The sequence below is a fragment of the Sminthopsis crassicaudata genome, chromosome 4 (assembly GCF_048593235.1).
Source record: "Sminthopsis crassicaudata isolate SCR6 chromosome 4, ASM4859323v1, whole genome shotgun sequence".
NCBI lineage: Eukaryota > Metazoa > Chordata > Mammalia > Dasyuromorphia > Dasyuridae > Sminthopsis > Sminthopsis crassicaudata.
In genome coordinates this window covers 429,906,802-430,111,396 of record NC_133620.1, presented here as the reverse complement: position 1 = coordinate 430,111,396, position 204,595 = coordinate 429,906,802, and the positions used below count along the sequence as shown (strand labels likewise).

The window sequence follows — 204,595 nt, the reverse complement described above, 5'->3', positions numbered from 1 at the left end:
GTGTGTCTCTCTCTATCTGTCTCTATCTCTCTGTCTCGGTGAAGGCATATACCCTTTGGGCTGATCTTATTGCTTCTATCCAGGCAACTGGGTGATAAGAGTAGTTTGGAATCAGGAAGATTCATCTTTATGAGTTTAGACCTCATCTCAGATTTTTACTAACTGTGGCTCCAGGCAAATCACTTAACTCTGTTTGCCTCAGTTTCCTCCTCTACAAAATGATCTGGAGAAGGAAATGGCATCTTTGCCAAGAAAACAACAACAACAACAACAACAAAACTCCAAGCGGAGTCACGAGGGGTCAGACTTGATTGCACAATGTTGCCTCTATCCACCTCTCAAACAACTTTTCAGTCTCTCACGGTCACTTCTCTCCTTCACTCCTGCAGAGGCTTCCGAGTTGGTAGTTTCGAGTATCTTACTGTTTGAATCTAATCGGCTACACGGTAGACCGGGCTAAAAGGCAGTTCTGCCCCTGCTCCATAAACGTCAGTGACTCCCTATTGCTCCGAAAACCAAACTCAAAGTCCTGTTAGGCATTTAAGGATCCTCAGGACCCGGCGTCTCTAGCCCGCCTTCTTTCCCACTTTCCCCTCTTTCCTATAGAAGTCTGTGGTCTTTACTTGTTGCTTCCTCTCACATTTCTGTCACCAGGCTTGTCCCTTCTCACTGCACCTTCGCCTCTTGGAACTCTGGGTTTTCTTCAGAACTCGCCTTTCGGCTATCCCCGGTCTTGCCCGTCCGTGCCTCCCGCTCTGAGTGACCTCGTGTCCGCTCTGTCCTTTCTCGTACAGGGCCGTGTACCTGTTGGCTCCCACAAAGTAAGCTCCTGAGGACTGGGGCTGTTCCCATCTTTCTTTGCCTGGCTGAGCATGGTGCCCGGCGTGCAGAAATTGCCTCCTAGATGTTTGCTAATTGATTAAAAGAGGAGAGGGACTTGTTGGGAGCCAGTCTCGAACCACTCCCCCCTCCCCTTGCCTCAGCTCTACTCAGTTCCCGGCCCGTAGCCCACAGCAAATTGTCCGCGTCCCAGGACTGGTCCGGATTCCCCGTCCCTTCTAGGCTGTTGCTTTCAGCTCCCCACCCCCATCCCCTACCCTGAGGATTGCTCTTCTTATTGGCTGTCGCCGTCTCCCCTTGACCTCCTATTGGCTGTTGGCTTTCTTTCTCCTCCCCGCGCGGCGGACCCGAGGCTGAGGGACTGGGGCTGAGGAGAGGGGAGGGGAGGGGGCGCGGATCCCGCCCGGGCTCAGCGCGGAGAGTCGGAGCCGCGCCGCCTTAAAGCTCACAGCGGTGCGAAGAAGGGGCGCCTCTGATCGTGCGCGCGGGCGCTCCCACCGCCCTGCGCTCCTCGCAGCGTCCGGGAGACCCCGGCCGGGCGGCTCTGGAGCAGCCGCCGGGGCCACAGCGGCTGGAGCGGAGGGGGGAGCTGCCCAGCCCGCTCGAGCCCCGGAGCCGAGGGGAGCCGGGGGAAACTGTCCGGCGCCTGGCAGATGGCAGCGTGACGATGGAGAGCAAGGACATGGACAGCTATCTGCGGCGCCTCAAGCAGGAGCTGGTAGGCTGAGGAACGGGCGGGGGGGGGGGGGCGTCCCGAGCTGGCCTCCCTTACCGGGGGTAGGAGAAGGAGAACGGAGTGTCGGGGGAGGGGGGCAGGCTGAGAGAGGGAAGTCCGGGAGCGGACCGGGACCGCGCGGAAACTTGGCGCGGAGTTTAGCGCGAGGGAGGGCGGAGCTGTCGACTGAGCCACGCGCGGAGACAGACCGCGGAGGCTGGCACGAGAGCTACTGACGGACGCTGGCAGGGCCAGCCCCGAGGCCGCGGCCGGACGCTCGGGCGCACACTGGCGGCTCCGGACACCTGAAGCCGCTGGCCCCAGCCTCGCACTGACAGACACACCCGCCCTGACCTGCGCGCTCCCGCGGAGACCCACACTGAGCGCCACACGGACACGGGGGCTGGGCGGCCGGGCAGGGAGGGAGCGGGCCGGGGCTCGGAGAGCGGGGCCCACGCTTTCGGGAGCACCGCCGGGCTCTGGGACGGCGGGGGGGGGGGGGGGGGGAGCCGGCACCGCCTGGGGCTCCCATCTCTCCCGCTGGAGCTTGGCAGGCTGGGGCGGGGTGGGGGTGGGGAGGGGCGGTGCGGGGGCAGGACCAGCCGGCTGTCTGCCCGGACTTGTCTGCCAGCCCGGAGGGGGCTGGGGGCTGGCAGCTGTAATGACGGCAGTGGGGCCTGGGCATTGGGAGGAGGGGAGCTGCCAGGATGAGCAGGAGCTGCGGAGGCAGAGCCAGATGCTAGGTCTCCGCTTTGGGAAGAGGGAGAATGGGGGGAGGGGGCGGGGGAGTGCAAGAGAAAGCAGCCCGCTAAGGGCCAGGTAGTCGTAGGGGGGATGAGGAGGGAAAGTGATCCATCCGCCTGAGACCGAGAGCTCTACCGCCCGCGCCTCACCTTCCCGGGGCTCCGGCTGCACAATTAAAGATCTAAGATATGGTTTAGAAATCGAATTTCTCGGTGACGCCAAACGTTTACCTTCCCGACCACACAGGGTTTCTAGTTCGCTTCCGTGCAATTCAGTCAAAGAACCTGGGTTCAAATTCAGTTTCCTCTTTTTACCGTGTACTTTTAGTCACTTTCCTTCGCTGGGACTCGGTTTCTACCTCTGTAAAACAGGATTCTATTAAACCAGCTTTAATGTCCCTTCTGGCTCTAAAATTCTGTGATCCTAGGAATTCAATTAAACCCCTCCAGCATTCAGAGGAATATTCTCACACAGCTTTGTAGGGCCGGTCTGGAGATGGTTTACTGTAAGGAGGGAACATTCTTTCTTTCACTGATACATTCTCAAGAGTTTCTGTACCTGCTGTGTGCCGGCACTGTTATGAAGCACTGGAGAGAGAGACAAAATTGAAAGCATCCCTGCCCTCAAGAAACTTACCTTCTATAGGGAAAGAGAGAGAGACAGAGACAGAGACAGAGACAGAAGAGACAGAGAGACAAACAGAGACAGAGACAGGGAGAGAAAGAGACAGACACACAGAGACACAGACAGACAGAGAGAGACACAGACAGACAGAGATGCACAAAATATCTCAACCCCCTATTGTTCTGCTTCACCCTTTTAGATCAGAGGAAACTGATGTCCAGAAAGGTAACCCAGAAGCCAGAAAACGGGAGTGTCCAATGACTAACCTAGTTCTGTTTGTGTGATAGAATGATTGTTTTGCCTTTCTATCCAGCAATTGCCAATGATTGGGCGATGCCTTAATAAAATCACCCCCCAAATCATTCTTTGTGCCGGGTGAGCTGTGGTGGAGAGAAGTGATTTGACACTCATGCTTAAGAGATCAGTGTGGGGGTGGGACTGGGCTGGGGCAGGAGGTGGAGGACACAGCCTAGCAGCAGTGGGATCATCACAGGTATTTTTTGAAAGATGCCGGGTTTTTTTAGGTCATTGGGTCCCAGGTGTCAGCTCCTCTCTCCAAGGCTTGCAGATTATCTGTCTCTTCTCAAGAGATTGCTGCAGATTGAAAGGAGAGGGGCAGGAAGATGACCCTGGGTTTCAGCCCCTTTGTAGAGCCCAAACTGTGGCGACACTCATCGCCAGGGCCCTAGACGGACACTGACCATAACATATAATGCTTTATTTTGAATGGGACAAAGGGTTTCCACCTTGCCTAATTCCGCATCCCCTAACTTCCCCCACAGACACACATACACCAACTTTCTTTGGAGAAGTGTTCAGCAGACAGGAAATGACTGGTCCCTATCTGGGGGTAGGGAAATTGTCAGATTGTTGGAGTTACCTAATCCCAGCACACAGTCTCTGACTTCGATCTAGGTGTTTCTCCAAGTCCTTCAAAGATCACAGTCATTGTCAAGAATGCCCCCTCATCCTGGACCAGGGCTAGAGAGAAAATCCAGTGCAGCTTCCTTTGTGCTCAGAGTGGGGGAACAGGGCCCCCTCCACCGCACCCCATGTTCTGAGTTAATGGAAGGGTGGGAGTTTCTGGCACAGGCTGGAATTTTAATAATCCTTTGATTTGCATTTTACACAACAACTGGGGGTGGGGGAGCGGAGGTTGGGGGGGGGTGTGGAAGATGCCAGGGGAATAAAGAAAGCAAACAGGAACTAGCACCCCAGCTCCAGATCTGAATACATTCCCTCAATCGACACCCCCATCAGGATCTGGAGGCCAAAGAGGGAGGAGGGGAAGAAAGAGGGAAAGGATGGGGCACGGGGAAGGCAGGGAGAAGGAAGCACCAGAGTCACCCGGCTCCCTCATTAGCTTTGTCTGCAGTGTTTCAGTCTTTGACTGTTTTGGAGAGGAAGCCAACGGCCTGGCCCAGGGCCCAGACTGATGCTCAGACAGGAGAGGAGCTCTCCCAGCCTCACCTTCTCACCTCCCTACCCTCCATCCCTTCTCAAGGCCAGCCTGCCGGTTCTCAGGCTCCCCATGCTCCTTGGCTGAGCAGAGAGAGCTGCGAGTTTTCTGCTCCCTCCCGACTCTCCCAAGCCTGACCCTCCGGCCAGCTCTGGGCTCTGAGTGACCACTCCCCCACATGGCAGGTGGGGGCCACAGAGGAGGTAATTCCTCTGGCTTCATCTTTCTCAGGCTAAGGCAGTTGGGACGGGAGCCAGACAGAGGAGGCTCTTGGCTACCAGTGACTGGTCTGGGCAGGTGTTTTGCTTGGTCCTACACCAAGCTGAGAGGCAGCCAGAGGAAGTGAATACAGTCAATTCTCATTTATCTGCTCTATGGGTGTCGCATGGCAAATGTGCTTTCCTCCTCCCTTTCCCCATCCTTCTTGCCACCAAGGGCCATCCTTAGCATGTGCAGGGAAAGCAATTCCTTCCCTCTACAAGGGGAAATGTCTTGTGCCTTCTAGAGCCATCCAGAAATGACTTCGGTAATTATCTGTTGTTTAGATTATCTGTACTACTTCCGATCTCACCCATCCCCGTGGCTAACTTTTCATTCATTCATTAGTACATTAATTCATTCACCAAATTCAGTAATTTATTAAAGATCACTAGGCTTAGGCTTTGGGGATGATTCAAAGTCAAAATATGACACAGACCCTTCCCCCCCCTCGTTTACATTCCAGGAAGAGAACAAAGATAGCTAGAATGCATAACATCTAAGTACAAACCAGAGGTACAAAGCACAGCCCGGGATCTTAGAGGAAACAGCCCTTAATCTAGCAATCAGTAGATTAGAGTCAAAAGACTTGTATTTGAATCCAGTTTCTATACCCCTATACTCTGGGCAAGTCACATAGTATTCCAATCTGGAAAATAAGGGAGTTGGTCTGTAAATTTTCAGTTCTAAAGTTATATGCCGATGAGCTCATTCTTCTGTGGATCTTTTCAGTGGATCAGTGCTACTCCTTACAACATTCCAGGGAGGTAGGTAAGTGCATTTGTTATACTTTGATGACTCAGTGGTGTCAAATGTACTGCTGGGGGCCAACAACACTCTGGAGTATGACCCAAACCGGATTAAAATGCAATTAGGAAATATTCAAAAAATAAATACAAATATAATAAAACAGATAAGGTTAATAGGTAGTCAATAGCCCACAGAGATCCTTTTCTATCATTTCATCCATGTCCTTTTCCTAACCCCATTTAACGTTTTCTTGGCAAAGATCCTGCTGTTTCTTTTCTAGCTCTTTACAGATGAGGGAATTAAGGCAAACAAGGTTAAGTGACTTACCTAGCTCCACAGCTAGTAAATATCTGAAGCTAGACTTGAACTCAGGTCTTTTAAACTCCAAACCTGGAACATTATCCACTGTGCCACCTAGTTGCTCCAAAGAGATCCTTATGTACTGTTTGATATCCCTGATTTAACTAATTGGTCATTTTCCATCAATGTGGGTCCTCATTCCAATGGGATCAATTACAACCCTTCCATCCTATAACAGGTACTATTTATCCCCATTTTACAAATAAGGAGTTGAATTACAGAGAGGGAAATTAATTTCCCCGTAATTATAACTGGTATTATAATTAGAGCTGGGATTTGAATCCAAATCTCCTAATTCCAGGTCCAGTGCATTTTCATAACCTTTTCAAGCCCACCATGCTTTCAGCAGAGATAATCTAGAATTAAGCGAGCTATCAAGAAACATTTGCTCCTGAAGGTTAAAGTTGTAAAATTTCCCATCCCTCTACTTCAGTCATCCATCACAACTGAAAATATACACTGTCATGGAGGAATGCATTTCCTCACAAGTGAGGTCAACTGGGGAGGCTGGGACATGGCTGTGTGGTGGCCCAAGGCAGGGGAGAGAGAGGAGTGAGGAAGTATCCTGGCTTAGTCATAGGAGTGACCTGGAAGACTTTCCCCAGAGCGGTGTCTGTCTGTACCTCCTTGCCCATGGGGTATAGATGGATACAGGAACTGGGTTTCGGGGAAGAAGTTCAAATGGGCCCCATGGTAGAAGCAGCAGCAGAAACAGTTTTTCATCAGGGCCCTGGGGGGATAGGGCTAAAATGACACCATAGGAAACATGTGGCCTGCTCACTCCCTGAACTCCACAAAGAATTTATGAATAGACTTCAAGTCCCAACCCCAGCTGCTCTCTGAACAAAGCTCCCAAGGGAAACTTCCTATCTAATGGTAGAACCACTAATGAGAGAGACAGAGATAGAAATAGAAAGGGATTGAGAGAGGGAGGAGAAAGGAATAGAGAAATAGAGAGAAGGAGGAAGAAGAGAAGGAAAAGAAGGAGGAGGAGGAGGAAGAAGAGAAGGAAAAGAAGGAAGAGAAGGAGGAAGAAGAGAAGGAAAAGAAGGAGAAGGAGGAGGAAGAAGAGAAGGAAAAGAAGGAGGAGGAGGAGGAAGAAGAGAAGGAAAAGGAGAACACCATCACAGTGTCTCCTGAGCTTGAGTACCATGGAGACTTGGGAGGGAGATTTTGAGTTCGTTTTTGAAGGAAAGCATTTCCTGACATATTTATGCTGGTGAAGAGAAAGGAGAAGGACATTTCCCTGGAAAAGAGGTGATTTGGGATGGACAGGGTGATTCTTGAGCCACAAGAGGTAAATAGAGGCACAAGAAGGGAGTAGTTTGACGGGAAAGAAGACATTTGTGGTGTAGACATTCTTCCTTTCTAGCAATATTTCCCTAATAGGATTCTTCAGTTCCGAAAGTCCACAAGGCCAGAAGCTTCTGCCAAGTAGGACAAGATGATAGATTTAGAACTGGAAAGATCTTATCAACTACGCTAATTCCATTAAAAAAAAATTATTACATTTTAAATTCTGAACTGTCTCCCTCCCTTCCTCCCTACCCTGTTCTAGAGAAAGCCATCATTTGACACAAATTTGCAAATATAAATATAAAAGCATACTATATACAGTTTTATTTAACAGTTCTTCCTCTGGAGGTATGTAGCATCTTCCCTCATACATAGTTGGTTTGAATATTGATAATACTGAGTTCTTCATAATTTGTCTCCAAACAATATCATTCTTACTATATACAGTGTTTCTCTTGGTTCTGCTCACTCCACTCTATCAATTTATATAACTCTTTCTAGGTTTTTCTGCAATCATTATGCTCATTTCTTATAGCACAATAATATTCCATCACAATAATATATTTCAACTTGTTTAGTCATTCCCCAATTGATGGGCATCCCTTCAGTTCCCAGTTCTTTGCTACCACAAAGAGAGCTGCTGTAAATAGAAAATATAGGTCCTTTTCCTTTTTCCCTGATCACTTGAGAAACAAACCTAAGTAGTATTACTAATCAAAGTTACACAGGTTTACAACTTTTTGGCCATAATTCCAGGTTGGTTGGATCAATTCACAACTTCATCTCTTTATAAATAAGAAAACTAAGGCCTTGGGAAAATCTTTTTTCCTGAAGTGACTTATCCAAAGATTCACAGAAAAAATGATTCCAGCCCAGGACTTCTGTCTCTAAAACTATTAATCTTTTTACTATACCTCCACTGTCTCTGTTCAGTTAGAGGACAGTAATCTTCTAGGAAAGAGCAGCTTTTTAAAAAATATCATTAAGATACACCTTTTTTTAGACTCTTTTATTGGGGATGGGGGAGGTAATTGGGATTGACTGAAGCAAAGTCATACATCTAGCAAATGTCTGAGATCAGATTTGAATGTGGATTCTCCTGACCTCAGTGCTGGTACTCCATCCCCTGTGTCACCTGCCCCTAGAATACAAGTCTTTGGAGGAAGATCTGACTGACTATGAGACTCTGGGCAAGTAACTTTCTAACTGGGCAGGTCTCTTTCTAACTCTCTAACTTTCAGAGAAGTTTCTAATGTGCATTGGTAGAGGAAGTTCCTTGCCCATAGGGATTTCTCTACATCCATGAAAACTTAAGTCTAGTAAATATGCACATATATGTATTTTTTGTATATATATTTATCCTTATTTTTACCTGGATGAGGAAACTGATTCTCAGAGGTTAAGTGACTTATTAGGATGACAGAATCAGTAAGAGCCACAATTCAAGCCCATATATCCTCCTGCCAGGAATCCAGCTCGATAGTCACTACACCCTACTGCCTTTTCAGTTAAAAGCCTCCTCATTTACGAAAGCTTTCTCAAAGAGCTCTCTGTAGTTCTCAAACCACAAGTTGTTGACCCCAGATCTAGGGAGAAGCAAGAAGAAGAGCACAGTAAGCCCTGAGGATATGGTGAAGATTTAAAGAATGAGAGATTCAAGCTAGAAAAGAGTATGTCCTGAATCAGCCCAGGACTGTTCCTCCAGGGAGGCTGGGTGCTATCTGCTTTCAGCTTAGCCCGTCTCTGCCTTCCTTCTCCAACTAGCATGGAGGGGCCTAGGGGTCAGGGACTTAGTCAAGCTTCCTTGGTTCCTTGATAAGGCTAAATAAACATTTACTGACTGCTGAGTTTGATGAGAGAACCTATGGGGAGAGTGAGAATAGAGAGAAGAAAGGCCAGAAGTATCTTAGAGAAGGAAGCTGTAATGGAGGTGGGGGTGGGAATGGAGTAAATTAGGTCTGTCCATCTGTCTTTTGCCAAAGCATTATCCCATAAAAATGGATGCTTCTATGGGAGAATTAGTCTCTTCCTTTTTACAAGCCCCCTCTCCTCTTGTTTCCTCCTCATCCTCCCACCTCCTTCCCTCCTGTGGCTCTTGGCTCAGGCTGCCTCCCTGCTGGCCACTAGGCCCTGTAGCTTCCTGTGGGGAGATCCAGCAGCTCCAGCCAAGAGCAAGGGGGGGCCATGAAGGTCGCTATTCACAGGGCCGGGAATAAAATGCTTGGCACTGGGGGACTGTTCCCATTTCCTGCCCTGAGTCTCAGCCGATGCCTCTGGGAGGGGATGGAGGGAAAGGGGGCCATGGAAAGAGGTGGTGAAGGGATTGTGTGAGGACCTTGTGAGCCTCCTGGCAGAGGGGTGGGGGGTGGGAGGGAGGCAGGGAAATCTGCCAAGCCCATAGGCAGAGCTGGGGCCCGTGAGCAGGGAATCTGGCTGCTCGAGCAGAGGGCGTGAGACGGAGGGACGGAGGGCACAGCTGTGAGAATCCATCAGAGGGGCCAAGGGAAGAAGGAGTCGGGGAGGCAACAGAAGGTACCTTGCCCACACACAGACCACATCCCCTGCTATGCAATTCTCAGAGTGAAAGGATCAGACTTTCAGTTAGAAGGAGACCATCTTATCCTTTATGTGACTTGCACAAAGATCACACAGGTAGGAAGTGCACATTGGCCAGGTTTAGGCACAGGCCTAGATCCCAATCTGTTGCTCTTATCATTCACACTGAATGGCCTTCCTGGCTTTGAGGGGAAGAGATGTCTCTGCAATGGGTCAAGCTCATCCTGGTCCCCATGGATTCAGGAAGAGGAAATCCAATCTCATAAAGATGCCCTGTGTAGGACATCTTCCCAACAGGATCCTGGCAGGCAAATCCCTCCACTCTTGTCGATGAATTATCCTAGAACAGAGAAGGCTTTGGGAGTGGACTAAATATGGGGCTCAAGTCTCCAAAGAGGCTTCATTATTGCCTCTCTTAACTCACGGAGTGATATTAGCCTCTTTCACTTAAGTAGACTGCCCTTTCCTCCGATTAACTCCTTTCACAGAGGTGAAAGTACTTCAGAGGCTCCTTAAAACAATCCCATGGGATGTTGGGTGATGGTAGGGGGTCCATTTTCAGTCATTTCTGATCCCATTTTAGGGCTTTCTTGATAGAAGACTGGAGTGACTTACCATTTCCTTCAATTAATTTTCCAGATAAGGAAACTGAGACAGTTTTTCCTTCTCTATTCTCTGAGCCCAAATAGAATTGACAAACATTATCTCATGATTTTAGCTTCCCCAATTTTATAGATAAGGAATCTGAGGCTCCGAAAGGTCAGAAGCAAAATTTGAACCCAGATTTCACCTGCCCTTAATTCTTGTTCTGCATTCTTTTGACCTTAGGTCCACACATTGATTTTAGGGGGTGTGGATGATCTCAAGGTCACATAGCTAGTGAGTTGTCTGGGAATGACATGTTATTATATACAGATTAAGGAACTATTTCCTCACAAGGTTTTGTAAGGGTGCATGTTGAAAGTTATTTTTATATGTATTTTGAAAATAAAAGCTATTAATAAAAATAAAAAACATAGTCATGGAAAAGAAAGAAAGAGAGAGGAAGGAAGGAAGGAAGGAAGGAAGGAAAGAAGAAAGAAAGAAAGAAAGAAAGAAAGAAAGAAAGAAAGAAAGAAAGAAAGAAAAGAAAGAAAGAAAGAAAGAAAGGAAGGAAGGAAGGAAGGAAGGAAGGAAGGAAGGAAGGAAGGAAGGAAGGAAGGAAGGAAGGAAGGAAGGAAGGAAGGAAGGAAGGAAGGAAGGAAGGAAGGAAGAAAGGAAGAAGGGAGGGAGGTAAGAAAAGAAAAGAAAGAAAAAATTGTTTTTAGACTCCAAGCCCAAGGTTCTTCTTTACACAAAGCCAAAGTATTAATACTAACTAACATGTAAACATTCATGTGGGAGTCAGAGTTAAGCAGTGGAAAGGATAAGCATTTCCATAGCTAGCTATTCTATTTGTATATTTGCTGTTTTTCTCATTTGATCCTCACAATGCCCCTGGGAGGACATTAAGGAAGACAGAGGTTAAGTCAGATAGGGTTACCAAGTCAAAAGCTGGATTTGAATTTATATTTTTCTCACTTAAAATCCAGCCCTCCATCCACTGAGCCACCAGATGCCTCAATAGTATATCAGGAGCCAGAGGACCTTGGTGTGCAGCCCAAACTTCACTTGCATATTACTCACTGTTATATTGTCTCCATTTTGTAGCTGGGAAAATCAAGGTTAAAGGGATTTGTATAGGGTCAAATAGCTAGTAAATTCTAAGGAAGGATTTAAACCCAAGTGAGTGGCTAAACTCAGCATAAATACCACTGTGTTCAGTTGCTTATTTTACTTATATTTGATATCTATCTTAATTATATGTAATATATTCAATCTCTACATAATATTATATTTAATATTTATTATATCTAAAAAACATTATGATAACTGAACAGGAAGGTGGGAAATGGGGATGGAAGGTAGGGAAGTGAAGGTGTGAGAACAAAAGAATGATTGAAGGAGACAATGGACCAGGAGCTCAGTCTCCTTTACCAGCTCTCAACCTTGCATAACCAAAGGAATGATTCTTTATTTCAGAAAGAGAGAAATCGAGACCCGGAGTAGATGGAAGGATAGGACCCTAAGATTCGGTTGCCCCAAGTTCTATCCAGGGTTTTCTCCCTTTGACCAGGCTGCCCCCTCCTTCTCTCTTCCTGCTCCCCAGTCCAGCAGAGGAGGAGGAACACAGCCCACCTGCTGGCTCCATTCTTGTTTGGGTGACATCATTCCCTTTGGGCTTGGGAAGGGTGACCCTTTTAGCTTCTCTCTGTGTTGGGTTCCAGCTCTAGCAGCTGATACTCTTTTCTCCTCCCCCTCCTCTTCCTCCTCCCTTCTCCCTCTCCTTCTTCCCCTCCTCCCCCTCCCCAGGACCTTCCTGTTTCCCATCACTCAGGCTTCCTCCTGCCAAACTCACCCCATTGCAAACAGCTGCTTTCTCCTTCCTCATTGCAAATATTCAATCAGTGGCAGAGCTGGAGTTTGGTGACACAGGATACTATACTGGGAGTTAGGATTCCTGTTGTCCTGGGGGCCCCTAATCAAGCTGCTTCCTTTTTCCTACCTCTATTCTCTGAGCGCAAATAGAATTGACAAACATAATCTCATTTTTTTAGCTTCTCCAAATTTTTGCGCCTCCATTTATAGATAAGGAAATGTGGGGCTCAGAAAGGTCAGAAGTCACCCAGATTTCACCTGACTTTAAGTCCTGTGCTGCATTTTTTTTGACCTGGGAATATATATTGATTTTAGGAAGTGTAGATAAGAAAGTTTGCCTCTTTAGATCCACTAACTTCTAAATAAAATAAAGGCATTTCCTTTAATTATTTAAAAGTGCTTTTCTGAGAAGAGTCCATAGGCTTCATCACACTGCCAAAGGGGTTCCATGGTTCCAAAAAGGATTTCATAACTGGTAAATGCTTATCAATGGAGCCTAAAGTCCCTCACGCACAAGAAACATAGGCTTCACAGAAAATGTACTCTCTTGGATGCTGGCCAGGACAGAGCATTTATGTGCCCTAAGCAAGGTTTGAAAAATGCTACCTTGCTGATCCTGTCCCTTCCCCTCAAAGCTTTGAAAATTCATCAAAATGCAAGCAACTTCACACACATATGTGTATATATATGTATATATTTCTAGGTCCACAGAGAAGAGAATTTTTTAATATTTAATTATATGCATTTACAAAAAGTATTATTTTTGAAAAGGCCCATGTGATCCTGGGTCAGTAATTTGATTTTAATGTTCTAAGTACTTCTCTAAAACTATAAAGTTGCAGCAAATAGGGTTCTTCTATACTAATGAAACCAGAATCCACAAAAAATTTTAAAGTGTATCTCCCACTCTGACTTATTATAGCCTGGACCACTGCTTACCTAATATCCAGCTCCGTCTTAGAGAGAGAGAGAGAAAAGAGAGAGAGAGAGAGAGAGAGAGAGAGAGAGAGAGAGAGAGAGAGAGAGAGAGAGAGAGAGAGAGAGAGAGAGAGAGACAGAGAGAGAGAGACAAGAGAGAGAGAGAGAGAGACAGAGAGAAAGAGAGAGAGAGACAGAGAGAGAGAGAGAGAGAGACAGAGAGAGAGAAAGAGAGAGAGAGAGAGAGGAGAGAGAGAGAGAGAGAGAGAGAGAGAGAGAGAGAGAGAGAGAGGGAGGGGGAGAGAGAGAGAGAGGAGGGAGGGAGGGAGGGAGGGGGGAGAGAGAGGAGAGAAGAGGGAGGGAGGGAGGGAGAGGAGGGAGAGGAGGGAGAAGAGGGAGGGAGGAGAGGAGGGAGGGAGGGAGAGGAGAGAGAAGGAAGGAAGGAAGAAGGAAGGAAGGAAGGAAGAAACTTAGTGGCCCATTTAGTGTCATGCATACTTAAATGGGGGCAGCTAAATAGTGCGGGTAGATGGAGTGCCAGCAATGGAATCAGGAAAAGCAAGGGCAAATCCAGCGTCAGATACTTAGTTCTGTGACTCTGGACTAGTCACTTTCCCTGTTTGCCTCCATTTCTCATCTGTAAAAGGAATGAAGACGGGAATGGCAAACAACTTGGGTATCTTTGCCAAGAAAACCCCATGAACAGTCAGACATAACTGAAAAAAAAAAAATGACTAAACAACAAAAATACTTAAATGGGGCCTTTGTTCAGTGGCTTGCCCTATTCTTGGTCATTTCAATACTTCAGTATTTCAAAAGAGGTATTATTTCACCTTTGTCCAACAATGATCACAGCTCTCCCCGCTCCCCGCCTCCCCATGTCCTATAATGAACTACAAGAGTTGTCACAGCTGAGAAATTCATCACTTGCTGGCCAGCTCTCTGGGGACAAGCCTTTCTGAACTCAGCTACCCGCTCGCAGACATCAATAGCTATTATTTGAAGCCTTTCCAGCTTAGTAAAACCTGATGCAGTCAAGCACCCAAGGTCGGCTTCATGACTTGGCAAAGCGACAGCCGGCCGAGGATGTTCTGCACAAGACTTAGACAGCCAACTGCCCAGACACATCAGTATTAAGACCGTCTCTTATCAAGGCCCTGCCCTGCCTGTACAGCCCTGCAAAGCCGGCCAGACAGCCTGGCCATGATGATCTACCCAGTTACACTGAGTGATAGTCAACAAATACATAATGAGCAAAGCCCCCTGATAGGCGCCCTGAGGAATGGAAAGATGGAGGAGACTCCACCTCTGCTTCCAAATGGATTTTTGATAAGGCAGATTAAATATGTATCCTGCCACTGCCGCTACTACTGCTACCATCACTCCCACTACCCACCCCCACTACACTACTTCCACTCATAAATGGCCCAAGATTATACAGCTAATAAGTAGTAGGGCTAAGACTTAAATTTAAAGTGTAAATCAGGTCTCCCTCCCCTCCTCCATACCAACATGAAATAGCAAAATGAACGTAGCACTGGAAGCCCAAGAACCTGAGTTCTAATTTGCCTGCGCCTACTTAACCACAGTGTCTCAGTTTTTAAATCTATAAAAAGTAAGAGATTGGAGCCAGTGTTTCCTAAGGTTCTTTCCAGTTCTAAATCTTTGTGAGCCTTTGGTCCTCCAAACAATATTACAGACAAAAACACTTCTAACGGAAAGACTCCACTGGGAAATGGAATCAAGAGGTTTGAGTTCTAGTCTTGTCTCAGCCTCAGATAGTTGGGTAGCCTATTTCACTTGTTTAGGGATTAGATGAGATGGTCTCAGAGCCCTTTCATTCTAGCTAGGAAGAAGGTGGTATTTGATTGGACATATGAAGGCGTTTCAGTGGGCAGCTCATCTGCACCATGCATAAGGGGTTGAATCTGGAAGACCTAATTTCGAATTCTCAAACGCTTGCTATCTGTGTGATCCTGGGAAAGTCACTTAACTCCATTGACCTCAGTTTCCTCACCTGTAAAAGGATATGGAGAAGGAAATGATGAACACTCCAGTACTTTGCCAAGAAAACCCCAAATGGCTTTTCAAACTCAATAGAACAACAAGATTTTTATGAATACCATGGAAGGGAAGGCATTTTGTTTTATTTTAAAATAATAACAGCTTTTTATTTTTCAAAATACATGCAAAGATAGTTTTCAAGATTCATCCCTACAAAACTGTATTCTAAATTTTTCTCCCTCCCTCCCCCTCCCCTAGATAGCAAATAACCCAATGTAGTTAAATATGTATAACAGGTTGGGAAAGGCATTTTAGGTGGAAGACAAAGTGTGAGGAAAGAGATGAAGTCAGAAAAGCTTATTGCCATTAAAAAAAAAAGTCAGATAGGTCAGTTTGAATATTGTGTAGTACGTCTATAGGGAGGGCGTTCTTGAGATGTATATATGACTGGAGAAAAAGGTTACAACTAGACAGAGAAGGACCTTGAATGCTACGGTAAGAAATCTGGATTTTATCCGAGTTGGTTGAAGGTTTTAGAACAAGGGAGTGATAGGATTAAAGAGAAGATGGTACATTGGTGACATATAAGATACTTTGGGACGGAGAAACGGGGAGATGAGGGAGAAGGCTCATGGGGATCCTACATCACGCTTCAGTTTTATGATGTAATGAAAGGGACTAGGAGTCCAGGGACTTCACTGTACTTTGAACAGGTCATCAAGGCTCAGGGACTCCATCTGCAAAACAAGTGTCCAGGATTTGACCAGATAATCCCTGGCAAAGGCTGACGTTCTGTAATTTGACCCCATGTCCCTTCTGGTTATTGAAACAGATCCTCAGAATTCAAAAATGTGGGTCTCAGGGATATTGTGGAGATGAAATACCCTCAGACAGGGGACTAGGGAAATTTTTGGAGAAAAATAGACAAAATCAAACCTATATTCGCATCAAAATTCTGCCCTATATCCTAGGCAGTTTTAATCTATATAAAAATTTCCTATTTTTTTTCACAAGGACAAAAACCAACTTTTTCTCAGTCCAATTTCAAATCACATGGAATTACAGAACTCCAGAGAATACAGAATGGGAAATGAAAGCTATTGCAGCAGTTCATGGGAGAGGTCATCAGGCCCGGAACTTGGCTGGGGGCAATGACATGGAAAAGAAGGGACCTAAAGGAGAGGTCCCACTGAGATCTGATTGATGACGGGACGGGGGGGAGAGGAAGGAGTCCCCAAGAACAGCAAGGTTTTGATTCGGGCCCAAGCGAGCCAAGTGATGTCTTTATGCAAAGGAGGTAGCGAGGAAGTGGGTGCTAGTCCAGCCTTGCTAGTCTCCTTCAGCTGCGAGTCCCACCAATGGAGGGTGAGGCGATGGAGGGGCTCTGAAGCTCGTTCCCAGTGACAGCCTTCTTTTTCTGCTGAGAGAAGAGGGTCAGCGGCAGAGAGAAGGGGATAAAAGCAAAATAGGAAGGAAAGGGGTCGTCAGAGTGGGGGTCTGGGAGGGGGAGAGCCTCTTGGGAGGTTGGCGACCCTCCCCATTAAACACAGACTTAAGTCTGCTTCTTCCCACTGTCACAAGAATATATTGTGTGGCATATATTGTATCTGGGTTATACTGTAACACATGTAAAATGTATGGGATTGCCTGTCATCGGGGGGAGGGGGGGATAATTTGGAAAAATGAATACAAGGGATAATGTTATAAAAAAAATTACTCATGCATATATACTGTGGAAAAAGAAAATTCTAAAATATATATATATATATATATATTTATTTATTTATTTATTTATTTATTTATATTGTGTGGGATCATCCCTCTACCTGCCTGCCCAAGACTATCCCTCCAAGGGGAATGCAGAAGCCCAGGGCACCCACAAGAGATGTCCCTTGTATCTGGGGAAGCTGAAGCTTCCTTGACACTGAGCTGGCTCATCACATAACCTGACCCTCGGCGGGGGAGGAGGAGAGGGGAGGGAGGTTGCCAGGGAAAGCTTTGACGCAGGCTGGCCGGTGAAGGCTGACCTCACAATCCAGCTTTGCGGAGCCTCAGATAGCCACGCTTCTCCTCCCTCCTCCCTCTGGGCTTAGGACAGCAGCATTAGGCCAGCCTGGGGAGGTAAGATGATCAGGGTCTCTGGGGGGCTTAGAGAACAGATGGTCTCTGAAGGGTCCGGTGTCAGTAACCTGAGCAGGGCCCGGGGGGGGGGGGGGCCGAGGCAGCCTGGACCTGAGCGAGGGCGGTGGTGCAGATTTTCAGTGGATATTATCAGAGAGCCTCCCCCAGTCCAGGCTCTCACCCAAACCCGGCTGGCAGCCATCTTCCAGCTGGCAGCCCTTGGATTAGCAAACCGTAGTAGAGGGCTAGAGTCAGAATCACTAACACTCAGCTAATCCCCCCGCCACTTGGCCTTGGCTCCCCTCTGACATGGGAGCAGGGCTGTGGGCCTGGGAACAAGAAGGACCTGCCAGCCCCAAGGGGAGAACAGGTGTTTGGAGTGGGAGGGGCAGGCTTTGTGAGGGTCCCAGGCCTCCCCCAGGCCTTCTCCTCATCACCAGCCTCCACAGCTGCCTCCAGCCAGATGTGGGCAGCTGTCAGGGGAAAGGGCAGGCCTCCCTCCCCTTTGATGAGAATCTGAGTCCATCCCCCCTTGCCCCCAAATACACAGCTATCGTAAGAAAAGAGGGGGCCTGGAGGCCCTGAAGGATGGAGAGAATCCCATGAAATGTAGCTCTATGCTAGAAGCTGGGATCCAGCATCATAGGTTTATTGCTGGAAGGGACCTTGGAAGTTTCTCATGCAGCCCCTCCCTTTTCCAGATGTAATGTCAGACTTGGTTTTGAATCCGGACTTCTGAATCCAGCAGTCCCTTTTACTACAACACGCCCAATACTCCCATTTTACAGAATGGGCTCCCAGGTTCTTCAGCTCCAAATCCCACTATTCTTTCCACTGTGTCTTGCTGCCATCTTGGATCAGGGACACTCTTAGGGGAAGAAAAGAGAAGCCGTATAAGATAATTGTATAACGAATTTAACTTAGATTTCTACTGTATTTAACATGTATTAGACTACTTGCCATCTGGGGGAGGGGTGGAGAAAGGGGGAATTGGAACACAAGGTTCCACAAGGGTTAATGTTGAAGAATTATCCATGTATATGTTTCTAAATTTAAAAAGCTTTTATTAAAAAAAAAAAAAAAGAAAATCTCATATTACCATTAAAAAAGAGAGAAGCTGTACTGAAGGAGGAGAGAAGGGTTAGATCAGAGATACTTGGGTATTCAACTCGGCCCCACTCCAAACAGCCTTTTCACTGTGGAAATTCTCCCTCCTCCAAGCCAGGTGAAAGGTTCAGGACCCACTAAGCCATGGCAGCGAGCTTCCCATCATTTCCTCTCACTTGAGTCTTCTCTGTCTCCTTCCTTCCTAGGTATCCATGAAAGAGGTAGGGGATGGGCTCCATGACCAGATGAACTCCATGATGGGGGCCCTGCAAGAACTGAAGCTCCTACAGGTGCAGACGGCTCTGGAGCAGCTCGAGATCTCTGGGGGCGATGGACCAACTCCGCTGTCTGGGATGGGCCCGGCCCCGGGCTTCCTGCAGGGCTCCAGAACTCAGCCTGAGCCCCCCAGGTGGGCGAGCAGCAGGGGCTCTGCCAGGCCCAGGGTCGGCTCTCCCCCCAGCCAGCTTCCCCTCAGCAGCACCAAGCTTTCCTCCTGTAGAAGCGTCCACGGGGCCAGCCCAGCCCCTCCCGCTAGGACTTGGGAGTCGGAGAGCCCAGGCTTCGTTCAGCAGAGGACGGAGCAGACTGAGCCGGACGACTGGACCTCCACCCTGATGTCTCGAGGCCGCAACCGGCAGCCGCTGGTCTTGGGGGACAACGTCTTCGCCGATCTGGTGGGCAACTGGCTGGACTTACCGGAACTCGATAAGAAGGGTGGGGAGAAAGGCGAAGTGGGCGGGGTAGCTGGGGCACCGGAGTCTGGAAGCAGGCACCGGGACCTGGGCCGGAGGTTCACCCTGACCGCCAACATCTTCAAGAAATTCTTGCGCAGCGTACGGCCGGACAGAGATCGGCTACTCAAGGAGAAGCCGGGTTGGATGACCCCAACGGCCCCCGAGCCCCCAGCTGGACGCTCCAAGAAAGTCAAGAAAAGGGGCCACTTCAAGGGAGCCGGGTACTTCCCCTTCCCCAGCAGTGGGGGCAATGGACAGGGCGAGAAGCCTTCTTCAAGCTGCCCCAAGGCCCTGGAGCCCCCAGCCTCTGGCTTTGACATCAACACAGCTGTGTGGGTCTGAGCCCCCGCATTTGCCACGGCAGAGGCCAGGCCGGGCTGGTCGGGTCTAGATCCCATCAGCCCCAGCCCTGAACTCCTTTCTTTCAGTGGGGGAGGATGGGCACAACTGGTCCCGGCCATCCCAGGAAGCTGAGACTGCCGGTGTGCTCGCTCTGAGAGAGACGCCGTGCTACCCTGGGACAGACTCGGGAACACGGTGTGAGTGTGTATGTGGGCTTGGGGGGGGGGGAGACGCCCCGAGGGGCGCCATTGGGGAATTCCCTGGCACTGACATCAGTGCCCTGACATGGGCTTGTGAGGAAAGTGGGTGTGTGTCTAATGCTACATCCAGACCAGGAAAGTGAGAGCCCCTGAGACCCCCCTAATAAAGACATTTTCTCTTCGGGCCCCCATTTCTGCCACTGTGTCTGCTTGCTCCGAGAAAGCCTTGTCCCCCATCAGAAGCAACTGCCACCTCATCCCCGCCCTTTGTCTCTCAGCAGTGGCTCTTCTCCCCTTCCAGCAGGATGAGCAGAGTCTCTGGCTGGGCTCTCAAGTGGCTGCAGACAGAGCCTGGGAAGTGGTGACTCAGTTTTTTCCTTTCTTATGATTTCGGTGATACCTGATGCCCTCCTAAAAGGGCTTTGAGCCTGGGTGGGGGAGGGGCTATGGAGGAAGGATGGGGGGGGGGATCCATTGGTGCTGCTTCAAACACTTCTCCCAGCAGCCTCCGGTACCTGGGTGTGTACCTGGGTCCTGGGGCAAAGAGGAGTTAGGGCTGGCACTTCTAAGCACCTCTCAGGTACCACACACACACACACACACACACACACACACACACACACACACACACACACACGAGACAAGGGAATCTTTTAGAAACTCAGCTAATCAACTAATCTAAACTCCCAAACAAGCGCTCTAATCATTTCCAATTTCATTTACCCTCACCCACTAATGTTCTCCATTGGGTACCATCCTCTGAAGACCTAGAGGGCTTTCAAAGCATCGCTTCCCTCTCTCCGTTTTTATCTGTCCTGTTCTGATCCTCACCATGGACCAATCAAGGAAAGAAGGGAAAGAGGGAGAGACACAGAGATTGAGAAAGAGACAGAGAGAAAGACAGACAGACAGACAGACAGAGAGACAGAGAGAGGATGGAGACGAAGGAAGGGAGCGGGAGCCACAGAGAGACAGAGGGCAGGGAGAAGGTTGGAAGGAAAACGGCATTTATGAATTCTGTCTGGGCGGCGGCCTAGGGCAGGACTTGGATGCCTGTATAACCCAGAACAAGGGACGGCCCCCGCCCCTTTACGCTGTGGAGGTTGACACTGTCTCCCCACTCAGCGTAGGTAACACCCACTGACAGACAAAATACAATGTGAGACCCTGTTTGGGTTGAGAAGCCCATGGAGGCCTCCCCTCCCCTTCCCTCTCAGCCTGATGGGATGTGACAGCTGTAATTAGAAGCAAGATGCCTGCCTGCAGAGCCACCCTTGTTCCCAGGGTGGCTCTGCAGAACTCCCACCCTCCAGAAAGGCTGCCTCCAACCCCTCCCCCTCACTTTCCTCTCATTCTGAGGTGGGGGGGAGCAGCTCAGGTTGTCTAACGCCCCCTCTATCTCCCTTTTGGTCCTTCAGTGTCCAATGAGGGCAGGGGGTCTTTTAGGAGAAGCTTAAGATATCCCAAAGAACCAAATGACTCCAGTTTGCTTTTGCAGGAGGGCAGAGAGAAGCACCCCCTTTGTGCACTGAGCTGGCCCTCCCTAAAAGAACAATCTCGTTTCCTCTGAGTTTTTCCACACAGGACTTACCAGAGCGGGATTTTCCTAGGAACTAGTGAGTACGTGGACCCTGATGGCCTTTTCGGGAATGGCTTTGCCCCTTACCTAGAAAGCTGCAGATGAAAGGGAGAAGGGACCTTGCTCCCTCAAGCCCCCTGGCTCCAGCTGGCCTGCCAGCCGAGTGATCCATTCCCCCTTTCTCCCTTCCTTCCTCCCTCCTTCCATCTTCTCACCTGCCCACGTTTTCTAAGGGGCTTGACCATTCCTCTTCTCTTCCACCCCCCCACATCCCCATGCCCACCAGCAGAATCTGGGGAGCAAAGAGAAGTTAGAGAAGACACGATGCTAAAGGGGAGAAGGTGACCTCAAAAAATTAGCTTGCTATCTCCCCCGGCCTCCAAATAGGTTCTGAATTCTTCTCTTTCTCTGGGAGGGAGGGGAAGAAATGTGGAGTCAATGATGTACCCGGGTCACACAGCCAGTAAGTGTCTGAAGCTGGATTTGAATTTAGGTCCTCCTGATTGTAAGGCTGACACTTACGCACTGTACGAAGAAGCTGCCCCTGCCCCTGAACTATTCTAACAGTCCTGCTGTCTGTTCTGCAGTAGTAAATGGGAATCCAGATTTGTCCGGGGGTTTCATCGGCCCAAGAATTCCTAGTCTCAAAGAGGTGCCGAGAACAACAATAGATTAACGATTTGCTCAGGACCACACAGTGTATCTAAGGTAGTATTTGAACTCAGGACTCCCGGCCCCCATCTAAGTGCTGTAGGCACTACACCAAGCTGCCCATCTGAAACTGAACTGGGCGAAGGAAAAACCCAAACTCGCCTTCCGCTTTGCTGCTTTAGTAAATCTCATCTTAGTCCCTATTGCCGGTTTATCCCTTTCCAGCTTTTTTGGGAGGGCATCTTTTGTGGCAGGCTCCAGCTCTTGGGTCTCTGCTGCGGATGCTCCATCTTTTTCGTATTAACCGGGGCTATTGTTAACCACTAGCGGACTTCCTCTCTCTGCCACCTAGTAATTTCTTTCAGGGCTTCATGGATAAGCATGAGAAAACCAGTCGGGGAAGGTATATATTATGCCCCGACACGTGTATGTATAACACATGTTTGTATAGCAGCTCTATATACATATATATCTATATATGTGTGTGTACCTCTATATGTATATGAATGTATTATGTGTCCATTGCTAGAGAGAGACAGAACCATTGCACATTCCCCACCCGGGTCCCAGAGTTTTTTGTTCCCATTTCCCTTTATTTGGATCATTCACGCCCGCATCCAGTCCAGATAATGGCGAACCGTTAGCCGGAGACATGTTTTTGTGCCTAGGAGTCAGGACTCGGGGGCTGGGACTTCAGCTGCCTTCCTCCTTCTTCACTTGACGCCATCACTAATGAAAACTGATAGCCAATTAATTTTTCTCTATAATTAATGTCTGTCCCCACCCCCTCCCCTCTCCTGGGCTCCCAGCTGAGGCTACAGGAGAGGTTAGACTTATTCCCTCCTTCCTCTCCGCCCAGCGCCCCAGCCCAAAAAGGCAAGAATGAACAAAAAAGAGATGGAGGAGGGAGAGAGCAACAGCTCAATTCTGCCCCGAGGCCTAATTTTACGGTTAATTAGGACATGCAAATGAGCCAATTGCTCAGTTAATGCCCACCCTGGCAAACGGCCCTGCCCCACATCCAGACCACTTCTGCCGGCCACTGGAGGCTGGGCCTCTGTCCAGGCCCCTGCCGGGTAATCCTTGACCTCGTAGCCAGGCTGTATCCCACACCCTTCCAGGCTGGGCCCCAAGCCAGGCCCTGGTGGCTGAATCCCCTCCTGGCCTTGTCTCTGCCAGCTCACTTTTGCCTCTGGCTCCAGGAGGTCACTCTTCTGGACCTCTCGGCCCAGCCCAGGGCATTATTTCGCTCCTTCCTCATTCTTCCAGGTTGCTCGGCTAGCCTACACTTGCCCAAGTTTTTAAAGATTGGATCTAATCTTCCTCTCTTTGCCCCTGTCTCCCAGCAAAATCTTGGGGGAGCCCTTGGATTCCTTTCTCAAACAGATGGATTTTTAGGAAGGAAAGTAAATGGAGAGGGGGCAGTAGGATGGGGCAGTGGATAGAGCACTGGCCCTGAAGTCAGGAGGATCCGAGTTCAAATCTTGCCTCAGACACTTAACACTTCCTATCTGTGTGACCCTGGGCAAGTCACTTAACCCCAATTGCCTCAGGGGAAAAAAAGATAAATGGAGCTTGCCTCGTTCTGTAAATCAGAGAAGTCAACTTGTGTCCCTCAGCCTTTGGGTTGGGAGAGTAAAGGGGTCAATAAAAAGAGCTGGGCTGGATGACAACATTTTTCCACTGAGAGAGAAAGGAAAGAAAGAAGGGGCACAGACCCGGGGTCTTAACTCTCATGATCTCTTCCGGAAGCCTGGATATCTTAAAGACTCGGAGTTCTCTGAGCTGCCAGGAAGGTATTTCTGTAGCACAAACTACCCTGTTCAGAAAGAAGAGCTGGTATTATTATCCCCATTTAAAGCAACCTGAAGCCCAGAGAGGGAAGAAGTCACTGGTCCTCGGGCCAGAGGAAGGACTCGGAGCTGGGTCTTCCAGAGTCAGTGCCCTTTGGAGAGCATGAAGCTGCCCCTTACAGCAGGGCCTGGCAGATAATCCAGTCTCAAAGCCCAGGCTTCAGCCCTGAGATGAAGGGGTGAGCTCAGTGGGGGAGAGGGGAGCAGGGGAGAGCCAATGAGCCAACTTTAATGGAGAAGAGTTGGGTGAGCTCCCAGCTCCATTTACAGATAACTCCATCATTCTCTTTTAATGTTGTCGCTGCCTGGATTCTCTCCAGGCTCTGGTCTCTCCTTTCTCCCATCCAGCCACCAACTGGAGCTTTTGGCCCAACAGGGCGAGAAGCTGTTTATCTAGCAGTGGTGCTAACCAAATAACACACACAATTGATGGGTTAGGAAGAGCAGCGAGAGAGGCCCCCATCTGTCTGGCCTGGTATTGATTGTCAGAGGCAGAGGGGCTGTGGAGATGACCCCTGGAAAGCTGATTAAACCCCAGGATCAGTGATTTTGTTACAAACACCTCCTGATATAAATTCACCCGCTACCTTTACTCATCTCGCTCAATCCCATTAGGCAAACTCTCCTTTTATTTCCCAACAAGTAAAGTGATGAAATCTCTCTCTTGGGAGGTACCAGAGCTCAGATACCCACTAAATTTGATAGGGGTTTTCACAGTAACAAGGAAAAGAAAAGACATCTCCTTCCTGTCTCCCCTGTTCCCTCCCTTCTCTCTCCACACAGCTTCACATATGCATCTAAAGATCTTGGGTGCTCCCGCCCTCACCCCAAACTCCCATTAGGTCAGCCCTGCCCTGTCTGCCTATGGCCCTAGAACAAAGTCTTTATTCTTGTTCAAGGCTGGAGTCCGCTCCCTCCCACCTTCTGGAGTCATCTAGTGAAAGCATCTCTCTGTTCAAAGGAAGCAGCTGAGAGGGTGGGAGGGTGGGGTACCTTTCAGCATCCACCCCAGGATATATAGTATTGTGGCTAAGCAGATAAGAGGGAGTGAAATAACACCCCTCTGTACCCTTCAAATGGGCTCTCGGGTCAACTGGCTTATTTTTCTGGGCTTGTTTCCTTGTCTAGAACAAGAGGAGGCTGGGGGCAGGATGAAGGTGCTTCCCAGAATCCCATGGCTTCCCCCCCTCCCCATACTCACATCATACCTTAGGGCCGATTTCCCCTTCTCTACCTTTCTCTCCATCCTCCCAATGGACATTTAGATCCCCTCTACCACCTCCAGGCTAGAGTGACCCAGCCACCAGCTTAGGATGGGAACTAACTGGGAAGAGACCTTCTCATCCCCTGGCATTGGAATGGACTTCTCCCTTTCTTCTTGCTCCTCTGGATGTTTAAAGCTCTCATTCTCTTCCTCCACCAGCTCCTCCCACCCCATGATTGTCACTCAGTCAATTCTTCTCTATATATTGAAATAAGATAAAGCTAGCGCGTTATCTGATCTGCTCAGACATCTTTCCCTGTTCCTCCAGCCATACAGCCATATCCTGGACTCTTAGGTATACCCAACCTGCTTCTGGGAGATACCAGAGGGAAGGACTGTTACTATAAAGGTCCAGGGTAGAGCTTCCTCCTCTCCCTCCATTATATCTCCCTGAATATACGTATATATGTTCTATTTTAAATTTTTATTTGTTTTAAATACACATTGTTTTATGAATCATGTTAGGAAAGAAAAATCAGAGCAAAAGGGAAAAACCACAAGAGAAATTTAAAAAAAAGAAAAAGAAAAAGAAAAAAGGAGTGAACATAGCATGTGTTGATTTACATTCAGCATTCTTAGTTCTTTTTCTGGATGCAGATGTCATTTTCTGCCCAAAGTCTATTGGGATTGCTTTGATCACTGAACCACTGAGAAGATCCAAGTTGATCATTGCATGTTCTTGCTGTTATTGTGTACAATCTCCGAACAGAATATATTTCAAGAAGGGAAGGAAGAGGTGGGAGAGAGGAGATGACCATGTTCTCTGCACATGTTCTGACTGCCTCCCCTTTCCTCTGAGCCCTAATTTGCAAGACAAGCTACCTCTGGGTTCGGGAACAGAAGAGTATGAAGTCATAGAAGGTAGGTATGGGGCCAGAGGAAGGTGTGAAGGCCACACAGACTCACTGTGCTTTCTTCATTTTTTATTTTATTTATTTGTTTATTTATTTTGGGGTAAGGCAATTGGGGTTGCTAGAAAGAATTAAGTGTCTGAGTCTGGATTTGAATTCAGGTCCTCCTGACTTCAAAGCTGGGACTTTATCCATTGCCCCCTTCCTTCCATTTTCAAAAAAACAGAACAATTAGTTGCCCCAAACTTAGCCTTTCATCTCAGCTCCTCAAGGAAAGTCCTGTCACCTTTCCTTATTAGACAATCTGGTTCTGTTACATCTCTACAAAGTCCAAAGCTTGATGGTCCGGCCAAGAGTGCAGGGCATGAGGTCTGCCATGGGAGTTGCGTCTGACTGTCAGCTTCCTCTGTTCCCCAGACAGGTGGCCATGGGGAAATCACTTAGCTCATGAGCCAGTTTCCTTACCGATGAAGAGGAGGAGGAAGAAGAGAAAAAGGAATTTCTGCAGATCCATCTGCAGAGACATGCTAGAAAATGTTTTTATAATCAGTTCTCCAAGGGAAAAAATTAAATGCACACACTCCACACATTTTAAATATTAATGTTCATTATTAACATCTTCCCATCACTTTCTCAAGTCTAGACAACCAATAAAACGATAAATCAAGTCTTGTGTTTGCCGATTGCTCACATTGAACATTTAACAATCAGCTTTCGGGCTACTGGCTTACCTTTTGTGACTGCTGTGAAGTAAGATACATGTGTACATGAAATACCATAGAAATGTCAGCTATTATTAATGGCTATGTGATCAGGGGCCTGTTTCTTTATCAGTGAAATGTGTGTATACACATATATTTATACTCCTATTTTCTTGATTATGTTCATATATGTGTGTGTGTGTGTACTTTCATTGCCAACATTATAAGGCCTGGAGAAAAGGGCTTCATCAACAGGAAGTAAATGGGTGGTATCATTATTATTATTATTAGTTTCTTGCTTCTGGAAAAGCAGAAAACTCCAGGAAGATGACTACTTGTGGGGTCCTTAATTCCTTATTCCAGGCCCCAAAGCTACATGTTTCTTTTTTTTTTTTTTAACATTTTATTTTATTTATTATTATTATTTTTAAATTTTTTTATTAATTTTTATATTTATAACATTTTTTGACAGTACATATGCATAGGTAATTTTATTTTTTTTTACATTATCCCTTGTACTCCCTTCTGTTCCAAATTTTTCCCCTCCTTCCCTCCCCCCCTCCCCTAGATGGCAGGCATTCCCATACATATTAAATATCTTATAGTATTTTATAGTATCTCCTAGGGCTACATCTGTTTCTATGAGGTGCTCCCTGACTTCTCTGTGAGCAGGTCATGATGTACAGTCAGCAGGGGCCAAGGGCATCCTCCCTCCACAGAGCAGAAGTGTCTGTGTTTCCTGGGTTGCTGAGCCTCCGTTCTACATCCTCCTGTTGGGTAAAATTTGATCCAGTGCCTGCAGATTGTGAATGAAGCCTTTCCCTCTTCCCTTCCTCACTTTCTCTGGTTTCTCCTCGTCTCCAGTATGGGGTGAGCAGAAGCATCATGGTATGGGGGAAAACATTGAACTTAGCTGAAAGAACCTACCTGTGATGCACATTAACTGAAAGGGCTTGTGATCTTAGACCTCCGAGGAGCCCTTGTTTCTTGATTGAATCTCTCCTTCCTCTGGGTCATTCCCCTACCTCCAGAGTTACCTGAACTCCGTTACTGCCGTGTTCTACTTACCCACCCATGAAATAGTCATGACCTCATCACAGGACTAGCTCAAATCCACACTGATTCTAATAATAATTACCATTTAAATAGTGCTTTAGAGAAGCTGGGCTGCCCAATGGATCAAGTGTCAGACCTGGTCCAAAAGACTCTTCTTCCTGAATTCAAATGCAGCCTGAAACACTTCTTGGCTGTTTGACCCTAAACAAATCCCTTACCCCTGTCTGCCTCAGTTTCCTCATCTGTAAAATGAGCTGGAGAAGGAAATGGCAAACCACTTCAGTATCTTTGCCAACAAAACCCTAAATGGGGTCACAAAGAGTTGGATGTGGGTCAATAACAGCAATGATATTTTAAGGTTAGTAATATTTATTTTACATATAGATTTTATATCTAATTTTTATGTAGATTATCTTGTTTGATGTTCATGCAAGCATCATGGAAGGTTTTATGTTTATTATCCCCATTTTATAGATAGGAAAGGCAAAGATCAAAATAGTTAAGTAATGACCTGGCCAGGTTCACACAGCTGATCAATGATTGAGACAGGATTTGCACTCAAGTCTATGTATATTCAAACTTGGAAGTGCCCTCTCCACTGTATCACTTAGCTACCTCTAAAGACATCTCTTTTCCTCATCTATAAAATAGGTATAATGTTATTTGCATTACCAAACTCTTAGGATTTTGGTGAAGAACTTTTTCTTTTGCTGAGGCAATTGGGGTTAAGTGACTTGCCCAGGGTCACACAGCTAGAAAGTGTTAAGTGTCTGAGACCAGATTTGAACTCAGGTCCTCCTGACTTCAGGGCTGGTGCCCTACCCACTGCGCCACCGAGCTGCCCCTTGAAGATCTTAAAGCATTAACGATATGAGTTATTATTTTTATTATCCATGATTTTTGCATTTTAAGGAATTCTCTCCCCCAGCAAAGGGCAGATGCAGCTACTCTATACCTTAGTAGAAAAATACTAGGGAGTTGACTGAGATATCCAGCATAGGGGCTGAGTTGCCTGGCCCGTGTCATATAGTAAAGACTTATCAGAGGTAGCATTTGAATCCGAGACTTCCTGACTCCAAGTCTTGTATGAGAATATATATTGTATCAGGATATTACCTCTTTTTCTTCCTCCTCCTCCTCTTTCTCTTATTCCTCCTTCTCCTTTTCCTCTTCCTCTTCATCACTGACTGACTTGAACATCCTTTCCTTTTTCCTATGTTCAATAGGAGAGCTGCCCACTGTTCTGAGGGGCAGACATGCCTGGAAGCAGAGGAAAGGCCCCGTATCCACCCTGCTCATCTTCTTGGGTAGTATAAATCTAATTGTGCAGAGAGTTAAGAGATCTAAGGAACTCAGCAGATACACTTAAAAACCACAATTCCTAGCTACCAAATATCATTCCCTGACATCCCCATCCCCTATTTCCCTGCTCTGGCAGCACATTCTGGCTTTAAGGACCCTCATGAAAAGTATGAAAGACCCCCTAGGGAACTCCACCCATGCCCCTCATTCCCACTGGAGACACACAGTCAGGACCTCTGTCTAAGATTCCTAACTCCATTGTGATATTGGTGGGTGGGCTAGGGTGGGAGAGCGGGAAGGAAGTTAAGAAATCTGGGTGTTCGGCTCCCTTCCACCTCCAGCTCCACCACTGGCTGCACTCCAGGCATTGTTTCCCCATTTTGAAAAGAGCCAGGCAGGGAGTGTGTGTGTGTGTGTGTGTGTGTGTGTGTGTGTGTGTGCCCACGCACCTTCAAATGGGTAATTTTGGGCTGTTGAAATCCCCAGAAAGATGAAACTTCCACTCCCATCCACAATATCCATCTTCATTTAAAAAAAAAAAAAAAAACAGTTTTGGGAGAGAGAACCCATCAGAGAAGGTGCTGTGAGACTTAGGAGACATCCAAGACAAACAGCAGGCCAGACTGATTTCAACAGGTGCTGGGTTCCCTGGCATGGGACTCGGCACATCTGTTTAAAAAAAGTCAGTTTTTTCCCTGGGAAAGTGAAGGGCTTGGATCTGAATTCATGGTTTCCAGAGCTGAAAGAATCCCAAAGCCTTAATTCCTAGAGGAAGAAATCCAGACCTAAATCCTTTATCCCTTTCACTAAGAATGGGCTTGGTTCAATGTTTCATGCCATATACTGAAGCCTCCTTTTTGAGAATACATGTTTGTATTCTCAATGTTCAATTCAATTGACTGGGTTTAAACAGTCCAATCAGACATATATCAAATTAATTAAGATCTAAGTCTGTGTGGTGTCAGGAATGAGGGGGGTTGGTAGTCCAGCTCACTAGACTTGGTTAGACTCCATTTGGAGGATAATAGCCAGTTCTGGGTATCACATTTGACAAACTAATGCTATTAAGCAGAATGATTTGGGGAAAACATCATGGATCTAGGTTCTTCAGAACATATCTTTCTTTTTCTACTTACTGCCCATGTGCCTTTCCATTAGTCATAGCTTCTGGGGACCTTTTTCTTCATCTATAAAATAAAGGGATTAAACTAGAAATTATCTAAGACTTTTTTCCAGTCCTGATTTAGGAACCTATAAGCCAGTGGTTCTTATCCTAGAGAAGATTCAGGAGGGACAAGAAATCAGTTTTTAATAATAATAATACCTGACACTTCTTATTTTTTATTATTTTTAAAAGACAAGTTCTCTCTATTTCCAGTCTTGGGCTACTCACATGTCCCAATCTAACTGGCCTCCGAGTTTTGACTTCCTTTGTAACCTGAAGGGGTTCACTCCTCCTTAACTAGGTAGGTCTCAGCTCCAGTGATTTGCTCCCCTTCACCTCCCTGGTGGCAGAAATTACTGGTGAGCGCCATCACATTTGGCAAAACCTAACATTTGAAAGTGTTGCCGAATTTAAGAGCTAGGAGGAACCTTGGCAACCAGCTAAGCTAATCCATGTTCAAAAGAAATTCATCCTGTAATATTCCATCTGGGTTTTACTTGAAGATCTCCAGGGAGCGAGATAATACTAACTCTTCAAGTGGGTCGTTCCATTTTGGGATACCTCCAAATGCTTTCCCCTGAATCAAGACTAGATCTGTCTCTCTCTGCAGCTTCTACCTAGTACTCCTCATTCTTCCCATGGGGGATGAATATAAAAGAAAACGGGAAATGATCACTTATTAAACATGTACCATTTATCAGGTGCTGTGCCAAACACTTTTATAATTATTATCTTGTCTGATCTTCACAGCCACCCGGAAGGCAGGAGCTGTGATTAATCTCATTGTACAATTGAACAAATGGAGACAAATAGAAATTGTGATTTGCCTGGGCTCACCCTGTTTACTTAAGTGTCTGAGGTGGAATTTGAACTCAGATTTTATTGAGGGCAGGGATTGTTTTTGCTTTCTTTATATGTTTAGTATTGATCACAGTACTAGAACATGGCAAGTGTTAGGGATCAATAAGGAAAAATCACCCAAAGTGCTTTGCAAACTATGGAGTACTATGCAAATGCCCATCACTACTATTGTCTTTCACAGTTCTGTTTATTCTCAATATAATAGACATCATGTAAGGGCAGCTAGGCCCTACAGTGTGTAAAATGTGGGGCTTGGAGTGAGAAAGGTCCATCTTCCTGAGTTCAAATCTGGCTTTACACTTACTATCTGTGTGACCTTGAGCAAGTCACTTAACCCTATTTGCCTATTTTCTCATCTGTAAAATGAACTGAAAAAAGAAATAGCAAGCCACTCCTGTATTTCTGCCAAAAAAAACCCTCAAATGAGGTCATGGAAGTCAGCCATCTGAAACAACTAAGCAACCACAAAAATGTGACCTTAATTACGTAGGCTTTCTGTTAAATTATGCTGCAGATTCATATTGAGTATGCAGCACCTTAAAACCTTTAAATCATTTTGCAGAAAAATTGCTACCTAGCCAAGCCTTCCTCATGTTATACTTGTGAAGTTTACATTTAAGTATGACTTTTCACTCATTTCTAGTGAATTTTAACTTATTAGATTTAGGCCAATGCTCTAGCCTAAGATCCTTTTTGACCCTGTCTTTTTAGTCTATTTTTTTTTAGTCATTTGCAACTGATGATAATGAAATATGATGATAATTCTGTCTAAATCTTACCCAGGTAAGAATTTTAAAGTCTTCCAATAGAAATTTCCTTCTCCTGTGAACCACTAATAATCACTCTGAATTTAGTCAATTAAGTTAGTCTGAATCTTAATTAATTGTCTTATGGTATAGTTCACATCTTTCCATCTTCTCCACAATAGTAGCTTGAGGTACTTTAAAATATTACTGAAGATGACTCAGAAATAATATCTGCCAGTTCTTTCAAGGCCTAAGGATGTAGTTTATCTGGGCCAACTGACTTGAGTTCTTCAAGGGGAGAAAGATACTTTTTCTGCCTCATTTATCTTGGGTAGCAATCTTACTTTGAGTCTCCTTTTTATTTAATACTTTTATTTTTTTCAAATACATTCAAAAATAGTTTTTAACATTCACCTTTGTCAAAATTTTTTCACTCTCTCCCTCTTTCTCCCTCCCCTAGATAGCAAGCAATCCAATATAGGTTAAACATGTGCAATTCTTCTTCCACATTTGTCATGCTGCACAAGAAAAATTGAATAAAAAGGGGGGAAAGAAAGCAAATAAACAACTAAAGTTTTATCCACATTCAGTCTCTATATTCACTCTCTGGATGTGAATGGTTCTTCCCATCACAAGTCTATTGGAATTGCTTTGAATCACACCTCATTGTTGAAAAGAGTCAAATCCATCGCAGTTGATCACATAATCTTATTGCCGTGGACAGTGTTCTCTTGCTTCTACTTACTTCACTTAGAATCAGTTCATGTAAGGCTTTCAAGGCTTTTCTGAAATCAGCCTGCTCATAATTTATTAAAGAACAATAATATTCCATAACATTCATATACCATAACTTATTCAGCCATTCCCCAACTGATGGGCATTCATTATTCAGTTTCCAGTGCCTTGCCACTATAAAAAGAGCTGCTACAAACAGTTTTGCACATATGGGTTCTTTTCCCTTTTTTATGATCTCTTTGGGATAAAGACTCAGTATTCTCTTGATAACCTTTTAAAAAATACTTAATACTCTACCAATTGGTGCATATACATTTATTATTGTTACTACTTCATTATTTATGGTACCCTTTATCAAGACATACTTTCCTTCCTTATCCCTTTTGATAAAATCTATTCTTACTTTTGCATTATCTGAGATCAGAATTGCTATCCTTGCTTTTTTTTTTTACTTCAGATGAAGCATGATAAATTCTGTTTCGGCCTTTTACCCTTACTCTGTATGTCTCTCTGTGTCCAATGTGTTTCTTGTAAACAACATATTGTAGGATTCTATTTTTTTTTTTATCTATTCTGCTATTTGCTTTCATTTTATAGGAGAGTTCATTCCATTCACATTTACAGTTGTGGTTATTAGTTCTTTATTTCCCTCCCTCCTATTTCCCCCCATATGTACTTTTGTTGTCTCTTTCAGCCCAGTCAGAATCAGACAAATCTAACCACAAAATAAACAAGAAACTAGAGAGGTTAATAGAATCCTAGAAAATCTAGATATGATAGGCCTCTGAAGAAAATTGAATAGGGACCGAAAGGAGTACATCTTTTTCTTGGCAGTACATGCCATCTTCACAAAAATTGACCATGTATTAGGGCATGTGAGGGCAAAACCATCACAATCAAATGAAGAAAGGCAGAAATAGTAAATGCTTCCTTTTCAGACCATAATGCAATAAAAATTATATTCAATAAAGGGGCAGGGAAAGATAGACTAAAACCCAATTAGAAATTAAATAATCTAATTCTAAAAAATGAGTGGGGTAAATAAAAAATCACAGAAACAATCCATAATTTCATCTAAGAGAATGACAATAATGGGACAACATACCAAACAGTTTTTAGGAGAAATTTTATATCTCTAAATAGCTACATGAATAAAATAGAGAAAGAGATCAGTGAATTGGGTTTACAACTAAAAAAAAAAAAAAAGCTGGGAAGAAAAAAAAAAGAACAAATTAAATTGTTTGGTAAATTCCCTGGGCATATATACCATTCTCTTCAGACAAACCTCTTTTCTCCTCTTTATTGGAATTATTTTCATTTACAACTTTAGAATTTCATTTTGAGCATCTCCCATCCCTTCTGAACTGAATTCTTGGGAACATTTTATTCCATGAAGTAGTCCTCTGACTTCTTTTAAACTTATTTCCCCCAAATCTAGGTCACATGTCAGGTCATGCAAGATTTCCTCTCCTTTATCATAAACTCTAGAATGGTGTCATCACTAATTAGATTAGAGTCACTTGGCTCTAATGAGCAATGAAGACCTAATAAATGTTTCTTGAATTTTAGTTTTAGTTAGGAGCAAAGGATAGAAGTTACAAAGAGAGTTTTAGGCTCAATGGAGTTTGATGATATGAAAAACTTGCTAACACAATTAGCCCAGTGGGGTTGAGTCAAGACGGAGGAGAGGACACACAATTTTTTCTGATCTTCTCCCAGGACTCTCAACTAATTAGCAAATTCAGCCTCTGAATTAGTTCTAGACTGGCAGAATTCACGAATATTGGGAGTATAGCAGAAGATAATTTAAAATATTGCCAGAAAATGGGCATTCAACGAAACAAGTGAATTCCATTTATTTCTGATGAAAAGACCAGAGCTAAACAAAAAATTTGACCTTTAAATATAGGACTCAAGAAAAAGCATAAAAAGGTAAAAAGAACTCTTGAAAACTGTATTTCTGTTGTGGGTATACATAGAGAGTGCATGTATAATTTGATTTTACTGTTATAATAGAAAAAAAGGAACTAGAGGTAGAAAGGAGATAGTACCAGAAAAAGGAAAAAGTGGAGGTAACATGAAAGAAATTACATCTTACTCTCATCAGATTTGATTTAAAGAGAAAATATTAGACAATATTTGGTTTATAGAGAAACTTCTCTCACCTTTTTGAAAAGTGGGAGGGGAAAGATGAAAAAGGAAAGGGTAGGCTAAATAGAAGGAAAAACAGAAATAGTAGGGGAAAGGTATAAGAAAAGGGGAGAGGGTTGCTTCAGGCAAGTGGTGCTCACAAATTAAATACTGGGGAGGAGGGAAAGGGGGAAAGGAAAGAGAAAAGTATAATCTGGGGATAAGAAGATGGCAGGAAATAAAGAATTGGTAGTTTTAAATTAAATGTGAATGGGGTGAACTCTCCCATAAGGTGGAAGCAGATAGCAGACTGGATTATAATCCAGAATCCTAAAATATATTCTTTACAAGAAACACATTTAAAGCAGAGTGATACATGCAGAGTAAAGGTAAAAGGCTGGAACAGAATCTATTATGCTTCAGAGGAAGTTAAAAAAAGCAGGGGTAGCCATCCTGATCTCAGATCAAGCAAAAGCAAAAGCAATTAAATTTAATCTAATTAAAAGAGATAAGGAAGGAAACAATATTTTGCTAAAGGGTACCATAGATAATGAAGCAATATCAAACTAAACATATATGCACCAAGTGGTCTAGCAACAAAACTCCTAAAGGAGAAGTTAAGAGAGCTGCAAGAAGAAATAGACAGCAAACCTATAATAGTGGGAGATCTCAACTTTGCACTCTCAGAACTAGATAAATCAAACCACAAAATAAATAAGAAAGAAGTTAGAGGTAAATAGAATACTAGAAAAGTTAGGTATGATAGTTTTTTGGAGAAAATTAAATGGAGATAGAAAGGAATACCCTTTCTGCTCAGCAGTTCATGAAACCTATACAAAAATTGACCATATATTAGGACATAAAGACCTCAAAATCAAATGCAGAAAGGCAGAAATAGTAAATGTATTTTTTTCAGATCATGATACAATAAAAATTACATTCAATTAAAAAGCCAGGGGGAAATAGATCAAAAAGTAATTGGAAACTAACAGTCTTATCCTAAAGAATGAATGGGTGAAACAGCAAATCATAGACACAATTAATAATTTCATCCAAAAGAATGACAATAATGAAACAACATACCAAAATTTATGAGATACAACTAAAGCGGTAATAAAGGGAAACATTATATCTCTATATGCTTACTTGCATAAAAGAGAGAAAGAGAAGATAAATGAATTGGGCTTGCAACTAAAAAAGATAGAAAAAAAACAAATTTAAAAATCCCAATCTAATACCAAACTTGAAATTCTAAAAATAAAAGGCGAGATTAATAAAATTGAAAATAAAAAAGCTACTGAATTCATAAATAAAACTAAGAGTTGGTTTTATGAAAAAAAAAAACCAACAAAATAGATAAACCTTTAGTGATTAGAAAAAGGAAAAAAGGAAAATCAAATCATTAGAAAGGGAGAACTTTCCACCAATGAAGAGGAAATTAAAGCAATAATTAGGAGGAGTTACTTTGCCCAACTTTATGCCAATAAATTTGATAACCTAAGTGAACTGGAAGAATACCTACAAAAATATAGATTACCCAAATTAACAGAGGAGGAAGTAAATTGCTTAAATAGTCCCATTTTAGAAAAAGAAATAGAATAAACTATTAATCAACTCCCTAAGAAAAAATCCACAGGACCAAATAGATTTACATGAAGATTCTACCAAACATATAAAGAACAATTAACTCCAATATTACATAAACTATATGAAAAAATAGGGAAGGAAGTACTCCTACCAAATTCCTTTTAAGACACAGACATGGTACTGATACCTAAACCAGGTAAAGAGAAAAAAAATTAAAGACTAATCTCCCTAATGAATATTGATGCAAAAATCTTAAATAAAATATTAGCAAAGAGATTACAGAAAATCATCCCCTGGATGATACACCATGATCAAGTAGGATTTGCACCAGGAATACAGGGCTGGTTCAATATTAGGAAAACTATTACTATAATTGACTATATCAATAATCAAATTAACAAATACTATATGATTATCTCAATAGATGCAGAAAAAGCATTTGATAAAATCCAACACCCCTTCCTATTAAAAACACTAAAGAGTATAGGAATAAATGGACTTTTCCTTAAAATAGTAGCATCTATTTAAAACCATCAGTAAGCATCATATGTAATGGGGATAAACTAGAACCATTCCCAATAAAATCAGGGGTGAAACAAGGTTACTCACTATCACCATTACTATTCAATATTATATTAGAAATGCTAGCTTTGGCAATAAGAGATGGAACAGAGATTAAAGAAATAAGAGTAGGTTATAAGGAAATTAAATTATCACTCTTTGTAGATAATATGATGGTATGCTTAGAGAACCCTAGAGAATCAACTAAAAAGCTATTGGAAATAATCCACAACTTTAGCAAAGTTGCAGGATACAAAATAAATCCACATAAATCATTAGCATTTTCATACATCACTAACAAAATCCAATAGCAAGAGATACAAAGAGAAATTCAATTTAAAATAACTATCAATAGTGTAAAACATTTGGGAATCTATCTGTCAAGGGAAAGTCAGGAACTATATGAACAAAATTATAAAACATTTCCCACACAAATAAAGTCAGATCTAAATAATTGGAAAAATATCAAGTGTTTTTGGAGAAGTCGAATGAATATAATAAAGATGACAGTATTTATTTAGTGTGTTATATCAATCAGACTCCCAAGAAACTATTTTACTGACCTAGAAAAAAAACAACAACAAAATTCATCTGGAAGAACAAAAGGTCAAGAATTTCAAGGGAACTAACAACAACAACCAAAAGAAAAAACTGTACCTGATCTAAAACTATATTATAAAGCAGTGGTCACCAAAGCTGTTTTGTATTGGCTAAGAAATAGATCAGTTGATCAGTTGAATAGGTTGGGTTCACAGGACAAAACAATCAATGAGTATAGCAATCTAGTGTTTGATAAACCCAAAGACCACAACTTTTGGGATAAGAATTTACTATTTCACAAAAACTGCTGGGAAAATTGGAAACTAGTCTGGCAGAAACTAGGCATTGACTCACACTTAGCACCGTACACCAAGATAAGGTCAAAATGAGTTCATGATCTAGATATAAAAAATATTATAAATAAATGAGAAGAACATAGGATAGTTTACCTCTCAGACCTGTGGAGGAAGAAAGAATTTGTGACCAAAAAAGAACTAGAGGTCATTATTGATCACAAAATAGATAATTTTGATTTTATTAAGTTAAAAAGGTTTTGTACAAACAAAACCAATGGAGACAAGGTTAGAAGGGAAGCAATAAACTGGGAAAACATTGTTACATTCAAAGGCTCTGATAAAGGCCTCATTTCCAAAATATAGAGAATTGACTCAAATTTATAAGGAAACAAGCCATTCTCCAATTGATAAATGGTCAAAGGATAGGAACAATTTTCAGACAAAGAAACTGAAACTATTTCTAGTCATATGAAAAAGTGCTCCAAATCACTATTGATAAGAGAAATGAAAATTAAGACAACTCTGAGATATCATTACACACCTGTCAGATTGGCTAAGATGACAGGAAACGGTAATGACGAATGTTGGAGGGGATGTGGAAAAACTGGGACACTGATGCATTTTTGGTAGAACTGTGAATGGATCCAACCATTCTAGGGAACAGTTTGAAACTATTCTCAGAAAGTTATCAAACCCTTTGACCCAGAAGTGTTGCTACTGGGATTATAATCCAAAGAGATATTAAAGAAGGGAAAGGGACCCACATGTGCCAAAATGTTTGTGGCAACCTTTTTCATAGTGGCTAGAAACTGGAAAATGAGTGGATGCCCATTAATTAGAGAATGGCTGAATAAATTATAGTATATGAATGTTATGGAATATTATTGTTCTATAAGACACGATCAGAAGGATGATTTCAGAAAGGCCTGGAGAGACTTATATGAACTGATGCTGAGTGAAATGAGCAGAACCAGGAGATCGTTGTATTCGGCAACAAGAAGACTATACAATGATCAATTCTGATGGACCAGGCTCTCTTCAACAATGAAATGATTCAAACCAGTTCCAGTTGTTCAGTGATAAAGAGAACCATTTACATTCAAAGAGAGGACTATGGCAGCTGAGTGTGGACTACAACATAGCATTTTTACTCTTTCTATTGTTTGCTTGCATTTTTGTTTTCCTTCTCAGATTTTTTTTTAAATTTTCCTAGATCTGATTTTTCTTTTGTAGCAAGATAACTGTATAAATATTTATACATATAGTGGATTGAACATATAATTTAACATATTGAACAAGTGTTGGACTACCTGCCATCTAGAGGAGGAGGTAGGGGGAAGGAGAGAAAATTTGGAACAGAAGGCTTTGCAAGGGTTAATGTTGAAAAAATTACCCATGAATATGCTTTGTAAATAAAGATATAATAAAAATAATTAGCCCAGAAAGGGGATTGCACTGACTCCCCATGCCTGGGGGCTGGATCATTATTTATTGGGGTTTTCTCAGAGGTACTAGTTCCAGTAGGTGACCCCAGAGGTTTCTGAGGTCCTTTCCATCTCAGAGACTGTGAAATGAGTTCTTCCAAAGCTAACCTCTCCTACTGTCTTACCCAGCTTTTAGCTGGAAGAGCTTCATTAGCATGATAACAGCAGAGTTGACAGAAGACAACAGGGGGGTGGCTTCCCTTTGCCCCTACACCAGGCCAAAGGAAGTTTGAATGATGGGGTTTTGGTGGGAAAGTTGGCACTTGCCCAAAGTGGGTGGAGAGAGCAAAGCTTTTTCACGAGCTTCCTCATACACAATAAGGTAGGTCTGCCCCTGGGGAGGCGGTTAAAGACCCCACTCAAAGAGGGGCTGCTGCCACATTGTAAGAAGTGACACACGCCTGCCAAGGAGATGTGCAAGGGAGGGTGGGAGTGGAGCAAGCCCTTGTCAAACTAATGTGGAGAGAGACTGTTGGGCATTTCTGTAATCTAACCAGAGCAGCCGCTTGTAGTGGCAAATGAAGCATTTCATACACATCCCTCCTCTTCCCTTTCTCTAAATTGGGCTTCCTGTTGAGATCTCTTTAACCATGTGCCTTAATGACCATCAGTTTGAAAGGAAGGGGGAAACAGGGAAAAGACATTTAAAAGGAAGGACTTAGAGAGGAAGGCAAACAGAGGGAGGGCCAGGAAGTCACTTCCACTTTCCCAGTAAGCTCAGTCCTGGTCATTTTGAAAAGCCTTTGGGTAGACAGAGATCTTTCCTTATTCTGCAAATATAGAAGATTCCCTAGGCTGAAAAAAAAAATTAAAAACAACCCATCAAAACAAGACAGTCACAGTACTTAAAATGGGAAGATTTATTAAGGGCTCCCCCCAGGAGAGCAGCAGCCAAGCTCCTGCCTCTTAAGAAAAGCAATTAGCAGAAGATACATGTCACACCTTGAGCCCCCACCCACCACAGGAGGCATCTTCTTGACAAGCCCTGAGACTGTGCATCTTCCATTCTCTTTTAAAAGCGACTGTCAGTGTCTGCAAGGCAGAACCCATGTTGCCTTCCTAGAAAACAGAACAGATACACTCCCAGTTAGAGAAACTCTAGCTGTTCTTAACGAGGATATTTAAGACAGAAAGGAAAATAACCAAGCTTCTTGGACTAGACAGTCTTTCTGTCCAAGATGGGATAGCTGGAGGAAGGCTTCGACATCAATGAGGTCCTGTTTTCAGTTTCCAAGAAAAACTTGCTTTCTTTACATTTAGGGAGGACACCTCTTAAAAAACTTGAACGGTCAGGCCATCTCACAAAGATCACATTCATTTCTCTCCCCGAAAGAGGGGCCTAACTAGACCCTGGCCAAATAAATATTCTGGCCATCCTGACCTTTAAGACAAGGTTTCTTAGTGAGACAAGGACTGTTCTGACATGAGAAATACCTTGGAATGGATATGACAAGGCTTACTTACAACACTAATTAATGTAAATTCTACTCCTCTAAAAACTTTCTAAATTTTCCCCTCTACATGTAACTCTAGTTTTGTCATAGATACCAGCTTATCCGAATATTTGATCTGACCTGCTTTCTCAAGTTCCTCTAAATACAGAGGAGGTATCACAGGGCAGTGGAAAGAGCACCAAGGAATAGGAGTAGGGAGACCTTGCCTCTGCCCTGGACTAGCTGTATGACTTTGACCAAGTCACAGTCCTTTTGGTCCCTTTGTTTCTGTATGTATAAGATGAGGGGGATGGACCAGATGACACTCTAAAGTCCATTCCAGTTCTAAAAGTGCATGATTTTATGATTCTAGGCTCTGCAATAGAAAACAATGGAAAACACCATAGTTTTTTGTCTTGTTTCTCCCCATCCCCCATGTAAGCCCATGGCAGAAATCACTGTTTAAACACCAAGAAATAGCAAAAGGAAGGGGGGGGGGATAACCATATAAAAGATAAACTACAAACCTTGAAGGAATCAAAATTAATCAAAGACCTGATTTTCCAAAGTGCTTTAGGCTCAAAGGGACTATATTTCTCTTTTCGTATCTCTAAGGCTTAGCAGAGTTCTTGGAACATAGTAGGTACTCAGTAACTTTGAGTGATTGAGTAAAAGGATAATAAATTAATAAGCAGTATGAAAAAAAGGGCACTATAGGAGTGTCTGGATGAATTCAAATCACTTAGTCTAGAAGAATTTAATCAGATACCAAAGACTCTGGAGAATAGGATTCTGAGCCACTGTCAGTGATCACAGAGAAATCAGAGGATACTGAAGTATGGAAGGGCAAATGTTGCAGTTTTAAAAAGTGACCATTCCATGAGGGCTTGATTTTGATTCCTTGCAAATTCTAAAACATATAGTAATTAAAGAATCGAACAGATAGAAGAGGAACTGAGGCAGTCAAAGAAAACCAATGTGGCTTCATCAGGAGCAGGTCAGACCAAGTTAACTTTCTTTCTCCTTTTAAATAATTATTGATTAGTTTTGCTGATTTTTTCCTTCCCCTTAAAAAAAAAAATCTTTTCTGGGAGGGAGGAATAAAAATACAAAGGAAATTTAGGCAATATAAAAAAATTAATAAACTAAAAAAAAAACTGGTGAAAAGGTCAGATTCAAAGAATAATCATTAATATTTGATAATAGCTTAAAAGCTCATCATCAGTGGAATGCCTCAGGGACTTGTGTGGTTGATTTGGTGCCCTTTAAAAATGTTATTAATGATTTAGATAAAGGTATAGATGGAATACTTGTCAAGTCTGTGGGTGACATAAAGCTGTAATGATAGCTAACATCTTTGGATGACCCACTGATGAGGTTAGTGGCAGTGCAGAGAATTGTGGAAATCCCCTTTTGGTCGGAGGTGCAGGTTCTTTGTGAAAGAATTCACAGATCCCGAAATAGTAATGGCAAAAATGAAAGTTTATTGTTGGACAGTAAGCCAGTTCTGCTAAGAGACTGACTTCTTTAGTGGCAAAGACCTATTACAGAAATGGAGGCTGGCATTGAGAAGAGAATGCCTTCTCAGTGGGCAAGGTCCTACTTTGGACTTTCTGCAAAGAATGAGTTCAGAAATTGCCCTTTAAAAAGGAATCTTGAGGCTCAGGTTTCAGGTTGAAAAGAAAGCCAAAGTCCCCAGGCCTAGATCTCCAATTGGAATTTCCTGAAAGGGCCTGGCATCCCCAAAAGATCAATAGGTTGCTTTTGACCAAGATTTCTGATTGAATAACTTGTCTGGGGAGATAGGCTTTCCCAGGAGGGCCTGCGGCTCCAAGATCAAAAGGGAACAGAGTTTCAGAGTGTTAATTTTACAGTTTAAAAGGGAACACAATTTCACACCCCCCACCACCAGGATCCAAAGATTCTGAATTCAAATTTGGCTTCAGACACTTTGGAGTTGAGCAACCTCTGCCTCAGTTTTGCCATCTCGTAAAAGAGGGCTAATAATAGCATCTACCTTCCCCAGCAAGTCATTTGACTCTGTCTCAGTTTCCTCAATTAGTTAAAAAAGGAAATGATAAACCACTCCAGTATCTTTTGACAAGAAAACCCCAAATAGGATCGGTCAAAACCAACTGAAAACAACTCAGCAATGAATTATACAATAAAATTTAGACAAATCATTAACATGAAATTCAATGGAAATAAATATTAACTTCTTACATTTGGGTTCAAAAAAATCAGTTTTGCCATTACATCCTCAGGGAGATAAATCAGCAATTTATATTGAAAAAGATCCAGTGGTTTTATGGATTGTAAACTCAACAAGTTAACAGTGTGTAAGATGAGAGCCCAAAAAACTAATGAAATTTTAGTCTGCATAATGTGGCCTGCTCTGGCAGACCACCTCTAGAGCCGGCGGTTCTTTTCTAGGGACTACAGTTTAGGACCATCTTAGATAAGCTGAATAGCCAGAGAACCACCAGAATGGAGCAAGCACAAGGGCTCTAGATATCTGAGAATTAATTGGAGTAAAGGGGCATGTAGGTTGGTGAAGTCTTAGAGGAGACATGGTAGTTGTCTTCAGATATTACAAGGGCCACCGTAGTTGGTTCTGAGGGCAGAAATGGGAATGGTGGGTGGAAGTTCCAGAAGCATATCTAGTCTTGAAAATCCTCAGAATAATTAGGGCTGTCCCAGAGAAGAACAGGCTGCCTTAGGGGGCAGTCTTTTTGCTTATCTTCAAACAAGCTGAATTATCCCTCCTTGGGTGTGTGCCAGTGGGTGGCCTTAATAACCTTCCAATTCCTTCTTTGAAATTCTGTGATTCTGTAGCAGCTGAGCAGGGACTGGAGGTCCTGAGCTCTGGTCCGTGGATAGCTCCTTCAAACGTGCTTTCTCCCAAACTTGAATGGGGCCTATGTTAGTCTGGTGCTGATATACTCGTTTCTTTATGCATGGAGACACTTGTTGGCTCTAGCTCACTGAACAGTTGTGTTTAACTTATATTGCTAACTTTTTTTTTTGCCTGTAATTAGACTGCAGTATTCAAGAGGAAGACGGCATATTTTTTGGTATTCAACACCCCTAGGCATCAGAGTTGCTACTAATTTGGTTTCTTAGAAGTCCTTTCATTTGAATTCCTACTGACACATTAACTTATGCTGAAGCCCCACCTAGTGGAGCCTCTCATGCTTGCCTAGTAAGAATCATAATGCTGAAAGGAACTATCCAGGCCCTTTAGTTAGAATTATGAATTAAAATCTCAGAGGCCACGGGGGACAAACTCCTACCTTTCAGGTAACAGCAAGGTTGAGTGAGGTTAAGGTTAAGTGACTAAGTCCCACAGCTTTCAAGTACCAAAGACAAGATGTGAATTCAGGTCTTCTTGCCAAGTTCAGCTTCAATGGAAACTATCATGCATATTTCATGTGATCATATTCAAACAGTAGAGCCACAATCTGGTCATCGTTATAATTCCCGTAATCTCAGAATACTCAGTTGAGGGTCCTGAGAGGCCATTTAGCTTATTCCATACCTGAACAAGAATGCCTTCTATAATATCCCTAAGTCATCGAGGACTTCTCTGCAGAGAACCTTTAAACAGAGCAGTTCATTCTCCAGCTTTGTTTAGAAAGCTTAAAAAAATAAAAAGAAAGAAATTTCCCCTTTCAACAAGTTTAAATCTGTTCCTTTTCAACTTTGATTCATTTGTTCCCAGCTTTGCCCCATGGTCAGTCTTCCCCATGATTGCCTTCAAACATCTGAAACAACTATCCTTTTCTCCCTAATCTTTTTTTCCCCAGGCTAAACATTCCAAGTTCTTTAGACTTACCTTTCTATGGCATTACTTTGGATGCATCATGTAGCTTGCTATGGGTACTCTAATACCATGTCACATTCTCACAGAATCAGCCAGCGGGGACCGTTGTTCATATTTTCTCTCTCATAAACACTCACCTCTAAATACACATTCAGCCAGGTTTTGGTGGGTGAAGCCTATAACTGGTTTTACTCTGCATGTAATGTGTATTTTACAGATGTCCTTTTAACCCATTTTGCCCACAATCAGATTCTTCCAAAGATGGCAGCAAGTGTCTCTGGCACGAATACAACAGTTGCTTGTGTTTAGTTCTCAGTATATGTGCCTTTGGCCCCACAAAGTTCCAACTCATAGCTAAAAGGATCCAGAAGACATGACCCAAGGAATAGTACAAATACAAAATAATATAAATCTGTACAAACTGTGTAAAACCCACGGAGTGTTTCAAATCCATTACATCAGCTCATACTTTGGAAAGTTGGGTAGCACGAATATTATCATTCCCTGGTTTCCAGCTGAGCAGAGACACTTCGGTGGCCGAGGTGTTTCCTGGACCAGTGGTGGAGCCAGGAGGTAAAGCCAAACATCGTGCCTTTGAGGTGCGGGCTCTCTCCACTCGCAATACCCTGTGCTTCCCCAAAGGAGCCTGCAGTGGCATTGGCAGTCAAGCAGGCTGTAACCTCAATTTATAATCTTTTTATTTAGTTAGTTACTTCCATCTAATTTGGAAGTTCATACCAACTACAAAAAGGCATAGAATAAGGTCATCTCTTAAAAGTTTTACTCGTTTACAAGAAGGCTGTTTATATTTGTATATTTAAGAATGAAATCACTAGAAGATTAGTTTTAGATGAAGACACTATTTTCAGAGTCCCTCATAAAAAAATCATTCCATCCTAATTTGGAAGTACTACATACCCCTACCTTTCCCACTTTCTTTGTTTTACCTCAACCTAAGACAAATGCATAACTGGGTCAGTGGAAGAAGAAGGATGCTAGGAAACTAGTTTTATTGGGAACTTCTGGGAAAACAACAACATTTCTAAATGCTTTCTTTAAGTCACAGTTTCTCAGGCTGGTAAGAACCTACATTTCAAACCTGATTGTTACACCAATTTGTTGACCAGCGAGCTAATTTATACCCCTAGAAAATACCACTTATTTTCCAATAAAATTCCTTATAATAGCTTTCAATAAAATTATAACTAGATCCCTGAGCAATATTTGAGATTTGCTAGAACTGGTCTTCTACTTAATGTTGGGGAGCATGAGGAGTGGGGATAGCAAGACAGAGGATGTCTTAACCCTATCCTTTGCTCCCAATAGGACAGCAAGTATAATTCCAACACCAATATGCTCTGAGCCTGTTGTTGCTTCATGGACAATACACAGGTAATACTGACAAATTCTTCTTGTACCTACTCCCTGAATTTTGTAAAACTGAAAAATATTAGGATGGGAAAAAAAAAAAGAAAATAAATTTACCTTGCTACATATCACAATAAATTTTAAAATGAGCAAATTTCCAAATGGTTGCTTTTATACCATCAAAAATAAGAGCAGTTAGGCAGTATGCATCTTTATCTTCTGATTCTAAACCTTCTCTAATCCTTTCTTCTGAATAAACTCAAACTTATTACAAAGCAACTCTTAAGAAGCTTTCCATAACACTTCATTCCTGAGCTCATGACCTACATATTAACAATGGTAAAATCAAAGAATCCTTCAATGAAATTACAAACCACATAAAATTCAAGATCATAGTAATAAAAGTCATACCCTGACATAGTATTAATTTTTTTTAACATATAAAAATAACGTACACAGGGATTACTCAGTAGAATACAATCTTTAAGATCCAAGAGAATATACAAAATTGTTTAACGTAGCCCAATGTATTTTACTGTATATTAGGATTAAGTATATTAGAACTGTGAGTCTAAGTCTGTTTCTTGAGAAACTATTAATATTAGGGCTTACAATCAACTGTTATATAGGTACTGGGCAAGAAGGGGTTATTGCTACATTTCAAGCAAATCAGTCCATATTTTTTTTTAAAAATTCCTTATCTGTGGAACAGTAACAAAAACACACAAACCAAATGAAAATGTACTAAAATTTAATCATTCATAAAAGCTGTAATTTAATCTGTGACAGTAAAACACAAGAAGCAATATTAGAGTTGGTTTAGTATATTATATATTTTAGCTTTGAAAGCCATAGAAATCAGTTATCCCAGTTTTTTCCTATAAAAGACCCATTTTTTTCCAAAGCATTATGCACAAACAATTTTAATTAGAATATAATGGCAGAATGATATTCCATAATTTTTTAAATATAAAATGAAGTCAATGACTCAAAAAAGTTATTTGCTGCAGTGAGTTTGTGGGGAAATTTCATATTCTATACCTATATCATTATAGATATAAAGTATAATGGTTCAACATTTTAGTGCTTGATGGGGAGGAATTATGATAAAAAGGTCAATATGAAATTGTTTAATTAGAGTAGCAATACCTAACATTTGAAATGCATCCATGCTCTTTTGTATAATCATATTAGAGTCAAGTATATTTATTTTCACATCTGTTATAACTGCTATTGCAAAGGAGAAATACTATTGTCTTATTTTTCCGAAAGATATACACAGAGCAATTTTTTTCTCCAGGGAACTTGTGCAAACCATTATAAGATCTAGATTCTTCACATAATATATAAAACAGGAGAAGCCTCTTCAGGTATGTTGTTAATTAATTAATGTATTTTTTGAAGTCTGGAATGCTGGCACTTTCCAATTAGGCAACAGTTCTTCATTCCTGTAATCTTGAATAGGAACAAAAGAAAAAGTTAATTTCTTGATACAGAGAAGGCAAGGGCGCAAACAAGGAAAAAAGAAAGCACAATTTGGGCTGACTACCACTAGAGGGCTATGTGTCCTTGAAACACACAAGACATGTTTTGCCTATGGTACAAGATTACTGTAGCTGATGTAAAATATGTTCGTGTGTCTAGATCTAGATACATGTGGTGAGCTCATACAACGAAACTTAGGAATCCAATGGATACAATAAAAAGCAGTAAGACTATTTTGATTTTTCATCACTATGAACCTTTTATATGCAAATCAGATTTACTCAGAGAGACCTAACAAATGGCTTGTGTTTTCAGGACAGACAGCTTGCTTCCTCCACTTTACAGGCTGGCACCTTCTCTGAAGCGGAAATGCCTAGAACACTAAGAAGATAACGGACCTGGCCAGGATCACAGAGTCAGGAGAACTGAGAGAAACCTGAACTGGGACTTCCTGGATCTGAGAATAGCTGTGACTATGCTGTCCTCATGTTTACTGCTTCATCTTTTCTTTATTTCATATGATGGCATTTGGGGAAAGAAAACTGGATATGTTATCTTATGCAAAATTTATTTTTATTATTATCATGTAATAAAAGAAAGAGAGGTCTTTCCCAATTAAGGAATCCTGTTCAATTGCTAGATTTTTCAGAAAAAACAAAAACAAAAACAAAAAAAAAAACCAATTTAAGACTCTGAAAAGTTTTTCTGGGCATGAGATGCAGCATAATCTTGATAGGAATCTGAGTTCTTCTATTCCCATAAACTCAAATAAAGTGACAGGTTAGACAGAAGATGCTGAACCTTGGAATGGATTACATCAGAGAATCCTCCCCATTGACCTGTACCAACAGATTGCACACCCCATGGCAGAAGGATGGTGTAGCTGCCCTCATGTGGTCATTTCTGACCTAGGGTTCCCAGAACCAGCCAACGAACAAATAAATCACTCTGTAAACAGTGGAATTCTATTCATTCATGGTGTTTTGTGTTTATGGATGACAGCACTACACTCTGTAAATATGAATAATCAATTATAGCAAAAGCACACAACAAAAAAGGCCTTTATGGCTATGATCTGACTAAATATTTTCATCTCCAACTAGCATTTATTATGACATATTAGATAGGGTAGTGTGCTGAATGCTACAGGTTTAAAGTACAAAAATGATCCCTGCCCTCAAGGAGCTTACATTCTAACAGAGGAGAAAACATACATATTTATCAGTACAGATAAGGCTCATACAAAGCAGATGTACTTCCTGAATATCCATAGTAAAGTGAAAGTATAAACAGTAGAGTTTTTCAGAGCTAAAGAATGGGTCTATTCCCAAAGCTTTCTGCTTAAGCTAAAATCTTTCCTGTACAACAAAACAATTTATGGGATCATAAGAGGCCAGCAAAGAATTCCTCTTCCACTAAATTTAAGGGGAAATTATATCTGCATGAATCAGACTTAAGTAGAATTGGCTAATCAATTTTAAATCCATAATCAAAGGGGAAGGGAATATATATACTTTATTATACAAATGAAACTCCAAGATGCTGTTTTACAAATACTTAAATTTAAAGTCATTAAGCTATAGCAATATTTAAGCAAGATATCTAAGGAAGAAAATGCTGAATATCCATCAGCACCAATTTAATTCTACCTCTACAGCATCTCTTCACTCATACAACAACCACCCTATTTCAGGTGCTTATCTCTTGTCTAGACACTTTTGCTAATAGCCTCCCTGTTTTGTTTTGGAGGGATGGAGGGAAGAGAAAGGGAGACCAAGGTAATCTGGGTTAAAATGGCTTGCCCAGAGTCACACAGCTAGGAAGTGTTGATTGTCTGAGGCCAGAGTTGAACTTAGGTCCTCCTGACTCTAGGACCAGTGCTCTATTCACTGTGCCATCTAGCTGCCCTCCTCCACATAGTTTCCACAAGGCTGTTAGGCTTGTCTCAACATGGAGCTCCTTCCCCTCTCTTCTGCCATTAAAGAAGTGTTCATGGCTCTTTAGAATAAAATACAAACTTCTTAGATTGGCATTTAATCACTCAACAAATATCTGTTAAACATGCCAGGCACTATGCTAGACAATGAGGATATTATAGGTGCAAAAAATGAAACAATCTTTAATCATTCTAGCCCTTCTCAGGTTTACTTACAAGTCTGCTTACTTATCTTATTTTTTCATATAACAGCTAAATTTGATATAGCACCTACTATGTGCTTGGCACTTTTCACTAAATGTTTTACAAACATCTTATTTGATCCTCATAATATCCTCGGGAGGTAAATATAATAACTTCCTCCATTTTACAGATGAGGAAACTGAGGCAGTGCCTGATGATAGTTACAAAGATCTAAACAAGCACCATTATCACATAGAGTTCTTGTGTGTTTGCATGGTCTTGTGGACAGCATGATATATATGAAGTTAGAAAGATCAGAGTTCAAACCAAACTATGAAACTTGGTAGCTGTATGACTTGGGAGCTTTGCACAAGCATACATACACACACACACACACACACACACACACACACACACACACACACACACCTGTGTCCATGTGTTATATCTCTCAGTGGAATGTATACTCCTTCAAAGAAGTGACAATTTTAAAAATTTAATCTTTGTGTCACCAGTGGCCAGCATATATGTTTAACATTTACATTCAATATTAACTGAAATAACTTTTATTCATTTTTAATTCATATAAGAGAGAAGATTGCAGGGTGGATTGAATAGAAGGCCACTGGGAGTCAGGAAGACCGAGCCTCCAGTTCCCCTTGGGATACATGCTGGCTATGTGATGCTGGGCAAGTCCCTTTGCTTCTCAGTGTCCCAGGAGACTCTTTAAGACTATCAGTGGTTAATCTGAATGGCAGAGGAAGTTTCCACCACCACTGTGATCACAGGCCTGTCCAAAAACATTGAAGTAATAGTAACATTAACTCAAGGGCTGCTACTTGAAGCATGAAGCAGGAATTCACTAAAAGCCATATAGCTAAGCTTTGGCTAAATGCTAACCTTTCTAATAAACGTGACTAAAGAGAATTAGTTACTGTTCAGAAGATTGTATTTACTGGCCGTTTCTCCTTCCTATAAGGATTTGTGATATTTTCCCCCCTAGTATGGCTATTCTATTGACATCAGCTGAAAATCCTTAACAACTTCAAGACATTAAGACATTTTTTGAGACTTAATTATAATCAAAATACTCATTAATCTCCGGATAACTTGGTGATGATAGTCTCTAAACTTAGTGGGATGGCTTCCCTCTCTTAGCTACCGCCTTTAAAAAAAAAACAGAAGTACTTCTGTTACAGGAATTAATTATTTTTAGATAAAAGTTCTTAACCATTTTTGTGCTATACATCTCTTGGGCAGTCTGATAAAGCCTATGACTCCCTTCCCAGAAGAATGGTTTTAAATGAATGAAATAAAATACATAGAATTACAATAGAAACCATGCCAAAATAAATTTCCCTCCTATGCTCAACCCCTGCCAAGTTCACATATCCCAGGTTTTAGCAGGTTTTAGAAGATTGCTTAGTGTTTAGCTGAGTGTGGCTGGAACATAGCAGGCACTTAATAAAATGCCTACTGATTGATTCAAGCTTCTAAGGAATCATATAATTGAATGAATGAATGAATGAATGAATGATTAAAAAATGAAGCTTAGATGTTAACTCTCTCCAAAACATTACTATAAAAATTTCTTTCCAGGTAGTGGATTATTTTATAATATTGATAGCTGAGAAGTAAAATTATATAGAGAAATGACATAAGCATTAAAAAAAACAAGTAGGTTCATAAAACCCAAATTCTAGCCAAGTAGATAAACTTTTCCTCAGAAAGTTCCCTTAAAATAGTACACATGACACTTGAAGTCAGAAGTTGTTCAGATGTTCTCAGATAAATTTATTTGAAAAGCAGACAAAATAGGCCTTACAAGAGATGATTTGTACAAAATCTTTGATGGCTGATGGTTAACACTATGAATGGAAAGGTCTTTCAATGCCGAGATAGGGGCATTGAACGATGGGGAAAAGAGTTTCATCCATTTCCTTTTCTATTAATGCAATACCATTGGTAAATGTGTCAGTTTTGGAGAATAAATAATTTATTTACTCAAAGAACACTTCAATCAAAGCTGGCTATGTTATATGGTTCTTGGAAGCTTGTTTCACCCTTGCTTTTTCTGGGGAGCTGCTGTTTTCTCACTTTAATGCTGCTTAATTCTCAGCCTTTTCTCTAGAACAGCAAAAATCTTTTTGAGCCTTCACTTTGAGATGGGTGAAAGGACATGATGTTATGGAAATGAGAAAATACCAGCAACATTTCACTAAGGCAGAAGGGTGGGTGCTTTCAGGCAGGGCAAAGAACTGATGCTATTCACCTGTATCAACTCATCCCCCAAGATCCCTATGATCTTACCTGGCTCAGAGCTGCTGCATGATGGGGTCTAAAGCAGCAGGCAGGATTTCTTTTTAGGTTTCTTCTTTTCCACTGGTGTTTTTCTATTTATTTGTCTGACCAGGTCATAAAATATCTAAAGGAAAAAAAGAAAATAGGCACTTAGTCAATTAATATATGAAAATTCATTCTATAAAAACATATCCCTCTGACATGCTTTCTTTTACATATGTACTTTACATCATTGTCATAAAGGGGGTTATCTCAGAAAGTGTCAAAACTTTCAGGAGACGGAATATACAGCAAAGCTTATGGTATAGTGCAGAATATAATTCTTCGTCATCAACTGACAAATGAATTAAGAAAAGGAGGTGCTGAGAAACTAGGAAACCATTACACTTAATTAAATGGACTTACTGGAAATTTAACAAGAAACTTTACGCGATATGGAATGTTAATTTTTAAAACTTCTAATGAGGGCAGGGAGGAGGCAAGAACAATTACTTTTGTTGAATTAGTATGGGTAAACGCCATCTACAATTTGAAATCCTGTCTAAAAACACAATTGTAAGCCTAATTATCAGGTATTTCTGGTTTGGAACATAGGACTCTTTACTGTTTGATTTTAATTATCAAAAATAAATGGGTGATGGAAAACTAGAAAACTATCAGATTTAATAAGTTGGACTAAGTTAAATGGACACAGAAATACTGATTTCTTATTCCATTTATGGAATTTTCAAAATTAGGACAAAATTCTAACATCTCCTCCTTAAATTTCACAGAAGCACATATTTTAATTCTAATAGCCTCAATGCCTTCCCAGGCAGGATGGTATAGTGTAGAGGAGCCAGCCTTGGAGTCAAGGAAGACTACTAGCTCAAGTTCCATGTCTGACACCTATAACTTGTGTGACCCCACACAAATAATTGAACCTTTCAATGCCTTAGGCAATTCTTTAAGAGGACTTGCAGAGCAGGAGCAGAGCTGTATTAGATGAGGGTGTTTTCTCATTAAAAGTTTCCTAAGCCAATGAAATCACAGAACCAGTAAAAGAAAAAAGCCTCAGTGTGCCACAAAGAGGACATTCTGGCAGAGCAGAAGCTCTGCTGAGTTCTTGAAGCACCACAAGCTTTAAGTCTAAACATGGGAAAGACTTGTTTGCAAACACTATCCAAAGCCAGCAAAGAGACCTTCAGATATGGTCATCACTAAAGGAGGGGAAATATTCAGCCACAACTCAGGGGTATCATCTAACAGAAAGAGATGTATATTAGGAGAACACACCACATAGGTTAAATCCTAGATCACTTCACTATATATAAGTACCTGTATATCAATTTCTCTAAAACAAATAAACAAAATCCAAAAGAAAGAGAGAAAGAGATATATAGAGAGAGATATAGAGAGGGAGAGGGAGAGGGAGAGGGAGAGGGAGAGGGAGAGGGAGAGGGAGAGGGAGAGGGGGAGAGGGAAAGGGGGAGAGGGGGAGAGGGAGAGAGGGGGAGAGGGGGAGAGGGGGAGAGGGGGAGAGGGGGAGAAGGGGAGAGGGGGAGAGGGGGAGAGGGGGAGAGGGGGAGAGGGGGAGAGGGGGAGAGGGGGAGAGGGAGAAAGAGAGAGAGAGGGGGAGAGGGAGTTAATTTACTGACTGATCTACTCTGTTTCAGGTGACTTTTGATCATGCTCCCTCTTCAAACAGTATTTGCCCCTTTTCTGCTGGGTCTCGAACAGAAAAATGAAAGGGTGAGAGATTTTTTTATCTGTGTGGAGAATGGATTGTTGAGGTTACAGTAATTTGATTCTTACAATACTGTGAAGTGAGAGGATAATATCCAGGTAAATATGTTTTCAAAGTATCATTTAAAGTTTTTTCTTTGAAAAAATTCTTTCTACCTCAGTGTAACAGAGTTCCATGGTAGGTAGATGAAGTTAAAAGGTGAAATTTAAAATTAATACTTTTGGAAGTATGAAATCACTTGCAATAATCTGAAGTCTCTCCTCCTTGCTAAGTGAAAAGACAAAAGAAAAACAGAAGTGAAGTCTTGTATTTTTTCTCCCTAAGTCTAAATTGGGATGGGTTCTATTTCTTATGTTGGCTTCAGAATGAAGTAGTCAGCTCTCCATAGAAGTTGGAGTATTCCTGTTTGTGTAAACTGATAAACAAAGCATTAATGACGCAGTCTGAAAAAAAGAAAAAGTTTAAAAGTGTTTGAGGTAATTTCAATCTGCTGCTCATATATCTGTACAGATACCTAGGAAGCCACAAAATTTGCTATGTATTAAATATGAGCAGAAAGTTCCAGCATCAAAGTAAAATACTCAAAGTGAGGACCTTATATAGAATTTTTAAGTTGTAATGAAAGAATCATAAATGATCCAAATAATTAAATTGTGAAAAACCATTTGCATGAAATTCCTGTTTTTAATCAAGTTAAAACATCTTTTAGTGTGTTTAATGTAGTTTATTTCAGATCATATTTGCTGACAACTAAAATCATTAGAACCTGAGGGAAAAAAAATAAAAATGAGCATCAACATATTAACTACTTGTCCTTAAAAAATTTTTCAATAGTTATTATATTGTAGAAACATGAGTCTCAAATGGAAGAGAATTCTTGCAAGGCATTTTCATGACTTCAGAGGGAACTCTTATCCAGAGAGGCTTACTGATTTAATCACTGTCTACTGGAGACATAAATATGGCTATATATATATATATTTTTATTTCCTGAGGATTATTAATAACTCTCAAGACCTCCAAACCCACATTATGATTTCACAAAAGGGAATATCAGAGTTAATAAATACTCAGCAATAAACAGAACAATAGGTACAGCTAATGAAGAATATAGGACCTATTAATTTCCTATTTTTATCATTTGTTAATATAGCTTTCTACAAAAGGCAAGTTTCAATATTCATGACTGAAGAGAAAAGGAACTGACAATTGGTAGAAAGCTAGAAACTCTTTTTGCCAAATGCTTAAAGAGGTCCAGGGAATTCTGGCCAAGAGAAGTCAGAGCAATAATTATAAATTAAGGAAATTCTAGAGAGTACAAACAAATCAAAAGCAGTATCTAAAGCCAGGAAGAAACAGTAACCTTAATATTGGAGCTTAACCACTCCTTTAAATGGCAATGCCGTAAACAGACTCAGACATCTCAGATATCACTTTAGGTTTATTTAGCAGGTCTGAGGCACATATGAGCACCAATCAAACCAAGACGTGTACAGCTTGCAAAGAGCCCTTCTCTGTTATAGGTCTGTTTACTTTGAAAAGAACAAAGTCAAGAAGGTTCTCTCTCAGATTTTTGCTTTGGTGGCCCAGGATTTACATTTATGGCACTATGGAGACACTTGAATGCCATATTCATTTTTTCTGGGCCCTAGAAACTTCTCTCCTAAAGCATCAAGCTGTGTCTAAGGCACCTGTTGTAGAAACTCCCAACTCAACCCAGGCAGTATATTATGGAGTTGGCAGAGTTTGGCCCCAGGACAGTGTTACTGACAAGAGCTACGTTCTCAATGAAGAGTAGTCCAGAGTTCAGGAACTAGGAAAGGGCTCATGTACCTACTAGATCATGCCTGAATGATTTGGGTGAATAATTTCTACAAGATGATTAAGTGTATTCACATACATTTCCTCTCTGGAATTATGGTATCCCTAGCCAGGAGTACTCTGAGTAAGACTGTGTGGTCTCCCAGAACACAGCATGAATGGACAAATTGTAGTGATCTGGCTTAAAAGACCGCTTTCTTTTAACTCTCTCCCTGACTTCATAATCAAAGAATTTATAGATGATATTTGGAAAGGAATTTATTTCAATATAAATCTTCATGGGACAGTTTTGGCAGAAGTGATATGTTATTTAGAGGACATTTACAACAAAGGTAAATGAAAGCTTCTACGTTCTTTCAACTGAACCAAAAATATGTGTCCACGTTAGATAACTCTCCGTAAATATATAGTTTCTAGAAATTTACCCAGATGTTCTAGAAAATGGTTCAAATTCAGATTACTTAGAAAGAGAAAAAATATTTTAAAAAGCAATTTTTAGATTTTGGCAGCTAGCAAAGGAAAAAGCAAGACATATATTTGCATATCTTAGCAACTAAACTTTACCTCGTTAACGTTGATCTTTGACTTTGCAGAAGATTCTAAAAAGGCACAGTTACACCACTGTCTTGCTAAATTCTGACCCTGTTCTTTGCCAACTACTCGCTCATCTTCCAGGTCACATTTATTGCCAACCAAAATCATTGGAACCTGAAGAAAAAAACACTGAAATGAATATCAACATAGGAACTACTTATCCTAATGCCAGAAATTTAGATAAAATTTGACTGAGCCTTTGTGTCTGCTTTTAATACAAGTCCAAAGTAGAAGAGAAATATATACCTACCTAGTTATTATGGCAACACTAAAATTCCCGTATATGATTGTGGTTGGAGTCATTTAGGTCATGTCCAAATCTTTCTGATCACACTGGGGATTTTTTTGGCCCAGATACTGGAGTGCTACTTCCTTTTAATTTTACTGATGAGGAAACTGAGGCCAAAAGGGTTAAATGATTTGTTCAAGGACACACAGATAGTATTTGAGGCCAAATTTGAATTCAGGTCCTTGCTCCCTATTCACTGAGCCACCTACTCATCAATCTGTTATGTGCAGAAACTTTTGAATCATTAATAATTAAATCTAAGCAGAAAGTCTCAGTGGATAGAAACTTGTAAGTTTAGTTTCTCGAGATACAAATCCTATCACCCAACCTCCACAATATTTTAAAAATCAAAAATTCAACTTTAACTAAAGCTCAAAGATGAGCTTTTCAAGATTATATACAGCCAAATATAAAAAAGCAAATTTCAGTGCACTTTTTATTACTCTAGTAACTAGCTCTAATCTAGCATACTCGATCATGACCATATAAACAAATCTCATAGCAACATTTTAAGATGTTCCAAAGCAAAACTAAACCAAAAGTCTATAGTATGAAAAACATCAATCTACCAAATGTAAATAGCACCATTTCATTATATTTTTAGGGCAATAAATACATGCAGTTCAACATTCCACACAGAACAGTTTTGGGAAGAGTATATGCATTCTTACCTAAATATTAATAAAAATTTAGCATTCAGGCTAAATGAACTACAATTCTTTCTAAATTAAGATAAAAGATGATTAAAAATGCTACTACAATATATGCCTAAGAGTGATCTCTCAAAAGTAGTAATTTAAATCTTAATATTAAAAAAAAAATTCTAGGTAAATATTCTTCTACCAAGGGTAACAGGCAAAAGGGTGGGGGGAGATTTTTTTCTCAAATGAGAAAATTAAAGTTCTTAGCACATGTCTGCTCCTAAACTTATACTTCAACTCTTCTGTGGCATGGTCACATCCTACACTAAGCTGGATAAACTGCAAATGCAAGAGAGTCAGAAGAAAGTAGAGCTCTTAAGCTGCTTTAGCAAAACAGCCAACTACTGCTGACCAGGAGGGGAAAACACTATTAATAAAAGCAGTTTAATCCCAGGGGGTCTGTGTGTATATAAACAGAAAATAAATAAGCTGAATATCCACAATCAGAAGTAAGCCTGACACAAGATGACAAATGACAATGTCACTTGTCAGGTGACTACACAAGAACCAGCAGATCAAGTCCAACCTTACTTCCCCAAGCCAGCAATTAAGTCTTTTTTTATTCACCCAAATATCCCCAGGTTAAGTATAAAGCCATAGGAAAAAATTTGAAGCCAGAGGACTTGGAATACTAGAATAGTTTTCTTACTACTGGTATCATCTTAGGTTCATTTCATCACTCTGGGCCTCAGTTTCCTAATCTGTAAAATGGCATTAAATAAGATTGCCTATCAGGTATCTTTTAATGCTAACTCTATGATACACAGGACAGGAGTTCTTAAGTTTTTCTGTGTCCTGGCTTCCCCTGGCAGTTTGGGGAAGTTTGTGACCTCTTCTCTTTTCAGAATATTCTTTTAAAAATTAACAATTGAAATAAATGTTATTTCTGTTGGTGAAAATAAAGCTGCAACTGTTTTTCCTTTTCAGCTTCATGGAATCCAGGTTAAGAACCCCTATTATATATGACATAGCATTCAAGTTCATTATTTGTTCAACAGTAGTAGGACCCACTGAATCATGGGTGCTGTTTTTCTAGAATCTGTCTGGCAGCCCAAATTTAAAGGCTTGTTTAAGAAGATCAGAAAGTAATAACAATAAAAATAAAATCTGCTTGCATGCAGCTTGACTGTTTTGCTTTCTATACATGAAATAATCCAGAAATATTGTCCTTGTATAATACTCCAAAGGGTTATTAAGAGGATCAAATGAAATAATTTTTGAAAAATGCTTATTACAGTGATTGGCACACAGTACACACATTAGTGCTTATTTCCATATCCTTTTTCTTTCTTCCTTATTACTATATTATATAGTCTTAGTAAGGTAGCTAAATGGTGCAACTAGATCCAAAAGTATTGGACCTAGAATCAAGATGATTCAGATACTTAATAATTATGTGATCCCAGGCAAATCATTTAACCTCCGTTTGCCTCAGTTTCCTTATCTGTAAAATGGGAACAATAAAAGCATCTATTTCAAAGGTTGTCGTAAAGCTCAAATGAGAAAAAAAAATTATATAAAGCTTTTTTCTCAGTGCCTGGTACATACTAAGTGCTATAATGATAATAGTAATAATGATTACTAGGATAAGACACAAGAATGGTATGAGGTGATGGGAGCTCACTTGGAAAAAATTCTAGGAAAAAAGTTTCATTAAAAAATAAACACATTGTGGCAGCTATAGAGCTGCCCTGAAGCTGAAATCAAATCTGTTCTCAGATACTTAACACTTCCTAGCTGTATGACCCTGGGCAAGTCACTTAACCCAATTTCCTCAGGGAAAAAAAAAAACACAAAACATTTCAGTAATCCATAATTCAATTCTCATTAAAGAAAATAAGATTTGTATTTCTTTGTTTTTTTTTTTTGTTTTGTTGTTGTGTTCTAGAGGAACAATGTTTCTGGCCTTTAACATTAGTAATGCATTTTTATACTACTATCTTATTTCAGCATAAAACCATAGGTTTTAAACCTCTTGTGTGAATTAACCATAAGAAAGAAGATATCTTATTCATGAGGTCATGGTTGGTTATAGTCATATAAATTTTTCCCTCATTCAACAATACCCAAGGTTAAAGATCTGAGCAGACACATGGGGATCCCATGATTAATAATTACACAGAACATAAAATCATGGAATATAAAAGGCAAGGTACAAACAGATTTTTATTTTCTAATTTATATCACAGAGAAGTTCTTTATAGCTCAAAACAGAGTTAACCTGACATAAATTTTAACTCTGCCAAGTCCTAACCAATTCATATAAAAATGTACTTAACTATCTACCTAAAAGTTTAACTACCTAATAAAGTCATTATCATTCTGACTATACAAGAGAAAAGATAGCATGTTCAAAAATTTTAAACCTAGTTAATTCATTATAAAAATAATCCCCTTATTATTATTAATAGACATTAATTATGCTTCTAGTTTGGGGATTTAAACACTGACCCTCTTTATGAAACCTTCCTTAATAGCTCTCACCTATAGTAGTATCTCTTTTCTTCAATTCTTTTTTGTGTCTTTTAGGGAACCTAACAATTACACTAGTACAATTATCTGCATAGTACAATTAAGTACCTTATTATATATGATCTCATTCTTCATTATTGTGAGTCTTATACTTTAATACTCTTCAGAATACCTAACTCTTTGTACAATTGACTGATAAAAAGAAACTTGTTTATTTAACCACAGAAAGATTTTAGCGCTCAGAGGGGATAAAAAAGTATTACTTACATCTTCTGTATCTTTAACTCGTAAAATCTGTTCCCTCAAGTCCTGTAAGTCATTAAATGTGGACTGAGCTGTAATAGAATATACTAGTGCAAACCCTTGGCCATTCTTCATATACAGATCTCTCATTGCCGTAAATTGCTCCTATAATAAAAGATAAATGTGAAGACAATTACAAAACTTGATTTATGTTAATTAGTTGGAATCATTTTTAGATTAAAAGAGTTTAAGAATGATTTAGTTATGTCATGGTAAAGAAAAATAACATGTAACATATAGATTTTATAAACAAATCTTTATCCAAGTGAAAGAAATGTTTCTATTTCTCATCCACAGAACAAATCATACAACTCTGGAAACAACCAATGATGATTTTTCTTTTTTTTAAAGAACAGTGCATTTCCCCATTTATATCTTTCACCCTATACAAGATAAATGCAGACCATAATCTATATCTTAAAAAATGAATTTAAAAAATGTTTGCAAAAGTTACAGTATCTCCTAAACTGGGTTGCTTTCCTCAGATCTCTTCCAATTCTAGAGCTATAATCCTATGATCAGTCTAAACCATCCAAGAGAGAAGACTATAGAACTGACAACCTCCTTTGGTGATCCATACCAGTGTTTATCACCCTGATAGTCAAGAAATTCTTAGATTCAACTAAAACATATTGTTTTACTTAATACCTATTTTGTTTTGTTCAGGAACAAAAGGTAATGCAAAAATTAAAGAAACTACAAGTAGGGATGAGCTAGAAAATTATTATTTAAATAAAATGAGATCTGTACAAAGGATAAACAGACATGTATTACAAATATTTGGAAATAAGGAACAAGTAGCATGGAAATATTGCTATGTACATATGAACCATATATCTTGGTCAAAGCATAAGCTGTTTCCTGCTCTGCCCTTTTATTTCTACACAGCTCCTTTGTTCTCAAGCTTTCCTGGTTCCTAGGTACTTAATTCCAGCTGACTCTGCTTATTTCTTCTCTCCTGTTATCCCTTCACCTCCCCCTGACCAAGCCTCTGTTTTCCTAACTCAGGCATTCATCCCTGTTCATTCTCAATCTTCAGTATACTATAATGTTCACTACTTCTTTGACTGCCACCATAAGGCATTTCTAGAAGCCACAGGGAAGGATTACAAATCAAAAGGCATTTCTAGAAGCCACAGGGAAGGATTACAAATTTTTTATCTTCAGATTTCCCGAGTATAAATTTTTAAAAAAATTTATTTTATAAACTACTGTGATATTAAAATTAGTAAGCTCCTAACTTATTTATCAGTAGATTAATATTAAATATCTTGAAAGAAATAACCAGTTTATTTGGCTATAAATGTGAAATATACTTCTATGACGGAATATTCACAGCTATTTGATTGCAAAGTATCATTTGTTTAATCATACCACTAATAGAATTTTCATCACTACTGAAAACATTATTTCTATGGAAAAATGCATTTTGAATTCTTAGCTATTAACTCAAAAAGCATAGCAAAACAAACTACTAATAAGTTGGGAAAGCTTTGGTTAATGTTGAAATAAAAAAACTATTTCACTCAAATTCTAAAATATTTTTGTTTTACTTGTAAATATTCCATTTGAGCTTTTTTTTTTTTTCAAAAATGAAGTTGCTAATACTAAAAAGAAAAAATATTAAAACTATCATCTCTTAATAAAGATGAATGATTCAAGTTATGTCTGTTTAAATTCATGATAAATATTTTCTATTTAAAGAGAAGCTGTTGACATAATCCTCTCCCAGTTGTTAAAAAGTAAAAGAAACAAAACACAGATATGACAGCAACACAAAATAATCTTGCATAGGAATTAAATACACTACAGAGGACTTAATATGCTTAAGAAAATTCAATCAGTCCCAAATTTAGGAAGATTGATTTTTAATCCTAACAATCACTTTTTTTCCTGATGGGATTAATCTAATAACAATTTTTATTTGACATCCAAGTTATTAATTCAAAGTATCATAAGAAGATAAAACATCCTTACTGTTCCTGCTGTGTCGAGGATTTCAAGCATACACTGTTGGCAATCAACTTCAACTTGCTAAAAAGTGCAAAAAAAAAGAAAAAAGAGATGGGATGAGAATTAAGTATCAACAACCAACTTTTTGTCCCCTTTCCTTCTCATGTTTACAAAGTATCTTGTTTAATTATAATTTATTAGTGGCTTAAGAGCCCCTAAAGTTGAACCTCCTGTTCATATCTACTTGACAGGTTTCAATGAAAAAACTGTGAAAAATGGCATTATGCATAACCCCTCCTATTACTTTAATGAATTATAATTCACCTACACAAAAAGTGTTCTCCCCAATGTGCAATGGGAAGACCACTGGATCGGAAAGCATAAAAGAGGAGTTCCAGGACTGTTCTGCTATTTACCACTTAAGGGACTTTGGGCAAGGCCATTTAACCTTTCTGGTCTTAGAGGACAACAAAAAGTCTTTTCCCAGTTCTAACTTGTGTTCTTATGATCCTAAGATGAGGATAATAGGGAAACAGGTCTTGTGATACTCAAGACCCTGCAGTACGTACTTCAAGTAATAATGCTTATGGGGAATTGTAGGCTTTTCAGAGGCTTACTCTGCAGAATCTACCATCTACACACATACATACACACACCATACTACCATGCTTTCAAAAGTACTTCCTCAATGATATTTTTACAGTTAGTTTTGAATCAGGGATCAACAACAGTAGAATATCTAACAACATTAGTAGTTAGTTACAATTATATGAACCCTAATCTTCATTTTAGAACTTATTTCTTTTGGTGCTGGCAATAAAGGAAAGATAGCACTAAAATGACCTGAGAAAGGCTTGTGTAATATATAATTATTATAGAGTAGAATTATTCCACAATTTTCTCAATTCTGTTAATGCAGAACTTCACATGTATTTTATCAATAATGAGAGAGACTGTAAGAAATGACCAGCAGGAGGAATACAGAGAGACCTGGAGAGACTTAAATCAACTGATGCTGAGTGAAATGAGCAGAACCAGAAGATCACTGTACACTTCAACAACAATACTGTATGAGGATGTATTCTGATGGAAGTGGAAATCTTCAACATAAAGAAGATCCAACTCACTTCCAGCTGATCAATGATGGACAGAGGTAGCTACACCCAGAGAAGAAACACTGGGAAGTGAATGTAAATTGTTAGCACTAATATCTGTCTGCCCAGGTTACATGTACCTTCAGAATCTAATGTTTATTGTGCAACAAGAAAATGATATTCACACACATGTATTGTACCTAGACTATATTGTAACACATGTAAAATGTATGGGATTGCCTGTCATCGGGGGGAGGGAATAGAGGGAGGGGGGGTAATTTGGAAAAATGAATACAAGGGATAATATTATAAAAAAAATATATATAATAAAAAATTTAAAAAAAATAAATAAATTCTTTAGGATGAGGAAAAAAAAATAATGAGAGAGATTTTAATGAGAGAGATATCAATATAAATTGACATACTGTTGTCAATTCCACTCATTGAAAATTTAATTCAGGAAAAATTATGGCATTCAACAACCATATCAAGACAGCTTTCTAAAGAACTTCTCTTTCCCATTTGAGAAAAATGGTTTCTGATTTGAGCCCTCTCTCCAATGATCTTTTAACACATTCTCTTTTCCCTCCCCCTCATATTAACAAGAAAATGAGAGAAAAAAATCAGTAAAGATTGCCAGAGAACTTTACAGCTACACAATATGGCCATTTGCCAAGACCAAACTCATGGCTCTTTGTATTTTAAAAGGGACAAAGTAATTTTTTATAGTTAAGCAAGAAAATAAACAAAAAGCAGTTGTATAACCACTTAATGATTTTAAGCATGGCAATTATGGACATTTTAAACCATGAAGAAATGGATAAAAATCAAAAGCAGATCTATTATAAGGATGCTGAAGTATTTTTCTTCCACATAAAAATTTATTCCAGAAAAATGTGAGTATTACTATAATTGTATGGTTTATCCTATTTAATATCTAATTATAACATCTTTAAAATAATAATGGAGCACTTAGAAATTTTTTAAAGGGAATAGTATGAACTTAAGAAAATTTTAGGTATTTAAAAATATAATTATGACTCATGCAGAGAATTTGTATCTAGTTTAAAAATAACTTGTTTTTAAGCAGCAATTTTGTGTACCAAGAATTCAAGTTGTAAGGAAACACTAGTGAAAATGTAGAGACAAGTTCCAGAGCTTACCTTTCTGTAGGAGTCTTCTATTGTGGGGTCATATTTTTCAACAAAGATTCCTTGGACAAACTGTACTGTCTAGAAAAGTTAAAGAGGAGAAAAAGTTAAGTATCTAAGAATCAAACCTTTTGACAAAAGTTAACAGCCAAAAAGAGATCACAACTCAATTAAATCACAATTTTGAAAGTTTTTGCAGCTCTTAATTTTTTAAATTTCCATAATGTCATTATAATATTAGAGGAAGATGAATTTAGAAAAAACTTCAAAATATAGCATATTTCAAAAAGAGGAACATATGTATGTATTCACTGAAATAATTTAAGTCACCATATCTGAACAGGGAACTGATAATCTATTTTTTTCAGAGAGAGAATTCTGGGCAAGGAGTATAATTAATTATGTACTAAACTGGATATCTATACTATCCTTAAATTCATATTTCTGCAGTACAACTTAGTATTATCAAAGGGCAGCTCTGAATATCTGAAAACATTGTGATGATAGTTATCTAAAAGTCACACACATTACACAGTAAATTTTACTTGGTTTAACTCTGAAAACTAAAATGTCATTTAACTATTCAATTGCAGTGAAAATGTATAAAGCCATTTAAATGATCAATAATACTGTCACCTCTATATGTGGAAATGTCTTATATGTAAAAAAAAATTTTTTTTTTAGAACATTACACAATAGATACAATTCCAAGAAAAATAGATATTCACTTTTAAAATTATCTTTTTATTTATTTTGTTTTTGCTGAGGCAATTGGGCTTAAGTGACTTGCCCAGAGTCACACGACTAGGAAGTGTTAAGTGTCTGAAGCCACATTTGAACTCAAGTTCTCCTGACTTCAGGGCTGGTGCTCTGTCCACTGCACCACCTAGCTGCCCCTCTGTCTTTATTTTTAAAAAATATTTTATTTTTTCCCCCCAGTTACATGTCAAGAAAATTTTTATTATTGATTTTCACAGGATTTTGAGTTCCAATTTTTTTCTCCTTATTTTCCTCTCCTATCTTATTCTGAAGATGGTATATAGTTTGATATAATTTATACATGTGCTATCATGTAAAACATTTCCATATTAGTCACAATTTGTGAAAGAAAAAAATCAAAAGGTGGGGGGAGGGAGAACATGAGAAAGAATAAAGTGAAAAAATATACTTCAATCTACATTCAGAGACCATCAGTTTTTTATCTGGTTATAGGTAGCATTTTCCTCTGTGAATCTTTTGTATTTATCTTGGGCCATTGTGTTGCTGAGAAGAGTTGAGTTAATCATGGCTAATCATTATACAATGCTGCTGAGATTGTGTTCAATGTTTTCCTGGTTCTGCTCATTTTACTTTGTGTCAGTTACTACAAGTCTTTTCAGAATCTTGATTTTTCTGAAATCTGCCTGTTCATTTCTTACTGTACAATAGCATTCTATTCCATTCATGTACCGCAGCTTGCCATTTCCCAAATGATAAGCATTCCCTTAACTTCCAATATTTTGCCATCAAGAAAAGGGCTGCTGCAAATATTTTTATATAGGTAGTTTCTTTTCCCTTTTTTATGATCTTTTTGTTATGTAAACCTATTAATGGTATTGCTGCTCAAAGGGTGGACCAGTTGGAAATAGTTCCAAATTACTCTCCAGAATGGTTCGATCAGTTCACAACTCCACCAACAGTACATTAGTGTCCCAATTTTCCCATATTCTCTCCAATATTTATCTTTTTTTGTAACATTGGTCAGTCTGATAAGTGTGAGATGCTACCTGAGAACTGTTTTAATGTGCATTTCTCTAATCAAAAATAATTTAGAACACTTCTTTACATATCTATAGATAGTTTTGATTTGTTCATCTGAAAACTGCCTACTCATATCCTTTGACCATTTATCAATCAGGGAACTGAAAATTCACTTCTACAAATTCCACTCGTATCACTTTATTTTTAATACATTATCTGCTAATTTCAAAACTATTTTTGAACAAGTTAAAACACGGTCAAAGAAGCCAATAGCCCTGTACAAAGTGTTAAAAAATTTTGTTGCTTAAAATTTAATGCATTTGTCTTTGATTTTACTGAATTATTCCTCTATAGGAATTATCTAGGCTAGTATCTCATATCTTTTAGTCATATTATATAAGATTATAAAAATTTCCTTGGAAAGTTTTAAGAAACTTTTTTGGAACAGACTGGATACACTCACTCCCCCACCTCACCCAGAAAAATGTTAACTTTCTCTTGAGAACTTTTCAAAGAAATCTTATCATACATACATACAACTTAAATGTCAAACAAATCTTATACTTTGCTTTTCACCTATCTGATCATTTTTTCTCACACTCCTTTCAGGGATCATTATCCATCACCCATCCTTTCCTGAAGGCTCATTTCTAGGATCTACTCTCTTTTCTCTCTTTAACAGTCTCTACCTTAGTGAGCAAAGTTTCATCATTTCTTTCTCTTCCAATCCTTGTGATGCTGACTGCCAGATCTATAAAAATAAGTCCTTCCTTGTCCTCACTCACTCTAGATATGTTGATCCAATCCCTCCCATGTTCCATTGAAGGTCTGCCCATTATGTCTTCTGGAACTTCTATCTCAATTACACACTTCTTTTCACTTTAGGCCTCTTTTCATCTTTACCTGTCAGGCACACAGAGTTCTCCTCACAATATATTCCTAGTTCCTCTCTCTGACCTTCTCTCCTATTCCTGGAAAGTAGGTCAGTATACTCCTTGAATATCTAATATGATTGCCATACTCTCTTTGCTGCCACTATTCAACAATCTCTTTTGAGGTTCATTTCAATGAAATCACAAAATCCAGATTTTAGTAAAAGATTATCTACTAGTTCCTAAATACTGCAACTGGTCTTTCTCAGTGGTGAGCTACCATCCCATTCCCCCACCCTTCTTTTTGCTCAGATTACCTTAATTTACACCGTGACATCTTGATACCATGTAGTTTCTCCTATTAGAACATTTCTGCCTTTCTTTGTATCCTTAGTGCTTAGCACAATGCCTTATATTTAAAGCACTTAATAAATGCTTGCTAAGAATACTGCCAAACCCCAATCTTATATTACTCCCACTTTCTACCTTCACTCTTACTCATGTATTGCTGAATGGAGCTAGACGAAATTATGAAACCAAAAGGAATGAGATCACTACAAATTTGATATCTAATTTCAACTGGAACCTCACTAAAGAAAGACAATCTTTAATTCCTCCTTAATTGAGTTAATCCCATTCCCTGGCGGTCATTCCAAACCTTTTTTTCCCTTTAAGCTTCCTGTTCCTCAGGTCTTTTGAGCTGAAGATCTGGACTAATCCATTATTGAGAAAAGAGAGGCTATTTTCTGGTGAGATCCCTCCTCATGAAAATCATGAAAATACAAAATCTCTCATTTTTTCCTATTAACTAGCTTTGTCCCTACTTGCTTAAACCTGCTCTAGTCTTCCCCATTCTTAAAAACTCTACAGTAGATCCTACCACCCCCTCAAGCCATTAACCTATATCTCTCCTTTCTTTCTCGGCTAAATTTCTGGAGAAAATAATCTGTACTCAATGGTCCTATTTCCTGCCTTCTACCAACTTCTCAAGCCTTTGCTATCTGGTTTCAGACTTCATCATTCAATTACTATTGCTCTTTATTTTGATGCTTTAACTGCCAAGTATGATATTGATTTAACTGTTAAGTGACCTCTCTATAACTCTAACTCTACTGATGACACTTTTCTACAAGGGAAAGGACAAGATAATGGTGGAAAAGGAAGGAGAAAAAAATATTCTCGCCTTGCTTTATTACTACCAATTTAACAGCTTTCTCGATTTCTTTGGCTGGTTCCTCACCCATATCATGTCCCTGTGAATGTCCCTCTCCTCTCTTCTTTACTCTTTCATTTGATTCAATGACTGATGTTCACTGGTTTAGTTATCTCTATGGAGATGACCCATAATCTACAGTATATACAGTCCTATTCTCTCAAGTTATATCTACAACTATCATCAATTGGCTGCCCTAGAACAGAATTAATTATTTTTCTCTTTAAACCCATTTCTATTCTAAACTTCCCAACTAGCAATATCATCCTTCAAGTCACCCAGGTCATTCTCCATGAACTACCCATTTTACCTTATTCTATATGGCCAATCACTTGCCAAATCCTGCTGCTTATACCCCACAGTATATTATAAATTACTTAACTTCTCTCTATTTACATTTTCAGTTTCTGTTCTCTGACAGTTCAGACCCGTATCACCTCTCACCTTATTTGGTGCCCTTGACTCAAATCTCCCATTTTAGATCCATCCTCCACATAGATGCCAAAGTGAATTTGCTAAAGTGCAGGTCTGAACATCTCATTCTCCTCCCCAATAAAGTCCAATGGCCCTCCAGTGTCTCTAGGATAAATGCCTCTTTTGGGGTCCAACTTACTTTTCCAAATTCATTCTATATTGTTATACTTTTTTGTACTCCATAGTCCATTCATATTGCTTTATTTATTATTCCTCACAAAATACTTATCTATTGTAGCGAGCTGTTGTCTCCAGAAACTGCTGGATCGCTCTCTGGGAAGAGATCTGCTGTGTCAACTCAAATCTCTTGGACAGATTCTTCTTCCTGTAGTGAACCGTTGTCTCCAGGCAGTTGCTGTTAACTCTTGTCCAGAGAAGTGACTTCCCTTCCTGCAGAGAGCCCCGTCAGGCCTGATGTAATGCAGAGACCTCTCCTCTTCCTGGAGTGGTGTCCTCTTTTATCCTCCCAGAGAATGGGCGTGGGATAATGCAAGGGCTTCTGGGAAGAATCACTTCAGCCAATGAGCTTGCTCCTTCTATCAAGTCAACCTGAATTCTCACCTTGTCACTGTCCAGACAACCTGAGTTCTCACCTAGTAATCCTAACATCTCCCCCTTTCTTTTGATTTAGAACATGCCAGCAGCAAAAGAGACAGCCCGAGTGGTCACTGAATTCCTTATACAAGCATTTGCAATTATGGGTGTGCCACAAGAAATAAAAACAGACAATGGACCTGCGTATACATCCAAACATTTTACACACTTTTGTGCACAGTATAAGATTTTACACACCACGGGCATACCCTTTAATCCTCAAGGGCAGGCAATAGTAGAGAGAAGAAACAGAGACATTAAGACACTCCTCCAAAAACAAAAGAAAGGGGGAGCCACTGGTAACCCTAGAGAACTTCTAAATTTAGTTCTCTATACCATTAATTTTCTAATTTTTGACCAAGATGCACTGGCTCCAGCAGACAGGTTTTATAACCCACCAGAAGGGCAGTGTCCAGTGCAAGCATCTCCACTGTCTTTAGATAATCGCCAGGTGATGTGGAGAGATCCAGAAAGTGGTGAATGGAAGGGACCAGATAGGTTAACTGCCTGGGGGAGAGGGTTTGCTTGTATTTCTTCAGCAGGGGAAGGAATCAGATGGGTGCCAACGAGTCGTATTCGCCTTGTCCATCAGAGAGAGACAGAAAAAGAGAAAGACCTCAAAATAAAGGAGAAGATCTAAGAAACATCTGACACTGAAAGAGCATGGATAATAAGAAGACTGTTAAAGAACTTTAAAAACCAGCAGGAATCATTGGACTTCCTCACACAAGATGAGACTAATGGACAATGGACTTATGGACATTTATAAATTTTCAATTTATGATTATTTGATTATGTTATTTGTCATATACTTCTAGCATGTATTATGTTACTATGTTACTATGTGCTTATGTAATTTATGTAATTATGTGTAATACTTCCCATATTGATGGATTTATGTTTCAAGGTCATGACTGTCCTATGTTCTAAATCAAAAGAAAGGGGGAGATGTTAGGATTACTAAGTGAGAACTCAGGTTGTTTGGACAGTGACAAGGTGAGAATTCAGGTTGTCTGGACAATTACAAGGTGAGAACTCAGGTTGACTTGATAGAAGGAGCAAGCTCATTGGCTGAAGTGGTTCTTCCCAGAAGCCCTTGCATTATCCCACGCCCATTCTCTGGGAGGATAAAAGAGGACACCACTCCAGGAAGAGGAGAGGTCTCTGCATTACATCAGGCCTGACGGGGCTCTCTGCAGGAAGGGAAGTCACTTCTCTGGACAAAAGTTAACAGCAACTGCCTGGAGACAACGGTTTGTTACAGGAAGAAGAATCTGTCTGAGAGATTTGAGTAGACACAGCAGATCTCTTCCCAGAGAGCAATCAGCAGGTTCTGGAGACGACAGCTCGCTACAATCTATGGCCTTCACATCTTTTTACTGGCTATCCCCCATGCCTGTAAATGCATGCCCTTCTTTCTTCTGTCTCTGCCTCTTGGAATCCATTTCTTTGAGGACTCTGTTTAAGTGCCTCACTTTTGAAATGAAGTGATTTCTAATCACCCTATATATGAGTGTTCCCTTCAATTAACCTTGTATTTACTTATTTATATATGTGTTATCTCTCTAATATAACATAAGATCCTTGACAGCAAAGACTCTTTCACTTTTGGCTTTTGATGTCCAGTGTGGTATATAAAGACAAGCATTTAAATGTTTGCCGATTGAGGATTTCATCTATTCTTATATTTTCAATGATCAAATCTATATTGAGTCCCAAAATTTATACATCGAACACTAAAGTATCTAATGAATTTCATTCTTATATCTTCACGTGGATGTCCCTTAGACACTTCAGCTTAAAACTGCTAAACACATCTTCCAAACATTTTTATTTTTAAGTGTTCATAAGAATTTCCCTTTCTTCTCAATGACAACACTTAGAGTTGCTCTCTCTTAATCCATGCTCCCCTTTACTGATACCACTAAAACCCAGAACATCTCATCCAGTCTTGCTTCCTACTTTTTCACCTTAGTTCCTGTCCAGGTAGTACAAATATTAACAAATGGGAAAAGAGGGAGGAGAGGAAGGCATATCTAATAACTTATTTTGATAACCTCTCTTCTCCTTCCGGGCATTTCTCTCTCTATTCTTCCCAATAGTTCTGGTCCTAGCAGCAATGTCTTTAGTCCTTTCTCATCTCAAATTCAACATACAATTATTAAGTATTTTTACATTCTGGGTGCTGTGCTAGAGACACAAAGACAAAAATAAAAGTCCTTGCTACTGTGAAGCTCATGGGCTACTGAATTATAATTGTCATTTATATAGTTCTTTAAAGCTTACAAAATTTTCTTTCTTTCTTTCTTTCTTTTTTTTTTTTTTTTTTGGCCAATTGTGGTCAGAATTTAAAAAAAAATTTTATTAAAGCTTTTTATTTACAAAGCACATGCATGGGTATTTTACCAACATTAACCCTTGCATAATCTTTTGTTGCAAATTTATACAAATACCTTGTTGCGCAAGAAAAATCAGATCAAGAAGGAAGAAAAAGAACTGAGAAAGAAAATAAAATGCAAGCAAATAACAACAGAGAGAGTGAAAAATGCTATGTTGTGCTCCATACTGTTCCCAAAGTTCTCTCTCTGGGTGTAGATGGCTCTCTTTGTCACTGCACATGTGGAACTGGTTTGAATCATCTCAATATTGAAGAGAGCCACATCCATCAGAATTGATCATTGTACAGTCTTCTTGTTGCCGTGTATAATGATCTCCAGGTTCTGCTCATTTCACTCTCTCCAAACCTCTCTAAAATCATCCTTCTAGTCGTTTCTTACAGAACAATAATATTCCATAGCATTCATATACCATAATTTATTCAGCCATTCTCCAATTGATGGGCATCCATTCATTTTCCAGTTTCTTGCCACAAAGAGGGCTGCCACAAATATTCTTGCACAGGTAGGCTCCTTTCCTTCCTTTAGGATCTCTTTGGGATATAAACCCAGAAGAAACACTGAATCAAAGGGTATGCACAGTTTGATAACTTTTAACTTATAAAATTTTCTAATTTGATTCTCATGACAGCCTTCTGAACTAAGTGCTACAGAAATTATCTTATTTTACAGATGAGGACTCAGGAGGAGAGGGGTTAAATGGCTTTTCCATGGTCACACAAAGATTTTTGGTGTCTCTCATGAGATATGAACTAAGGTCTAACTCCAAATCTAGGCCATTTGGCCTCTTAAGACTACTCCACCCCAGGTCTCTGGTGATAAAATGTTTAGCAGAAAAAGGGAAGACAGAATCTGGGTTTTCCTTTGAAATACAGGTAAATTTTATTTTATAATCTGATAAGCTCAATAACTCCTCCATAACCACCTAGCATAAGAACTAGAACAGACCCTCGAGATCATTTAGTCTAGTTTACTCATTTTACAAATGAGAAAACAAAGCAAATAACTGAAATAATGTGCCCAAACTACTATGGTATCAATGTTGGAATCTGAGACTACATCCCATGACTCTTAATTCATTGCTCTTTTCTGCAACATAATATGACTCTTTGTCTTTCTTTTGGAAACTGAATAAAAAATGAAAAAAGTAGGTGAAGACAGTGGAAGACCATATATTATAATTGAAAAAAAAAACAAAACAAAGCAAAACAAAACAAAACAAAACTGTGAATGGGACAAAGAAGAAGATGTAATTGTAAAGAAAAACATGACAGATGATCTTTCTCCTGTATTTGGGCCCTCCAGACCTAAATCCATTTGAGATATAACAAATAAAAGGAATAATTTTTAAGTTAGAGTTTTCTTAAAACCTTATGACTTTCCCTTTTTGCCTGTTATTTTTAATCATCTGTTTCTTCTTAGTAGCTAGTTATAATATTCCTTAGAAAGCTCACAACAATTGTGTATCTCCTTCAAGGACGGGAAGCTATGGAATAAGGCATGAGAACATATTCTAGTCCAGAAGTATCAAAAATGCATTCTCTTGAACTACATTAAAATGTAATTGCTTAAGAATGTTTGTGGCACCTGTCAGATTGGCTAAGTTGACAGGAACAAATAATGATGAATGTTGGAGGGGATGTGGGAAAACTGGGACACTAAGACATTGTTGGTGGAGTTGTGAAAGAATCCAGCCATTCTGGAGAGCAATTTGGAACTATGCCCAAAAAGTTATCAAACTGTGCATACCCTTTGATCCAGCAGTGCTACTACTGGGCTTATATCCCAAAGAAATACTAAAGAGGGGAAAGGGACCTGTATGTACCAAAATGTTTGTAGCAGCTCTTTTTGTAGTGGCTAGAAACTGGAAGATGAATGGATGTCCATCAGTTGGGAGAATGGTTGGGTAAATTATGGTATATGAAGGTTGTGAAATATTATTGTTCTGTAAGAAATGACCAGCAGGAGGAATACAGAGAGGCTTGGAGAGACTTAAATCAACTGATGCTGAGTGAAATGAGCAGAACCAGAAGATCACTGTACACTTCAACAACAATACTGTATGAGGATGTATTCTGATGGAAGTGGATATCTTTAACATAAAGAAGATCCAACTCACTTCCAGTTGATCAATGATGGACAGAAACAACTACACCCAGAGAAGGAACACTGGGAAGTGAATGTAAAATATTAGCACTACTGTCTATCTACCCAGGTTACTTATACCTTCAGAATCCAATACTTAACGTGCAACAAGAAAATTGGATTTACACACATATACTGTATTAAGGATATACTGTAACATTTAATTAATTTAATATGTATGGGATTGCCTGTCATCTAGGGGAGGGAGTAGAGGGAGGAAGGGGAAAATTTGGAAAAATGAACACAAGGGATAATGTTATAAAAAAATTATTCGTGCATATATACTGTCAAAAAAATTTATAATTATAAAGTTTAAAAAAAAAAAAGAATGTTTGTGGCAGCCCTCTTTGTAGTGGCCAGAAACTGTAAACTAAGTGGATGCCCATCAATTGGAGAATTGTGAATGTTATAGAATATTATTGTTCTGTAAGAAATGACCAACAGGATGATTTCAGAAAGGCCTGGAGAGACTTACATGAACTGATGCTGAGTGAAGTGAGCAAGACCAGGAGATTATTTATATACTTCAACAACAATACTATATGATGATCAATTCTGATGGATGTGGCCCTCTTCAACAATGAGAAGAACCAAATCAGTTCCAATAGAGTAATGAACTGAACCAGCTACACCCAGTGAAAGAACTCTGGGAGATTATTATGAACCACTACATAGAATTCCCAATCCCTCTAATTTTGTCCGCCTGCATTTTGGATTTCCTTCACAGGCTAATTCTACATGATTTAAAAGTTTGATTCTTTTTGTACAGCAAACAACTATTTGGACATGTATACATATATTGTATTTAATTTATACTTTAACATATTTAACATGTATTGGTTAACCTGCCATCTGGAGGGGGAAAAATTAGAACAAAAGGTTTGGCAATTGTCAATGTTGTAAAATTACCCATGTATATATCTGGTAAATAAAAAGAAGGAAGGAGGGAAGGAGGGAGGGAGGGAGGAAGGAAGGAAGGAAAATGTAATTGCTTAGCTGTGTGACTCTGGCCAAGACACTTAACCCCAATTGCCTCAGCGAAAAGAGGGAAAGGGAAAGGAAAAGGGAAAAGGGAAAAAGGGAAAGGGAAGGAAAGACAAGGGAAAGGGAAAAAAAGAAAGGGAAAGAAAAGAAAAGAAATTGGGAAATACTTAGCAAAATAGGTAAAAATATATTTTTAAATTAAAAAGAAAGAAACATAATACATTTCAGAAATGATATCCTGAGATACTATATCACCATTCCCCAATACACCATTCCTGAATTTCAGACTTCCAGACTTGGAATGGACCTTGGAGGTTTTCTAGTCCAAATCATAACTGAGTAAGAATCCCCTCTACATCATAACATATATCATCTATTTTCTCTGCTTATAGTCATGAACTACTTAACAAAAATGACAGCAATTATACCACATTACTACATGAGTTCCTTATAAATGTGGTTATCTAATTTCAACTAAGAACTTGTTACAGTACTGCTATTTGTTTTCTTCTGATTTTCTACTATTCCAAATCTTCTCAAGCCTCCAAATACTTTCCCCACCTCACTTGGAAGATATTAATCTCTTAATTTATTGAGAGACATACTGACTCTCTTCAAATACCCTATCTTTCTAGTTCCTTAACTTATTTCAATCTATTACCTTCTCTTCCTCCACTTCATCTCAACCACACATATAGTCATATCCTTGATCTTGCCATCACCCATGAATGTTGAAGAATTTTTAAATCCCCTTTTTTGGACAATCTACTGGTTTTCATCTCTCCTTCTGCCTTCCCTTACAAAACACTAGTTTTTGTTTACATCATGACTTCCAATTCTTTGACCCCTCAATTCTCTTCCAAATCATCTCTCTACTACTAACCACTTTCTCTTTTCTAAATCGTGTCCTTTTGGTGAAAGATTTTAACATTTTACTATCTCCTTTTCTTGAATCCCTAACTCTCTGTCATACTGTTATGTCCAGTCAGCTTTCAGACTTGGAGTACTCATCACCTCCATCTTTTGCTGCCTTCACTTCTATATACATGCTCTTGAATAAGTATCATTCTAATTGAGTCTACTACAAATTTATGTTTCACAACTTCAAGCCTGGGCCTTCACTGCTGCTAGGCAATCCTATTAAACCTACCTTTCCAACTCATTATCTATCCCACACTCAAAACAGCTCTTCTAAACCTTCTCATCCCTCCTCAAATCCATTGCTTCCCATTGCTCATATTTTAAAGAAAAAAAATGAAAGCATCAGACATTAGCTCCCTCTTCATTCACCTCCCATTACTCAGATTTCTTCTGCCACTCTTTCCTCTTTCACCTGTCTCACAAGATGAATACCTTACCAAGGCTTTACTTGTTCAAGTGTTTTTATTCCAACTTGTTTCCTATGACAGATTGTCCCCCTTCTGTCATACCTCTCTTTGATTTATTTTCAATCTCCCTGTTTACTGGCTCACTTTAACTACTTATAAATATGCTCATGACTCCTCCATCCTAAAAGGCATCTTATTTGATCTCCCCTGTTATCATCAGTCTCTTCTACCTTTTGTAGCTAAACTTGAAAAGGCTGTAGACAAAAGGTGCTTCTAGTTTCTCTCCTCCCAATCTTTTAACCTCATCCCACCAAAATTGCCTTCTCCAAAAAAACTATCTCTTAGCTGTCAAACTCAATGACCTCTAGTAAATTCTCATTCTCCTTACTCGCTTCTGTAATGCTAATCATTCTTTTCTCTATACTATCTTATGTTTAAGTTTTCATGATGCTTTTTCTCTCCTTTTCTGGGTCCTTTTCTAGATCACATCCTCTAATATGAGGCATCCTTCATGTTCAAACCTGGGTTCTCTTCCTCCAACCTCACATCTTTTAACTGTCTTTAAGACACCTCAAACTAGATGTCCAATAAACACCCTAAACTCAACACGTCCAAAATTGAACTCATTACCTTTCCTTCTAACTTCCCCCTGAAATCTCCAAGTCCTTTTAATTATACAGCCTTTTCCTCTGTCAATTATTTTCTATTTATTTGGATAAAGTTTGCTTTGTCATCTTCTCCCTCATTAGATTGTGTGCTCATTGAGGGCAAGAACTGTTTCTTTTCCTCTTCTGTATTCCCAGCACTATGCAAAACACTTGGCACACAGCAGGTACTTAATTAAAATTTATAGATTAACTGCATCCTTTTCTTCTCCTCGATTACTTAACATTCATTTCCATCTATCCTTTCCTGCTAACTCTTGATTAAATGGCCCTTCTTGCTAAGATCAGTTTTCCTAACAAGCCTTCAATGTTAATTTTTCCTATTTATTCCAGAAACTTGCCTTTCCAATACACCATTTGATCCCCTCAAATCATCAATTTCTTATTAACTAATTTTTTTTATCTTGCCCTTTAAAGCATGCATTTTACAGATGAAGAAACAGAACAGAAGAAAATAACTTGCTCAACGTAATGAGGTAATGGAGCTTGACTTTGAGCCCAGATCTATTCTTCAAAAAACAAACAAAAATTACCTCTGCCTTCCCTTCAACTTATTGTCTATTTCTTTCCTCCTTTCATTGCCAAACTCCTAGAAAGGATTCTCTACACTTCTTGCATCAAACTTCTTCAAAATCTCAACCCTTGAGATCTGGTTCCTGGACTTATGAGTTAAAGGAAACCTCTCTAAAGTAACCAATATTTTCCTAAATGTTAAATCCAATTTTCTTTTCTTATTAGTCCTCATTGTCCTTTATCTATTTGTAGCTTTTTGGCACTGCTGATTACTTTCCTCCCTCTGACACTTTCTTTTCCCATGGGTTTAATGGCAATATTTAATGGCAATATCTTTCCTACTTCACCTACTTGCCTAACCTTTCCTTTTCAGTCTCTGGATTATCACCTACTTCTACCTGTCCCTTGTTGCTTCAAGATAGATACACATATGTTATCAGAATAGTAAATGTGATTCAAAAGAAGCAGGATAGGTAAAAGAAGAAACAGAGTAGCATTGTTTTGTTTTTGTTTTTTTAAAGATGATTCACCTATTTAGATATGCTGTACATCTCTTCTCTTCTTCTATATTATTTTAATTGGTGATTTCATAAGCTGCCATGAATTTAATTATCTGTATGCTGATGATTCTCAAATCCATGCATTCTGTCCCTTTCTCTCTGCTGACCTCCAACCTCATCTTCAAACTGCCTTCAAGACACCTCAAACTAGATGTCCAATAAACACCCTAAAGTCAACATGTCCAAAACTGAACATGATCTTTCCTTCTAACTCCCCCATGAAATCTCCAAGTCCTTTTAATTCTAGAGCCTTTTCCTCTGTCAATTATTTCCTATTTATTTGGAAAAATTTTGCATAAACTAAAGTTTGTCTATATAGGACACCGTGCTGCCATTGTCTTTCCTCTTTCCTGGGTCAATCTGCTCTTCATACCAGTCTTGCTCATCTTCTCTAGGCTTCTCTTCATTGTTGTCCTCTTCTCAAGTTTCCTGCATCTTCTTCCACACTTGCAGATGTCAGTTTAAAAAGATTATTGATAATCCCAGAAAATTGGAGACTTTATTATTTCCATGTGACAAAATGACCAATCACACTGCATCTAGGCATCTCCTCAGGTCTCTGGCTTTCTTCTTTCTGTAGTGCTCCTTTGTTCCTCTGGATGTTTGGGGGTCAACTTTTTGCTAAAAATGAATTTCTCTCTAAGCCACTGAAAATATTTCAATTAGGGATCTGGTTGAAACATGGTGCTATCTCACAGTTTCCTATGAAAAGCACTATCACCTCACAACAGTACATAAAGGTCAACTGTTATGTTCCAAAGTCTATAAACTAAAGAGAATATGTTTGGCTCACAAGAAAGCTCTCTCAACTCCAGGGTCTATTATTTATTCAACCATATTTCAAATTGACTTTAGCTACCTAATTTTCCAGCCTACAAAAAATTATAATGGCGTGTCAGTCAAGGAGCAAAACAGGAAGATGATGGAGAAAGATACAAGCAACAAGACAAGACAGGTGACAAGAGGCAGAGAAAAATTATTTAGAAAGTCAAAAAAATATTTTTAAACAATTTCAGTACTTAAAGCAATAAGCACCATGATCTCTATTTGGGCACATCTGATTGCTTAATTATACTAGAGAAATGTAGCATTGTTATATAGAACTAGTATATTTATTATCTTGTCATTCTTATTGATGAGAATACTTCACTGTATTGCTATGAAGAACAGATGTCCTAAAGGTTTAACCCAGTGGTCCTCAAACTTTTTAAATAAAGGTACAATTCACTGTCCCTCAGACTGTTGGAGGGCCAGATTATAGTAAAAACAAAAGCTCACACTCTGTCTCCACCCCTCAGCCCATTTGCCATAACCTGGCGGCTGCATAAACATCCTCAGTGGGCGCATCTGGCCCTGAGAATCCCTGGTTTAACTCTTTCAGCAGCTCCAGAACTCTCACCATAAAGCCATATTATCCTGATGATAAGTGTTTCACAGGCCCCAATTTATCAAAGTAGCTCCAAGCAGGCTCCATTCTTATACTCTTCCCCTCACCTCCATTGCCATCTTCTAGTCAGCTGCACTGCATGTCCTCTCTATTCAATTTTGTTTCTCATATTCAGGAACAAAGCTCAAATCAATATTGCTGTTGTGTCAATTACTCTCTATGGTTCCCTTCACCAACACTTTAAGATTTGTGAAGCACTCTATTATTTCATTTGATTCTCACAATAGTCCTTTAAGATAGAACTATTATTATTGCCATTTTATAGATGAAGTGGCTGTTTTTGTTTGTCCTTCATTCTCAATGAGGACCCCAACATTAGGAAGTGCTACCATGACATGCAAGTGAATTGGATTAAAGAGAGGGACAGATGTGCAGTCACCAATCTCATGTTCTCTTCCCAAAGCCATCTAGGTCCTGTGGCAAGAGATAGATCAGAAAGACTGGACATAAACTGAATGCAGTGGGAGAACTTGGCCTTTGAGGTTCAAAGAGGTTAAGAGACTTGTCCTCTAAACATACAGTTGGTGCCTCAGGCAGGATTCAAATTCCAGTCTTCCAGACTCCAAGTCCCATGCTACCTGCCATCACAGTAGATGTTGCCATTATTATAATGTAAGTTCCTTGAGGACAGGAACTGGTTTTTTGCTTTTGTGTTTAGCATAGAGTTTGGCACATAATGATTCAAAATGCATTTTACTTCCTTCATTTATTCAATAGAGACTTATGTTCCTAACTCTTAATTTAAATTCATTTTTAAAAACTGCTACGGGGTTTAAATTATTTATTCCACTAAGAGCTCTTTCCCTCTCACTTTAGAGTAAGCACAATCATAAAGTTATCATATATCAGTGTGTATTTCTAAAACTTATTTTCACGAAAGTTATGTGTACTAGTTAGATGATTAACTCACCAAAGCAGACTTCCCCACGCCTCCTGAACCAAGGACCACTAGCTTGTACTCACGCATGATGTGGTCTGTTCAAATGCTGATAATCTGAAAAAGGAGGAATACTCAGGATGAGAAATAAATAAATTCCAAATGTCTTGTTATCACATTATTTAATGGTGCTTTCTCTCATCAGTCTAAGGGGAGAGAGAGCATGTGGAACACTATACCTACACAGCCATGTGGCAAGATACTTAGAGTACTACGGCTAAAATCATGAAGTCTGAGTTCAAACTACAGCCTCACACTTACTAGCTATGTGACTTTGGGCAAATCTTATTTAACCATCAGCCTGGGTTTCCTCAACTGTAATTAAATTTATCTGTAAGGTGCCAAGCACAGTGTCTAGCACATAGTGCCATATGAAAGCTAACTGTTGTTGTTATTATTATTACAATATTACAGTTAACAAATTCATAAGAGGCCTATCATCTTCCATTCTAAAGATCATCCATCTAACTTTACTACTTGCAAAATTTCCTGTCAAGCAGACTTATAAAAACCAACATGACCTCATCATTTATAGATCTAAAACTATTTAAAATGCATTTAATATGTAATACAAATTTCTTTTAAAGCAAATTATTTACATAATCTAATAATTGCTCAAAGTATAACCTATCAGCTTTATTTAGAACTCTTTGAAATAACTGGAGATTTTTTTTGGAAACTGAAATTTGAGATTGCTCAATGGGATGATGTGGGAGACAGAAAATGTATTTTTGTTCATAGAAAAAAACATTTTTAATGGACACATTTTCCAAAGTCACACAATATAGCAATGTTTCTTAGAATAACTTAATACTCTGTGTCTACCTTTTAAAAAATGTATCAATTGAGTGATACGAAGATTTGTTGCCAAAAGATATGAAGGGAAATGTTTAAGACCGGCAGATCATACATAGTAGGTTACAATCTCCTAAAATTTCTAAATTCAAGAAATCAATATATTAAACAATGTGAAAATCTATTTTCTTTAACCCACATATTTTCTGCATTTTCACAGAGCACACCTTGATATGTTTGTTTGTTATGTTTGTACTTCTGGGATAATATGTCCTGACAAAGCCATTTATTCTGAGTATTATTCTTCAATAGCAGCTCAACTGCCCTTCAAATTAAATGGCAAAATGTTAAAATGCCAAAGTAGTTTTTCAGGTGCTGTCTTTAAGAACTTTGTATCATACATTTAAAGTTGAAAGGGAACTTTAAAGTCCATCAATTCAGATTTCTTCATTTTATAGAGGAGGAAATAGTGGCTAAGGGACCTTCCCTGACTTGCCCTGGGTTATGTAGCGTGAGTAGTAACTTTGTCATTATGTAAACTGGGCCATCTAGCTGTTATTTGAATGAAACAGCACTTTAATTCAGCATTCATTTATTAAAAGCCTAGTAATGTAATAATAATAATTAAGTTCTAAAATAAAACAAAACACAGGGGCAGCTAGGTGGTGCAGTGGATAGAGGACCAGCCCTGAAATGAGAAGTATCTGATTTCAAATCTAGCCTTAGATACTTAACACTTCCTGGATGTGTGACCCTGGGCAAATCACTTAACCCCAAGTGCCTCAGTTAAACACCCCCACACCCACACACACCCCCACACCTCCCCCCCACACACACATACACCCACACACACTATCCCCAATGGCCAGAGAATATAAAATAGGGATGATAGGAGGGAGGTGCATAAAAATGCTTATTAGGAAAGCTGAGTTGTAATCTCTGCTTTGTTACTTAATACCTGTGTCACCTCAGGCAAGTCACAACTCACCTAAATTTCATTCTTCACCTACATCAGCCAGTCAGGAAACATTTAGTTAGAACCTACTATGTGCCAGGTACCATGCTAAGAAAGGAAAAAGATCTTCCAGGCTCTTGAAAACTCACAATGTAATGGGGGAGACAACATGCAAATGTCTATGTACAAACAAGCTTATTTATACAATGAATCTGGAATAATCAAGAGAAGGCAGGCACTAGGATGAAGAGGGAAGGGACAGGAAAGGCTTCATGTAGAAGGTGAATTTTAGCTGGGACTTGAAAAAAGCCAAGAGGCAAAGATGAGAAGGGAAGAAATTCCAAGCATGGGGGGAAGCACACGAAACTTTTCATAATCAGGAAACAGTTTGAAGATAAGGAAAGAGGAGAGTATTACTGGATCCAGCAAGGGAGACTCTGCCTGCCGAAGGTAAGTATCATGAAAATCTAGAGAGTCCCAAGAAAATATAAGTGGTTGATCAACAATATCTGCACAGGCCCAAAAGAATGAGAATTAAGAAAAAGTTACTGAAGGCAATTACTGTTAGGCAATTAAGAGATCATTAGTAACTTTGGAGAGAGGTTGTAGAATTAAGAGGTAACAGGAAAGAAGTGAAGGTACTTATTACAGATAGCCTTTTGGAGGAATATAGCCACAAAGGCAAGAGAAACACGGAATAAAAGAGAGAAGAGAGATGGAATAACTAATAGGGATGGACAGGTCAAGTTTTTTTGAGGACAGGAGAGATAGATATATTTGTAGACAAAAATATAAGTGAGAGATTGTGGATAATAGAGGATAATGTACTGGAGAAGCTGGGAAAGAATTGGATTGTTTTGGCAAGGAAAGGACCACTTCTTCATATATAATAGGTAGGAAGGAAATAGTGAAAGAAAATATGTTGGAGAGGTGCAAAACCCCCTTCCCAATTAATCAGAGACATCTTCAGATACAACGAGAAAGCATTTATTTAATCCGTGCAGGGAGAGGCTCAGACACACCTGGGAGCCATCCCAATTCCCACCAAGTGCTCCTGGAACTTGGTGAGGTTCCGCCTTCTCCAGGATTTAAAAGCAAAAGACTCAAGCTTTTTCATTGGATAGACTAAAAGACTGTAACCATCCTTAACCAATATTGGTCACCAATGTTGTCTGCTTCCTGGGGGTTGGTTACATTATTTCCTGTAACTTCACTAACTTCCTGCATCCCAGGGTTCAAAGCTGGGAATAGGGATCATGTGACTTCTTGAAACGCAAAGTTCAACTGGGTATAGGGATCATGTCATGTGACTTATGCCTAGTTTCATAAACTTGAGAAAATTTCATCCCATCAATCCCATTTAAATGCATCTGGGTGATGCAGAATGATGAAGAGAAGTGGAAACTCTCAGCAAAAGGCTTTATTTTTTTCAGCAAAATATGAGGCAAGATTTTCAACTAGGAGGGTGTGGGGAAGGGGAATTCATGGAAGATTTGAAAAAGGATTAAAAATTTAGAAAAGTTGTTACTGTCAGTGGGATGGTGAATTAACTATATTTAAAAGATTTGCCTTGCAGTAGTAGTTGACATCACATTACATAAATCTATAGTGGACCCAAGCAGCACAGTTTCATGATTTCCTCTAGCTTCTTTCAGCAGCACTTGTGTGGAAATAATCCCAGGCAGAGGCTTAACACACCAAAATCAGCAATATGAGAAAGAGGTAAGGGACTCAAAAAAAGAGGACAGATAGTGCAGAAGAACTGAGTTATTAATTAGTTCAACAAAATGAGAACAGGAGAATGGATGTAATACAGAGTGGTGACCAGAGAAACAAAAGGAAGGTAGAGGGGGCTGGAGGGCAAAGTGTGCATGAAATCTAGAGGAAACAAAGCAGAGGGAAAGATGGGATAACAATAGTGATCAGAGAAGGGAATTTCAGAGTAGAGGAACATCTGTGAGTGATGGCAAGATCAAGGATATGACCATTTTTATCTGTAACCTAGGAACTAAGTTGAAGAACTATGTGGTAGGATGTTTGAGGTAGTATCACAACATATGCTAAGGGCAGGATTTGGAGAAAAAGATTATAAGATAGACACTATCCTTAGCAAAGGAGAATGTCCTACAGGTCAGTAGACAATCACTGCCAGAATATGGACTGGTGATAGATATGGACTGAAAGGGAATCTGGAAGTTGCAATGGGAATGAGGAGTATTTCCAACTCACCCACCTTGAAGTGGGAATGTAGAGTTGGGAGTGGAGTAGAAACAGCAGCCACAAGGCTATGTCAACATGAAGAAGCCAGAAAGTCAGATGGAAGGAATAGTAGAGAAAATGAAAAGATGTAAAATGAAAGCAGATTTGGATGAAAGCAAAGGGGATAGAAAGCAGAGTAGACAACCACTCAAATTTTTTACCTCTAAATAAATCTTATGAGTCCTGGCTGTTATTAGATGACTAGACCTTCTAGGCTTTAGGTTTCTTCTGTGAACATTGAGAGAGACACTAAATGTCTAGGGTTCCTTCAAGAGTGACAGCCTATATTCTGTCATATTTTCCTTTGAAAGGGGGTACTACTAACTCATTTCTGCCAAGTTAGAAATGACTATGTTCTTCCAAGTAAATCCTATGCCTTTTTATGGAAATCTCTCTTGATACAGGACCAGAAAAATTTCTCTTAGTGTTCAAGATTTCCCTACAAATAAGGAGACCTACAAATCCAGCAATAAACATTTTACAGTGTTTACATTTTGAGTCAGACTTGGTACCCCCTACCAAAGCAGACCAAGCAAATAACATTTTTTTTCATTTTTCTTTTCAAAAAAGCTATATTTAATGAAACTATATATTGAAATATTACTTTTAGAAAACCTTAGATGATTGTTTTAAAGAAAAAATTCACCCCCAATTCTGTCTTTACTTCAGTTTGCTTTTTAGTGAATAAACTTACAAACAGAAGGAAGAAATATTTTCCTTTAAACTAGTGAATTTGAAGTGATATAACTTTGTTAAAGGCAAATTAATTATTACAGTAAACAAGCTAAATTATGTCCTCTTGAAAATTAACAGAAAATAGCAGTTTGGAAAAGAGTGTTTTTGATTGTAACCAATTCTTAAAAACAGACACTGGAAAAATATTTTGATCATATTTGAATGACTAAATATTCAGTAACATTTATTAAGAACTTACTATGTGCCAGGTACTAAGCAGGTACTTTTTTTGCCTTGCTCTCAAGTAGCTCACATTCTAAGGGGATAGCCAACATGTTAACAGGTACAGAGAAGAAATACAGAGTAGATGGAAGGCTATGTGAGAGGAGGAGGTGCTACCACCCAGGGATTAAGACAGGTAAAGCATTTATTAAGGACCTACTATGTGCCAGGCACTGTGGAAGGTAAAGATTTCTTAAATCTCTCTTTCTTACATATGTGTATGCTAATTGACAGGGATCATGAAAATATATTTAGCTCTCTAAAATAACCATTTTGCTTAACCCAGAGCATTTCTATGAAGAAATACAATATGTTTTTGGTAAGGAGAAATCATCTATACAACTATTACTAGAAGACAATGTCTCCTTACCCCTTAAAAAAAAAAAAAAAAAAAAAAAAAGATCATGCCTTTAGTAGGTTTTTTTTTTTTTTTTTTTTTTTTTTAATACATAAAGACAAACAAATTACTTGGTTATAAATAAAAATGTGATTGTATATGTATAACCTGTACCAGATTGCGGTCTTTGGGAGGGGGAAGTATAAAGGAAGAGAAAAAACCACAAAAAAGAAAAAAAAAAGTGAAATAGTATGCTTTGATCAGCATTTTGAATCCATAGTTCTTTCTCTGAATGTGGATAGCATTTTCCATTGTGAAGGACTTTGTAAACTTTATCCAATAAATCCATCACTGAAACTACATGTTCCTAGATTGGAATGATCTGATGTTATTTGCTCATCATTAATGACCAGCTTACCCAAATCAGCAGATCCTATTCTAATTCCTTCCTTTCTTTATCTTTCTGTCCTCCTTATTTTTTTCAAGTATTATGTGTATGCCATATTTCTGCTGTTCAATGTTGTCCTTTCTTCTACAAGTATAATTAATTTGTATTCTCATTCTCATTTAAGGTTCCTTCGCCTAACTGCAAAATTGTATTACATTATATTCACACGAGGAACTAAATGTGATCTGAAAGCTATTTATATTGTTCACAAAGAAGAATACTGCCAGAATAATTTTTAGGAATTGGGGGGGAGGAGAGAAAGGTGCTAATGCATAGTATTCCAAATCTCCATGGGGTATATTACAACCTTGTAATAACACAGGAAAAATGACACTGGTTTCTTAGTCTGTTTCACAAATTAGATAGTCCATTAGATCCAGGCATTTTCTCTGACTGTACCCCATGCCTAGCATGCTCACTCTCCTCACCTCAGCTTACTGGCTTCCCCAGGATTTCTTCAAATCCTAATTAAAATTTCATCTTCTATAGGAAGCCTTTTCTAATCTCTCTTAATTCTACTGCTTTCCCTCTATTAATTAACTTCTACTTATTATGCATATAGACTGTTTATAGATTTTTTTATTTGCTTGTCTCCCCCATTAGATTGTGAATTCGTTGAGGGCAGGAATTATCTTTTGTTTCTTATTGAAGTAAGCACAGAGTATAGAACAGAGTAGCTACTTAACAAATGTTAATTGACTGAAAAGTGCAATATTTTGTGTTAAAGATTTTAAAGCAGAAATTGCACTACATAAATCAACTCAGAAGGTGATTATTTATACTAATGTCATTAACCTGATCTCTCTGTTTTCCTAGCACTATATTTATATTTTCATGTGGATTTAAAATAATTTTTATTAGTTCACCAAAATATTATGAGGAAGATTAATATCAATTCTATAGGCAAACAATAAAAAGCAAAAAAATCAATTGCAAGAGAGATTACTTATATAAAATGGCAGAACAATTAAATAATTTCACATGTGTCAATATCTAAGGAGTATTTATGTTTAATAGAAGGAAATTCTATTTTACATAAAAACTTCTAGAAAGGGTAATACAAGCAAATCAGAGGAGCATGGAATTTTTTATCTGTCAGATCTATGGATAAGTGAAAAATTTATGATCAAGAGATAGAAAGCATTTCAGGATAAATGGACAGTTTTGATTACATTAAGTTAAAAAGTTTTTGCATAAACAAAATCAATGCAGCCAACATTAGAGGGAAAGGAGAAAACTAAGGGAAAAAAAATTAGCAGAGTTTCTCTGTTAAAGGATTCAATTCTCAAATATATAAAGAACTGAATCAAATTTAAAAGATTGTCATTCCCCAACTGATAAATGTTCAAAGGATATGAACAGGCAGTTTTCAGAAGAAACAAAATTAACCACAGTCATATGAAAAAAATGCTCTAAATGGCTGATTACAGATATGCAAATTAAAACTATGAGGTACTATCTCATATCTATCAGATTGGCTACTATGACAGAAAAGGTAAACAACAATTGTTGGAAGAGATGTGTGAAAATTGGGACACTAATGCACTGGTGATGGAGTTGTGAACTGATCCAACCGTTCTGGAGAGTAATTTGGAACTATGCCCAAAGGGTTATAGAACTGTGCACACCCTTTGACCCAGAAAAACTAGGTTTATATCCCAAAGACTGCAAAGAAAAAGGAAAAGATCCTAAATGTATTAAAATAATTATATAAGGTCTTTTTTAATAGTAGCAAAGAATTGGAAATTGAGAGGATGCCTATCAATTGAGGAAATGACTGAATAAGTTACGATATATGACTGTGATAGAATGCTATTGGGCTGTAAGAAATGATTAACAGAATGATTTCAGAAAAACCTGCAAAGACTTATATGAACTGATGCAAATTAAGATAAGCAGAGCCAGAACACTGTGCACAGTAATAGCAATGTTGTATGATAATAAAGTGTGAATGACTTAGCTATTCTCAGTAATATAATAATTCAAGACCAGTTATGAAGGAATTATAGAGTAAAAAATATTATCCAATTCCAGAGAAAAAATTGCAGATACTTAAAAAAATCTTTCTTTTTCTTTTTTTGGGTTTGTGTTTTCTTGTGTAACATGACTAAATATGGAAATGTTTTTCATGACTGCATATGACTGAACATATAAATACATATATTTTATATATATATATATATATATGCAGGAAAATTTGTGACTGAAAACATTTTAAAATAAGTGTTAAAATTGTTTTCAAATGTAAGTAAGAAAAAATAAATTTAAAAAATAATTTTATGGTATATGAATGTTATGAAATATTATTGTTCTGTAAAAAATGACCAATAGGAGGAATACAGAGAGTCTTGGAGAGACTTACATCAACTGATGCTGAGTGAAACGAGCAGAACTAGGAGATTATACACTTCAACAATGATACTGTATGAGGATGTATTCTGATGGAAGTGGAAATCTTCAACATAGAGAAGAGCTAATCCAATTCCAATTGATTAATGATGGACAGAACCAGCTACATCCAGAAAAGGAACACTGGGAAATGAGTGTAAACTGTGAGCTTTTTTTTTGTTTTCCTTCCCAGATTATTTTTACCTTCTGAATACAATTCTTCCTTTGCAACAACAACAAAATTCGGTTCTGCACATATATATTGTACCTAGGATATACTATAAGATATTTAATATGTATGGGAATGCCTGCCATCTAGGGGAGGGGTGGTGGGAAGGAGGGGGAAAATTCGGAACTGAAGGGAGTACAAGGGATAATGTAAAAAAAAATAAAATTACCTATGCATATGTACTGTCAAAAAATTAATAATTTTAAAATAAGATTGATTAGCATGGGAGGGAAAGATATGGTAACATTTCAGAATATAATTTCTAGAGCACAAATTTGTTTTTCTCTACCAAATCCATCTATTCCAGATACACAATAAACCTTAAATAAGACCACAGCCAACATTCTAATCTTTTGAACTTGATGCATTTTTTACAAAGTCGTTATCTTCTGATACCATAAACAAATTAGGAGAATAAGGGATAATTTACCTATCAGATCTTGGGAGAAGGGAGAAATTTATAACCAAAGAAGCACTATAGAACATTATGAAAGGCAAAATGGACAACTTTGATTACATTAAGTTAAAAGATTTTTGCACATACAAAATCAACAGAAACAAGATTAAAAGGGAAGTACAAAGCTGGGGGAAAGTCTGTATAGCCAGTATTCCTGATAAAGGTTGATTTCTAAAATACATAAAAGAACTATGTCAAATTTATAAGAATATACAACATTCTCCCAACTGATAAATGATCAAAGGATATGAACAATTTTCAGAAGATGAAATTAAAGCCATGTATAGTTATATGAAAAAATATTCTAAATCACTACTGATTAGAGAAATGCAAATTAAAACAACTCTGAGGTACCATCTTACACCACTCAGGTGGCTAAGATGACAGGGAAAGATAATGATAAATGTTGGAAGGGATGTGGGAAAATTTGGGACACTAATGCATTGTTGATGGAGTTGTGAAATGATCTAATCATTCTGGAGAGCAATCTGGGACTATGCCCAAAGGACTATAAAACTATTTATATCCTTTGACCCAGCAGTGCCATTACTGGGTCTATATCCCCAGGAAATCATAAAGGAGGGAATAGGACCCACATGCGCAAAAATGTTTGTAGCAGCTCTTTTTGTGGCAGTGAAACATTGGAAAAGGAGTAGATGTCCACCAACTGGGTAATGGTTGAACAATTTGTGTTACATGAAAATAATGGAATATCATTATTATATATAAAATGATAAACAAGTTGATTATAAAAAGATCTGGAAAGATTTACATGAACTGATGCTGAACAAAGCAAACAGAACCAGCAACACATTATATACAATAACAGCAAGAATATTCAATGATCAACTATGAAGGTTGGGTTCTCCTCAATAGTTCAATGATCCAAAGCAATCCAATAGACTTTGGACAGAAAATGCCATCTACAACCAGAGAAAGAACTAAGACTGAATGTAAATCAACACAAGTTATTGTAGCGAGCTGTTGTCTCCAGAAGCTGCCGGATCGCTCTCTGGGAAGAGATCTGCTGTGTCTACTCAAATCTCTCAGACAGATTCTTCTTCCTGTAGAGAACCGTTGTCTCCAGGCAGTTGCCGTTAACTCTTGTCCAGAGAAGTGACTTCCCTTCCTGCAGAGAGCCCCGTCAAGCCTGATGTAGTGCAGAGTCTCCTTCTATCTCTGGAGTGGTGTCCTCTTTTATCCTCCCAGAGAATGGGCGTGGGATAATGCAAGGGCTTCTGGGAAGAAGTACTCCAACTAATGAGCTTGCTCCTCTTATCAAGTCAACCTGAGTTCTCACCTTGTCATTGTCCAGACAACCTGAGTTCTCACTTAGTAATCCTAACAAGCTATGTTCACTTGTTTTCTGTTGTTGTTTTTTTTAATCTCTCCCATGGTTTTTTTCCATTTGCTCTGATTTTTGTCTCCCAACATAATTTATAAAACAATGTGTTATTAAAATTAAACTAAAAAAAAGTCAATACCCTCTTATAATACATTTTAACCTCATATTAACATCATATGTATCATATGATGCATAACCTCTGCATCATACAGAGAAGATGCTGACCTGTATCTATGGAAAGAATTTCCTCATCCACGAGCTCCCTATATCAATAAAATCACAGATCTAGCCCTTTTTTCTTATTGGACAAACTGACTGATACCATCAATAAAACTGCCATACAGTTTTTAAAATATCACCAAAAAAAAATTAAACAGACAAGTCTCCAGACAGCTTGAAAATAACATGTTGAGTTGATTATATATTTGTTAAAAAGCAAGCTATATGTAAGAGAGACTGGCATGGAAAAAGACTTAAAGATACAATTAGAAGGTTGCTGAAAATAGCTAAAGAAAGAGGTGATAGTTGTGTGAGTAGAAAAGAATCAGATGTGAGAGATGAAATAGAATCTGCAAGATCTGGCAAATGATTATCTATGCCAGGTGAAGGAGTCTAAGGAGTGGAGGACAATGACAAGGCTGTTAGCCTGGCTGACTGAAAGAATAGTACCATCATTTACAAAAATAGCAATTTTTAAAATGGGTGGGTCTAGGGGAAAGACAGGAAGTTCTATTTTATATGTGTTCAGGTGATTATGTCTCTGGGACATCCAGGGGGTTAGTTATATAGATCTGTGAGTTCTCTGTATAAAGATGATAAACGATACATATAGGGAATAGAATATGGATGATGATTCAAAGAATTTAGAAAAGGAATGATGAAAACAGGTATAAAGAACAAAGTACCCAAGACAGTGTTATATATGGCAGAGAGGTCAGACAGATTGAAGACAGAAGAGTTTGTTGGATTTGGCCACTAAAAGACCATTAGCAATTTTGGAAAGATAAGTTTTAATTAAGTAATCCAATCAAAAATCAAACTCTAAAGGGTTTTTGATTGAGAGAGAAGGGAAATGGAAGCAATAGGTGTAGACAACTTTATCTAAGATGGCTGAGAAATGAAGGGAAAGAAAGATATGGGTCTAGAAAAGGTTTTTTGCTTACTTTTTTTTAATAGATAAGGAGACAGACATGTTTGAAGGCATAAAAGAAGGAACTGGTAGACAGAAGAAATTGAAGATTAGAGGTGATGACTGAAGAAGCAATCTTCTAGAGAAAATAAGAGGGAATGATATTAAGGAGAATTATAAACAGTCTGGTGTTAGCAGGGAGAAGGGTTATAACTATCAGAGGAAAAAGGAAAATGAAGGATAATTTCAAGAGGTTTTGAGACAAAGAGAAGGGGGAAAAACACAAAATTTTGAAATATTAATTTTAGAAGTATCTGCTTTATCAAATCATAGACTAAAACATGCCTTTAATAATTAGCTATCTCCCTATAATCCTTTTCACAAAAATATACTTTGCCTAATTCATTCAATACACAAATGGGAAAAAAAAAATACCAGATAATTACTGAAGAAGAACTCTTCAAGCTTAGGTCATTTGATTTCAGTAAAGTTACCTTTAAAAGTACAGTATTGGGAGCAGCTAGGTGGCTCAGTGTATAGAGCACCAGCCCTGAAGTCAGGAGGACGTGGGTTCAAATCTGATCTCAGACACTTCCTAGCTGTGTGACCTTGGGGAAGTTACTTAACCCTCAATTGCCTCAGCAAAAAAAAAAAAAAAAAAAATGTACAGCATTGTTTTGTTGTGCTACCAGGATTCACCTGACAGTGGCTGCTGGATATCCAACCCAAACCTGCAAAATGGATTTCCTTGGTGAAAGGATGACATAAGAAGGCCAAGAGACAGTTGCTATTCTCTGACTTCTCTCCTCTTCCCTCTGCCTCCAATTTATCTCATTCCCAGTCTGTATCACCTGTGTCAGCAAAGGCTGCTCTGCAACTCCTTTAGATGCTATAATCCACAGCTGTGGAGGTTCTAGAATTGACCTGCCCCTTAACATTGTTTATTAAAATTGAAAAATAATCTATAGATTTTGTGTCATAATAAAGATAAAATCAAATTGTAATTATTATTTGTGATAATGTTTTTCTTCTAATGCTGTGTGCTAAGAAATAAAGATCCAAAAATATCTCACAACTACCTATGCATTTAGTCAGTGTTCAGCAGTCTAATTGATAAATGAATAATCATGTGTCATGTCTTGTTTTCTCAAAGTTATTAAATCATCAAAAAAGAGAAATACAAGCAAAAGGGGGGGGTGGAAAAAGGAAATCTGCACCTTTACAAAACCCCATCCTACTCATTAAAATGAATTTTCTTTCACTTTTGCTATTACTCAAATGTAGCATTCTTAAATCCAAGAAGGAAACTATAAAAGCTAATAATTCTGTGTTATGGGCCAGAACATGAAACAAGGTACTTATATACTTAGTTCACACCTTTAAAGGAGTTTACACCTTTAAAGGAATTGGCTCATTGGTTCACACATTAGACTTCACACCTTTATAGAGTATATAAAAGGACAAGCCCACTGGAAAGAGAGTCAGTCAGGATTCAGTCAAGGAGGGAACTTTGGGAGATTCACAAGGCAGAAACCCACAAGCCCATTCTCTGAGATTCAGAGTCAAGATTCATTCCCACTTCAACTTTTGTGCTGGCTGGAGACATTCTGACAAGAGCTCTCGGGAACCAAGGAGAGAGGAAGGACTCCAGAAAACTAACCGAGCCCCAAGCGAAGGACATAAGCTCCTAGAAGCTTCATTTGATCCAGAAATTACTTTGACTATCAGAAGTCAACAGCTCCAGCTCTAAGGATTGCAGGAAAGGATTTCGGACAGAATCCCTGGAAGGACAGTTTCCAAAAGCCGCAGACATCAGCAATGGAATATTTCCTAAAGGTGCGCCCTGAGACCCCCTGTCACCCTAAATCCCAAAGGAGAGAATCGAGGATGGATGAGCGATGGTGGGAAGGACACCTGGCATTGGATATCCACTGTACGCTCAGAGAAAAGGAGCTGAAGCTTCCTGTTTACAAAGCCCAATCCCCCCTCCTTGAGAGCCGAAGGTATTTTGTTGACTTAGTTGCCCTCCTCAGCAACCACTGTAAAATCTGCCCCACAGCCAGACACCTGGCTATCTACCTGCTGGACCTCTTCATGGATCGATACAATGTGACTGCAAAGCAGCTGTATATTGTGGCCATAGCCTGTTTTTTGCTAGCAAGTAAATTTGAAGAGGAGGACCAAGTGCCAGAACTGGAACTGATGAACAGCTTGGGCCTCCTGTGCAGCCACCAGCTGGTGCTGAGTAAGAAGGAACTTTTCCAGATGGAGCTGCTCCTCCTGGAAGCTTTTGGATGGAACCTCTGCATGCCGACCCCAGCCCACTTTGTGGATTACTACCTCTTGTTTTCTCTCAGCGAGAAGGACCTCTGCAACAACTGGCCTATCTTCTCTTTCTCGAAAACCAAAGGTTTCTTGGAGAAATATGCCCACTACTTTCTGGAAGTCTCATTACAAGATCATATTTTTCACAGCTTCCCACCATCTATGGTAGCTGCAGCCTGCATTGGGGCCTCTAGGATTTGCCTGCAGCTCTCTCCCACCTGGACCAGAGACCTGGAGAGAATATCACACTATTCTATAGAGCAGATCAGTTCGTGTGTTAAAGTCATGCTGTTGGCTTTTGACAGTGACTTCAAGGATTCCAACAAAGTGAAGAACCAGCCTGAAGCTCCAGATGTTAGTGCCCAACACACATCAGACTCCTACCCAGGTGCTCTTCCAACAGCCAGCCTTCCATCACCCCCACCCCCTCCCCCAAACCCCCGGCTACTCTGCCCCATATCCAGGCCCCTGTACAAGACTTGTGCTCAACCTATCATAACAAGCTCCAGCCCCACCAGTCTGGGAACTTGCTCTCCAGAAGCACCGGTCCCCTCTCTGTATCACCCTTATTCTGCCGTTCAGCCGTCCAGGCTGTCACCATCCCTGGATCCCTCCCCAGGCAGACTGGGGCAGAACCAAGATACTGCATCTCTATGGCCTATGGGAGTAGCTACTTCAGTGGACATCATTCATTCCCAGCTGGATGTTTTGACAGATAATCTAAAACCTCTCCAAGACTATGCTTGGGCCTGAGTGGAAGAAGGAACAAACATGAGAATCTCATGGTTGCTTGGGGCGTCAGCTGTTGTGGGAGATGTGCTTGGATGTCAGCTGCAGAACTTGGTTATTTTTAAGGTCTCTTCTCCCCAGGGCCTTGGTGAAGCATTGACTTAGGGGACTTTTGCCCTTTTTAAAATTGAGTGAAAAAATGCAATAACATACCTCACCAAGAACATTTCCTTCTGAAAATCTGGTTGTATAGAAATGGCTTCCAGTGAAGGGACTCCAGGGAATCAGAAAGACCTGGCTCATGCCAGACTACCTGACCCTGGATAGACTACTAGTCAAAAAATGTTTCCTCGTTTTATTGTTTAAAAAAAAGACTTTATTTCTTATCAATGGCAGCTATACCACTGTAAAATATCACTGAGAAGTTTTTTGATTCTTCTGGAAAATGCAAAGAGTGTTGGTACAGGTTTTTCTTAGCTTGAATGTCAAATGTATGTTTGTTTCTGTTTTTATTGTTTAGATGTGTCACTGTTTTGTTATTGTTGTTTTAGTAGAGAAACACATCTGAATACCTGCCTTCTGGGATTGGATGGATGGGTCCCTTTTTAAACTTTTTTTTTCCTAAACCTCAAATGTTGCTCTGCCTTGTAGGTATTTAAAGATGCTGCTGCCTCCTGAAGTGACTTAACTTTTTTGCTCAGTAAGATTTCATATTTACAAATTATATCAGGGATTTAATGTTACTTGAACATTCCTTAGGGAAAAAAAAATGTTTTGTTTGTGAGTGATGCTAAATAATGCTAAATAAAGTGTTCTAAGTTGAACTATCTTATGGATTGCTTACTGATAACTAGACTTGCTAACTAATAGCTAGACTTTCTTTTTGTCAGAAAGAAAAGGAATAATTAGCAAAGGTCATTTTCTAAGCTTTTTGTACCAAATGTCCCCTAGACTTTCTGCTAGTGGAGTTTCCCTCTATAATAATCAGCCCTTAGATAAGATCTTTGAAAAATAGATGACAGTTTTGTTCTCTGCTTCTATATGGGATGAGAACCTGGCCTGGGTTTGTTTGTACGAAGGAAAAAGGTGGAGCATTTGTAAAAATGCAAAGATGTATTTATTCAAAGGGATGAATGCTGTCAGAACATTTGATGTCAGATTGAAAGGCAGTATTAGAGAAGGTTGGTATACATCTAAAGGGCATTGATGAAAAGTTTGTCAGGAGGGTTGTTTCACAGATGGAGCCCTAAGTCACATTATATCTGACAATATAAACAATGTTTTTTTTTTACTCTGACTTATGTGGCCCATGCTCAATGTGCTCTTGGAGGGTTGGGAGGCTGGGTAAGAAAAAGGTGGGGAAAGGAAAAAATGAAAAATTGCATGTTGTCCCTCTAGCACCATATTATGGTACTTTTAGGAGAAATCGATGACTTGTTTCCAACTTCTTTAAGACTACAACAGCAAAAACTCACCCCATCCTCTACCTTGGTGGGCACCAAAAGTTGGTCTCAATATAATCTGAAGATCTTTTGCATGGAAAAGATGAAGTTTTTATTAAAAAGTAGGGGTAGGGTAGATTCAAAACAAATACCAAGCAAAAATATAGCATCAGAGTGATGCAACATCAAGCATTCCTCTTTTGGGAAATTTGGTATTTTTTTGTGATCTGTTTTTAGTTTGTGAGCTTTATCTGGTCTCTACACTATTTTATTGGACATCCTCTCAGGGTAACAGGTGTGGAGTTAAGGGCTGACAGCAGAACCCAGAAACCAGCCCCACCTTTTCTTCCATTTGGTGAAACTCTCTTCGGCTTCCCCCAATGGTTCCTGGAGGAAAGCTCCCCCAATAAATAGCTAACCTGATTTGTCTTGTCCTGTCTCTGTGCAGTCTTTTCTTAAACTTCTTTCCTTACTCATTTAAGAGGCAGAACTCTCCTACAAGATATGATCATACTATTGTGTTGGGCCTGACCCCGAATTATCAGTCTGAATTTTGGTTTATTTGAAACAAAACCCTCTGGGTTAAGATTTTCCCCTCCTAGACTTGCATGAACTGATGCTGAGTGAAATGAACAGAACCAGAAGATCGCTGTACACTTCAATGCTGTATGAAGATGTATTCTGATGGAAGTGGATATCTTCAACATAAAGAAGATCTAACTCACTTCCAGCTGATCAATGATGGACAGAAACAACTACACCCAGAGAAGGAACACTGGGAAGTGAATGTAAACTGTTAGCACTACTGTCTATCTACCCAGGTTACTTATACCTTCGGAATCTTAACATGCAACAAGAAAATTGGATTTACACACGTATATTTTATCTAGGTTATACTGTAACACATGTAAAATGTATGGGATTGCCTGTCATCTATGGGAGGGAGTAGAGGGAAGGAGGGGAAAATTTGGAAAAATAAATAAGGGATAATGTTATAAAAAAAAATTACTCATGCATATATACTGTCAAAAAAATTTATATTTATAAAAAAATAATTAAATAATTAAATTTAATTTAAAAAAAAAAAAAAAAAAAAAAAAAGATTTTCCTCCTCTATTTTAGCTGCTATCTATCCCAGTCGTTTACCACAGGCAATATAAGTGAGAGATTCTGTACTTCATTCAACAGGCATTGAAATTAGAACTGGCAGGGACCTTAAAAAGCCAGTTTTAACTCCTCCCTGATTTTACATTTGAGAAACTGTGTCACACAGCCAGTAAGTGTCCGAGACAATTGAAGCCAGGTCTTCCTGACTTTTAAGGGCAGTTTTTTGGGCCTCCCTTTTTGAGGGTTTGCTTAGTGCAAGCCACTTAGGATGAGAGTATGAATGTGAGTGCAGTAAGTAAGGTCTTTGCCCTCAAAGCGCTTACTGGGGAGTATAAGAAACAACAGAAAAATGTGTAAAAGCCACAACATGGTCTGAGAACTTGCAAAGAATAGTTGTAGCTGAGAGGTTTCCTGGAGAAATTATCATTTGAGCTAAAACTGTGAAGAGCCATATAACATTTAAAATTAGCCCGTCCAAATGAGAACTGAGTGATAAACATTTTTAGGTGATAGTGAGTTTATTTTTTCAAAATAACCCACTACATCCAGTCTTTGTTTATGACACTAACTGGCTTAGGAGACTGTTTTCCTACGTCATTTACAGGGTCGAGTGATCACAAATGCTTCAATGAATGGGGTCCTGTACTGTTCTCTTTGGGTCACACAAGGTGTTTTGAGGGCGTTTAGACTCAGCCAAATAGAAGAGCAGCCAATTTGGCGAGAGATCGTGGCCAATTAGTCTTCCCCAGTGGCTCTGTTGGTTTGTGGGCAGCTGTGCTCACTCTCAGATTGAGAGGAAGCACAGTCTTTCCATTCCCAAGAATTCACCCAAACCCCACATTGGGTGTCAAAATCTGTTTCTCTAAATTATAATCATTCTCTGTGAGCAGATCCCTTGGGGAGCTTCTGGAGGCAGCCTTCCTTTTGGTTCAGTTCAATAATGCAGCCATGAATAGTTCAGATCCTTTGTCTTCTCTTCCAAAATCTTATCTCCTTCACTTGGGGCTCAGCTAGTTTTCTGGAGTCCTTCCTCTCTCCTTGGTTCCCGAGAGCTCTTGTCAGAATGTCTCCAGCCAGCACAAAAGTTGAAGTGGGAATGAATCTTGACTCTGAAATTCAGAGAGTGGGCTTGTGGGTTTCTGCCATATGAATCTCCTGGAAGTCAATCCTAGTTGTGAATCTCCCAAAGTTCTCTCCCGAAGTTCCCTCCTTGACTGCAATCATTAGTATTGGGGGGAAGGAGGAAGGGCAGCACATAAAAAAAGCTTCTTCACAAGATGGAATATGAGCACAGGGCTAAGCAAGATCCTTGAACCCCACCACTGAAGACTCACAGCCTAGTTAACACCTGACTCTTAATGAATTCAACAAATTCTGAATCCATATAACTGTACAATGTAGCTCACATTTCACCCCCTTTTGCACAAAAAATGAGAAGTTTTATAAAGTATTTAAATAAAATCTAAGCAAAACTACAGCATTATCTTGATCTATTAGTTTAACAACCTTATCAATTAAAAAAAAAACCACAACAATATTAACCTATCATGATCTGTTTTTAATGAAGCCATACTGGCTGACTCTTTATAACCAATGTTTCTTTTCCTAGACTGTCATTAGCCATCTCTCTAGTAATGTATTCTAAAGTTAAAAGGAAAGCTCATTGGCTGGTTTACAACATGCAGATTCTATTCTTTTCACTTTTCTGAAAAATAAGCAACATCTGATCCTGTATTTTCCACAATCACAAATATCACATGTATTAGTTCTGTCATATCAAAAAGATGTAGTTCTTCTTCTGGGCCAGGCAATCTGAAATCACTCTGGATAGATATGCTTTACCTTACAATCTCTTCATTTATATTGGACAACAACTTCTTAATAAGCTATTTTTGTTATCCCCTTTCTAATTCAAAGATCATTCTTTCTGGGTAACCACCTAAAATTAAGAGCTAAAATTAAGGGGAAAAAAAGGTTGTGGGTTTTTTGTGTTTTTTTTTTTTTTTTCTTGTTATTGGTTATCAGCCTATCCAGCTGAAGCAGGGCTCCTGACCCTTCTTGGATCCTCTTCCCAATAGTTTAAGAAAACAACTCAAATCTTTTGTTGTTCTTTGCTTCCCTTGAAGCACTAGCTTGTTCTAAATATAAGTAGTCAAGAAATACTGTAAATATTATAATATATCACATTTCTGTATTAACCTGTTACTTATTCTTCTTTCATTTGTACATAATTTAAAAAACCTAAAGAGGATATAAAAACAAAAGATAACAATTTTTAAAAATCTAAGCGGACTGCTGAGTGTAATGTCCAGACTAACTCTCTGGAGAACTTCAGGATCAGCCTGAGTAATTGGTCTTAGTGCAGGAGTAAAGGAGGCAGGAGGGCCAGAAGGCTAGTCCAAGATAAGAGTCCAGAGTCTGGAATCTTCTCTGAGTCTGTGATTGTGAGAGCTGTGGCTGAGAGCCTTCAGAGTCTGAGACTCCCTTAAGTACCTCAGTTCGATTACATCACTACAACACACTGAGGGTGTGCAACATTACGTCACCATCACCTTAAGTAGGGAACCATTATCCCACACTAAGTAGGTGCTTAACTATAAGTACCATGCTGAGCTTAATTCAAGTATAGCTTTTGCAGAGTCCTAGCCCTCTACAGCTGAGTTTTCTGCAGACAGCTCCTCTTTTTCTTCACTATCAGAATCTTCTTGTATCTTCAAAATTTTCACTCCAGAGAGTTTCTCATCCTTCCTAGGATTTTAGTCTATGGAATCCTCTTTTTCCTTCTTTGGAAACCTCTGATATCTGATTTCCCCAAATCTGGAATTTATTTGCATCTATATCTGGCTTTCTTTTTCTTTTCTATCATAAACTCTGCTTTTCAAAGTTCTCACTCCAGCAACCATTTCTTCTCTATTAGTGATAATAATGATGATCATCGTCATAAAAATAATAACCCTAATATTTTAGCTAAGCGTTATATAGCATTTTAAAGTTTTATAAAGCATTTTATATATATATATATGTATTCTCATTTAATTTTCATAACAATCCTGCTAATTATTACCTCCATTTTGTAGCTGAGAAAATGGAGATAAAGAAGTTATGTGATTTGCCCAAGATTACACAACTATCTAAGCCAAGATTCAAATTCAGGTCTTCTTTGATTTCAAGTGTACCTGGAATTTTTTTTGCATCCCCTAACTTTGCCTTTTGAAATTCTTATCCTTCAAGGTCCTAATCAAATGTTCCTTCTTCTAGGAAGCCTTCCATGACTACCCCACTTAGAAATCTTTCTTTCCTCAAATCTTTCATAATACTTGTAACCACTCTAATACTATTATGAACTATAATTGTTATGCATTCCTATTTAGGTGATATATTCACCAATATAGCACCTTGCACAAATACTTAACTGATGTTTTTTTTAATTGAACTGAATTCCTCCCTACCAACTATAAGTGCCATAAGGGAAGAGAAAAAAATTTTTTTTTCTGCACACAGCATGAACTTAATAGATGGTTGATGAATGAATTAATGAAATGTTCAAGGCTCACTAAATCCTTATTAAACTGAGCAATTCAAAAAAGGCACTCAAATGTTTACGATTTACACAAAAAAAAATATGCTTCTGTACACAGTGACTAACCTTTGTAAAATCTGCCTATTTTTGTAATTCATGATATATTAGAACTAGAAAAGGTTAACTTTTATTTTTAAAATGAGCAATCATAATATGTTATCAGAAATACATAGATTTGTTATATAGGATGATGATAATAATACTAAAAAATAATATCATTTATGGGCTAAGCATTTTACAAATATTATTTCCTTTGATCCTCACAACAACACTGAGAAATAGATGCTGTTATTTCCATTTTACAGAGAAAAGTGAGGCAAAGAGAAGTTAAAGTCACTTGGCCAAGCCAGTCACACAGCTATTAAGCTGCCTTTAATTTCCAATCTTCCCAACTTTAGACCCACTGCATCAACTATAGTTACTTTATGCAGTTTGTTGTCAGTTGTGTCCGACTTTTTGTGACCCATTTGGGTTTTCTTGGCAAAAACACTGAAGTGGTTTGCAATTTCCTTATCCAGGGCATTCTACAGATGAGGAAACTGAGGCAGAGTTAAGGGATGTGCTCAGAGTCACACAGTTGGGAAACATCTGAAGCCAGATTTGAACTTAAGACGAGTCCTTCTGATTCCAGTCCTAGCACATTATCCATAACATCACCTAGCTGCCCATTGTATTTATTTATAAGACATATATATTGATAATGTATCACAAATATATAGTAAAAAAAAAAAAAAAAAAAAAAAAAAAAAAAAAAAAAAAAAAAAGCAATGTAGAAAATAAACATGGGGAAATTGAGACTCATGGTAAAACCATTATCTTAGCAACTGAAGATAGCAGAGACAAATGCAAACGCAATTTATGTAAAACTAATTGACTTTTTATGAAATTGGACAAATATGGGCAGCTAGGTGGCGCAGTGGATAGAGCACCAGCCCTGAATTCAGGAGGACCCGAGCTCAAATGTGGTCTCAGACACTTAACGCTTCCTAGCTGTGTGACCTTGGGCAAGTCACTTAACCCCAGCCTCAGGGGGGAAAAAAAGAAATTGGACAAATATTTTGTTGAAAACTCAAAAGAAGTATTTATAGATAAAGAGCTTTAGATAAAGAGCTTTATAATACTTTAAGCTACTTACTGTCCCCAAATGGATGATAATGTTTTTATCTGATGAGGCTTGTACCATATCAGATTCTAATTCTTAATAGTTAGGATTCTTTCAATGGTTTAGCAAGTCAGTGATTTAACATGGCATTCTTTCTTAATATTAGATGAACATGAGCACAAACTATATTATTTGATATCTTACTTTGTAAATAACAAAAAGAAGGTTTTAATTTTGTGCAACTGGCTTTCCACATCTCAGACAACATTCACCTTTTTAGTTGATTCTTATTTTTTTTAAAGTGATCCTGTAAAACATGTTTTAAATATTACACTACTAGCTTAAATTACATCAATGAGAATGAAATACATAAATGTGAATATAAGTTAGTTCTATTAAACTTTTTTCCACCCATGGACAAAGGAAGAAAGAAATAATCAAGCCAAAAGAACAATTCACACAGTGACAAAAATGTTTCATGGTTGTGAGTTTTTAAAAATAGTTTTTAATTTTCCACATTAATGAACTATTTAAGGTGCTAAGCAATTACAACAACCAGATTTTTTTTCTTCCTTTTTCCTTTTATATCTCGCCCTTGGTCAAAAGACTACATATAATCTAATGAAGAACTGGATATATCACCTATGGATATAATTTCTCTCCACTCTCTCTATTTACAATGGCAAGGGTTCTTCTAAGAAAAATAACTGGAGTCATTAGGGCTAACTGAAAACAGTATATATACTATGGCTAAAATTTCTTAGTCGCCACCTACAGTATTTATTCTTCTTCCTTTCCTCCATATATATGCCCTTATATAGTCTGATTGCAAGAAAAAAAAAATGCATCCAAACATTCTTAGAAGAAAAATGTTAATTAAAGCACCAAAAGTACTATTAACTATGCAAATTACTTTCTTCTGGGAAAATATTTGACTAGAAAGAACATTTACTCATATAATTTGCTTAATAAAATTCTTCAATTCTATTTTTAAAAACTATTTATGTTTAAATAAGATGTTTCTTACCCACACAAGAGCAATAGTGAAGGAAAATAACTTCACATGTGACATTGGTTTAATTTAGGAAGACTTCCCAATAAGCCACAAATTTAGTCAAATGATTTTATGGTAAGATCACTTGGGAATATTAGGTAAACAATAAGATATTGCATGTGCTAATGTAAGCAAATTTTAAAATGCTAGAAGGGAGGAAAGTACAGTGAAAATATTGGTTGTGGAGTAAGATACCAGCCCAAACACAAATCCTAAGTCTTGTTTCTTTACCTTTGAGGTAGAATACTTATGGCCCAAGTTCCCTCTTAGTTCTAGATCAGAGTTCTTAATCTAGGATCCACAGATTACCCTGAATAGATTCAGGAAAGTATGTGAAGTTTAAAACATATTTTAATAGTTGTATTTTAACATAACTGACTTGTTTTGAAAAATCCTACATATTATGTATATAAAATCAAAATTCTGAGCACAAATGATCCACTGGTTTTAGCAGACTACATCCAGAGGGAACTATAACACAAAAATCCCAGCTTTAGATCTGGGATCCTATGGAAAAATCATTTCCTAGCTATCTTCAGGCCATTCTGCCTACACTCACTTCCACGTTTACCACCAGAGCCTTGGACGTTACTCCTTAGAACACTGGACTATAATAAGTAAACTTCTGTTTGACCTTACCCAGAAGCGGATCTCCCTGCCATTCAGAGACTACTCCCTCCAGGCACTTACTATCAATAGAATGTAAATAAGTAAGAGAGTATAGGTAGGGTCTGTCAGGCTAGTATCTATATCCTTAGCACTAAGCACAAAGTGCTTGGTACACAGTAAATGCTTGAGAAATGTTGAATCTTATCTTCTCTTATCTATCACGGATACCAAGGGGACAAAGACTACGTAGAAATTTCTCTGGATCATGGATTCAAGTTAACAATTCCAAACTTTCTGAGAACTTTGGAACAGAGTGTATTTTTTCCTGGGAGAAAACTTTATAACAATAGATCAGTGCTTATAAGAACATTACTATAAAGATGCTACCAAAAAACTTGTTTTAACACATGTAATAGAAGATGTTTCTCACCCTTTAAAGATGTCTTAATCCTTTGTAATGTTCTAGGTTCTGAAATGCATTCTGGATTGCAATAAATTCAAAGTATCTGGTAATGTAGTAATTAGGTGACAAGCCTATTAACAATTCAAAATATGATCTAATCTATGACTAGATATATTTACTTTGTATTTAGGAGCCAGTCCAAAAATTTAGATGCCAAATTAGCAACTTTCAAGGAAAAACAAACAAACAAACAAACAGATAGATAGATAAATAAATAAATGAAGGCAGTGCTACTTCAGACTTGTTCAATTTAATGTAACAAGTATTTAAGTGACTACTATATGCCAGGTAATATAATAGGAAAATTAAAAATAGGAATATAGGAAATAGGAATAATAGGAAAAAAGTGAAATTCTCTGCACTCAAAGTTACATTTATTGTTCTAAAGACAAACAGTAAAGTGCTTAAAAAAAAAAAAAAAAAAAAAAAAAAAACCCTGAGTTATCATTATCAAATGAATAGCATGTTAATAACAGAATCTTAGGAAGAAAGAAGATTCAGCAGTTATATATTACAACTTCTACTGATGAGGTCTAGCCAAATGATGAGGTCTAAATAAAATTAGGATTAATTGAGGTCTAGTGGCAGGTTTGGGGTACAGGGAGTCAAAAGGAGCTCTCCTGCAACCCCTTTGGATTCTTGGATTCGGCACAAGGATACAAAGTTAAATGAGTTCTAGTGGTGGCACGAGAGTCCCCTATAAATGAATTTACAGGCCCCAAAACCTAGGTTGATAAAAAAAAAAAAAAAAAAAAAAAAAAAAAAAAAAAAAAAAAAAAAAGTTTATTGTAGGGTTTGGAAGTAAGGTTAAAGTCTGGTTAGTAAAAGGTATTAGATAGAGGAAGAAATACATCAAAAGTGGCAGACAGAGAGTCTGTGATGCAAAGCATGGTGCTTGAATATTTCAACCCTTTGCAAGAGATGATTCCAGATTGGCTCTTTTATTTGCTTGAAGGGGCCTATGGGTGAAGTACCAGGTTGATTCCTCGAGGGCCAGAACCCACCAGGTGGGGATTGGGAAACCAGAGCAGATCATTAGAATGGGAGCTGGGTACAGCCCAAATTAGCTCAGATACATCTCTCCCCTTGGAATACAAAAGGGTGGTTTTGACCAGATCTTGTAAATCAAAGGTCAGTCCCAAAGGGGATTGGAGATCTGAAAAGGAATCTTAAAGGGGACTAAGCCCGTATCACTACCACTGTCTATAACATCCATTAGAAGTGGTTCATTGACTTCTACTTGAAGTTTATAAAAAATAACTTACTATTATTGCTACTGTTCCCATATAGTTCTCAACTTCAGCTCAAGTTCTTAAATTAGTGTCTACAAGGAAGATTTGAAAGGATGCTTTGGAGAAGGTCCAGGAAGGAGCTGTACACATCTAGAGATCTTATTTCCTGAGATTCATGGGAAACAGACAGAAATCCCTCATCTAAAAAATGAGCTGGTCTTTAAGCTCCAAATTCCTCCCTTCTCAGCAGCTGGCTGAGGCAAGCCTTTTTCTTATTAAGCTTCAGTTTTATACCCAGTAAAATAAGGATAGTATCTCTTTCACATGATCACTTTAAAGAAAGTGCTTTGTAAACTTGTGACATCTACTTAAATATAAACTACTTTTGAAACAGGCATGAATATGAGTAGAGAAAACTAATAAAACAAAGTTCTCATTTCAGTTAAGACTGCTCAGAGAACATTAAATGACTTGATATAACTGTTGAGTTTTTTCTTCCATTAGAACATGAGTTTTTTAAGGGCAAGGTTCAGGTCTTTTGCTTTTCTGGGTACTCCAGGTTCAGTGCAGTATTTGGCACACAGAAATCATTTAATAATTTTTGTTGACTGACTGACTTGTTAGGTATTATGGCAACCAAATGACCAAGAATTGTGGAACCAAATTCTAATATAATGCTTTAAAATAGTGAATTTAGTCCCCCAATTTCCTCTAAATGAACTTTCAAAGGACTCTCAACATCCATTCACTACATAAACCTTTTTCCAATTCAACTTATTTCACTTTAAAAAAGGTTTCAACCACCCTTAAAAAAAAAAAGTGGAAAAAGCTGAGGTGGAAATATATTTTAACTCCTGAAACGTATTTATACTACAGTCAAAATCATCCCCAAATTGAAGAAACAATGAAAATGTTCACCTCAAGTACAGAGTTGCAAGAAGAAACTGTAATTAAATATTCCTGACTGAAGTTTTATAGCAAACTTGCTACCTTGACACATATTAGAACTACACTCCTACTTTGGAGAAAGACTGCCACTAGCAAGCGGCAAATAACTAAAAAAATTAATGGCTTATCTATTTGTAATGCAAACAAAAAATAGAGTAATAAACATTTCAAAACCAAGATCAGAAAAATTGGATGACATACTCATGCAAAAAAATAATTATATGTATATCTATATAATAATTATTATTATAAATAATAATTATATAATAATTTTTCTAGTGATGCTATAAAATACCTACTATTTACTGTGGGAAAAAGATATTTGGAAATGAGAGACAAGTAAGTCATCAATTCTCTCAAATTATTAGCAAGAAAAAAACATGGTAATCCTTTTTACTGCACAAATGTTCAATTTATGAATTAATTCTTCTTCAATGGCAATGGGGCAACAAAATTTTCCAATGGAGAGCAGCAAAATATATCTTTAAAAACACTGATGCTGACATAATTCTGCAGGAAACTTTGTAACTATTCTTGCCATGTTTTAGTTAAGTAGCAAATAACAAGGCTGCTTTGCTTCAATGGATGTTTTCATTTTTAATCCTTTGATTTGCATTTGCTTCAGTAGTTGTTCACAAACTGGCCACCAACTAAAGAAAAAAATGAAGATACAAACACATGGTACTCCTTCCTCTACAAGTAGAACTACTCCATTATCTACTTCTAACAGTCCAAATTGGCCAGGGTCAAACCTTGAGTTGCAACTATGTATGAGTCAAATGAGAGCTCTTCATAGTCGGTTTACTCATAACTTCAGTATACTGAAATGTCTCTGTGACTGGCAGAATTTCTTTCTCAAATGGACAGATAAAAAAACAATAGCTGCTGGAGGAAAAAAAATTTTAAAGGAACAATCTATCAATGCTGGGTTATATTTTGAAAGGGAGAAGAATGGGGCAAAGGTGTTAAGCCTGGACTTAGAAAGATCTAAATTCAATCTAGCCTAAGACTTACTAGCTGTGGTTAACCCTGGACAAATCATTTGACTGGTGTTTCCCTCAGTTTCCTCATCTGTAAAATGAGGATAATAATGGCACTTACCTCCCAGGGTTGTAAGGATCAAATGAGATAACCAAAGCACAGTACCCAGCACATACCAAGTACTATATAAATGTCAGTTGTTATTGTTATTATTGCAACAGTATCCTACCAAAAACAGCTAGGTGGGAAACCACAGTTCAGGAGAGAGAAGAAATGTTGCTATTGTAAATATATCTAGAACTAAAGAAACAGAAATAAAAGTTGTATCATACAATACAAATGTATAATAGCAAAAGATTTCCTCAAAAAATAGAGTTGATGGTAGTCATGAAAAATAAGCAGTATACATCTCTACTTATATTTTTTTGGTTGGAGATATAACAAAATTGGAGTATTGCCATATTAAAAATTTTAGTAGAAAAACTGAACAGTTAAACACTAAGTGTGTCTCCCCTATAGTTTCCAATAATAGCTTTCTCTAGGGTCCTGGGGAGCTAAATCCAGGTTTGAAAATGGAATCAAAACATAAAACTACAATTTGAAATTGTATGGTTTTAGATTTTAAAACATGAGCACACACATGGTCATGCTTTTCATGAAAATATAGTCCAATATTTTTTTTTTTAGCTGTGTGCTAAGATTTACATTGTAAAGGTTTAATCCATGGGACAAAAGATGGTAACTGTATCTACAATTTAGTTTGAAAAGTGAAATTTATCAAGTAAAATTGCAATCTTTTTGCTAAGGAGGAACAAAAAGAAATGAGGGTGGTGGCTTAGGAAACAGAAGGAAAAGAGAAGGTAAGTTCTCAAATATCACATAGATTCTCTAAAGTAACTAATTTTTAGTAAAAGTAACTATTTTTTTAAAATTTTTCATTCTTATAGTTTTAACAATGCTGTTGCCAAATCTCAAATAGCTACTGAAATCTGCCTCTTCCTTTTTCTGTATTAATAACTCCAAAAGTTATCAATGGCAATTCCATTACTATTTTCTGACAGTGCACTGGATTTAATCATGAAAATCATTAAAGGAAATATCTCAAAGAGATCATAAAAGAGAGCAAAGGATATATATGTGAAAAAATATTTGTAACAGCCCTCTTTGTGGTAAGGAACTGGAAGTTAAATGGATGCCCATCAGTTAGTAAATGACTGAATAAGTTATGACATATGAATATAATGGAATATTGTTCTATAACTGATTTCAGAAAAGCTTGGAAAGACTTATGTGAACTGATGTTAAATGAAGTGAGCAGAATCAAGAGATGATTGTATACAAGAAGAATAATGTGATGGTCAAACTGATAGACTAGACTCTTTACAACAATATAGTGATTCAAGGCAATTCTAACAGATTTGGGATGAAAAATGCTAATCACATCTATATAGACAACTCTGGAAACTGAAATATGGATCAAACCATAGTATTTTCATTTTTTTTTGTTTGTTTATTCTCAAGGATTTCTTCTTTTTTGATCTGATTTTTCCTGTACAACATGACAAATAGAAATATGTTTAAAAGAACTGCACATGTCAAATTGCTAGCTGTCTTGGGGAGAAGGGTGGTAAAGGAAGAAGGGAGAAAAAATTGGAATACTAAGACTTACAGAAATGTCAAAAACTATCTTTGCATGTGTTTAAAAAAATACTATTTTAAAAAATGAAATTATTAAAGGAAAAATTTAGCACTTTGAAAAAAGATGGAATATTGTATATTTTGACCCTAAAAGGACTTTTAAAATATCTAGCAGATTTACCTAATAATTTGAGAGATCTATTAAAGGCTTGTAAATTTAAATCCCTCTTACCTACACTACCGAACTGTTTCTAGCTGATACCATATATAATACTTTGCTGCTACCGAGTCACTTCTATCATGCTTGACACTCTTCATTACCCCATGTAAGATTTTTCTGGCAAAAATACAGAAGTGATTTGCCGTTTCCTTCTCCTGCTCATTTTACAAATGAGGAAATTGGGACAAATAAGATTTAAAGGACTTATCCAGAGTCATATATAGTTAGTATTTGAGCAAGATCTGAACTCTGAAAGAAGAATCTGACTTCTAGCCTAGCACTTTATACATTGTGCCACCCAGTTGCTCTGAACTGGGCCACAAAATTCTTTCAAGAAGTTGACAGGAAAACTCATTTGGAAAAACCCTACCACGAAAAAAGTATCTTACATTTAGAAAATAACCAAATGTAATTAGTTAATAAAGTTCCTGCTTTCTTAAAGATCAACAGAAAAATTACTCTTCTATATAAAAAATTAAGCCCAGAATGTGAAAATAACTGAAAGATGACTACAAACAATGTGGTCCAGTGGAAAGAACGCTCCATTTGGAGTAAAGGGACTTGGATTCAAATCCTTCCTCCATGGGCCACTTATTATCTGTATAATTTTGGACAAATTAAAATGGATAAAGGAAACATTTATTAATTGCCTATGTATCAGATACTATGCTAAGCATTTTACAAACATCCCATTTGATCCTTATTATAATCTTGTTGCATTACAGCCATTTTACAAGTGAGGAAACTGCCACAGATTAAGGGATTTGCCCACAGTCATATAGTTAATAAGTGTCTGAGGCCAAATTTGAAATCAGATTTTACTGATCCTAGGCCCAGCACTCTATTCATTATGGCTCCTAGCTATCTGCAAAATGAAAAAGGCAAGGTTCTATGATTCTGTAATCCTATGATATGGTCTATGCATCTGAAAGAACTAAAGTAGAAAAATACACTAAGAAATATTCCTAATTCTTTCTTTATATTGAAACTAAATTCTATGTCCCTAAAACCTTTATCCATTGACCCTACTGCTACTGCTTTTAATATCATAATTATTCAATTCTTATTGAGGCAATAATGTTCCTTTGTAGTTCTTATAAAATCTATTTCTTTGTAGCCTTGAAATATAATCTTTGTGTAGGCAGGGAAAGAACCTTATCTAATCTAATCATGTAATATTACAGATGAGGAAAGGAAGGCATACTCCTAAAATCACAAAGCTATTAAATAGCACAGCTGGGACTGGTACATCACCAGTTATTTGGGCACTGATGACTCTGGAGGAGAGAGTAAAGCTGATAACTTTTAGCAGCTCTGACTCACTTAAATCCAAATCACTCTCAAGTCACAATGTCATTCTCAAGATGTCACTGATCTAGAACAAAGGACATACTACAATTACTGGGATTCAAACACAAGTTTGAGGATGCTAAGCCCAAGCAGTGCTCTTTCCCTTTATTTTCCACCTCAAAAATATGATTTTTCTAAGATGAAAGGAAAAGATAATGATGAATGTTGGAGGGAATATGGGAAAACTGGGACACTGATTGTTGGTGGAACTGTGAATGGATCCAATCATTCTGGAGAGCAGTTTGAAATTATGCTCAAAAGTTATCAAACTGCATACCCTTTGATCCAGCAGTGTTTCTATTGGGATTATATCCCAAAGAGATCTTTAAAGGAGGGAAAGGGACCCACCTGTGCAAAAATGTTTGTGGCAGCCCACTTTGTAGTGGTAAAAAACTGGAAACTGAGTGGATGCCAATCAATTGGAGAATGGCTGAATAAATTATAGTACATGAATGCTATGGTATATTATTGTTCTGTAAGAAACAACCAGCAGGATGATTTCAGAGAGGCCTGGAGAGACTTACATCAACTGATGCTAAGTGAAATGAGCAGAACCAGGAAATCATTATACATTAGCAACAATAAGACTATATGATAATCAACATGGTTGATCTTCAACCATCGACATGGTTCTCTTCAACATTGAGATGATTCAGACCAATTCCACTTGTGCAGTGATGAAGAGCCATCTCAGAGAAAGAATCATGCATTCTCACTCTTTGTTATTTACTTGCATTTTATTTTCTTTCTCAGTTCTTTTTCTTCCTTCTTGATCTGATTTTTCTTGTGCAACAAGATAACTGTATAAATATGTATACATATATTGGATCTAACATGTATTTCTTACATGTATTGCACTACCTGCCAGCTAGGGAAGGAGCTGGGGAGGAGGGGAAAATTTGGAACAAAAGGTTACACAAGGGTCAAAGTTGGAAAAATTACCTATGCATATGGTTTGTAAATAAAAAGCTTTAATAAGGATTAATTAATTAATTATTAATAAGGATTAACAAATACTGATGTTTTTGTTCAAGTGTTTTGGTGTCAAACATAATTTGGACATCTACAAAGAAAATAGATCAAATTGTTCATCAGAGAAAAGGCAAAATAAATTATAATCTGTGCTAGAGCATTAACCCAATGTGATTAGAGAATTTTGGCAGATCCTGGGAGTTGTATGGATATTGTGTATATGACCATTATTTTTAGGGCCTAAATTTACAAGTCTTTTATGAGGCAACTATTGTGTGCAGATTATAATCTAGGTTTTGAAAAACAAAAGTTTATGGGACACTGATGCATTGTTGGTGGAGTTGTGAAAGAATCCAACCATTCTGGAGAGCAATCTGGAATTATGCCCAAAAAATTATCAAACTGTGCATACCCTTTGATCCAGCAGTGCTACTACTGGACTTATATCCCAAAGAAATAATAAAGATGGGAAAGGGACCTGTATGTGCCAAAATGTTTGTGGCAGCTCTTTTTGTAGTGGCTAGAAACTGGAAAATGAATGGATGCCCATCAATTGGAGAATGGTTGGGGTAAATTGTGGTATATGAATGCTATGGAATATTATTGTTCTATAAGAAATGACCAGCAGGATTTATACAGAGAGACTTACATGAACTGATGCTGAATGAAATGAGCAGAACCAGGAGATCATTATACACTTCAACAATGATACTATATGAGGATGTATTCTGATGGAACTGGATATCTTCAACATAAAGAAAAGCTAATCCAATTCCAATTGATCAATGATGGACAGAATCTGCTACATCCAGAAAAGGAACACTGGGAAATGAGTGTAAACTGTTACCATTTTTTGTTTTTCTCCCCAGGTTATTTTTACCTTCTGAATCCAATTCCTCCTTTGCAACAACAATAACAACAACAACAAAATTCGGTTCTGCACATATATATTGTACCTAGGATATACTATAACATATTTAATATGTATGGGAATGCCTGCCATGTAGGGGAGGGGGTGGAGGGAAAGAGGGGAAAAATTCGGAACAGAAGGGAGTACAAGGGATAATGTAAAAAATTACCTATGCATATATTCTGTAAAAAAAGTTATAATTATAAAATTAATTTTTTAAAAAGTTAGTTTACCAAGGAATATGACAGATGCACTACACAAAAATGAATGATAAATGCACACAGGTTCTCAGGGATGTACACAATTTAATTTAAGGAATATGGTAAATGCCTAAATAACTATTAAACAAATAAAAAATCCATGAAAAATGCATTAGAATGATATAAAAATAAAGTGCTATATTAAGAAGTCATTTAGGCAACTAAGGGATGAAAATAAGATAAAGAGATACTCATATGAGGATTAAATAGTAAGCCCAGCCCTTATTATAAGCATGTATACAATGCTTTCACTGATGCAATCCCCCATATAGATTGTAGACTATGCTTAGATGTTCTCTAACTAGTTACAAGTTTCAAGTTATGAAGATTAGTTACAAATGATGAAGAGAAACTTTCCTGTTTGGCTACAAGAGGGGGGGTAGGAAAAAGGGTACATCTGAAAGGCACTAGATAGCAGAACTTCACCCTTCTCTTGGAGGGTATTTAATACCCTTGTAATTACTTTGTAATATTTTGGTCAGAGAAGAGAGACATGTAAGAGAAGAGATCTTGGATTCTTCTCCATCCATAACTGACAAAATGCTTCTGAACATGGGTCTCGGATATTGGCCTCAGTATTTGTTCTTTCAGTTTTAGATGAAGATTGGAGGCTACAACCTGTAGGCTTCCAAAGGTGAAGAAAATGAGCTATCAGGAAGTCCGGGAGTAGAATCTATGACAGTATTTGAAGTTTGAGATTAGTCCATCAGTAGGTGAAAATAAATTTATTCAACAAGCATGTAACATTTGGACATGTACTTGTTAAGACTAATATTATATATTAATATAATGTATTTCTATACATTAACAACACAATCCAACAGCAAGAGATACAAAGAGAAATTCCATTCAAAATAACGGTCGATAGTATAAAATATTTGGGAATATATCTACCAAAGGAGAGTCAGGAATTATATGAGCAAAATTACAAAACACTTGCCACAAAAATAAAGTCAGATTTAAATAATTGGAAAGACATTCAGTGCTCTTGGATAGGCCGAGCAAATATAATAAAGATGACAATACTCCCTAAACTAATCTATTTATTTAGTGCTATACCAATCAGACTCCCAAGAAACTACTTTAATGACCTAGAAAAAATAACAACAGAATTCATATAGAACAACAAAAGGTCGAGAATTTCAAGGGAAGTAATGAAAAAAAAATTAAGTGAAGGTGGTCTAGCTGTACCTGATCTAGAACTATATTATAAAGCAACAGTCACCAAAACCATTTGGTATTGGCTAAGAAATAGACTAGTTGATCAGTGGCATAGGTTAGGTTCACAGGGCAAGATAGTGAATAAAAATAGCAATCTAGTGTTTGACAAACCCAAAGATCCCAAATTTTGGGATAAGAATTCATTATTTGACAAAAACTTCTGGGAAAACTGGAAATTAGTATGGCAGAAACTAGGCATGGACCCACATTTAACACCACATACTAAGATAAGATCAAAATGGGTCCAAGATTTAGGCATAAAGAACGAGATCATAAATAAATTGGAGGAACATGGGATGGTTTACCTCTCAGACTTGTGGAGGAGGAAGGAGTTTGTGTCCAAGGGAGAACTAGAGACCATTATTGATCACAAAATAGAAAATTTTGATTACGCCAAATTAAAAAGTTTCTGCACAAACAAAACTAATGCAAACAAGATTAGAAGGGATGTAACAAATTGGGAAAACATTTTTACAGTTAAAGGTTCTGATAAAGGCCTCATCTCCAAAATATACAGAGAATTGACTTTAATTTATAAGAAATCAAGCCATTCTCCAATTGATAAATTGTCAAAGGACATGAACAGACAATTTTCAGATGATGAAATTAAAACTATTTCTGCTCATATGAAAGAGTGTTCCAAATCACTATTGATCAGAGAAATGCAAATTAAGACAACTCTGAGATATCATTACACACCTGTCAGATTGGCTAAAATGACAGGAACAAATAACGATGAATGTTGGAGGGGCTGTGGGAAAACTGGGACACTGATGGAGTTGTGAAAGAATCCAACCATTCTGGAGAGCAATCTGGAATTATGCCCAAAAAGTTATCAAAATGTGCATATGCATACCCTTTGATCCAGCAGTGCTACTACTGGGCTTATACCCCAAGGAACTACTAAAGAAGGGAAAGGGTCCTGTATGTGCCAAAATGTTTGTGGCAGCCCTTTTCATAGTGGCTAGAAGCTGGAAGATGAATGGATGTCCATCAATTGGAGAATGGTTGGGTAAATTATGGTATATGAATGTTATGGAATATTATTGTTCTGTAAGAAATGACCAACAGGAGAAATACAGAGAGGCTTGGAGAGACTTACATCAACTGATGCTAAGTGAAACGAGCAGAACCAGAAGATCATTATACACTTCAACAATGATACTGTATGAGGATGTATTCTGATGGAAGTGGATATCTTCAACATAGAGAAAAGCTAATCCAATTCCAATTGATTAATGATGGACAGAATCAGCTACATCCAGAAAAGGAACACTGGGAAATGAGTATAAACTGTTATTTTTACCTTCTGAATCCAATTCTTCCTGTGCAACAAGAAATTCGGTTCTACACACATATATTGTACCTAGAATATACTGTAATATATTTAACATGTATAAGACTGCCTGCCATCTGGGGGAGGGGGTTGGGGGAGGAAGGGAAAAAATCTGAATAGAAGTAAGTGCAAGGGATAATGTTGTAAAAAAATTACCCATGCATATGTACTGTCAAAAAAAAAAAGTTATAATTATAAAATAAAATAAAAATTAAATTAAAAAAAAAAACAAAAAAACAAACAAACAAAAAAAAAACATTTGGACATGTACTTGTTAAGACTAATATTATGTATTAAGTCTGAACCCACTGCATCCCCAGACATTAAGGAAAGAAGGAGTGGGGGAAGGTGTATCCCTAAAGTGCAAAAAGGAAGGGGGAATATTTGTACTTCTGTTCTTGCTAAATTGTTTAAGTAATTGTCCCTTTTAATTAAAAGCTAATTGATGTTAATTGATGAAACATAAATGGGACACTGGGGTTAATAGTAGGGGGAGATAAAAGTTGGGCTTGAGCCAAGAATATTACAGAAAAACATCCAACCCCTCAGATACTCTTAGTAACTTGAAAGAATAATATACCCTGCCCTTCTCTGGGAGAGTAAGGACACAACAGACTTAGGACTGTGCTTTTTTTTTTTTTTTTTTTTTTTTTTTTTGCCCAGATTTGTGTTTTCATTTTGGAGCAAATAAATACCATCTATTAACACAATGTTGAAACTTTTTGTGCAACTTAAAAGTCATAAAGAGTTGCCTAGAATTCTGAGCAGCTAAGTGACTTGCTTCTCCTACATTAAAGAATCTTCTAATAATCCATTACTTGGTATTTTTCCCACCTGCACATTAGTCTGTCTAGAAGGAGATGGGTGTCAGAAGTTGCAGGGAAGTTAAATAGAATGAGGATTGAGAAAAGATCATTGTGATTTGAAACACTGGTCACTATGTAAATAATGTATATTTGAATCACCTAACAATAGAGAACACTATTTTTTTGTATTCTTCATAGCACAGAATTCAGTAAATGCTTAATACAACTTGCTTAGTATTAAAAAGACGACGCTTATTCCATGAATGAAATACTAAAATGTGCTCTGCATACAGTGTTTTATTTATGAAACTTAATAAAATGCATTCAATTTTTACCTTTGATTTAAAACAATACTAAATAAGAGAAGTGATTAGGATACAAATTGTCAATTCTCCCTTAATGCATGTTTTAAGGGCCTCTTCACAATAGAATTTTGATGACTATGTTCAAACATAATAGGTACTGCTATTTTTTTTCCATAAACAATCATTAGATGATTTCCAGAAACTTGTACATTCCAAACTCTCAAACACAACATTTATTGAATGGTTACTAAGTGCAAGGAAGAATACAAAATATACTACAAAAAGGAAGAACAAAAAAGTGCTTCTAAGTTTACAATCTGGTTGTGGAAACAAATACAACTTGAAATGTTAACCCATAAGTTAAATAGTATTAGGGCAAATTTTAGATGTTATAAAGCAGAATATATTGCCAAAATGAATAACAGAGACATGTTATTTTCTCAAAGGAAGGCAAGATCACTATAGGTTGAACTTCCTGGAGAAGGAATCATGAAGGAGGTGAGACTTGAGGTGTGACATATATACAATTAGGGGAAATTTTTTTGGCAAGAAAAAGATATGAATGAGATGATAGGGAGACAAAAAATATGTTTCAGGGACAATGTATACTTTCAAAAGCCAGGAGAATTCTTCAAAAAAGATAATGAAAGCCTTTTTCAATCTAATTGTATTGGCAAAAAATACAGTTAAAATACATCAGAACGTTTACCTAAGAAAAGATTCTTTGAGGTAAAGCTTCTGGGGCAGCTAGGTTGGCACAGTGGATAGAGAAGTCAGATCCTGAGTTCAAATCTGTTCTCAGATACTTAACACTTCCTAGCTGTGTGACCCTGGGCAGGTTTGTTATATACTTAATAAGTCATGTATACTTGTCCTACTCCATTCTACTTATAGTTGTCAGACAAAAATTCTCAAAGCACAGTTCTAAACACCTCATTCTCCTACTTAAAAGTTTTCAATGGCTCCCTACTACTGCGAAATAAAATCCATGATTCTTAGCACCACAGTTAAGGGTTTTGATAATCTGGGTCTCACTTCTCTGTATGCCTCAACTTTTTCAGTTTTATTTCACATTCCTCCTGCCCACTCACCACCCTTCCTTCATCTATTATGTTCCAACCAAACTGTACTACTACTAGGTTCCCATTCCCATTTAGCCTTTGTTCAGGCCATCAATGGAATGGCCTTCCTCACCTTGAAATTTTACCGATTCTTTAAGATCCAGTTCAAGTGACTCTCCATTTATAAATGATCTCCTAACCTAGAAATTATCCCCCACTCCATAGAACTTTTAGAGCACTTTGCACTTCTGTTGTAATATTCTAATCTAAATTATAATTATTTTAACCAGTCAACTAAAATTTACTAAACACCTACTGGGTGCCAAGCATTTTGCTAAATCAGGAGATACAAAAAGAGACTTAAGACAGTCCCTGCACCTAAAGGAGTTTACATTCTAATCTGGGAAGCAAAATACAAACAAATATATAGAAAACAAGTTATACAGATAAAAAGGAGATAAATTAACAGGGTCAAGGCACTAGAATTAAGAAGGGCTTGGAGTGGCTTCCTGAAGTTCAAATATTAATAACTAACTTGTTAATATAACATTTTGAAGCTTGAAGTTTATATTATTTGAGTTTCCAGGGAAATCTTGTGAAATACAGATATTATTCCCATTATACAACCATTATACAAGTCAAGAAAACAAGGCTCAAATAAGTGAAAAGCAAACACTTAAGGAAGGTCTTCCTGAAGACAAGTTAAGGTTTCAAAGAGATTTTGCAAAAGCAATATTGTATTCTTTATGAAACCATGTTTCCTAATATTTACTTTGTCTTTAAAATACCATATCAAGTGTAGTAAGCAGTTAGATCTTAAGTTCCATGAGGGCTAGAACTTTTGTCTTCTACTTCTTTTAGCAGTCACAGCTTGTAACACTATCATTTTCCCAGCCACCAGGCAGACAAGTTCAGCATCACCCTGAATTCCTTATTTTCATTCAGTCTACATGTCCATCAGTTGTCAGTTTTTGTCACTTCCATCTTCACATCTCTCCTATGTCCTTTTCTCTCTACTCATATAATCACAACCCCAGTTTAGCTCCTCATACCTCCTGCTTGGACACACTCCTCATTTCAACAATGCTGCCCTATTTGCAATTCCTTAAACATGATGCTGCATCTCCAGCCTCTGTGCTTTTACAATAGCTGTCCCCCATCCCTAGAATGATCCTTCCCCTCACTAGTGTTTCTCAGTTTCCTTAACATCTTATAAGACAACTCTTATCCCACCTACTCCACCACCAATCTTTCCCAGTCCTCTCAGCTACTAATGCTTTTGTCTCTCAGAATGACTTCCCTCTCTGTACATATTTTGTATCTACATGGTGAATGACATATTATTGTCTCCCTTTTAAAATGTAACTTTAAGACAAAGGACTATCTTTTTGCCTATCCCGAAATATCTCTAACTCTTAGAACAGTACCTATCAAATAATAAGCACGTAATAGTTGTTGACCTGACTCAAAAGAAAAAAAAAAAAAAAAAGTTCAAGGTATGACATCAATGAGTTTATGAGAATAAATAAAATTTGCTAAACCAGAAAAAGCCAGATTACAATTCAAGACAATAAGTCCTATCCTTATTTTTAAAAAGCAGTGAAAAGTTTTACTATTGTAAATGGAACTTAGGGTTCTTATTTAAGACTCAAAGCAGAAGAATAACATTTCTAATTGACCTTTTTTTCTTTTTGAATGTCTATGTAGAGTGTATAGCTTGCTGTAAAGGGCTAGAACTGAGCAATGCACTTGGATAATGAAGCACGTGAGACTAATTGCCAATTGGACAGTTCCCTTGTTAACTTGTTTGAAGGTTGACCCTCCCCAGTAGTTCTGTGCTGACTTGATTGGTGGGACAAAGAAGGGGGGAGTGACGTGTGTGGGAGGAGTAGGAGGAGGAAGAGGAAGTGAGACGAGGAAGCTGACTCAGGCATTTGAGGGAGGAAGGTGTGTGTGAGGCAGCTAGGCATAACCCCCTGAACACGACTGTAAAAGATCTAGAATAAAGACGTTTAGTGATCCTGACTCCAGCTGATTTCTGGGAAGACAGAGTTCCAGCAGCTTGCTTTAGTTTATGAGAATAAGCAAAGGGGTGGGGTAAGAATTTTTTAACTTAAATGAGTTTAGAAGACTTTTCTTAAATATTATGGATAAAATCCATTGTTTTTCATACTAAAATATCCAAGTGTCATGAGCTAAAAGTTTCCCTTTAATAAGTCAAACCCCAAAAGATTCTGCAAACATGGTTCTGGAAGCAGTCTAGTTTTAAAAGGACAAAACTGACAAATCTAATATACAAGGAGTCTATGAGCAAGTACTTGAATCTAAGCAGAGATAGCTGAGAACATTACAAACTGATGCTTCTCCATACCCAATATCAGGGCTTACTGTTGCTAATACATTCAATCAACTAGTACAGAGTGGTGATACAGTCTTAAGCTTGTTCCATTGAAGGCAACAGTCCATAGATAAAAGGACAAAGAAAATAACAGAAAGGAGTGATGATCATATTATTTACCTAAACTCCTCCCTCCCACAATTTCAACTTCAAGCTTTAACTCATATTAAAACAGAGAATAAAGAAAACTACAAAATAGAGAAATTATTATGTATGCAAATTTATGTTTTATAACCACAGTTCATTCTCAACTGTCAATCCAATAACTCCAGGATTCAGAAAACACATTTAAAGGCTAGAATTTAAAGGCATAGCCATAGGGGTAGGAGGAGTAGAATAGGAAGTAGCAATTATAAGACTAACATATCTAGCAAAAGTTACACAAACCACAAATGGCTAAAAATTCATCAACTAATTAGGGACTGATTATCTACATCAGGAAAAAAATTCTCTGAAGGATCAGCTCTCCCAAAAGATTTAGATGATTCAATTTACAAAATTTCTCATCTATTAGGTATCATCTATTGGGTAAAATGACACCTGCACATGAGTCTTGAAGCATAACAGCTTAACAGTCAGTAACACAGATAGTTATTCAATTGATAGAGAACTCAGAATGGAAGCTACCAGGATGTAATAATAGTAGAGCATTCAAAAAGTAGTTTCAAATGTAAACCTGATAGAAGACACATTTGAATGTCAAAATATCCAAAACAAAACCTAATCTACAACTGTGCTTTATTTTATACAACTATTGTATATTTGACAAGTATCAGAAAAAGAACATAATTTGAAAATGTGCTCAACTTTAAACAACTTGCCTCTCTAGATTGAAATGTAGCTTCAGATATTTACCAGCTGTGTGAATAGCTTTGAGCAAGTCACTTAGATTCTCTTTACTTCAATTTCTTCTGTAAAATGTGGATAATAACAGCATCTATCTTACAGGGCTATTGTCAGAATGACATGAATTCAAATCCTGTCTCAGATATGTACTAGGTAGGTGACCTGGATAAGTCATTTAACCTTGGGTCTGCTTGTTTTTTCATCTGTAAAATGGAGATAATAATAGTACCCACCTTCTGTAGTTTTTTCAAGGATTTAATGAAATAATATTTATAAAGTGCTTTGCAAAATTTAAATGGTATATAAGTGCTACATAATAATAACATCCATAATAATAATGAATTCTGGACATCTTATTTTGAAAGGCTACTGACAGGCAGGCACAGAGAAAGGCATCAGAGTAGCCAGGGTACTCTGTATTGCGCCCTAAAACTATCAAAGGAAAAATGATCAGACTAGCTGTAGTCAAGTATTTGAAGTATAACATAGAAAAGGGATTCAATTTGTTTTTCTTGACCACAGTGGACAAAACGGAGAGCAATGGATAGTGCCTAGAGGGGCAGATATTGACTGAATAAAGAAAAATTCCTAATATGATTGTTAGCAAGGCTTATCCAAAAGTGCAATGTGCTTCCCTGAGGTAGTCATCACTCAAAATCTTCAGAGACTGGATGCTAGACATGATATGCCTCCTAACTCTGGGAATTTCCCAAGGCTCTGTCTTGGGACTTATTTTCTCTATATAATTTCTCTTTGGGTCTCAAGGGTTCAATTATTTCTATGCAGATGACAACCAAATCTATACTAAGTATTAATTCTATTTTATTTTAATAGTGCCAACAAATGGGATATGAAAAGACATAGGCAGCGATTATGACACAGTTTAGCCAATTCTACATAGTTTAGCCAATCAATGCCATAAGACAAAAAGAGCACCTTAAAACATCCTTGACCTACTTGTTAAACAGACAGATAACAAAGCAATTCCAGTTTAGGATAAAAAATAATTTAAAAATCTTAAAAAACAAACAAATGGTAGAATATTATAAGTACATACAGCTAAGACAATCAGTAGAGGCCAAAACAAGTGTCTAGAAACCTTGGTGAGAGGCCCAACTAAGCAAAGTCATCCCAAGAGCATTAAGTATAATAATAGTTAACATTTATATAGCACTTTAAGATTTATAAAGTGATTTACAGATTTTTAACTCATTTGAAACTGGAAAAGACTGAAAAGATAAGCAAAATAACAAGGACAGTGGAGCTACCACACTGGAGTCAACATTACAAACTTTATAAAGAAGATAAGTTACAATAGTAAGGGTACTAAGGGTTTAGTTTTCAAAATATCTAAAGGAAGGGAAAGGGATAACAGATACCAACTTATTTTCACATCTATACAAAAATTTACACGCATCAAGTCATCTTTCAAGAAAATATTAGCATGGAAGAAAGGCTGTTACAAACAACAGTTCATAATAGATCACATCTTTACTGTAACATAATTGTGAGGGCATTATAGAACACTTTAAATACTGCTAGACATTGTTGATGTACTCAATAATTGTTTTACTGAAGTGTTTTTTCTTCAGCTTCCTTAAACTTTGTTACAAGGGATGGATGACTCATTGGTAGGAGAGAGGAAAAGAATATATTTATAAGTGAATATGATATAAATTCAAAAGACAAAGTACAAAAAATTCAGAGAACTACATAAAAACTGCTAATGAACTGATACAGAATAAAGAAAGCAGAACGCAAATAATTTATACATATGACTATAATAATATAAATAAAAATAACATGAAAAGAACATCAGAAGTCATATTAAAAATGTGATAACACTCTTGGTTTAGAGGACCTTTGATGAAAACATTTTTCTCTTCTAGGTAAAAATAGAATGATAGTATGGGATTGCTATAATGAATTTTTAAAAACTTATTGCTTTTGTTATGAGGAAAGATAGGGGGAAGAGAATAACAGCTATTTTAAAATGGAACAGTAATATAAAAAGTACAAAGGTGGAATCCATGACTTATACTAGTATAGAATTTTCATGGAGGAAATCTCTGATCAATACATACATTATATACTCAACATGTCAGAGACTTGACTGCAGCAAGCACTAAATGATAAAGTGATTTGCCCAGAGTTCTAGTATTGTTAGAAACAGGATTTTCAAGTGACACATTTTCCACACATCAGGGCGTGTTCTTTAGTTCTTTAGTTACTATGTCAGTTAGAAGAATCAAAAAGGAAATAAACCTGAGTTGGAGAAAAGGGAGGAATGAGAGAAAGGGATTTAAGTTGATAGCACAAAATGCTATCTCCTGTGTGTACTTCAAAGCTTTTTTACATAAGTTGCCTTGAAATATATCAAAGAAATAGCCTTATCTTTTATCATTGATATTAGAAGCATAAAACAGGGAACTATATATTATGTTCACTAAGTTCTTTGACACTGCCAGGAAGGAGCTCTACTTCAAGGTCTAAGTTGAAGAGGGATTCCTTAGAGTTAATACAGTCCTCTAGATGCTTCTATTGGTAGATGACATTGTGCTATTTGCATCAATCCCTACAATTCTGCAGAGCCACCATGAGAAGAGCTTTCACCACTCAAAGGTCTGTTCTGACCATCTACACAGGAAAAAAAATCAAAGGGATGAAGAATGTATTTTCCAAATTCCAATAAGCAGCTAGATAGTTATACAATTTATAGAGCTTCTCTACTGATACATGTCTAGGTCAAATACTACAAATGGAATCAAAAAGCATTTCTTAAGAGTTATTATAAACTAATTACTGAGAATATAAAAAACAAACAAAAAACAGTCCCAGTCCACAAAGAACCCACATTCCAATGGAGGAAAAGGAAAATAATACAATTGGAATGATTAATCTACAGGGGCGAAAGAAAGGCCTGGGATTCTTAGGAAGCAGCATAAACAAGGTAGATAATAATGTTGGAGTCCTGAAGCTCAGTAGCAAGGCAGACCATTTTCCCATATTACCAGAAGAATTGCAGTAGGTGACTCCCTGGTCAAAGGATTTTAAGTGGCCAGATGTGTTCCACAGACAGAGGTCTCAAGGGAAGGTTTTGGTGGGATCTAGGAAAGTAAGGATAAGGTTTTGACCCCAGCAGGAAGTATTCCAAGCCATTCTAGTCCTCTCTGCTTCAGCCAGATGATGGACAATGAACTGAGTCCAGAGCTAAACAGGAGGGGAAAAGTGAACCAGACTTTGGGAAATTGCAAAGTTGTTGTTTTTTTTTTTAAATAACCTGAAAGTTTTGCCCTCAAGTAAAGGCTTATTTTTAAAAGACCAGTATTCTATGGAAGTTGAATGGATGTCCATCAATTGGAGAATGGTTGGGTAAATTGTGGTATATGAAGGTTATGGAATATTATTGCTCTGTAAGAAATGACCAGCAGGAGGAATACAGAGAGGCTTGGAGAGACTTAAATCAACTGATGCTGAGTGAAATGAGCAGAACCAGAAGATCATTAATCACTTCAACAATGATACTGTACGAGGATGTATTCTGATGGAAGTGGAAATCTTCAACATAAAGAAGATCCAACTCACTTCCAGTTGATCAATGATGGACAGAGGTAGCTACACCCAGAGAAGGAACACTGGGAAGCGAATGTAAATTGTTAGCACTACTGTCTATCTACCCAGGTTACTTATACCTTCGGAAGCTAATAATTAATGTGCAACAAGAAAAAGGTATTTACACACATATATTGTACCTAGGTTATATTGTAACACATGTAAAATGTATGGGATTACCTGTCATCGGGGGGAGGGAGTGGAGGGAGGGAGGGGATAATTTGGAAAAATGAATAAAAATAAATAAAAAATAAATAAATAAAAGACCAGTATTCTATTGACAGAGAAGCGTCTGATATAGTAGAGAGAAACCCAAACTTGGAATCAAGTCCTGCTTCTGACAAACATTGAGAAGAATATGGTGGATACCAGCAGAACACAATATATTTCAAACAAGGAATTATGAAAGCAAAAAAAGTGTAAAAGATGTCCAAATAATTTATGATGGAAAAAAAAATTGAGTTGGTCAGTTGGTGAGCAAAAGAAATCATTACATGATTCCACTGGCATCTTCAAAATTACAAATTCCTAAGGAATCTCCAAAAGAACACTGTACATATTGTAATAATGATCAACTTTAAAAGACATAGCTACTTTGATCAGGACAATTATACAAGACAATTCCAAAGAACCCATGGAAAAAAATGCTTTCCATCGCCAAAGAAAGAACAAACTCTGAGTGCATATTGAAGCATATATTTATTATTACTTTATTTTTGTTTAGTGTCTTTCATTTTGAAACTTAGCTAATATGGAAATATGGAAAGGATAGGAGACAGAATTTAGAACTCAAAATTTTAAAAATGAATATAAAAAATAATATATAATTGGGAAATGTTTAACTATATATAAAGAGAGAGAGAGAAAATAAGGAACTTCACCTCACTCTCCTTAAGGCAAACTTATCTAAGGGAATAGACAGGAATAACACAAGGTAGACAAGCATATTGGGTTATGATCTCTAGCACTAGAAAGAATACTTCTATCAATATTATAGGTCCATTTGAGTATACTTACTTATATACATATTTCATCTCAAAATAATTTGGCCTAACTATCCATATGGGGAAAAGTAAATAAATAAAGAATCTCCATTTTTCAGACCACAATAGAGAATTGTATACACTTCCCAAAAAACTGGGCAGACACTTCCAATTCAAAATGAAGCAGGTTCAAAAATGAAAAGAAAGATGAACAGGGACTTTAATCATTCAGTGCTTTTAATAACCCTTAAGACCCTCCTTAAAATAGTCCCATTTAAAAAAAATAATAATAATGTTCTACTAATGCCTTATGTACAAGTCAGAGAACCCCACTATCTCCAAATTAATGTGCGTATTAATACCTAGGTTGATGGAGAAATATAGTATAGGCAGGAATAAACTACAATATATTGTCAATGAAGAACTATAAAAGAGAAGTCCCATAAAGAATACTATTAGAGATAAATACCACAGAAAAAGGAGATGGCCTGGTCTTGTAAGAGCACATAGAAGCAATACCAAGGGACCCAGAAGGTCAAGAATGCTGAATGGATTTCTTGTGGAGGATTTAAGAAAGACAAAAATTACATAGGATAAAAAGGCATAAAGGAGAGGGATTGTGATCTACATGATTTATAGAAGTACTGGCCATGCTGAGATAACTTATCTACTGAAGTAAGCAGCTCTGCTTAACAGAAATTCACTTAACAGAATCCCAAACTTAAGAATTTAAACACTTATATACTTAAGAAATAACAATCCACTGAGAATGTACCCATACCAGGATCTTATAACTGTCTCTCTGTTCCTGTGTTTGATATTAGCTGAACTAGTCAGATTCTCCTACCATACATGTTAAATTAAATGCAATACAACAATCAGCTCTTGATCAATCTCATTTATTACTAATCAAATTCAAATCATTAATAACTAATTACACAACAATCCACCATCAGTCTTAGGCCATCTTTGCCATATCGACTTTTCAAGTTCTACAACTGGATATGCCTCGTGGAATGGTGGCACAAACCAAACTTAAATTTTTATCACAACTTAAACAAACTGTTGGTTATCCAGTTGTTTTTTCAGCTAGCTTTAAAAGCAAGGGAATAATAATACTAGCAACATAATCTTCAAAAACAGAGGACATATACTGAATTACAAAGACATACAGAAACATTCAGAAAGAATGTGGGACATGATAGAAAAAGTAGATAACAAAGAATACAAAAGAACAGCAGTCCTATAAGAATGTCCCAAGTATTCCAACCTCAAATAAACCAAGGCTGCAATTCTCAAGATTTAGGGTCTCAGAATCTCTTAGCTCTCTTAAAAATTGAGAACCTCAAACCATTTATATGGATTAAATCTATATTTACCATTTTAGGAATTTAAATATATTAATATTATGATAATCTTTTTTTTCTAATGTAGAGGACCCCTTGAAAGACTCTGGACACAACATCTACCTAGGCCCACCAACTAAAACTGGAAATGAATATCAAAAGCAATTTTAAAAAGAGCTTTTATTTTATTTTATTTTATTTTATTTTTCCTGAGGCTGGAGTTAAGTGACTTGCCCAGGGTCACACAGCTGGGAAGTGTTAAGTGTCTGAGACATTTGAACTCGGGTCCTCCTGAATTCAGGGCTGGTGCTCTATCCACTGCGCCAACTAGCTGCCCCCTTAAAAAGAGCTTTAAAAAAAAATTGGTAAGGAGATAAAGATCAAAGGAGAAACAGTATCACTACTTGGGGTGAACTGGTAATTAAAAACTAATGATGGCAAAAGAATCTCAATTTTCAGCACATATATGAAAAATAATGCACTAAATAATGCTAAAGCTTTACCTGACATTCAAAGAAGCAAAGAATAACATGACAAATATTAAAATATGTTTAAAAGAATTGGACATATTTAACCTATATTAGATTACTTGCTATCTTGGGGAAAAGGGAAGGAAGGAGAAAAATTTGGAACACAGTCTTACAAAAACAAATGTTGAAAACTATCTTTACATGTATTTGAAAAATAAAATACTATTGAAGTTTGTTTTTTTTTTTTAAATAGCAAAAAAGACAGAAATAGCTGGTATTAGAGGGATTGTAGGAACATTCTCCAACATTAAATGCACCCTATTGATAGGCTTAAGCATACGTAACCTTTAAAGGCAATGTCTTTGAGGGCAAAGATAGAAAGACCTCAAAATAGTAATTGCACCACTTTTTTGATAGCAAAAATATGGGGGAAAAGTGGGTGTCCATCAATTGAAACATGGCTAAAAAACTTTAGCATAAGTATATAATGGAATCATATTTCTTACAAAGTAAGAAGGAGGAATTGAGAAATGGTCAAATATTTAAACAATTTTCAGATGAAGAAATTAAAGCTAAGTATAGTCATATGAAAAAATGCTCTAAGTCACTAATGATTAGAGAAATACAATTTAAAAGAATTCTGAGGTACCATCTCACACCTTGCAGATTGGCTAAGATGGAAGGAAAAATAATGATAAATGCTGGAGGGGATGTGGGAAAACTGGGATACTAATTCATTATTGGTGGAGTTATGAAATGATCCAACCATTCTGGAGAGCTATTTGGAACTATACCCAAAGGGCTATAAAACTGCACACGCTTTGATCCAGAAGTACCATTACTAAGTCTGTATCCCAAGGAAATAAATCATAAAAGAGAGAAAAGGATCTGCATGGAAAAAAATGTTTGTAACAACTCTTTTTGTGGTGGCAAAGAATTGGAAAATGAGTAGATGCTCATCAAGTGGGGGATGGCTAAGTAAGTTATGGTATATGAAAGTAATAGAACATTATTGTTCTATAAAAAATAAACAAGCTGATTTTAAAGAGGCTTGGAAAGATTTGCATGAACTGATGCTGAGCAAAACAAGTACAACTAGAAATACATTGTACATTGATCAACTATGAAAGACTTGATTCTTTGCAGCGGTTCAGTAATCTAAGGCAATCCCAATAAACTTTGCATGGAAAATGCCATCTGCATCCAAAAAGAGAACTACAGAGACTGTATATAATCAGCACATATGTTCACTTTTTTTTTCTTTTTTTGTTTTTTGGTGTTTTTTTTTTTTTTCTCTCGGGGCTTTTCTATTTTGTTCTGATTTTTCTAAGTAGGGATGTAAGCAATTTAGTTCCACTAAATCCCTCATGTTTCCTTTTCCCTTTTTTGGTTTAATTCTGATCTTTTTATGATCATTGAATGCTTTTTTTCCCCCCTTCTTTAATGCATTGTGCTTAATTTTTCAGGTAAGCAATTCTTAGTTATAGTCCTGGCTTTTTTTTGCCTTCTGAAATATTATGTTCCATGACTTCTGATAATGTTGCAGCTACTAAGTCCTGTGTAATGCTGATTGTGGCTACCTGATATTTGAATTGTGTGACTTAGCAATTTTCTCTGACCTGACAATTCAGAAATTTAGCGATAATGTTTTTCAGTGTTTTTATTTTGGCAGCTCTTTGGCATGATTGGCAGATTCTTTTGATGCCTATTTTGTCCTCTGGTCCCAGATATTAAGACAATTTTTCTTGAAAATTTCCTGAAAGACGCTGTCCAGATCCCCATTTTAATTATGGCTTTCAGGTAGATTCTGATATGTTTTTTTCCTGGATCTAATTTCCATTTCCAGGTCATTTGTTTTTCCCATAAAGGAAAATTTTACATATTCTTCTATTTTTTCATTCTTTTGAATTTGTTTGATAAATTTTTGATGTTTCATAGAGTCAATAATTTCTACTTATCCAACTCTTTAAAGACTTGTTTTCCTCAAATTGGCTTTTGTACTTTCTATTTTATCAACTGGACCTTTTAAGGAGTTGTTTTTTTCAGTGGATTTCTGTTTTCTTTTTCCAAGCGGTTTACTTTTATTTCCCTAATTCTCTTATATACCTCTCAATTCTTTGTCCAATTTTTCTTCTACCTCTCTTATGATTTTTTAAATCCTTTTTGAACTTTTCCAAGAGTTCTTTCTAGCCTTGAGGGGACTTCCCCCTTTTTCTTTGGGGTTTTGACTATAGATATTTTGATACTGTCATCCTCTTCTGAGTTTATACCTTCACCTTTTCTCCTACCACAATAACTTTCAATAGTCAGATTCCTCTTTTATTTATTTTTATGCTCATCTTTTTTGGCCTTTTCCCTTTCTTTAAAATTTGATCTCTGCTCCTGGGGTGGATGGGACACTGTCTTAAAATTTTTGTGCCAAAGGCTGCAGATTCTGGCTGTTTACCTGGTACTGCACTGATGGTGCCCCGAGAACACAGGAGACACCTCATGTCCGGTATTGTGCTGAGGGATTAGGATGAGGAATAGCTGGTTCTGCCTCTGGCAGTTTACCTAGTGCCAAATTGGAGTCCTGGTGATGGTGTCTTAAGTGTGCTGAGGCAAGTGGGCTATTTCTGCATTTCTCCATTATACACTGAAACATGAAGGTTTGGCTGCCCTGACTGCCGAAGGCTGCCTGTTTGTCAGGGGCAAACTGTGGTTCTCAGAACTGAAGTTGGCCAGGTTCCTTAGCTTTGCTGAAGCATATGGGGAGGTCCTGGTATTGATACTTGTCTGCGCTACTGCAATGGGGTTCAGGATTTACAGCTGGTCTATCAAGGTGGGGCTTGCTACTGGCTTGCTGGACTGTCCTAGATTGCATTCCTTTTTTTTCCCCAAATGAAACAGACCTTTCCTGACTATCTTTCAAGTATCTTGGACTCAAAAATTGCTTTAATCCATCTTTTTTTTGCTGCTTCTGCTGTTTCAAGATTTGTTTGAGGGTGCTATTTTATGGCTATTGTGAGGTAAATATGGGAGAGTTAGTGATTTACTACTTACTTCACTATCTTCAGATTAATATAATTTTTTCTTTTTCCAAAGTAATTAAAAAGTAGTACAGTAGAAGCCAATTCTATAGGCAGAGAACCTGAGTTTAAATTCTGAGTCTATTTTTTTTCTATCACCTCTGTATCCCTATTAACCTCTTTGGGCCTCAATTTCATGAAGGAGATGGACAAGCTGTCCTAAAAGATCCCTTCTGGCTCCAAACCTGTAAACCTATGATTAAAGGAAAGCTATCAAAGTACATTTAAAAAGATTTCAGTGAAACCTTTGCCAAAGTCTCATACTGTTTTTGTAGACAAGATGGAGAGATAATGGGTAGGTTGTAGTACAATTAAAGGGATTTGGAACTGGTTGACTGACTCGAGGCAAAAAACTGCCATTAACACCTTGATGTCAACCTATATGGAAGAGTGTCACAGTTATTTTTTCTTGGTATTGTACTGTTTAACATTCTTATCAATAATATATCTAGCTAGATAGATAAAGAGGTGGATAACATGCTTATCCCTACATATCCTGACTAAAAATAATCAGCTTCTTAAGTACAAAATCAATCAAGAGGATACAAAGATACATAATTTTGCCTGAAAAAAATCTATGATTTTTAGTATGAACCAGAAGTGTGAGGTGACAGTTTTATAAAGCTAATGAAATAATAGGTTGCATTAAGAAAGCTATAATGTCAAATTCATAAGAGGTGATAGTCTTATTATATTTTGCCTAATCAGAGAAGTATTTATGAAATGTGGCAGGCACTATGCTAAGGCTCTAAAGATAAATTAGAATGACAGAAGCTTACAATCTATTGAGGGAAACAACACATTCATATATAAATACAAAATACATACAAAGTAATTTCCTGGAAAGAAAGGCAATGAGAAATGAAAGGCAGAGGAGAAAAAGACTAGAATCTTGAGTAGGAGGTATCACTGTGCCAAATTCTGAAGAAAATTAGGGATTCTATGAGATGGTGATAAGGAAAAAAGTACATTTCAGACACAGAGGCAGAGATATACTCAAAAGTTCCAAGAAAAAACATGGAATGTCTCGCACATAGGGACGTAAGAACCATGTCAAACAAGGATAAGATGAAAAGATACAGATATGTTTAGCATGAAGAAACAACAATTGAGGATTCAGGAAGGTGGCAGCTGGAATAGACCAATTAGATTGTGCTTGAGCCCAAGAGAGAGCAGTGGAAGAGAAAAATTGTAAGCATCTGTTACATAAAGTTTCTTATCCTCACCTAAAGGAGGGAGGTACTATTATTATGACTACTTTACAACTGAGGCATATAGAAGGTAAGAAATTTGTCCAAAGTCACCCAGAGAATAACTGTCTTAACCTGGATCTGAACTCGGGTCTTCCTGACTCCAGACCCAAGCTGTCCTCTGCAACAGCTGACTGACAGGAAAACAGGCAGAAGGTTCAGAAGCAGATTTCAGCTTAATTTAAAGAAAACTTCACAATTAGTAGAATAGGCTTGGACTTCTTTGGAAGGCTGTGGCAGAAACTCAAGTCCAGAGAGTAGTTGGAAAGGTGACTTCTAAGACCCCCGTCTCCACTTGTAAGCAGCTGTCACTTTATTTAAAAAACTCATAGAGAACATACATTTACTCAAAGGAAAAAGGCAGTTTAAAAGTAAATGTGTCTTACATGTAAAACTGTGTCCAATCAAACAGGTTTCAATTTCTTTTTACTTTAGTCTTTAAGGGTAAAATGGGCTTGAAAGTCTGTTCAGTTTTACATGCTTTATGTAACTACTTACGCAAAATAGGAAGTAGGTTCCTTGAGAACAGGGACTCTTCTTTTGATCTTCACATCCCCAGAATTTAGTATATTTGCTAAACACCACAAAATGGTTGCTATTTATACCAATGTTAATAATCCTAATGAATATTTTAAAAATCTGAACTGACTTTTGTTTGGGTCTCTATAGATAAACTAAAAAATATACCAATAAAGAAATGAAAAGTAAATCTGCATGTGGCCTCACAATTTCTGACATTAAATCTTAACATATTTTTCACCTGAAGTTCTTTCAAAGAGACAGAAAAAAATCAATACCATTCAATTAACCAGATCTGGATTTCAAATGTTTTGCATTGGAAATATATACCATTAAGAACAAATAAAATATGAAGAGCTAAATGTCAAGTTTGTAAATTAGGATATATATTTTAAAGACACAATGATTGGGGGCATATTAAATGAATCTACAAGGAAGTAACCATTTTGGTGTAGAAATTGACAGAAAGAAAAGCTTTTATTTCTGTGCAGATAAAATTATCTTTCTAATTCAAACAAAAGGAAAAAAAATGGCACCTAAACTTCAGAAGAGACTTCAGTAAGGGAGTCTAATTAGAATATTGTTGCAATAGTCTAGACTTGAGGTGATGAGGTATCAGGGTGGCAGCTGTGTTTGGAGAGAAGGGGATGTAACAAGTAAGCACTTAGTAAATGCTTGCTGAATGATTAGTGAATAAATAAACAAATTTCTTGAAAGTATGAAATACTTCCCTTGTATCCCATATTAGAAACAAAGTAGATACATACCAACCACTTGATTGGTTCTCTGAAAATACTGATAAAAGTATCGATTTCATTAAAGTTGAATCATTAATCTTTTAAAAAGTCAAATTAAAGGTATCAACTTCACTGACCACAATATTCTTAATGTATTAAAAATCTTAGAGGAAAAAAAAATTATGAATCATAGAATCTCAAGCAAATAGGAATCTCAGAGGATTTCTTTCCAGTTCAATCCTCTACCAAATGAATCAATCCTCTTCACCTGACCGTAAACCAGCTTCTATTTTAAATTTTCTCATAACAGAGAACTCTGTAGCTCAGAGAGAAGTCCATTTCATTAATAAGATACTACAATTAGAATGTAGAAGGAACTTTAAAGGCCATCTAGTCCAAGCTCCTTATTTTACGATGAGAAACTGATTTTAAAGAGAAGATGCAATTTATCCAAGGTTCACCTAGGAGGTAAGTAACAGATCTGAACATTATGTTCTCTGACTCCAAATTTCGTGTTCCTCCATTAAATAGTTATTAAAAAATTTCTCCTGGGGCAGCTAGGTAGCATAGTGGATAGCACACCAGCCCTGAAGTCAGGAGGACCTGAGTTCAAATCTGATCTCAGATACTTAACATTTCCTGGCTGTGTGACCCTGGGCAAATCACTAAACCCCAATTGCCTCAGCAAAAAAAAGAAAAAGAAAAGAAAAGAAAAAGTTTCTCCTTATATTAAGTCTCTCCATATTTATAAGAAACTGCAAATATGAGACTTCAAGAGAAAGGAAGACTAATATGGGAAACAAAGGAAGACATAAATTGATGCAGAGTGAAGTAGAATCAAGAGAACAATATACAGAGGGGAAGGACTATAATTCCATAAATGATAATAAAACTAACAGGAAACTTAACTTGAATTAATTGTAATGACCAATGACCATCCTAGATGGTCACAGAATATCTGAGTTAGAAGGATTCTCAGCAGCTACCTAGTCCTATCCAGTCCACAAAAAAATTCCTTCCAGAATACATCCATAGGGCTGTGCAATCCCCACTGGACTTGTGGGAGGATTCAATACGAAGGAGGATGTTCCCTTCCACTCTGGAGAGTTCTAATTAAGTTTTTCCTGACAACAAGTCTCAATGCTTCTTTGCAATTTCCACCCACTCTTCCTAGCTCTGACTTCTGGAGATCATCAAAACAAGTCTAATTCTACTTCTATCAAGTAACCTTTCAAGTACTTCATGCCTATTCATCCCCCAAACCCCTCCAGCCTCTACTCTAGAAATCAAAAAGAACAGATGATAAAAAGACACTCCACTCCTCTCAGAATAAAAGTACAAGATTAAAGGGACAGGATGCTGTATATTCTGTAACAGAGGGGTCAAATACAAGGCCACCTGCAACAACACTCCCAAGTTAAAATAAACTTGAGAAATAGTGAATGAATAAAAAGAGTAAAGACATAGATAATAGTTAAGACAGAAATTTACACTTTAAAACTAGACATATGTGGCCTTAAGGATCCTTATGTATGATTTAAAGGCCCTTTTCTCTATTTCAGTGTGGAATCACAATTCTGTAAGACCTGTTTCATTGTGTTAATTGGTTTTGTTTAGGTTTTGTTACTTTTGTTAAAAGGGGGGAAAGAATGGTGTAAAAACTTAAGACATCAATGAAATCTTTTTAAAAATTGTCCACTGTCATTTCTACAAATTGGTTCTCATTCTACATAGGGTCACACCATATAATTAATATTTCCATATGACAAGATATTCAAATTGTTGAAAATAGTTAATATATTCCCTCTTTGTCTTCTCTTCCTCATAGGTTTCTCATATTTCAAGTCTCCTTATATTTTTTTTGCCACTGGACCAGCTCTAGTTCATTGGCAACAATATCCTCCTAAAATATCTCACTCAAAACAATACTCACAGATGTGATGATTACACCAAGAATGAAACTATTATCTTCCTTCTTCTCAATAGTATGCTTCAATTAACTCAGCTTGAAAACATAATTTGCAAAAACTAAAACCAAAAAACAGAATACACTGTTGACTCTTTGAGCTCAAGGTCAGTTCAACAAATTTCTAAGTCAAGTCATTTTCAGGGGAACATCTATCAATCCATATTTCTCCCAACCTGAAGTTATGTAGCTGACTTTTTAATCCTAAATGCAGATTTTATATTTGTCACTATTAGATTTCATTGCTTTTATACTTGACCCTTCATTTGAGCTTATATTTCTTAATCTTGTCAACTAAAGAACAAATTTTCTCTCCAGCTTCATATTATCCATAGATTTCTAAACTTTCCAAAGGGGTCTTCATCTAAGTCAATGAATAAAGATGTTTGTTTTTTTAAAAAAGTGTAGTATTTAAAAACAGTACTAGACCCTCAGTCAGAAGACCAGTAAATACCTCTTTGGTCAGGTATATCTAGTCAAGTCCCCGCTCTGTTGCTTCCTATCCATAAGTAATCAATATGACAGATTGAAAGTTAAAAGAGACCTCAGAGATTTCACTTTGCAGATGAAGAAAGATTCTTCTCATGGCATCATATAGCCTCTTCTCATGACATCATGCTGCCAGTCACTTAACAATCTTCTTTTAGAAATCTTTGAGAATCAGAATGGAGCAGGGATAAAAAGACTGGGCTTGGTGTCAAAAAAAAAAACAAACCCTAGATTTCAATTCTGCTTCAAATATATAATAGGCACATTAACCCTAGGCAAATTCCTTAATTTCTTCATTCCCACTAATTTCTTCATTTGTAAAATGAAGGCTGGACTCAAAAGCTCTAAAAGTTCCACTTTCTAAGATTTTTTATAACTCCTCTATCCCTGTTAACTGATCTGTAAAATAAAAATCAAAATTTTGTTATAAGAATTAAGGACAACAAAAATAAAGCATCTTGTTAACTGTTGTAATTCAATCTTTTTTTTCAGTTATGTCCAAATAAATTTGGGGATTACTTGGCAAAGATATTGGAATGGTTCACCAATTCCTTCTCTAGCTCATTTTACATATAAAGAACTGAAGCAAGCATGTCAAGTGACTTGCCTGGGGTGATATAGCTGATAAGGGTCTGAGGCCAAACTGGAACAAAGGAAGATGAATCTCCCAGATTCTAAGCCCAATGCTTTATTGCATCGCATCTAGCTGCCCACCTGGTTAACTATACCGCACCAAATAAAAATAAGATATTAAAGAAGCTAAAAAGAAAACCTTGTTGTATACCACCAAAGATTTCCCATTCCTATCATTTCTAAAATCACTTACTCTCTATTAAACTAGTCTATATTTCTCTATCTTGTCCCAAAAGCCTGTATGTCAATGGATCCCAAGACTGGACAGCTTTAACCATGCTAGAAAAGCTTCTCCAAAGTTCCAATTTTTGAGAATGACTCTAGTTAAGTACAAATGTTTTTTCACCTATGGCCTGGCCATACTTAGTAAAGAATTCTTTGGCACTGCAACTTATAAAAGAAGTACTATATAGGACCCTTCTACTTCTGCAGGTGGCAGGGTAGCAGAAATGAAGTATAGGATGCTAATTAATAATCTCAGTTTTAAAGCCATTTACAAAGTTAAGCTTGATATTTGCGCTCTAAATTTGATCCAAGTGATCAACAAGTAAACCTCTATGATGACATACATATTCTGGCATCCCTCTGCTATGTAACCAGTAGAAGGAAGTTATATGTAATTAAGAGGATGGATCATAGGTATTACCTGACAAGGCAGAAAAAGGAATTGGCATTGATGGCTTTATTGTAGGTCTAAGGGAAAAGAGAAACATCATTTCATGGGCACTTTGGCATCTTGTGCTGCAATTTTCATGGTATTTCCACAAAGACCACCAATATCTGTTACAGGAAACAAAGAAATTGACAAAGTCTACAGATAAGACCCTCCAAATTAATATAACATATATTTTGAAATCAATCTCAGGTGGAAATGCCCAGGAATATATTGGAAAACATGGTTCAGGAATGGAGAATGAAAGAAGACAATGTTTTATAAACTTCATACTGGAAACACTTTCCTTAAGAAATATGCCAGACACCAAATATTGTATTTTAATGGACAAAAAATAATGTTACTAATGTAGGAGTAATTTCTCAATCAGTTGTCCAATTACAGTCTGACCAATGACTTATTAGCGGATAAATATTAGCATAAAACTAGAATAAAAATAAGAAAAAGATATGCATGCAATTAAAATGAAATTTTAACTCAACTCTGACCAAATAAAACAAGTTACTAACATTAATTTTAAAAAGACTAATGGAAGAGGAAAAGATATTGAACCTGTCATAATACATATAGGGGACTGTGATCTAAATAAACTGTCATTAACAAAGAGACCAAAATAATCTAAAAGCACCTTAGTCAACATAATTAATGAATTTCTTGACATTCAGAGAAAAAGAGATGGCAAAATCACATTATATTTATAAAATCTTACAGAGAAGGTGTTGGAATTAAACTCAATTCAGTAGGCATTTGTAAATTTAATATGGATTAAGACAAAATCAGGGTACAAAATCAAATACCAAACATTGCTTTAACTCAAGAAACTTATAACCCAATATGTGGAGGAGGTTGTGGGCAATATTGCATCAAACCAAAGGGGAGCCAGATAAAAATCTGTTTAAAGAAAACAACACAAGAGGTCCATATAAGCAAAGTCACTGCAAGGGCATTTATAAATGGAATTGAAAGGATGACAAACAGAAGAAAATGGAAAAGACTTGCAAAGATTTTTATAACAAAGGTCAGTGGAGCCACCACAACAAAACTCTTTTTTTTTTTTTTTTTTTTTTAATTTTTTATTTTATTTTATAATTATAACATTTTTTGACAGTACATATGCATGGGTAATTTTTTACAACATTATCCCTTGCACTTACTTCTATTCAGATTTTTTTCCCTTCCTCCCCCAACCCCCTCCCCCTGATGGCAAGCAGTCTTATATATGTTAAATATATTACAGTATAATTTAGATACAATATATGTGTGTAGAACCGAATTTTTTTGTTGCACAGGAAGAATTGGATTCAGAAGGTAAAAATAACAGTTTACATTCATTTCCCAGTGTTCCTTTTCTGGATGTAGCTGGTTCTGTCCATCATTAATCAATTGGAATTGGATTAGCTCTTCTCTATGTTGAAGAAATCCACTTCCATCAGCATACATCCTCGTACAGTATCATTGTTGAAGTGTATAATGATCTTCTGGTTCTGCTCGTTTCACTCAGCATCAGTTGATGTAAGTCTCTCCAAGCCTCTCTGTATTTCTCCTGTTGGTCATTTCTTATAGAACAGTAATATTCCATAACATTCATATACCATAGTTTACCCAACCATTCTCCAATTGATGGACATCCATTCATCTTCCAGCTTCTAGCCACTATGAAAAGGGCTGCCACAAACATTTTGGCACATACAGGACCCTTTCCCTTCTCTAGTAGTTCCTTGGGGTATAAGCCCAGGAGTAGTATGGCTGGGTCAAAGGGTATGCACATTTTGATAACTTTTTGGGCATAATTCCAGATTGCTCTCCAGAATGGTTGGATTCTTTCACAACTCCACCAACAATGCATCAGTGTCCCAGTTTTCCCACAGCCCCTCCAACATTCATCGTTATTTGTTCCTGTCATTTTAGCCAATCTGACAGGTGTGTAATGATACCTCAGAGTTGTCTTAATTTGCATTTCTCTGATCAATAGTGATTTGGAACACTCTTTCATATGAGTGGAAATAGTTTTAATTTCATCATCTGAAAATTGTCTGTTCATATCCTTTGACCATTTATCAATTGGAGAATGGCTTGATTTCTTATAAATTAAAGTCAATTCTCTGTATATTTTGGAGATGAGGCCTTTATCAGAACCTTTAACTGTAAAAATGTTTTCCCAATTTGTTACTTCCCTTCTAATCTTGTTTGCATTAGTTTTGTTTGTGCAGAAACTTTTTAATTTGGTGTAATCAAAATGTTCTATTTTGTGATCAATAATGGTCTCTAGTTCTTCCTTGGACATAAACTCCTTCCTCCTCCACAAGTCTGAGAGGTAAACCATCCCATGTTCCTCCAATTTATTTATGATTTCGTTCTTTATGCCTAAATCTTGGACCCATTTTGATCTAATCTTAGTATGTGGTGTTAAATGTGGGTCCATGCCTAGTTTCTGCCATACTAATTTCCAGTTAACAAAACTCTTAATATCATAACCCTGGCAGTAGGTAGAAATGGCAGTAAGAGGGCAGAGCTAGATGGTGCAGGGGATAAAGCACCTGCCCTGAAGTCAGAAGCACCTGAGTTCAAATCCAACCTCAGACACTTAATACTCCCTAGCAGTCTGATCCTGGCAAGTCACTTAACTCTAACTGCCTCACAAAAACAAACAAACAAAACACACATTTAAAAAGAAAGAAATGGAAGTAAAGAAAATAAAGAAGAAAGCAACTAGACTAGATCAAAGCCATCTTATGGAGATCTGTGCTGAAGGCAATATAATTATGAGGGATCAATTCAGAAGATTCTGAATGAAAAAAGATGCCAAAAGCACAGAAGAATTCTTGCACTTTATTAATATGAAAGAGACAGAGAAAAAAGACCATGAAAACATTAATTATGAACATATATGCTTACTTTCCCATCAGCATAGAACTTATATCTCACCTACATATGCATCAAACTCATCCATACATATATCAAGAACATCCTTGATAAGTATAGTAGGGAACAAGCAGGCTGTCAAAAAAGTGGTATATACAGCAGATGCTATAGATACCACACATGATTTAAAAATGTAGAAAACATAAAACTTTCACTGGGCTTATTGGTTGATTATTTTCTAAAAGTCTGGTTTTGTAAAAAGAAAAAAAATACATATATATATATATATATATATTGTCTTGAAGATTGTTTTCCAACAATATCTCTCCCATTTACACATCAAACTTATTCCTTGAAGGATTTAACAGAGAACAGTAAGGCATGAGACAAGAAGAGGTATACTTGTCAAAGATATTCACTATTATGATGGTGGAATCCTAGACAGATTCCTAGTTAAAGGAGGTGTCTTTTCTAGGATAGTGAGATCCTGCAGATGTCCCTACTTGCTTATGATATCATGCTAATTGCAGCAAGCCTTGGAACACTGCAGGACTTCTTGGAAAAGATCTGTGTCCATGTAAGACTTTTGGCCTAACCATTCATACAGGAAAAACTGGCAGAGGAAGTGTTATCTATTGTCCAGATTATAACATAGAGTTGGATGAACAACTTAATAGAAGCTTCCCATTAGAGTATGTATATATAATGTGTATGTATGTTTTGCAGAGAAGATGCTAACCTACACCAATGAAACCACAGGTTGTGTGTGTATGTGCGTGCACACACGCCAGACACATAGTACAATGGACAATTAGAAAACTGTAAAGTTCCTTTAATAAGCATGAACATTTCAGGAATAAAGGCATGACTTTTCAAAACTAATTTTCTATTGGTGTTGTTCCTTAATATGACCATGAAAGTTCTACAAACTGAAAATAAGTATAGCTCTCAGAGACAGAGAGAAGTACACATTGGACATGAGAATACTATTTAATACCTCCCCCAAAAAAGGAATTTCAAAGAATAAAAGAAAATAATGCCATCAGAAATAGATGATCAAAAAAGATGGTCTGGTCACATGATATGGAATAATGGGCAAGCCAAATATTCAAGCGGTGAAATTGGTGAAGCATATCAGGGAAGCTTCCTGCAATAGGCTTATGGGAACATATGGTCAAGAAATATACAGGATGAGCAGCATAGATAAGTTTGCAATCTGCACTGCATAAGGGAATACCCAAACTAAAAAAAAAAAATCATAGGATCATTTGAGTTTTATGACAGACTGTCAATTGTCTTCAAGAAATCCATAAATGCCTTGTTTATAATATTCCCAATTTAATCCAATAGCATTTATTAAGCACCTACTATATATTAAGAAAAAAATAAAAAATATCTATCCTCGAGAAACTTACATAGGAAAGAGAGATAAACATATATATATATATATATATATATATATATATGTAATAAGGGGATAGACAAAATATAGGAAATATTATCAGAATTGAACCTTAAAGGAACTTTTCACATATTTTTAAAAGATTTCACATCCTGACTAATGTTACTCGTTTTACTTATTAAAATATCAACTGTAGTATTTACTACATTGTAAGTCAACATAATAAATTCCCAATCATCTTCAATAACAAAAAAATTCAGTGATTTATCATCAAAAGTCTAAGGTTTTAGTGAATAGATTAATAGATTACTTCCCCCCTCTCCTGTGCGCCCTTCCTCCTCTCTCCCCTCCCCCTCCCCTTGGGGCACTGGTTTATACAATGTAGAGCATAGAGCTTGGAGTCAGGAAAACTCATCTTTCCTGAGTTCACATCTAGTCTCAGATTTCCTAGCTATGTGATCCTGGAGAAGTCATTTAACTTTGTCTCAGTTCCTCATCTGTAAAATGAGCTAGAGAAGGAAATGGCAACCCATTCCAGTATATCCACCAAGAGAATCCCAAATGAGGTCACAAAGTCATAAATACATATTTACTAAAAAAACTTTCCAAAAAATTCATTTCAATTAAAGCTATTTTTTTAAAAGACACCAGCATATTCATGACAATGATATTTTTGATAAAGCAGATTTAGTGATAATTTATTAACATAAAAATTTGACCAGTCAGTTCTGAATTTTGACTGTAGCTACAAAAATAGTTAAGTGCTGAAGACCTGGTTTCTGACTCCAAATTAATTTTCTCTTTCCACTCCAGCATACTACCTCTGCTTACAAGGTGAGAAACTATCCTCTTTAAATTAGCAAAGAAAGCAAAATCAGGCCCTGGATTCCAATGTCTGATATGCTTATTTATCTTCAAGTTGTTAAAAAAAAAAAAATGCTATGTTCTAAAATCAGAAGCATTTACTAAAACTGCAGGTGGATTTCTTCATAGCCTGGTATTGAGTACTATAAAATGTGGACAGAAGCCAGCTCTATTTTGTAAACTCTCTACTCTTACCTTATAGGTGCAACATAGTCAGGTCCAGAGAGAAAAAAAACCCAATGTTTATGAAAGCTGTGCTGGCACACTATCAATGCATTTTTGCCCTCATACAAATTTGAATCAGAGTGAGGAAAAAGATTAGAGAAGAACAATTCTATACCAAAATTTACTCACATTAAACAGAATTACAATGACAAACCAAATAGAGAAAAATCCCTTCTTCATAATATGGCATATACAGGAAAGTTTATAGACTTAGATTAAGATCATTATTATGGCAAAATAGATTTTTTTTTTACAATATCACTTTCCAAATAATTAGAAAAAGTTTATTCTAAAATTAAAATTAGAAAATGAGCCCATAGCAATAAATGCTAAAGAACAATGTGGGTGTCCCTTAAGGCTCAGTCATGGGTCATTTTTTCATTCAATAGCATGTCTCGGTGATTTCATCAATCCCAATGGGTTCAATTATCACTTCTATGCAGATGATTCTAAGATCTACCCAGCCCTTACCTCTTTCCTGACTTCTGGGCTCACAAAACCAAGTATCTCTTAGACATCTCAAAATAGATGACATGAAGACATTTAAATTCATTATGTCTAAAACAACTCATTATTCATTAATTCTGAATCTCTTCCCTTTTTCCAGCTTCTTCATTATTGTCAAGGTCATCATCGTCTTTATAATCATAGCATCACAACTATATTAATCCTTAACTCTTCACTTGTACTCACCCTACATACTCTTGTTATATAGCCATTTCCACTCCCACAGCCATCCCCTGGTCTAAGGCCCTTATCACCTTACACCAGGACTTCTGCAAAAAATCACTGGTCCATCTTCCTGACTCAAGTCTCTTCCCACTGCAGTCTATCCTTCATTCTATTATCCTCCATACTACTAGCGGGAAGCATAGACCTGACTATAATAGCCCTCTATTCAATAAATTTCCAATGTTTCCCTATCATTTTTAGGATCAAATATGAAATCCTGTAACTTTTAATTCCCTTTCAAACTCGGGGTGTTCCTACCAAATATGAAATCCTGTAACTTTTAATTCCCTTTCAAACTCGGGGTGCTCCTACCTTTTCAGTCCTCTCATTCTTCAACTCCTCTTTCTGCCCTCTCATTCAGCCATGCTTTCTTTACTGCCATTTCTCCTCTACAATATTCCATTTTTCTATTCCCAACCTGTGTACCTGTGGTCCCCAACACCTGAAATCCTTTCTCCAAGCTTCAGCCTTTTAGTTTCCTTTAGCTCAAATCTGACCTTTCAAAAAATTCCTTTGCTGGGTCCCCTACTCCTAATGCCTTATATCCACACTGTATATTTTATGTGTAAATAGTTGTTTGTACTCTGTCTCTACCAATATAATGAGTTCATTTCAGCCTTTCCTTATATCTCCAGCATTACTTAAAACACAATGCCTTACACATAATAAGAACAATGCTTCTTGAATGATTTGGGATTTAATAGGTGCCACAATGGATGAGGGAATGGGGGAGAGTTAAAATATGACCTTAGACATATTTACTAGCTATATGACCATATCTCATCACTGAAATAGTGAATGAATAAATACTCGGTAAATAGTTGAGTTCTAGAGAAATTCAGAGTTAACATCAAGTTGATTATTTTCAGTTGAAAATGGATTTTTTTTTTAAATTAGGAAAATGGATACTATATTAAAAGCAAATCTTGGTTCTAATACTGTTACATGTGTGTGGTATCTTATCGATAATATTTTAGACTGTCTCTAATAAACACATTTTAGAATTTAAAAAAGTATATTTTATGGCAGAAGACTCAAGTGGAACAATAAGAATTGAAATAATCATCATTTTCAAGTTTTATCTGTTAAAAATAGTGTTTGCTTGTTTAATGTTTTACATCAATGAATCTGTCTCAAAAAGATAGTCCTATCCCTACATGAATTCTAAATATTACTGAAATTACAGTGAATGACAGATTTATTCTCTAGATTATATTCTCAACACATCTGTAATAACACTCTATCATGAAATTTGTGGTTGCTACTAGTAAGCTATGGTTTTAACTGTGTTTCAGATTTTGTTGAAATAATTGTTCCCAATTTTTTTAACCTATTCATTTTATAAAATCTTACCTACTTAAAGTTAAGTTCTACCATAAATGCTTATTTTTATAGCACATGCAGCATAACATTTCCTGTTTTAGCTCTACTTTAAAAACCACTAGATTGTGGGGGTACATACCAGTCACATTTATGTATTCAAAATGTGTCTTTTCATAATGACAAAACTGTAAGTCTATAGCAATCTCTGTTATATAAAATTGAATTAGTTTTATACACTTTTAAGACTTTGGTCTTAAATACTACAAGTAAAAGAAAATATAATATGTCTAATTTACATTACACATTACCAACCCCTTCATATGAAGTTTATGTTAAGAGGCTTTATTGGTGACAAATGTTGGAAAGTTGGAATAATTTTAACTTTTTAGGTTTCCAATGCCTGAATATGTAATGGAAATGACAAAGAGAAAACCACTCCAAATTATTAACTAATTTACTGATGGGAAATCTTAATCTCATAAAACATCTTCAATCCTAGGTGCATATCTCTAAAGATTGTATGAAATGGATTATTTTTAGAATGCTTATAAAAAGCTCAATGTTTCCTGTTTTAACTCCACCTTAATAACAATACATACTTTCCTTTTGATTTTCTCAGTTCCTACCTCTATTTTCAAGTGGAAAGAATCCGGATAATAGCCACTAGTTTGGGCTGTTTAGCACATGTTATTCAATGAACTCAAGTTCAATATTTAGGCCAGTTTAGACCTGTGTAAAAAAAGAAAATATATTCCCCAAACACAAAATTAATTCTGACCCCTGATCTGATATCTCAAAAATGTATACCAAGAAGAGAACCTAAAGATGGCTTGGGGCAAAACTATTATCAATATTGTGAAAATTTAAAATTCACATCTTACCATAAGTGAGCAACAGTATCTCTGTAAGAAATAAGACATATTAAAATAAGATTAAAAAACACATTAACAAGACTGCTGCTTGTTTCCTAACAAAAAGTCTCACACACTGAGGAAGAGAAGGGCATTTCAAGTATATACATAAATGCATACATACACATATACTTATGTATTTAACATGTGTGTATATATAAAGAAATAGTTTGTAACATGTATCTTTTTAAAAATAACAAGATGTGTATTTTGGCATTTTTACTGTCCGTACAAGATGATGACATAATACTACATAAGTATTCAATTCATAGAAATGTCATATTTATCTTTTAAAAACAGATGAAGTCTATTTTAAGAATTGGACTTTAAAATGGTTACTTAAAACAGTGCATGTTAATTGTCAATTTAAAATGTACGACAACACTTAAAAACATTTCTGATGATTATGTTTCTCTTTCTGGCTGGGAATTTGGAGGACTACTTCTAGGAAATGTTAGAGAAGATGCTTCAGGTGACAGACTACATGACTGAGATCCCTTAGAACTTTTAAAATTGATGATTCTGATTTTGCCCACGACATTCCTGAATCGGACCAAACAGATTAAAAACAATTTGGAAATATTTAACAAAGTAAATAAAATTACAGTAAAACACTGGTAATATTACATTTTAAAACCAAGTCAATCTGTGGCCTGTAGGGATCCTTAGGTGGTATAAGTTCAGTGTCCTTTGATACCACTCATATAAAGAAAATACCTTATGTGAAAACTCTATCAAATACAGATTAGGCAAGAAACTGCTGCCTTTAATCTTTAGAACTGCCTAGGGCAGTGAGAGGTTAAATGACTTAGCCAAGGTCATAGAAGCTAGTATGTGTCAGAGGCAGCCCTTTAAACTAGATTGTCAGGACTTCAAGGATGGCCCAATTAACTATATCAGGGTGCCTCTTGGTGTTTGAGTAACTACGAGAACTGCAAAAATTTACAATCCAACTGTGAGTTTCCATAATAGTAGTATAATTGATCTTCAAAAATAAAAATATAGAACTGTCACAACCATAAGATTCTAAAGATACAGAAATTATACAAATTACATTCAAATTTTTCCTATTCAGAGAAAATATTACAAACATGAAAAATTAACTAAGTATGGAATTTTGTGTATAACTTTCTTATTTAAAATAGGGATTGGTTAAAATTTTAAGTTGTTAAAGTTAAAATTAGTCAGTATTGTCGATTTTGTGTCCACAACAGAATGGCAATTAGGCTGCAATAGCTCTCTATTAACTATTGAATTCAGTTCAAGTTCATCTCTATTTAGCAGTCAAGGCCGTTCACCATCTGGGAACCACCTTCTCTTTCCAACCTTTTCTTATGCTAGTCCCTTTCACCTACTCCATGTCCTATCAATCTAGACTAGTTATTAATCCTGTATGACTTGCATTGCCAAGATTTTGCTTAACTGCTCCTTATGCCTGGAATGTCCAACTCACTCTTTTCTGCAGACAGAATTCCTATACATCCTTTAAAGCCTAACTCAGTTAATATCTCCTCAGTAGGTCTTCAGAAAGCTCCCCAAATGGAAATGGCCCTTCTCTCTTTGGTCTCAAAACTCGGTATTCACCCTTTTGTGAGAGCAAAAGAATTCTAAACTTGGATTTAAGGGGAAAAAAAATATTAGTCATAACTTTTAGTAGATATGTGACCAAGAGCAAGTCATGTAACTTCTCTCATTAATGCATCATAATAACTGCATTATTTCAAAGGCTAGTTTTAAAGAGCAAATGACAATATATGTCAAAGTACTGGACTTGGAAGTCAGCAAAGTCCCAAGTTCAAATCACACCTATGGATACTATGTGATCACAGACAATTCTCATACAAATTTTTTAAAATATACTTCGAGGAGGGAGAAAATCAGGAATAGAATGTGTTGAAGGAGGTAGCATTTAAACTAAAGTTCACAAAGAAGTAGGGATGACAAAAGGCAGCATGAGGAAGGAAACCATTGCCCAGGAATGAGGGACCAGCCTATGCAAAGGAAACTGAATGGGGAACTCTTATCCAAGGGATAATAATTAGGCCAATTTGGCTGGAAGGAAGGGGATAGGAAAAAAGATATGAAATCAGTCTGGAAAGATAGGTTGAATCAGCATTAAAGGGTTTTGCCCTTTAGGCAATAAGGACCACTAAGGCTTCCTGAGCTGTGAAGAGTCAGACTCATAAATAAGTACAGGATATCAATGCTAATAAAATATATCAATCATTTGAAGTATGCCCAAAAAAGACATCACTGCTTCCCACTAAAATCCTCTACCTAAATAGTGCAATATTCAGTGTCAGAAACATATGTTCTAGTCCTGATTCTGTTTACAAGCTGTGTGACACTAGCTAAGTAACAACCTCTCTGAACCTCAATTTCATTATCCATAAAATAAGGAGACTGAACTAAATCACTGTTAAAGTCACTTCCATCTCCAAAGTATTATGATTCTAACTATATTTTAAAGTAAAACATGAGTCAAAATTCTAAATCAACAAGTTGGGACTCACCAAAACCCCCATAAGAATAACCAAGTTAAAATAAAGACATGAAGTTATATAAAAACAGAAAACCATGATGCGAATAAAAAGGAGCTTGAGACCTAACTTGGTAGTTATATCAAGAGAACTCAAGTAGCCATTACACAAAAAAGAAAAGAAAAACGACATACATACACCCACTCTCACAACTTCTGAACAGGAAACCCAAGGAAAGTTTCCAAATCCTGTTTCGAGCAGCTATTCTCAAAGTACAGGCCCTACATTTAGAAGGACTGGCATTACGCGCCAGGGAATCGGAATAAATAAAAGGAAACATTATATTGTCCCATACCACTCAAGAGGGTATAACTCTCTCTTTTATAAAGCCCGCTTATTTTTATTCTCCCCTCTCTCTCCCAAAAAGTGAATTTACTTTCTAATAGGCAGAGATAAGCCCTGAAAAGGTCCCCTCGCTGCACTCCAACCCCAACAGAGTTTCCACTGGAGAACTTTCCCATAGGAGGACAAACTACGTTCGGAAATATAGTTCCCCAAAGGTGTGCAGACCCCTGTGAAAAAGTATTCTTTCCAACAACAAACAGTATATTATAAAACTTCAAAGCCAGTGCCCTCAACCACAAACTTCTTGAGCGAGATATATATCCCAGGAATTAAAGAAAGAAAGAAAAAAAAGAAAGAAAGAAAGAAAGTAGAGCCGAAAAAGCTAATAGTACTTGACAGTTACAACCTCCTCAGTTTAGGGACAAGAAGGGATCCCACTGCACACACTTTCTTAACTAATATACCCAAAAAACGATAATAATAATTAGTGACTAAAAAGAGGCCAATATTATCTGACAGTCGGTTTTGAGGCAAGGCAAACATCCCAGTGCATCTCCTTCTCCTAAGTATATGTCCAAGGAGTTTTTAAAAGGTTCTGTCTAAAGGAGGATGATAGTACTCCATCAGACCCTCCCTACTTCGGAGGCAAGATAAGAATCCCAAGGCACCTTCTTTCCTAACTAGACACCCGAGGAGTTTAAAGGGCCAAAGGGGTCCTGCTTAAAAGAGAGATTAATGGGGGCAGAAAGCAATAAAAAGCGTGTCTGGGGAAGACCCTGGACAGGGATGCCTCCAGCCATCAGCTTCCCAGCGGGGAGAGGTGGCCCTTTCGGGGACCCCCGGGCGCCTCCTCTTTCTGGGGGGAGGGCAGGGAAGGTGTGCTGCCCTCACGGGGGCCACCCCCCGGCCCCCGCCCCGAGGGCCGACGGCACTGGGGACCCTGGCAGGCCAGGTGCGAGGCGGAGGACTGGGAACCTGCCACCTCGGAGGGTGGGGGCTCAATGTCCGCCCCTTTCCGGGCCCCTCCCGCCGGCCCGGGCCACCCCGCCGGCCCGTCCCGGGCGTGGCTGCCTGTGGCCGCAGCAGTGGCGGCGGCGGGGGCCTCCCCGAGTCCCGGCCCCCTCCCGCCGGCCTGGGCCCCGTCGCCGCCGCCGCCGCCTCCCCGGACTCTGAGGGAAAAGGGCGGGGGGGGGGAGGGAAAGAACAGGGGTCGGACGGACGGACATCAGCCGCAGCCCCCAGCCCCTCACTTACCCCCCGGTTCGGCGCCTCCTCCTCCTCCTCCTCCTCCTCCTCCTGCGCCTCCTCCTCCTCCTCCTCCTCCCCTCGGCCGCGGGTCCTACTCAGGCTCTGCGCGGCGGCGGCGGCGGGGCGGCCTCGGGAGCGGGCGGCGGCGGCGGCGGCGGCAGCGGCGGCCTCGGGGAGCGGCGGCGGCGGCCTCGGGACCGCGCACGCACGCACAGACGCACGCCCCTCCTCCTTCCTTTCGTCTGGATTGGCCCCGCCCCACCTGCGGGAACTCGCGCTTCGCCCCGCCCCCGAGCCTCGCTCTGGAGGCCGCCTTTAAAAGAGCCGCGGGGAGGCTGGGAGGGGGAAGCAAGACTAGAGAGGCGTGAGAACTGCGTGCTGCCGGGCTGGTGCCCCGAACTGAACTTTTCACTTCCCCACCCCCACCTCCTCCTGACTTCCCCATCCCGGCGCTCCAGCCATCCCGAGGCCGAACCTCGGTGTCATCATCTCCCCTCATTTCAGCCCCCGTGCAATTAGTCAGTTGTGCCTCCTGTGTCCGGCTCCCGTCCACACCTGGGTGTCCGCGCGCTAAACTAACGATTGTTCATAACCACCCGACCCTCCTTCAGTTTAGATCCGCGCCATGAGTGATTCTCCTAATAACGTTCTGTATGTCAGCCCCGAAAACTCTCCCGTGAGTCCCCACCGCCCTACCGAGTAAACTACTGCTGGCCCTCAACGTCCTCCAGCCTCCAGGCTCCTCTCCAGGCTCGTTCTATGGGGCTCGAATTTAATACCGACCATGTGAAAACTGACGCAGCCAGGAAACCCGGGCAATCGGGGAGACCCCAGTTCAAATGTGCGCTCAGACACGCATTATTAGCAATAATAATCCTGGGAAAGTCAGGATTCTGTTTGCCTTCAGCTGCTGGAGAAGGAGTGGCAAACCACTGCAATAGCTTTGGCAAGAAAGTGTCACGGACAGACTAGTGCACCAGGTGAGGAAGGTCAGTGCTGAGCCTCAGCTCCGCGCCAGGCACTGCGCTAAGCGCGTTAGAACTGCCACCTCATTTGTTCCTCACCACAATCCGGGAGGCAGATACTGTTACTGTTTCCATTATATAGAGAAACAGACAAGAGGTCAAGTGTGATTTGCCTGGTTACCCAGCTAGTAAATATCAGAGACAAGATTTGAACTCATGTCTTCCCTACTTCGGATCCAACAATCCATCTGCTGAACCTAGCTGCCATACATCCTGCATATTACATTGTCTGTGAAGGACTGCAAACAAACCGGACCACTTTCTTCCAATCCCATTAATGATACTCAAAATAGATTAACGCCACTCCTTTTCCATTTAATCTCCGAGTTCTAAGTCCTTTTTTTCTTTTCTTTTTTTTAATTATTATTTTAATAGTTTTTATTTACCAGTTGTATGCATGGGTAATTTTACAACATTGACAATTGCCAAACCTTTTGTTCTAATTTTTCCCCTCCCCCCCCCAGGTGGCAGGTTGACCAATACATGTTAAATATATTAAAGTATAAATTAAACACAATACATGTATACATGTCCAAACAGTTGTTTTGCTGTACAAAAAGAATTGGACTTGAAATAGTGTACAATTAGCCTGTGAAGGAAATCAGAAATGCAGGCGAGGTCCTTCTTTTCCTTGACTCCCTCCCAGAAACTATTCCCTGTTTCTGATGAAAATCCACTAGTCAACTATGGAGCATTGTACTAAGATAAAACTGTAGCAAAAAGAAAAGCAGGCCTTTCCTGCCCTCAGGGAATTTACTTTCTAATTGGGGAAGTCAATACTTAAAAAAGAACTTGAGATCCAGGTTTTTTCTCAGAATTGAGTTTACTGGGAACCGGCATCACAGTCACCAAGAGAAGATCACTGAAATTTAGAGGCAAAGTGAGAAGAGGAAATTCACTGGTCCAGAAAGTGAAGTTTATCTCTTCCCAAATTTCTCAGACCACACAGGACTCTCCTGTGAATAACTGGATCTCCCTTTCTATCACTTTGTAAAGAGGACAGAAATGTTTGTTGAATGGAATTATGTTAAACTGAACTTTTGGAGGGAAGAGGGGTGAGGGGTAGGAGGAAATCCTGAAGAAAGCTGAAAATGAAAAGAAGTAAAAGTAATAAGTTGGAGAAATGAGAAAGGCTTGGCTCTAAGACCTTTAAGTTTCAGTTTCCATGAAATTAGAGAGTCTACACTAGATTATGTTTATACTAGATCATGTACATGATATGGGTGGGGGGGAGAGAAGGTCTTTGAAAAGAGTGATTGAGGGTGGGAGATAAATATCCTTTTCCAAGCAGATAAGGCACTTAGTTATGATTTGGTATATAAGTTCTAGGAAGTTATCTAAGGTACATAAGGATTTAAAGGGACTTCTCTAAGGTAAGATAGTATAGTTAGAGACAGGATTTGAACTCTACTTCTGACTCCAAGTCAGTATTCTATACACAGACTACACAATAAAAAGGACATTCCATGAAAAGATCACCATGTTTTCTTGCATGTGGTAATAGTCATCAACAATTTCTATGTAATGTTCTTACGTGCATATTTCATTTAGTCTTCATAATAATCCTAATCAAGTTGGTAATGCAAGTATTTTTATTCCCATTTTGCAAATTAGGAAACTGAGGTTCAGAGACATTAAGGAAATTGTAGGAGGTTACAGTACCTGGTACAAGCAACTAGGTCTTCTGACTCCTGGTTTGACGCTGTACTCTTTTCACCTAGAACACAGATGCCTCAAATATTTGGTAACAGTGTGATCCTGCCAGTCTTTATTGGAGATATAAGTGTTTGCTAGTATAAAATCTCTAAGAGTTCCCTTAAAGTGGGGGAAATTGATTCTTGAAGGAGTTAAATCAAACCTGATGAACAAATTACATGTCTGGCAAAGGTCCCTTGAAAGTTTGGGGATAAACTTTATGCTTCTTCCAAGATCTTTGTACCATTGTACAAAGTGGGAATTCCTTCCATATATTGAGTTGGACAAGATTATCTTGTAAGAGTCCTTCCAACTCTCAAATTCTATAATTTAAAGAAAGTCTCTACCTGGCCTCAGAGAAACTTTCCTTTGCCATAAAGTTTGAGCTACTAACTTACATCAACTGATGCTGAGTGAAATGAATAGAACCAGATGTTCGCTGTACACTTCAACAACAATGCTGTATGAAGATATATTCTGATGGAAGTGGATATCTTCAACATAAAGAAGATCCAACTCACTTCCAGTTGATCAATGATGGACAGAAATAACTACACCCAGAGAAGGAACGCTGGGAATTGAATGTAAACTATTAGCACTACTGTCTATCTACCCAGGATACTTATACCTTCAGAATCTTAATACTTAACATGCAACAAGAAATTGGATTTACACACATATATTGTATCTAGGTTATACTGTAACACATGTAAAATGTATGGGATTGCTTGTCATCTAGGGGAGGGTGTAGAGGGAGGGAGGGGATAATTTGGAAAAATGATTACAAGAATAATGTTATAAAAAAATTATTCATGCATATATACTGTCAAAAAATTTTATAATAAAGTGACTGTTTAAAAAAAAAAAAAAGTTTGAGCTACTAAAGAGAGCAGTTAATGTTACTACTGTTTTTTCTAGAAGCTTTTTGAGAATTTCTACCAAATGTTTCCCAGACTCTTAAGGGACTGGTTTAACTTGGTATTATTATTATTATTTTTTATTTTAGACAAAGTGGATTGGAGTGAAACTGATAGGGTCTCCATTTATGGCCAAAATCATTTTTAAAGCATTAAGGTTGTGACATAAATCAAATTTAAAAAAAAAAAAAAAAGGGGGGGGGCTCCATGTAATTTTGTTTAGTCATTTTCAGTCATGTGCAACTCTTTGTGACCTGTCTTGAGTTTTTCTTGGCACAGACACTTCAGTTTGCCATTTTCTTCTCCAATGCATTTTATAGATAAGGAAACTGAGGCAAAGAGGGTTAAATGACTTGCCCCTAGGTCATGATGCAGATTTAGAAAATATTTTCAAAGCTAGTGGTTCCATTTCCTTCTGTAGAACAAGAGTGAAGTTACTTTTCAGTGCCAAGCTAGAACCAACAGTCTAGTTGGGACAATTAAGGGCGACAGTTTTATCCAGGGTGCTGAAAGTTATAAGGGCATACTTTCTCCTTGGTGGTCTTCTGATTCATCATTTCAGTGTCTCAAAGTAAATAGCCTTGTGCTTCAGAATGCTGCATCATTTTTTAATGTATCCCGAGACTAGAGAAGAAACCACTATGCCTTCTCCTATGTACCTTATCCTGCATTTTCTCCTGAGTATTGTGGGGTTTAGAGATGAATTAGGTGTCATTAATTAGGCTAAATAGATTCAGGCCAGACTCTCTGAGGCAACAGGCTTTTTGCCTCAGCATAATTGCATCTGGCCTTGAGTGGCTCAGAGAAAAGCCATGTGTGGGGGTAATTGAAGGTAAATGTCAGTAAGTACAAGATATCAAAAACTTCCCATACCATAGATGAGCTCTGTAGCTTCTCTAATAATAGCAATAGCAATAGGTGACTTTTCTAAATCTAAATCTATGACCCTATGAAAATGATTATTAAATAGGAACTCTGGAGGATATACTAAATAGCCCTTGTGACCTATAATACTCATGCTAACTAATGAATAAGACTTATGGGCCGTAATCCTTGTGTAAAGCAATGATAAAGTTCATGTGACTATATCTTATATAAAAGACAATCCTTGAACGGTGAAGTTGTTGGCTTTCATGTATAAAAAGACTGGGCAAAACACCAAACAGTAAATTACTGGAGTTCTTTTTATATTTCCAAGATGAGAAGAATAATGGGAGACCTGACAGGAAAGGGGTTGGAGAAAAACTGTGACAGGCTTTAAATGCCACAGAAAGGAAGTATATTTTATTCTAGAATCAATAGGAAATCACTGAAGCTATTTAAGTAAGGAAATATCATGGTCAGACCTATGTTCTAGGACTATAAAATTGGAACTTGATTGGAGAATGACCTGGAAAGGAAGAAGAAATTGGAGAGAGGCAGATCAATTAGGAGGCTATCAGAATAGTCCAGGTAAATGGTGTGGAAGACCTGACTAGGATGATGGCCATGTGAGTGGAGAAAAAATAGACAAATTTTGAGATTTGTTGAGAAAGTACAATTAATAGTTCTTGGTAAATGATCAGATATCAGAAGGAAGAAAGTGAAAAGAGTAGAAAATGAACCCAAGGACGTGAACCTGAGTGATTAGAAGGATGGTGCTGCCCTCAATAGAAACAGAATAGTAAAAAAAAAAAAAAAAAAAAAAAAAAAAAAAAAAAGGGGGGGGAGAATTTTTATTCTGTACATATTGAATGTGTGTAATGCTTATAGGCCATCCTGCTGAATTTGCTCAGCATGCAGTTGACATGATGTTGATCCAATATATAAATATGGGAGTCATTTGCAAAGAGATGATAATTAAACCCTTTGAGGCAGTGAGATCACTGAGAGATCATAGAGATAAAAGAAAATAAGACTTAAATCAGAGTCCTGGGATACACCCACACAAAAAGGGCAGGGTTTAAATGATTATCCCCTAAAGGAGACTGAGAAGGGGCATTCAGACAGGTAGGAATATAACCAGAAGAGTACAGTGTCATGAGAATCACACATAGAGGAGAGAATATGCAGGAAAAAGAGTAGTCAACAGGGTTTAAGAGGTATGATGCCTGGAAAAAAAAAGACTTACTAGATTTAGCAATATATAGAGAGCTACTTAGTAACCTTGAAAAGAATAGTTTCAGTCAAGTGGTGTGACCCAGCCCCAGAAGTTAGAGTGCAAAGGGGTTGAGAAGTAAGAAAGAGGTGAGGAAAGTATGAAAGGTATTTTCTAGGAGCTTAACAGAAGGCAAAAGTTTCAGACTTTTGAATCTTTAAAGATACCGCAACTGCAATGGTTGGTTGAATCCTGGCTTTTATGAATAGCTATAAAAGAAAGAAGGAAAAAAGAATCATAAATAAGAACCAGAGGTGAGAGATCTATCCTTCCTAATCTTCTTTACTGGGATCATCAAGACAAAGCAAAAACAGCATTTTTGCTAGGTATATATCTCATCCCCATTGGTATACCCTCGACATTCTGATCTGGGCTGTTTTTAGTATATCTTCTCATGTAATGACCACTTTGGCCTCCATGGCTTCACTTATCATCTAGATCTATATATCTAGCCCAGGTCTTTTACCTGACCTCCAATCCAATATTTCAAATGATCTATTGGTTATTTCCACCTGGATATTCCCTGGATATCTCAAAGCCCACGTGGCTAAAATAGAATTAATCCTTACCCCGAAAACTATCTCACTTCCTAACTTCTTTGGTCAAGGATACCACCATACTTCCAGCCTCAGGGTTACAGGATCTTGGAATTATCCTTAACTCACCACTCTCTTTCACCTCACATATCCAATCATTTGCCAAATCTTTGTAATTTTTACCTTTACTTCCCTATTGATTTTTACCTCTATCAAAATGGTATTTCTTATGTCTTTTTCAATTTTTCCACTCACATGGCCACAGCCCTAGTTCAGGCCCTTATCATTTCTGGCCATATTGGCCTCCTCTCCTCAAGTATCTCCATTCTCCAAACTATCCTCTGTGCAGCTACCAAAATGATTTTCCTTGAGTTTAGATATGACCATGTCACTGCCCTCTTCAATAAAATTCAGTAGTTCCTTTTTGCCTCTAGCATCAAATTGCTCTTCTGATTGTCATTTAAAATTCTTTATAACTTGATTACGATGTACATTTTCAGACTTTTCTGAATCTCACATCCCTTTATATGTTCTACAATCCAGAAAAACTTCCTTACTTTTTAAATAAGAGACATTGCATCTTACATCCCTGAAAGATTACATAAATTGTTCTGGTGCCTGGAATACATTCACTCCTCACCTCTACATTTAAGTATCTCTTCCTTCAAAACTTAGGTATTACCTTCTATTTGAGTCATTCCATATCTTTCTAATACCTCTTGCCTGAAATTGTTTTGTATGTTTTATTTTGTCCATATATTTGTTTTGAAAATGTTTCCCCAGATAGAATTTAAATTCCCTGAGAGAGGGGTTGTTTTTGGATCCCTAGTGCCTTACACCAAGGACAGGCAAGCTATTTGCATAATTGATGTTTAATTGCTTGGTTGCTTGATTGAGTTGGTGTGAAGCCTGTTCTGCATAATTCTTTCCAGGCCTACATATTCCTACTGCCCCAAAGAAGATAGCTGAGGAAAGGTAGTAATAGAGTCTCTTGGCTCAAAAGATGACATTGATAGGCTCCAGAACCCTAAATTCCTATAAGCTGTGGAGAGATACTGGCAGAATATGACCGAATCCGGATGCTGAATGCATCTTGCCAAGAAATGGTGATACAACTTTGCTTTTCCTTTCACGGGCCTGTAGTTTGAAGACAGATTTCTAAGGTGAGGAAACAGATTAAAGACTGAGATAATGGAGGAGACACTGTGGTGTCTGAAATTTTGGTGGGAACCCCAAATGTGCCAACCAAAGATGAAGTTTTTTCTTATCAGAAATAAAATGCTAGTTGGGAGGAGAGCAGCATTAGGCCAACCACACCTATAAATGAGGTAAAGAGAAACTCAGGACAACTAGCAATTAGCCACATATGATCACCAATGATTTTCTAGTTGTCCAAACACTTGATATATTCTCAGTCTCATCTTTCTTGACCTTTTTTGCAGCATTTGACAAAGGAGAATTGTCTTTATTCCCTGATAATCTCTTTCATTAGTTTGGTAATGCTTCTTTTTCTCCCAATTTTCCTGCTACCTCTCTGCTCCTTTTTGGACTTCACAACTGCATATTCTTCTTCCTTCTGTCCCCGAAGGTTCAGTATATTGCAAGGCTCTATTCTTGACTGTCTTTTCTTTTCTCTGCCTATTTTTTTTTCCTTTGGTAATCTCATTTTTCTACCTCTCCTGTCTTATTAGAGTCCTAAACTCCTTCTCCCTCATGCCTGGGATCATCTCTGATCATCTCCATCTCCAGTAACAGTAATTAGTTAAGTCAAATGCCAAACTTTGAGTATTCAGAAACATTAGTGGAAAGTCCACAATTGGAAAACATCTATAATTAACAGACAATATTAAGTGTCAGTTCAGAATACCAATCCCAGATTCAAAACAGACTCAGAAATTATGATTTTAGTTTTATCAGAACTTCTTATTAGGATGCTGGTTACACATTAACTGGAAATAAAATGTATTTGAGTCATAAGTACTCTGGACAAAGTTTCACATCTTAACATTGGCTGGATAATAGCTGGGAGATTATCTAACCAAGGGAGTATGTAGACATTTTCTAAAATGTTTTTGGAAGTGGACATCTTAGGAATATCTAATCATGGGGCAATATATGGTTCTGGAGATGAAGAATGATAATGGTGGTATAGGGAATAATCCACTGTTTCTAATCAATTGTTTTTAAGCACATTTTTATTCAGACAAGTGATTTCATTGTTATAGGGAGCTCCCATTGTCAAAGCCTCCCTCTCCCAATGAAGATCACCAACATTTTTATAACTTATATTTTTGGAGAGAGGATAAGTGACTTGTCATGATCAATATGGGATTGTAGCTCTCATCTGATTACAAGATGGGCCTATTCTCCAAAATATACTTTGACTCTTACTCTTTAAAAATTAATCTACAGTAATTCACTGTGCATATGCCCATGTGATTTATATTGGGCTATGGAGAATAAGTATAAGACAGCACATTGAATAATGTAGATAAACCACTTTGAAAAACTTAAAGTCTAATAAGAATATCAACTATTATTATGATTAAGTCAAGAAGCATTTATTGTGCTTATCATGTATCAGGTGTATGTTATTGTTACCTACCTACTAGTAGTTTACAATCTAGTTTCAAAAAAAAAAAGGGGGGGGGAATTGTCGTGTTTTGAAGGGATAGCAGAAAAAAATAGAAGAAAAAACTTAGGACTGGTTGCCTAAGAAATCCTGAAGGCAGCATATGCTGGGAGAAAAAAAATAAGAACTAAATAAAGTAATGGTTGATATGATGCCAAAAGACATTCTTGATCAACAAATGGTTAAAACAAAGAACGTTGGGGACAGATCTGCAGAATATTTGAGGGCCAACTTCTGTTTCAAATTTTGTAAAGGACAGATATTGTTCAAATTCTAGTCCTGCCTCTATAAGATAAGAGTATAAAGTGGGAAAGAGGAAGATATAGTGGCCATGCATTTATGGATACTGTCGACATCCACGATGACTCATAACCCGCCTCTTCCCCTGGGAAGTTTTGGGCTTTTTTTTTTCCCCCTCTCTCAAAGTTGTAATTGCCCAGTTGAACAAATTATTACAGTTTCAGCAGATGCAAGCATCTCAGTGAAGCTCATTTGCTGACTTAATGAGATCCAGGACCAATTTGTGATCTTACAATCAGCTAAACTCATCCCTGAAAACCCTGAAGGTCTAGAGGAGAGAGGTCAATTCAGGAGAGCAAATTAGTAATACATTAATATGAAAATGCATTCAAATAATTCTTGGGACTGGGGGTTGGGGCAAGAGAAATATTGTAGTGAATCTCAAATCCTTAATGCCACTGGCACAAAAGGGAGGTTTTTTTTAGAGTGCACAGGAATTCTATACCTGCCTTGCAGACTGCTCTGAATATTCCCCCACCTCCTCCTCCTTTTCTTTTCGGATTTCACAGTTTCCTCAACTCTTCCTAAAAAAAGAAAGCTCACATTTGACAACTGCTACAATAAAGTTATTGGCAGCCTGTGAAGCGAGAACATAACCTCACCTTAATTTATGGCACCAGGCAGGCTCATTACACGTGGTGGTGATAATGACAACAATACAACTTACTATCTAATAATCACATATATTACTCTACTAAGAGTGCTGCTGGGAAAACTAGGTATGTTCGGCAGACACTTTATGGTGCTAAGAACTGCTGGACGCACTCTTGGCCTTGTAACATTAGACAACGCAGGGCCGTGGGACTTCACAGTCCCGGGATGTGCTATAGAACTGTGAGGTATATGGCGCGGTGTTTGAAGTGAAGGTGCTGTGAGCTGACTGACAGTTCTGTGTGAACCTTTGTTCCATAATCTAGTTAGACTATGCTGGTTACTTGGGACTATGGACTTTAGATGATGAGGGACCTTAGAGATTACTTTGTTGCAATCTCCACATTTCGCAAATACTGAAACAGATTATGTAGCTTACTCAATGTCACTTTGGTGGGAAGTAGTTTGGGATGAGAACTCAAACCCAGGTTCTCTGACGACAAATTTAGTGTTCTTTCCATCATATGATACTATTACATTTCCCCATCATCCAATCATCCTTCCCTATCTCCTTCAAATAAGAAAAGTTCCTGGATCTAATTCTCTAGGATTATTCATTTGTAAGCCTAGAGATGGAGAAATTTAGGGGCTGTCACGTAGTCATATTATCACAGGATCAGGAGTTTTCTTGTCCAAATCCCTCCTTTTAGAGATGAGGAAATATGCTGTGATCTTAGGTGGGAGAGTCCCTTGGATGAGCTGGGGTTGATAAATGACAGACCGCAGGATTCAGGGTTAAAGGAATTTATCTGCAGCATTTGGTGGTTATTAAGGCTATACAACTGCAGTGTAAGGATGAAGTCACAGAAGAACAGGATTTCTGGACTGGAAAGGATCTTGGAGGCCAGTTAACCCAATCCATATCACCAAAACTTCCCTCTAAATTACAGAGGTTACAAGAAGGAGCCTTTCTGTGTTTGGGAGAGTGGTGCTTTCCCCAGTGAGTGGACAAGAAATGGAAGGACCACTGCACCCAGAATTCCTGTGATTGGAGTTATGCCAAAATTAACACTTGACCTTAATCACTTCCTTTGAAGTTTAGGAATAATTCATGAAATTCTCATAGAAAGGTTATGAGGAGAGTGCTATGTAAAAGTCAGGATGCCAGCCAGGCTTCCAAGCTACTCCTTTGGCTGTCTTTCAAGGTTGCCAATACTTGGCTGATTGCAGGGGTGATGCTCTGAGGAGCTAGGGGCATTCAGCTGGCTACTGACAATGGTGGTGACATTCATACAGAGGTCAGCATCCATCCTGGGTGCCTTCTTGACACTCTGCTTGGCCTGGAAGCTGCTCATTAAGGCCAGCGGGGATTCTCATTTTTAGGATAATGGGAACTTAATGGGGATTATTTTGCTTTCCATCTACCAGCCTGTGCTTTCATGGCAAAAGCTCTGCAGCCCCAGGCTCTGCTGCCAGAACAAATTGCATTCTGAGGAAAGGAAAGCTGTGACCCAGGAGACTGCCCTGCAAGACTGCAGCACAACTGCTCAGCACAGGTCACAGGGCTCCCATAATTCCCTATCCCAACAGTTTGATTGGTAGGAAGGTTTCAGCTTGGCTTCTGGGTTCCTCAGAGACTATATATTGCCCTGCTCTTCACATACTCTCCAAGTGCCAGAGTGAGATGACCTTCAAGGAGCAGGATACATAAATTCCCAGTATCCGGGGGACACATTTCTAGGCATCTAGGTTGCTGTTGCTCCCTCTTCTCTCACCTGTCCCATTCATTTATTTTTAATTAATTAATTAATGGCAAAAAGAAACATTTCCATAACAGCATAATTTTTTCAAAAGATGATGGCATAAGAAACTGGAAATCTACTACATGCAATTTGCTCTTCCTTTTAAATATATAATAAAGTTATGGCACAAATTTCTTTCTCTCCTCTTTTTCCCTGCCCCCCCCCCCTTCCCTCTACCCTAGTTCACTTTTACAAAGTGAAGGGAGTACAGATAGTTCTTTGGTCCCATAAATATCTACTAGGTTGTGTTATACTATCAACAAAAGTAAAACAGTTTACATAATGATTGACAATTTACAAAGCACTCTCATCCCAACTACTCTTCAAGGTACATATTGAACGTAGTTTTGTTCTAAGTTTTCATAAATTGTGACATTGGAATAGGATGTCAATGGCCTTCTAATTCAAGTTATTACCACCTAAACATACTATCCAATGAGGGAGAATACACTATCTTTTGGGATAGCTTGTGTTACTTTGAGACTGCTCTAATTGTTAGGAAATTTTTTTCCTGAGTTCAAGTCTAAATGTTCCACATTATAACTCCCACACATAATAATTTCCAGTTTTGTCCTCTAGGATCAAACAGAACAAGTCTTTTCGATTAGTCAGTCAGTTAAGAAGAGTGCCAGATACTGTGCCAGGTGCTGGGGGCATAAGGACAAAATTGAAACAATGTCTGCCCTCAGGGAGTTTACATTCTGCCAGAAGAGACAAAACCTCCCCTCCACATTCTTGAGAGGCTTCCTCTCCACACTGTAAGGTCAGATCATCCCTTAAAGCTCACAATATTCTCTGCATCTTGGGCCCTTCCCTCCCTCTGATGACACTTAGGAATTGACATTTCAGGAGGAAGAAGCTTAGGTCAGCCATCACCTCATTTCCCACTTCGCTGCTCTCATTTGGACCTTCATCATGTCCCATATTCTACTTGAACACACGTCATGTCTTTCCTGAGTCTTTTCTTCCTCAGGTTCACTCTTATCATGTTCTTTAATCCAATCCTCATAGAGCATGGACTGAAAGCTCTTCCCCACTCTTATAGCCCTCCTCTGAGTGGTTTCTTGTTTTACAAGCTGATGAAGAAGAAACAGTTGCCCATACCTGTTAAGTAGTAGAATTAAGACCTGAGCTTGGGTTTTCTAGCCTCAATTCATTTTTCATTCTGTCATGGAGCCTCCACATATGGAGGGTTTCAAATCCCTTATAGCTATTTGGTGTTTTCAAGTTTATAAAGTACTTTTCTTATGACAAATCTGTGGAATAAGCCTTATATGTTGTATTGTATCCATTTTACAGATAAAGAAATAAAGTTTCAAAAAATTAAAATGACTTGTCTGCAGCCATACAATTCTGCTGAAACAATTTGAATGGAGGTCTCAACTCCAAGTCTGTGTACTTTCCACCATGCCACCTTGACTTTCTATGTAAATATTTAAAATATGCATCTATTCTCCTGCTTCTGACATTCTGACACATATCACATAAATCATATATAACATGTATAGCTTATTAGCACACATGTAGCATGTGTGTGTATGTGTTTCTTTCCAAAGGAAGCAATTAGAATAGATGATCCTTAGAGATTTTTCTCAGTAGACCAAAGAAATGTGAAAGCTACTGCTAAACAAACTCAATTTGAAATGGGGGCCACTAAACTATATATGACACACCTCTCAGGGTGGTTAAGAGGCTAAAATGAGATAATTGTAAATTATTTTGCACAGTGCCTGGCATGTAATAAGCACTATATAAATATTGGCTATTATTATTTAAGGATTTCTGTGGCCTTTATATTGACTTACAAAATAACATCACTATTATCTTTGTTTTATTTTTATTTTTGTTTTGTTCAACATTTCTCAGTCATATTTTAAACTGGTTCAGGCACCACTCTAGAGTATTATGAGCATATTTAGGAGTATTATGAGAATTTTTTTTAACACCTCTGCTCTCAAAAAAAACCCTAATCTTATGCAAAATGGTCAGCTGAGTCAATTGACTTTTGGCTTGCCTTTTCTTATTACATGTTTGCATTATTCGAGAAAATTCTGAATCTCAGAAATCTACTCAGTCCTTTTGTGCTGATGTAGTAGCTAGGAGCCTTAAATCCATTCTATATCTAAGACCCAACTTGATAGCCATTGAACCTTTAGCAGAATCTGTGACTTGACTATTATAGTGTATTTCATGCATAGCACCATGGACATTCTATAGCTGACTCTCTGGTTGCTATAAAGGACATCATAGAGCAAAGGCTAACATAGAAATAGAGGTTAACCATATATATGTACATATATACCTACACATTCAAATATACATAAATATACATATATTTAGATAGAAAAAGATAGATGATGTATATGTGTATATGTAAAAATATGTATATGTGTGTGATACAAACTAGACACAATAATTTTTTATTAATATTGACCATTTGTCATCTATCTAAAAAAGTGCACAAAATTTGCTGTGGTATGAATTTATCAGAAAAAAAGGAGTAGCCATTTAGTCATTTTGAGAAGAAAGCTCATCTGAACTCTATGAGATTATATAGGGGAAAGAACTGAGAATAGGGAACTAAAGGAGAAAGTTTAAGAGTAGAAATAGGAAAAATCTGTAACAATGAGTCTCCTCAAGAAGTCAGAGACCAGAATTCATTTATATCAAAGTAGTTTTATAATGATGATCATAAAATGTAAGAGCTAGAAGGAATCCACTTGTAATGTTAACCAAAACTCTCATTTTACAGTCGATTTGATTGATGGAATAGGTGCAGAGCTTAGAGAAGAACCCAGATATTTAGCTTCCCCAATGAATGAGTTTTAAGAAAAAATGTTAAAGAAAATCATCTGAACAAAATGTATTTGGGGAAAGGATGAGAATGATGGTGGTGGTAGTAGTGATGGTAGTGATGATGATTATAATGGTAGTGGTGGTGGTGATGACAGTGGTGATTGTGATGGTAATGATGGTGGAGGTGATGATAATTATGATCATGGTGATGGTGGGGACAGCTAGCATTTAACACTTTAAAGTTTGCAAAACTCTCTACAGATGTTCTTCTATTTGATCAGAGCACTAAAAAGGGGCCTTCACTCCATAAGATTCAGTATCTATTGCACGAATTGATGCAAAGTAAAGTGAGCAGAAATAGGAGAACTATTTACAGAACATCATCAACATTATAAAAATGAATAATTTTGAAAGTTTCACTCTGAGCAATGCTGTGATACATCCTGGTTGCAGAGTACCAATGATGAAGCATGTTATCCCCCTCTTAAGAGAAGTATTGGACTGAATTGAGAACATTTTTGCACATGGCCAACAGAGTACTTTTTAATGCTTTTCTAAGCATATTTACCACAAACGTTTTGTTTTTCTTTTTTTCCCAGTAGGAAGAGGTAAGAGAGGAAAAAAAGAATATCAGATAATTGAAAAAATAAAATTTGATTAAAAAAGATGAATATCCAAAAATTTCCAGTGAACACATGACATGGTAAAGCCATCATGATGTTTATCCACATTAAGGGGCTTAGCTTCTCAGTCATCCTGATGCTATCACATAGACCAAGAGATCTAGGTTCTCTCTGATTTCTCCCTAAGTCCTGACTTTTCTGGTAAAAGGCAGCAGGGAGCAGCTACCCTAAGCCACAGGGCCTCAACTCTTCCTACCCACTTCCTGTTCACAATGTACTTCTTGCTAAACAAGTTATCACTTCGCATTTCTTACATCTGATGTACTCATGTGGCCTATATTTCACTTTGGATTCTTACAGTATAAGCACAAAGGAAATAACCTCCTGCCTCAAGTCTCTCTTCCCACACCAATCTATCATCCATTCAATTGCCAAAAATTCTAAAGTACAGATTTGATCTTGTCATGCTCCTACTCAATAAATTCCAATGGCTCCCTATTACTATCAGGATCAAATATAAAATCCTCAGTTTGACATTCAAAGTCCTTCTCAACCTGGATCCCTATTTTTGCAGTCTTGCTATACTTATACCCTGTCCCCACCCCCTCCATGTATCCTTTCATCCAATAATGCTGATGTCCTTGTTTCACAAAACATATCCTCCATCTCTTAAAAACAGGCATTTTCTCCAGCTGTCCCTCATAGCTGAAATGCTCTCTCTCCTCATCTTTGTCTCCTGTCTTCCTTCAAGTTCCAGCTAAAATTCCCATTTCTACTGGAAGCCTTAATTCTAATGCCTTCCTTCTATTGATCATCTCCAATTTATCCTGGATATATTTTGTTCATACAGAGTCATGTTGTCTTCCCATTAGACATAGAGAACAGAAATTGCCTTTTGCCTTTTTAAAAAAATCTCAGCACTTAGCATAGTGCCTGACACATAGTAGATACTTTAAAAATGTTCATGGACTGACTGACTCTTGCATTTCTAGAAGGGGAGCAGGGAAGGAGCCCTAGCTGCTTCTGAAAGACAAGTCCATAGTAAGTATAGTAAAAGACCATAGGTAATTCAAACAGTGGACCAGACCTAGAATCAGAAAGGCCTGAATTCAAATCCAATTTCAGATATTTATGAGCTATTTGATCCATTGTCTACCTGCCTCGGTTTTATCATCTTTAAATGGGGATAATAATAGCATTTATTTTGAAAGGTCATTTAGAGGATCAGAAGAGATAATATCTGTAAAGTATTTTATAAATTTTAAAGATTTAGAGCTGGAAGAGACATTAGAGATTGTTGATTCAACTCCATATTTTATAGAAGTAGCAAATAAGCAGGAGGATGAGGATCAGTCTTTCTCATTTTAAATTCAGCAAGTTTTCCCCTCCATATCTAACATAGTCTGAAGGAAGGTTTAAAACTTGATCACTCTTGGACTTCACCAGACACAACATCCTGGACTCTTCATTTCCAAGCAGGGATTTACCCACATAACAATCTTCAAAATGGGAGCTTGAAGAAGAAGGAAATGTTTTACTAGGGGAAAATAGAATAACAATCAGTTCCAAAGGCTTTTTGCTTTGAAAGAAATTAAAGTACAACTTCTAATCTAAACTTGAGGGATATATTGGGTTCTGACTTCACCCCAACCAGTCTACCCAGCCTCCTAATGACGGTCTTCACCCTACCTTATGCTGACTCTAGTTATTATCTGAGAACATTATATAAATATTCATTACTTTTCACAGAGTCCTGAGGGAGGTCAAGTGCTTATCTGGACTTGATGATGACAGGGAATTCCTGGGCTGCCATAATCCTTCAATGCCATTATTTACCTTACAAATAGGGAAACTGAGGCATAGAAGGAAATAAAGTGAAAGGGTTGGGCCATGTGCATTTATGCTGAGTCAGTGGGGAAATCAGTAACCTGGGCCTAAGTATTTTTTTTATGAGCTTCAGGAAGTGGGATCTGAGTTTATTCAGCCAGGGTGCTTTCCACTGCCCACACTTTTGCATGTCAGCAGAAAAGGCTCTGACAAAAGGGCACTTGAATTGTCAACCTTTGACATAGACTCATTTTTCTCTCAAGGGAGAGGTGAGGGGGTGGGGACCTGGGGGGTGGATTTAGAAGGGAAACATCAGTGATCTGGGCCCTGGAAATGAATCCTTATTTGATGTAGACAAGATATCTATGACTAAGAACATACAAGGACAGGATCAAATTAATAATGCAGCCTGTCATGATTGGATCAAGGAGGCAATTGTGCCTTTATGACTATAATAAGAACTGGGAAGGATTTGCTTTGCCCCTGGCCTTGATAACCATCAACAACACGGTGGCTCAGCTTAACCACAATTATTTAATTCAGTCTGTCCTCTCAGGTGTTGAACACAGCTGCTAGTTGTTGGAAAGAGGCCATGGAGTGGAGGGGAGGGGGAAAAGGGGAAGGATGAGGGTGAAGATGAGGAGAGGAAACAGAAGAGGGAGGAGGAAGAAGAAGGAGGAAGGAAGGGGAAAAATAAAAAGAAAAGAGGAGGGAAGAGAGAGGAGAGAGGAGATTTCACAGGTCTTTGGATTGCTTGTTTCCATTGTCAATAGTGGTGAAAAGAATTCTCTTTACAAGAGGATTCTAGACTATTTATGTCCAAATCCTTCATTTTACAGTTGGAAAAACTGAGGCCCTGGAGTAGGAAAGTGATTTTGCCCAAAGTTGTACATGTAGCATCTGGGAGGGGATTAGAACCTAACCACTCAGGCTCCAAAGCCAGTGACCCTTCCACTCTATCAAACTATTTATTGGCTGAGATCAATCCCAGCCTGGTTAAATACTTTCATATCATTTGGGATTTGACCATAATTTTTAAAAAGTGAATTGGAATAAGGTAGTATAACAAATCACATTTATAATAAGGAATTAGGCAGAGTAATAACTGACATGTATATAATGCTTTAAGTTTTAGAGAACCTTTCCTTCACAACAAGCCTGTAAAATGGGTTTTGTGTTAATTTCTGGGTTATTTGTTTTTATATAAGGAAACTGAGGACCACAAATAAAAGTGACTTATACAACATCCCATAGTAACTAATAAGTAGCAGAGCTAGGAATTGAAACAAGATCTCCTACTCTCAGCTCCTTTCAGGAGTTATTGTGATGATACTTATGAAACATTATCAAAGATAATACCTGTATAATACCTGGCACATAATAGGTACCTTAAAACCTTGCCTCTCTCCCTCCCTCCCTTCCTTCCTCCCTCCCTTCCTTCCTCCCTTCCTTTCTTCCTTCTATCCATCCTTCCTATCCATCCAAATTCCTTTCCATTACATTGTGAGTTCCTTGAGGGCAGGGACTGTCTTTTGCTTCTTTTTGTTTCCCCAGTGCTTAGCACAGTGTCCAGCACATAGTAGGTGCTTAATAAATGTTTATTGATTGATTTGTTTCAATAGAACATGTTACTCCATCCCATACCCTCCCAAAAGCTAGACAAATAACCATGCTGCCAAGAAAGTAAACAGTTTTGGTTTTGCCTTTAAAAAAAAAAAAAAAAAAAAAAGAACTAGAAAATAATCACGTAAGGAACAAAATCTCTTACTAAGAACTCCGCAGACTCAGTGATAAATGCAGGAAACATTTATTTTATATCCTTGCAAGAATGGGTGCCTAGGTGAGTAAAAGCATCTTTGAAACTCCAAAGGCAGCATTTTATTTCCTATCCAGAAGCACAAATTCCCTCCCCTAATTCCCCTTTAATTGAGTGTTACAGAAATTATATGACAGGAATCTCCACTCCTCATTACATACCCAGTCCCTCCTCCAAAGGAAGCTTCTTTCTAGAAGGTGAGGGGAGGGGGGCAGTTAACAAGGGAGGGCTAAGGGCAAAGAAAAGATTCTTTTCAAATTTCTGGACACCACCCCTGATTACAAAATTTCATCCCTGCCCCTAAGGAGTTTACATTCTTTTGGGGGAAGATAATCTCCACCCTTGATTATTCCTTGATGTCCTTGTGGATTTCAGTTTTCTAATTTAAGCTTCATTTCTCCAATTTAATTTTCTTAACTGTGGAAACCAAATGCCCATCTGTAACATGTTGTTGTCTCCAGAAGCTGCCGATCGCTCTCTGGGAAGAGATCTGCTGTGTCAACTCAAATCTCTCGGACAGATTCTTCTTCCTGTAGAGAACCGTTGTCTCCAGACAGTTGCCATTAACTCTCGTCCATAGAAGTGACTTCCCTTCCTGCAGAGAGCCCCGTCAAGCCTGGTCTAAAGCAGAGCTGCCCTCTTTATCCTCCCAGAGAATGGGTGTGGGATAATGCAAGGGCTTCTGGGAAGAAGTACTTCAACTAATGAGCTTGCTCCCTCCTAAGCATACAAGATCTTCCCAGGAAAGGCCGGAACTAGAGAATTGTTAAGTACCGACTTAGCACTTAGTAAAAACCTAATATCTCATTATCTCATTAGCACTTAGTAAGAACCTAACATCTCCCCCTTTCTTTTGATTTAGAACATAGAGTGGTCATGACCTTGAAACATAAATCCATCAATATGTGAGGCATTACACATAATTACATAGATTACATAAACACATAGTAACATAGTAATATAACACATGCTAGACGTATGTAACAAATAACATGATAAAATAATCATAAATTGAGAATTTATAAATGTCCATAAGTCCATTGTCCATTAGTCTCATCTTATGTTAGGAAATCCATTGATTCCTGCTGGTTTTTAAAGTTCTTTAACAGTCTTCTTATTAGCCATGCTTTTTCAGTGTCAGATGTTTCTTAGATTTTCTCCTTTGTTTTGAGGTCTTTCTCTTTTTTTGTCTCTCTCTCATGGACAAGGCGAATACTACTCGTTGGCACCCATCTGATTCCTTCTCCATCTGAAGAAATACAAGCAAACCCTCTCCCCCAGGCAGTTAACCTATCTGGTCCCTTCCATTCACCACTCTTCTGGATCTCTCCACATCACCTGGCGATTATCTAAGGACAGTGGAGATGCTCGCACTGGACACTGCCCTTCTGGTGGGTTTTAAAACCTGTCTGCTGGAGCCAGTGCATCTTTGTCACAAATTAGAAAATTAATGGTATAGAGAACCTGTAGCGAGCTGTCGTCTCCAGAAGCTGCTGGATCGCTTCTGGGAAGAGATCTGCTGGTCTACTCAAATCTCTCAGACAGATTCTTCTTCCTGTAACGAACCGTTGTCTCCAGGCAGTTGCTGTTAACCTTGTCCAAAGAAGTGACTTCCCTTCCTGCAGAGAGCCCCGTCAAGCCTGATGCAATTCAGAGTCTTCTCCTCTTCTGGATTGCTGTCCTCTTTATCCTCCCAGAGAATGGGTGTGATAATGCAAGGGCTTCTGGAAGAACCACTTCAGCCAATGGGCTTGCTCCTTCTACCAAGTCAACCTGAGTTCTCACCTTGTAACTATCCAGACAACCTCAGTTCTCACTTAGTAATCCTAACAAGAACCAAATTTAGAAGTTCCCTAGGACTACCTGTGGCTCCCCCTTTCTTTTATTTTTGGAGGAGTGTCTTAATGTCTCTGTTTCTTCTCTCTACTATTGCCTGACCTTGAGGATTAAAAGGTGTTCCAGTAATGTGTAATATCTTATACTGTGCACAGAAGTGCGCAAAATGTTTAGAACTATATGCAGGTCCATTATCTGTTTTTATTTCTTGTGGCACACCCATAATTGCAAATGCTTGGATAAGGAATTCAGTGACCACTCGGGCTGTCTCTTTTGCTGTTGGCACTGCAAAAGTGAATTCTGTAAAGGTATTTACTACCACGTGGATGAAAGACAGACGACCAAAAGATTTATAGTGGGTTACATCCATTTGCCAGATTTCATTGGGTCTCAAACCATGAGGATTCTTCCCTGGAGGGAGTGTAGGAGCATGGAAAGGAAAACAAGCTGTACAGCTTTTTACAATGCTCCTAGCTTCCTCTCTTGTGATTCCAAATTGTAAACGTAAAGCTCGAGCAGCCTGATGATATTTAGAATGAGATTCTTGTGCTTCCTGAAATAAAGGACTACTGGCTAACATGGTTAGAAGGCTATCTGCCTTTGAATTTCCATCATGTTTTAGGATTACTAAGTGAGAATTCAGGTTGTCTGGACGATTACAAGGTGAGAACTCAGGTTGACTTGACAGTTCTCTGGCTCAGACCTTTGGGAGTTTACACCTCTAAGAGAAGCAAGCTCATTGGTTGGAATACTTCTTCCCAGAAGCCCTTGCATTATCCCACGCCCATACTCTGGGAGGATAAAAGAGGCAACATTGGGCCTGGACAAGCAGTCTGGACTGGGGAAGGACAAGAGCTGGAGGAGATTCAGAGCCAGGATTCAGGAAGAAGAAGAGGCTGGCTGGAGGCTCCAGAAGCCTCCCAAGAAACCTGCTCATAGAGGAAAAGATTATATAGAAAAGAAACCTCCTCCCAGAGAATGGGCGTGGGATAATGCAAGGGCTTCTGGGAAGAAGTACTCCAACCAATGAGCTTGCTCCTCTTAGAGGTATAAACTCCCAAAGGTCTGAGCCAGAGAACTGTCAAGTCAACCTGAGTTCTCACCTTGTAATTGTCCAGACAACCTGAGTTCTCACCTAATAATCCTAACACTATGTGAGTGGACATGCAAGATATAAATCTTGCCTGGATGTTAGGTTCTTACTAAGTCCCATCCATTTCTCACAATCACCAAAGATAAACATGTTCATGTACAAAGAAGGGAAGAATATCAGGGTTATATATGAAGCAATGAATCTATTACATATAGCTTTTTAAAAATATATTTTTTAATCATACTCTTTGATCCAGCAGTGTCTCTAGTGGGTCTATATCCCAAAGAGATCATAAAAAAGGGAAAAGGATCCACATGTGCAAAAATGTTGGTAGAAGCTCTTTTTGTAGTGGCAAGGAACTGGAAACTGAGTGGCTGCCCATCATTTGGAGAATGGTTGAGTAAGTTATGGTATGTGAAGGTGATGGAATGTTATTGTTCTATAAGAAATGATCAGCAGGAGGTTTTCAGAAAAGCCTGGAGAAACTTACATGAACTGATACTAAGTAAGGAGGGTAGAACCAAGAGAACGTTGTACACAGCAACAACAAAATTATGCAATGATCAATTCTATTGTATGTGGCTCTTTTCAGCAATGAGATGATTCAGGCCAATTCCAATAAGCTTGTGATGAAGAAAGCCATCTGCATCCAGAAAAAGGATTATGGGGACTGAATGTGGGTCGCAACATAACATTTTCACCATTTTTGTTGTTGTTTATTTGCTTTTTTTTCTCATTTTTTTCCTTTTTGATCTGATTTTTCTGAAATATGTTTAGAAGACCTGCACATGTTTAACCTATGTTGGATTGCTTGCTGTCTAGGGGAGGGAGTGGGAGGAAAGGAGGGAGAAAAATTTTGAACACAGGGCTTTGCAGGGGTAAATGTTGAAAACTATCTTTGAAGGTATTTTGAAAATTAAAAGCTATTATAAAAAAAAAGAAAAAATCTTTTAAAAGTAAAGAGATAATGTCAATACTGTCTAGCTTATCCTTGTCTACTGTGAATTTCCTTCTATTCTCTTATGTATATCTTAAGAAATGTTTTGTTGATTCTATCTTTTTTTCTTTTTGCATCCCTATTACTATCTTCTATACTCTCCCCCACCCCACCAAATGAAAGACCTTCGCTGTAACAAAAGTATAGGCAAGTAAAACAGCATGGTGTTGTAATGGCTGTGTCTGAGCTGGGATTCAAATCTAAAACTGGCTTTATGCCCAGTCTCGTGCTCTTTCTACTGTATCATGCTACCTTATATGCACTGATCATGCTCCTTTCCTGGTCTCCTTCAACAAACCAAAAAAAAAATATTTATAAATACTCTGCTCACACAGCTTTGTTCACAAAGCATTTTATTTACCTGAGATATAAGTAATGTATTATTTGTATTAATTAATTTTTAAAAATTCTTAATAGTTAATAAACATTTATTTAGTATCTACTATTTGCTAGGCACTGTGCTAATTACTGATGATATAAAAAAAAGGAAAAAGACAATTGTAGCCCTCAAGGAGCTCACATTATAAGGAGGAGACAATACACACACACACACACACACATACACACACACACACACACACACACACACACACACACACACACTGTTGTTGTGGAATGGCAACTGCAAAATTATACCTCTATTACTGTGATTTATAGTGGGTTGACAGAAGTGTTTGTGTCACTTCTTACATCCCAAAATCTGAGTAGTATACTGGTTGTAGGAGAATTAGATGAAAGAGATGTTCTAAAAACCTAGAGAGAACAGAGTTTTAAGGAGAAGAAAGTGATCAATAAATAGTATCAAAAACTGCAGAGATATGAAGAACAATAGGGATTGAGAAAAGGCTATTGGATATGACCATTAAGAGATTATTGGTAGCTTTGGAAAAGAGCCCTTTGATTAGAAGGATGAGGTCAGAAAATATAGATTATAAAGAATTAAGGAGTGACATAAACACCAAATAAAATGGGCATTTCCATAAACATGATAAAACAGAAAAAATATTCTGCATAGTGTTCCCAAATCCTCTGTGAACTGTTAAACTTATTTAGCACCAATTTTGGAATTTGGGGGGGGGAAATAATCTGTATGTGAAACTATGAAGTTTCATGCTCTCTTCTCAAAGCATTGTCAAATGATGGGATTCATCTATCTCTTGCCTGGACTACTCCAGTAATTTTTTAAAATTCATATTCTAAATTCCTGTGTCTCCTCAGGAGACTTCACACTTCTGCCAAATTAATATTTTTTGCACATACGTCTAATTATTTTAATCCTTTTCTCAAGATCCTTCTATGGCCTCCCATTCTCTATGAAACAAAGTGAAAGCACTTTAGCCTGGAATCAAAGCCCTCCATAATCTAACATCAGCTGTCCTAAATATTAGAACAGAGGTTTTTCAACCTTATTTTAGGCTTTCTGGGTTAAAAAGCAAAATTGAGAATATTACAGTAGGCAATTATTGAATAAGAGATAAAATAAATTTTCATTTTTTTATTGACAACATTCAAAAATAATAAAAATTTGGTATGATTTTTTTTATGATACTGATCTACTAATGAGGAAAATGGAATTATTCGATTCGGGGGGTGGGATAACATTGAGTTTAATTGGGGCATAATTCTAGTGTTCCCTATCATAAATGTTCATTTGTTCATTTTGAAATACAGAACTTTTTTGTGTGTGTACTTGCATTGAGTTAGAAAGTATACTGGAAGTATAGTTTAAGCTTGGAAAATATATCTGTTTCCTTTGTATTAAAGCCTATGGGTTTGGCTTGTAATTATTGTCAAAATGAGTTTTTACTTCTTATTTTTAATGGCACAAGAAGGGTATGAAGCAACTTGACCTGATTTAGGATTAACATTAAATTGACTTTATTGCATTGTAAGTTTTCATATTAGTGCTGTTCTGTTTTGTAATTTTAGATTGCATTCATTCTAAAACCTTATCAAACAGCAAAAGATAATTTCCAAAGTCATTCAGTGATCAATATTATGATTGAGAGTAGTTCTTATTCAGAAAGAATTCAGTCTTAGTCCTGAGTCCCCCACCCCTAAATAAAACAAAACTTTCTTTCTCCCTCTATCCTTCTCTCTCCCTCTCTCCCACTTTCTCTCTCCTTCTCTCTGTATCTCTGTCACTCTATGTCACTCTCCCTCCTTCTCTCTCTCTCTCTCTCTCTCTCTCTCTCTCTCTCTCTCTCTCTCTCTCTCTCTCTCTCTCTCTCTCTCTCTCTCTCTCTCGCTCCTTCTCTCTCTCTCTCTCTCTCTCTCTCTCTCTCTCTCTCTCTCTCTCTCTCTCTCTCTCTCTCTCTGTCTGTCTTTCTCTCTCTGTCTCTCTCTCTGTATCTGTCACTCTCTCTCTCTCTTTCCCTCCTCCCATCTTCTCTCTCTCTCTCTCTCTCTCTCTCTCTCTCTCTCTCTCTCTCTCTCTCTCTCTCTCTCCTCTCTCTCTCTCGCTCCTTCTCTCTCTCTCTCTCTCTCTCTCTCTCTCTCTCTCTCTCTCTCTCTCTCTCTCTCTCTCTCTCTCTCTGTCTGTCTTTCTCTCTCTGTCTCTCTCTCTGTATCTGTCACTCTCTCTCTCTCTTTCCCTCCTCCCATCTTCTCTCTCTCTCTCTCTCTCTCTGTCTCTTTCTAACAAATAAAATAAATAAAATATCATCGAAAGCAACATATGTAGCAATTGAAACTGTAGAATTATACCTGCTTTGCATAAAGAAAATGATGAATGAGCCACATATAGAATCTCTGACAACAATTCAACTCTGCTGTTGTATAGAAAAAGCAGTCAGACAGAGTACATAAATGAAAGAGCATGACTGCTCCAATAAAACTTTACTTCAAAGTATGTAAATTGTTCTTAAGTCTTGGACCATACAAAACCAATTAGAAGGTTGAATTTGCACACATACACACATATACATCTCCCTTCCATAGTGGTTTGCTGACCCTCATTCTCTATACTATATTGCATCTAGTATAATAAATCATTCTGAGTTCCAGGGTTCAAACAAATAATCTTTTCACTAAAATCATATTCTAATATTCTTAGATAAAAGAAGTTTCCAAGATAATGTTTTTAAATTTCAAGATGATGAAAAAAGATAAAAGCTTGTGGTAATAAATTTCTCTTCTCTTACAGTCAGAGGTATGCTGGTAAATGTTTCACAACAGACTCTCAAAAATATGCTGAATACATTTAAAAATTTTGTCTGTGTTGTTAACACTTCTCTTCTTAGCTTTTAAGTCTAGATAATTTGCAAAACAATATACATATATTTTTTTTTTTTTGCTGAGGCAATTGGGTTTAAGTGACTTGCCCAGAGTCAATTCTTTATTTGTAATACTTGTTTATTTCTAAGTATTTACGCTGAATATTTAACAATCAGATAATTATGAGCTATTATTATTAATAGGATGCTCTCTTCTTAGTTTTAGAGACAGCATACTGTTCTGGTTCTATCACTATCTCTCTAAAGATAGTTAATCTCTTTTAAAGATTAGCTCTACTTCTTTAAAGTGGGAGTTCTGTGAAGTTCTGTCCTTGGCCCTCTTCTCTCTCATCCATGACGATTTCATTCAATGTTGTCATTTCAACTAGTACCTCTATCAGTTGATTCCCAAATACAGGTATCCAGTCTGGACACTTCAGAACTGAAGGCCTATATTTCTAATTATCTATAGGATATATCTCTTGGATTGCCCATCAATGACTCAAAATAGCATTTTGAAATTTTAAGCTTACATCATTCTCCCTAAACCACCTCTTCCAGCTGATTTTCCTATTTTTTATGATCTACATAATTTTTCTCAGTCTTCCACATTATTCCTTCTTTTTCTTCATCTCAAATGACATTAGTGACCAAGTCCTGATTATTCAACCTTTGTAATGTTTCTCATATCTGTACGCCCTTCTCCATTGCAGGTGATTCCACACTAGTACAGACATGCATTCTCATCTACCCAGACTACTGAAATAATATCCCAAAAAGTCATCTCACCTTGCCTTTTTCTCCTTTTATCCCATTTTCCATATTGATGTCTAATCTTTCTTTTTTTATCATTTTATTTTATTTTTTTCCTCATTTAAAATTTAAAAAATTTTTCTCAGTTACATGTAAAACAACATTTTGGGGGGAAGAATTAAATACATATACTTATTTTTATATATTTCCATATGAATCATGTTGGAAGAGAGCAAAGGGAAAACCCACAAGAAAAAAAAAAACAGAAGAAAAAAAGTCAACGTAACATGTTGATTTTCTTTCAGTATTTAAAGCTCTTTCTCTAGATGAGGATGGCATTTTTCATTTAAAATTTATTGTTATTGCCTTGGACCACTGAACCGATGAGAAGAACCAAGCCTATCATAGTTGGTCATTGCACAATCTTGCTGTTACTATGTACAATGTTCTGTTTGCTTTACTCAGCATCAGTTTACATAAATCTTTCCAGGCCTTTCTAAAATCAACCTGTTCATCATTTTTTTTTATAAAATAATAATATTCTATTACTTTCACATTATCATAACTTATTCAGCCATTCCCCAATTGATAATTATCTACTCATTTGTCAGACTACTCTTTATCCAAAGATCCAGTGGTGCCATTTCCCTGCTTTAGAAACCTTTGGTGGCAGTTGATCAATGATGGACAGAATCAGCTACACCCAGAGAAGGAACACTGGGAAATGAGTGTAAACTGTTTGCATTTTTGTTTTTCTTCACAGGTTATTTTTACCTTCTGAATGCAATTCTTCCTTTGCAACAACAACAAAAAAATTCGGTTCTGCACATATATATTGTATCTAGGATATACTATAACATAGTTTATATGTATGGGAATACCTGCCATCTAGGGGATGGGGTGGAGGGAAGGAGGTGAAAATTCAGAACAGAGGGGAGTGTAAAGGATAATGTTGTAAAAAATTACCCATGTATATGTACTGTCAAAAAAAGTTATAATTATAAAGTTAAAAAAAAAAAAAAAAAAGAAACCTTTGGTAGCTTCCCAAAAGGAACAAAGGAAAAGGAAGGAACTAAGCATTTATTAAGATCTACTAAGTACTATCAAGCCATTTTGATTATTTTCTCATTTGATCAGAAGTAGAATTCAATTCCTTCTTTTTCTTAATTTCTTTTTATTTTTATAAAGCTTTTTATTTTTAAAACATGTATAGTTTTTAACATTCTCCCTTGCTAAGTCTTGTGTTCCAATTTTTTCTCTCTTCTTAGCCCCACCCCCTTCCCTATGTGGCAAGTTATCCAATATATATTAAATATGCATTTCTTCTATACGTATTTCCACAAATATCATGTTGCACAAGAAAAATAAGATCAAAAAGTAAAAAAAAAAAAGTGGGAAAGAAAACAAAATGCAAGCAAACAACAACAAAAGTGAAAATAATATATTGTAATTCCCACTCAGTCCCCACAGTTTTCTGTCTCAGTTTGGATGGCTCTCTCCATCACAAGACCTTTCAAACTGTCCTGAATCACTTTGCTGTTGAAAAAAACTCATGTCCATTAGAATTGATCATCATATATTCTTCTTGTTGCTGTTTATAATATTCTCCTGGTTCTGTTCACTTCACTTAACATCAGTCCATGTAAATCTCTTCAGGTCTTTCTGAAATCCTTCTGGTTGTTTCTTACAGAACAATAATATTCCATAACATTCATGTACCCTAACTTATTTAGCCATTCTGATGGCATCCACTCAGTTTCCAATTCCTTGCTACCACAAAAAGGGCTGCTACAAACATTTGCACATGTAGATCCTTTTCCCTTTTTCATTATCTCCTTGAGATACAGATCCAATAGAGACACTGCTGGATCAAAGGGTATGCACATTGAAATTCAATTCCTTCTGACATTTGTTGCTCTCTATAATTTTGCATCAATTTACCTTCCTAGTGTTATTTCATTTTACTTTACATTTCAGCCAAACCAGACTATCCTCTCTCCCTTAGACCATGCTGTCCCCAATTTCCTGTTTGTTCCCACCCCCCTCCTATTCTTAGATCTTTCTGCTTCCTATTTGCTCAGTTCCAATGCTGCCTTCCTTCTCCAGGATGCCCTCCATCATTTTTACAACTACATACTTCATATAATACTTCATATTGTGCTTATGTAACATAGTTAGAAGGTCATTAAGTACAACAGATAGAGGACTGGCCCTAAGAGTCCCACTTCTGACACAATATTTCCATGTTTCCAGACAAATTTTTAAGACTACAAAGTTTGTAATGAAGGTCATGGCCAGTGCTAGATAGAGGGAGGGAGGGAATGTGTGTGTGTGTGTGTGTGTGTGTGTGGTGTGTGTTTTACTTTTTTTTTTTTTGGTCTGGGAGTTCCTTATACCAATTAAATGTTTTATCCTTTATCTCTAATGTAAATGTCCTGAATCATTTTGCTTCCTATCTGCTTTATCCTTTCAAGAGGACAAGAACTAGCTTTTATTTAATCTTTGTTCTCACCCAGTACTTTGTCTTCTCATAGATAGGTGGTACAGTAGGTAGAGAGCTAGGTCTGGAGTCAGGAAGACCTAACTTCAAATCTAAACTGAAGCACTTATAGAGTGTGTGAACTTTGGCAAGTCACTTCAACTGTTTACCTCAGTTTCCTCAACTATAAAATGGGGGTAATAATAATAATAATATCTACCTCTCTGGGTTGTTGTGAGGATCAAATGAGATAATATTTGCAAAGTTCTTTAGCACAGAGCCTGGCACATATCAAATGATGGTTGCTAAGCATACAGTAGGTGCTTAATAAATGTTGAATTGAACTGGAATTAGTTTCCCCAGCCATTTGAAAAACAAAGGTCAGATGCCGCTTCTGATAGGAGTTTTCTGATACGAGAAAGAGCACATCTCTCTATATAGTTCCTATTTATTGCTCTGTGTGTGTTTTTCCACAATACAATAAAAGTTCTTTGAAGGTAAGAACTGTTTGAAATGTTTGGTTTTAGTCCATTAGCCTTTCAGTCAAGATTATGAGCTCCTTGAAAGCAGGAACTTTCTTTTGCCTCTTTTTGTATCTCTTTTTGTAAGTGCTTAATAAGTGTTTATTGATTGAAATATTCATTAAGCTATTGCTCTGTTTCAGGAACTGTGTTAAGTGTTGGGATCACAAAAGGGAAAAAATTCTGTAAAGGGGGAGAGAATAATTAGGTACATAAAAGCTATGGATATAGAATAGATATAAGAAGAGAAGGCATAGGCGGGGGAAGATGGAAGGAGAGATGGTAGGGACTTGTAAAGACCTCCCATAGAAGGTAGGACTTGAAATGTGTCTTGAAGGAAGCCAGAAAACCAACAGGTAGAAATGAAGAGGCAGAGAATTCTAGGCACGGAACAGTCAGTGCAGTCAATGTATCTAACACACAGTAATTGTTCAATATTTGTGTGGTTGAGTCAACCTGGAAAAAATATGGAAATTAATGTGGGTTTCAGTTCCTTGATTTTATATTTAACATGTCCAATACTGTATGATAGGTATTTGTTTGAAGACTTACTTATGTGTCCTATTTTCAAAACTTATTGAGGGCAGTCTTCACTTTTTCTTCACCTTCCATGCTTCACAGTATTTTTCACTCAATAAATGCTTAATAAAAGTATGTTAAATTTGAATCAGAATCTTTTCTCTTTATATTCAACTTCCATTTCTCTTGATTTTTCTGGCTTAGCCCCGCTATGACCCTTTGAAGACATTTGTTTCTCTGCTTTTCCTCAATACACACTTAGCTAGAAATATGTTTGCATAAATACTAGCAGATGAATTTTAAAAATATCACTTTTTTTCCCTTATTCACTTAGTGAGAGAATCCAGCAAAGATAAACAGAGGAGTATCACATTAGAAACACAACAGATGGGCTTCTGCTGGGGGCCTGGACTTCCCTCCAGTTTTCACATTTTGGGGATGTAGAATTATGGTAAAATCTCTTTGTGATGTTCTCACTCAGTGTTTTTTGAGTACAATATTAATTGCTTAAAGGCTGGGTTTAATGCTTACTTTCAGCCAAATTTTCTCTCTGGGGAAAGACACCATTTCATGGGAGTGATCTACTTCTATAACAGATCAGAAATTCAGTTTAATCATAGAATCTGGGAAAAGAGGAAGGGAGATTTTTTTTCCCCCTCAATTCAAGGTTCCAAGTCATAGGGACAATTGGTTGTCCAATTTAGGTGGGATTTTATTTTTAAAGGAACAACTGAAATAGTTCATTTGGTCACCCTTTGGTTGTCTTTGCTGTTCCCGTTTAGGTACTGACTATCCTTCCCAGAAGCACACCCAAACTCCTGGGAACTAGTTTTGGCCCATTGTGCAATTCTAGCTCCTAGCCCTATCTGTGGCCTTGAATGAATGAAGCATTGCATCCTCTATCAGTCAGTTGCCAACTCCCCACCTCCAAGCAGCATGGGACAGCTATGTTGAGGATTAGGAGTGATTACCAGGGTCCAAGGAATGGAGCTCTCCTGGGGAAGGAGGGTGTGGTAAGAGGAATGAAAATAAATAGGATGCTTTGCCTGGTTAAGCCAGATATCTTTTAGCAAACAAATGTAAGAGGCTGGGCAGATGGAGAAAAAATGTTTTTATTTCCCGACTGCAGTACAAAGCTAGGGAAGTCCATAGGATCCTGTATTTAGAGATGGAAGAGATCTTTGAGATCATTTTTTTTTTTACAGTGGAGGAAATTAATGTTTATATAGTATTTTAATGTTTATAAAATACTTGACATGAATTGTCTTATTTGAGAATCATAATAATCCTGTGAGTTAGATAGTAAAATATCACTATTCCCATTTTATTGATGGAGAAACTGAGGCTCAGAGGTACTACACTATTCATGATCTCATAGCTGGTGATGATCAAGGGCAGGATTTGAACCCAGGCCTTTTTTTTTTTTTTTAATTCCAAGGCTAACTCCCTCTTCATTATACCACACTGTCCATGATGACCACCTTTTCAATAATCCTAAAGATCTTTTCAAAATAAATTTCATTCCATATAATCTCTCTGAAGTTGTTGATGTTATTTCCCATGCTCTGGAAGATTTTCTCCTTTCTTGACTTCAAAGATGCTTCACTTATCTAGTTCTCCTTTTACCACTTTAATCATCCATGCCCTGACTTCTCATCTTCTTCTTGATCCCTTAATTTAGATGTTCATCCAATGGCCTTTCTTGACTTGATTCTCTTCAGTTTCATTGATTCACATGGGTTCAACTGCCCCTGCTATGTAAATATCTCCAAAATCTCTCTATCTACTTACCTATCTATCTTATCTTTAACACTCGTGTTCTCTCTTTCTCTCTCTCTCTCTCTCTCTCTCTCTCTCTCTCTCTCTCTCTCTCTTCTTTCTCCCCCTTTTTCCCTTTTCCTCCCTCTCATCTGAACAAACTCTTTGAGTTCCAGGTCTTCGTTTCCAAATACCTACAGATCAGCTCACCATCATCTATATTTTACTCTTTATATTTATTCCTAACATTTCTCCTCATCTGTCTTCATTCTCTCTGTGCTCTCACTTTTCACCCAGATTTCCGTGTTACTAACTTCTGGATTATCTTTGATGCTTCATTATGCCTGACTTAAATAAAATCATAGCTCTGGAGCTGGAAGGGAACTAAAGCAACCATCTGGTCCAACCCCCTCTTTTTATAGATGAGGGACAGAAGATTCAGAGAGGTGAAGTGGCTCTGGACCAGAAAGCAGGTTTTCCTGACTCAGACCAGGACTTTATGCTTTGCCAAACTGCCTCTCAATTTAACCTAATCAGTTACCAGGTCTACAGATCCTAATAGGGCATTTTATCACCATCTCTAGCAGTCCTCCATTCTCTCTATTCCCACTATGACCAACTTAGCTAAGGCCCATATTTCTGTCTATTTATATTTCTCCAATAGCTTCCTCATAGTCCTTGTTATCATCCATCCTCACTCTTGCTATAATAAGTTGCCTAAATCTTTGTGTTACTCTGCCAAAACCAAACCAAACCAACCATTCAACAAAAAACAAACCTCTATTGGCTTTCTATTGTCTTTGGATAAAGTTCATACTCTTCATCAAATTCAAGGTAATCTGTAATCACCTAATTTTTCTAGCTTTATCTTATTTGATCTTGGACAACCAACTTGATACCTCTCTTGATACCTGTTTTCTGGCTTGTAAAATGAAAGAATTGGTTAGTTTATCAGTAAGCACCATTCTATATCATTATCTACTATCCCAAGATATTATATTATTCCTTTCCATATACTTTAAGTTCTAGTCAAATTGCCTTATTCTGTCATGATTTCTTGATTCCTCATGCCTATGATAACTCCCATTTTTACCTGTTGAACTGATATCCTCCAGGAAGCTTTCTGTAATTATCCTTGGTGCATGATAACTTTTCCCCCTCAGATTTCACAGAGTAATTTTTGTAAATCATTAATGTAACTACCATGTAATATTGCATTTTATGCAATATTCTAGACTACATTGGGATAGTACTAAGTACTATATTAGAATAGACTATATTGGGATCTTACTCTTTTCTAGAATGTAATTTGCTTGAAGATAGGAATAATAGGCTATTATAATAATCCATTAACACTATTGCTACTTGCTGCTGCTGCTACACTTCTATTGCTGCTATTGCTGCTGCCTGGGCAAATGATTTGAGTTTTAGTTTCTCAGCTGCAAAATTAAATGATTGGATTTAATGGCCTTGACATCTTTTTAAGTTCTAAGTCTGTGATTCTATCATGAAAGTGTTTTAGCTAAACTTTTATTTGTAAGTTGTTGAGGGAAGGATTTTAGATCTATAATTTGTTGGTATATAGAACACTTGGTGTGATCCTTTCAAAGAGGAAAATCCAACACCCTGTACAATTTATCATCTTCTAGAATTATGGGGCAGCTAGGTGGCGCAGTGGATAGAGCAGCAGCCCTGAATTCAGGAGGACCTGAGTTCAAATCTAGTCTTAGACACTTAACACTTCCTAGCTGTGTGACCCTGGGCAAGTCACTTAACCCCAATTGCCTCAGCAGAGAGAAAGAGAGAGAGAGACAGAGAGACAGAGACAGGGAGAGACTGAGTCAGAGACAGACAGAGAGAGATACACACACAGAGAGAAACAGAGAAAGAGAGGGAGGGAGGAAGAAAGAGAGAGAGAATATAATATCTGGGGTCAGAGTCAGAACTTGCACTCAGGTCTTTTTTACTTTTTGACTAGCCTTCTCTCTCTCTTGCCTCTCTCTCCCATCTCTCCCATAGGGGCAGGAGTTGGAGCATTATATTACATTGCTGAAGAATTGATTGAGAGACCTAGGGAATTGATTGAGGCTGAGTAATGATCCTATGAGGGAAGGAGAAGGAGAGAGATATATAAAATTTATAGTATGTGGCAGGTTCTGTGCTAAATATTTTCTCTCTTTCTAATATTATCTCATTTGACCTCACAACTACTCTACAGGATAGGTACTACTAAAGTGATAAATAATTCTCATTGCACATGTGCGCCCTCCCTTCACATTTTTTGCACTATCCATTTGGTTTTGCCTCAAAAATTCTATGTCCAGCCAGAAATCATGAGCTTTCCTGGGGAGGAAAAGATTTCTGAGGAGAGGAGTCATGAACAGATTTATCCATAAGAAGCATTTATATAATCCACACATGAGTAAGGTTTGCAACATTAGGGCAACATCATGAGAAATTCTCAAAATTTTCAAGTTCTTTCATCTGTAATTTAAGGGCAAATAAGGCTAAAAACGTCTTTCAATAAGATCCAGCCATCATTTTCAAAGAGTATTTTTGGTTGTTCACAGTGCTATGGCAATAGAGCCCTTGAGTTTACCCTTTTCCAAGGAACCTCATGGAAGCAGAAGGCTTGCCTTTATCAAGTTCTATACCTGCCTCTTTCTCTGTATATCACAGGATTGTTTTCTTCCCCTTTCTCTAGAGACTTTAGCATGTAAAATATTCAACTTCCTCTTCAATCAGGTTTTTCACTTTCCAAATCACTAGCATCTGGTTTTATGGTTGTGAATGACAGGGGTGGGAGAGCAAAGGGAGAAAGATCAAACCTAAAGGTCAAGTTCAAATACATGGACGACAGGCAGCTGCAGCATTGGATTAGAGCTGCCAGTGTAAACCACTCAAATTAACTTGCTTTGTTTATCACTATTTTAAAACTGGCCCCTGAACTTCCTGGTTTGGGCCGGAAGGAGCCACAGAAAGCAGTGTGAGAAAAAGTCAGCTCACTGGCAGTCTGATTCAAGTGGAGCTTGTCCGAAAGCATTATCATCTCCTTCTCTCCCACCCCTCCCCCCAAAAGCCCAGTGTGGAATACCACAGCAACATTGCTGGGCATTTAGAGCCCTTTACTATCTGGTTTTAGTCTATCTTTTTAGGCTTCTGACACATTACTTCCTCCCTTTCCCCTTCCCTCCATGACCTCCACATTTTAGCCAAATTGGCTTCTGAGATCATAAATTCATATTTTTAGATCTGGAAGTGATTTTAGAAGTCATCAAATCCAACTCCTTCATTTCACAGATGAGGAAACCGAGTCCAACAGAATAATTTATCTAAATTTATACTAGTATAATAAGTGGCAAAAGTGAAAATTGAACTGTTTCCAGAATCTGATGTGCCTTAGTTAGTGCTTTTACTCCAAGACTAGAAACTTTCCCTCCTTTCCTCTCCTAAGAGAGTTCATCACCCCTTAGAATCCCTGGTCTCCTTCAGGCAACTATCAGAAACTTTTCTGAATTTGCCCCCTCTCAAAGAATTGCTTATACACTAATAAGGTGCTAGCTACATTGTGTTCCTCTCTCTTCCCCACCCTCCTTGAATATAAACTCAGAGAGTATTTTTTAAAAATTTTGTCTTTGTATCCTCAGAATTTATGTGGCACAGTGCTCACGACAGGAATTTATTAAGAATTCATTGGATTGGGTTGAGTTAGGCACATATTAGATACTTAATAAATTGTTATTTGACAAATTGGTGAGAAGCAGTGGGATGAAGAGAAATAGATACCAGACTTGTAAAGTTGCAGGAGCTGTCCTGTAGCTCTGTCCACCTGTTTTTGTCTTGTTCTGATTCTAGACCGACTGTTTTTGACTCTCCATTAATAAATGAACATTTAATGGGGGAGACAACGAATACATATACATATATATGTATATGCACACAAACTCTTACCCTAGCTGTGTAACCGTAGACATTTCCTCTCATGTCTCCCAAACTCAGAGTCCTCGCTTGTAAAAATGTACTATTCATACTTAGAAGGCTATAGAAATGTGACTTATGGCTCCTGTAGAAATTTTTGTTCTCATGCAGGTGAGCCACAAAACAAGGTGGGTGAGTGGGTGAGTGGGAATGGGGGGGAGGTGTATTAGACCAGGAAATCCCCATGAAGCCAGTTCATTACACAGTTTTTCAAGGGCAAAGACTGCTGGATCTCCCTCCCTACCCAGCAGAGTACCAAAAGTACCCAAGATCTAGGGAGGAGCACCCGTTGCCCCTGGGGGAGAAAGCCCCCCGTTGCCCCTGGGGAAGGAAGCCCCTGCTGGGGTGGCCCCGGAGTTCTCGTGGAGGAACAGTCACCTCTTCTTTTCAGGCGGGCCAGGGAGGGCCCGTCCCTGTAGACGGCTCGGCTCGCCCTGTTCCATTTTCAGCATCTCAGAGGAGGGGGGAGCCGAGCTGGCCCCGGGACAGATCCGCTGCCAAGTTCTCGGGGTAACAGCCCTTGCAGAGGCCTTTTGAAAGAACTCTTGAAGCCTGAGAAGTCAGAACTTGTAAACAAAGCAGGATGGCAGTCAGGTGACTGCTCCAGCTGAGCCTTCTTAGACAGCCAGGCTTTTGTAGCTCCCGAGGGGGCCTCCCCACCGCCTGAGTCAGATGGGGTGGGACGGACCACAACTCCAAGTTCACCTTTCCGTGCTGCCCGCCTACTGGCTCCCCTGCGCTCCCGCCCTCCCTCCAGCCCACTCAGATGCTGTCAGCCTCCTTGGCCAACTTGCTCTTTTTAATGTCTATTTTTCTCCCTTCTCTTCTCTCTGGGCAGCCAGCTCCTCTACTATTTACCCCTAAACACACCCCGAGATCCTCAGAGCCCGGGCCCAGGGAAGTTTTGTGACTCATTTGTTACTTAGGCATTTCGGGTTTATGGCTGTTCAAGTAGTCTCTCCGAGAAGAGCAATACTGAGCCAAAACAGAGGAGAGGGGAGGGCTGGGACGGGGAGGGGGAGGGGGAGAGAGAAGAAAGGGGGGGGTAGGAAGGAGAGGGCTAATCCTAGCTATGGAAAAACACCGCGGAGGTGCTGCTGTCAAAGCTGCGACCCGGGGAGTGCGGAGGTTCTAAAAGCAACGGAAGAGGAAATAATCCCCTTATTAGAACATCAGCGAGGGCCCCCGCATGTACACAGCTCAGCCGAGAAGCAGCTTCCAGGAATCCAATGAGACTGTGACTGGGGGGGGATATTTGGGAGCAGCAAGCGGCTCCATCCAAGCTATGTCTGGAAGGGCAAGGTCAGGTGGAAGGTGTGTAGTATTCTTTCTCATTCCTGCCCTCCCCAACAGCTGCCTTTGATGGGACTCACTAATTCATAACATCAGAATTCTGGGGCTGGAAGGGACATTGGACATCATCTAAATCAATCCCCTTCACTTTACAGAAGAGGAAAGTGAGATCCAGGGAGGCTGCGATTCATCCACTTGTAGGTGGATCGGTGGAGACAGTATACTCTTCTCACCGTAGCACCCTTTGCCTGTATCCCATCTAGACATCACTTAGGTGGGGTGCTGTGGGAAGGAGCAGCAAGCTTTGTAGGTCAGCCTACTGAAAGTGTTTGGGAGCCTCCTTGAAAGTAACTTGAATCATGCAAGAATACAACATAATACAATTGTGTGACATTTATTAGAAGCCTGTACAGAGCACAGAATTAAGCAATGAGGGTAGTAGCAATACAACCATCAAGTTTAGACATAGTTCTTGACTTCAAGGAATTTACCGTCTGCAGAGTCTAAGACACCAAACAGGAGAATACAATATATAATAATATGCACCAAACACATTACAGAGCTTCAAAACAAAGTGCTCTGTGATGTCTGAAAGAGATGTAGTAGGAACTAGAAGAGCTGGATTTACTAGCCTTGGGACTGTGGGCAAATCACTTTACTTCTCAGAGACTATGTTGCTTCATCTACATAACTGGGAAAATGATGTGGCCACTGACCATCTTTCAAGGCTGTTTACTATGAGGAAAGCACTAAAGCTAAAAGTATTATGGAAATGGGAGTGGTTGTTATATTTGGGAGAAGACTAATTATCTGCCAGTTAATTGCCCTCCAAATATTCCTTCCATGTTCCTAGTGTTCCTATTACTCTCTGAAAGATTTCCTTCTAAGTTCCACTAGGACAGAGGCCCCTGCATTGAAACTTTTCATTTCCCCATAGGTCTCTAACAATAGTCTGTTGAATTGCATTAAATTTTTAGAGAGTAACCTCTATTTCTTTGACAGACTTAAAAACAAAATAATGATTACTATCTGTGACATTTGTAGGTCACTCTCTAAGTTTGGGTTTGTTTTCCAGAGTCTATTTTACTTATAAATATCATTCATTCTGAAAATACTTATTATACAACTACAATGTGGAAAACTCTCTGCTAGGTAGTATTTGTATGCACAACTGAATAAATCAGTCTTTGCCTGAATACAGCTTACTTCTAATTTTCTTGGGGGTTAAACATAGAACAAAATAACTACATTATAAAGTAGACTACAAGACATAATTTTTAAGTGTTAGCAAATGTTACTACATAGTTCAGGTTGAGGAGAGATCTCTTTTAGGTTCAGGAGTCAGCTTTCTTTATGGAGTAGATAACCATTTGAGAGGACTCTTAAAGCATGGGTAGGATTTTGGCTCAGGGATAGCTGAGTGAAATATTTTTTATTTAAGCCTAGAAGGCAAACCAGGATCAAATTAGTCACTGATTGATGCTTCTATAAGTATCCATCATTGCCTAATCAGTTGTATGTTAATGAAAAGATTCTAAAGAGTCTATAGTGATTTCTGTTCCTTTAATATGTGTCAGTATGATATTAGTTGATTGTTCATACTGAAATTCTTCAATAATAAATTTTATTTGTATACATCCAGGGGTAGTCAAGGGAGATCTCTTCCCCACCCTAATCCCTTATCTACTGAACTGGGAATTTCTTTTGGAAAAGATATGTGTGCTTTGGCTCAGTGAGAAGGGACATACTCTGGCCACTTGCCAAAGAATAGGCATGACTGGCAACTCCTAATTGGTCTTCATATCTCCCTGTGACTGGGAATAGTGTCTAAAGAGGACTGATAACTGACATAGATCCACTCATTCCTTAAGAAGACCAAGCCAATTTTTGTAAATAAGGGAGGAAGTAAGGGAAGGAGACTGCTTTCCCTTCCTTTTCTCTGCTGCTGCAATATTACTGAACATGATAGCAAGAATATAGGCCTATCCTGGGGAAGGACTTCAAGTCCTTAGCTGATTCTTCTATTTTATCTCTTTCCCCGAGTAGAGGTGATGAAATAATAATGTTGAGAGAAAAGCCTTTTCAATCTTTCTGCTTGCATGAAGTTTACAAGAGAGTATTGATTGGTTGTTCTCCTTTGTTCTTAAAGAGGAGCAAAATGACATTATGTTGGAGTCAAGGTAGAGTGTGTCCACTTGTGATTGATCAGACATTATGAGCTCTACTACAGACCAGGCACAAATGGTTCATGTGAACATTTGAAGCGGCGACAGCTCTAAATTTGTGCACCTCATGGTTCTTTTGAGCTACTAACAACTGGCTTGCTCAGAAAGCACAGTGTCTTCTTTGGTTCAGGCACAAGATGCTGGGTGGTGCTTTGTCAGTGTCTTGTCTTGTCATTCAAATGCTTCCAAAGTTCTTCAGAGAGACTTCGAGATTGTCCTTGTATTGCTCCTTCTGACCACCACATGAGCATTTGCCTTCTCCATAAAATAGTCTTTTAAGCAAATGTACATTTGGCATTTGAATACCATGACCAACCTATCTAAATTGCACTCCACAGTTTAGTTCAAGAAAGGACCTCAGTGTCTAGTGTTTTATCTTGCCCGGTGATTTTCAGAATCTTCTTAAGACAATTCAAATGGAAGGGATTCAGTTTCCTGGTATGGTGCTGGTATACTAACCATGAAGTCAGCTCAGCAATTCTGTAGACCTTCAGTTTGGTAGGAAGCCTAACACTTCTTTTCCACATTTTCCTTTGGAGTCTCCCAAACATGGAGCTAGTTTTGGCAATGTGTGTATCCACCTCACCATCTATGTGTATATCCCTGGAAAGTTTATTTCCAAGATAAGTGAACCTATCTATAATATTCAGAATTTCTCCATTTGCTATACCAATGGTTCCTCTATGATGGTGCTTGTTGGTGGAGAACCTGTGTTTTCTTGTCTGGTTAGACCATAATTAGCACAAGCAATGGAGAATTGATTTATTGCCCATCTCAGTTTTAGAAGCTGCACTGAAAAGACAACCATCAGTGAACTAAAAGTCTCCCTCCATTTTAGTCTTAGCTTGTAGCTTTTAAAACTTAAATAATTTGCCATCAATGTGGTAGCTGAGCTTGATGCTGTTTTCTTCCTTATTGAAGGTATCTGACAACACTGCTGAAAACATCATGCTAAAAAGCATGGGAGAAAGAACAGAGCCTCCTTCATTCCACTGGTGATGGTAATGTTGAGAGACAGACCTTTTCATCCTTCTCACTGGGACAAATTTCACAGGAGAGCCTAGGAGGAGATTGGAAGCTGTCTTTTCTTACTCCTTGTAATCCATTGAACAGGAGGTTCATGATATTTCATTCATCTGTTTTCTTTGACATATTCCATACTGATACCCCTTTTCCGCTTCCTGTCCCATAGAGAGAGGCAAGGACCAACGGGAAATCTTTGGTTATTCATGTCCTTTGGTAATCAGAACAAGTATCTTTCCCAAATAGTGCTTAAATGTGCATGCTTAGCTCCATGGGAGAATGCCTCTCTTGATGATACTCTCTCTCTGTCTCTCTGCCTGTCTCTGTCTGTCTCTGTCTATCTCTGCCTTTCTCTGTCTTTCTCTCTGTCTCTGTCTCTGTTTCTGTCTGTCTGTCTGTCTGTCTGTCTGTCTCTCTCTCTCTCTCTCTCTCTCTCTCTGTCTCTCTCTGACTCTCTGCCTGTCTCTGTCTGTCTCTGTCTATCTCTGTCTTTCTCTGTCTTTTTCTCTGTCTCGGTCTCTGTTTCTGTCTGTCTGTCTCTCTCTCTCTGTGTATCTCTCTGTCTTTCTTTCTCTGTCTCTCTGTCTCTATCTGTCTATGTATATGCAGCTATATATATTTTTTCTATATAATATATATATATATACAAAATGCATATTCACACACACATATATCAAGTTTAGAGTGCATACGTATATAGCTATAGATATGTTTAAAATGCCTATCTACCTATCCATATATTTGATCTGGACAGTAGTGCCTAACCTAATTTCTGAAAGATCAGCCTTACTTAGATGTGATTAATTGAAAATAAAGCTCAATATGCATATCTGTCACATGTTCATGGGATTTAAAAGTGAAAGGGACTAGTTCTACCCCTTTATTTTTAATTAAATAATTATTTTTTTCTCTCTCCCACTGTCCCTTAACTCCATTATTGTATATAAATGGAGAAACTGTGGCCCATAAAGGTGAAAGGATTTGCCCAAAGTCACACATGTAACAAATAACAAACAGCAAAGAAATGATCTCGGGTTTTCTGATGCTGTAGACTGTGCTCTTTCCACCACAAAAAGCCTTAGTCTTTTTCCACAAAGACAATATCTGCAATTTAGTAACTCCTAAGGTCCCTTGTCCTGCTCCTAGTGATTTTCCTGGGAACTAAAAGTAACTGAACTCCATCAAATCTGGAGCTTTAGGTTTTATTGCTTGACTTTTGATACATTCAGCCACCTTGAGGGAAATTTCCCCCTTCTCTCTCCTTCCCTCCCTCCCTCCCTCTCTGTCTCTCTCTGACTTTCTCTTTGTTTCTGTCTCCCTGGCTGAATCTGCTGTCTGTCTGTCTTTCTCTGTCTTTCTCCTCCCACCCTCACCCCCGTCCCCTAGAACTTAAAATGGAGTGTCACAGGGTTTTAAAAATAAACTATAAAATACTTTCCTATCACTGTTGAAAAAACTTTAATAAGTAATTATAGAAAATAAGTAAATCTTGGCTCCTCTTGTTGATGAACTAGGTTAATCAAAAAAAACAAGGAAATGAGGGAGGGGAAGGAAGTGACCATCTAATTCAGAGCTTCTCTTTTTTGTGTGTGGCATGGACCCCTAGCAATCTGGGGAAGCCTAAATAAAACAAAATACATAGGATTACAAAGGAAGCCCATTACATTAAAATATTATTTTTTAAGTTCATGACCTCCAGGTCAAAAACCTCTGAATTCTAGGTAGACTTGGAATTGAATGAAATATTCACTGAATAACTGGAACCAATTAACTGCCTTTGTCCTTCCTCCTTCATTTAGAAAAAGTAGCAGATCTACTTCCTGTCTATTCTTGTGCCCCCCCCCCCACACACACACATAAGAAAAATACAGCCAAAAGCAAGATTATAGATGCTTTCTTTTGTAATCACTTGCTGTGCAGTTACAACCCCAGGGAGAGGATTTTGTCTGACCATCAGTTTTTATCTTCTTCCTTTAGGCATAAAGGGACCAAAGGCAGAGCTGTTTTTTTTTCCTTCCCTCATAGGACAAGCTGCTGCTATCACTAGTAAATAATGCTGTATTGGATGCTAAAGTTATAAATTGTCCCTTTTAAATAAATGGAGCCTCCTGGAGTGGGATGGGACCAGTAATGGCCTCTTGCAGGCCTCTCAGGTGCTCTTTCATATACTGAGACAGTCATTTACTGAAGAGTGCCCTAATGGCCTGAAAAAATTAATACACCTGTCAAAGTGCTTCATTTATAAAGCAGAAACAATTTATATGTGCACTGTGTACACTTATTTATCTATCTTATCTCTAGGGGTGGACTCCCCCAGGGAACCACTGGGCACAGACCCAGAAGTCTGCAAGTTACATAAACCTTCAATAGCTTGTGGAGGTTTGTGATTTTCTAGAAGAGGGACTGCTGTTGGGGGGTGGAGGGAAGAAAGACATAGGTTCTCTCTAGTCCCAATGCACTTGGCTGCAAGCTTTTTTTTTCTTTTTCTTTTTTTTTTTTTTTTTTTTTGTCACTATACCTCCCTCTCCCATTTTATTTTTTAATTATGTTTGTTTGCATACTGACTGATTGACTTGATTTATCTATCCCATTACATCATAAACTCTTTGAAGATAGAGATTAAATTTCTCATCTTTGTAACCCTTGGTGCCTTGGACAGAGTAAATGCTTAATAGATATATGTTAAATTGAATGGAAGCTGGATGATGACTTGTAAAATAGTTTAGAGGAAGGACTCACGTTTTGGACAGGGATTGACTTGGATGACATTGGTGATCCGATTTTGCAATTCTATAATTCATATTAATTGAAAAAGGTGGCAGTGTCTTAATAGTGGCTTTGTCTCAGGGTGCTGAATTTGGAGAAAGCAAACAACACTTGTAATCTTGCCACACTGAGGAAAGAAAAAGAGCAAAGTGCTTACTTAGCAAGATTAATTAATCAAAATAGGAAGTGACCATTTGGTTAGTTATCTGGGGAAGTTCCTTCCTATACCATCCTCTTTGGTGAAGCTTTATGCTTTTGCTTCATTACCCCAGGGGTAGCTTATAATACTTCCCTAGTTACAGCTCCAGCAGTAGTCTGCGTCCTTGGAACTTAGAGCTTGGAACTGAAGATTCTTGCCTGGGTTGCAGCTTTGTTTTCACATCACGGTCCATCTGTCTTTCCTTTCCTCTAGTTAAGCTCCTCCAGGGTGGAGTGGATCTGAGTCCTCTACATGTTTTCCTTTGCAGTGATACATTGCTCTCTATCTTATTGTGACAGACTGCGATTCCAAGGAGAAAAATTCAGAAACAGGGGCCTGACCCTGGGCTGAGTAATCTTAGAATTGATAGCACAGTTTCATGTGGGACTGCAGATTTAAAGCTGGAAGCATCCTTAGAGATTATTGAGTGCGTGTCATTTGACAGATGAGGAAACTGGGGCCCAGGAAAGACTGACTTGTCCAAAGTCATCTTGGAAGTAAATTATGGTCTCAGATTCAATCCCACATCCTCTCTTCCCAATCCAGCACTTGGGTCCCAGTGTCCCACTCTTCTGTTCATCCTCTCATTCGCTTGATAGTCCTTCAAATATTAATTTCCAAAGACAAATGATCAGAAAGTCCTAAGTCTTAATTTTCAATATAGCTGCTTAGTATTTTCTGTAAACAGGAGATGTCTTGGGAAGTACTAATGAGAACTTATTTTTCATTTCTTTTGAACCTTTAAAAGCTTTAAGCAGTTGAGTTGACATTTGTTCAACAGCACAGCTAATGAGTTTGAGCTTCACCCTGAAGGCTCTGGCTTTATATAACAAGTATTGGTGTGCTTTGCGCTGCCTAACAGGTGCTTACATATTGCAGAATTAATCTATAACTCATTTTGCCTTGTAAAATGCTTGTCCCAATCAAGGGAGTTGTAAGTCAAACAGTGTGTATTTGCCATTATGGAAAAGGAAAGTATTTACTCAGTCCTAAACCAATATTTAGACACCGCTCTGCTCTGCTCAGGGAATATGGAAAATTTAGCACTGAGCAAGATAATATTAAAACAGAAAGTGAGGGAGGTGGTGGTTTAATGACACCAAGAAGGGACTGGGTATTAATTCTAAATCTGATATTGTTACATGCTTTATTTAGAGCGAGACGGTCCCAATACTAATAGTATGTCCTGCCTACTTTGTTCATTCTGTTAAGAAATTTAATTCCACTTGTTTGTTCAGTGTCCAAAGAGTTCATATTTAGAGTACCAACAGCGAAGTCAATGTTTGTAAGCTGCCTAAAACCTGTGATTCTTAGCATTTTCACACTCTTCCTTTACTCTGCAGAATCTGCAAGGAGATGCACTGGACAGAAGATCATTTTGTATTTCATAGGTTGCTCTGCCAAATATTTCATCTCTGGTAGTCTAGTAGACCCTGTTTTTACTTAAGTTGATTCTTAGAAAATAGATGTCTGCTGCAAGGACCAAGTTTGATTCTATTCTAGCCTAGTAGAAGCTTCTAGAGTCTTGTGTTCATCTGGCAGAGCCGGTGGGTGGGTCACCTTTATGATGAGATGTTGGGGTAGGACTTTGTGGAGATTTATCTGTCTGTAGAGGCAATTTTATCCATTCCTCAGCTTCCATGGTGGTACCCTCATTCCCTTTTCCCTTTACAAATTCCCCTGACTTCTTTTTAGAACCTCCAGGATATATTAGACAATAAAAATAATATGCCATATCATAACATATCACATGATTTATCATGTATTTCCTTCTCCTCCTTGTTGTTACTCACCCATGACATTCTATCTTCAGGCTCTGGGCATTTTCTCTATAACTTCCATGACTAGTATCCTTTCCCTCATCTTTTTCTCCTGGCTTTTCTGCCTTCCTTCTAGCACTCCCACCTCCCCAAATAGGCTTCTTTTTATTCCTCTGAATTAAGGTGCTATCCTTTCGTTGATTATCTCAAACATATTCTGTATATAGCTTATTTGTACGGAGTTGTTTGCTTGTTGTCTTCCCTATTTATTAGATGGTAAACTCCTTGAGGGCAGGGATCATCACTTGCCTTTGTTTGTATCCTCGTTGTTTAGCATAGATATTTTTTCCATCAGCTGAATGCCCTCTGAGTTTTTATATCTTTGTGTTTCTCAGATTCTGTAGTTGTTTTTTAGTCATTTGCATACATATCTTATTATCCCTACCTGCAGAGATAAGTTTTCTCGTCCTGGAATGTTTTCCTCTTTGAAACTCCAAGACAATTAATAGTATAACAAATAATAATTTAAAAATTACACTTTTTTTTTTAACTCTTTAAGATTTATAAAGTACTTTTATATATTACATGATCTTGCTTGATCAGCATAACTCTGTGAGGTTGATAGTCCAAGTACTATTCCCCATTTCACAAATAAGGAAATAGAGAGCCAGAGATATAAAAAGATGATTTTGTACATGTCAGATCTGGGATTTAAACCCTGTTTATCCTTACTACAAATCTAGTACCTTTTACCGGACCTTCCACAGAGAAGTTACTTTTTGAGTTGACATCCAATCTAAGACTGCCTTCCTTATTCTTCGGCCTCCATCATATTTTTTAAAAAGTCTCCCTAATGGGGGCAGCTAGGTGGTACAGTGGATAGAGCACCAGCCCTGAAGTCAGGAAGACCTGAGTTCAAACCTCAGACACTTAACACTTCTTGGCTGTGTGACCCTGGGCAAATCACCTACCCAAATGCCTCAGCAAAAAAAAAAAAAAAAAAAAAAAGTCTCCCTAGTCAGAGAGTTTGTCCCTGACTAATATATGTTACTCTCGTTTTGGCCCCAATTTCAATAAGAACATCTAGCATTTACACAGTAACCTTGAGGTCCAGAAGAAGAGAACTTCAAATGGAAAGGGTACCATCTGGTTCAGACCCCTGATTTCATAAGTGATGGAACTGAAGCTTGCCCAAGATCACACAATCAGTTAATGGAAGAGCCTCAATCAGAACTCACATCTTTTGACTCCTAATTCAAATTGGAAACTTGTGGGGTAGTTAGTGGTTGTAAACCCCTGGGAGGCCACAGAGTCATAGCAAAAGTTCACAGGAGCACTATGATATTTATCATACCTTCTGTAGAATGATTAATAGTATGCCACAATATATATTAACTATTTCAAGTTTATTTGGATGAATATTTATGATGAATAAAAATAATTTTAAAGGGTTTCTGAAATATTTTCTTAATTGATGCTACTAATAAATAGCACTATCATGTGGGTATTTGTAAAGTTTTTTGGCATTAAAAATAGTCCTGATGCTAAAAGGAATTAGGAACCTCTGCACTCTTGCCTGCTGTCTCTCAGGAACAGGTTTAGATAGCCCACATGTTAGTGTACCCTTTTTACAGATGAGAAAGTCGAGGTTAGATAAGTGCTTTTTCTCATGATCACGTTAGTAAGTCAAGAATTGAATTCAGCCCTCCTGGAAACAGGAGAAAACATTATTTGATTTCTTCTTTTACCTTCTCTTTACTGATCTAATATGTTACCTTCATTTTCAAAGCGGCTGAAGTATCCTTAGAAGGACATGGATAGGCCAGCCTTCCAATCAGATAGAGAAGGCAGCCACCTGCATTGTATGATTTGAAGTATCCAGACAATCCAGTGTCCTTAAATATCTCCCAGCTATCTAGTACTATGCTGGAAATTCTGCCATTAGAGAGTCATTCTTTTGGGTCTTGCAAGCTTTCAGAATTTAAGATCCCTTAAAAGTAAAGACTTGACAAGGAACAGAGACTAAGATAATATTTGGAGTAGGATGAAGGTTAGTCAGTTAGTCAATAAATATTGATTAGGTGCCTACTCTGAGCCAATCGCTGGATTGTATGAGGGATAAAAAGAAAGGCAAAAGACAGCTCCTGTCCTTAAAGGAACTTAGAGGCTAATGAGGGAAGCACTTTACAAAAGGAAACAGAAAGCAGAGAAGTGGGACCCAGGTAGAGAGAGTGGAGAAGTATACGCAGAGGAACAGAAATGGAAAGTGAAGTAATGTCTTGGGCTTCAGAAATGGGAAATGAAGAGAGAGATAACTTGAACTTGGACCTTAACTTGGATCTCCTCCTTCCTATCAGAGGGAGGAAAGGAAGCACTGGGGGAGAGGGTCCTGATGAGGTGAGAGTTTACAGGGCTAAAGTGATCTTGCACAATCAAGTTATCTCTGGGAATGAGAAAAGAAGCTATAAAGAGAAGACACTCCAGGCTTGGATCACAGAAAAGGAAGGCAAGAAAAGGCCAGATCATGACTAGGAAGTCTCTCTTAGACTCCACCTCCATTCATCGCATCAGCCGACATTACTCTTCCTGTCAGTCAGTTGCCTGACTTCACCCAGCAATAATCAAGCTAAGAAATAGCTGTGTGATGAGGAGGAATTTTCCCATTGGAATCGAATGGAAGGATGAATGGAAGAAGGGGATGGGAGTCCAGTCTGCTAGGCTCACAAACAGCTTAGTCACAACTCTACTCTCTCTCAGTCTTTTGCCCTAAAGTGAGCCCATGCTACCCAAGAACTACAAAAAACGGTAGTCAAAGATTAGATTCAACAAGAAAGGGTAGAAATAATCCTCAGCAGCGCTCTGTCAGTTACCTCTCTTTTCCTTTTTTTCCACTACATCACCTGGGCCCTGGAATAAGTACCTGGAGAGCAGATAGGAGATCTTGGTGGGAGCATCCTGCTATAGACATAGGCGTCAGGCAAACATTATTGTCATTTGTCACCGTTTGTTACCTTCTAGCTCTTTGGGACGGGGAGGAGAAACCTAAAGCCTCTCCTCAACTCTGCTCTAGCCAGAAAGTGGGCCCCAGTGAACCGTGGGACTAGACTGAGGCAGCTCTCTTGTTTACTGGGCAGGCTGGTGGTTGGGCAGTGGAGACACCTCCACCTATTCCTCAGATCTGGTCTGGAGCTTGGAATTTGGAAGGTGTAAAATAGCTTTCAATACTCAGGGAATCCTCTGACCAATAAGAAACCTGGCAAGGAACTGAGCCATAACCTGACTCAACGGGAAGTGGGTGGGTCTTAGCAACACAGAGGTCTTCTAAGGAGCCTCTTTTCCTCTCTTGGCTTTTTCTTTTGGCCCCCTTCCTGATGGGTGGAGCAGCAAGCAGCTGGCAGAGGTACTTTACTTGCAGTCAGAGAAAAACCCAGAAGCAGCTTTTCACTCTTTGTCTCATCTGTCTGTCTCTGTGTCTCTCTCAGATGAAATGTCTGTCTGTCTGTCTCTCTCCTTCTTTGTTGGAAAACCTTGAGGGTCTCTTCACAAAGCAGGCCAAAAGACAATCTAACCCCATTCTTGGTCAGTCAGTCGACAAACATTCATCAAGTGTGTTCTAGGTGACAGACACTGCTAAGTACTAGGGATGCAAAGCAAGGGAGATAAGAGTCCCTGTCCCCAAGGAACACTCATGGAGAGAGGAAGGCGCTGGAGAATGATGGGGTTGTGGAGGGACCAGCAAAGACCCCTGGACAAAACTGGGATTTGAGCCGAGGCTTGAAGGGAACCACAGGAGGTCAGAGGCAGAAGTAAGGTGGGGATAGCCTGTGAACAATTACAGAGGAGAAAGTGGAGTACTATGTGAGAGGAACAGCAAGTAAGGGAGTTTAGCTGAATAATGGAAAGTGAAGGGGAGTCAGGAGAGTGTGAAGGGGCTATTTAAAGAGCTTGAAATGCCAGAGGACTCTATATTTAATCCCAGAGGTAATAGAAAGCCGCTGAGTTTATTTGAGTAAGGGGTGTGACATGAGTCTATGCTTTAGGAAAATTACCTTGGCAGTTGATGGGGATAGATTGAAATTGGAAGAGACTTGAGGCTAGGAGGCTGTTGTAGTAGTCTATCTACAAACAGAAGGCTATTACAGCAGTCCAGGTGGGAGGTGAGGAAAGCCTGATTGAAGACAGAGGCTGTTAGGACATAAATCCATAATACACACTGTATTGTGTGTGTGTATGTGACAAAATTTGATAACAGATTGAATATGTTGGGTAGGTTCAATGAAGAATGAGGATGACACCAAAGTTGTTTTTTTTTTTAATTGAAGCTTTTTATTTTCAAAACATATGCAAGGATAATTTTTCACCTTTGACCCTCAAAAAACCTTGTGCTCCAATTTCTACCCCTTTCCTCATCCCCTCCCCTAGATGGCAAGTAATCCGATATATGTTAAACATGGTAAAAATATGTAAATCCAACGTAGGCATATATATTTATACAATTGTCTTGCTGCACAAGAAGAATCAGATCAAAAAGAAAAAAATGAGAAAGAAAATAAAATTCAAGCCAACATCAACAAAAAGAGTGAAAACGCTATGCTGTGAACCACACTCAGTTCCCACAGTCCTCCCTCTGGGTGTAGATGGCTTTCATCATCACAAGATCATCGGAACTGGCCTGAATTGAATGACACCAAAATTATTGGTCCAAGTGACTAGGAGGACGGTGGTCCCCTCAGCAGTAACGGGCAAATTGGAAAGTGGGAAGAGTTTTGAAAGGATTTATGAGTTCAGTTTTAGACATTCTGAGTTTGAGGTGCTTATGAAACATCTAGTTTGAAATATCCAAAGGGCAGTAGGTCATGGAAGGATGAGAAGGAAGAGAGTATCAGACAGGGAGTGTAGACAAGTTTTTCAGGGAATTTGGCTGGGAAAGAAAAGTTATAGGATGATAGTTTGAAGGGATGTTAAGGTCTAGTGAAGAATTTGTGGATTTTGTTTCTTTTTTGTTTGTTTTTGCTTTTTTTTTTTTTTTTTTTTTTTTGAGAGGCAATTGGGGCTGTGATTTTTCCACACAGCTAGTAAGGGTTAAGTGTCTTGAACTCACTTCCTCCTGGGCCAGTGTTCTATTCACTGAGCCGTATTATCTGCCTTGTTCTTGTTTTTTTAAGAATGAAGAAAACCTGGGCATATCTGAAGGCAGTAGAGAAGAAACAATTCATAGGGAGAGATTGAAGATTCCGGAGAGGGAGAATGAGTGAAGTTACAATCTCATTCAAAGCCATTCCTACGTCTCCCATAGCTTAGGGTTATTTTGATGAATCAAATTTATGAATCAGTTTCATTGACGTGGGTACTTCCTACCTTAAGACAGACTACAATTCAACCACACCCATCTTGTGTAACTCTAGGAAGCCCTTAGGTATCATGAGTAGAGTGCTGGATTTGGAGTCCGGGAGATCTGAGTTCAAATACTATCCACAGATATTAGCTATGTAATCTGGGCAAGTCACTTAACCTCTCAGCCTCAGTTTCTTCATCTGTAATATGGGGATAATTATAACACCTTCTACAGGGCACTTTTGTGAAAATCAAATAAGATAATATATGAAGTGCTTTGGAAACTTTTAAGTTCTATGTAGATTTAGCCATTGTTCTTGCTATTATTGTGATGATGATGATGATGATGATGATGATGATGATGATGATATGGTACATCAGGGAGGGCAAAGAATTTGAAATCTGGGAATCTGGGTTCAAATCCAAATGAGTTGGTTGAAATAGATAACCTCTAATGTCCCTCCCAGCTCTAAATTCTGGTTCTGTGAAATATTCCTGTTCTGTTGGGGAGGAGGTCTTTCTGATACCAAAGGATATGTGCTGTCCATGAATCATCTATTACTTCCTTTACATACTGACCCACCTTTATTTCCCTCCTTGTCATATAGCTCTCATATCCTCTTTGTCTTTGGAGTTTCTGTTAAGAATTATATTCCCCAATTATAAAAGTCATTTTGGTAAATTTGTATTTTTGCACTGAGATAGAAAATTTACTCAAAGTTTTAGGGCTCGTTACTCCTTTTTAGATCCTTTTCTGTCTCAAAAAAATTATCTGCTTAATCCGTGGGGTTCAGCCCACTTAGCATCCATTGCTGAAAAGATAGCAAAATAACTGAGCAATCTTCTGCCTCCAACTTGGTGGGAAAAAATGTGGTCAATATCTTCAATATTGCTTCACAATTCTTTTCTAGACTGGGTTTAATGACATCTTGAGTTGTTTTTGTGAGAGATTTGTTCTAAACTATCTGTACTGTCTTAAAGGTATGGATTTATGAGATAGCTGATCCAGGATTAGACTTACAAATCTGTGGCTGAGGGGAAATAGTTTTATTCTGTGCAGATTTAATTGTGGTGATCAGTTTCTTATAACATTGGCTTGCTAATACCACACTTTAACCAAGTGAAATAAATGGTCTTATTTCTTTAACATCATCCCCATGATCATCCTCATCATTTATGGAACCTCAGTCTGGATAGTCTCTAGATGGAGCCCCATTTAGGAACTGATTGATTGACTCATTCAACAAATACTTAATGAATGCCTACTATGTGCAAAGCACTCTGCTAGATTGCTATGCGGGAAAACACGCACACATATACATATAACATTTTCTTTGTCTTGAAATAATTTAATCCTATTGAGATGATTATATACGTGAAGGCTTATGGTTAAATTTGTCAGATGAATGGAAAATGAGACTTTGACTAGATGATGTATGAGGCCCTTTTCTAGGTTTTCTGATCTCTGATATAGATAAGAAATGTCTAAAAAGATCAGTAAAGGAAGAGAAAATCATTGGTTGATGTATCATTTTGAATTCTTGAACTTTTTTCCTTCTTACCTGCTTCAAGCATAATGCATAACCTGAGATGATCTTTTCTTTGTCAGGTAGAATGGTTGCCTGACAATAATAGCTAGCATTTACACAACACTTTTAGGTTGGAAAAGTAAAAAAAAAAGGCTCTGACAAGAATAGGGTGATATATGATTTCAAGGAGTACTTTGGCATGTCATGATATTAGGCAAACTTTCTAGAGATTTGGACCTCACTCTTTCCTTCCAATTTCCCTCCTAGAAAAGTTGCCTCATAAACCATAAGACTAATGACCTACACAGTTATTCCCAGTTTACATCTTGGGCACTCTAGGAAGTCAAATGTCCTTCTTCTGCCATTTACAAAGAATCGGTGTTCTGGAACACAATGAATGCCGGCTATAGATCACCATCAGACCAAGGTGAGGTCGGTATTTTAGGCCCTATTAAAGATGTTTATCTTGGGTTACCTAGTAACCGGGGGCTGGGTCATTTTCCCCCACTGTCCTTCCCCCTCTCTAATGTAGAGAACCTGGCCCTTTGGCTAGAGCCTGTAGAGAAGCCTGACTTCATTAATTATTAAAAGCCCCGATGTGAGATCAAGCAGGCAAAGGGTTGGCACCAGGACCAATTACACTTCCCCAAGATAAGGAAACTAAACATTTGTTAACTGGGAGCAAACAGTGCTATAAGCACACCCACACAGCCCATCCCCAGCCCAAAGGAGTAACTAATAAATGCCAGCTGGACTATTATTTTTGCCCTCACACTGATCATGAATATTTAATCACTCTCTGTGGCCAGCGCCTTCCTTCTGAGATTATCTCCCATTTAGGCTCTACATATTTTAGAATTAATTACTCACAAGCTGATTCCCTCATTAGACTATGAGTTTCCTGAGGACAACCACCAAGTCTTTGCCTTTCTTAGGATCCCTAGTGGTTATTACGGCCTGGAATGTTCTTGTCAGAGAAGTCACTGTGCTTTATGAGCAAAGCAAAACTGAAGAAACTCAAAAGAAACTTGAGATGCATAAATTTAAAAGAATTTCTCCCAATTGTTCACATGGACGATTTATGCCTGACCTGTGGTGGAGCATCCCTAGCTTGTACTGGACTGTTCAGTCCCAGTCGGTCACACTGTAACACAGGGACATCATTTTGGTTCTCTTTGAGAACAAAGGACAACCAGCCAATCAGCCTTGCACATGGTAAGCATTTAAATGCTTGTGGACCGACAATCAACATACATTAATTGTTGTAACTACTCCATACTACTTTGCTAGCTGCTAGGAATACAAATGCAAATATGAAATAATTTCCTCTCAGATGGAATGCATATTCTAATACAGGAGACATCAAGTAGCTATAAACCCATTCACAAAATAATTATAAAGAATAAATATATGGATTGCTTGCCATCTAGGGGAGGGAGTGGGAGGCAGGAAGGGAAGATCTGAAACACAAGGCTATGCAAGGGTCAATGTTGAAAAATTATCCATACTCTATGGTTAGAAAATAAAAAGCTTAAAAATAAAATAAAATGATAAATTTAAAAAGGATAAATATAAAATAGTTAAATACAAGATAGCTTGGAAGGAAGGGAAATAGCAACAGGGAGATCAGGAGAAACTTTTAATATAGTGATACTTGAGCTCCATCTTGAAGGAGTGGAATTCTCTGTGATAGAGGTGAGGAAGGGGTATATTGCAGGCATGGAGAACAGTCAATCTAAAGTGATGGGCTGTTGTGACAAAACCATAATCAGAAGCACACATAGTTCAATAAAGTACATTTCTACATGCCCCAACATTTATGACTCTTTTTCTCTGCATTTTAATTTCATCACTTCTGGCAAGAGGTATAAATGGCTTTTTCATGGAGTTTGGCTGAAAGAGAGAGAGAGAGAGAGAGAGAGAGAGAGAGAGAGAGAGAGAGAGAGAGAGAGAGAGAGAGAGAGAGAGAGAGAGAGACAGAAAGAGATAGAAACAGAGAGAGAGACAGAGAGACAGAGAGACAGAGAGACAGAGACAGAGAGAGACAGAGAGACAGAGAGACAGAGACAGAGAGAGACAGAGAGACAGAGACAGAGACAGAGAGAGACAGAGACAGAGACAGAGAAAGAGGATGATAGACTCCAGTAAGGATTTTGGGAAGATGGGAGAAACTTGGATGTTCCTAACCTGTAGTTAGGAAAAGATTGGTAATTAGAAAGGGGGAATTATAATGGGAAAAATTTACTGTAGCAGTGGATGGGGATCAACAGTATATGTATAGAAAGGGTTATGTTATAGAAGAGAAAGGCCATCTTTTCATCCAAAACTGGAATAAAGGGGGAAAAAGTGATAAGGGGAGGAGGATGAAATCAGGAAGTTGTAAAATGAAGGGGAAGGTTTGTCAGCTGAGGAGGAAGGAGGAAGAGGGAAGAGGGAAGAAGTTCTCAGTGTATAGCCAGAATTTATTTTTAAATAAACTATGAGGCCTTGTCATTAATTGAGAGGGTGGGAGGAGGTAATGCTAGAGGTTTAAAAAGTCAAGAAAGAGTCTGGAATAGCCTTTGTGGAAAGTGGAATAGAGAATCAGGGAGGAAAAAGGTATTGTCTTGTTTCAGTGAATGGCCAGTTGAGATTAGATAACATAAATTTGTACTAGATCCAGTTGGAAGAAGCAGAAGGTGGAAGTGATCCAAGGTTTAAGTCTAGTGAGTAGACAGGAGAAGGGAGTTGGAATCCGAGAATAGGAGAAAGTATAGCATTGGACTGATTTATAAATATCATATCTATCTTTGTACCTTTCTTAGAACCTGCCAGTGTTTGTTTTGCACACAGTAGGCACTTCATAAATAATAAGATATACAATGTCCCTAATAAGCCAATCAATAATATTTTAAGTGCTTACTGTTTACATGTACTATACTAGAAGCTGAAGGGGTACAGTGACTGAACCCCAAGCCTAAACAGAGGGTCTAATAAAGGAGATGTCCTTCACTGAGCCCTTATTAAAAGCATTATTTTCTTGACTGTTCTGGAACTTCCTAGATTCCAGGTCTAGGAAGGTGGTCATGTACAGGCATATAGGAAGCACTAAGAAACCCTCTGTTATCAAGGACCTTCCAACATAGTTGAGGAGATGAGGAGAAATCTCAGGTAGGATCATGAAAAACTAAGAGTATTGAGCCGGAGGTAGTAAAAATAGAGCAGATAGTGCAGGAAGTATGTGACACAGTTCAAGTTCAGCAAAACATTTATTAAGTAAACCTCTGCACTGGGACAGGTTCTGTGAGAGGTACCTGGAATAGGAAAACAAAAATAAGAAATAGTTGCTGCCTTCAAGGAGCAGCATGTTGAAGGAAAACAAAAGAATTTCAGATTCAGCATAATAACAAAGATTTTTTAAAAATCTTGTTTGTGTTGAAGGAACTGGAGATGTTTAATGTGGAGAAGACTTGAGTGGGAGGGTAAGTGGGTGAGAGGAAGAAATATGATCACTGTTTTCAGTATCTAAAGTTAGTGAGGATTACGTTGGCTCTGTTTGGCTTCGGAAAGGCAAAACAACAGTGAAAAGATGGAAGTAGAAAGAGTCCTGCTTTATGTAAAACAATTAGACCTTCCCAAGCAGAAAGGACTGCTTGGAATGAAGTGGTTTCCATTCCTGGGGGTCTTCAAGTACGGATTGGATGGCTGACCATTTGTCAATTGTAATGTAAAGGGGATTCCCCATCAGGTTGGAAGAGATGCTTTCTGAGACCCTTTTCCCCTGACAGACCGTCCCCCTCATTTTACAATCCCCCTCACATTTTCAACTTTGATTCTGGACAGTATATTATTAGCCATTTTTACTTTCTACTTCAGTTAGTTTATGAGAAACAGCCTCACAAGGACCCCTAAAAATAGCCTTCCAAAATTGTTGCTGAGGTTAGGACTTTGGGCTCTGCAAAACTAAATTTTCCTCTCTACTATGAGTTCTCTACTTGCCACAGGAAGGGAAGGAAGCACCCTCAAATAGATTTCTCCTTCCCCGGGACTATTTTTAAGGAAGACAATCTTGTCACCCAGCCATCTTCTGATCAAAGGAAATGAGTACAACTAGAGCTGTGAGTCTGGCAGCAAGGAGTGGACTGGCTTCCAAAAAATCCCATTTAATTAAAAATAAAACAAGATATACTGTTTCTGCTTCCAGGAGAGTTTTCCTCCCACCAAATATTGCTTATAATCATAACAGATCAGGGGAAACATGACTGCTCGGGCTCATCCCTTGCATCCTTTATTTCTTTTGGAGCCTGACTCTTGTACAGATTCCTCTGATGAGCCCTTCTTCCTTCCTGCCTTCTTTCCCCCATTTCAATACCCACCTTAGAACAATGGAAAACAATAGCATCATGGGAATCTCTAGTTGTGTGTGTGTCTCTGGGTGGTGAAAAGACCGCTGAAGAAGTAGCATTCAGTATATCCTGAAGAAACATTGTGATAAAAGTGGAAAGGAAATAAGCATTTTTATAGCATCTACCCTGTGCCAGATATCATGCTAAGCACTTTATAAATATTATCTCATTTGAGCTTTCAATAATGCTGTGAAGTATGTGCCATTATTATCCCCATTTTACAGTTCAGGAAACTGAGGTAAACTCAACAATCCTTTTCTGAGGGCAGATTTGAACTGGGGTCTTCTTGACTGCAAGTCTGGTACTTTATCCACTCCAAAACCCAGCTGCCTGGATGTGGACTCGGACACAAATTGTAGTTCTCAGAATCATAGATTTAGAACTGGAAAGCCATATAAAATACTATTTTATAAATGAAGAAACTGAGGCACAGAGAATTTTAGTGATTTGCTCAGGATCACACAGCTTAGTGTTTGAAGCAGGATTTGAATTTAGGTCTTCCTGTCTCCAGGTATTATGTTCTCTGTACAATGCTGCTTAAGTACCTAGTGATCA

At 38.2% G+C, this 204,595-nt stretch overlaps 2 protein-coding genes and 1 pseudogene across 5 annotated transcripts; 2 read left to right on the top strand and 1 right to left on the bottom strand.

The window, feature by feature from the left end:
• The first annotated feature begins 1,216 nt into the window (after positions 1-1,216).
• On the top strand, positions 1,217-19,676 carry INKA2 (inka box actin regulator 2). Its single transcript, XM_074263062.1, has 2 exons — positions 1,217-1,558; positions 18,416-19,676. The coding sequence occupies exons 1-2, from the start codon at positions 1,508-1,510 to the stop codon at positions 19,283-19,285; spliced, it is 921 nt and encodes a 306-aa protein (XP_074119163.1). The 5' UTR covers positions 1,217-1,507; the 3' UTR covers positions 19,286-19,676.
• A 20,016-nt stretch (positions 19,677-39,692) lies between these two features.
• Positions 39,693-147,865, bottom strand: RAP1A (RAP1A, member of RAS oncogene family). 4 transcript variants are annotated; one of them, XM_074263060.1, is made up of 8 exons: positions 147,687-147,856; positions 79,322-79,405; positions 63,493-63,561; positions 61,260-61,316; positions 59,247-59,387; positions 55,488-55,631; positions 51,386-51,500; positions 39,693-39,906 (listed from the first exon to the last, which is right to left on the bottom strand). In XM_074263060.1, exons 2-7 carry the CDS (start codon positions 79,376-79,378, stop codon positions 51,414-51,416), a joined length of 555 nt encoding a protein of 184 aa, XP_074119161.1. In that variant the 5' UTR covers positions 79,379-79,405; positions 147,687-147,856; the 3' UTR covers positions 39,693-39,906; positions 51,386-51,413. The 4 variants fall into 4 exon arrangements, with proteins under 4 accessions (XP_074119161.1, XP_074119159.1, XP_074119160.1 ...); XM_074263058.1 differs by lacking the exon at positions 39,693-39,906 and adding an exon at positions 46,206-46,926 and having other exon boundaries at positions 147,687-147,865; XM_074263059.1 differs by lacking the exons at positions 39,693-39,906; positions 147,687-147,856 and adding exons at positions 46,206-46,926; positions 135,262-135,290.
• LOC141539795 (cyclin-J-like protein pseudogene) lies at positions 92,531-93,691 on the top strand (annotated as a pseudogene).
• Positions 147,866-204,595: the final 56,730 nt, after the last annotated feature.

What these genes read in the sequence shown, in the direction of transcription:
- INKA2 (XM_074263062.1), top strand. Translation starts at nt 1,508, where the DNA reads ATGGAGAGCAAGGACATGGACAGCTATCTGCGGCGCCTCAAGCAGGAG. An exon ending in GGCGCCTCAAGCAGGAGCTG is followed by an intron (nt 1,559 to 18,415) that starts GTAGGCTGAGGA and finishes CTTCCTTCCTAG; the next exon opens with GTATCCATGAAAGAGGTAGG.
- RAP1A (XM_074263058.1), bottom strand. Translation starts at nt 79,378, where the DNA reads ATGCGTGAGTACAAGCTAGTGGTCCTTGGTTCAGGAGGCGTGGGGAAG. An exon ending in TCCTCGACACAGCAGGAACA is followed by an intron (nt 59,388 to 61,259) that starts GTAAGGATGTTT and finishes CTTTTATTATAG; the next exon opens with GAGCAATTTACGGCAATGAG. An exon ending in GAGTTAAAGATACAGAAGAT is followed by an intron (nt 55,632 to 59,246) that starts GTAAGTAATACT and finishes TTTTTTCTTCAG; the next exon opens with GTTCCAATGATTTTGGTTGG.